General features: G+C 47.8%; 3 protein-coding genes across 6 annotated transcripts; 1 reads left to right on the top strand and 2 right to left on the bottom strand.

Moving 5' to 3' along the window:
* Positions 1 to 41315: 41315 nt before the first annotated feature.
* LOC136582672 (serine/arginine repetitive matrix protein 1-like) lies at positions 41316 to 54848 on the bottom strand. Its single transcript, XM_066583853.1, has 4 exons — positions 54689 to 54848; positions 53659 to 53739; positions 52707 to 52920; positions 41316 to 44874 (listed from the first exon to the last, which is right to left on the bottom strand). The coding sequence occupies exons 1-4, from the start codon at positions 54846 to 54848 to the stop codon at positions 41316 to 41318; spliced, it is 4014 nt and encodes a 1337-aa protein (XP_066439950.1).
* Positions 54849 to 81124: 26276 nt separating this feature from the next.
* Positions 81125 to 141363, top strand: LONP2 (lon peptidase 2, peroxisomal). Of its 3 annotated transcripts, none has more exons than XM_066583918.1 (15): positions 81125 to 81438; positions 87773 to 88007; positions 88133 to 88264; positions 90429 to 90551; positions 90718 to 90893; positions 90986 to 91080; positions 102641 to 102899; positions 104128 to 104269; positions 116376 to 116526; positions 118028 to 118154; positions 118515 to 118648; positions 131442 to 131584; positions 137551 to 137758; positions 139606 to 139793; positions 140280 to 141363. In XM_066583918.1, exons 1-15 carry the CDS (start codon positions 81188 to 81190, stop codon positions 140499 to 140501), a joined length of 2586 nt encoding a protein of 861 aa, XP_066440015.1. In that variant the 5' UTR covers positions 81125 to 81187; the 3' UTR covers positions 140502 to 141363. The 3 variants fall into 3 exon arrangements, with proteins under 3 accessions (XP_066440015.1, XP_066440016.1, XP_066440014.1); XM_066583919.1 differs by having other exon boundaries at positions 81126 to 81420; positions 139603 to 139793; XM_066583917.1 differs by having other exon boundaries at positions 81126 to 81438; positions 139603 to 139793.
* Positions 141364 to 145362: 3999 nt separating this feature from the next.
* SIAH1 (siah E3 ubiquitin protein ligase 1) lies at positions 145363 to 187328 on the bottom strand. Of its 2 annotated transcripts, none has more exons than XM_066584183.1 (2): positions 187160 to 187328; positions 145363 to 148093 (listed from the first exon to the last, which is right to left on the bottom strand). In XM_066584183.1, the coding sequence occupies exon 2, from the start codon at positions 148089 to 148091 to the stop codon at positions 147243 to 147245; it is 849 nt and encodes a 282-aa protein (XP_066440280.1). In that variant the 5' UTR covers positions 148092 to 148093; positions 187160 to 187328; the 3' UTR covers positions 145363 to 147242. The 2 variants fall into 2 exon arrangements, with proteins under 2 accessions (XP_066440280.1, XP_066440279.1); XM_066584182.1 differs by lacking the exon at positions 187160 to 187328 and adding an exon at positions 153254 to 153648.
* Between the last annotated feature and the right edge of the window lie 90945 nt (positions 187329 to 278273).

Below are 278273 nucleotides of genomic sequence, written 5' to 3'. Positions count from 1 at the left end.
GTAGATGCAGGTGATGCCAGGAGGCCTCTGCCCCGGTGTAAGCAGACGCTCCTCGTCTCCGACTCCACGATCCCAGTTATCATCTACCTGTCAGATTACTGTGTTCAGGGACAAGCGACGCCATACCCCGAGGTCTCACACTGCTGTATATACAGAGTTACACGAGTGCGAGGAACATTTCCATGTTGTTCTCCGTGCGGCAGGTAGAGACGGTCTGTCTGCTGCTCTCCGGGACGCATTGCACAGAAGCCGCACTCCAGAATATGAAAGGAGCCGTCTTTGTACTGAGACAACTTGATAACCGAACGCCTACAGGCAGAAGGAAACAAACACCGCCGCATCACAATGTCTTCTCCAGGCCTTGATAATATATGCAAAGAACACAAATATGGTTGCCAGCTGGGGTGCAGTGCTAAGTGGGAGGGGGAACATTTCCATAAGCATCAGATACAAAATGTATCATTCACATACTTGCTTGCTCAGGAGCTGCACTCATGACCAACCTTAGCTACCTGCAACACGTGGCCACTGAGGACACCAGCCACTAGCTTGTAGGGGGGTGGACGCTAGGAGGATATAGGTGTGCCCGGACTTCCAACAAAACCATGATATGACTAGCTACTGGGGCAGTCAAGACAGACATATAAGCTTGCTATATTGGTGGCTAGATGCAGGAGCAGACAGACAAGACATAGCGATGAGAGTGGGGTACCCTGAACCTCTCTGATAGCACCCACCTCGCAGCAGAGCACCCGTCCCGAAAGGGACGACCCCACTACTTCCACGAGGGAAGGTCCGCGGTCAGCGGAAAACCAGGGAACAGGAAACAAGGACAGAGTACAGTAAAACAGGGACAAAGAGAAACTGACACTCAATAAACAACAAGGACACATAGGAGTCAGATAGCCAGGTACACTGAAAATAACCAGCAGCTCCCAGACAGGAAGAGCTAGGTTATATAGGCAGTGGAAAGGAACTGATTGGCTGACAGATCTGTCAATCACCAGCCATTACCTCAGCTACAAGCTGCAGGACTAATTAACCTCAACTAGCCAGGAGAGAAGAAATTAACCCTAGCTATCCCGGATAGAACCCACAGTAGTGAAGGTGTGCTGGCAGTGCTGTGACAGTGAGCTTAGCTCTGGTGTTGTATTTATGTTCTGCGCTAAGTTCTGGTGCTGCATTTATGCCATGAGCTTGACTCTGGTGCTGTAAATATCAGCTTGGTTGTGATGCTGTATTTATGTTCTATGTTTGGTTCTGGTGCTGTATCTATATTACAAGCTTGTGTCTGATGCTGTATTTGTGCTATGAGCTTGGTTCTGGTACTGTAGTTATTCACTGAGCTGTTCTGGTGTGGTCATGCTACCCTCTTACCGCCGTGTGAACAAGCAGAATACAGGCACACTGCTGATTGGTGCAATATATATATCCTTTTTTCTTATTTCGGGGGCGCCATAATAAATTTCATACAGGGTGCCGATTACCTAAGACCGGCATTGGCTGCTTTCATTTGTCTTCCACTTCTTGTGCTGAAAGAAGCACTGATTGGTGGAATTCCAATCATTCATTGCGCCCTCTACCTGTCAGTACTAATATGGAGGAGCTGATGTCACAAACTCACCTTTTTCAGGCTTCATCGCTGCCACCTCGTTGAATCTTCTGCAGGGCAGATAGGGAGAACTTGAGCCCAACACATATATGCGCATGTCCCTTTAATTGCATCATAACCTATGCAGTTATTATTGCCCATCCAGGACCTATAACGACTTATTCACACGGGTGTAATTCTCATCTGCGCTGTCCATGTTAGTCAGTGCGGTTATTCAGACATGCGAGGAGTATTTCACCCAAACTGATGGTATGTATAATAAAATCTCATCCCGTGTCACGTTCTGGTCCAATTTCTCAGATGACAGTCACTCAAGTCAATAAGTCCCCCAAAAAACGGAAGTGCTCACAGATTGGCATCTACATGTGCTCCGTTTTTTTATGGATCATTGCTAAGCAACAATACAAAAAAAAGTTTCAATTTTTTTCTTGTGTGCGAGAAAGACAGATGGCGCGCAGAAATAAAAGAACCGACCCACGCAGCGCGTGCGTGCGACACGGACATACGTGGGGATGAAAAGCGGTCCGTTTTTCACAGACCAAAATCAGACACAGTCATGTGACTACGGCCCATTTCACACATCCATCTGCACGTTGCACCCGAGATCTTTGGACACAACTCGCTTCGCACAACACACAGGCGCCGGTCCTTGCGCCGTCCGAGCCCTGTGTCCATAATACAGACAAAGATAGGGCACGTTGAAATTTTTTGGCACGGACCACAGGTCCATGTAAAAAATATTGCATGTCTGAAAAGCCGAATTAAAGTCAAATGTTGCACAAGGTAAACGGAAAAAATACACGCATGTGTGAATAAGCCCTAAAGCCTCGGGATTAAAGGCGCCCATACAGCTTCAATACCGTTAGCCGAGTGCACGTTATGCCAACAGCTGTTTCTCCCATCTTTCTCATACATGTGGAAGGTTCGGTTTGGCCGACGTTCATGTGCTTTCCATGGGCAGAGTGGAGAAATCTGCCACGGACTCTTCTGCGCAACTCTTCTGAAACTCAGCAGGCTCCATCCGCCTTCCCCTGACATCATCTATTGGGGGGCAGTCATCATGTCCAGACGATTTTGACTTCTTACAAATGTGCACGGCGCAACCTTCCAATAAATAGTTCTTCTGGCAAATTGGTGAAGTTAGGTAGTCTGTGTTAATAGAGCAGTAGCAATGAAACGCGTTTCGAGGGAGAGGGCCTCTTCATCAGTTAAGCTGGGAGGTAGAGAGCGTAACGCTGCATGGAGCAATTATACAGGCACCACTTATGGACATGGAACCTCTTGAGTGCCGCTTTGCGGGGACAGACTCAAAGACGCAAAGTGGTACTCAGCAGCGTTGCGCTTTCTTTCTTCCAGCTTAACTAATGAAGAGGCTCTTTGCCCCAAAACGCGTCTTATTGCCATTACTAAAGATTTCTTAAGTTCACCAATTTGCCAAAAGAAATTTTTATTGGAAGGTAGCGCCAAGCGGTAGTATTTTTTACCCAGTGTTCTCTATTATATTTTACACCCTCCCGTTAAGTTTGAGGTACACGTGACTTTTAGGCTGGATTCACACGGGGCGTATTACCGCCGGAAATCCCACGGTTTGGCCGCAGCAAAAGACGCGAGATTTCCGCCGGGAGAACCGCCGCAATAAAACCTGCGGCGGCTTTGAAGCGGCCCGGCCGTTAGCTTTTCCGTTGCGGCTGGCGCTCCCATAGAGGAGAGCGTGGCCGCGGCGGAAAGAAAAGATAAACAGACATGCTGCATATTCTGAAACCGCGGCTGCGGCTCCAGCCTGACTTACCACAGCGGATTGGCCGTCCCGTGTGGACGAGATTTCTGAGAAATCTCGTCCACATGGCTTGCTAATTCCGAGATTAGCGGCCGCGGGTGGATTTGCCGCGGTGAAATTCCGCGCGGCAAAACCGCGACAAATCCGCCCTGTGTGAACCCAGCCTTAGATTGCCTCTTATTGTGTTTTTTTGGGAGGCAAACTAAAGAAAAATTGTAATTCTGGTATTAGTTTTAAAATAGTTTTTTATGACGTCCACCATGTACAATAAATAACAAAATACTTCTATTGTCTGGGTCGCTAGGAACGTGATAATGTCTATTTTTTTTGCTTTTTTGAAATTTTTTGGTGTATTTTATTCATTTAAAATGTATTTTTGTGGGGAAAATTTTTTTTTTCCTTAAACTGTTTTTTTTTTCTTTAAGTTTGTTGAACTTTTTGGAAAACTCTTTTTTTAGTCCCTAAATGGAACTTGAAAGATGTGATGGCTCAATCACTAGTAAAGTATACTGCATTACTTACGTAGTGCAGTCTACTAAGTTTATGGCAGCAGCCTATTAGACTCAGGGCCTAATAAGCTGCATTACATGGCAGCCATGGGGGCCTTTGTCAGGCTTCCGGCTGCTATGGGACCCTATTGGTATAGCACTGCGGGGTACTGATGGGTGACAGAAGGAGCCCCCTCCCCCTGTCATCTGCTTACATACTGCAGTTGCTATTGATTGTGGAAGGGGTTAAACTGCCAGGATCTGAGGTATCTCCATTTCTGGTGGTTAGAGCAGGAGCCAGGCTGTCAGTTGGGTTAGAGCAGGAGCCGGGCTGTCAGTTGGGTTAGAGCAGGAGCCAGGCTGTCAGTTGGGTTAGAGCAGGAGCCGGGCTGTCAGTTGTCAGCCAAGCCACCGCCTTAAACAGATGTATGTGCAGGTTTGAAGTCATTGGTAAAGTCAGTAAAAGGCATACCGGCTGTCACTAAGGGGTTAAGTTACATTGTTGCAAGTTACCAAATTCCAGATCTGTTCTCAGCAGCTGATAACTCCTGTCGGGCAAACAACCCACAATGCACTGCAGCGAGATACACGAGTCAGATAGATAGACCTCTGTGCGGTCGTCTGGTCCTGGGGCACCATCAGTATCTGCTGCCACCCGTTATCTCCCGCTACATCTCATAATATAATCTTCACATTTAGATAAGACTAATGGAAATCATGTGGGACATGGAGTTCATTTAGCGCGCCGGGAACACGCGGGCTCCATGACAACTCTTCATTGGGACACAAATAACAGATAGCAGCGGAGTTCGTCCCGGGGTATGATACTGAAACGTGTTCATGAGAAGCAAATGTCATCCAACGCAACCGCGCAACAAGAATATGGCAAAAAATGGCGTCATTAGCCACTCTTTAGTTACACCACTTTAGGGCACAGTGAGATGGGCACCGTCCTACGAACTAAGAGCCAGCATTGCCCGGGCACCTCCACTGACGCCCACCGAAAACCGCAACATGATGTAGAATAAGGGCTCCTTATATCATTCCAACCCCTAATGCCCTATCTAATGTATTTACATCTACATTGACTGTCCCCTTTATCAGAGCCCCCGGCCCTCTCACGATTGGCGCTTCCCTGGATGGAAATTCTCGCCGTGACCCCAGAGTGCAGCATAAAATCACGTGACAAGTTTTCCGTGGATCAGCTTCAGAGTGAATCCTCATTAGATGGGAAAATCCAGCGATCGGAGCGACTTCCAACGAGGCCGGTCATCGGTGCTGAACTAGCCGGGGGCTTGCCTGCCAACCGGGGGGGTTTCTTGTGTAACAGTGTGGAAAGTATACTGAGAATGGTGAGATCAAGGAAAAACATCCAGCGACAGGGATCCTGTGGACATAACTCATCAGTGAAAGGGGTCGGAGGAGGATGTCAGGAATCATTCTGACCAACAGGCTGCACAGTCAGAGAAATATCTCCTGGTCAGATGGATCCATCTTTTTGTTGCACCATGCTGATGGGAGGTCAGAATTTGCTGCTGGTGTAGAGATGTCATTTCATGAGAAATCCCAGTAAGAGGAATCGGTGGGTAAACTGGTGCCGCCTGGTGGCAATATGTTTATGGAGTTTTTCTATTGTATTGAAGCATGTTGTTCACGTTTGCTGCAGGCCGATTGGATGGATGGGATCAGCTGACAGGCGAGTCAGAGTAGCACAAAGCATAGCAGGGGGAAAGACATCCCCAGACCGCCCCCAGGACTCCTTGTCTGCTGAAGAGAAGTGGAAACGCCCTACGGACTGTGAGGAAGCGCTACCACCTAAAGCGTAAGCTGTGCAACGCCCTGTGGAGAGGGAGAGATGGTTGTCACGCAGCCTTGGTGCCACAGCGGCCGTCGCCTGATCCCATCCCTCCAGCAGCCAGAAATCAAACCTGGGACTGGGCTGCTGTTTGAAATAAATATTTGAGCATAGGAAATTGAGTTAAAGCATGTCTGTCCATTCAAAACCAGTACCTGCGGAGAGGTTCGCCTCCACCGCCATCACCCCCCATCCAACCACCTGCACTCAAACAGCATGAATCGATAATCCCTTCTTGTCAGGCTGCCGGAGGTGGAGTAATGATGTGAAGGTTTCCTCGGCGCACCCTGGATCCTATCGATTTGTGCCCCAACCAATTGCTGCAGTTCTAAAGGCCAAAGGAGGTCCAATGCGCTACTAGATAGGGTCTAATAAAGGGGCTGTTCAGTATATCTTCCAGCCTTAGGCGGTTGTCCAGTCGTAAACTATTGATGGTCTATCCTCAGGATAGGTCATCAAGAGTAGATATGTGGGGGTCTGCCCTCTGGGACCCCCATGAATCATCCTTTTGCCGGACTGGTGAACTTGTGCGCTGAACTGATTTTGTCAGGAAGCTCCTTCTCACTGCTGTTAGCGTATTTGGTTTAATTTGGATAATATTCAAAGGGTATCGTAGCCTTATCAATCAGGTATGTCTAAGTATCTGTACAGTGCACTGGAGAAAAACTTGGACACAATGCAGAAATGGTTGAGCCGCAGCTCAAAGACCTTCTGGGTCACAATTTAATGCCACCGGAAGAGGCGCAACATGTCAATTCAATATTGTAAAGGTGTCTCCAAATTCAGTAACAATATCACCATGGGGAAGTATTAGACCGTTATATATGACTTTAAGAATCTTTTGATCTTGCCTTTGTAGCGAATGAACACTACACACAGTCCGGACATCATCTATTCATTCACACAGAATACACTCATTGATAATTCGGCAAATGAAATGGAAACGGAGGACTGTACCTTTTCTCAAGGCAGCAGACAGGGCAAATACATGTCAGAGAAATGTTGTATCTGTTCAGTGTCCACTGTCCGGAGATTCTGGTAGTCCTCAGAACATTCCGATTGCCCGCATCCTCCACCAAAAATGTTAGCATATTTGGTTCAATTTGGATAATGCTCAGTGAGTATCATAGCCTTATCAATCAGGTATGTCCAACTATCTGTACGGTGCAATGGAGAAAAAGTTGGACACAACGCAGAAGTGGTTGAGTCGCAGCGTAAAGATCTTCTGAAAAGAACTTTCCTTTTTTCTTATCATTTGTAAACAAATGAGAAATAACAATAACCAACCAGTGCCTGACAACACCGATAACTATCCTATCACTGATTGACAATATGTATACCATACAAATCATTGTAAAGGTTAATATATGATGCATGAATATCTATAACCATATATAGTAATACCTTAACCCCGGAGATTTTCCTTTTGCTCAGCAATGAAGCGCAGACAGGTCGAATACAGTTCAGTTTGGAGGCTCTTCCTCTTTTCGACTGATTTTACAAGTCTAAGCAAAACTGTAATAACCCAAAGAAATAATGTATATAAAACAATTTAGATCATTCACTCTTACACTGCAGTGGCCAAATTTGGTATTGTAGTCTGAGTTCATGTTGAAGTGAATGGACACTTGGCCTGCAATACCAAGCCTGGCCACTACAGTGAGAACAGAGCTGTCTGCTTACCACAGAAATCAGGTCAATCCACAAGTACACCAGCCTGGCAAATAGCTGATGGATGGGGGTCCCAGAGGGCAACCCCCCACATATCTACTATTGATGACCTATCCTAAGGATAGACCATCAATTGTTTACAACTGGACAACCCTCTTACCCCTCCCCCAACTAGCCAGTGTAGTCATATAACCAGAATCATTTTGCACAAAGAAACCCCTAACCAGTCTATTCCTAACTAATCTGGAGCTCCCCACTACTTCCTCTTTTTTCCTGGGGGTCACATTGCCCTCCTTATGGTTCGTTAGGGCTCATTGACATGGGCATAACCAATTTCAGTCTGTGAAATGTGCAGCATTTTCATGGACCAAAACTTTGCGTATTCCCTACTTATTGCATGTCTTTGCTTGGTGTATTTAATGTGTTTTTAATGCAGTCCATCAAATGCAGGAAGGCCCCATTGATTCAATGTGTAAATATGCAATGATACACATGTATCACGCGTATTCACTGCGTATTTACCTGATCCCATTGAATTTAATGGGCTATTTCCGTTTGTCGTGCAGACTAAAATTGGATATACTGCAATTTTTGTTTCTTGCGCAGGAAAAACTCATATTTAAATCTCCCAATGCAAATCAATGGTGCTTAAGCTGTCCATATTACACGCATAATACGAAGCGCAAGTATACCTGTGCGAATGAGGCCTTAGTTAAAGGGGTTTTGAAGTTATTACTTTTATATAGTTTTGCACCCCACGTGTCCAAAACGATATAAAATTAATATACTCACCGTGGTGCCACGGCATCTGACAGGTGACAGAAGGTCTGGTGATATCCCGTAAACCTGTCCCAATGTAGAAGTCCTGAGGCAGCTTTACGGGATGACATCTTTATCGGCCTCCCATTGGCTGCAGGGGTCACTTAGTTAAAACAAAACTCCCGTCACAGCTGCAGCCGCTGTAAATAGAAAACTAGGGCAGTGGTAAGCGGCAGCGGAGGAGCAGTACACAGTGGGAGGAGGAGCAGAACATGGCTGGGGGAGGAGCAGTGCACAGTGGGAGGAGGAGCAGTGCACAGTGGGAGGAGGAGCAGAACATGGCAGGGGGAGGAGCAGTGCACAGTGAGAGGAGGAGCAGAACATGGCGGGGGGGGGGGGAGCAGTGCACAGTGGGAGGAGGAGCAGTGCACAGTGGGAGGAGGAGCAGAACATGGCAGGGGGAGGAGCAGTGCACAGTGGGAGGAGGAGCAGAACATGGCAGGGGGAGGAGCAGTGCACAGTGGGAGGACTAGCAGTGCACAGTGGGAGGAGGAGCAGAACATGGCAGGGGGAGGAGCAGTGCACAGTGGGAAGACTAGCAGTGCACAGTGGGAGGAGGAGTGCAACGTGAGAGGAGGAGCAGTGCAGCGAGCCAGAGGTAGCTGGAGTTGCTGATGTCAGTTTACACTTTGTCACAGTGGCAGCTACCTGGCGACTCGCGCCGCAGGCGGTTGGTAAGAGTCTCTGCGTAGTTTAGGTACTGACTGCTAATATCTGTACGTGACGCTAGTGCCTTTGTATGAGAAAAACCTTACTTATGGTAATGAAATAACAAGACCCGTCCAATTGGATGCCAGTAAACGGAAGGCATGCAGTTTACTCTGCAATGTCAGGTAATAGAGACAGTTCACTCTTGTGGATTTGGGAGCAATGATAACAAGTTACATTTGTATCCATGTTGACAGTGTCAGATTTCTTACTTCTCTCAGGGTGAAGGTAATTTGGATACAATAAAGATCTCCCCTTTACTTTGTCCGGGGCTGTCAGTGACAGGCTGGAAGGGCTGGTGCAGGGTAGATTATATTCCATTGCTAGTTAACTGCGCAAGGGGAGGTAACACTCACTATTATGATGACCTCTCTTTCTGACTGGCTTCAATTTCCTTACTCAGGATGGAGGAGAAACTCCACTACTCTCCGTGCTTCCTCCCTCTATCTCTTCTGATGACACACTCGCTGTCTCACCGCACTATATTCCTCTCCTGCTCTTGTCTTTGCATCTGCCCTCTTCTGCTCCCAATGTCAAACTCCCAACTGACAGCGTATGCACACTTAAAATTGTTTTCCCATGCAGGTTCTGGTGTTGAAAAGCAGCCAAAGCACCATTCACTAAGCTGTTGCTGGGGTAGATATGCCGGCAATAGCAGCGTCTTTCTCAGGTGGGGCACCTCCTATGTCTCCTACAGGCTCATAGTGAGGTCTCAGGAACCTATTAACTCTTTTTGACTACAGCAGCACACAGAGATAGGAGGAGCAGCCCACAGCAGGAGGAGCAGCAGCTCACGGCAGGAGGAGGAGCAGCACACAGCGGGAGGAGGAGCAGCACAGAGTAGTAGGAGCAGCACACAACCATAGGAGGAGCAGCATACAGCAGGAGGAGGAGCAGCACAGAGTGGTAGGACTAGCAGCACACGGCAGGAGGAGGAGCAGTGCACAGCGATAGGGGGAGCAGCACACAACTGTAGGAGGAGGAGCAGCACACGATGGGAGGAGGAGCAGCACATGGCGGGAGGAGGAGCAGTGCACAGCGGTAGGAGGATCAGCACACAACTGTAGGAGGAGGAGCAGTGCACAGCGATAGGGGAAGCAGCACACAACTGTAGGAGGAGGAGCAGCACACGGCAGGAGGAGGAGCAGCACACCATGGGAGGAGGAGCAGCGCACAACTGTAGGAGGAGGAGCAGTGCACAGCAGTAGAAGGATCAGCACGTAGCAGGAGGAGGGGTAGAACACAGCGGTAGGAGGAACAGCAGACGGCGGGAGGAGGGGTGGCGCACAGTGTTGGGAGGAGGAGCGACGCACGGCAGTAGGAGGAACAGTGCACGGCGTGAGGAGGAACAGGGCATGGCGGTAGGAGGATCGGCGCACAGCGGGAGGTGCGTATGCTATATTATTTTCTTAATACCTTCTGCATCCCCCCACTGCCACCAGTGTTTGGGAGTCTAAGAAAACCCCTTTAAGACCACTAACTCGTTGCTTTCCAGACATTTACTTTCACGTGTTGGGAGGCGCACAGACACTCCGCACCCATGTGAGCAATTACTAAGATATCCTTTGATGACATTGTCAATGTAATGGCATTGGGCAATTGGATGCAATTATATCTAAACTCTGTGCGGTTGTGAAATAAAGCAGCCGCGGTTTCTGAGAGCGGAGAGATACCTCTGACAAGTAACATAATTATCTAGTCATTTTCATTATAAATCATCTCGTCTTGGAACAAAGGGAGCCGCATATCTCGACAGGCAGAACAAAAGCCCCGAGAAGAAGACATTGTTCATTATTCAATGCACAACAAAAAAAGAAGCCGAAATTCTATTGATAACGCAGAAATGTCTTTCTCATTTCCAGGCGGCGCAGCGAGGGGGACCCCCTATTAGGGTCATTTGCAGACATTAAATGTCTCTGACGCAGATCCCTGTGCAGCACATCTCTATAGGCGACAAGGAGGATTTATCATGGCTGCCAGATAAACGCCGATCTTGGGGGTCCGGGGGGTCTGCGATTTTGTTACATTTTTTTCCTTTGTTGCAAGCGAACAGAAGCCCGGAAAGCGTCCGGTGAGGCAACAAGTCGTGGCGTTCTGCAGTGCAGCAAGACCGTTCAGCCGCGGGTGTCATATATATCGTGCTTCTATATGCAGCCTGCAGTGTAAGGAACAGCAAGGCTGCATTCACAACGGAGAGCGCAATATCAGTCACCGCTAACCGCGGTACAACGCTCCCATTGGTTTTAATGGGGCTTTTCAGACCTGCGCTCGAATGCGGCGTTTGTAACGCTCCGATTTTTGAGTGCTGTCTCTCTTTTTCAGCGTTTTTTAACGCAGCCTATCACCCATCACAATGATGCGGTGCGTGAAAAAGTGCCGTCAAACGCTGTGACATGCGTTCAAAAACGCTGCTCAAAATCGCTGTAAAATGCCACAGAAAGGGTGTGTCGCAGGTGCGTGTGGACTGACCCTGTCTTATATTAATTTTTGTCCCACAAGAGGTACTAGGTCTTATTTTTGGGAGAAGACTTATTATACTTATCTAGCAGGCTTGGTTGAGGTCCCTCCCGCTGCTCTACGGAGCTTGGGCACTGCCCATAGTCCTCGGCCACTCATACATCACCGCCTCCAGGAGGCAATGTTTGTGTGTAGCTGAGCAGAGGCCGAAGAACCAATCAATGCAGCGCTGGATGAACCAATGTGAGGGCTGTGATTGGTTTATGCTGCATTGAATGGCTGAGCAGCGGTCAAAGAACCAATCAACAGCCATCATGTTGTAGAGGTGGGATTTATGAATTGGCTGAGCCACGGCCAATCACAGCCATCACATTGGTTCATCCAGCGCCTCATTAAGTAGCTGAGCAGCGGTCGAAGAACCAATCACAGCCATTGCTACCTGGAGGTGGGATTTATGAGTCCCCTAACCAGGAAGTGATGTTGTACGAGCGGCTGAGGCCTGCAGGAATCGCGCCGGACCTCTAGAGATCAGCGAGAGGGACCTGGACCGAGCCTGCTAGGTAATTTATTCTATTTTTTAATGTAGTGTAACTAGGGTTTCTTTTTCAGGGTAGGGCTTATATTTCAAGCCTCCTTGAAAATTAGGCTAGGGCTTATTTATGATATAGGTCTTATTTTAGGGGAAACGGTGTATATTCAGCACCATTACAAGCTCTCACCATAAATACATCACCAGAACCAATACATGTTTAAATCATAAACATATGTTCATCTCTATATATGATTTTGCTAAATGTATCAAAAGAATGAACAACCGATAATGAATGAAGCGCAGAGAGATCGCAGCCTCTGCCCTGCTACATTCCCATGAATGTAAACTTTCTCGTATCATCATCATCATCGCACGGAGCGCAATCAGAGCTGCCACTACAAATTTCCTTTGGAAATCAAAGCCTTTCTTGCCGTGTAATTGAATTAAAACTCGGCGGCTGCCATAGTGCGGAGCGCGGGGAGGTGACGCTCCGCTGTAATCCCTCCAGCTCGCACTCCACACAGAAATATTACATAATGAATGAACACACAAAGTGATTCCAAATCAAAAGCTTTATTTCCCGTCCTAATCCTGCCGAGATGAAATAAGACCGAGGGGCACACGGATTCCTGGCAGATGAAATGCATCGCGGCGGAGACGCGGCGCTCAGCGGGGGCTATGTGCCGAGGAGGACACAGAAAATAGATCTCGGAGCTGGATGTGATTCCTGGTGCACACGAGCCGTGATTAGATTATTACTCAAGGAAGGGGGATCTGAAGACGAGGAGATACACAAACATTGCGAGAAGGAGAACGTTCCAGGGGGCCCTGTAGACGGCCGCCATGAATACGATGTGACTTACTGATCATCACAGGTGCTGGAAGAAAAATCATCTTACCGCTGATCATCCTATTCTCATATACTGCGGCACGCTGAGCTGCTCATCCAGAGCCTCCTGGTTTACAAAGAGACTCATAGAAGTAACAATCGGAGGGGCAGCAGAGAGAAAATGTAGCTCTGCAATGCATCATGTATAGGATGCTCAGGGTTTGTGGAAAGCTGTGTGATGACATTAGTACTATAATGGTTCATCACAAGATATTGGTACCAACCTGCTAAGCATCAGGCTGCCAAAGCCCAGGACAGCAGAGACTGGCACACTAATGCACCAGATATAGATAACTGGGGTCTTAGACCGTTGGATGCAAGAGACAGCGGTGCTAGACTACTGAATGCAGGAGACTGGGGAACTAGACTACTGAATGCAAGAGACTGGGGAACTAGACTACTGAATGCAAGAGACTGGGGAGCTAGACTACTGAATGCAAGAGACTGGGGAGCTAGACTACTGAATGCAAGAGACTGGGGAGCTAGACTACTGAATGCAAGAGACTGGGGAGCTAGACTACTGAATGCAAGAGACTGGGGAACTAGACTACTGAATGCAAGAGACTGGGGAGCTAGACTACTGAATGCAAGAGACTGGGGAGCTAGACTACTGAATGCAAGAGACTGGGGAGCTAGACTACTGAATGCAAGAGACTGGGGAGCTAGACTACTGAATGCAAGAGACTGGGGAGCTAGACTACTGAATGCAAGAGACTGGGGAGCTAGACTACTGAATGCAAGAGACTGGGGAGCTAGACTACTGAATGCAAGAGACTGGGGAGCTAGGCTACTGAATGCAAGAGACTGGGGAGCTAGGCTACTGAATGCAAGAGACTGGGGAGCTAGGCTACTGAATGCAAGAGACTGGGGAGCTAGGCTACTGAATGCAAGAGACTGGGGAGCTAGGCTACTGAATGCAAGAGACTGGGGAGCTAGACTACTGAATGCAAGAGACTGGGGAGCTAGACTACTGAATGCAAGAGACTGGGGAGCTAGACTACTGAATGCAAGAGACTGGGGAGCTAGACTACTGAATGCAAGAGACTGGGGAGCTAGACTACTGAATGCAAGAGACTGGGGAGCTAGACTACTGAATGCAAGAGACTGGGGAGCTAGACTACTGAATGCAAGAGACTGGGGAGCTAGACTACTGAATGCAAGAGACTGGGGAGCTAGACTACTGAATGCAAGAGACTGGGGAGCTAGACTACTGAATGCAAGAGACTGGGGAGCTAGACTACTGAATGCAAGAGACTGGGGAGCTAGACTACTGAATGCAAGAGACTGGGGAGCTAGACTACTGAATGCAAGAGACTGGGGAGCTAGACTACTGAATGCAAGAGACTGGGGAGCTAGACTACTGAATGCAAGAGACTGGGGAGCTAGACTACTGAATGCAAGAGACTGGGGAGCTAGACTACTGAATGCAAGAGACTGGGGAGCTAGACTACTGAATGCAAGAGACTGGGGAGCTAGACTACTGAATGCAAGAGACTGGGGAGCTAGACTACTGAATGCAAGAGACTGGGGAGCTAGACTACTGAATGCAAGAGACTGGGGAGCTAGACTACTGAATGCAAGAGACTGGGGAGCTAGACTACTGAATGCAAGAGACTGGGGAGCTAGACTACTGAATGCAAGAGACTGGGGAGCTAGACTACTGAATGCAAGAGACTGGGGAGCTAGACTACTGAATGCAAGAGACTGGGGAGCTAGACTACTGAATGCAAGAGACTGGGGAGCTAGACTACTGAATGCAAGAGACTGGGGAGCTAGACTACTGAATGCAAGAGACTGGGGAGCTAGACTACTGAATGCAAGAGACTGGGGAGCTAGACTACTGAATGCAAGAGACTGGGGAGCTAGACTACTGAATGCAAGAGACTGGGGAGCTAGACTACTGAATGCAAGAGACTGGGGAGCTAGACTACTGAATGCAAGAGACTGGGGAGCTAGACTACTGAATGCAAGAGACTGGGGAGCTAGACTATAATATACAAGAGACCGAGATACTAGACGACTAGATATAAGAAATTTGAGTTCTAGATCATTATATACAAAAAGGTACTAGACCATTGAAAACAGAAGACTGGTGTACTAGACCAGGGGTCCCCAACTCCAGTCCTCAGGGACCACCAACAGGTCATGTTTTCAGGATATCCTATAGTAAGAACACCTGTGGCAATGTCTGAGGCACTGACAATAATTATATCACCTGTGCAACACTGATGAAATCCTGAAAACATGACCTGTTTGCGGTCCCTGAGGACTGGAGTTGGGGAACACTGTACTAGACCAATGTTCCCCCAACTCCAGTCCTCAGGGACCGCCAACAGGTCATGTTTTCAGGATTTCCTCACTATTGCACAGATGATGTAATTATGGTCAGTGCCTCAGACATTGCCACAGGAGTTCTTACCATAGGATATCCTGAAAACATGACCTGTTGGTGGTCCCCGAGGACTGGAGTTGGGGACCCCTGTACTAGACCATTGAATACAAGAGATTTGAGTATCAGAGCACTGGATACAAGAAACTGGGGCACTCAGACCTGGGATCAGCACCCAGCAAATTTGGGCAGATGTTGGGTCCCACTGAGCCAGGGGGAGGGGGTGGGCATTGGCGATAACCAACCTTCCTCAGGCTCTAGTACTGTGTCAGGAAAATTTATTTTTTTAGACCCTCGCTACCAATTCAGTCCCCAATTAATATCCAATCTGACACCTGTCCCACATACGACCTCTCCTCTCATATCTCAGCTAGCCAGCCCTACCAATCACACAATACTTCCCAACCACCAATCGATTGTGGATGTCTGCTATCAGTGTGGATGTCCACCCCAAATCTAATCCCCCACAACATAGAGGCTCCCACCCTTTATACTATGGTCAATAACGATTCTCGTTGTCTAAAACCCTCCACTATTATCAAGAAGAACCTAACAACTAAGGAAAGACATGAAATCAATACATTAAGTGAAAACTGGGAATTGTTATAAGTCCAGCGGACAAGGGGGAAGTCGGTGTCCACCGGGACAAGTGAAGTTATCTTGAGGAAGCTCTAAAATTACCATCAGACGCAAACTTTTCTTCTTTTCTTCTATTAACCCACATTTTCCACTTCTGGTGAAGTATGATGATCTCATAGACCCGCCAGGAACCAGGCCTTTTAAATGAAAAAGAGAGACGATTCTTGATGGCGGACCAACCTTCACTGCCAATCTTTTATCATCTTCCAATTCTGCCACACGAGTCAAAAGAAAGGAGGCTGCCATAAGCTTCTATGGAAGCTGAAAAAAAAGGGAGGAGGGAGTTTAGCTGCGCCCAACGCTGGAAAAAATTTTTTTACAGCTAGCTCTATTTAAGTATTAGAAGTCATTACGAGGATTTATGCCAACCAGGGGCGTAACTATAGAGGGTGCAGGGGATGCCGTTGTACCCGGGCCCAGGAGCCTTCGGGGGCCCATAAGGCCTCTCTTCTCCATATAGGGAGCCCAGTACTATAAATAAAGCATTAAAATTGGGGGCCCCGTTCCAGGTTTTGCATTGGGGCCCAGAAGCTTCAAGTTATGCCTCTGATGCCAACCGAGGGAGTTCCGCGCTGCAGCGTATAGTTTCGCTAACACGCCGCAGCCGCCAGTGTGAGTGGACAAGAAGACGCTTAATTAGATCAGGACTTGATTGCGGCTTTTTTCTTTTCACACAATTTTCACCCGCGATACAGCCAGCGTGAGAACGAATACGCTCGTGTGAAGGAGGCCTCAGACAGAAGGAGTGTTTCTGGAGTTAAATACTCTATTTCCCAATGGATTGAATGAATGAATTGAAAATAAACGGGCGGTAAACAATATAAAAAGTATGCGCTCAGCCAATCAGAGCCAGCACTCGATGAACCAATCACAGCCACTGGCTGAGCCGTGGCATTCAAGAACCAATCACAGCCACTGCTTCCTGGAGGTGGGGATTTTACACCTCCAATCCAGAAAAGTCTGCCGAAGCTGCAGAGGAGAAGCGCTGAACTGACAGCGCCTGATAGGGGATGTATTATTATTTTTTATTGCAGCTAGGGCTTATTTTAGGGCTTTTACAGTAGGATTTCCTACTGTAAAAGTTGCATCGCACCACACGAAAACCGCGTTTTCGTGTGATGCAACACAAAGGAAGGCTCCATAGAGAAACATGGACCACTGTGTACGAGAGACTGTGGTACTAGATCACTGGATACAAGAGACTGGGGTACTAGACCACTGGATATAAGAATCTGCTGTAGTAGACCACTGATTCAAGAGACTGGGGTACTAGATCACTGATACTAGAGATTGGGGCTCTAAACAACAATCGGGTGAGACCACTGTGTATGTGTATGGGGGGTGTCGGTAGGAATACATAATGACAGCTATCTGATGTGTCTGGCCAGCATAGGCAGGGGCGTAACTATAGGGGATGCAGGGGATTTGGTTGCACCCGGGCCCAGGGGCCCTTTCTAACATACTTTATGTTTAATTTGCTCACACATCTCTGCTTACTGTCAGTGAATAGGAATATTTATTGAGGATCAGTAAACCCATCCTGCTCACACAGCTGAGGGTTTGTTACAATAGATGAGTGCAGCAGAAATCTCTCCACTATATAAAGCCTACGCCATTTTTACATGGAAATGTAGCAGCCCCTTTCTCATAGGCAGTACAATATGTCTGAAGGAGGACCTGCATGAGAACTGACACAAGATGTATCAGAAACTTCCCAGACTGCAACTTTTAGAAAAAATGATTTATTGAACAAAAGATGAGATATGAAGAGACCTGAAGAGTAAACAATGAAGAAGATGATGGAAGCGCACGGGGGAGGAAACAAAAGCCGAACAAATAGCGGCTGGAGAGCGGCGCGCAAATCGTTCTTGCCGGCTGACAAGAATACAAGATACAAGCTGCTCCTGTCATTGATTGTTCGCGGCTGAATAGGGGCACCGAGGAGGGATCCATGATACAGGCCAATTACTACACAGGAAATTAAATCTTCCATTCACTGCGGGTAGCGCTGGACAGTCACACAATGTCATGATAACCCCTCAGGAACCTCACATTGTCAAGTGCCGAAAGAGCAAAATCCGGATCCTGGAGCATTAGCTGTGATCAGATGTAGTGCTGGGGGGGGGGGGGGGAGTGCAAGGAGGCAAGGTCAGAAGGCACATCCCAACCAAAGAGAAGGCTATGTATGCAGGTGAACATTGCTGTGTCTGTACTGCAGTAAGGGGGCAGCACCGCCACACTTCCTCTTACAGCACAGCCGTTCTAGCGGCCTCAAGGAGCCCCATGCCCTCCGGCCCGAAATTCGGTTACTTACAGAGGGAGCCGAGAGAAGCACACAGAGTGCCGGGTGGACGTTACCTCTTCACATGGGACCCTACGGACAGATGGGCCTCTCTTTGGGCTGAACTCAGGACACATACTGCAGCACTCAAGCTAAACTAGATCAGTGCCTGCAAAAGGAAGTCTTACCCTAAGAAGTCCCATTTCATAGGGGTTCAATAGCATCACTATGGGGAGTGCAGAGCAGGTGATGAAGCCAGTGAACACCAGGGGTAGTGAGGAGTGAACTTTTGAAAAGTTTGGTTTGGCTGGTTTGCAGAATTTTGACAAAGAGTTCAGTTCTGTCCGAACTAGTTTGAACTGAACTGGAACTTCACTAATACCTCTGAAAAGGGTGTATGAAAGCCCTGTGTAACACTCTTGGGTCACCTAGGAGGCTATCTAAGCACTTCAAAACTGGTTATAAGGCAAAATTAATGAAGAAAAAGAAAAAAGAAAGGGAAAAAAAAGACAAAGATTATTTTTCCTTCTATTTTCTTCTTAATTGTCCTTCTTTTTCCTTATTCTCCTTCCTTCCTCTTTGTTCTTCTTCTTCTTTTTCCTTTTGGCAGAAGGAAAAAGAGGAAGAGGAATTTCATTGGGTTCGAGCGAGTCGAACCACCCGAGGTTCGAGTTTACATCAAACCGAACTTTTAGCAAAGTTCAACCTGAAACAGGGTTACACTGTTTTGTTTCACTCAACATTAAACAGGGACTAAAGCTCCAAACCACTGGACACCAGGGACTGAAGCTCCAAACCACTGGACACCAGGGACTGAAGCTAAATCACACCTGGCACATGTGTGTGGCGTGAAAGGATAACCAGAACAACAGAAGGCCAAGGATCTTAAACACCAAACTGTTGGACTCCAAAAACTAAAACAGCAAACTACTCAAAACCAGGGACTGAAGCTCCAAACCACTGGACACCAGGGACTGAAGCTCCAAACCACTGGACACCAGGGACTGAAGCTCCAAACCACTGGACACCAGGGACTGAAGCTCCAAACCACTGGACACCAGGGACTGAAGCTCCAAACCACTGGACACCAGGGACTGAAGCTCCAAACCACTGGACACCAGGGACTGAAGCTCCAAACCACTGGACACCAGGGACTGAAGCTCCAAACCACTGGACACCAGGGACTGAAGCTCCAAACCACTGGACATCAGGGACTGAAGCTCCAAACCACTGGACACCAGGGACTGAAGCTCCAAACCACTGGACACCAGGGACTGAAGCTCCAAACCACTGGACACCAGGGACTGAGCTCCAAACCACTGGACACCAGGGACTGAAGCTCCAAACCACTGGACACCAGGGACTGAAGCTCCAAACCACTGGACACCAGGGACTGAAGCTCCAAACCACTGGACACCAGGGACTGAAGCTCCAAACCACTGGACACCAGGGACTGAAGCTCCAAACCACTGGACACCAGGGACTGAAGCTCCAAACCACTGGACACCAGGGACTGAAGCTCCAAACCACTGGACACGAGGGACCGAAGCTTCAAACCACTGGACACCGGGGACTGAAGCTCCAAACCACTGGACACCACGGGACTAAAACTGCAAACCACTGGACACCAGGGACTGAAGCTCCAAACCACTGGACACCAGGGACTGAAGCTCCAAACCACTGAACACCACGGGACTAAAACTGCAAACCACTGGACACCGCAACCTAAAGCTCCATACCACTGAACACCAGGACTGAAGCTTCAAAATGATGAAAACCAACCAAGAACTGAAGTAAATAGACACCAGGAAATGAAGTACCTCCTATAGGGGGCGGCAAGGGTACAACCACACCTGGCACATGTATGTGACGTGAAAGGGTAATCAGAACAACAGAAGGCCAAGGATCTTAAACACCAAACTGTTGGACTTCAAAAACTAAAATAGCAAACTACTCAAACCCAGGGACTGAAGCACCAAACCACTGGACACCAGGGACTGAAGCACCAAACCACTGGACACCAGGGACTGAAGCTCCAAACCACTGGACACCAGGGACTGAAGCTCCAAACCACTGGACACCAGGGACTGAAGCTCCAAACCACTGGACACCAGGGACTGAAGCTCCAAACCACTGGACACCAGGGACTGAAGCTCCAAACCACTTGGCCCTTGAGAGTGAAGCAACAAACCACTCAATATAACATAGTAACCATCAAACATTAAACACCAAGGACTGAAGCACCAACCCACTGGACTAGTGATACAACCGTGACCACCTCTTCAGCTGCCACTGTAATTTCCAGCTCACAGTATCCCTTGACTCCTGAATTGTATGTTGCAAATCTCTCTTTTGAGGCTTCTAGGAAAGCTGGGTGATAGACCCACGGAAGCCCTAATGGCAGACATATTGGTTTGTATCCCACTTTACCCGCAGCAGAACTAAGTAGAATTTCCAACAACAGGAAAATATCATATGTTTCATTTGTTTGGAAGAAGTATTGTTTCCTAGCACAATTTACAGTGGTCCCCGGGGGTCCGTCCGAATAACAAGGAGCGGCTAAGCAGGAAGTCTCCTCTAAGAAGGTTTATATTCTTATGACTGTTTTGTCAGTTTGCTGTAAATCATCGGCGGCTCGGGGAAGGATTTACATCTTTTATTCACCGTTGCAACAATGTATCTCAATAAAACCAAAGACTTGCGGAAGGCTGGAAGCAGCGGAGTTCTATCACTTCATGGGAACTCTGCTCTGCTGCCGGCTTGCTGACATATTCTCAAGTTGCCGAGTGAACGGTGTCATGACATCATTAAGACGATGGAGAAAAGTGCCGCTATCCGTGCGGCTGCACAGGACTTGACTTCAGAGCCTCATTCTTGTAAATCAAGTCTTTATTGGGGGAATGTATTTTGGTTTGTTGCGCTGCAGTCACATTTCAGACTTTCTCTGAGTCTCGTTCCTCGCGCCGCTCTATTATATAAGTCTATTACGACTCCTGCTGTTTCAATCTGCTCCGGCCACTATACCCACTTTTCTCAATATCTATTCTATCCCGGACTATGATGAAACGCCAATAGTGCCATTATTGTATACCAGCTATTATCCTGTCCTCATAGCCATAGAACGATCCTACAGTCTAGCAAAGAGATAACAGGCACTCTAGGAATATTTTGGGTTTTATGGGTCCCGCCACTAAAGAGGGCCCGACAGCCCAGGAACTGAAAGGGCTTGTATGAGACTAGAAAAATATGGCTGTGCCACTGAAGTAAATTGGGCTACAATGTACATTTATACTTTGGACTGAAGTCTGTGGTGTGCGTGTCATGTTTGTATGTACATCTGTTTGTGTGTGTGTGATGCATATAGCACGGGTGGGGTATCACAATGCAGATTCGGATACGATGCAGACGAAGGAGTTACAAAAATACAAAAATATTTTTAAAATTCACAGATGTTCAATAACAAGAGTCCAATGGCTACTAAAGTACCCCTGTCGGTGATTGCAGCAGGCCTGCTGACTATTTAGTTTCTAGTGGTGAGCTTACCTAGCAGCTTTACCGAGGTCGGTCTCACTTACGGGTTGTTGCCAGCAAATACTCCAATGTCCTTCCTGGTCTTGGTTCATGGTTCAGCAGCACAATCTCTTTTTATGATCTTTGCACTGCTTCTAAATACTGCTGGTATGAGTTATACATCTCCTGTAAGTAGTGATATGGAGCATGCTGGTATAACACATTTTCACATACTCCAGAAAATGAGTCATGTTTGGAAAGCTTATGCCAAAGGGCTAGATCATGTATGTACATATGTTTTGTAGCCGCATGAGCACGATTTAGGCATGGGTACGGGTGGGGGATTGGTATAGGTGGGGGGAGCCCAAGCTGAACTTTTGCACCCCGACCCATGAGCCTTTAGTTACACCCCTGACCACATGCACAATGTACGTTAGTACTAGCTACATATTCCACTGTACATTATAATTACATATGTACTGCATTATTATAACTACATACACACTGTCCATTATAACTAGATGCATGCTGTACATTATTATCGGAGCTCTTCCAGAAGCGCTCATTACCAGGTTGTTGGTTGCACACAATGACAACAGTTGCATCCAGCCTCTTTATGTCTCTGATCGTTATATGGCGCCGTTAAGTGCGTCCCCAGGTGCTTTTTAATTTGGCTCTTTTATCAGCATCTTTTATTTGCGCTGTGGATCGGACAAATCAATTAACAGCCATATAAGTGTTAAGCTGCTTTCACAGCCGCGTTCGGCTCAGTTCAGGTTTCCGTCTCTCTGCTCCGGTTTTGCAGGAGAGAAACTGAAAAAATGGGTCCGTTTTTTTCCCTATTAATTTTAACTATAGGCAATGATTAGCACACATGACACCTGTTGGTACACGTGGCATCAGGATAGGTATCTATCTGTACACGTGGCATCAGGATAGGTATCTATCTGTACACGTGGCATCGGGATAGGTAGGTATCTGTACACGTGGCATCGGGATAGGTATCTATCTGTACACGTGGCACCTGTTGGTACACGTGGCATCGGGATAGGTATCTATCTGTACACGTGGCATCGGGATAGGTATCTATCTGTACACGTGGCATCGGGATAGGTATCTATCTGTACACGTGGCACCTGTTGGTACACGTGGCATCGGGATAGGTATCTGTACACTTTGCATCGGGATAGGTATCTTTCTGTGCACATGGCATCGGGATAGGTATCTATCTGTACACGTGGCATCGGGATAGGTATCTATCTGTACACATGGCAACGGGATAGGTATCTATCTGTACATGTGGCACCTGTTGGTACACGTGGCATCAGGATAGGTATCTATCTGTACATGTGGTATTGGGATAGGTATCTATCTGTACAGGTGGCACCAGGATAGGCATCTATTAGTACGCATGTCACCTGTTGGCACATGTGGCATCAGGATAGGTATCTATCTGTACACGTGGCATCGGGATAGGTATCTATCTGTACACATGGCACCTGTTGGTACACGTGGTATCAGGATAGGTATCTATCTGTACACATGACACCTATTGGTACACGTGGCATCGGGATAGGTATCTATCTGTACACGTGGCATCGGGATAGGTATCTATCTGTACACGTGGCATCGGGATAGGTATCTATCTGTACACGTGGCACCTGTTGGTACACGTGGCATCGGGATAGGTATCTATCTGTACACGTGGCACCTGTTGGTACACGTGGCATCGGGATAGGTATCTATCTGTACACGTGGCATCGGGATAGGTATCTATTTGTACACGTGGCAACGGGATAGGTATCTATCTGTACATGTGGCACCTGTTGGTACACGTGGCATCGGGATAGGTATCTATCTGTACATGTGGCAACGGGATAGGTATCTATCTGTACATGTGGCACCTGTTGGTACACGTGGCATCGGGATAGGTATCTATCTGTACATGTGGCAACGGGATAGGTATCTATCTGTACATGTGGCACCTGTTGGTACACGTGGCATCGGGATAGGTATCTATCTGTACATGTGGTATCGGGATAGGTATTTATCTGTACAGGTGGCACCAGGATAGGCATCTATTACTACGCATGTCACCTGTTGGTACATGTGGCATCAGGATAGGTATCTATCTGTACACGTGGCACCTGTTGGTTCACATGGCATTGGGATGGGTATCTATCTGTACACGTGGCACCTGTTGGTACACGTGGCATCGGGATAGGTATGTCTTCGTGAAAGCTTCCGTGTATATCTTTAGTGCTGTCGTGTTGTCAGGGATGTGTGAAGCTCCTGGATGATGTATGCATGGTGTTTGCTGAGTCTGAGCAGCTAATGAGCTTCGACATGACATGGCAGAGGAAAGCTGGATGTGGAATTCCAGCAGCTCCCAGTGTGAGTAAGAGTGCCCAAAACTATGCTTGGATCCACGCATGAAGGTGGATTGGACCCAGTTAGGAGTGAGTTGCTAATGTCCATCCTGATCGGGTGTATTTCTGAAGGCCCACAACTCCATATGCCTCGATGCTGCCACTTCAGGGAGACCAAGAGACTGTGTACAAACCGATGCATAATGCTGGATATTGGAAATTACATTTCGGATTTCAGCGATTTAGTTCTTTTTTAAGAAATGGGACCGATGCAGAGTTTTAAGATGATGTGTTAAACTATACTGAACCCACTGATGTAACTATAGAGGATGCAGGGGATGCGGTTGCACTCGGGCCCAGGAGCCTTAGGGGCCCATAAGGCCTCTATTCTCCAAATAGGGCGCCCAGTACTATGAATAAAGCATTATAGTTGGGGGCCCTGTTACAGGTTTTGCATTGGGCCCAGAAGCTTTAAGTTACACCTCTGCGTTAAGCGGTTAAGAGAAGTTGGGGGGCCCAATATAAACTTTTGCAACCCTGTCTACTGTCTTCATTTTCTATCTATGTCACATGACCCTCCACTTGGAAAATATCTCCACTTCCTCTGACATCTTGTCCACATTCGCTACTTCCTGCCCTGTCCATAGCTTCCAACTTCCTGTGAGCAGTGCATGATGGGAGGACAGGAGGAAAGCCCTGTGCTGTATTTTTCATGTGCAGCTCAGAGTACCAGACGGTTCCGGTCTGTCGGCTTCAGCAGCTTCTGGAGTAGGAGGTAGGTGCTGGTAAGTTGTAGGACCTGTGGGCGGAGTTACAGTGCTGGCCGGTAAACAAGCCCTATGCATGCTGGAAGTTGTAGGTACGGCCTCCTGCACACTTGCGTTTTTCTTGAGCCTTTTTTTCACGTTAAATTGTTGCGTTTTTTTCAGGTGATTGTTAATGGGACTTTCTAATGTTAAAAACGCATCGCAGAAAAATTGCAGAAGCGCCGACTTGTGATGCTTTTTTAACATTAGAAAGTCCCATTAACAATCGCCTGAAAAAAACGTGCAAGAAAAACGCAAGTGTGCCGGAGCCCTGTCTGTCTGCTGCTGTGTTTACTGCGGAAGTGATGCTTGTAAGCACAGCGGTAGATTGGCGGCTGCGCAAGGTGAAGAGGAGGGTGCAGAGCGGCAGATAAAAGGTCCAGGTTGCCACCACTTAGTTTTATCTCCTAGGTTTCAGCATTTTCAGAATTTTCATTTTGTGGTCAGGAAACCTCCTTCAGTAAAGTTTAAGAAAATGCCTGAGGCATCTATCGGTATACATGAAACGAGAAGAGACATCTACCAGTACAGGCATCTACCAGTACGCATGGCACCAGAAGAGGCATCTACCAGTACAGGCATCTACCAGTACGCATGGCACCAGAAGAGGCATCTACCAGTACACATGGCACCAGAAGAGGCATCTACCAGTACAGGCATCTACCAGTACACATGGCACCAGAAGAGGCATCTACCAGTACACATGGCACAAGTAGAGGCATCTACCAGTACACATGGCACCAGTACAGGCATCTACCAGTAAACATGGCATCACAAGAGGCATCTATCAGTACACATGACACCAGTAGAGGCATCTACCAGTACACATGGCACCAGTAGAGGCATATACCAGTACAGGCATCTACCAGTACACATGGCACCAGAAGAGGCATATACCAGTACAGGCATCTACCAGCACACATGGCACCAGAAGAGGCATATACCAGTACAGGCATCTACCAGTACACATGGCACCAGAAGAGGCATATACCAGTACAGGCATCTACCAGCACACATGGCACCAGAAGAGGCATATACCAGTACAGGCATCTACCAGTACACATGGCACCAGTCTAGGCATCTATCAGTACACATGGCACCAGAAGAGACATCTACCAGTACAGGCATCTACCAGTACACATGGCACCAGTAGAGGCATCTACCAGTACACATTGCACCAGAAGAGGCATCTACCAGTACACATGGCACCAGTAGAGGCATCTACCAGTACACATTGCAGCAGAAGAGGCATCTACCAGTACACATTGCAGCAGAAGAGGCATCTACCAGTACACATTGCACCAGTACAGGCATCTACCAGTACACATTGCAGCAGAAGAGGCATCTACCAGTACACATGGCACCAGTAGAGGCATCTACCAGTACACATTGAACCAGAAGAGGCATCTATCAGTACACATTGCACCAGTAGAGGCATCTACCATTACACATAGCACCAGAAGAGGCATATACCAGTACACATGGCACCAGAAGAGGAATCTACCAGTACACATGGCACCAGTAGAGGCATCTACCAGTACACATTAAATCAGAAGAGGCATCTACCAGTACACATGGCACCAGCACAGGCATCTACCAGTACACATGGCACCAGAAGAGGCATCTACCAGTACACCTGGCACCACAAGAGGCATCTACCAGTACACATGACACCAGTAGAGGCATCTACCAGTACACATTGCACCAGAAGAGGCATCTACCAGTACACATGGCACCAGAAGAGGCATATACCAGTACACATGGCACCAGAAGAGGAATCTACCAGTACACATGGCACCAGTAGAGGCATCTACCAGTACACATTAAATCAGAAGAGGCATCTACCAGTACACATGGCACCAGCACAGGCATCTACCAGTACACATGGCACCAGAAGAGGCATCTACCAGTACACCTGGCACCACAAGAGGCATCTACCAGTACACATGACACCAGTAGAGGCATCTACCTGTACACATTGCACCAGAAGAGGCATCTACCAGTACACATGGCACCAGTATAGGCATCTACCAGTACACATGGCACCAGTAGAGGCATCTACCAGAACACATTGCACCAGAAGAGGCATCTACCAGTACACATGGCACCAGTACAGGCATCTATCAGTACCCATGGCACCAGAAGAGGCATCTACCAGTACACATGGCACCAGTAGAGGCATCTACCAGTACACATTGCACCAGAAGAGGCATCTACCAGTACACATGGCACCAGTAGAGGCATCTACCAGTACACATTGCAGCAGAAGAGGCATCTACCAGTACACATTGCAGCAGAAGAGGCATCTACCAGTACACATTGCACCAGTACAGGCATCTACCAGTACACATTGCAGCAGAAGAGGCATCTACCAGTACACATGGCACCAGTAGAGGCATCTACCAGTACACATTGAACCAGAAGAGGCATCTATCAGTACACATGGCACCAGTAGAGGCATCTACAAGTACACATTGCACCAGAAGAGGCATCTACCAGTACACATTGCACCAGTAGAGGCATCTACCATTACACATAGCACCAGAAGAGGCATATACCAGTACACATGGCACCAGAAGAGGAATCTACCAGTACACATGGCACCAGTAGAGGCATCTACCAGTACACATTAAATCAGAAGAGGCATCTACCAGTACACATGGCACCAGCACAGGCATCTACCAGTACACATGGCACCAGAAGAGGCATCTACCAGTACACCTGGCACCACAAGAGGCATCTACCAGTACACCTGGCACCAGTAGAGGCATCTACCAGTACACATTGAACCAGAAGAGGCATCTATCAGTACACATGGCACCAGTAGAGGCATCTACCAGTACACATTGCACCAGAAGAGGCATCTACCAGTACACATTGCACCAGTAGAGGCATCTACCATTACACATAGCACCAGAAGAGGCATATACCAGTACACATTGCAGCAGAAGAGGCATCTACCAGTACACATGGCACCAGTAGAGGCATCTACCAGTACACATTGAACCAGAAGAGGCATCTATCAGTACACATGGCACCAGTAGAGGCATCTACCAGTACACATTGCACCAGAAGAGGCATCTACCAGTACACATTGCACCAGTAGAGGCATCTACCATTACACATAGCACCAGAAGAGGCATATACCAGTACACATGGCACCAGAAGAGGAATCTACCAGTACACATGGCACCAGTAGAGGCATCTACCAGTACACATTAAATCAGAAGAGGCATCTACCAGTACACATGGCACCAGCACAGGCATCTACCAGTACACATGGCACCAGAAGAGGCATCTACCAGTACACCTGGCACCACAAGAGGCATCTACCAGTACACATGACACCAGTAGAGGCATCTACCAGTACACATTGCACCAGAAGAGGCATCTACCAGTACACATGGCACCAGAAGAGGCATATACCAGTACACATGGCACCAGAAGAGGAATCTACCAGTACACATGGCACCAGTAGAGGCATCTACCAGTACACATTAAATCAGAAGAGGCATCTACCAGTACACATGGCACCAGCACAGGCATCTACCAGTACACATGGCACCAGAAGAGGCATCTACCAGTACACCTGGCACCACAAGAGGCATCTACCAGTACACATGACACCAGTAGAGGCATCTACCAGTACACATTGCACCAGAAGAGGCATCTACCAGTACACATGGCACCAGTATAGGCATCTACCAGTACACATGGCACCAGTAGAGGCATCTACCAGAACACATTGCACCAGAAGAGGCATCTACCAGTACACATGGCACCAGTACAGGCATCTATCAGTACCCATGGCACCAGAAGAGGCATCTACCAGTGCAGGCATCTACCAGTACACATGGCACCAGTAGAGGCATCTACCAGTACACATTGAACCAGAAGAGGCATCTATCAGTACACATGGCACCAGTAGAGGCATCGACCAGTACACATTGCACCAGAAGAGGCATCTACCAGTACACATGGCACCAGTCTAGGCATCTATCAGTACACATGGCACCAGAAGAGGCATCTACCAGTACACATTGCACCAGAAGAGACATCTACCAGTACAGGCATCTACCAGTGCACATGGCACCAGAAGAGGCATCTACCAGTACACATGGCACCAGTAGAGGCATCCTTTCAGTACACATGGCACCAGTACAGGCATCTACCAGTACACATGGCACCAGTAGAGGCATCCTTTCAGTACACATGGCACCAGAAGAGGCATCTACCAGTACACATGACACCAGTAGAGGCATCTATCAGTACACAAGCACCAGTAGAGGCATCTACCAGTACACATGGCACCAGTAGAGGCATCTACCAGTACACATGACATGAGATGAGGCATCTACAAGTACACATGGCACATGACAGGTAGCCCAGCAGGGTACTAGAGCCTCCATGCCGGCCTGTATCACATCTTGTATCCAAGCTAGGCGTGGTACAACAGGGTACTTTAGCCTCCATGCCCCCTGTATCACATCTTGTATCCAAGCTAGAGGTGGTACAACTGAGTTCTAGAGCCTCTATGCCCACCTGTACCACATCTTGTATCCAAGCTACAGGCGGTACAATAGGGTACTAGAGCCTCCATGCCCGCCCGTATCACATCTTGTATCCAAGCTACAGGCGGTACAATAGGGTACTAGAGCCTCCATGCCCGCCCGTATCACATCTTGTATCCAAGCTACAGGCGGTACAACAGGTACTAGAGCCTCCATGCACCCCGTATCACATCTTGTATCCAAGCTAGAGGCGGTACAACAGGGTACTAGAGCCTCCATGCACCCCGTATCACATCTTGTATCCAAGCTAGAGGCAGTACAACAGGGTACTAGAGCCTCCAAGCCTGCCCATATCACATCTTGTATCCAAGCTAGAGGTGGTACAAGAGGTACTGGAGCCTCCATGCCCAGACGTATAACATCTTGTATCTAAGCTAGAGGCGGTACAACAGGGTACTAGAGCCTCCATGCCTGACTGTATCACATCTTGTGTCCAAGCTAGAGGCGGTACAACAGGGTACTAGAGCCTCCATACCTGCCTGTATCACATCTTGTGTCCAAGCTAGAGGCAGTACAACAGGGAACTAGAGCCTCCATGCCTGCCCGTATCACATCTTGTATCCAAGCTACAGGCGGTACAATAGGGTACTAGAGCCTCCATGCCCGCCCGTATCACATCTTGTATCCAAGCTACAGGCGGTACAACAGGTACTAGAGCCTCCATGCACCCCGTATCACATCTTGTATCCAAGCTAGAGGCGGTACAACAGGGTACTAGAGCCTCCATGCACCCCGTATCACATCTTGTATCCAAGCTAGAGGCAGTACAACAGGGTACTAGAGGCTCCAAGCCTGCCCATATCACATCTTGTATCCAAGCTAGAGGTGGTACAAGAGGTACTGGAGCCTCCATGCCCAGACGTATAACATCTTGTATCTAAGCTAGAGGCGGTACAACAGGGTACTAGAGCCTCCATGCCTGACTGTATCACATCTTGTGTCCAAGCTAGAGGCGGTACAACAGGGTACTAGAGCCTCCATGCCTGCCCGTATCACATCTTGTATCCAAGTTAGAGGCAGTACAACAGGTACCCATAGAAGTCCATGGGAGGTGCGGAAATGTGCACAGATACACAATATGTTGCGCAATTCCGTTAAGAAAGAACACATCTGGAACTCATTAGGCTAGATATTTGCGTATACGGTCGTCTGAAGCCGCTCTTAGGATTAGTAAATCTGCCGCATTGTGTCTGTTCGCATTTAACCCCTTCTGATGCTCTTCCTTTAATATTGGATACTAATATTGATTTTTTTGTACGGAAAAAGTGCTAAACCTGGCAGCGTGCGGCTGGCGGCGGTCGGGGGCATGTCGTATTTATGTAGCGGATAATAAGTGTGGAGACTGTGGCCTCAGTCGCACTGCAGTTACTGCTCTGGACGCTCGTGCCAAGAAGCGAGGACGGGAGCGGAAATGATAGAGCCTGCAGTAAATGACATAAAATCACCCTCCATAATCAGACTGGCAGCGCGACTGTACAGAAAGCGCCCGCAATGGGACGGATACAGAGCGCTGCTCCGGAGGGGAACGTCTCCAGCATGAAGATGCAAATAAAATCCTTGACAGCGCAGTCAGTGTCTCAGAAGCGACAATAAAAAGGCTGCAAGAATCCCGTCCCGCGCCGCAAAGTCAGCGAAAAGTTCTGCAACTTCCTAATGTGCTTTGCGTCGTAATTAATCACCGGCTGCAGCGACCGGACTTGTCACCACTAAGCGCACGCGCCATTCTGGGACAGCAGCGTCGTAGAGATGAGGATTAAGGCTTAAACGCATGAACGAGTCTGTGGAGTTTCTTTGCATACGTGAAAATCACGCCTGCAAAACGTGGCGAACCGAAGCTGCTGATTTCAATGGATCCTGCGCAATTCCTGCACCCGAGAAAAGATAAGCCTTGCCCTATATTTCTGCTTTTTTCGGATGCGTGAAAAAATGGCGTCGTCAAGAAAACAAATTAGTGACCGCTTTCGGTAGCCAATTTTTCATGCTGCGCAATAAGATAGGACGAAAAACGCTGGAGGCTCCCATCGACTTCTATGGGAGCTGGAAAAAAAAGAAAGGGGGAGGGAGTTTACCTGCATCCGGCGCTCGGAAAAGAAGACGGCAGCCACTATTGAAACTGTTGGAGATTTTAGTAGTCTGAGGATTTCTTCTGACCGAAGACTTTCATATGCCCGCGTGAATGGACGAGAAAATGCTAAATAAGCTCGAGACTCGATTGGAGCTGGTCTTCATTGATGTTGTTTTTGGCCATGATGTGGCCCGCGTGAAAACGCATCGCTTATGTGAATGAGGCCTAAATGGGCGACTGGAGGGTCAGAGGGAACAGACCAGGCGGGTAGAACAGCCTCCGATCTGCTGTGACTACAAGGCTATGGAGGTGCAAATGCGCAGTTCGTCCACACGAAATCGCACACTGGATTAGGTGAGTTTGCTGTGCTAATCGATAACGCCGGGGACTAATTAGGCTACACAGTCATTCAAATCACATGGCGTGTGTCCCGCGCTGATGCAAACGGTCCTGGCAGCGCAATAAGATGCAGTAAACAGAGCGCTGCTACGCACGCAAAAGCACATGATAGCGGTCCCTTCACACGACAGCCACGTCACGCTCCCATGAGGGTATGTATGCCTGCGCTGGTCTGCAGGAGCCCTAACTGGGCTTTCCAGGCAGCGCCAGCCGGGATACACCGGGGTCGAAGCGGAGCGCTGCTCCAACCCCTTGGTCATGTCCAACACACGTGATTGGAGGCGAAGCTCTTATTGATATCAACGGGACCCCGTCCTGCAATTCCAATCGCCGGACGCTGCACAGGGGTAGGCGCAGCACTGCAACTGCGACCCTGGGGTATCCCGGCTGGTGCTGCCTGGAAAGCTCCTTCAGGCGGGGTCCACACAGGGCAGATTTGCCGCAGAATTTAGAGTAGCAGCAAAGGGAATTGAGATTTTGAAAATCTCGTCCACAAACTGGAAAAAGTCAGCAGAAAACCCGTGCGGAAATTCACATGCGGTACGGAATTTAATTCCACAACACGTCAATTTTATCACCGTTTCTGCTGCGGAATTCATCTCTTCTCAGGGGGGGGGGGGGGGGAATTGCCCACAAACATATGCGATAAAAACCGCATCAGAACTCGACCCAAGTGGCGCGGGGTTTGAGGGAGTCTTTGTGCCCTTGGCGCCTCCCTCACCAGGCACCTGGCGGCCTCTAGTGAGCGCGGCACTGCTGGTCAGGTGATGCGAAAGTGGCAAGCGGTGCTGCGCTTAATAAAGGTCATTCGGTACCCGGAATATCGGGGGTAAAACGAATTGATAAGCCACGCCCCATGAACACCCCCCCCCCCCCCCCCGTTTTGGTAGGGGTGCCCCGCCGTATAAAAATTTTTCCAGGGGTGCTCCAAGGCTGCAATGGTGGGAAACACTGATTTAGTGTATTGGCCCTGCCTCTTGACCAATCAGCTCTATGCTGCTAGGAGGACCCAAAAGGTTATAAAAGTAAGTGTGCAGTTCCAGAACCTTCGGGTCAGGAGCGCAGAAGGCGTAGCACAAAGTGCAGACGGCTGGTTAAGGGACAGCTATATACTGCCCCATCCCTGAGTCTGAGGCGCCAGATACAACACTGTAGTATTCTTCCGAGGGCCCCAGTGAGAAACCTGGAGAAGCGGTACGGGAATTTTTATGTAGGACTGGCGGTATCTCCAGTCACCAATTCTGAGCCCGGATGTATGGAAATGACCTGTACGGACAGTCACCTTGTTTGCCTAAGGATTCAATAAAAGTAAGTTTGGCTGTTAACCCCTTCCTGACTCCTGGAGCTCCTTCCCATGTGGGGGTCGTGCACCAAGCTACACTGTGACATCCACCCCAGTAGCGAAGACCAGCACAATTAAGTCCCCCTTACTATACTGTAGTGCAGCCGGGTGAGGGTTATGGATTATAGTCCCTGTGACACTAGCTGCTCCCACTCTGGTGTGCTACACAATATCAAGATGTATCCTTGCTGTCAGTGAATGGAAACATTCATTCTTTACATTAGAAGGCTGAATTAGACCAACCAATACAGGATTGGGCGGGACAGTCCTGGATTTTGGGAGTTGTCCCGGGAGGCAGGAGACATGTCCCACAGTGAATGGAGTAAATGAAAGAACAGCTTATGCTTGCCCCATTTGCTGCCCTCAGTGCTCCGGCCCATGGTGCTCAGGGCCCCTGCTCAGTTGTAGATCTTGCGCAATCTTGCAGCAAATCACAGGCCTCCATAATCATGTGACATGAACATGCGACCCAGAAGTGATCAGGGGACAGTAGTGGTGGCGGAGCTCAGACGTGCATAGAGGCTCTTTGAAAATGGTCTGCATAAAAGGGGCATTATTACTGAGGGGGGCTTTTTACTACTGAGGGTGCATTGTCACTCAGTGGGACATGCAGGGGCACCATTACTGTGATTTGGTCACTACTGACAGACACTACTATCACGAGATGATACAAAGGGCGTGGCTTAGTGTGACAAAAGGCGTGGCCAAATGTGTAGTGGCCCAGAGTTAGAGGGGCCCCTCCAGAATGTTTTATGTCTGTCTCATGTCAATGTTTTGTCATTGTCTTGTTTGTGGAGTGTATTAGATTTATGTGTATTGGATGTCTGCAGGACTGAAAGGGTAAATGTCTGGTATGCTCTGTCCTGTCTGGAAAATGTATCATATCGTGTGTATCGTTTGTTGTCATTTGATCATGATATGTATATGTGTTTGCAAGAATGCAATGCAAGTCAGTCTGAGAGTAGCGGATAGTGAGTGAGCCACACAGACACCAGAGCATGGAGGAGGCCGAGAGACTTCGTTGTGCTTAGCCTGGGCCCGTTCAACCCAGGAATCCTTGGTAACACTGCTGAGTGCTGAGAGAGAAACTACTTTATAGCAAAGAGAAGAGAAAGTGTGCGTGGTTGCCGGTGGAGAGAGAGAAAGTGAGTACCGGGAGTAATGGAGCCTACTGATAACTTGGACTGTGGATTATACCAGGATAATTGAGCCTACTGATAACTTGGACTGTGGATTATACAATTACCCCCTGAGCCCCACTGAAAAGTTATAAGTGTGAGCTGTGATTTCTACAACTGTTCAGCAACTGTTATACAACTGTTGGTGACTTTATTCAAAGTTTAAGCAAATAGACAAGATCGACCATTCCTGGTTTTGTTCTCAGATATACTCTTCTGGTGGTGGACTACTTTATTCATTCATGAAGATCCAGCCCTAAAGAAGGAACAGTGGCGTCACGAGTGACAACTGGACTTAAGGTAAATCCCTGTGATCTCCCCCAGCAGTAACATGGTCGGGTCCCGAGCTACCCCCAGGGGTGGAGATGGTACAGCCCCTTGACAAGGTCCTTCTCTACCCCGCTGTCTCCTCGGATATGGGCCCTCTCCTCGGACGCTGCAAATGTTATAAGACTTGCGATTTAATCTTGCTGCAAGAATTGGTCTTCCTTTCATTGCTCAAAAGTTGGGAGGTGTTTGAAAGAGACCCCAACTTATCACAAGTTCTGAGCCACATGCTGTAAGTTGGCACCTAGAGCGATCTGTTAACCCCGTCACTCCTCTGTACCCCGCTGGCGACTCATGAGTAAACCCTAGAGAGTGACTGTCATGTCATGGGAGGCACAACCACCCCGCGCCTCGAGGACGCCAGCTGTAGAGCGACTGCAGCTTCCAGCTACTGTAGCAGTTAATTTCCCGGTCTGTAGTTGACAAGGCAACCGGTTTTCTGAAAAGTCAGTGTTATCTCTAAATGCGGCAGCGGCGGTTCCCAGGACGGGCCAGTCAGTGCGAACAGCGTGAACGGAGATGAAAGATTCATGTTGGATATCCTCAATGTTCATTTCCAGACTCTGCTCCGCGGAAACCGACCTGTCAGGAGTGAACTTATGGCGTTTCAATCTCGCCATCTGCGGCTGCGCTGGCACAGGCCGCTCGTGCCGCAGTCCTCTGCTGATAGCGATTCTCAGCTCTGCTGATTCCACATCCTCAGAGATCACTTATCTCCAAGTATCGCACATTGCGCAGTCACCGTGTCACGTCTAATTCATGGCGATTGACGTGTCATTGCTAATGTGAGACCAGGACATCGTGTTGTATTATACATGGACTTCCAGGCATCATCCCGCCTTCTACAAATGACGGCCTCTCAATACGGTATAGCCTATACTGAGTGACCCCTTTATTAGAGCCCCGGCCCTCTCATGATTGGCGCTCCCCTGTATGGACATACCCCCGTGACCCCAGAGTGCGGCATAAAATCACATGACAAGTTCTCCGTGGATCAGTTTCAGTGTGAATCCACATTAGATGGGAATATTCAGCGATCGGAGCGACTTCCAACGAGGCCGGTCATCAGTGCTGGACTAGCCGGGGGCTCACTGCTAACCGCGTGGGGATTTCTCATGTAACCGTGTAGACAGTATACTGAGAATGGCGCAATTGAGGAAAACATCCAGCGAAAGGGGATCCTATGGACAGAAACAGCTCATCCCTGAAAGGGGTCGGAGGAGGATGTCAGGAATCGTTCTGACCAACAGGCTGCACAGTCAGCTGAATACAACGCTGGAGCTCCAACTAACGTGTCCGAACGCACAACTCGCCGTTCCTCCGCACGGATGATATAACAGCAGACGACCAGTTCCAGCGCCATTGTGTCTAAGAGAAACAGAAAGACGAGACTCCAGCGGGCAAAAGAGCGCAAAACTTGTATCACTGAGCAGCGGGAAAACATCTCCTGGTCAGATGGATCCAGATGTCTGTTGCTGATGGGAGGTCAGAATTTGGTGCAAGCAGCATGAATTGCTGACCCCTTCCTGTCAGCTGGCCAGAACATATCAGCACCGCCATCGAATCTGCGGCAACTACAAGAAGCTTCCTGTCCGCAGGGGCCGGTATTCCTGCAGAACCATTGTGTGTAAGGGCTCCTGCAGACGAGCATACTCATAGAGACACTTGCGATACCATGACGTAATAGTGTTGTGAAAGGAGGCCACATAGACTTCTGGCGGAGGCAATCGCCGTCCTTGAACATGGCATCCCTCGCCTTCTTCCTGCAGACGTAAATCTGCTGGTCCATAAAATAAAATCTCAAATTTGTCGCCGCGGCTCTTACTAATCACCAGGGAGAAGAGCCGCGTCCAACAATTTGCCGTACTTTGGCATTTGCGCTGTATTTTAATATGCGTACGTGAGCGGCTGCGTTAATGAGGTCCTGGAATTAACAAAAACATGTACGAATTCAGAGAGAAAACGCGAATGGCGGCCGGGAGCCACGAGGACAAAGTCTGAGGCAGGCAGAATAAATGGCGCTAATAGAAAACACTAGCAGACCTTTAGATCCGCAGCCAGAAAGGTTATGCGGGACGTGTAATTACCGCCTAATGTCTTGTTACAATTCCTACAGATGTCCGAATATTTGCAGATAAGAGGATGTTACTCGTTTTGTCGGGGGAGGGGCGGGGGAATTAGAATTTCGCATGTATAATGTACTGGGCTGCGAGCCATTACCATGAAAAAGGAAGCGAGGTTAGACGGGTGACCGGCGGTTTAGCAGAAGCGTCTCCAGAATTTATTAATCACGCGGGATCATCATTTATCTATCCAAGTTAAAAGCCTCGCTCAGATCCCAGCGCCAAAAAGACGAGCGGCTCGCGAATATTTACCTTCCAGTGTTACGTGACGATGAACTGTTTGATGGCTCCCGGACTCCTCCGCCTGTCGGGTCCACAAAACCGACCGTCTACAGTGGAGCTACTGCATGGAACGTAACCCTTGGGCCATTCTCGCCCGCGGCGTAGGCAGAACGCCGCGATTTTGATTGCGGGATTTTGCAGCGATTTTTAACCATTTTCAAAGGCGACTCACAGCGCTTTTAACGCAGATTGTGATGAGTTGTATTAAAAAGCACGAAAACGCGCTCTACAATCGCTGCGTTCTCTAAGTATTTGAGCGCAGGCCTGCGAGGCCCCATTGAAGTCAATGGGAACGTTGTACCGTTCACAGTGATGCGGAGCGTTAAAAGCGTTGTGCGTGCGTTTGAAAACGGCGGTAAAAATAACTGTATTTGCCGTCGCAGTGTGTGAGGGCGGCTTTACGCCACTCTCACACTGGTGGCTTTCTACCGCGATTAGTATGGGAGCCGTGCCCGCACCATCTGCAGCAGGAGTCGGGCATGACTGACAGCCAGCCACCTGCTGCAATGGCGGAGACCACCGATCCCCGCTGTTAACCTTATTTGTCCAATCAATGTCTGTTGTATAGAGGTTCTAAAGAGAAGGGCGCTTCCTCTGTGACGTCATCGGCCCTCCGCCATGTAATTGTGGAGGGCCAAAGGGTTGCCATGGGAACCAGATGCCAGTCAAGGGGTCTGCCATGGCCTGGGATCACTGTGACAAGTTATAATGCATCGCAGTACAAAAGTGCTGCAGTGCATTAGAGGGGTAGTCATAGCAGCGCAGGTTTAAGTCCTCTACAGGGATAGAAAAGAAAAAAAAAATTTTTGGAAGATTTTTTCCTCTTTTGTTAAATGAATTGACCCAGCATGACGCCCGCCGTCCGTAGACTGTCGTGGCCTCCATTACTGAAGGCGATGTTGGTGCAGCTGCTCCCTTGGGGTAAGTGATGGAGATGATGAGATGTTACTCGCTGTCTGGCAGACATTGCAGCAGAATAAAAGCCACTTCTCGTCTCCCGGGTCTCCGTATCCTCACTGGCTGAGTAGCGGACGGAGGAGGAATGCGCCGCAGAGCCGAGCGGCTACGGATTTACTGCTCCGTTCCTCTAAGCCCTGATGCATCTGAAGCCCATCACACGGCATTCCCTTCTCGTCAAGGAGGACAACTAGAGACGGACGGACCGCGGGCAGATCTCAGGCCTGCTGCCATCGCTAGAGTTCCTGCACCCCAAGTTCTTGGAGCGGCTTCACACACTTTTGCGCATATCTTTTTTGTGGTAGCTCACTGTACTCTTTGCACCCGCAGCGCACGGTTCTTTGAGCAGAGGACACAACTATGATCCAATTGTGATGACTATGTAGCCTATTAATTTCCAGGTGTGTCCCACCCCCCGCTTCCCAGGAATTGCGCATCCATTGCATATTGCGTGCACATTTGCACACCCCCTGTAGAGTTCTATAGGGACATTTGCGCGCACAAGAGTAGAGCGTGCCGCGTTTTTATGTGCGTGCAAAAAAAGGAAAGTGGACGAACCCATTGGAATCAATTACTCCTATTCTTTGCGTATTGCGTGTGCAAATACATCAGTATGACGCCACCCTCGAGGCGTGGTTGTGTCCCATCCCAAAAACCCCATGCCCTGCGAGTGTAAAATAAAATACGTTAATACTCACGCAAAAAAAGCCTTGTTCATAGCCGATGCGTTGCGTGGAGTCACATGCAATTACGCATACGCACATGTGACGCCACCATGAGGGTTAGGGGTGGCGACATAATACAGCAGTTTTGACATGGAGTAACGCCCCCAGCTTGTGATTGCTGGGGGCGTTTCATCCCTCAAGTGGCGCTGTTCGTCAGGGAGGACATCGGCGGCGACCGCCGCAGGAGGAAAGGTGCCGTCGGCGCCACGAGGAAAAGCGATAGCAGGAGAAGACCCGGCGCCAGTGGCAGACCAGGAGACGCGGCGGCAGCAGGAGAGCCCCAGGTCGTAGCAGCAGTGTCGGTATGGATTTTTGCCTGGGCTGGAGGGTTACGGTTAGGCTTACATATATTGTAAGGCTAACAGAAAAAATCACCCTAACCCTCCTGCCCAGGGAAAAATCCATAAAGATTTCAGCCAATCGGGAGCTAGGGGCGTGACAGGGGGTGTTCCTCCATGCAACTTCTGTCAAACCCCTAGCTTCCAGTGGCGTCAAGGTACACCAGTACCTTGTGTGCATGCCTACGCGCCGACACCGCTAGTTCACATGGGCGGGGGACTCACCCACCTATTAAGCCAAATGATTCGTCAGTGGGCGCAGGTGTGTGCAGCGTTTTGCGCATACCCGCTCATACATATTTACGCATTTGCACACTTCCCATTGACCTCTATGGGTCTCTTTGGTGCGTAGATGTGCACAACATAGGGCAGGAGGCATTTTTTGCACCCGGGAGAACAGCGTGCGCAAAAAAAGGAACTGAGAATGAACCCATTGAAATCAAGAGAGTACGAGAGCAAAAAATCGCAGCATGGTCCTTCTTTCTGCGTTTTGCCTTTTTTATCGCTCATGTTTCTCTATGGAGCCTTCGTTTTTTTCGCATCGCAACACACGAAACATTAGAAAGTGCTATTGGCTTTTGTGATAAAAAATCGTTCAGTTGTATTGCGGGGCGGCAGCGCTACGATGCGAGATGATTCTCAAAAAAAGCATCACGGACACATCACGGGAACAAAGACGCGATTTTGCCACAATGTTTCTCGTCTGGAACTAGCCTAAGGGCTCCTCCACAATGGCGATCGCGATATGGACAGCAAGTTTTAGTGCACCCCATGATTGGTGATAAGGTGCGCAAAACACGGAAAAATAGAGCAGACCGCGCTCAAATTGTGGCGTTAGAAAACGCCACGTTCGAGCGCATGTCTGAGGCCCTATTGAAATCAATGGGAGTGTTATACCGTGATTACGGTAGCATTCAAAGCGCCGCTGTAATCGCAGTAAAAAGCGCCTGGAGAGATTGCTGGAATGTCAGAGCCGATACAAATGGATACAATGTAACCCCTTAGTGACTGGCTTAGGACCCAATGATTGTCATTGCCGTCCTACGAGAGCCGTAACTGAGCGACTCGCTGACCGCCGCATGACGGCTTGCTGTTTTTTAGGACAAGTTGTATGTTTTAACCCCTTCCCGCTTCGGGGCGTAACTGTACATCCTGGCAGGGAGGTACTTAATGCAACTGGACGTACCCGTACGTCCCGGAGATAGCACAAGATCAGAAGAGATCCCGTGCTATCCGGCAGCGGTAGGTGGCTGTCACCAGTAGCCAGCCTCCCCCTGCAACAGCGGGGGTGCATCGGGATAGCGACCCCCGCTGTTAACTGCTTCACTGCCACGATCTATGTAGATCGTGGCATGTAAAGGGTTCACAGAGGGAGCACTATAATGTCATCGGACTCTCGCAATGAAATTGCGGAGAGCCCGATAGGTTCCCATGGCAACTGGATGCCAGATACAGGCGTCCTATATTGCCATTGCCTCTGATCGCTACACCATAGAAGAATAAAAAAGTTATGGCTTTTGAAAAATGGAAATGAAAATCCGCCAAAAATTGTTGCGTTCTTAAGCCCAAAATAGGCCGTGCCATTAAGGGGTTAATGGCGGCTCTCCGGCTCCACATAATGTGCTGGAGATCTTTTATTACGTGTTTTATTATAGTGAGATGGAAGGAAGAAAAAAAACTGAAATTCCGCCAATGTTTTTTGGGTTTGTTTTACAACCTTCACCATTCGGTAAAACTAGCCATTTAACTTCCTTATCCGATCGTCGCGATTACCGCGATACGTTTATAGGGACATCTCTATTTTCCCACTACTTTTTGCACAAAAAAACCCCACATTTCTAAAAAAAAGACAACTGACTCGGCCGTGCTGCGTTCTGATGCCTCCTTCACAGGACCGTATGTGTTTTACTAAAGCGCTGCGGAATATGTTGGCGCTATACAAATAAAGATTATTATTATTATTATTATTTTACTTTCGCCCGTTCGCATGACTAAACATTTGCCGCGATCAAGTCACGATCTTAATTCACGTATTTTATGCCATTCACACAGAGAGCTGCTGCGTAGAGGCAAAAAAAACCGTTGAAGCGATGAAAACCATCGATCGCCAAAAATACGATTTTTTTTTTCTTTTTACGTGGCTAAATACCTGCGTAAATACGTCGTGTGAAAACACCCCAAGACCTAGAGCCTTGGCATCTGTCCGTCAGCGGAGCTCTGTGGGGTCTTGCTTCTTGTTGGGTCGTGCTTCTTGTGGGTCTTGCTTCTTGTGGGGTTTTGCTTCTTGTGGGGTTTTGCTTCTTGTGGGGTCTTGCTTCTTGTGGGGTTTTGCTTCTTGTGGGGTTTTGCTTCTTGTGGGGTCTTGCTTCTTGTGGAGTCTTGCTTCTTGTGAGGTCTTGCTTCTTGTGGAGTCTTGCTTCTTGTGAGGTCTTGCTTCTTGTGGGGTTTTGCTTCTTGTGGGGTCTTGCTTCTTGTGGGGTCTTGCTTCTTGTGGGGTCTTGCTTCTTGTGGGGTCTTGCTTCTTGTGAGGTCGTGCTTCTTGTGGGGTCTTGCTTCTTGTGAGGTCGTGCTTCTTGTGGAGTCTTGCTTCTTGTGAGGTCTTGCTTCTTGTGAGGTCTTGCTTCTTGTGAGGTCTTGCTTCTTGTGGGGTCTTGCTTCTTGTGGGGTTTTGCTTCTTGTGTGGTCTTGCTTCTTTTGAGATGTTGCTTCTTTTGAGGTCTTGCTTCTTGTGAGGTCTTGCTTCTTGTGAGGTCTTGCTTCTTGTGGAGTCTTGCTTCTTGTGAGGTCTTGCTTCTTGTGGGGTTTTGCTTCTTGTGGGGTTTTGCTTCTTGTGGGGTCTTGCTTCTTGTGGGGTTTTGCTTCTTGTGGGGTTTTGCTTCTTGTGGGGTCTTGCTTCTTGTGGAGTCTTGCTTCTTGTGAGGTCTTGCTTCTTGTGGAGTCTTGCTTCTTGTGGGGTCTTGCTTCTTGTGGGGTCTTGCTTCTTGTGGGGTCTTGCTTCTTGTGGGGTCTTGCTTCTTGTGGGGTCTTGCTTCTTGTGGGGTCTTGCTTCTTGTGAGGTCGTGCTTCTTGTGGGGTCTTGCTTCTTGTGAGGTCGTGCTTCTTGTGGGGTCTTGCTTCTTGTGAGGTCTTGCTTCTTGTGAGGTCTTGCTTCTTGTGAGGTCTTGCTTCTTGTGGGGTCTTGCTTCTTGTGGGGTTTTGCTTCTTGTGTGGTCTTGCTTCTTTTGAGATGTTGCTTCTTTTGAGGTCTTGCTTCTTGTGAGGTCTTGCTTCTTGTGTGGTCTTGCTTCTTGTGGGGTCTTGCTTCTTGTGAGGTCGTGCTTCTTGTGGAGTCTTGCTTCTTGTGAGGTCTTGCTTCTTGTGAGGTCTTGCTTCTTGTGGGGTCTTGCTTCTTGTGGGGTTTTGCTTCTTGTGTGGTCTTGCTTCTTTTGAGATGTTGCTTCTTTTGAGGTCTTGCTTCTTGTGAGGTCTTGCTTCTTGTGAGGTCTTGCTTCTTGTGAGGTCTTGCTTCTTGTGAGGTCTTGCTTCTTGTGAGGTCTTGCTTCTTGTGGGGTCTTGCTTCTTGTGGGGTTTTGCTTCTTGTGTGGTCTTGCTTCTTGCGGGGTCTTGCTTCTTGTGGAGTCTTGCTTCTTTTGAGGTCTTGCTTCTTGTGTGGTCTTGCTTCTTGTGTGGTCTTGCTTCTTGTGAGGTCTTGCTTCTTGTGGGGTTTTGCTTCTTGTGGGGTTTTGCTTCTTGTGGGGTTTTGCTTCTTGTGGGGTCTTGCTTCTTGTGGGGTCTTGCTTCTTGTGGGGTCTTGCTTCTTGTGAGGTCGTGCTTCTTGTGGAGTCGTGCTTCTTGTGGAGTCTTGCTTCTTGTGAGGTCTTGCTTCTTGTGAGGTCTTGCTTCTTGTGGGGTCTTGCTTCTTGTGGGGTTTTGCTTCTTGTGTGGTCTTGCTTCTTTTGAGATGTTGCTTCTTTTGAGGTCTTGCTTCTTGTGAGGTCTTGCTTCTTGTGAGGTCTTGCTTCTTGTGAGGTCTTGCTTCTTGTGAGGTCTTGCTTCTTGTGGGGTCTTGCTTCTTGTGTGGTTTTGCTTCTTGTGTGGTCTTGCTTCTTTTGAGATGTTGCTTCTTTTGAGGTCTTGCTTCTTGTGAGGTCTTGCTTCTTGTGAGGTCTTGCTTCTTGTGAGGTCTTGCTTCTTGCGGGATCTTGCTTCTTGTGGGGTCTTGCTTCTTGTCGGGTCTTGCTTCTTGTGAGGTCTTGCTACTTGTGGGGTCCTGCTTCTTGCGGGGTCTTGCTTCTTGTGGAGTCTTGCTTCTTTTGAGGTCTTGCTTCTTGTGTGGTCTTGCTTCTTGTGGGTCTTGCTTCTTGTGAGGTCTTGCTTCTTGTGGGGTTTTGCTTCTTGTGGGGTTTTGCTTCTTGTGGGGTTTTGCTTCTTGTGGGGTTTTGCTTCTTGTGGGGTCTTGCTTCTTGTGAGGTCTTGCTTCTTGTGAGGTCTTGCTTCTTGTGAGGTCTTGCTTCTTGTGGAGTCTTGCTTCTTGTGGAGTCTTGCTTCTTGTGAGGTCTTGCTTCTTGTGGGGTTTTGCTTCTTGTGAGGTCTTGCTTCTTGTGAGGTCTTGCTTCTTGTGGGGTCTTGCTTCTTGTGAGGTCTTGCTTCTTGTGGAGTCTTGCTTCTTGTGAGGTCTTGCTTCTTGTGGAGTCTTGCTTCTTGTGGAGTCTTGCTTCTTGTGAGGTCTTGCTTCTTGTGGAGTCTTGCTTCTTGTGAGGTCTTGCTTCTTGTGAGGTCTTGCTTCTTGTGGGGTTTTGCTTCTTGTGGGGTCTTGCTTCTTGTGGGGTCTTGCTTCTTGTGGGGTCTTGCTTCTTGTGGGGTCTTGCTTCTTGTGGGGTCTTGCTTCTTGTGAGGTCGTGCTTCTTGTGGAGTCTTGCTTCTTGTGAGGTCTTGCTTCTTGTGAGGTCTTGCTTCTTGCGAGGTCTTGCTTCTTGCGGGATCTTGCTTCTTGTGGGGTCTTGCTTCTTGTGGGGTCTTGCTTCTTGTGGGGTCTTGCTTCTTGTGGGGTCTTGCTTCTTGTGGGGTCTTGCTTCTTGTGGGGTCTTGCTTCTTGTGAGGTCGTGCTTCTTGTGGAGTCTTGCTTCTTGTGAGGTCTTGCTTCTTGTGAGGTCTTGCTTCTTGCGAGGTCTTGCTTCTTGCGGGATCTTGCTTCTTGTGGGGTCTTGCTTCTTGTCGGGTCTTGCTTCTTGTGAGGTCTTGCTACTTGTGGGGTCCTGCTTCTTGCGGGGTCTTGCTTCTTGTGGAGTCTTGCTTCTTTTGAGGTCTTGCTTCTTGTGAGGTCTTGCTTCTTGTGGGATCTTGCTTCTTGTGGGATCTTGCTTCTTGTGGGATCTTGCTTCTTGTGGGATCTTGCTTCTTGTGAGGTCGTGGTTCTTGTGAGGTCGTGGTTCTTGTGAGGTCGTGGTTCTTGTGAGGTCTTGCTTCTTGTGGGGTCTTGCTTCTTGTGGGGTCTTGCTTCTTGTGGGGTCTTGCTTCTTGTGTGGTCTTGCTTCTTTTGAGGTCGTGGTTCTTGTGAGGTCGTGGTTCTTGTGAGGTCGTGGTTCTTGTGAGGTCGTGGTTCTTGTGGGGTCGTGCTTCTTGTGAGGTCTTGCTTCTTGTGAGGTCTTGCTTCTTGTGGGGTCTGGCTTCTTGTGAGGTCTGGCTTCTTGTGAGGTCTGGCTTCTTGTGGGAAGTGTTCTAGTTTTATTGGTACCATTTTGAGGTGACTTTTTGATTTTGATGGTTTCGTTTTGATCAGCGTGTTTCTCGGGTCACAGAAGATCCGATGGGACTGACTTTACTGCTTTTTTTCTTTTTTCCGTATGCGATAGCGTGAGATTTAAACATTAAAAAAAGGAATTTTAACTTGTTTGTGGGCAAATACGCTCCGTCGCGCGAGCTTGTCTATTTAAACCCTAAAACTGGCTGCTTTACGATATTCGGCCCTAATAAATATCTTGACAATGGACTATAAGTAAGCGAGAAGCGCAAAATATTGGACAGAAGGAAAACACTGTGAGAAGATTAAAATTTCAGGAAAACAATGTAATTTGGCATCACGCATAGTCCTCTCTCTTGTCACGAGCTTCATCGTGTCTATATACAGGGGGTGGACAAAAATATGGAAACACCATATGAAATGCATGGGATTTAGATCATTAGCACTAAGCTGCCCTTTTGACCCCTGCTGAGATCTTTCCTGCCACATTTGTGTTTACTTCACCTCTTGCCCTGCTCTGGGTAGTTTTTAGAGGCAGCTGATAACAGCAGCTGAATGGCTCAAACCCCCAACCAATGGAATCTTGTTGGTCCGGCAGCATCTGTGTCATATTACCTCCACCTAAAATCGGTCTCTACATGTCTTATGGAAATATGATTTATAGTCCCATGTAACTCAATTATGCATTTCGTACGGTGTTTCCATATTTTTGTCCACCCCTGTATATGCTTACAAGATGGCCATAGTTTTGATACAATGTACCGCTGTTATCATTATTCTCATTGTTGCTTTTTTTTGTAACCTTATAATAAAAAAGCAATTAAAAGAAATTTAGGGAAATTGCAGGGAAAAATGTGTGAACTTTTTATGATGCTATATTTTAGTCCCTTAAGAGGATTTGAAGATGTGATCGGTCGATCATTTGGATAGTGCAGCGAGCAGAAGTCGGCGGGTGTAGCCTGATTGGGTGCGCTAACTCTGGCCTTCTTACAGTGGTTACAACCCGGCCTAAAATGGTGGCTCGTGCAGTAGGTGGGATTGCAATAGGGATTCCTAGCGAGAATAACTAGTGTAAGTTCATCGTGACGCCAGTGCCTTTGGATGAGGGTGTCACAGTGATGAAATAAACAGACAACTCCATGGAAGCATCAGTGAAACAGAAGGCACGCAGTTTACTGGAACTTGCAGAACAAATACAACATTCACAATTCTTCAAAATTACAGGCAGTAAATTCTACATTAACTTCTGGTTGTGGGTAAAATATCATACATTTGTTCCTTAAAGGGGTTGTCTCGCGAAAGCAAGTGGGGTTAAGCACTTCTGTATGGCCATATTAATGCACTTTGTAATATACATCGTGCATTAAATATGAGCCATACAGAAGTTATTCACTTACCTGCTCCGTTGCTGGCGTCCCCGTTGCCATGGCTCCGTCTAACTTCGGTGTCTTCTTGCTTTTTTAGACGCGCTTGCGCAGATCTATCTTCTCCATTCGGCTCGTCTCGGCATCACCGGCATTTTGGCTCCGCCCCTTGTACGCGTCATCGCGAAGCTCCGCCCCCGTCACATGTGCCGATTCCAGCCTCTGATTGCCAGTGATGCCGAGACGAGCCGAATGGAGAAGATAGATCTGCGCAAGCGCGTCTAAAAAAGCAAGAAGACACCGAAGTTAGATGGAGCCATGGCAACGGGGACGCCAGCAACGGAGCAGGTAAGTGAATAACTTCTGTATGGCTCCTATTTAATGCACGATGTATATTACAAAGTGCATTAATATGGCCATACAGAAGTGCTTAACCCCACTTGCTTTCGCGAGACAACCCCTTTAAGGCTTTCCTGAGGAATGAAGCTGCCAGACTAAGTTAAGTTGGCACCGTGCTGGAAGGTTATTTGTGGAGGAATGGAAGGAATAGTGCAGACTCTCCTGTGGACACACTGACTTCTGACTTTGCAGGGACAAGATAAACTCACAGTTGCGATGCCTGTTATCTTTACAACCTCCGCAGGGTCTGCCCTGTCTCCGATACCTTTTGTCAGGATTGAAAAAGACTCCACTCTCCAGGCCTCCTCTCTTTGGCTGACCTCCAACACTAGAACTTAGGTGAAACTCCCCTGGCTCCTCTCAGGCTTGACTTGATTTTTTACTACACTTCTCTAGACTGGACTCTGCTCCATGACTGGGCTGGACAGCACTCTCTAACCCCACCCACGCTCTGTCTTTTATACTCTCCCTCCTAACCAATCCTGGGATAAGGGGATCCTCACTACCCAATCCCAGTCCTTGCTAGGGGTGATTGACAAGTGACAGAGCAGGTTAAGATATATTCTGTACAGTCATTGTGAAGACACCAGACATTAACCCTTGGTGACCCTTTTTGGCCACTACACATACACACTCCACTTGAGGTAGCTATAAAAGAGCTGTGGTACCCCAACTCTTGGGTAATGCAGATAATACACTGCATTACTTCTGTACTGCATTCTACTGAGTCTATGACAGCAGCCTATTAGACCTTGCTGCAATTGCTATTGATTGTGGCATGCAATGGGTTAAACTGACAGGCTATGAGGTTCCTCTATTCCTGGCTGTAAGGCTCCATCACATGACCCTGTTTGCGCAGGTATTTGCGCACGCAAAATTTTGTGCACGCTAAATGCAGATAATAGCAGCCATTGATTTCAATGGACTCAAAACACAAAACTAGAACTCATTATTTGCAATGGGTCTATTTACATGCGCAATTTTTGGATACATTTTCGGAGCAGTATATGCAAACGTGAGGCGACCTGTACGGCACACAGTCAGGGTGTCCGTGTGGTGCGTAATACGGGTTGCACCAAGGAATCTTGGACACGCTATTGGCAGGGTAAATACGGCCTTAGGGGTTAAACAGACGAACGTATACGCCAATACGCTGGGCGCAATGGAGCAGATTTGCGCATTAAAAAGTTATGTCTTCATTTTTTACTCCTCCCATCCAGCACTATTGTGTAGGCAAAAAAAGCTGAAAACGAGTGCAGGACCTATCTTTTCTCGCACGTAGAAAAACACGTATCAGAACGAAACCATTAAAATCAATGGCCTCGCTTGATCACGCACGCAAAAATCTCCACAAACACAATATTCTGTTTCAGCCCCCAGGGCTCCTTCGCATGAGTGGGACATTTTAAAGCTCGTGAGAGCGTGACGTAATTGCGCTCTAAATGGAGTGCGATCACGTCTTCTCGTGAGCGTTCCCGCTCAGGTAAGTATACTTTTTTGCACTGCCGGGCCCATTCACATTGACGCAAAAGACACCCGCACCATTTTTGAACTTGGCTCAGCAGGTTAATTAGTCCCTGGTTTTAGCAATTAACACGGTGAAATCGTGCAATTACCCATACAGTTTCGTGCAGGCAGGCTGCGCTAATTTAAACCCCTATAGACTCCTATTGAGCATCGGGTGCGCAAATACACATAAAAATAGATCATAGCGCATATGAAAATAACACATTTGCGCGGGATTATTCACTCGCATTAATGCTGCAAGTTAGAAAACTCGCTGCATGTCCGATTTTGGGTGATTCCTTGCAAAGAATCGTCCATTATTTCCTATAGGATCTAAAAAAAATGGCCTCACACTTGCACGCCACGTGGTTTTGTATGCGAATTAAATGCATTTTCTACCATTGACACTATAAGAGGTACGTTTTTTTTTTCTTGCACGTCAAAAAATTGAAGATACATGGATATAATGTGTTTTTATAAACAATAGCTCATCCTGCTCACATTCACAATCGTAAGTTTAAGGCCTCTTTCACACGAGCCTCATTTGGACGCAGAGTAGGTGTGTCAAAAAATTGCATCTAAAAGAACTTATGGTTTCCTATGGATTCTTTCAAATTAACAATTTTTTTGAGGTGCACTTTAAAAGATATGACTTGTCCTATCTTTTGACGGCACATCGGCAGCTCCATAGACTCCTATGGGAGACTATGCAAACCACCCAGCGAACAGAGAGGTAGGGAGTTTAAGGAACTCCACCGCTGCTGGGATGAAGGAAGTCCCCCGCTGCAGGGATGAAGGGAGTCCCCCGCCGCAGCGATGAGGGGAGTCCCCCGCCGCAGCGATGAGGGGAGTCCCCCGCCACTGGGATGAGGGAAGTCCCCCGCTGCTGGGAAGAGGGGAGTCCCCTGTTGCTGGGATGAAGGGAGTCCCCCACCGCAGGGATGAAGGGAGTCCCCCGCCGCAGGAATGAAGGGAGTCCCCTGCCGCATGAATGAAGGGAGTCTCCTGCTGCAGGGATGAAGGGAGTCTCCTGCCGCAGGGATGAAGGGAGTCCCCTGCCACAGGAATAAAGGGAGTCCCCTGCCGCAGGGATGAAGGGAGACTCCTGCCGCAGGGATGAAGGGAGTCCCCTGCCACAGGGATGAAGGGAGTCTCCTGCCGCAGGGATGAAGGGAGTCCCCCGCCACTGGGTTGAAGGGAGTCCCCTGCTGCAGGGATGAAGGGAATTCCCCCCCACAGGTGACTCCTTTCTTCCCCACCATGGGAGACTCCCTTCTTCCCCACCATGGGAGACTCCCTTCATCCCCTCAGGAACTCCCTTCATCTCGGGGCTACGGTGTCAGTGCATTGCAAGAAGCTGCACCCAGCTGTGTTAAAATCATAAAGAATTGCCGTAACTTGGTGGGGGCTATTTTTCGTTTACGCGATTTAACGCTCCGATAGCCGCATTTTTTTAGTGCAGCAATGGAGCATTAAACCAACGTTTGTTTGAACGAGGCCTAAGAGTTTTTGGACCAATATTGTACTCGATTGTGTGAATCCAGCCTTAGAGCAGGAGCCTAGTTGTCAGTAGTCAGCCCAGCACCCCCTTAGGCCTCGCTCAGATGACCGCTGTCCGCACGCATTAGAGGTGCACACCGGACGCGCTCTATAGGGACCTAACAAAGATAGGACATGCGACTCCAGGCCGCATCTAAGCTCCGTGGTGTGCACAAAGATAGAACCTGATCTAACTTTGGTGTGTGCTTTCCATAGACTCCTATGGGAGCTGGAAATCACTCACCCCGCACCACGGATTGTGTAAACGGGTTACTTCAGGTAGCAGGAATTAACCCGTCCGGTTACTGCGCACCCACAGCGCTAGTCTGAGCGAGGCCTAGAAAGATGGACGTGCAGGTTTAAAGCCCGTTAATGAGGTCAGTAAAGAGGCATATTGCAGTCACTAAGGGGTTAATTAAAGGCAAACTCTTGCTGGCAGCTCCTCATGAATATCAGCTGCTGGTATGTAGATACATTGTAGCAGCTTTTTCAATTTGCCAACCCTTTGCATTAGCTACATGTCAGGATCAGCGCGGCGACATGTGTGCGGCTAGCATCCAAATGAGGGCACATGCTGTGCGCTGAGATCCGCGCGGGATCCCGTGTGTATGCCTCTATTTATAGAAAACCGTTCCAAGACACGACGCACAACGATACGGCGAAGGAATGCGGCGTGCGCCCACAGCTCGCCGGGTAAAGGTGGCAATTCTGCCTGTCAGATTAACTCACAATAGTGGAGTATGAAACCAAGGCGGCTAATCCCAGGGAGAAATCACACCATTGCGTTAGATCAATAGTCCACATCACTCCCTCATCGCCATCAGTAGCGCCATTATGAGGAGCCATTGTCACCGCTCGCCGGGCTGATTGAGCCTGGAGACGGATGGTGACAAGACCCGGAATTACTGACAAGTACTCGCGGCGGCAGAGTGACATTTAGACATGATTAGCTTTTGTAATACCTTCATCGGCGCTTACAATAAATACATTTACTCCTCGTGTCGCCGCCGGTGACTGATCTATTTTGGAGAATTCGTTTCTTTGTTTCCGACTTCTTAATTCCCTTTACAAAAGAAAGATTAATTGTCGGACGGCGGGATCTGGAGCCGCTCATCACTCATCTCTGTAAGGTGCATTATCACGAGTCACAGGGGAGTCAATGAGACTCCAATCATATCGTAGTCCTAAGGGAGCGCATTATATACTGACGCATTAAAGGGCTAGTGCAGCTTCCATAACCCCAGCTTTGTTTAAAGGAAGCTCTAATGATCAGGGATCATGAGGGATCATGGTTGTAGGATTCCCAGAAATTAGCTGCCGGAGGAATGGACAGCGGTGCACTATATGGCGGTGATGTTCATGTAATATAGAGTACTCTAGAGCAGTGGTTCTAAGCCTTTTTCATCCCAGTGCCCCCGCCCCAGCCCCCAAGCCTTACTAGTTTAAACCCAGTCACAGTTTATCTTGTTTAGGGTGAACGCTCACTGACGATTTTTTCTTTCTTGCGCTGCGAGAGCACGAGAAAACTCTCGCCTTGCAGCGCAAGAAAGACGCCGGTATAGAACCGGCAAATCGCTAGTGGTTTCAATGGGGCCAGCGGCAGCAGCGCTAGCCCCATTGAAAACATATGGAGAATGCCGCGGATTTCTGCCACAGCTTATAGGGGAAATATAAGCCCTTCCCCTATAATCAGCAAAAAGTGTTAAAAAAATAACTCACCTCTACGGCGCTCATACGCGTCCCCCTGCTGGCTCCCTTGCACTGCTATTAAGCTCTTTCAGCAGGCGGGGATTTAAAAAATCGCCGCCTCCTGAAAGGGCTGTGCTGATTGGCTGAGGGCTAAGCCAATAGCAGCTACTGCTTAGCTAATGGCTGAGCGCTCAGCCAATGACACATAGTCCTTAGCTATTCATTCATGAATAGCAATATCTTATCTTTTTTTTTTACACTTATTGCTGATTATCGGGGAAGGGCTTATATTTCAAGCCCTTCCCCGATAATCTTACTGCGGGGCTTGGCAGAAACCATTGCTTTCAATGCCGATCTCATTGAAAGCAATGGGATAGAATGCCGCGGACATCTGCCACAGCTGTGACAGCTGTGGCAGAAGTCCCCGGCATTCTCCATCTCTTTTCAATGGGGCTAGCGCTGCTGCCGCTGGCCCCATTGAAAAGTCTGGCGATATGCCGGCATGATGCCGATATCCCGTTTTTTTTCTTGCACTGCGCTGCGAGACTTTAACTTTACTCTCGCAGCGCAGTGGACAAAAAAAACGCCAGTGGGTGTCCACCCTTACAAAGTTAAAAATACAAATTAAAATACTGAATACTTTTTTTGGAAAGTTTGCTAGTGTTTAACAGATTAGCATTAATTGGGAAAATATGTCTCTAAAAATTACCAAAGAAGTATTTTAGCTGCTAAATATTTAAAAACAGGTTAATTGTGGATCCAATAATAAATAGGTTTTATTGCAGAAGGTAATTTTTGTGGGAAGTAAGTAATAATAACATCTTTAATTCTTTAATTATCATTTAATAGAAATGTACAATGTATAAACAAAATGCAAGATACACCTTAATCCTTAATGGTCAGAAGACTCATTAAAATGCAAGAACAATGAAATTCGACTAATAATAATAATGTTTGCCACAATCAATCTGTGTCATTAATGGCTGCCTTGGGCCTGATGAGCGGACGACAATTTTGCAATATCTGGTTCTATCTTTGTCAGCCGCAGTCTCATGTCGCCGCTTTCACATATCTGAAGTTTGTCTCTCACTTTTGTCAGGAGCTGCTGAACTGCGCTGAAGCCCCTCTCCACTAAGTACGTAGATGGAGAGCTAACACGAGCAACTTAACTTCCTGCCACGGGATAGGATAGGAATTCTTCACTTTCACCCAAAAACAATTATCGCCACATTGCTGGGATAATGCTTGGGCTTCGCTATCGTGTTTCAAGTCGATCAACTGCTCCTGTAATCTGGGATGAGATTCTCCTGCGTCTGCTGAAAATGGATTGAGTACACAGGTTGGTATTTTGAGGGTACATAGATCATAAAACCTAGTTTACATGTCTTCTTTGGCTTGTTTGAGGTATGAGCAAAAAACGTCTAAGTCGGAATCTGGAAGTTTGTCTCCATCTTTGCATGCAATTTCTTGACTTAGGTTATTGATATAAAGGTCCAGTTTGGCAATAAAGGAAGAGATTATACCTTTAGCCTTAATGAAATTCATTTTGTCTAGTTGTAGCTTTGTGTTGACCTTGCTGAGTTTGTCAAATATGTCTGTGAGATAGGCAACGTCAAGACGTCGCAGTTCAATTGCATTAAAAAGGCTTGAGTCAATCTCCCAAAGAAACTCAACTACTGTGTCCAAAAAGTTCTAGGAAGCGTCGTAAGCACTTTCGTCTTGACAACCACCTCACTGTGGTGTGTAGGAGTAGACGTTCGAATTCTTCGTCATTGTCTTGACAGAGCTTGTGGAAAAGATGTTCATTTCATTCAAAGATTGCGCTTTTCTCTTGTTAACAGCATTAATTACAGAGCGCTGAGAATCATGGAATCTGTCACATAAATGTTTAGCAATAAGGTGCTGCCGATGGATCACACAGTAGACTGCCATTATGCCAGGTATAGCAGATTGTAAATGGGCTATAAATCCGCGATATTGACCAATAATGGATGCAGCTCCATCAGTTGCAAAAGCAAGTACATTTGTTAAAGGGATGTTTTTTTTCTTCTTCCACTCTTTTGTTTATAGAGGAGCCTTTCGTGCCGGTGGTTAAATTTCTGGTAAACAACAGTTCCTCCACTACCTCTTCATTTCGATTAATGAAACGAACATAAGCTAGCAGCAATGCTTCATTGTCTCTAACCCCTGACTCGTCAATTTGAATTACAAATTCTGTGTTCTTTAACACGTTCAAAAGCGTTTCTTCCACATCAGCAGCCATCTTGTCAATTCTTCTTGAAACTGTGTCATTACTCGAAGGATGGCACACGTGTCCGGCCCCAGCATAGTACTGACAATCTCTTTAACTGATGGTAACACAAGTGTTTCCCCAATAGTATGTGATTTGCCACGTTGTCTTATTAATAAAGAGACTTTATAGGAAGCAAGGAGGCCTTTGTCAGCATTGAAAGCAGATTTTCCAAATAGCTTGCCTACAGTGCTGCAGGTCTCAAACTTTGACTTTAAACCTTGGAAAAATGAAATCGGCTTACCCACTTTGTCTGAATGCATTTTTGCAAGGTGATCACTCAGTCTCGAAGGCTTCATAGTTTCATTTGTGAAAATGCCTTTTTTCAAACGAGGCACAAGGGCAGCTATCTGCTTGTAGGAGAAGGAATGAATCCGTATTTTAAGTATTCATTTGAATTCTGACGGCATTTCTTCTTTTCGGCCATTTTTTAAAGTTTGCTTCAAGAATGCACTGCTTATGTCGCTCTATCATATAATGATGTATGGCTTTATATAACTCCATGACTCCACTGCAGATCAATCACACTGGATAGCATAAGGAACAAACTAACCCGCTGGATTCCATAATACCGCTGATTGGCTGGAACTTTCAATTGTGTGGGTCTCTGGGAGTTGTAGTTTATATCAGTGTTCTGAAAAGACACTTGGTGTCCCCTAAGACTACAAGTCCCAGAGACCCACACAACAAAAAGTTTGAAGTGGTTGCAGCCAATCAGCGGCATTATGGAATAATTATCGGATTATCGATGAAAACCGAGGTATCACTACTAATTTTTAGAAAAATGTAGTTACTAAACAAAAAAAATTAACAAAGCAAATGCAGAACGGCCCCTACTGCCCCCTTTATGTTTCAACACCCCCTTGAGAAGTGAAAACACCGCCCAGGGGGCAATAATGCCCGCGGTGAGAACCACCACTCTAGAGCTAGAGCATCTCTCCAATCTGATTGGCAGGGGGGAGAAAAACCCAACTGTAAAGTTGAAAAGTAGCATGTGAGAAGCAAAAATTCACTTTCCACGACTCTCTAAGTCCGATGGGACCGCTGCTATGACTGAAGGAAGGACAGCGTACTGGAAATGGTCTCCTTCTGCTGCGTTAGGGTCCAATCATCCAGGAAGTCGTCCGCTGTCATCTGCAGGAGATTCAGGTAATGATCTGTGTTGAGTCCTTGGAATGACCACAGGTCCAACAAGGCAATTGCGCCATTTCCAATCCACACTGTAGCATGCATTGTCTTCTTATTGTGCTTGTAATAGTAAACTGTATTCCATCTACGCTAAATTGTCGCTTCGACGTTCACTATCACGGTCCCACAATCATAGCGTCGGCCCTGGACTGCAATGTGGAATGGCTCCGTGCATGTATCATAGCAGAAGGAGGCCACTTCCAGTACACTTTCCGTACTTCAGTCCTTGCAGCCGTCCCACCGGACTTAGAGATGCAGGAAGTGGACTTTTGCTTCTCACATGCTACTCTTTAACTTTGCAACAGGGTTTTATTCTCTCTTACAGGGGCCAGAAAGCAAAATTATTATACTTACCTATTAGGCTCGGTTCACGTCCCTAAGCTACGGCATTGATTGGTCATTTTATAAATCCCGCCTCCACAACGGGATGGCTGTGATTGGTTCTCGAGCGCTGCTCAGCCAATCAATGCAGCGCTGGATGAAGCAATCACAGCCATCGCATTGGTTCATCGAGTGCTGCATTGATTGGTTCTCGAACGCTACTCAGCCAATCAGAGCCATCGCTTCCTGAAGGTGGGATTTATGAATCCCATAACCAGGAAGCGATCTTCCGTGGGCGGCTGAGGACTGCAGCAAGCATGCTGGAGCTCCAAAGAGCAGCGGGAAGGTCGGTTATGTGGACCAAGCCTGCTAGGTAATGTATTGCTTTAAAAAAAAAATATATATATATATATGTGTGTGTGTGTGTAATGGAGCTAGGGCTTACTTTCAGGATAGGGCTTATATTGCAAGCCTCCTTGAAAATCCTGAAAAATCAGGGTAGTTCTTATTTTCAAGGTAGGTCTTATTTTCAGGAAAACGGGGTATATTCCACTACCAGTACTACATTGAAAGATCACTGCATTAGGAATAGCTGGCACGTGATATGTTGTTATTAGTAATGCGGTACCACGTGATATCCGCATCATGATCTGCTTTTAGATAATGTGCTGACCTCTTCTCTGTGCAGTAGAAGACAACATTTGGCAGTCACGGCTAATAGTGATGACTTGACTATTGAACATGGACAGATTGTTGGTGCCCGGTAGCGTCAGTATTTCTGAAACAGTTGCACTTGTTGGCTGTTCACAAACCGCGGTATCAAGAGTGTCCCAAGACTGGTTGAACCATGGACAGATATCCAACAGAAGATCACAGGCCACGTTTGGTTGATCCTAGAGGAGAGTGTCGGGTGGTACGTCTGATATCTTACCAACAACATGCCACAGTGAACCAACTGACCCAGCAGTACAACAGCAGGGAACTTAGACAAAGTTCCACAATGACCATGTGGAGGTGCCCCTGATGACCCTACGCCCATGTCTTCACTAACAACACCTCACATGGGCCCAGGAAAACATTAATGAACCTTGGACACATGCTGGAAAGTCGTCTGGACTGACAAATCCTGTTTACTGGTAAACCACACGTATGGCCGGTCCCGCATCTGGAGTAATGGGTGCACTGTTGGGGTTCAAAAGACTGGTGCCGGCGGTGTCCTGGTCTGAGGAGCATTTTCCCGGCATGACCTAGAACCGTTGATCATGATACAACAATTCTTGAATGGTGAACACTATAGGGACCTGCCAGCTGACTTTCTGCATCCATGTCTTCAGGACGTCTTCCCCGACCACAGGGCCATTCTTACACAGGACAACGCTCCGTGTCATCGAGCTCAGCTCACTGGAGACTGGTTGGAGGAACAGGAAAATGAATTTCCTGCACTGCCGGCCCCCAAACTTCCTGGACTGTAACCCCATGGAACATGTTTGGGATCTGCTGGAAAGAGCTGTGACAACTGCTCCTACTTATCTGTGAAATGTGCCCTGGCTGATGAAGCTACTGCAGAGGGCAAGGGGCAAGTATAGAGGGTGTTCACTACCCTGTGGTATCTGTTCTCCAAAGTCTGAAAACTGCGATCGCCCAAAGAAAAGGAGCAACCCATTATTGATTATATACCAGCTGTACATATATATTATATACAGTGTATACCCAGGTTATACCAGCATGCTCCATATCACTATATACAGGAGATGTATAACCTATACCAGCTGTATATATATAATTATATACAAGAGATACCCAGGATATACCAGCATGCTCCATATATCACTGTATACAGGGGATGTATAACTTATACCAGCTGTACATATATATTATATACAGGAGATACCCAGGTTATACCAGTATGCTCCATATCACTATATACAGGAGATGTATAACTTATAGCAGCTGTACATATATAATTATATACAGGAGATACCCAGGATATACCAGCATGCTCCATATCAGTATATACATGAGATACCCAGGTTATACCAGCATGCTCCATATCACTTTATACAGGATGTATAGCTTATACCAGCTGTTCATATATAATTACATACAGGAGATACCCAGGTTATACCAGCATGCACCATATCACTATATACAGGATGTATAACTTATAGCAGCTGTACATATATAATTATATACAGGAGACACCCAGATTATACCAGCATACTCCATACCACTATATACAGGAGATGTATAACTTATACCAGCTGTACATATATATTATATACAGGAGATACCCAGATTATACCAGTATGCTCCATATCACTATATACAGGAGATGTATAACTTATACCAGCTGTACATATATATTATATACAGGAGATGCCCAGGCTATACCAGCATGCTCCATATCACTATATACAGGAGATGTATATCTTATACCAGCTGTACATATATAACTATATACAGGAGATACCCAGGTTATACCAGCATGCCCCATATCACTATATACAGGGCATGTAAAATTTATACCAGCTGTACACATATAATTATATATAGGAGATACCCAGGTTATACCAGCATGCTCCATATCACTATATACAGGATGTATAACTTATACCAGCTGTACATATATAATTATATACAGGAGATACCCAGGTTATACCAGCATGCTCCATATCACTATATACTGGTGGTGTATAACTTATACCAGCTGTGCATATATATTACATACAGGAGATACCCAGGTTTTACCAGCATGCTCCATATCACTATATACAAGAAGACGCTTCTGTTCTACCAGCTGTACATATATAATTGTATACAGGAGATACCCAGGTTATACCAGCATGCTCCATATCACTATATACAAGAAGACGCTTCTGTTCTACCAGCTGTACATATATAATTATATACAGGAGATACCCAGGTTATACCAGCATGCTCCATATCACTATATACAGGAGATGTATAACTTATACCAGCTGTACATCTATAATTATATACAGGAGATACCCAGGTTATACCAGCATGCTCTATATCACTATATACAGGGAGATGTATAACTTATACCAGCTGTACATATATATTATATACAGGAGATACCCAGGTTATACCAGCATGGTCCATATCACTATATGCAGGAGATGTATAACTTATACCTGCTGTACATATATATTATATACAGGAGATGCCCAGGTTATACCAGCATGCTCCATATCACTATATACAGGAGATGTATAACTTATACCAGCTGTACATATATAATTATATACAGGAGATACCCAGGTTATACCAGCATGCTCCATATCACTATATACAAGAAGACGCTTCTGTTCTACCAGCTGTACATCCACCAGGAGGTGCCCGGGGTTATTTTCTGCCTTGGCTCTATGATAGGAGATGAGTAGATACCTCTTGTCCATCTGCCGGTGGTTTTTCGCCTTCTCCCCGGATGATTCTGTCGTTCTCCCTGATCTGGGTCAGCTCGTCCCCAGAGCCTTCTGTCCTAGAAACTTTTATAAGGAGGATGATATTGTAAAGTTTGCCGCGTACCACACGAATATTTTACTGTGCGTATCTTCATTTCGGCGGCTGTGATTCTAGTCCAGCGGCGCGGTTAAATATTCATGGCGTTACTCACCGCTGCTGGCAATTTGCACTATTTTTCCTCCCAATAAAAAGACAAAGGGGAAAAAAGTATCGGTGTCAAAGAAGAGGAAAGTTTCAGCATGCGAAAATAGTGACTCCTGATCCGGGCCTGTCAGGACGCATCCGTCTCCGTGCGCAAATCTGGGGCTATGATCACCATTACTTATTCATTCAGGGAGCTGGGGAGACGGCGGAAAACACATCTGCATCTCACAGAGCAAATAATCCTTATGTGTGCCGGAAAAAAGCAATGACTGTGCGCGCAGAAATATGCGATAGGCAGGGAATGCGCACATAAACGCCGCGTATTTCACGGACGGAAACTGACTATACCCATGTAAATGAGCCATAAAGCTGCAGGCACACGAGCCAAAGGTCCCGTTATTGCCTATGAGGCTACTGCATATACATACAAGACCCATGGTCCACAAAAAAAAAGTCCGTGGCACGTCCTCATTTCATGCATCTAAGGGCTTGCACAAGAGTGCGCCAATTTTCAGACCATCGCTCTTATAACGCACGCAAGCAAAGTTCTACCAAAGATCTTTCAAAAACGTATGGCCTCCTTCATTTAAGGGAACTCCCTGATGTTCAAGCTGGGTCCTGCAGACGGCGTACAGCTTTTGACTGTGTCGAACATGACAAGCTGTGGAAATGCCTCAAGGCTCATTTACACGCAATCATTATCATTTGAAATTCATTCAAACAACCGCAAATATGTGATAATCGTTACGTGTAAACGCATGCATTGTTCATTTTTCGTCTGCATGATGATTTTAAGGTGAGCTTAAAATCCATCGTTCAGCCAAAGAGAGATAAAGTATCTCTTAACAAACCGCTGTGTTCTCTATGGGAGTCGGGAGATTACATTGCATTCTGCCAGCAACCCCGACAAGAACAAAGCAGCTGGGTGTGTGATTAGTCACACGCGTGGCTCTGAAAACAGCTCCTGGAGGCCCTTTTACATGCAAATGAAGATGATAAAGTGTTAATGGACATTAGTGTCCATTAACACTTTATGCAAAATGATCGCTAAAACTTTCAATCGTTTGAAATTATCTTTGCATGTAAATGGGCCTTTTAGCAAATGGGAATATCAGAGCATCTGGAAGAATTGATAAGATCACTTCATGAGAACCAAGAAGTCGCAGACAAGACTGAATTTGGTAACACTGACTGGTCAGAAATCAGGAAAGGCGTCTCACAAGGCTGCATTCTATCTGCAGCCCTGTTCAACGTGTACGCCGAAATGATCATAAGGCGATGGAATCTGGATGAATCCCCAGTTGGAGTGAAAATAGGTGGAAGTAACATAAACAATCTTCAATATGCTGCAGACACAACTCTGCTTGCTGAGAATGAAAAGGACCTTGAATACTTAATTTGAAGAGTCAAAGAAGAAAGTGAACACATGGGACTGTATCTCAATATGAAGAAAACAAAGCTGCTGACAACAGAGAGCAATGCTGTACCACGCATAACAATCAGCCATGAAGAAACTGAAGGAGTCCAAGATATCACTTTCTTTGGATCCAAGATCCGCCGCCGTGGCGAATCGGGGCGAATCAAAGGAAGACTCAGCCTTGGCCGTAGAGCAATGCAAGGAATGGCGAAGATAAGAGGAGCCAAGACCTCAGCATTACAACTAAGATCCAAATGATCAATGCCATCATTTCCCAAAAACTGCATATTCATGCGATGTGCTGGGCTCAAGAAAGTAGACAGTAGAAGGAGGGAGGCCTCTGCGCTGCGCTGCCGGCGGCGTATGCTGCATATACCACGGACAGAGATGGTCACAGATAAGGCGATCCTGGACCGGGTCAGACCAAAAGTATCACTAGAAAGCGAAATCACCAAACGGCAGCTTCCATACTTCGGTCATACGAGCCAAATCTGTGGGTCCAGAAGAAGAGGACGCCAAACAACACACTGGCTGGACGCAATCAAGGGGGACACGAACATGACTGCGGAAAATCTGAAGGAAGCGGCCAAAGACAGGGAAGCCTGGCGTATGCTGATCACAAGGTGACCGAAAGAGGCAACGACCGGGCGGATAAATCATCATCAAGGGCGTATTCAGACGACTATGCAGGCCGTACAAAAGTCGCACATAAAACGCGACCACGCGACGCACTGGATTTCAATGGTTTCATTCAGACGAACGTGTTTTTCCATGCGAAATAAATAGGACTTACGCGATTATTTACGGTCGTATATTTTATTCGTCGCGTGAAGAGATCGGTCTTGCCGTATCTTTTGCCGCGATACACAGTGAGATCCCATAGACTTCTATGGCAGCTGGAAAAAAGGGGGGGGGGGGTTACCTGCGTACAACACTGGGAATAGAAGAGGTGGACAGAACTGGAAGCAGACAGCTCCATGCACATTGCTGCAGACCTGCAATACCAACTCAAGCCACTGCAGTGGGTACGGAGCTGTCTGCACTGATAGTGGACCTGGCAAAAAGCTCATTGGTGGGGGTCCCGAGCAATAACCTATCCTGAGGCTAGTTCATCAATAATAAAGTCCTGGAAAACCCCTTTATGCCAGGCGCTACACAGCAAGCGCAAAAAAAAGTTCACGTGACCAAAGATCACTGTGTAGCCCGCGACCTCACACTCATATTGAGCGCAATCACTTGGTAAATATTATGCTATCTACATGTTGCGATAACTTGCAACCCCATTGACTTCAATGAGAATGTGAGGATGCTAGACAACCTATCTTGCGGCCAAAGGCGCTCTGCAGCCCCAGCCTGATGGGGTTTCCTATGAGGATGACCTCATTGCATAAGCCCTATTGGTAATACAGGGTAAAACCCTCTCTGCACCCCTCAAGCCTTCACAAAGAGTAACTCTAGCTCTGTATTCTAAGCAGGGGTGCCCCTACAACGAGGAGACCTAAGACTGCTGCCTGAGGCAATGGTCTGCAGGACCACAGGGGGGCACCACTACGTTTGCTGCCTGGCTCGTGTTGATTTCTTACAGGCCTAATTAATGGTTGGCATAAAATAATTGCCACCTGTGAGCCGCCGGGCAGCAACTAGATATGCATATAAGTCACTTGCTCTGCAGCTCTGGTCCAGCAGTGGTGGCACTCAAAGTGTGACCCCTGACCTCTCCCCCCAGCATCTGGAAGCACTATGGGGGACACTACTAATACTGGAGCCACTAAAGGGGGCACTATTACTACTGGGGCCATTATGGGGAAGACTTACTATCGAGGCCACCACTGGGGGCCGTATTACTCTGTCGCTTCACTTCAGACAAGTCTCAGTGTTCCAAATACCTGTTGAGTATCTTTGTATTGGCACTGTAAAATGTTTGCAAAAGAAGGTTTCTTTTGCGGGGAGGGGGGGGGGGGGCACCAATTTACACTTCATCTCAGGCAGCACAAAGGCTGGGGCACCCTGCCAACCTGATGTGGTTTTTCTATGAGTATGACCCCATTTCAGACGGGGCTCTGTCCTGGGCCCAGTGTTATTCAACAGTTTTATAAATGATCTGGAGGAGGGAATTGTGGGAAACTGATCAGGTTTCCTGATGACACAAAGCTAGGAGGGATAGCTAACACTAGGGGAGAGAGAGAGAGAGGATTCAAAAAGATCTAGAAAAGCTTGAACAGTGGGCGGCGACTAACAGAATGGTATTTAACAAGGAGAAACACAAAGTCCTACATCTGGGCAAGAAAAATGAAGAAAGCACATACAGAATGGGAGGAATTGGGCTAAGCAGCAGCACATATGAAAAAGACTTGGGTATACGAATAGATCACAAACTGAACATGAGTCAACAATGTGATGCAGCAGCCAAAAAGGCAAACACAATTCTGGGATGTATTAAGAGAAGCATAGAGTCTAGATCACGTGAGGTCATTATCCCCCTCTACTCTTCCTTAGTCAGACCTCATCTGGAATACTGTGTCCAGTTCTGGGCACCCCAATTTAAAAAAGACATAGACAAACTGGAGCAAGTTCAGAGAAGAGTTACCAAGATGGTGAGCGGTCTGCAAATCAAGTCCTATGAGAAACGGGGTAAAGGATCTGGGAATGTTTAGCAGAAGAGAAGGCTGAGAGGAGACTTAATAGCCGCCTACAAATATCTGAAGGGCTGTCACAGTGCAGAGAGATCAGCCCTATTCTCATCTGCACAAGCAAAGACTAGAAGCAATGGGATGAAACTGAAAGGGAGGAGACACAGATTAGATATTAGACAGTGAGGGGGATCAATGAGTGGAACAGGTTACCACGGGAGGTGGAGAGTTCTCCTTCAATGGGAGTCTTCAGAGGTGGACAGACATCTGTCTGGGATGATTTAGTGATCCTGCACTGAGCAGGGGGTCGGACCCGATGACCCCGGGGGTCCCTTCCTATTCTAGGATTCTCTAGAATAACTGTATCTGATGTACAAGACGTTGCAGACATCGATAAGTGATTAAGTCTAATTCCTGATTTCTTAGTCACATATCAGATATGTGCACGTATCACGGATCGCATGCAGTCACGAGGAGCCACCACTCATTTAGAGGGATATTAAGCCTCTTATATTCCATCATTGATTTTTATATTCACGCTTCAGAAGTGAAAGAAAATGTTGGAATTTGTTTTTTTTCTCTAAAAATTTCGAAGGACAAAATAAACTAATTTTTTCCTAGAAATTCCCATTCAGCTCAATGCTGCCCCCTGCTGTCCTGTTTGCAGCCTACAGTCAATGAACCTCAGTTTCTGATGCTGTCACAACCTTCTCCGGCTTATCTGAGAAAACCGTTCTCTGTCTCCAAGCATCAGATCTGCACAACAGCTGAAGGCGTCTTATAGAGCGACTTATGGGCTGCGGTCACGCCTGGGGGAAGAGGATGCCAGCGGGAGAGGGAGGGCAGCAGGGCACTGATCCCATCAAGGGAACATCAGGGATCTGCTTGTAGGCTTATCTTGGGCAGTTTGTGGGGATGTTCTGCAGGTTACGGAGATGGATCTGAGCGCGCTCACAACTCGGCCGCTGTTACACTTTATTAGCCCGTGATAAACCTGCCCGCTCTTTAAGATCTGTGGGTTTTGGAAGGGAGTCAAAGTACGAGGTTTATAACACAGTAAAACTAAGTCAGTAGCGGAGCTGGCGGGGACAAATAATAAATACACACACTAATATATATATATCCTTGAGCTGCGGGAGGAGGGAATGGGTGCAGGCTACCTAAATGGAGCTTCTGCCCATCAACATACCCTGATCGCCCCTTTATCAGCCCCCATCTAGTGGCACGTTGGACTCATTTGGTCTTCAGATCTGCAGCAGTTCATCGTGATGTAGATTCCACTCGGTGATGAACTCATCCTGTAGGAAAATCGGCCCCTGTGGACAGGAAGCTTTTTATAGCTGCCGCAGATTAGATGGCAGTGCTGACATGTTCTGACCAGCTGACAGGAAGGGGGCAGCGATTCATGCTGCTTGCACCAAATTCTGACCTCCCATCAGCAGCAGACATCTGGATCCATCTGACCAGGAGATGTTTTTCCGCTGCTCAGTGATACAAGTTTTGCGCTCTTTCGCCCGCTGGAGTCTCATCTTTTTGTTTCTCTTAGACACAATGGCGCTGGAACTGGTCGCCCGCTGTTATATCCCATCCGTGCGGAGGAACGGCGAGTTGTGCGTTCGGACACGTTAGTTGGAGCTCCAGCGTTGTATTCAGCTGACTGTGCAGCCTGTTGGTCAGAGCGATTCCTGACATCCTCCTCCGACCCTTATTGGTGACAAGTTGTTTCCGTCCACAGGATGTTTTTCCTTGATCACACCATTCTCGGTATACTCTGCACCCTGTTACACGACAAAACCCCCGCAGTCGGCAGTGAGACCCCGGTTAGTCCAGCACCGATGACCGGCCTCGCTGGAAGTCGCTCCGATCGCTGGATTTTCCCACCTAATGTGGATTCACACTGAAACTGATCCACGGAGAACTTGTCACGTGATTTTATGCTCCGGGGTCACGGGGAGAATTACCAAACAGGGCAGCGCCAATCATGAGAGGGCCGGGGCTCTGATAAGTGTACTGGATATACATTATGCCAGCAGTTTTGCTGTTAAGGAACATATTATCTATCGTTTTCCCTCATTGGTGCCCAGAGGTAAATTTTCCAAAGCTCCCCCAGTCCTGCTGATGAGACGGGTGCTACATACGTATCAGTGTTACAATCGGTGCGGGTAACATGTATCCCTCCCGGTCGGCACCATTTATGGCATAGATTGCTGTATAGACTGGATACATTGTAATGAACCCTCAGCCATGAGACATAATAACTCAGTACAGGTTTTCCGCCTCTGGACCTAAACAAAAGTGCTCCTATTAAATGACAGGAAGCAGAGATCTTGACTATGGTGCAGAATTGAAACATAAAGCCCATTGGAAAGCTGCAGATCTTTCAGGTCTGCGCTGTGTATAAAGAATTAAAGTGGTTGTACCAAGATTGCAAGTTATCCCCTATCCACAGGCAGGGAATAACTTACTAATCAGTGGGGTCTCACTGCTGAGACCCCTGCCGATCTCCAGAATGGGACTCATTAGAGGGTCTCTTCTTCCCCAGTCAGTATGAAGGGTTCCATTGAAAGTAAATGGAGTGCTGGTACCCTTACACAATCAGAACTCCATTCATTCTCTTCTTCACTGCGGGGAGAGCAGTAAGGAGGAGGACGGGGGACCCTTGATCTCAGGATTGCAGGGGTCTCAGCAGTGAGACCACCACCAATCAGCAAATTCTCCTTTATCCAATGGATATCCTGTGGGTAGGGGCTAACTTGCAGTCTTGGTGCTTCCCTTTTTAGTGCACTTGTCGGTAGACTAGGAGGGCGAGCGCCATGCAAGCACAGATCAATGAAATCAAGAACCGCAATCATAGGGCTTGTGTAAGATCTCTTGTCCTGCCGGATGGAGTCTTGGGGGATGATCCCTCCCCTCCGATTTCTCCTGTCAGCCACCAGCAGTTAGCCCCCCTGTTCCTTCCCTCCCCTCTATTGTACTGATAAATAATGGGGGTCTTCCATCACATGCAGGTTTATAGGATGTGATGTCCTGCTGCATTACAAGCTATTAATTAGCAGCTACTGCCCTTCCTCACTGCCGCCCTAAATTAACATTTTACAACACAGCTAGTGCATAGTAAAAACCCTTTTATGGGCCGAGTAGTAAAATATTAATGGACTGTACAAGACAGCGATTTTTCCTTCCCCTCTTTAAACTGGACATTGTTTAAAGGCGTCGCCGTCCAGAAGCCGTAACTATTGCAGAAGGGTCTTTTAATATGTAACAGGATTATTGGCCGAGGACGGTTTAAAGGGCTTGTGCCGGACTCCCAGCCATCCTCTGGCTTTAAAGGCCGTGGAGATGAGATATGGGGAATAGCGAGATTTTATGGTTTTCCTTTTTAATTCCTCATTTTGCAAACTGGAGAAAATCAGTGTAAGGTGACTGCCACCTATTGGAGGGAAGGGGTATGACATGGAGCATTTGTCAACTGAATGGAAACGATATATATATTGGATATATACAAGGGATCGGGGGGCACCTGTGGAGACCCAATTATAGACGGGAATTGATTTTGGATAGGAGAGCTTGCAAAAGCAACAGATAGGAGTATGAGACTGATGACCTGTACTGTAGGTCTGGTTGGATAGACACTGAATGGCCACTCAATTAAAGCCCTCAGCCCTCTCACAATTGGAGATTACCTGTATGGTAATTCTCCCCGTGACCCCGGAGTGCGGCATGAAATCACGTGACAAGTTTTCCGTGGATCAGTTTCAGTGTGAATTCAAATTAGAAGGCAAAATCCAGCGATCGGAGCGACTTCCAACGAGGCCGGGTCATCAGTGCTAGACTAGCCGGGGGCTCACTGCCGACTGTGGGGGGGAGGGGGGGTTCTCATGTAAAGGAGAATATACTAAGAATGGCATAACGGGGATCCTGTGGACAGAAACAACTCATCACTGAAAGGGGTCGGAGGAGGATGTCAGGAATCGTTCTGACCAACAGGCTGCACAGTCAGCTGACTACAACGCTGGAGCTCCAACTAACGTGTCCGAACGCACAGCTCGCCGTTCCTCCGCACGGGTGGGATATAACAGCAGACCAGTTCCAGCGCCGTTGTGTGTAAGAGAAACAGAAAGACGAGACTCCAGCAGGCAAAAGAGCGCAAAACTTGTATCACTGAGCAGCGGAAAAACATCTCCTGGTCAGATAGATCCAGATTTCTGTTGCTCCGTGCTGCTGGGAGGTCAGAATTTGGCGCAAGCAGCATGACTCGCTGACCCCTTCCTGTCATCCAGTCAGAACATGTCAGCACCGCCATCTAATCTGCAGGGACTACAAGAAGCTTCCTGTCTGCAGAGCTGAAAGTTGATGGGCTGGAAGGATTACCTGGCCTTACGCAGCTCCATGAGTCCAATCAGAACCTGAGATGTTTTAGGGAAGCATGACACAATAGCTGCCCAAGGTGTAGCTGATCTTGTCCTGGTCACTGGACGGGCACAGTACCTGGAGAGAGGGCCTGGCACTGTGTGGAACTTCAGTAGAGTAGAACATGGTGAACTATCGGTTTGTTTCTGTAGTTGCTGAGCCTTCTTCACCTGGATGGCTGGAGCCGGATGCATGTGAGGTGAAGGCAGAGAGGGCTGCCCCTGCGGTGCACGGCGAGGGGTGCAATGTAAATCTGCAGTACAATCCCACCATGTCCATGTCAGGCAAGATTAAAAAGGCTCCCCTGATGCCTTAGTTGGTGGCTACAAGCGAGCCCAGAAGAAGCAACTCTGACCCAACAGGGTAATCCATAAGAGACCCAGTGTGATCCATTGTACTGTTGGTCACACGGCCATTTATATTGGATACTATCCAGGCAGTAAAGAGTAAACCTTTAAGACTAATGTGCTGATTGAGTTGAGTAACAGAGAAGCTCCAAATTCCAGATGCATTGGGGCCAGTGCCACTGAAGAGCGCCAGTCCGAGAAGAAGGGAAGTAGAAGTGTCCATAAACCTACCAGAGCGTTCGCCTGAGGATGAAAGAAGCAAGCAGCATGAAAGCAGAGAGACCAAGTAGAGGGGTCTGTGTACAGCATAAGTGAAGGCAATGCCTATACCACCGCTACCTCTATGAGTGGACTGGAAAGCCAAAAGTTCATTCAGACTGTCCGCTGAGTTGCCCTTCTGTTGCCCATTAATGAAAGAACTGTTTTATGGGATCCAGGTTGTCCTATTTTCTTCGTAAAATGTCCTGTGGTTTAGCCATAACGCTGGCTGCTCATGTTATATTCGGCGTAGTCGGAAGGATTATTGCACTAATTTGGTCGATGTAATGGCAGACAAAAACTCAATATTGTTAGATTGTGCTGCTGGGACCTGTAGTTCTATGAGTTTCCAGGAGCACACCTTCAGAAGTGTGGGATAATTGAGCTGGCTGCGTGTGGAGTTCTCCAGCCAGCCAATCCCCACCGGTCTGCTGCACATATATACCAGCCCCTCTGGCTAGAGGATGCTGGTTTCCCAATACCCTGGTGTTTGCTTCCATGCATGTTTCTCAGTATGGTGTGTGCAATGACGTGTTCTGTGGGTATGGGTAGGTTGCTGGTCATGTGGTGTGAACTGTCCTGTTCCGTGTGGTATGCATTCCACTATGTGCTGGTATGTCCTGTCTGCTTTGGATCATTTTCCATCTACAGCGAGGCAGGTTCTTAGGTTCCAGCGTGTCGCCGTCCCTATTGGGACGATCGTCCTGCTTGCAGGCAGGACTCCTGGGGCAAGTTGTCTTGTGAGAGTAGGGACCCACGAGACAATGAGGACCCTTGTCGGCGGGCTCAAGTATCTTGGCCAAAATAGGAACCAATACCTCATATGTACTGTTCCATCTGTTTATGCATACAGGTATGCTAGGTGAGTGTTTTGGGTGTTTGTCAGTCGCTGTTTTATGTCTGTATTCCATTCTATGTATGATCCACCCATCTGTTGTTTGCTGGATGCCCGGTTCTTAGTTTTTTGTCCTACCCATCCGTTGGTGGGAAGACGCCTGAGCCTTATCCTGTCCCCTTCGTCCGTTGGTAGGCGGACGCTAGTTCCTCTTGTTTCTGTCTGATCCTGCATTTACCCACCCATAGAGCAAGCTTAGTACCAAGTGATCTCCGAGTTCTGTTGGCAGCCCAGGACGAATGTAACAAATAGCCTGATGTTTAAGTTATGGAGGACTAAATATGCTAAAGGTCCATCAACTGTATGAAGTCAGGAGGTGTTCTAGCCTGTCTGAGTCACCGGAGATTCTTCCATTCACTGACAGGAAACAAACTTAGATAATGGTATAGGATTGAAACGCAAAGTATATTAGAAAGTTGCAGAACTGTCAGGTATACAATGAATATAGACTGAACCAGCCCTTCGATGGCCATGTTCTTGCAGACAGTCAGATCCATAGGTGAGTCTTTGGTGGTGGGGTGTTGGCCGGATCCCATCCCTCGCAGGTTACACGGCTTTATCATACTAATGAGATGCCTGGTATCTTGTCGCTGCTCAGCTGCGGAGGCTGTGTAGTAGTTGCCTGCAGTCACTGCTTGAGGAATGAGTCTTTGCATTGCAGATCAAACGCAGCCCTTTGTATTCATTTGCATGTGTCACTTTTTACAGGAGCGAGGTGAGAGACGGCAGGCGAGGAAACGCGATTCCGTGTCTAATTTTAGACTGTGCCGGATACGTGGAAAGATGAAGGGGAATTTATGATATGTGCGGACTGTTTAATCTACAGAACATGAGCTTTTCCTTTGTCGAGTGACTTCCTCAGAGCAGACGCCTGAAAGAACTGCGCCACTTCTGAGGTGCGCAACACAGCGACGGCGGGGAATTCCTCAAAGGGACGTTAACGCAGCCGATCTGTGTGCCGTTCAGTGGGATACAATCTATCATTCCCTGCTAGAAGGATGCAGCGGTGTCTCCAACATGGTTGGCCATTCAAAAACACTGCTGCCCCGACGCTATATTCTATTGGTCGGTACGATTAGGATGATACAAAATTCATATCGTTTTTTTTTGCTATCCTACTCATATCTTTGGAAAAAATAAAGTTATTTTCTGCCGCCATCTTCTGAATGCCATAACTTTTTTATTTTTCCACTGGGGCTTGTTTTTTGTGGGACGTCTTGTAGTTTCTATTGGAGTATATAGGACCTTTCATCATGCGGGATAAATAATGTGTTTCTTTGATAGGTCGGACTTTTACGGACGGGGCGATACCAAATATATTTAGGGGTTTTTTTGTTTAGGATTTTTATTAGAGATGTGGGAAAAAAATTTTTTCTGTAAATTCTTTTTTTAACCCCTTAATGACACGGCCTGTTTTGAGCTTAAGGACGCAACGATTTTGGGCGGATTTTCTTCTCCATTTATCAAAAGTCATAATTTTTTAATTTTTTCGTTGACGCGACCAAATAAGGGCTTGTTTTTTGCGTGGCAAACTGTAGTTTTTATCAGCGTCATTTTTGGGTACATAGACTATATTGTAAAACTTTTATTTTTTTTTTATGATAGCAGGGAGAGAAAACGCATCAATTCTGCAGTAGATTTTTATTTTTTTTTACAGCGTTAATCATGCAGCATAAATGACACAATACATTTTTTCTGCGGGTCGGTACGGTTACAACGATACCAAAATTCTTACATTTTTTTTTAGATTTTTCCACTTTTCTGCAATAGAAACCCTTTTTTTGGAAATCTTTTTTTTCTCTATAGCTGCATTCAAAGTCCTGTAACTTTTTTATTTGTTGATGTACGGATCCTATGTGGGCTTATTTTTTGCGAGACGAGCTGTAGTTTTTATTGGTACCATTTTAGGGTGCATACGGCTTTTTTGATCACTTTTATTGCGTTTTTAGTGAGGCAAAATGCTAAAAATTAGCAATTTGCCTCTTTTTGTTAGCGTTTTTTTTTAACGCTTTTTTCCGTACACAGTCAAAAGCATGTGCAGCTTATTGTACGCATCGTTACGGATGCGACAATGCCAAATATGTGGGGTTTTAATTTTTTTTACCTTTTTTTATGCTAATCTCAGAAAAAGCATATAAAGGGGTTTTTTTTAAATTTTTTTTACATTTTTTTAATTCATTTTTTTAAATCTTTTTGTTTTTTACACTATTTGAGTCCCTCTGAGGGACTTTGACCACAGTACTGCCCATCGCTGTGATAAGGCATGGCAGGGCTACTGCCCTGCCATGCCTTATCGCTTATACAGCGACCATAGGCATTGGCACTACAGGACGCCAGTGTCTGGCGTTCTGTTGCCATGGCGACAGGCCGGGCTCTCGCAATAACATCGCAAGAGCCGGCCGAAGATACAGAGGGAGCGCGCTCCCTCTGTGAACTCTTTCCCTGCCGCGATCTACTTAGATCGCGGCAGGGAAGGGGTTAACAGCAGGGGGCACATCTCGTAAACTTACGCCCTGGAGCGGGAAGGGGTTAATTGAAATCAATAACAGATGCAATACGATGGTGGACAGAAATGTACGTATTATTACAGATTATTTTGACCTTTGCACTGCTACAATGAAAATAAAACTCAATTTTCAACTTTTTAAGCACAGGTAGATAGTAGATGCAAATGAGGATGTAGTGAAGAGAAATAGGTACAGGGGTTAGGGAGGGATTGATGAAGGGGATTATGTGGGGTGGTTGGGGGGTTAAGGATGATGAGAGTTGAATATTATGGATTACAGTGATGCTTCTGGCTTAACCGAAAAGTCAAGAAACGAAGAGACTGGGCAAAGTAGATCCATAGTGTTGTGGCCGAGGCCCATGCCATAGCTATGAGCGTCAGCCATAGTCACAGAGGCAATGCACTTCGCACCAGTTATAGACCCAAATATTTGCAACTTCTGTTTTAATAGATTAAGAGGTTAAGAACGTAGTATCCATGGCAACCAGATAGATTTTAATTTAATATGAGATCTGTTAGCCCAACTTGACAGTTCCTCAAACCTTGTTGACTTTTTCTACCCATTGATTGAACGAGGAGCTTTAGGTTGTAGCCATAGGAGTGTGATTAAGGACTTAGTTGTAGTTTTTTTAAAAAATTTTTATTACTTTTATTTTTTCTAAGAAAACTAATAAAACTTTTTTTTCCTCATTTCAATTTTTTTCTTTTAGTCCCCATAGGGGACTTGAACTTGTGAACATTTGATTGCTCATAGAGTATAATGCAATACCATAGTACTGTATGGTACTGTATGTGTTGTGGCTGAGGCCCATGCCATAGCTATGAGCGTCAGACATCAGTCACAGAGTGAACGTGAAGGCAGTGCACTTCGCACCAGTCATAGCCCCATGCATTGCATTGATAGGCAGTCAGTAGTGGCAGCTCTGGGGTCTTTCAGAAGGTTCCAGGCTGCCATGGTAACAGAACAGCACCTCACGATCTCATTGTGTGGGGCCATTCAGGATCCCCAAATACCGATCGGGGGATTTAAATGTCACTGTCAGGAGTGACCGCAGCGTTTAAAGAATTAACAGCCACAATCAGCGTTCAAGCTGATCCTAGCTGCTGCGGGTGGGTGGCAGCTGTCAAAGATCCATACAAACCCCAAGCACGCAGGACGTAAATGTACACCCCGGGGTGTAAAGGGGTTAAAGGGGTTGTCCCGCGGCAGCAAGTGGGTCTATACACTTCTGTATGGCCATATTAATGCACTTTGTAATGTACATTGTGCATTAATTATGAGCCATACAGAAGTTATAAAAAGTTTTTTACTTACCTGCTCCGTTGCTGGCGTCCTCGTCTCCATGGAGCCGTCTAATTTTCGGCCTCCGATGGCCAAATTAGCCGCGCTTGTGCAGTCCGGGTCTTCTGCTCTCTTCAATGGAGCCACTCGTGCAGAATGCCGGCTTCGTGTAGCTCTGCCCCGTCACGTGCCGATTCCAGCCAATCAGGAGGCTGGAATCGGCAATGGACCGCACAGAAGAGCTGCGGTCCACGGAGGGAGCAGACCCCGGCGGCCATCTTCAGCAGGTAAGTATGAAGACGCCGGACCGCCGGGATTCAGGTAAGCACTCTCCGTTTGTTTTTTTTAACCCCTGCATCGGGGTTGTCTCGCGCCGAACGGGGGGGGGGTTAAAAAAAAAAAAAAAAACCATTTCGGCGCGGGACAACCCCTTTAATGGTGTATCCTAAGAATATACCAACATATCACAGTATAAGGGCTCTCTCACACGGGCGGCCATTGTTTTCACCCAGAATAGGCGCGTGAAAAAATTGCGTCTATCAGAACCAATGGTTTCCTATAAAGCGATCAGATGGAGACATTCTAGACGCGCAAAAACCTCGCACCATCCAAAGATAGAAGATGTGTGGCTGCAATACGGCATCTGAGGTCCGTGCTGCTAGAAGAGATAGGACCGGACCGATCCTCGGTGCGTGATGCGCAGGAGTCCCCATAGACTCCTATGGCAGCTGGAGTTTAGCCGTGTCCGACGCTCAGAAAAAGGTTACAAGTCATTAGGAGGATTTCTGCTGAGCGGACAGCGCTGCTGCACCCAGAAGCACATTCTAAATGTCCCGCTGTAAAGTTCTGTTAGTCCCTGGAGGGATGAGGAGAAGCTCCGAGGGTTTTATTCACCTCCCCAGGGGTTCCCTTAATCTTCACAGGGAATAACAGGAGTTTACAGTGAGACATTTAAAATGTGCTTCTGGGCAGCAAGTTTTAAAAACCCCACTGTAAGCAGCAGGGAATTCCTCCAGCCCTGCTGCTGCGTAACTCCCCAGCAGCGGGGGGACTCACTCCACCTCTCTCCCTAGCAGCGGGTCCCCCAAGGGATTTCCCCATAGTTGGGAGAGGGAGGGTGGGGTTAGAGGGCTTCCCCGAGAGCATGTGGGAAGGGACGGACTAGCTCCCACCCTCCTCTCCCTGCTATGGGGAATCCCTGTAAGAAGCCCTCTAGCCCCACCCCCTCTCTATGTGCTATGGGGATATCTCTCAGGGATCCCCTGTAGCCCAGCCCTCTCCCTCTCTGTACTATGGGGATATTCCTCAGGGGTCCCCATAGCCTCCCTCACTCTCTCTCTGCTATGGGTAAATCCTGAAGCCATGGCGGGTTTCATCTCTCTTTCTTCCTGGAGCAGCTGCGCTTTTTTTTAGGCAACACACTGCTCCAGTGAAGGCGTAAATTTTACACTCATGAAGCTCAGGTCTTCTGTGCATGAAAAATTGCCTGTTTGCATAATTTGTAGTGCAGTTTAGTCACGATTTTTTGGCCCGCCTATATTACGCTAAAGCCAAGTCCGTGCAAAAGAGCCCTGATGGAAAGTTTCCAGTATACTTTAGGGCAGTTAAGGCTCACACACATGGGTGTATGTCGCCCACTAGTGGTTACATTTTAGCTCTGTATAGATATGTGGGGGATCGTGTCCGGCGGTCGGCTTGGTGGCCTCCTACCTTCCATACCGTTATGGCGTGATCAATGATCCACGAATACTTTAGCCTATATCGGCTGCGAGAGTTTCGGAATATCCGCAGAGGTGTTTTATTTCACGTATAAAATACAGGCTATGTTTTACTTCGGTGGGGCCCTAACAGCCGGCTCCTGGTTGTGGCAACTTTGTTTGTCTATTAGTTTAACAGCCTGGCGTGACGCTGCGCAATTCTTGAATTATTTGTTACGCATCTTTTTGGTTTGTGACCGAAACTCCACCCACCGGTGTGAATGAGCCCTAAATGTAACTACTCCTTACATGATTGTGGCGCTCTCTGCACTAGGATGGGGTTTCTCCCCTCCATAGGCCTGCAGACTTTGAGTTTGACACATGTATCTTATCACCTCCGAGAAGTAGTGATGCGTGTGAGAAGAGGAATTGCACAATGTATCCAGTTTTATATGTATCAGTCTCAGCGGAGATGACTCCACCCACACGGTATAGTGACGCCCATAAGCTTCACATGGAAATGATTTGATACGTTGTCCCAACTGCTCCACTTCTAGTGACATCACTGAATCATTTTATGTGTGATGTCATCTTCTTCCACGTCGGAGGAAACCCCTCCCCAAATGTCGTTGCAGCCCTCGTTAAAGCGCCCCTTTGGTGCAGGCTTCAGATTTCGGTAACAGAGTAGCCGATGGCGCCGTGATCGATCGAGCGCAATATAAATATTTTATTCCAGCAGTAAAGCGGCCGTTCTCTACAGACGCAGCAGAGCCGGGCGCTACGGGTTTGTCATAAACCTTCCTAAGCAGCAAGACACCTCCAGCCTTGCGGCTGCCTGACGATTCATGGCCGCGTCTGGCGTTACTGCCTTTATATCGCCAACCGCAGATTATAGCAGAGCCGACCGCGCAGAGACTTGTCCCGGGAGCTTTTATAGACAAGTACGGAAATAAAAGCAGATAAATATACTGATTGGGAGGAAGCTCTTCATTCCTGCCACCTGACAGAGCCCAACGTGGGATCACTGACAGGAGGAGCAACAGAGACCAGTCAGAGAAGAAAGGAGGGGGTAACTACCACAAACTCAACACCTGTATATATATGGTGAGCTACCTGTAGTGGTGGCTGTATACAGTGGACCTCCTCTAGTGGAAGTTGTGTATATATCTGTATAGACTGAACGCCCCCTGGTGGTGGCTATATATATACACCTGTATACAGTAAGCTACCCCCAAAGTGGGGGCTGTATATATCTATATGGAGTGAGCTTTCCCTACTGGTGAGTGTATACATCTGTACACAGTGAGCTCCCCCTAGTGGTGGCTATATAAATCTGTACACACTGAGCTCCCCCTAGTGGTGGCTATATAAATCTGTACACACTGAGCTCCCCCTAGTGCTGGCTATATAAATCTGTACACACTGAGCTCCCCCTAGTGGTGGCTATATAAATCTGTACACACTGAGCTCCCCCTAGTGGTGGCTATATAAATCTGTACACAGTGAGCTCCCACTAGTGATGGCAATATAAATCTGTACACAGTGAGCTCCCCCTAGTTGTGGCTATAAAAATCTGTACACACTGAGCTCCTCCTAGTGGTGGCTATATAAGTCTGCAAACAGTGAGCTCCGGTGGCTGTATACAGTGGACCTCTTCTAGTGGAGGTTGTGTATATATCTGTATAGACTGAATGCCCCCTGGTGGTGGCTGTATATATACACCTGTATACAGTAAGCTCCCCCCCATCCCAAGTGGTGGCTGTATATATCTGTATGGAGTGAGCTTCCCCTACTGGTGAGTACACCATCTGTACACAGTGAGCTCCCCCTAGTGGTGGATATATAAATCTGTACACAGTGAGCTCACCCTAGTGGTGGATATATAAATCTGTACACAGTGAGCTCCCCCTAGTAGTGGCTATATAAATCTGTACACAGTGAGCTCCCCCTACTGGTGGCTATATAAATCTGTGCACACCGAGCTCCCTCTAGTGGTGGCTGCATAAATCTGCATACAGTGAGCTCCTGCTGGTGTTGGCTATATAAATGCCTGTATACAGTAAGCTCTCCCTAGTGGTGGCTAGATATATATCTGTATGGAGTGTGCTCCCCCTAGTGGTGGCTGTATATACGAGTAAACAATGAGCTTCCCCTAGTGGTGGCTGTCTATATCTGTATGGAATGAGCTCCCCCAGTGGAGACTGTGTATATACCTCTATACAGTGAGCTCCCCCTAGTGTTGACTGTATATACCTGTATACAGTGAGCTCCCCTTAGTGGTTGCTGTATATATCTGTATTGAATGAGCTCCCCCATTAGTGACTGTGTATATACCTGTATTTAGTGAGCTCCCCCTAGTGGTAGCTGTATAAATCTGTACACAGTGAGCTCCCCCTAGTGGTGGCTGTATATATCTGTACACAGTGAGCTCCCCTGGTGATGGCTGTATGTATACCTGTATACAATGAGCCCCTTCTAGTGGTAGCTGTATATATCTCTATGGACTGAGCTCCCCTGGAAGTGGCTGTATAAATCTGTATACAGAGAGCTCCCTCTAGTGGTGACTGTATATATGTATGTAATGGGCTCCTCCTAGTGGTGGCTGTATAAATAACTCAGCAGAGAACTCTGCCCCTCCCCCATAGTTACCCTCCATGATTCTCTTTTTGGTCTAGAGAGATTAATATTAAGTCTATACAAAATTCAAGACAGAAGGAACATCGTCTTGGAGAAGCAGCTGCCGGGAGTCTTTGTTACTGAGGTAATGATTGAACTGCAAGATATAACAATGCGAAGGGGGCGGAGTCGGCGAGGCTTTAGACGCTGCACATGTTTTCGGTTTGTGCTCTCGATCTGATCGATTTCCGTAAGAGTTCGGTGAATGTCTTGAGTCGCCGTCTGTCTCCTTCCTCTCCGTGGCCACAGCTGCGGCTTATGAGACATTTATGAGACCCACTTTAGGAATAAGTGATTACAGCGCGGCGTTGGTGACGCACCGAACGGAGAAGGTTCTGCTGCCTCTGTGTGATCAGCCGCCAGTTCAAGAGGCACTTCATATCATTGGCGCTGTCTGATTCTGATTGCTGGTGACGCTCAGTGACTCGGCTCGTCATCTCCCCATCAGCCGTATACTGGAGGAAGATTCATCATCAGACGATATATTAACCCCTTCCCGCCACGTAAACTTACATCGTGGGTAGGAAGGGGTTCCTGCAGATGGGCGTAAGTTTACGTCCTATGGATGCCACCCGCAGAGGGAGAAACTGATAGCCTCCCACTGCAACAGCGAGGATGAGTGAGAACACCGATCCCCGCTGTTTACCCCTTACATGGTACAATCAATGTTAATTGTGGCATATAAAGGGTTCACAGAGGGAGGGTTCTCCCTCTGTGATGTCATCAGCCCTCCACTATGTCATTGTGAAAGGCTGATGCGCTGCCATGTCAACTGGACAGCAGACAATGGCGTCCGGGTCTGCTATGGCCTATGATCACTAATAATAACAACAATACATTGCAGTACAGAAGTACTGCAGTGTATTATCATAGCAATCATTGGTCAACAAGTTCAAGTCCCCCTCAGGGACGTAAAAAAATTAATAAAAATCATTAAAAAAAAAAACATAAAAATATTTAGATAGAGAACCTTTTTACACACTTTACTCCCTTTGTGTAAAAAAGCATACAAACAAGAAAAACACGCATAGAATCATAGCATCCATAACAATTATTCTGGCCTGCATAGTAAACGCTGAGAGGAAAGCAAGCTAAAAAATGCAGGCGGAATTCTTCTTTTGTTCATTTTGCCTCCCAAAACAACACAATAAAAGTGATCAAAAAGCTGTATGTACCCCAAAATGGTACCAATAAAAACTACAGCTCAACATTCAAAAAACAGACCCGCGCAGAGCGCCGTCCAAAAAATATTTTGAAAAGAGGGTTTTTATTGTGCAAAAGCAAACAAGCCTGAAAAAAATATGATATATATTTTTTTTGTATTGTCGTAATCGTATGAATCCACAAAAAAATGTATCATTTATGCTGCATCATTAACACCGTATAAAAATATAACAATGAGGTGATTTTCCTCCCGGCCCTCCAGAAAAAATAAATAAAAGTTATACAATACGTTATATGTACAAACCTACAGTTGGCCGCACAAAGCAGAGGCCCTCGTGCGGCCGCGGCGACAGAGAAACATAAGCCCACCCACTAGCGTTTTTTTTCACTGCGAAATTCGCACGTTTTTTTTTTCTACAGGGGGTCTATGGGACTTGTAAAGCTAAAATCGCGATCGCGCAAAATCGCGATTTACCGCGAAATCGCAATTTTAGCTTTACAACTCCCATAGCCCAAAGACCCCTGCAGAAAAAAAAAAACGCTGCGAATTTCGCAGTAAAAAAACGCTAGTGGGTGTGAGCCCTTATGGCCTTTGAAAAGTAGAGATAAAAATCCTCAAAGAAATCATTGCGTTTTTAGGACCAAAATAGGCGGCATCTAAGGGGTTAAAGAGACACTAAACTGCTGAAAACCTGTACTGAAAACCAGATTGTCTGGGGTAGCGCATGCCAGAGAACTGGTGCAGCTCTGGGAACTCGAAACGGGAGTGGGAGCTTCGGATTGGAGGAGAAGTTTATAATAGAGATAGTAATGAAATCTAACTCTACTGATAGTTTGTCCAATAGGGGCCACGTAGATGGAAAAGGAGGAGAGAACTGAGGACCGAACCCTGAGGAACCCTAACAGCAAGGGGAGAGCACAAAACCCCGACAGCAAGGGGAAGAGCACCAAACCCTGAGGAACCCCAACAGCAAGAAGAGAGGACCGAACCCCAAGAAAGCCCAACAGGAAGAGGAGAGGACTGAACCCTAACAGCAAGAGGAAGATGACCAAATCCCAAGAAACCCAAAGGAACCCCGACAGCAAGCAGAAGAGAAGAGCACCGAATCCTGAGGAAGCCTAACAACAAAGGGGTAGAAGAGAGCACCGCACCCTGAGGAAGCCCAACAGCAAGGGGAAGAGTACCAAACCCTGAGGAACCCCAACAGCACGAGGAGAGGACTGAACCCCAAGGAAGCCTGACAGCAAGAGGAAGAGGAGAGGCCTGAACCCCAAGGAAGCCCGACAGCAAGCGGAAGAGGACCGAACCCTGAGGAAGCCTGACAGCAAGATGAAGAGGATAGGACCGAACCCCAAAGAACCCAAAGGAAGCCCAACAGCAAGCGGAAGAGAAGAGCACCGAACCCTGAGGAACCCTAACAGCAAGGGGAGAGCACCGAACCCCGACAGCAAGGAGAAGAGCAGCAAACCCTGAGGAACCCCAACAGCAAGAAGAGAGGACCGAACCCCAAGGAAGCCCGACAGGAAGAGAAGAGGGCTGAACCCTAACAGCAAGAGGAAGATAACCAAATCCCAAGAAACCCAAAGGAAGCCTGACAGCAAGCAGAAGAGAACAGCACCGAATCCTGAGGAACCCTAAGAAAGGGGTAGAGGACAGCACCGCACCCTGAGGAAGCCCAACAGCAAGGCGAAGAGCACCAAACCCTGAGGAACCCCAACAGGAAGAGGAGAGAACTGAACCCCAAGGAAGCCCGACAGCAAGCGGAAGAGGACCGAACCCTGAGGAAGCCTGACAGCAAGATGAAAAGGAGAGGAGCGAACACCAAAGAACCCAAAGGAAGCCAAACAGCAAGTGGAAGAGAAGAGCACCGAACCCTGAGGAACCCTAACAGCAAGGGGAGAGCACAGAACCCTGAGGAACCGCAACAGCAAGAGGAGAGAAGACCGAACGCCAAGGAAGCCCGACAGCAAGCGGAAGAGGAGAGGACCATAACCCAAGGAAGCCCAACAGCTAGGGTAGGCCGGTGATTGAGACCCTGAATCAGTGATCAGCGAGATAGCAGGAGAACCAGAAGAGCGCGGTATCCCTAAGGCCGGTGTAATATGGGCATGAGTGCATTTGCACCGTGTATTTGTGTATGTGCGTGCTTTACTGTACTTTTTTGCGCATGCAAGTCACACAAATGGATTCTATTCACTGCGTATTGTGTGACACAGGCCTCAGGGCTTCTACCTGCTAGTGTTTTTTTAACGCTGTGATATCGCTGTGTTTTTTTCAATGGGACTTTCTAATGTTAAAATCGCATCGCACAAAAATCGCAAGTTTGTGCTTTTGCGATTTTTGTGCGATTTTAACATTAGAAAGTCCCATTGAAAAAAACGCAGCGATATCACAGCGTTAATAAAAACCGCTGGCGGGTAGAAGGCCTGAGGCTGGATTCACACAAGCGTATGTGCGTGCATTTACATGAGCAGCACGCAGTGAATAGCGCCCACTGATCTCACTGCGTTCAGACATATTAGTGTATTTTGCGGTCACATTTCGCAGTATGTACTATTTTCTGGCACAGTTACACACAAACATAACACATGTTGATTACAATAATTGCCTCTTTCGATGACGGGGAGTTTTGGCGCCTGCTTTTTTGTACGCAGAATTGTGCACGAAAATGTATTGTAAAATACATCAATTTGCGCGCAAATATGCAACGTCCATTCCACAAAAACGTGTTTATGCTGCTGGGAATCTGGACTAAGGCCAATAGAGCACAGCGTATATTGAAGAATTAGGTGAACTACAGCGTTAAACGCCGCAGAGAGGTCCACGAGGGCCGGTAGAGTGCGGCCACCATATGATTTAGCAGTCAACATCTTGTCATGCAGAAGACTAATCAGGCAGGGCAGGCTGGGACTTGTAGCTCCACAACCTTTAGCACGCATGCAGATGGTTCCCAGGACGGAGGCTTCACATCTCCGGCTGCTCCCCATTCATCACTTTACCTCCGAGCCTGCAGTCCCCCCAGTGACCACTAGATGTCAGTCGTCGCCGCAGTGCGCGGTTGGAGCTTGTTTGTCCGCTCTGCGCTCGCCGTACTTGTAGTCCGGATCTCGCCCTTTGCCCGGTGTTGCCGTCCGCAGTGCTCGGCTGATCATGACCACCGGCGGCTCCATCCAGATCCCCCGCCGCCTGCCGCTGCTGCTCACCCAGGATGGGGTGCTGCTGCCGGGCTCCAGCATGCGGTGCAGCGTGGACAGCGCCGGGAACATGGAGCTGGTGCGGAGCCGCCTGCTGCGGGGGACCTCGCTGAAGAGCACCATCATCGGGGTCATCCCCAACACCAAGGACCCCGCCGGTGCCAGCGAGGAGCTGCCCGCCCTGCACAGGTGTGCCAGCCCTGCCATGTATGTCAGACGTCCGCATGGCTGAGGTGCCCGCTGGGTTGTCAGGAGTGGTGGGGTCCCCGTTGGGGAGTTGTCAGGTGTCGCGGGGTCCCCCCAGAAGAGTTGTTAGGTGTTGTGGGGTCCCCCCCCCAGAAGAGTTGTCAGGTGTCACGGGGTGCCTCCCCCCCAAGGGAATTGTTAGGTGTTGTGGGGTCCCCCCCCAGGGGAGTTGTCAGGTGTCGCGGGGTCCCCCAGGGGAGTTGTCAGGTGTCGCGGGGTCCACCCCCCCCAAGGGAATTGTTAGGTGTCGTGGGGTCCCCCCCTAGAAGAGTTGTCAGGTGTCGCGGGGTGCCCTCTCCTGCTGCAGATGTTGCAGTTCTTTCCTCCATTGTAGTTCTGACAGCGTCCCCTCGGTGGAGTTGTCTTCTTCATTAGCATGCTGACCCCCAGCGCAGTTGTTGCGGGGTCCCCTTGGCGGGGCGGTCGGGCAGCCGAGTGAGGTCCCCTCTCTGTTGGGCTTGTTAGGTAGCCGGGGGTCTGGAGGTCGCTTTGGTGGGATTGTCGGGTAGCCGGTGGGTTTCCCCTCTTGGTTGGCCTTGTCAGGTAGCCGGGGGGAAAAGGGGGTTCCCTCTCGGTGGGGTTGTCGGGTAGCTGGGGGGAAAAGGGGGTTCCCTCTCGGTGGGGTTGTCGGGCAGCCGTGGGGAAAAGGGGGTTCCCTCTCGGTGGGGCTGTCGGGCAGCCGGGGGTTGGGAGGTCCATTCGGCGGGCACCCGGATGCATTTGACCTCACATTTGTGTAGTTTTTTCCTTTGTGGGATAGTAAAGTGTAGCGGCGCGCCTCTCTGCTCCATGGAGTGTGCTGGATGTAGCAGGCCGTGACGTGTCGCGCTGAACGTTTATCGCCTGCGGTTTTTGTTCTCATGCTTAAAAAAAAATAAATAAAAAATGTTCGTGCGCAAAACTTTTATAGTGAAAAACCGTATTTTACTATAAAAACAGCCGTGAAGGTCTGAACACGGCCGGCATATAGTAGACTCACACAATCGTATACATTTGTTTAATGTATGTGTAACATATATGCCGGCCGTACGTTATAACCGCGACGTGCCCAGTTCCTACCGCCGTATTCAATCGGGATATATCCACAAATCGCGCGGACGCCCTGCGGTTCTGTCATTTATCGCAACATCCACGCTGTTACATTTCCTGCGCTTCTATAGCGGCAGCGACGGTCGGTACATGTCAGTGCTTTGGGCATTGATACGTTATTGCAGAATACATCGTATTCCCCCCCCCCCCTCCATTACAGAGGACCTTGTATCCCCCCCCTCCATAACAGAGGACCTTGTATCCCCCCCCCTCCATAACAGAGGACCTTGTATCCCCCCCCTCCATAACAGAGGACCTTGTATCCCCCCCCTCCATAACAGAGGACCTTGTATCCCCCCCCTCCATAACAGAGGACCTTGTATCCCCCCCCCTCCATAACAGAGGACCTTGTATCCCCCCCTCCATAACAGAGGACCTTGTATCCCCCCCCTCCATAACAGAGGACCTTGTATCCCCCCCCCTCCATAACAGAGGACCTTGTATCCCCCCCCTCCATAACAGAGGACCTTGTATCCCCCCCCCTCCATAACAGAGGACCTTGTATCCCCCCCCCTCCATAACAGAGGACCTTGTATCCCCCCCCCTCCATAACAGAGGACCTTGTATCCCCCCCCCTCCATAACAGAGGACCTTGTATCCCCCCCCCTCCATAACAGAGGACCTTGTATCCCCCCCCCTCCATAACAGAGGACCTTGTATCCCCCCCCCTCCATAACAGAGGACCTTGTATCCCCCCCCCCTCCATAACAGAGGACCTTGTATCCCCCCCCCCTCCATAACAGAGGACCTTGTATCCCCCCCCCCCTCCATAACAGAGGACCTTGTATCCCCCCCTCCATAACAGAGGACCTTGTATCCCCCCCCTCCATAACAGAGGACCTTGTATCCCCCCCCTCCATAACAGAGGACCTTGTATCCCCCCCCTCCATAACAGAGGACCTTGTATCCCCCCCCCTCCATAACAGAGGACCTTGTATCCCCCCCCCCTCCATAACAGAGGACCTTGTATCCCCCCCCCCCTCCATAACAGAGGACCTTGTATCCCCCCCCCTCCATAACAGAGGACCTTGTATCCCCCCCCCCCTCCATAACAGAGGACCTTGTATCCCCCCCCCCTCCATAACAGAGGACCTTGTATCCGCCCCCCTCCATAACAGAGGACCTTGTATCCGCCCCCCTCCATAACAGAGGACCTTGTATCCCCCCCTCCATAACAGAGGACCTTGTATCCCCCCCTCCATAACAGAGGACCTTGTATCCCCCCCCCCTCCATAGCAGAGGACCTTGTATCCCCCCCCCTCCATAACAGAGGACCTTGTATCCCCCCCCCTCCATAACAGAGGACCTTGTATCCCCCCCCTCCATAACAGAGGACCTTGTATCCCCCCCCTCCATAACAGAGGACCTTGTATCCCCCCCCCCTCCATAACAGAGGACCTTGTATCCCCCCCCCTCCATAACAGAGGACCTTGTATCCCCCCCCCCCTCCATAACAGAGGACCTTGTATCCCCCCCCCCCTCCATAACAGAGGACCTTGTATCCCCCCGCCTTCATTACAGAGGACCTTGTATCCCCCCGCCTTCATTACAGAGGACCTTGTATCCCCCCGCCTTCATTACAGAGGACCTTGTATCCCCCCGCCTTCATTACAGAGGACCTTGTATCCCCCCGCCTTCATTACAGAGGACCTTGTATCCCCCCGCCTTCATTACAGAGGACCTTGTATCCCCCCGCCTTCATTACAGAGGACCTTGTATCCCCCCGCCTTCATTACAGAGGACCTTGTATCCCCCCCCCTTCATTACAGAGGACCTTGTATCCCCCCCTTCATTACAGAGGACCTTGTATCCCCCCCCTTCATTACAGAGGACCTTGTATCCCCCCCCTTCATTACAGAGGACCTTGTATCCCCCCCTTCATTAGAGGACCTTGTATCCCCCCCCTTCATTACAGAGGACCTTGTATCCCCCCCCTTCATTACAGAGGACCTTGTATCCCCCTCCTTCATTACAGAGGACCTTGTATCCCCCTCCTTCATTACAGAGGACCTTGTATCCCCCTCCTTCATTACAGAGGACCTTGTATCCCCCTCCTTCATTACAGAGGACCTTGTATCCCCCTCCTTCATTACAGAGGACCTTGTATCCCCCTCCTTCATTACAGAGGACCTTGTATCCCCCTCCTTCATTACAGAGGACCTTGTATCCCCCTCCTTCATTACAGAGGACCTTGTATCCCCCTCCTTCATTACAGAGGACCTTGTATCCCCCTCCTTCATTACAGAGGACCTTGTATCCCCCTCCTTCATTACAGAGGACCTTGTATCCCCCTCCTTCATTACAGAGGACCTTGTATCCCCCTCCTTCATTACAGAGGACCTTGTATCCCCCCCCCCTTCATTACAGAGGACCTTGTATCCCCCCCCCTTCATTACAGAGGACCTTGTATCCCCCCCCCTTCATTACAGAGGACCTTGTATCCCCCCCCTTCATTACAGAGGACCTTGTATCCCCCCCCTTCATTACAGAGGACCTTGTATCCCCCCCCCTTCATTACAGAGGACCTTGTATCCCCCCCCTTCATTACAGAGGACCTTGTATCCCCCCCCTTCATTACAGAGGACCTTGTATCCCCCCCCCTTCATTACAGAGGACCTTGTATCCCCCCCCCCTTCATTACAGAGGACCTTGTATCCCCCCCCCCTTCATTACAGAGGACCTTGTATCCCCCCCCCTTCATTACAGAGGACCTTGTATCCCCCCCCCTTCATTACAGAGGACCTTGTATCCCCCCCCCTTCATTACAGAGGACCTTGTATCCCCCCCCTTCATTACAGAGGACCTTGTATCCCCCCCCCCTTCATTACAGAGGACCTTGTATCCCCCCCCTTCATTACAGAGGACCTTGTATCCCCCCCCTTCATTACAGAGGACCTTGTATCCCCCCCCCCCTTCATTACAGAGGACCTTGTATCCCCCCCCCCTTCATTACAGAGGACCTTGTATCCCCCCCCCCTTCATTACAGAGGACCTTGTATCCCCCCCCCCTTCATTACAGAGGACCTTGTATCCCCCCCCCCTTCATTACAGAGGACCTTGTATCCCCCCCCCTTCATTACAGAGGACCTTGTATCCCCCCCCTTCATTACAGAGGACCTTGTATCCCCCCCCCTTCATTACAGAGGACCTTGTATCCCCCCCCCTTCATTACAGAGGACCTTGTATCCCCCCCTTCATTACAGAGGACCTTGTATCCCCCCCCTTCATTACAGAGGACCTTGTATCCCCCCCCCCTTCATTACAGAGGACCTTGTATTCCCCCCCCTTCATTACAGAGGACCTTGTATCCCCCCCCCTCATTAGAGGACCTTGTATCCCCCCCCCTCATTAGAGGACCTTGTATCCCCCCCCCCTCATTAGAGGACCTTGTATCCCCCCCTCCCTCCAGTCATTACAGAGGACCTTGTATCCCCCCCTCCCTCCAGTCATTACAGAGGACCTTGCATTCCCCCCCCCCCCAGTCATTACAGAGGACCTTGTATTCCCCCCCCCCCCCCAAGTCATTACGGAGGACCTTGTATTCCCCCCCCCCCAGTCATTACGGAGGACCTTGCATTCCCCCCCCCCCCAGTCATTACGGAGGACCTTGCATTCCCCCCCCCCCCCAGTCGTTACGGAGGACCTTGTATTCCCCCCCCCCCCAGTCGTTACGGAGGACCTTGTATTCCCCCCCCCCCAGTCGTTACGGAGGACCTTGTATTTCCCCCCCCCCCCAGTCGTTACGGAGGACCTTGTACCCTCCCCCCCCCCCCCAGTCGTTACGGAGGACCTTGTACCCTCCCCCCCCCCCCCAGTCGTTACGGAGGACCTTGTACCCTCCCCCCCCCCCCCAGTCGTTACGGAGGACCTTGTACCCTCCCCCCCCCCCCAGTCGTTACGGAGGACCTTGTACCCTCCCCCCCCCCCCCCCAGTCGTTACGGAGGACCTTGTATTCCCCCCCCCCCCAGTCGTTACGGAGGACCTTGTACCCTCCCCCCCCCCCCAGTCGTTACGGAGGACCTTGTATTCCCCCCCCCCCCCCCCCAGTCGTTACGGAGGACCTTGTACCCTCCCCCTCCCCCCAGTCGTTACGGAGGACCTTGTACCCTCCACCCCCCCCCCAGTCATTACGGAGGACCTTGTACCCTCCACCCCCCCCAGTCATTACGGAGGACCTTGTACCCTCCACCCCCCCAGTCATTACGGAGGACCTTGTACCCTCCACCCCCCCAGTCATTACGGAGGACCTTGTACCCTCCACCCCCCCAGTCATTACGGAGGACCTTGTACCCTCCACCCCCCCAGTCATTACGGAGGACCTTGTACCCTCCACCCCCCCAGTCATTACGGAGGACATTGCGTTTCTCCACCCCCCCCCCCCCCATTGTTGCGTGTGTTCCTACCCCCCTACCCCCCTCACTGTTAGGTTGCGTCTCCTCAAACTGCCCTCCTCCCCCGCCACCCCTTTTCATTATTACAGAGCAGCTCCCGCTCCCCACCCCCCTCCTCCACACACGCTCCTCTCTTCAGCCTTTGGACTATTCTCTCTTCACCAGGTTTATATAACGGCTCAGAGGTGAAGGGCGATGGCCGCAGAAAGATCAGATGAATATTCTGTAAACCCAGGAGTCAATCGGAGTCTTTATCAGTCCCAGACCTAATGAGCTGAACAGTGTGGGGCAAACCCGAGAGTTGGTGCGTCTGCATTGGATGGTCATTGAGAGTCTTGTATAGGGAAAGTACCGGCGGGCCGACTGTCCTGTATGGGCGGAGCCCCGGCGGGCCGACTGTCCTGTATGGGCGGAGCCCCGGCGGGCCGACTGTCCTGTATGGGCGGAGCCCCGGCGGGCCGACTGTCCTGTATGGGCGGAGCCCCGGCGGGCCGACTGTCCTGTATGGGCGGAGCCCCGGCGGGCCGACTGTCCTGTATGGGCGAAGCAACTGTCCTGTATGGGCGGAGCCCCGGCGGGCCGACTGTCCTGTATGGGCGAAGCGACACTCCTGTATGGGCGGAGCCCCGGCGGGCCGACTGTCCTGTATGGGCGGAGCCCCGGCGGGCCGACTGTCCTGTATGGGCGGAGCAACTGTCCTGTATGGGCAGAACTCCGGTGGGCCGGCTGTCCTGGATTGGGGAAACCCTGGGGGTTCAGCAGGCTGTTGCCAGGGCCAGCGAGATGGCACTAATATCACTTCTGTTCTCTGTAGGATCGGGACTGCCGCCTTGGTCGTGCAGGTCATTGGCAGTAACTGGCCGAAGCCGCATTACACCTTGCTGGTAACAGGTTTGTGCCGATTCCAGATCGTAGAGGTTCTGAAACAACGGCCGTATCCCGTCGCGGAGGTGGAGCAGCTGGACCGGCTGGAGGAGCTGAGCAGTAAAGCCGAGTTTAAGGAGGCGCTGGGGGAACTTTCCGAGCAGTTCTACAAGTACGCCGTACAGGTGGGTGACGATACGGCCGCCATGACTGCTCTCCGTACTCTTAACTGACAGATGTGGGGTCTCGGCTGTCACCCAACGATCCTCGGAGCGGCTGTACCTGACTGTTCTGTGTTCTTCCCCCTCAGCTGGTGGACATGTTGGACGGCTCGGTGCCCGCCGTGGCTAAACTGAAGAGGCTGCTGAATAATCTCCCCAGGGAGTTACTGCCGGACGTCCTGACGTCGATCATACGGACCAGCAATGAGGAGAAGCTGCAGGTCAGAGCGACACGTAGCGAGATCCCGTCTGCCGCCTCCTCGACGCCGGAGTTCTTTATTTTGCTCTTTCCTTGTAGATGTTCTGTACTATTGGATGACAGATGATTGGAATCGGGTCTTTGCCACAGATCTGCATGCCGAATTCTGTTGCGGAAAATCACATTTCGGTGTCAAGAAGTGGAATGTAACTTCTTGAAGCGGAAATGCATCAGAATTCAGCAGACAGGTTTTACCTATTGATGGGGGTAGATCCGTGCGCCGAGGCACAACGGAAACTACAGTGGATTTTGCCATGTGAAAAGACCCTAAAACTTCTCGTAGCTGAAGATGTGTTACAATGTAACGCAGTCTGGACAATCCTCTGCGAGGTAAACATATGAGCAACACAAATCTCACTCCCTTCCTGCTGGTTTGTTACAATGTATCAGTCTCGGTACAGACTGTTTATGTAGACTGGATAGAATTGTAACAACCCTTCTGCGGCGAGACATATTGGTTTCATACAGGTTTTTAGCCTCTGGGTAGGAGAACGGATGTTCCCATTCACTGATGGTAAGCAGAGATCTAGAACAATAGTGAAGAATTGAAACACGAAGTTTGATAGAAAGTTAGAGAACTTGTTGCCTTGTGTTGTGACTCCTTTTTATTTTGACCATATGAGCCCCCCCCCCCTCCTCTCCCCTCCTTATGGTGTCTGATGGCACATTCACAAAGCAGCTATCGAGCCAGACAAGACACTTCTAGTTCCGCATCCAATAATCCAGAAAGTTTTATTAGCCGGCACTAGTCCTAAATCTTCTCATTAACAGTCGCAGTGATATCTGCATGTGCTCCACCCGTGCAAGAAGGGGTTATATAGTTTATGACCGTCTGATAATCCAGAATACTTTCTAATCCCTCACCTCCTGGTATTACCAGATTACAGGGGTTGTGCCAAGATGTAACATTATTCCCTATACACAAGATAGGGGATAACTTGATGATCGATTGGGGTCTGACTGCTGGAACTCCAGGATCCCGAGAACCGGGGTGCAGACGAGCCCCCATGGGAATGGAGTGGGGGATACAAATGCGCACTTATAAACACTCCATTCATATCCACAACCGTGCAGAGATTGCTGAACGTTCGTACTCAACATGTTCCATCACTGCCATTGAAATGAATGCAGCAGTGGCGCGCATACGTGTTCCATGTCCTCTGCTACATCTATATAGGGACCTTCGCTCTCTGCAAAATGGGGTCCCATTGATTGGTTCCCAACCAATTATAAACTTATAGCACTTTTACACGGCTGATAAATGGTTCAGATGTGAATGGAGGTGGGCGGGCAGGAATGAGTCTTCGACTAGATCCACCTCCGTTCATTAAGCGATGATCGTTTCTGTGTAAAAGTATCAGACAGATCGTTCCACGTGAAAGGGTCCTTATCATCGGGGTGGGGATAACTTTAGATCTTGGTAAACTTCCTTAAGGAATGCAAATGGCAGATTATATAATGCCTCCACAGCACCACCTACTGGAAAGTAGTTTTCGGACAAGTCTATGTCCAACACGCATGTCACATGACTAAGTTTAAAAGCCAATTATTGTGCAAACCGTGCCATCTAATGAGCAGTTTGCATGAGGATTGTGCAATGTAAAAGGGCCTTAAGAGTATAAGCCAAGCCAGAGAGGTCATACTCCTCCAGACCCGCTTCACAGACCTCACCCGGTCACCTAGAACCGTACTCTACACCAAAAATGGGCGATAATCCCCTTAACAGGGTTATATTTTCCTTCTGGAGAAGAATATATTGACTTATAGAGAAACTACCTTTCAATAGGTGGCGCTGCAGAGCCATTATACCATCTCTTATTTGCATACAACATTTCCCAGGGAGCATTGCATAGCCTGTAAGACTCCTCACACCTACTTGGCGCTCTCCACAAGGAGAAACTATTTTTTGCCCGATCCCAGATTAAACGGGTTGTACCATAATTGACATTTATCTCCTATCCACCGGACAGGTGAGAAGTCTGATCAGTGGGGTCTCACCTATGAGCCTGAGAATGAAGGTCCCATGTCTCCCTCTGCTCCTCACTGCCATTGTTACCGTTTGCTCCGCGCTCCAATCTATATCCACATCAATGTGTATAAGGTTCTCACTTTTCTTTCTTGATCAGATCCTTGATGCTGTTGAGCTAGAAGAAAGATTCAAAGTGACCATCCCGCTTCTGCTGCGTCAGATCGAAGGGTTAAAACTTCTCCACAAAACACGGAACCCCAAGATAGATGATGACAAAAGGGTAAGTAACGCGGGGAGCCGGTCCTTCTACCACCGTCATGGATGAGGGGCAGGAGAGACATATGTGGTTACCTGCACTGATACATTGTAACAAATCCAGTAGCTGCATGTGAGCAGAACAAGGTTTACAGGTGCGTTTTCATTGTATTATCTCTATTTATCGTTAGATTGTTGCGATCCGTCCTCTGAGGAAGCTCGGAGGAGGAGCCGGTAAATCACTTTCTCTGGAGAGCGGAGAAGATGATGATGAGGATTCTGATGACCTCATCCTCTTGGAGAAAAAGATCAAGTCGTGCGCCATGCCGGAGCCGGCGATGAAGGTGTGCATGAAGGAAATGAAGAGGTGAGGATGGGAGATGTGTGAGCTCTCGGTGCTATTCCTCCCACCTTCCCCATCACCTTATGTGTATTATATATATTATTCTCATGGTGCAGACTGAAGAAAATGCCGCAATCCATGCCGGAGTACGCACTCACCAGGAACTATCTGGAGCTCATGTCCGAGCTACCCTGGAACAAAAGTACTAGAGGTGAGATGCATCGTATCTGACAGCCATACTAATTATATGTGCCCTTACCACAATGCCTCAGGATTGAGCAGAGTTCATGTAACTACTATAATACTGCCCCCTATGTACAAGAATATAACTACTATAATACTGCCCCCTATGTACAAGAATATAACTACTATAATACTGCCCCCTATGTACAAGAATATAACTACTATAATACTGCTCCCCTATGTACAAGAATATAACTACTATAATACTGCCCCCTATGTACAAGAATGTAACTACTATAATACTGCCCCTATGTACAAGACTATAACTACTATAATACTGCCCCCTATGTACAAGAATATAACTACTATAATACTGCCCCCTATGTACAAGAATATAACTACTATAATACTGCCCCCTATGTACAAGAATATAACTACTATAATACTGCCTCCGATGTACAAGAATATACCTACTATAATACTGCCCCCCTATGTACAAGAATATAACTACTATAATACTGCCCCTATGTACAATAATATAACTACTATAATACTGCCTCCGATGTACAAGAATATAACTACTATAATACTCCTCCTATGTACAAGAATATAACTACTATAATACTGCTCCCTATGTACTAGAATATAACTACTATAATACTGCCCCCCTATGTACAAGAATATAACTACTATAATACTGCCCCCTATGTACAAGAATATAACTACTATAATACTGCCCCCTATGTACAAGAATATAACTACTATAATACTGCCCCCATGTACAAGAATATAACTACTATAATACTGCTCCTATGTACAAGAATATAACTACTATAATACTGCCCGCTATGTACAAGAATATAACTACTATAATACTGCTCCCTATGTACAAGAATATAACTACTATAATACTGTCCCTATATACAAGAATATAACTACTATAATACTGCTCCTATGTACAAGAATATAACTACTATAATACTGCCCCATATGTACAAGAATATAACTACTATAATACTGCCTCCGATGTACAAGAATATAACTACTATAATACTCCTCCTATGTACAAGAATATAACTACTATAATACTGCCCCCTATGTACAAGAATGTAACTACTATAATACTGCCCCTATGTACAAGAATATAACTACTATAATACTGCAACTATGTACAAGAATATAACTACTATAATACTGCCCCCTATGTACAAGAATATAACTACTATAATACTGCCTCCTATGTACAAGAATATAACTACTATAATACTGCCCCCTATGTACAAGAATATAACTACTATAATACTGCCCCCTATGTACAATTATATAACTACTATAATACTGCCCCCTATGTACAATTATATAGCTACTATAATACTGCCCCCTATGTACAAGAATATAACTACTATAATACTGCCCCCTATGTACAAGAATATAACTACTATAATACTGCCTCCTATGTACAAGAATATAACTACTATAATACTGCCCCCTATGTACAAGAATATAACTACTATAATACTGCCCCCTATGTACAATTATATAACTACTATAATACTGCCCCCTATGTACAATTATATAGCTACTATAATACTGCCCCCTATGTACAAGAATATAACTACTATAATACTGCCCCCTATGTACAAGAATATAACTACTATAATACTGCCTCCTATGTACAAGAATATAACTACTATAATACTGCCCCCTATGTACAAGAATATAACTACTATAATACTGCCTCCTATGTACAAGAATATATCTACTATAATACTGCTCCTATGTACAAGAATATAACTACTATAATACTGCCCCCTATGTACAAGAATATAACTACTATAATACTGCCCCCTATGTACAAGAATATAACTACTATAATACTGCTCTCCTATATACAAGAATATAACTACTATAATACTGCCCCTATGTACAAGAATATAACTACTATAATACTGCCTCCTATGTACAAGAAAATAACTACTATAATACTGCCTACTATGTACAAGAATATAACTACTATAATACTGCCCCCTATGTACAAGAATATAACTACTATAATACTGCCCCCTATGTACAAGAATATAACTACTATAATACTGCCCCCTATGTACAAGAATATAACTACTATAATACTGTCCCCTATGTGCAAGAATATAACTACTATAATACTGCCCCCTATGTACAAGAATATAACTACTATAATACTGCCCCCTATGTACAAGAATATAACTACTATAATACTGCCCCCTATGTACAAGAATATAACTACTATAATACTGCCCCCTATGTACAAGAATATAACTACTATAATACTGCCCCCTATGTACAATTATATAACTACTATAATACTGCCCCTATGTACAAGAATATAACTACTATAATACTGCCCCCTATGTACAAGAATATAACATCTATAATACTGCCCCCTATGTACAATTATATAGCTACTATAATACTGCCCCCTATGTACAAGAATATAACTACTATAATACTGCCCCCTATGTACAAGAATATAACTACTATAATACTGCCCCCTATGTACAATTATATAACTACTATAATACTGCCCCCTATGTACAAGAATATAACTACTATAATACTGCTCCCTATGTACAAGAATATAACTACTATAATACTGCCCCTATGTACAAGAATATAACTACTATAATACTGCCCCCTATGTACAAGAACATAACTACTATAATACTGCCCCCTATGTGCAAGAATATAACTACTATAATACTGCCCTCTATGTACAAGAATATAACTGCTATAATACTGCCCCCTATGTACAAGAATATAACTACTATAATACTGCCCGCTATGTACAAGAATAGAACTACTATAATACTGCCCCCTATGTACAAGAATATAACTACTATAATACTGCTCCTATGTACAAGAATATAACTACTATAATACTGCCCCTATGTACAAGAATATAACTACTATAATACTGGCCCCTATGTACAAGAATATAACTACTATAATACTGTCCCCTATGTACAAGAATATAACTACTATAATACTGCCCCCTATGTACAAGAATATAACTACTATAATACTGCCCCCTATGTACAAGAATATAACTACTATAATACTGCCCCTATGTACAAGAATATAACTACTATAATACTGCCCCCTATGTACAAGAATAGAACTACTATAATACTGCCCCCTATGTACAAGAATATAACTACTATAATACTGCCCCCTATGTACAAGAATATAACTACTATAATACTGTCCCCTATGTGCAAGAATATAACTACTATAATACTGCCCCCTATGTACAAGAAAGTAACTACTGTTTTATAAGTGTGTATTTTAGTGTTAGTGTCCCTTTAAGTAGTATTGTTCTGTTCCCTTCCCGACTCTTTTTTAGGTTGTTGTACATCACCTCTCAGTGAGTGTAGCGCCCCCTGTGTGCAGCAGCTGCATTGTGTGCTCATGTTATCACATGTGTCTCGCTTGTGTTTGTCTTCCCACGCTCGTTGTGACTGTAAACATCAGATGACAATCCTTCGTCTCCGCGTGTGAACTGGTTTTCGTCATTTCTGTGTCTGGCCGTTAATCGTCTTCTGCTTCTCGCTGTGTTTTTGTAATCCGTTCCCCATGAAAACTGGTCGACTTTGCAAACTTTGTGCCGCTGCTATCTGGTGTCAGCAGTCGGGGCAGCTGTTGTTCTAGGAACGGATCCAAGCCTGGCAGCACTAATGCTCAGCATGAACCTGCACTGATACAATGGCCTCTTCCCATGGGAAAGCCGCAGGACCCTGATGCCGCTGCACGCACTCTCCCACCGCCATGATGGGCGCTTGTTCCAGGGCAGACCCGCCATAATCACTGACGGGGTCTGCCATCCATGACTGATTGCTGGGACCTCGCTGCCTCTCCTAGTAGTTTGTGTATCGGTGCAGCACTGAATAGAAGTTTCTACAATCACTGCTTTATGTTCAAGATCTCTGCTTGCTGCATTTGAATGGCAATCTTTTCGAATTGCTACAGAGGCCTCCTGCAGTGGGAATGAAGCTGTATGCTCGCCACTTCTGAGAGTTTGTCACAGTTGTATCCAGCTTGGAATACAGACTGATACATTGTAACAATCAATCAGGACAGGAGAGAGATTTGTAGTATTGCTGCTGTCTGGAGCTCACTGAGGATTGCTGCACTGGATACATATAAAGAAAAGTGCAGCTTCTTAGCCATGAGTAATATAAAGGTTTCTATTCACTGAGCCCGGTGGATGCCAGCTGTTACTGACAGCTAACAGCCACAATCGCTCCTAGCTCTTGATCGCAGCTGTTTGATATCTTACATGCACGGCTTGACCACAGTATGTAAACTGTCAGTTGGAGGAGGTGTAAACCCCCACCCCTCTCCCAACTCACCATTATCCCCCTTCCCACCATGATGCGATCATGGGTTGTTGATAGTTGCCATGGCAGCCCCGGCCTAGCCATAGCTCCCAGGGCTGTCATGTATTGAATCCTATTAAGCCCTGCCTGTGACTTAATATGTGAATATGAAAGGTACGATATACTGCAGTACTGGAGTATTGCACTATATTGTAGAAGCAGTCAAATGATCGAAGGTTCAAGTCCCCTAAAGGGGCCAAGAGAATGATGTAAAATATAATAAGAAACGGAAATATTTCTTTTCATTCTGTCTAATTTGCGTTTTTAAGGGGACGTCTGCAGCCAAAAGCCGTATTTGTCCCATTTTAATAAAACGTGAATGAAGCCAAACAGAATTCAACAGAAATATTTCCGTTTTCTTTAAACCCATTGGAATCGCTGAGGAACAGAATGGGTTAATGGGGGGCGCTGCTGCGGAGAACAAGACCTCAGCTGCGCAGTACATACGTGGCGGGTGTCATCTAGTCGTTGGTCAGGCTATTCTTGCGGATGACGACCCCAGATCATGTCTGACAACGGCTGTCCGGCTGGAGTTCCCCTTTACATCCAGACGTTTCGTCTCCTTTGCCTCCTCAGCCGAATGCTCTTGTGTTAGAGGTTGGGCCCTCTGACTGCGTACGGAGGCGGGCAGCCAGAACCATCTCCACCCGCTCCACATCCATTTACTGGGCATGATCGCTCCTGTGTGAAAGCTCAGGCGCAATTATCACTGGGTCGACCATTGGACACTTCTGTGTCGGAAGGATTGGGGACTGATATTCCTCATCTCTGACCCTTCTGTTCCCCATCTGTCCGCAGAAAGTTGAGCCCCCCCCCCCCCTTCCCATTACACACCATAGAGTGTGGCCCCCTAGATGCAATAGACCTCTAGGAAATGTGCGCATATTTTCCCTGACCAGTCATAATTGGCAGAGGACCTCATAGCCTTCCGTTGGTTTAATCAACAACCATTAGATAAAGTTCACTGCAGGACAACTTTTGCTATTTTCCACTAGCGACCATTGAATCTGCAGGAAGAGCTCCTCCCCAGCAGGTGGCAGCAGCGCACTGGAGGTGCCTCGTTACATAACCTGTTTACAGGCTGCAGGACCCGGAGATCTCCACGTTTCCAGACCTGCTTCCATTCTTCCTTCTGGGCCAAATATTCCATTTATTCCATTTTGTGGTTTTACGGGTTTTGTCCTTTTGCAGTCCTTGTTGTGGTCCGGGGACTCACAGATGTGGCATTCCTCGTGTGCATGTGATACACACGGCGTGTATTGTTTGGCGTTGTTGACCACCCCCTCCAGATTCCTGGGCTGTTTGGGACTGTAGGAGGATCCCTCCTGGGGGGGCTGTGTTTGGTTTGGCCGCTGCCCGGCATTGTCTGCAGATGGCCATTTCTGCACAGTTGATACTTTGTATCGTCTTGTTTTAGATTTTGCCTTTTGTTGCTAAACAAAACCTTTCCGATCTGCTTCAAGCATTTCTTATAATTCCTGTAACCTGATATAATAGAGACTGGGGGGGGGGGGGGGGCAGGGGGGGGGGGAAGGTGATCATCAAACCGTTAGAAAGACTGTAAACCTCTTGTCAAACAGTCCAGTATACAGTAATGGTCCGTAACATCCAACCGCTGGAGGGGGACAGAATAGAAAGAAACTCTCTGATAGAAGTGATTACACATCAGAGCAGAAGGGTCATTAATTATGGAGAACCGACCCCTTGTAGGGAGGCTCTAGTACCCTGTTGTACCGCCTCTAGCTTGGATACAAGATGTGATACGGGTGGGCATGGAGGCTCTAGTACCCTGTTGTACCGCCTCTAGCTTGGATACAAGATGTGATACAAGCGGGCATGGAGGCTCTAGTACCCTGTTGTACCACCTCTAGCTTGGATACAGGATGTGATACGGGTGGGCATGGAGGCTCTAGTACCCTGTTGTACCACCTCTAGCTTGGATACAAGATGTGATACAGGCAGCATGGAGGCTCTAGTACCCTGTTGTACCGCCTCTAGCTTGGATACAAGATGTGATACAGGCAGCATGGAGGCTCTAGTACCCTGTTGTACCACCTCTAGCTTGGATACAAGATGTGATACGGGCAGGCATGGAGGCTCTAGTACCCTGTTGTACCACCTCTAGCTTGGATACAAGATGTGATACGGGGTGCATGGAGGCTCTAGTATCCTGTTGTACCACCTCTAGCTTGGATACAAGATGTGATATGGGGGGCATGGAGGCTCTAGTACCCTGTTGTACCGCCTCTAGCTTGGATACAAGATGTGATACAGGCAGGCATGGAGGCTCTAGTACCCTGTTGTACCGCCTCTAGCTTGGATACAAGATGTGATACGGGAGGCATGGAGGCTCTAGTACCCTGTTGTACCGCCTCTAGCTTGGATACAAGATGTGATACAGGCAGGCATGGAGGCTCTAGTACCCTGTTGTACCGCCTCTAGCTTGGACACAAGATGTGATACAGGTGGGCATGGAGGCTCTAGTACCCTGTTGTACCGCCTCTAGCTTGGATACAAGATGTGATACAGGCAGGCATGGAGGCTCTAGTACCCTGTTGTACTGCTTGGAGCTTGGATACAAGATGTGATACTGGCTTGGAGGCCCTAGTGCCCTGTTGTACCACCTGTAGCTTGGATACAAGATGTGATACGGGGGGCATGGAGGCTCTAGTACCCTGTTGTACCACCTGTAACTTGGATGCAAGATGTGATACGGGGGGCATGGAGGCTCTAGTACCCTGTTGTACCACCTCTAGCTTGGATACTAGATGTGATACATGTGGACATGGAGGCATACTGGTTCTTTATGGTATCCTGCGGCATATTGTGCCATTTGCTGTAACTGAGCCTCTAGATTGTGCAAACTCCATTGGCTGTAGAAGTTGGCGTCCCAGAAGGTCCCCTACATGTTCTATTAGTAATAAATCTGGTGACATGGCAGCCACAGCAGTGTGACAATGTTATGGGGGCTCCTGCGACCCCCTTGTGTGTGCGGTCGAGCATTATCCGGCTGCCTCTTTGAAGCCGCCATGAGAGGAACACATGTGGCTGCAGGATGTCCTGAACATACCGCTGAGCTGTCATTGTCCCTCGTACCACCACTAGGGGGACCGACTGTCGTATGCGTTCAACTTCTATCCTTAGTCACGTTACAAGGCCTTACAGAAGGTCACACGTTGACTTATAGGGAAGCGGCCTCTTAATAATTGGCGCCGCAAAGTCCTTTTACCACCTCCTGTTTTGCATACCTGATTTCCCAGGGAGCATTGCACTTCCAAGTCTCCTTATGCCAACTTGGTGCTGTCCACAAGGTGAATGAGTAGTTCCACAGACTTAATGTTATACGACATTAGTGTTGATGTTGCATGCTGATGGTCGCTCCTGGAAGTTTGTGTAAAGTATCCCCCCCCCCCCCCCCCCCTCGTATCCTGCACTTACATCTACCCACAGATACAGAAAAGTGAACGTTCCCAGAGTCGATTTTCATTTTTTTTTTTTTTCCGCGGCGGTCCGAGTTCTATCAACATTGGGAGTTCAGGAAAAGAAAATAAAAGCGCAGGAGAGCGCGGCAGACGGGCGTTTGGTGCGGAGCCAGATCATTGTTTCTGCAGAGCGAGGAGGAACCTTTAACTACGGACGGAGCAAAACATCGGCCCGTTCCCAGGGGGGCTGACATTCCAGCCGTGTGACAGACCCACAAATGAGCTGCAGAACACCAACCATCACTGCACATAGAAGTCATGAGAAAAGCTGCCGGCACCCGGCTTTCCCAGACCCCTGAGTGGCCGATCGTTAGTAAGGTTATTGCCAGCTGTCCCAGGAGCGGAAACCATTATTATTAGTGGTTTTTGTTACTTTTTGGTTATCATAGTTAAGTACTCTTATACGGTCCCCTACGCACAATTCACCGGCCCGCTCATGATTGGCGCTGCCCTGTATGGTAATTCTCACTGTGACCCCGGAGTGCGGCATAAAGTCACGTGACAAGTTTTCCGTGGATCAGTTTCAGTGTGAATCCACATTAGATGGAAAATCCAGCGATCGGAGCGACTTCTAACGAGGCCGGTCATCAGTGCTGGACTAGCCGGGGGCTCACTGCCAACTGCGGTGGTTTTCTCATATAATGGTGCAGAGAGTATACAGAGAATGGCGCGATCGAGGGAACCATCCAGTGAAAGGGAATCCTGCGGACGGAAACAACTCATCACTGAAAGGGGTCGGAGGAGGATGTCAGGAATCGTTCTGACCAACAGGCTGCACAGTCAGCTGAATACAACGCTGGAGCTGCAACTAACGTGTCCGAACGCACAACTCGCCGTTCCTCCGCACGGATTGTATAACAGCGGGCGATCAGTTCCAGCGCCATTGTGTATAAGGGAAACAGAAAGACGAGACTCCAGCGGGCAAAAGAGCGCAAAACTTGTATCACTGAGCAGCGGGAAAACATCTCCTGGTCAGATGGAGCCAGATGTCTGTTGCTGATGGGAGGTCAGAATTTGGCACAAGCAGCATGAAATCGCTGACCCCTTCCTGTCAGCCGGTCAGAACATGTCAGCACCGCCATCTAATCTGCAGCAACTACAAGAAGCTTCCTGTCCGCAGGGGCCGGTATTCCTGCAGGACCATTTCATCACCGAGTGGAATCTATGCGACAATGAATTGCTGTGTGGTTGGAAAAGTCAGACGCGCTACTAGATGGGGTCTAATAAAGGGTTGTTCGGTGTGTATCCCCAGCACTATTCTGTACCTCCACCCCACATATTACTTGTAGTGTCGGCACCCTCCTTGATGGTCATGCTGTGAATAGCCCCCATGGGACCAGCACCGTCTAGGGGGGAGACTTGCACGGTCCTATAATGGCGCCGCTGCAGCGAATTGTCACACAGACTGGTGGCTTAGGGAAGTAACGATCCCAGTAATGCCTCCATCTTCATCCGCGCGGCCGTCTAATCCCGCAGCGGCGCACGTCACGGCCGCATTGTTCAGCGCGTCCTGCAGCCATTTCTAGAGACGGATTTGCTTTAAGCTGGGAACATTTTAAGAGATCAAAGGAGCCAAATTCTCGGATGTGAGATGAAGTAAATCCGGGCTCTGCAGAGCATTCACTTCCACAGGCCACCCCTACACTACCGGGGTGCGAGGAGTACGGGGGGCGGCGTGCCCCAACTGGTACTGCGTCATGGTATTTGCTGCCTGCGCAGATGTATCTTTGCACTTATGGGACACAGGTCCTTTAACAACCTACAGGGGGTGCAAAACTATGGAGACCCCCGAATAAGTGGAAAATGGTAGTTGAGACCGCCATCCTGTGTGTGGCATGTTGGTAAGGGAAAGGGGGTAAATCTGAGAGTGGCAGTGTCCAACATGGTGGCCTTTTTGAAAGCTGCCATCTTGGAACCGAGTTGATATTTTCAGATGGGAGGGGTGCGTGTGACATACGTATCTGCTGGAGAATGGGATCAGGAACCCGAATCTGTTCTTAAATGGCGTCTACCTTGATTCCTGCCAAAGGTATTAACCTTTTTTCCGTGACCGGGTACACCATGCCGATCCACTACAGGATGAGCTCGATGTGCTCCCGGTTTTGAATCGTCCAGGCGATTCCCTTCTCCCATTCACGACGCACTGAGAGCGACACCGCAGCGGAGATGCTTGCGCCGGCGTCCAGGATCCGCTGGTGCATGTGCGCCAAACTTCAGATCTTCACTGCATAAACCCTGGACTTGACAAACCCCACAGGTAGACGTCCAAGGGGGTGAGAGTTGGTGGGCGCCGCTCCACTGGGCCACAACGTCCAACCCACTTCCACGGAAATTGCGGAACTAAAAACTCGTGGATGTAATGTGGGGGGGCCCCGTCCTGCTGGGGGAACCCTGGGGATGCGCCATCTTTGTTGCACAGTGATGGGAACGCCTCGTCACGTAACAACTGCAGATACTTGGCAGCAGTAAGGTTACAGCCAATGAAGAATGGGCGCACTATCTTCGTACCCAACACACCACACCATGACTTTCTGTGCACCAGCCGTCTTGGAGGGGTCGGTCGGTGTTGGTTTGTGTCAGACCAGTGGTGAAGGTTTTGTTGGTTCACCTCCCCGTTCACATGGAAGTTTGCTTCATCGCTAAACAGTAGCTCCTCCATGAACAGGTCCATGGTCCCGTTGTAATTGTTGTGACACCCATTCCACCATTCAACACGGCGATTGGGATGGTCTTCGTTGAGATGATGAAGCAACTGGATCTTGTAGGGGCGCCATTTGTGCGTAGCCAGTACCTGCCCAATGGTGGTTTGACTCGTCCTACTCTCCGGGGACAGACGCCGGGTGATATGATGCTTCGTCCGTGGCAGTTTTGTCCACTTTAGAAGGTCCAACACAGAATCTGTTTAGTGAAAAATGGGCAAGCAATTTGCCAACTGTGCCATGGCGGATGGGTCGTCAGGGTGCCGACTGCTGTAATCCAATGCAATGACTCGGGTACTGTGCTCCTTGGAGATCAGCACAGTCTCCTCTCCAAGCCATATCTGTATCTCTATCAAAGAGAAAATGTAATACCTTCATCAGGAATAAAGCTACATGGCCTTTAAGAACAGATTTGGGTTCCTTGTGGAATTCTCTATCGCCTACATATGTCACACGCACCCCTTCCCTTTTAAAAATATCAACTTGGTTCCAGGATGGTGGTTTTCAAAATGGCTGCCATATTGGACACCACCCCTCACAGATGTCCAAGGATGGTTTTCCATTCATTCAGGTGTCTCCATACCGTTGGACCACCCTGTACATCTGTTGACAATAGGAAATTTAGGAAAATGTCCCACTCTCACGTCTATACGGCTCTGCACACGTGGCAGCGGTTCGGGTTGGTAATACATAGTTTAATGGGAGCTGCAGTACCAACCCAGGCCACTGCAATGTGCACGGAGCTGTCTGCTTCCAGCTCTGTCCATACTGACAGCAGGCTTGGTGAAAAGCTGATTGGCCGGAATCTCGAGAAACAGGCCCCACCAATCAGGAGCGGTCATCAATCGTTGAGATCTGGAGAATCCCTTTAACAATTAGGGACAGAGCTGAAACTGATAAATGAGCTCGGCTGGTGCAGGGCATGCTGGGATGTTGGTTCTCCATGGTTCATATTCTGATTTTTATATACCCCTGTCTGAATCTCTCTGTAGATCGCCTGGATATCCGCGCGGCCAGGATCTTGCTGGATAACGATCACTACGCCATGACGAAGCTGAAAAAGCGAGTCCTGGAGTATCTGGCCGTCCGTCAGCTCAAGAACAACTTGAAGGGCCCCATCCTGTGCTTTGTGGGGCCCCCGGGAGTCGGGAAAACCAGTGTAGGAAGATCCATCGCTAAGACTCTGGGGAGAGAGTTCCACCGGATCGCGCTGGGAGGAGTCTGCGATCAGTCCGATATCCGCGGACACAGGTAGGGCGGTCTGGGCTTGGATCGGCGGTCTAGTAAATGCCCCTCGTAGTCTCTACATTAAGGCCGTGGATTGTCCGTTCCTTGCATGGAAATGAATGCAGACCCTAAAAGTCCGTGTTTTTAGCGTGTGGGCGGTGCTACGGGAATGCAGTTGTGCTGAAACTTGCTTATTTTGTATTTTCCCACCGCCATATTACAGCGAGACGCGTCTTGTTTTGTTGATGGTGTCCCGTAACCGGACCCGGGCTCATTACACGCTCCGACCGTCTGCTGCGGACATGAATGGTCGCCTGTGTTCACCGCAGATACTGTAACAAACAAGCGTGCTGTTCTTCTGCGCGGTCCTCGCCTCCCTCATCTGCTCTGTTATTAAGCTGCATCTTTGTATTCCAGACCTCACGCGCTCCTCGTGTCCCCGGGATCCGGCCCTCGGGGCGCGGCGGAGTGCTGGGCACATAGATAAAGGCAGAACAATCTGATTATTATGTAACGTCTGAGGTCCGGCACCCATATCAGGCTTGTTACTAACTTATATGTATTCTGGCCTTCAATTTTTCATCCTGTTCAAGATCTCCGCCGGCTGTCAGTGATTATAAACCGTGATGTTTGCCATTCGGCGCTGATGACCCATAGAAAGCTAGTCCTGCTCTGTCGTATCCAGTCTAGACAGTACTCTGTGTAGTGCCCGCCTCAGCTTAGATGGCAGCCTGTGTACAATGTATTGTTGGCACAACAACCACCTCCGAATCATAAGGGGAAGGAAAACCGCTCCAGAGATACTATACCACAACCAAGCTTGCTACATAAGCACTGTACTGAGCTTGGTTCTACTGCTGTACTTATGTGCGGGGCTTGATTCTGGTACAGTACTTAGACAACAGGACTAAGCTCTGTACATAAGTACAGTAGCGGGACCAAGCTTGTTAGTGTAATGAGCTTGGTACTGGTGCTGTATTTATGTACCAAACTTGGCACATAAATAGAGCACCAGAACTATGCTAAAGTGATTGTGTAGCTAGGGCACCGATGGACTGACAGCAGATCAGGGAAGAGGAGAAAGGCCAGGAGGTGACTGATTGCTGGAGCTCCAGAAGATGCTGTTGCATTAAGGAAGTAGATCATCTGGGCCTGCATAGATTGTGGCAATCACCTCTAGCCTATATCTGCCAGCTGCTCCTGTCATTACAACGCTCACTGGCCATTCACTGTGGTTTGCTTATATTAACAGACGCACCTACGTAGGCAGCATGCCTGGCCGTATCATCAATGGGCTAAAGACTGTGGGCATGAACAATCCAGTTTTTCTCCTGGATGAGGTTGATAAGCTTGGAAAGAGCCTCCAGGGAGATCCAGCAGCTGCACTACTGGAGGTGAGAGACCCTGCATATTATGTCATAACAGAACATAAAATACGGTAATATTGCCACCTATGTAGAAGAATCTAACTACTATAATACTGCCCCCTATGTATGAGAATATAACTACTATAATACTGCCCCCTATGTACAAGTATATAACTACTATAATACTGCCTCCCTATGTACAAGAATATAACTACTAGAATACTGCTCCTATGTACAAGAATATAACTACTATAATACTGCTCCTATGTACAAGAATATAACTACTATAATACTGCCCCCTATGTACAAGAATATAACTACTATAATACTGCCTCCTATGTATAAGAATATAACTACTATAATACTGCCCCCTATGTACAAGAATATAACTACTATAATACTACCTCCTATGTACAAGAATATAACTACTATAATACTGCCCCCTATATACAAGAATATAACTACTATAATACTGCCCTCTATGTACAAGAATATAACTACTATAATACTGCCCTCTATGTACAAGAATATAACTACTATAATACTGCCCCCTATGTACAAGAACATAACTACTATAATACTGCTCCTATGTACAAGAATATAACTACTATAATACTGCCCCCTATGTCCAAGAATATAACTACTATAATACTGCCTCCTATGTACAAGAATATAACTACTATAATACTGCCCCCTATGTACAAGAATATAACTACTATAATACTGCTCCTATATACAAGAATATAACTACTATAATACTGCTCCTATGTCCAAGAATATAACTACTATAATACTGCTCCTATGTCCAAGAATATTACTACTATAATACTGCCCCCTATGTACAAGAATATAACTACTATAATACTGCTCCTATGTACAAGAATATTACTACTATAATACTGCCCCCTATGTACAAGAATATAACTACTATAATACTGCCTCCTATGTACAAGAATATAACTACTATAATACTGCCCCCTATGTACAAGAATATAACGACTATAATACTCCTCCTATGTACAAGAATATAACTAATATAATATTGCTCCTATGTATAAGAATATAACTACTATAATACTGCCCCTATGACCAAGAATATAACTACTATAATACTGCCCCCTATGTACAAGAATATAACTACTATAATACTGCCTCCTATGTACAAGAATATAACTACTATAATACTGCTCCTATGTACAAGAATATAACTACTATAATACTGCCCCATATGTACAAGAATATAACTACTATAATACTGCCCCCTATGTACAAGAATATAACTACTATAATACTGCTCCTATGTACAAGACTATAACTACTATAATACTGCCTCCTATGTACAAGAATATAACTACTATAATACTGCCCCCTATGTACAAGAATATAACTACTATAATACTGCCCCCTATGTATAAGAATATAACTACAATAATACTGCTCCCTGTGTACAAGAATATAACTACTATAATACTGCTCCCTGTGTACAAGAATATAACTACTATAATACTGCCTCTATGTACAAGAATATAACTACTATAATACTGCCCCCTATGTACAAGAATATAACTACTATAATACTGCTCCCTGTGTACAAGAATATAACTACTATAATACTGCTCCCTGTGTACAAGAATATAACTACTATAATACTGCCTCTATGTACAAGAATATAACTACTATAATACTGCCCCTATATACAAGAATATAACTACTATAATACTGCCTCTATGTACAAGAATATAACTACTATAATACTGCCTCCTATGTACATGAATATAACTACTATAATACTGCCTGCTATGTACAAGATTATAACTACTATAATACTGCTCCTATGTACAAGTATATAACTACTATAATACTGCCCCCTATGTACAAGAATATAACTACTATAATACTGCCCCTATGTACAAGAATATAACTACTATAATACTGCCCCCTATGTACAAGAATATAACTACTATAATACTGCCCCCTATGTACAAGAATATAACTACTATAATACTGCTCCTATGTACAAGAATATAACTACTATAATACTGCTCCTATGTACAAGTATATAACTACTATAATACTGCCCCCTATGTACAAGAATATAACTACTATAATACTGCCCCTATGTACAAGAATATAACTACTATAATACTGCCCCCTATGTACAAGAATATAACTACTATAATACTGCCCCCTATGTACAAGAATATAACTACTATAATACTGCTCCTATGTACAAGAATATAACTACTATAATACTGCTCCTATGTACAAGAATATAACTACTATAATACTGCTCCTATGTACAAGAATATAACTACTATAATACTGCCTCCTATGTACAAGAATATAACTACTATAATACTGCCTCCTATGTACAAGAATATAACTACTATAATACTGCTCCTATGTACAAGAATATAACTACTATAATACTGCTCCATATGTACAAGAATATAACTACTGGAATACTGCCCCCTATGTCCAAGAATATAACTACTGGAATACCGCCCCCTATGTACAAGAATATAACTACTGGAATACCGCCCCCTATGTACAAGAATATAACTACTGGAATACCGCCCCCTGTGTCCAAGAATATAACTACTGGAATACCGCCCCCTGTGTCCAAGAATATAACTACTGGAATACCGCCCCCTGTGTCCAAGAAAATAACTACTGGAATACCGCCCCCTGTGTCCAAGAGTATAACTACTGGAATACCGCCCCCTGTGTCCAAGAGTATAACTACTGGAATACCGCCCCCTGTGTCCAAGAGTATAACTACTGGAATACCGCCCCCTGTGTCCAAGAGTATAACTACTGGAATACCGCCCCCTGTGTCCAAGAGTATAACTACTGGAATACCGCCCCCTGTGTCCAAGAGTATAACTACTGGAATACCGCCCCCTGTGTCCAAGAGTATAACTACTGGAATACCGCCCCCTGTGTCCAAGAGTATAACTACTGGAATACCGCCCCCTGTGTCCAAGAGTATAACTACTGGAATACCGCCCCCTGTGTCCAAGAGTATAACTACTGGAATACCGCCCCCTGTGTCCAAGAGTATAACTACTGGAATACCGCCCCCTGTGTCCAAGAGTATAACTACTGGAATACCGCCCCCTGTGTCCAAGAGTATAACTACTGGAATACCGCCCCCTGTGTCCAAGAGTATAACTACTGGAATACCGCCCCCTGTGTCCAAGAGTATAACTACTGGAATACCGCCCCCTGTGTCCAAGAGTATAACTACTGGAATACCGCCCCCTGTGTCCAAGAGTATAACTACTGGAATACCGCCCCCTGTGTACCTCTTGAATTATAAGGTTGTGTCTTCTTGTTATGGTCTCTGGTGGAGTTACAGGTGACTGCAGACTATTGCACTGATCGTAGCTGAGTGGACTTGCTGGGGCTTTTAGTTCTCCCACAGCTGCACACTTTCTAGTCACGATCTCTATAATAGTTGTGGCGGGGGTCTCGCTCTGCCGGCTGCTCCCCCCTGTTCGCTGTAGTGGGGAGTTTCTGTGCGGCCACCTAACATGGGAAGACTTTCCTGAAGCAAGCAGTTGGCTGGCCTCGGCCCGGACACGGGGGCTTCATGGGAGACCAGCGAGTGAGAAAAGCTGCTTTTTACGGCTGAGCTTAAGAGCGCTCATAAAGCGGGAGAGGGTGATGAGGTGCTGGAATAACAGAACTGCAGATGAGGAGGATCTCTGCCGAGGGTCTCCGGGAGGAGGGGCACAATGGCTCCTTGTACATAGGATGTATTTTTGGGGTTCCCATAAATCAGTCCTGTAAGAATAACATGAGTATGACATGCCGGCGGTCGCTGCGGCCGGGGTCTGATGTGGCGATAACAGAGAAGTGCCTAAAGGGGTTGTACCACAATCACGTTATCCGCTATCCACAGGATACCTTGCTGATCGCGGGGGTCTCTCCTCTGAGACACCCGCTGATCTCGAATGGGAGTCCTGTGTCCCGTTCTGCGCCTCGCTCTGGGGGTCACTTCACCCCCCTTCCTTCCCGTAGTGACCTTGCTGTGAATAGAGTGCTGTCCAGGCATACAGGGTCTGCACTGTGTTAATTCCAGTGAGTCTGACAGATACAGCCCCCCCCCCCCCCCCCATCCTGTTAGAGTATCTCTGCAGTCCCATTGCAAGTAAATGGAGCAATTGCAGGACCAGCGCTGCGTTGTCTACTCCTCACTGCAGGGGGTGCAGTACCCCCACAGTGACAGGCGGAGGGGAACACGGGACCCCTGTTTTTGAGATCGGTGGGAGTCTGTGACAGATCAGCAATTTCTCATCTTTCCTTTGTATAGAGGATAACCTGCAGTTTTGGCACACCCCCTTTATAGAATACTTGGATATCCCCAATTGTCCGCTCCCTCGGAGATCTTGGTCTTATGTTATTGCCTTGTTTTGAAAACTGTATCAAGGAGTCGCCATTTTCGGCATTCTTCTCCTCCTGCTCCACATCTGGACCTGAGTGTTATAAGGATTTTATGACTTCCATCTGAGGTGATCAAAGGGTAGATGACACATGACCCTGCAGGCTATTGGGGTGGGGGGTTGTCCTCTCCCGCCCTGGGGGTACAGTCGCCCTCCACAGATGGTGGTGATCTGAGAAGACATTTGCAAGCCTCTCTGAAGGACATCTGTCCCCATCACACTGGGAGATGACCCGCCGGACTATTGATCTGCAGGGAGCCAGGAAATGCTCCACTTTGGGGTTGGTGAACTGAAGACCTCATCATAAACACATCTGCTTCACTGACTGCGGGGCTGGAGGACGCCCTGCGGCCGGCGGGGTCCACTTACCGGAGCCAGATAGAGAAAAGCCACCGAGGTACAAACCTGCACAGAACGCTCCGTAAGCCTGACTGCTCTGGTACCCTTACAACACCCGCCCTTCGGTGATGCAGCCTACCCTCACTAGTTTTGGCTTTTATTGCGCCCCCCTGAGGCGAGGAGCCAAGACACGGAGTGTAAACTCCTAAAGACTAGATGGTGTACTTGATTCTCCACCATATGTAGTCCATCAGACACAACCTGGCTGAGTCCCCTCTAATTATATCATCTCTATTGAATTCCATCGCAGTAGTGATGTTATCTGAGGACCATCAACCCACTCCCTGCCTCGAGTCACCCTAATGATGGCTGCAGTATATCGCCTGTTCCTGAAGAGATTGGGTGACATCTAGTATGTCCATCATCATATATGGACATATATGCACATCCAGAATATAAGTACTATAATACTACCCCCTATGTACAAGAATATAACTACTATAATACTGGCCCCTATGTACAAGAATATTACTACTATAATACTGCTCCCTATGTACAAGAATATAACTACTATAATACTGGCCCCTATGTACAAGAATATTACTACTATAATACTGCCCCCTATGTACAAGAATATAACTACTATAATACTGCCCCCTACGTACAAGTATATTACTACTATAATACTGCCTCCTATATACAGGAATATAACTACTATAATACTGCTCTTATGTACAAGCATATAACTACTATAATACTGCCCCCTATGTACAAGAATATAACTACTATAATACTGCCCCCTATGTACAAGAATATAACTACTATAATACTGCCCTCTATGTACAAGAATATAACTACTATAATACTGCTGCTATGTACAAGAATATAACTACTATAATACTGCCCCCTATGTGCAAGAATATAACTATAATAATACTGTCCTCTATGTACAAGAATATAACTACTATAATACTGCCCCCTATGTACAAGAATATAACTACTATAATACTGCCTCCTATGTACAAGAATATAACTACTATAATACTGTCCTCTATGTACAAGAATATAACTACTATAATACTGCTCCTATGTACAAGAATATAACTACTATAATACTGCTCCTATGTACAAGAATATAACTACTATAATACTGCCCCCTATGTACAAGAATATAACTACTATAATACTGCCTCCTATGTACAAGAATATAACTAGTATAATACTGCCTCCTATGTACAAGAATACAACTACTATAATACTGCCCCTATGTACAAGAATATAACTACTATAATACTGCCCCCTATGTACAAGAATATAACTACTATAATACTGCCTCCTATGTACAAGAATATAACTACTATAATACTGCTCCCTATGTACAAGAATATAACTACTATAATACTGCTCCCTATGTACAAGAATATAACTACTATAATACTGCTCCCTATGTACAAGAATATAACTACTATAATACTGCTCCCTATGTACAAGAATAAAACTACTATAATACTGCCCCCTATGTACAAGAATATAACTACTATAATACTGCCCCCTATGTACAAGAATATAACTACTATAATACTGCCCCCTATGTACAAGAATATAACTACTCTAATACTGCTCCCTATGTACAAGAATATAACTACTATAATACTGCCCCCTATGTACAAGAATATAACTACTATAATACTGCTCCTATGTACAAGAATATAACTACTATAATACTGCCTCCTATGTACAAGAATATAACTACTATAATACTGCCCCCTATGTACAAGAATATAACTACTATAATACTGCTCCCTATGTACAAGAATATAACTACTATAATACTGCCCCCTATGTACAAGAATATAACTACTATAATACTGTTCCTATGTACAAGAATATAACTACTATAATACTGCCCCCTATGTACAAGAATAAAACTACTATAATACTGCCCCCTATGTACAAGAATATAACTACTATAATACTGCCCCCTATGTACAAGAATATAACTACTATAATACTGCTCCCTATGTACAAGAATATAACTACTATAATACTGCTCCCTATGTACAAGAATATAACTACTATAATACTGCCCCCTATGTACAAGAATATAACTACTATAATACTGTTCCTATGTACAAGAATATAACTACTATAATACTGCCCCCTATGTACAAGAATAAAACTACTATAATACTGCCCCCTATGTACAAGAATATAACTACTATAATACTGCCCCCTATGTACAAGAATATAACTACTATAATACTGCTCCCTATGTACAAGAATATAACTACTATAATACTGCCCCCTATGTACAAGAATATAACTACTATAATACTGTTCCTATGTACAAGAATATAACTACTATAATACTGCCCCTATGTACAAGAATATAACTACTATAACACTGCTCCTATGTACAAGAATATAACTACTATAATACTGCCCCCTATGTACAAGAATATAACTACTATAATACTGCCCCCTATGTACAAGAATATAACTACTATAATACTGCCCCCTATGTACAAGAATATAACTACTATAATACTGCCCCCTATGTACAAGAATATAACTACTATAATACTGCCCTCTATGTACAAGAATAAAACTACTATAATACTGCCCCCTATGTACAAGAATATAACTACTATAATACTGCCCCCTATGTACAAGAATATAACTACTATAATACTGCCTCTATGTACAAGAATATAACTACTATAATACTGCCCCCTATGTACAAGAATATAATTACTATAATACTGCCCCCCTATGGCGAGGCTCTTTATAGGCCCCTCGGTTGCTGCTGGTTCAGGTGGGCTCTCGGATATGTAACCTCTGATATTCTCTGATGTGGGCTCGCGGCCGCGTTCGCTCTCGAAGGACTTGGCGTGGGATGATGGAACCGCCTGGCAGCGCTGGGTCACATTTCCCGTGTTGTGGTCACCATCTCGCTCTCCCTGGAATTGGGAAACCTGATCCGATCCGGGGGGATCACATGACTCGCCGTTGTCGTCGGAATGTCCGAAGTTTCCTGTCCTCAAAGTCATTAAGGAAAATGGTGAATTCCTTCCTGTTCGCCGCCGTTCCTCTACAGGGCCGCGTTTGTTCTTATTTTAGATGACCTTTGATAATTCTTCTAGTAGAGTCTGTTTATTATAATGGGTGGGGGAGGGGAACGTTACATTTTTACATGGTTTTTCCTCGGCCGGCTTCGTTATAACATATTACAGTGCGCTTTTTGTGTACGGCGAGCACTTAGCCGGCGCTGGTGGCTGCCATGTATTCATAGGCAGCCAGAAAGACACTTTGACTTAATCCCCCTAAATTGAGGTCTCGCTGGCCGCGCTGCGTTGGTGCAGACCGTATATCTTCTGTATTTTTCTTGGACGCTCCTGCGCCGTTCTCCCCCCCCCCCCCCCCCCCTCCCCCCTCTCCAGCGCAGAAGCTTTTAACGGTACTGCGTGAAATGCGTGGCAGATGCTGGCACTCCGAGCTCAGCGCGAATTACAAGAAGCTTCTCCCATCCCCGTGTTGTTACAGCGTCTCTATTTCTCCATAAACCCGGAGAGAGCCGTTAACCCTTCCTCTGCTGGTATTTTCCATGCATTCCGCAGAAGCGCTGTTTAAATGGTCGCCAGGACGCGGATCAGACGGACGACACCTGTCGTGGAATGAAAAGTTCAGCAACTTTCTAGTTAAAGTTTCTCGTAAAACTTTCTTTTAAAACTTCACTGTTTCTCTGCTTGCTGTCAGTGAACGGAAACATTAAGAGAGGGTGCCTTTCATCAAAGTGATGCCCTACAAACCACCACCGACGTCCTGTAGGACATGCGTTCGGAGACCTTTGTTGCTATTCGCACCCTTTATTCCCATTTGCACCCTGTGCGCTGCTTTGTGCCCTATAGTCCTAAATGATGGCTTCCATTTTTGTATGAGTGACAGCCGTACAAGCAGGAGACCTTCATGACCTCATGTACCTCCGCATGGAAATGTCGCACATGCGCCATTTGTTTGTGGCATGCTCAGTAACTCCCTGCTGTGGACAGCTGGGTCTCAGACGTAGTGCGCATGTGCTGGGCTACGAGCAGATAGCGCATGCATGAGATTTCCAAGCAGAGGTAGATGATGTCATGAAGGTTTTCTCATCTCAGGGCTGTCACTTGGAAGAGGGGCGGAGCTAGACAGGACTATGCGGTGCAGACCAGAGCCCCAGGGCGCTATTGGGCACGCCCCCACAGAGCCCCAGGGCGCTATTGGGCACGCCCCCACAGAGCCCCAGGGCGCTATTGGGCACGCCCCCACAGAGCCCCAGGGCGCTATTGGGCACGCCCCCACAGAGCCCCAGGGCGCTATTGGGCACGCCCCCACAGAGCCCCAGGGCGCTATTGGGCACGCCCCCACAGAGCCCCAGGGCGCTATTGGGCACGCCCCCACAGAGCCCCAGGGCGCTATTGGGCACGCCCCCACAGAGCCCCAGGGCGCTATTGGGCACGCCCCCACAGAGCCCCAGGGCGCTATTGGGCACGCCCCCACAGAGCCCCAGGGCGCTATTGGGCACGCCCCCACAGAGCCCCAGGGCGCTATTGGGCACGCCCCCACAGAGCCCCAGGGCGCTATTGGGCACGCCCCCACAGAGCCCCAGGGCGCTATTGGGCACGCCCCCACAGAGCCCCCAGGGCGCTATTGGGCACGCCCCCACAGAGCCCCCAGGGCGCTATTGGGCACGCCCCCACAGAGCCCCCAGGGCGCTATTGGGCACGCCCCCACAGAGCCCCCAGGGCGCTATTGGGCACGCCCCCACAGAGCCCCCAGGGCGCTATTGGGCACGCCCCCACAGAGCCCCCAGGGCGCTATTGGGCACGCCCCCACAGAGCCCCCAGGGCGCTATTGGGCACGCCCCCACAGAGCCCCCAGGGCGCTATTGGGCACGCCCCCACAGAGCCCCCAGGGCGCTATTGGGCACGCCCCCACAGAGCCCCCAGGGCGCTATTGGGCACGCCCCCACAGAGCCCCCAGGGCGCTATTGGGCACGCCCCCACAGAGCCCCCAGGGCGCTATTGGGCACGCCCCCACAGAGCCCCCAGGGCGCTATTGGGCACGCCCCCACAGAGCCCCCAGGGCGCTATTGGGCACGCCCCCACAGAGCCCCCAGGGCGCTATTGGGCACGCCCCCACAGAGCCCCCAGGGCGCTATTGGGCACGCCCCCACAGAGCCCCCAGGGCGCTATTGGGCACGCCCCCACAGAGCCCCCAGGGCGCTATTGGGCACGCCCCCACAGAGCCCCCAGGGCGCTATTGGGCACGCCCCCACAGAGCCCCCAGGGCGCTATTGGGCACGCCCCCACAGAGCCCCCAGGGCGCTATTGGGCACGCCCCCACAGAGCCCCCAGGGCGCTATTGGGCACGCCCCCACAGAGCCCCCAGGGCGCTATTGGGCACGCCCCCACAGAGCCCCCAGGGCGCTATTGGGCACGCCCCCACAGAGCCCCCAGGGCGCTATTGGGCACGCCCCCACAGAGCCCCCAGGGCGCTATTGGGCACGCCCCCACAGAGCCCCCAGGGCGCTATTGGGCACGCCCCCACAGAGCCCCCAGGGCGCTATTGGGCACGCCCCCACAGAGCCCCCAGGGCGCTATTGGGCACGCCCCCACAGAGCCCCCAGGGCGCTATTGGGCACGCCCCCACAGAGCCCCCAGGGCGCTATTGGGCACGCCCCCACAGAGCCCCCAGGGCGCTATTCCCCCAACCCCCCCGCCCCCCTGTCCGAACGCGAAATGCCCAAATGGCGGACGGCCCTCGGACCCGTTCGCTCCTGTTGTATCCAGTCTAGAGGTCCTCCTTGAACAAGCCGCTCCTGCACTGATACATTGTATCGCTGTGCATCCCGGATCTTCCGCTCACGGAGGACTGTTATTCAACGCCCCCCATCAGATATTGGCGAGGATGGGCACGCGGGGGGCGCAGGGGTTCGCCCTGCAGTTATGGCGCCTGTCTATTCAGAAGTACCGAGAAGCTTTTCACATCTTTTAGTTTTTTCTCTGTCTTGTATAATCTTGTGTCGGTCGCTCCTCACAGCAACATCTTGAAGATTGGGGAAGTATGTAATAAGTGAGGCAGAAAGCTCCACTATTTTTGGAACTGTTTCCTTTCCCACGATTCACTGAGCCGGTGATACTGTGTATACAGCCTTGTATCTGGTGGGGGGAGGGGCAGCGGCGCGGTCACGGCTCTGGATGGGACTGCAGAGCATGCGATAAACCTGTAATGCCCTGTCATGTGATGTCAGCCATGTAAGGGCTCATTCACACAGGCGTATTTGGGGTCCATACGTCTTTGGGTTGTTTTTACAATCGCACCCCCAGAAGAAGTTGTCGTTTGCTGCAGACCCCATCCTGTAGTTCCTTCTCAGGCAGATATACAAATGATGAGAGTTGTGGTGATTAGATGGACGGTCTTGTCACCGGAGACCCTAAAAGTGCTTCCCCCCCTTGGCCTATAAGAGGCTCTCGGAGGCTCCTTGTATGTAGTGACCTCTTCTTCCGCTTGTAGAGCTTGTTGGCCATTAGTCGCCTCTACGACGCAGAGCAGAGATTCCACCCCGTTACCAGAGGGGGGCGCATTATTAGTGTTCGGTAAGCCGCCGTTACGGACGTGAAAACTGCATCCATGATGTAGTGGCCGGGAATGGTACTGCAGCTCCTCTCTCGTTGTGATCTGTCCTGAGGTCATCGATGTTGTAGGACCAGGCCTCCCCTTTAATGAGCTGTTGGCTTTTGGATGCCCCCGGTACCGGTCTTTAGTAGTCCTGCAGCGGCCGTAGGTTTGGGTGCAGAGGGGGACGTCTGTCTGACCCATCGTCCTCCTGGAACATAACTACCGCTGGCCGGATAAAGCCGTTATGGCGCGGCTGGATGTAGCCGTCGTCCGCAGATATGGGCTCCGTTCTGCTGACTCCTGCCATTGTATCCTTCATGCAGAAACACCTAAAGTCTCTCCCAGAATTCCGAGCCCCGGCGCAGTAAAAACCCTTTATGTGCTGCAGGGTAATCAGGTAACATAATCCACCTCCCAGAATGCACTGCTGCTGTCAGCATCTAGTCAGTAGGTCACCAACAGCAACTATGGGACTACAGATCCCAGCATGCCGCTTGTGTCCTATGATAAAATATGGTGGGAACTGCCAGCAAGGTTATCCTGTAATGTCAGCTTATCCCTGAGCAGTGTAGAGGGGTAGAATAGAAGTCCCTGGCCCAGTGAGCTTGCAATCTTATGTCTAGGTTTACTAGGAACGGACCCCCAGTGCTGCCCTTGATGATTTACCACCGTCCTTGCATCTCTTGTAGGTTCTGGACCCGGAGCAGAATCATAGTTTCACTGACCATTATCTGAATGTGGCCTTTGACCTATCCCAGGTCCTGTTCATTGCCACCGCCAACACAACGGCCACGATTCCAGCCGCCCTCTTAGATCGAATGGAGGTTCTCGAGGTTCCAGGTACTTGTGGGTAAAGGGCAAGGTCCTGTTTGGGGATATTCACCTTCACTTCATCCATCTGTATGACTGTCCCTGTGAACATACATGACGTATTCTGTATTATACCCCAGAGCTGCACTCACTATTCTGCTGGTGGAGTCACTGTGTACATACATGACTTATTCTGTATTATACTCCAGAGCTGCACTCACTATTCTGCTGGTGGAGTCACTGTGTACATATATTACTTATCCTGTACTGACCCTGAGTTACATCCTGTATTATACTCCAGAGCTGCGCTCACTGTGCTGCTGGTGGAGTCCTTGTGTACATACATTACTTATCCTGTACTGGTCCTGAGTTACATCCTGCATTATACTCCAGAGCTGCACTCACTATTCTGCTGGTGGAGTCACTGTGTACATACATGACTTATTCTGTATTATACTCCAGAGCTGCACTCACTATTCTGCTGGTGGAGTCACTGTCTACATACATTACTTATCCTATACTGATCCTGAGTTACATCCTGTATTATACTCCAGAGCTGCGCTCATTATTCTGCTGGTGGAGTCACTGTGTACATATATTACTTATCCTGTACTGATCCTGAGTTACATCCTGTATTATACTCCAGAGCTGCGCTCACTGTGCTGCTGGTGGAGTCCTTGTGTACATACATTACTTATCCTGTACTGCTCCTGAGTTACATCCTGTATTATACTCCAGAGCTGCACTCACTATTCTGCTGGTGGAGTCACTGTGTACATACATGACTTATTCTGTATTATACTCCAGAGCTGCACTCACTATTCTGCTGGTGGAGTCACTGTCTACATACATTACTTATTCTGTATTATACTCCAGAGCTGCACTCACTATTCTGCTGGTGGAGTCACTGTCTACATACATTACTTATCCTATACTGATCCTGAGTTACATCCTGTATTATACTCCAGAGCTGCGCTCATTATTCTGCTGGTGGAGTCACTGTGTACATATATTACTTATCCTGTACTGATCCTGAGTTACATCCTGTATTATACTCCAGAGCTGCGCTCACTGTGCTGCTGGTGGAGTCCTTGTGTACATACATTACTTATCCTGTACTGATCCTGACTTACATCCTGTATTATACTCCAGAGCTGCACTCACTATTCTGCTGGTGGAGTCACTGTGTACATACATTACTTATCCTGTACTGCTCCTGAGTTACATCCTGTATTATACTTCAGAGCTGCACTCACTATTCTGCTGGTGGAGTCACTGTGTACATATATTACTGATCCTGAGTGACATCCTGTATTATACCCCAGAGCTGCACTCACTATTCTCCAGGCATCTGCAATGAAATCACCCAGCATCCCCTGCTTCCTGTGCTGTATTGTTTTCTGGGAAGCGCTGTCTGCACACCCGTCTCTGTACAGTATCTGATATAGCTTCACCTCAATGTTGCTGACTGTTTCCAGTATTGTGATTGCAGCTCTGAAGTATAATACAAGTAGTTTATCATTAATTACAGGGTACAGTCAGGAAGAGAAGATAGAGATTGCACACCGCCACCTCATTGCTAAGCAGCTGGCGCAGCACGGACTGACCCCTGAGCAGATCCAGATCCCGCCCGAAACTACCTTGGAAATCATCACCAGGTGAGTCCTCCGAGGCACCAGGGGGCAGGATGTTAGCTAAAAACACCCTGGTGCAAACTTAATTACCATGTGTCAGCAAGGTACGGGTTAAATCAGTTTTTCACTTTTCAGTATCTCTGAATGCTGTCAGTGTATGAAAACTTTTTTGTTCTCATCCAGAGGCTAAAAACCTGACTGTGCGTCCGCCACAAGCGGCACAACATGATATATAAGAGAGAGTTCTGATACACTGTAACCAGTCAGACAGCCGATTCATTTCACTGACAGCAAGCAGTGATCTTAGAAAGCATAGAAGTAAGGTTCTTCTTATGCTGTAGCTCTCATTAGGCGCTGACCCTCGCACTGCGGTCTCTCCGGCAGGTACACTCGTGAAGCCGGTGTCCGCTCCCTGGACAGAAGCTTCGGTGCAGTTTGCAGGGCGGTGGCTGTTAAAGTCGCTGAAGGGCAGCATAGAGACGGAAAACCCGAGAGCGCTGATGTGACGGATGTGGAGGGTGAGTAGAGCCGATCAGCCGATCGTCTGAAGATTATATACGGAGCGCTGCTAGGGGGGGGGTGCGGCCCGGTGACTGAGGGGGGGGGGTGCGGCCCGGTGACTGAGGGGGGGGGGTGCGGCCCGGTGACTGAGGGGGGGGGTGCGGCCCGGTGACTGAGGGGGGAGGTGCGGCCCGGTGACTGAGGGGGGGGGGGTGCGGCCCGGTGACTGAGGGGGGGGGGGTGCGGCCCGGTGACTGAGGGGGGGGGGGTGCGGCCCGGTGACTGAGGGGGGGGGGGGTGCGGCCCGGTGACTGAGGGGGGGGGGTGCGGCCCGGTGACTGAGGGGGGGGGGGGTGCGGCCCGGTGACTGAGGGGGGGGGGGGTGCGGCCCGGTGACTGAGGGGGGGGTGCGGCCCGGTGACTGAGGGGGGGGGGTGCGGCCCGGTGACTGAGGGGGGGGGGTGCGGCCCGGTGACTCAGGGGGGGGGGGGTGCGGCCCGGTGACTGAGGGGGGGGGGGGTGCGGCCCGGTGACTGAGGGGGGGGGGGTGCGGCCCGGTGACTGAGGGGGGGGGGTGCGGCCCGGTGACTGAGGGGGGGGGGTGCGGCCCGGTGACTGAGGGGGGAGGTGCGGCCCGGTGACTGAGGGGGGGGGGGGGTGCGGCCCGGTGACTGAGGGGGGAGGTGCGGCCCGGTGACTGAGGGGGGGGGGGGTGCGGCGCGGTGACTGAGGGGGGGGGGGTGCGGCCCGGTGACTGAGGGGGGGGGGGGTGCGGCCCGGTGACTGAGGGGGGGGGGTGCGGCCCGGTGACTATGGGGGGGGGGAATCTGTAGCGATGCAGGTCCTTTTCTATTCCATATCACATGGAATAGTAGGCTGTCTAACGTCAAGCTTGCTGACGGTTTCCAGTAACGACCCCCAGTCACTGCTGCTTCCCTTGTTTCATTCCCACTCTGATAATGAGTATATAATATGCAGTTACCCATAATGCAATTCCCTAATGGATAACTCCATACTGGAGGTAGCGGTCTCTTCCTGATGACCCCACACATGCTGACGGTCTCTCCTTATTCGCGGGTGCGTTTTCGCCATCCTATAGTAGATGTACTGCGATTATTTCCCGCCGCCTCTGCCCACTTACCGGCGCTCCACCTTCCCCAGTGCCACAAGGACTTACTGCCTCCTTCCCGGAAGCGCTGCGGTGGCTGCTGTACGTTCTCGCCCTCCGGGCGGCTGCACGCCTGCTGACCCTCTCTTCTTCCCGGCCTCCTCCGGTGGTGGGGGGGGATGGGGGGGCGGGGGTCATTCTCACTTCCAGCGTTCGGGAAAATACTTCTCTACGTGTTTCTCTAATGACCTAATGAATCATCTTCGTCGCCCCGGTGACGGCGTCTCGTTACATCACCACACGTGCAGACGAGGAGGCGATTGGAGCGACATTCATGTAACTGCCTCTAGGGGGAGTTATGTGGCAGACGTGGGGCTGCCCGTAGGGGGGAGGCTTGTATCGCCAGGCGTGTCCTCAGCGGATCCTCATTACTGCGAGGGTCGTGGATCTCCTTGGTCCTGCGAGTTCCGTTATCTGCCGGCCGTCCTCTGCGCCGTTGTCCATCCGATCCTTCGGTTCCAAGATGGCCGTCACAGTTGTCTGACCAGCTTGTGCTCACTATGCTTCAGTAGTCTTCATGTTACTCCCTGATTGGCCGCTGTCGATCACATGAGCAGCATCGGCCAATCAGAGAACAGATGTGCATTGGTAGTCTGACACACTGCCAATACACAGAAGGTTGTGGCGGCCATCTTGGAAGATGGGAATGAGGCCGAGGAACGAGCGACGGCAAGCGACAACAGCACAGAGGACGGACGGCAGATGATAGAACACACACTCCTCCCGTCGTCCTGGGACCGGAGGATCGCTTCAAGGGTCGTGCCAGATGACCAAACTGGAGTGCCACCACCTGGGGCCGTACCCAAAGGGCTGCATAGAGCGTGCGGGGAAGCGTGACAATGGGGACAGGCGAAGGGGAAGAAATGGGGTCAGGGAGTTGTCAGAGCCCTTCATGAAGTGTCTGGTGTTGACGCTCAGCTACATTGAAGTGAATAGGGCCGAGCTGCGATACCACACAAAACCTGTGCACAGGTGTGGCGCTGTTTCTTACAGCTGGCAGCCACAATCAGTGTGAATGCTGATTGTGGCTGTTAACCCTGTGAATGCCACATTTAAATGCCCCAATTGGGGACCCAAACAGATGAGATTGTGAGGCGCTGTTCGGTTGCCATGGCAGCCAGGGTCCTTCTGGAGGCCCCAGCACTGCTATGGCTGATTGTGTATCACGCTGTGCCGATGGCGTGGCTTCAGGAACTGCCTGTTGGATCGCGATATAATATAATACTACGGTGTTACATAATACTTCCCGAGCGAACAGGCGAGTGCGAGTGCGAGATCACGTCCTCTATAGATGAAAAAGAAAGGAAAATGAGTTAGAGAAAGTGAGTTTTTTTTTAAAATAAAAATAATTATAGTTTATTAAACTCACCCGTCTTCTGCCTCGCCGCGTCCGTAAACGTCCGACCTATCAAAGTGACGCATCGTTTACCGCTCACAGTGAGCTTTGAAAAGGGAAAACATACACAACGCCAGAATTGCGTATTTTTGGAACCCCGCCTCCAAGTAAAAAAACTAGTAAAGAGATCAGGCGGTCCGCTGTACTCCAGGATGGCGCCAATGGAAACCGCAGGACGTCCCGCAAAAAATGAGCCGCGCACAACTCCACGGACAGGTAAGGGTTAATGGCGGCCGGGAGATTCCGCGCTCCAAAAATATTTTTTGTTTTTAAAAGCCGAACAGCAAAAAAAAATTAAAAACTTTATGCATTTTGACATTTTGGTATCGTTCTGATCGCAGCGACCCGCGGAGTGAAGTAACATTGGCGCCGCTGCAGCGTTTACGCCTTATAAAACGGACGCCGCTCCTACTAAGGTTTTCAGTACATTTAATAGTAGAATTGAAAAATGCAACTCGACCCGCAAAACAACAACAAGGCGCCGCCGACGGGTAACTAAGGGTTAATGTTCTTTTTTTTTTTTTATAAAGGGAGAAAAGAAAAAGTGGCGCCCTTAAGGGGTTAAATCCTCGCTATTGATGGGACTGCCGGTCGCCTGTAAATGGGGCCGCTTTATATTCTGAATTACAGCCCATCTGTCTGCAGCAGTCACTACCGTGCGAGGCGATTACAGGGGGGGGGGGGAGGGGTTGAAATACAAATCTTGATTTCCTCCGCCGTTGCCGTCTGACAGGTCTGCGCCGCCCGTCTGGAGTCTGCACAGGCATCCATTCACCTTCCTCGGCTGCAGCGCTGCAGGTGCAGACACAACCCGGGCCGGCCGCGCTCGGCATGCAGGCGTTGGACGGACTCCGCCGGGTCGCATCCAAATCAAACAAATCATTATGTGTTTAATTTACCTCGACCCGTGTGGCCGCCATCTGCGCCGCCGCGGAAGGGGAAGCACAAGGCTCAGCTCAACGTCTCATCGTAAAGATCACGGCGCTTCTGTGGTGGAAAAATCCTGCTGGCTGCAGAGTGGGGGGGGGGGGGCTTATTCTTTGTTCTTGTGAAGTTTTGAATGAGCCCAAAGTTAAAATTATTGCTATTTTTTTGCTTTTTTAAATTTTTTTTTAGCTTTTTTTTTCCAAAAATTTTAAGGGGAGCCTGTCACTAGTTTTTGTCCCAGTATGATAAGGAATCCCCCAGAGTCACTGCAGAAGGCATTGTAGAATCCCCATGTAGTCACTCTAGCATTCCCCCCCAACCCCATGACTCATAGCTGTACCAGGACTCCAGGGGAGTCCTTAGCATGCTTCCGCGCCAAAATAAAAGTACGTGTTCTTGTAAATCACATACTAGCAATGTCAATAAAAACTTGTACAATACAGGGTGCAACTGCTATAGGGGGGAGCTGGCGGCTTAGTTGGCAAAAACTGGTGACCGCCGGTTCCCTTTAAGGGATTGTTCAGTTTAGAGCAATCATTTTAATTTTTAGGAGCCTCCACATAATTCAACCTCGCAGCTAGGAAGAACCTCTCTTGCTCTGAGGATGCAGCACTCCCATGCGTTCCACAGACAGTATATTGATTTCAATGAGAACCATGTAATGCTTCATTTGCCCTGCGGGGGTGCTGCATGGAAATTGAACACTTCCAGGGTCCTTCACAGATTACACGTGATCGCTGCAGTGTAACAGCCGGTGAGATCTTATTGTAGGGGGACCGTTTTAATAAGGAGTTGTCCAAAGTGTGCATCCCCTTTAAGTAGAACTCAAATAATCCTTTGCTGTGTCGCCTGTAGATGCCAGATTATTATTAGAGGTTCTGGAGTCAAGGAATGGTTTAGAAATCCGTTTTCTGGGTCCTGCATCCAAAGGCTCCGTAATATATACCTTCTTTTTTGGACTAAAATACACGCTTTTTAGCAAGAAAAAAATCTTAAGTGTGTGCATCTTTGTTCCGATGTCAGGAGGGTCCAGCAGCACCAGACCCCCCTGAACACTTCCATAATGATCAGACACAGCACTTTTGTACTGTAACTGACCGTTAGGAGGACCAACCCCAGGAAGTACTTTACCTCACCCCAGTGCGACTGCTTCAGTTGATTATCAGGGACTTTGACCCCCCCCCCGCCGGCCATCCCGGCGTCTGACGTCTGAGCTTGTATACAGGACATGCAGTAATGCAGACGCTGGGGAAGGGTCAGGGGTCAGAGTCTCTGATAATCAGCAGTGATCGCTAGATTGGACCTACGGAGTGGGGTAAAATACTTCTTGGTGGGGTTGCTGCCTGGCCAGAGGTACAGAGGGCACTTTTACTACTGGGACCATTGGGGGGGGGGGGGGGGGCATTATTACTCCTAGGGAACTATTAATACTGGGACCATTGGGGGGCACTATTACTGCTGGGGGCCACTATTGGTACTGTTGGACACCTTTAATACTGGGGGACCCCTATTACTACTGTAGCCAATGAAAGAAGGCACAATTACTATAGGTGCCACTAAGAGGGCACCATGATTACTACTAAGACCACTGGCAGCCACTACTATTACTGGGCTCCAGTGTTACTATTTGGACCACTGGGGGCTATTATTACTACTGGGGTCACCATTACAACTATTACCACTGACGGCCACTTTACTACTGTTCACTACTACCACCAATGGAGGGCATTATCACTGGGGCTCCCCATTTTGAGAACAGAGGGCTGCACTTGTATGATCATGTGCCCTATAGGGCAAATGAAAAGGGGGATGAAAAGGGGGATGCCATCTTGGTGCAGCCCCTTTAACCTCCTCCTTATCTCTTACGTCTTCTCGTCTTGGATTCGTGGCCTCGACAACCTGCAGAAACCTCCGTCCGGTTTTACATCTTAAGCTTATTTAATGTAGAATCCATTGTACGTCGCGGCGTTGCGATCGGAGTTGGCTGGGTATTAGCGCTGAGGGTCCCCATGACAGCGCGGCTCCATATAACGGGCTGACCCCTGTGTGTGAGGACAACCGTATCTTGGAGTAGGCTCCATACCTGCAGGCGGCATCTTCAAGACAAGCCACATAGTTCTTATTGTTCCAGTCCTGACCGTCATTGTCTGCTTCTCCCCGGATTTGCGGTGTCTGATTTATCCGCTCGCTGTCGGTGACTCATCCGCCATTGTCTGGGAATGAGATTCTTATCCTAGATTTACACATAAAAACATCCCATTACTCCTCTGCTCTTATACAGAGGATGCTTGACAGCAATACTCCAGTTGTAGAGCTCAATACCTGGTGGCTGCTGAACTTCATAAAGCCTGCTCATCAGTGGTCCATTTAATACCTCATGGTGGAATTATATGCTTAAAAGTCCCTGGTGGGCCAGTGGTGGTGGTTGGTGGACCTTGTATACTAAATAGCCCTGCCCCTTGTGGCTGTTGAGCTCCGTAGTGCCAGTTCAGTAGTGACCCATTGAGTACCTATTGGTGTTGTTTTATAATTCTTAGTCCCTGGAGGGTCAGTGTAAAATATTTTTGTGCTAAGTGCACAATTCGAGATCTATTGCATAGTGATCCGTATTACTTGCAGAGCTCTTTTTGTGGTGACTGGAAATCTCCATAGAGCCTGATTGTTATAGACCAGTTTAATACTGTTGATGTTTTCTATAGTTCAGTCCCTGGTGGGCCAGTGTAGAAAGAAGAATTATTCCCTTGTAGTAAATGACAAGGTGCCGTTTGTATCTTACAGCACCTAGTCCTGGTGGCTGATGAGCTCCATCCACCAGTGACTCCAGTCATACTTTATGGGGGTATTTTATACAACTAACTTCCCTGGTGGGACAGTGTACAACGCAGAATATATTCCCTTGTAGTAAATGTAGTGTTTGGCATCTGTTTGGTAGATTTTGTTTTTCAGTATTGTCCTTTGTAGCTTCTGAGCTCTAGAAGGTCCATTCACTAGTAACTGAAGTCATACTTTGTGGAGGTATTTTACACAGCTTAGTCCCTGATGGGCCAGTGTACAATCAAGTATTGTATTCCATGGTAGTAAGAATAGCATTCAGAATCTGTTGCTGGTGGACCTTATATCTTAGAGAGCCCAGTCCCTAGTGACCTCCATAGAACCTGTTCACTAGTAAGCAGTAATGTAAGGTTTAGTCCCTGGTGGGCCAATGTTCAGTCTAGAATGTATTTCATGGTAGTTAAGTGTACAATATAGTATATGCTGCTTGCTGGACCTTGTAACCTAGGGAGCGCAGTCCCTAATGACCTCCATAGAGCTTCTTCACTAGTGGCGAGTTTAGTACAGTTTAGTCCCTGGTGGGCCGGTGTACAGACTAGAATGTATTCCATGGTAGTTTAGTGTACAATTAAGGATCTGCTCCTTGGTGGACTTTGTCGTTTATAGAACCCAGTCCTTGGTGATCTCTGTAGAGCCAATTTAGTACAGCATAATCCCTGGTGGGCCAGTGTGTGCAGTCCAGGGGACAGAAGGAAAAGGCAGGGATCAAATATGGGAGTGCAGGAGAGTTCAGTGATGGGGTCCCATGGAGACTGACTCACAGCAGTGTTTGTTTCAGTGTTGTGCCCCTGATGTAATTCCAGTTCATCTTTCATCGCCGCGGGGAGTAACATTGTGCAGCAGTGATGGCATTTGTAGCATAATCTGCACATTGTGGCGCGACACTCCAGATAGTCGTATCACCGCAGTGCGGGCAAGATGCAAGCGGGCCCCGTCCTATGCCAGGCCACGCGGGCCCCGCCCTATGCCAGGCCCCGCGGGCCCCGCCCTATGCCAGGCCCCGCGGGCCCCGCCCTATGCCAGGCCCCGCGGGCCCCGCCCTATGCCAGGCCCCGCGGGCCCCGCCCTATGCCGGGCCCCGCCCTATGCCGGGCCCCGCCCTATGCCGGGCCCCGCCCTATGCCAGGCCCCGCGGGCCCCGCCCTATGCCAGGCCCCGCGGGCCCCGCCCTATGCCAGGCCCCGCGGGCCCCGCCCTATGCCAGGCCCCGCGGGCCCCGCCCTATGCCAGGCCCCGCGGGCCCCTTACACATGAAGTGTTAGATAAGCATCACAATGACATCATTGCATGCTGCGCCATTTTTAGCTATCCAGGGGTTGGCCAACTGAAGGCATTTGCTCTTTCAGCCTTGGCCGGGGCCGCACGTCATCGCGGTGACGGTTGGAGTTACACCGTCTTCTGCAGCAGTTGGGTGTCGTGTTGCCGCTGACCTTTCTAACTTTTGGCATTGAACATCCTCAGCCGTCTTCGTGGATTTAAGCGCTCTTCATTTCGCAGGCAGCGCTCCAGCCAAGGCTCCTTAACCAGCTCTTGGCCGCGTTCGTCTTCACATTGCTCGCATTTCTGTGTTTACGGAGCTGGCACGCTGCAGACTGTAACTGCGGAAGGTGACGACGGCGCGCGGCATCCTCTACGGCGGCCGGCACCTGCCAAATTAATGTGCACTCCGAAAACGGACTGAGAACCGGAGCGTTGTAAGGAAACGAGCAGCGCGCTTTAACAGCGCCCACGACCGGAGCGCAACGGGCCATAATGTGCGCCCTTAAAGGGGACCTTTAGTATGAAAAATGTTTCCTAAAGGGTTTGTGCCACGAGTGAAAGCTATTTCCTATCCACCGGATTGGTGCGGTCCGACTACTGCGACTCGATGATCCCGAGAGCTGGACGCCGGCGTTCTGAAGAGAGGGCGGCAGCGGTTGCACAGGCGCTCAGCACTCCATCCACCTCATGGGCACTACTGGCGCTAGCTAAGCGCTTGTATTCAGCGATCTCTGGCGGTCCCTTTAACAGTTTAGTGATGCGGCCGTTTTGGGGGTATTATGGCGTTCTTGATCACTTGTATTGCGTTTTTTTGGTGGTTGTTTTTTTGGGTACAGCTGTGATCCGTGAATCTAGCTCAGCTGCACTGTCTATTGGAGTCTGGGGTAGCCTGAATTGCATCACTAGTCTTATTATATGCTGCTGCTCTGTCCTTCCACCATGCTTTCCACTGCAGCTCTTCTTGCTACAATGTAATCATCACTTCTGTTGTGTCTTCCTGCTGATCATGTGCTCAAGAACAGGAGGATTGTACCTAACAGATAACAATGTATTGGGTATCTACTGCACATGGGGGCATCCAAACAATATGTACCAGAAGGATATAGGGACCCCTCAGTGCAACATGTGACAAGGTGCAGAGTATTTCGGGTGAGAAGTGTGCTGCTCTGGTGAAGAGATGGGATGGTGATAGTGAGGGCAGGACTGTATACGATGGAGGCTATGTCAAGATCTGAGGAGGAAGGAACAGGGTCTCCCAGCAGCAAAGATTATTTCAGGAGGGGAGAGTGCTGAGCTGGTGGGCAGACGTGGTGATGTTACGGAAGACAGTACGGCTTGTGATAGGGGTCTTATCATGATGTGAGAAGGGAAATAGAGATGAGGAAGAGGTTACAGGTAGAGTTACATAGAGCAAGGGACAGGGTACCCCAGCAGCAGAGTGTTTCAGGAGGGGAGAGTGCTGAGCTGGTGAGCAGATGTGATGTTATGGAAGACAGTACTGCTTGTGATGGGGATCTTGTCTTATGATGTGAGCAGGGGACTAGAGATGAGGAGGAGGTTACAGGTAGTTACATAGAGGAACGGACAGGGTCCCCCAGCAGCAGAGTGTTCCAGGACAGTTTCTGTAGGGGGCAGCGATCTGCCCACTCTTGAGGTGTTGGTAAGGAAAGGACTGCATGTGATGGGCGAATCATGATGAGGGCAATGGGGACAGAGAAACGGGGTTGAAAAACTTCTAACAGCTGCACAGAGTATTTCAGGAGAGGAGTCTGCTGATTATGTGGGTCACAGGTGGTTACATAGTGAAGGCAGCGGGTCCACAGCAGCACAGAGGATTTGGGGAGGCTTACTCTGGGCTTGTCCTGCGGCTGCATTATTTATTGCGCCTCCCAGTGTCCATAATTATCCTTTCGCGAGTTATAATGTCGGATATCGTTATGTAATCTGTGTTTCCAGCTCCCCAGTATAAAGCCCAGCGGATGCCCGCCGCCGAGATGAGAGGTTGGTGACTGGGCAATCACTTATACCCACCATGGCGGTCAGTGCAGGGTGCGGCTGGAGGGGGGTGACACTCGGCTCTCTTCAACTCATACATAACAGTGCTGCCCGAGGCTTCACACCACGGCTCCCATCACTGGGGTGCGGCTGCTGCGGGGGAGGCTTTTGCTGCTGCAGGTGGGTGGGGCTTATTTTTGCTGCTGCAGGTGGGTGGGGCTTATTTTTGCTGCTGTGGGGTGGAGGAGTTACCTGCTGCTGCAGGGAGCCGTGAGTGTTTTTTGTTGCTGCATTGGTGGAGTGTTTTTCTTGCTGTGGGGAGATGCGGCTGTTGGTGCGGCCGCAGGGAGGGGTTTTGTCTTTTCTACCGCCGCAGGAAATTGGGCTTTTTGTTTTTTCTGCTGCAGGATTGTTGCTGCTGGCGGGGGGTCTCAGTCCTGGTGGGGTGGAGGGCGTCTCTGCGGCAAGTGTTATTTCTTTGTTCCGGCGAGGGTCTTTCTCCGCTGCTTCAGGGGGCTTCGGTTCTGCGCGGGTTTCTTTCGCTGCCTTGTGTACGTTTTTGTCACCTGGTGCCGCCTGCTATAATGGGCAACGTGTGAGCGCTTCGTTGGTTGGGTGGAGCGCCCAACGTCCGCCTGTACATGTGTAAACATTCACCTGGGGAGACGCCCTTCATTTACTTGTGTCCTCGCCTGGCAACATCAGACCTGACTCACCACCATGCCATTTATTTACATGGATCGGGCGCTAAAAATAGGACGTCTGGCGTTCTTTGACGATTATTTATTTAGACATGAGGGTGGAGCTAAGGTGCCTAGGCATTGCCCTGGGAAAGCTGAGTGACAGCCAGTAAGACTGCAGTTACAGCACTCCGCTTTCCCAGACTCCTGAGTGGCAGTTTGTAGCAACCCCTTCAGGGGTCAGGATATAGCGAGAGCTGGAGGAATGATTATACTTGGTCACCCAGCTTTCCTAGAAGCCGACAAACTGAGAAAATGCCAAACCCCTCATTGGAGATCTAATAAAGGGCCACTCCATCGCAATAAAACACAACCCCAGTGCTGTGAGCAGGACAAGGGCAGCCTCTAACTAAGAGATCCTAGGAATTATAACGGCACTCTGAGAACTGCATACTGCTGCCTGTCGTGCCGCCCAGGGGTCGGCGGGTCAGCCCACCTGATCTTTTACCAAACTGCACAATGGCTCCTCCCACAGCAGTGACATCACCGCAGGTCTTTCAGCCCACCAGATCTCTGTGGTGGCGGTAGGTCAGTGTGTTCTCTTGAGATAATAGCGGTTTAGTTGTATTCTCATTGTGTTGTTTTTGTCCTCTCCTTCCAAGAGCCCTAACTGTGGTGTTCTTCTGTCTGTCAGGTTCTGTGTTTTATATATGTTGTAGAACCTTTGATGATGTCACCAGGGGGGGGCGGGACAATGACATAACCAGGGGCGGAGCATCAGAAGCACTCACATACTAACTGACAAGTGGTCGTTAGTAGTTTGATTCAGAGATTAAGACAGACTCTCAGATTTTATTGAATTGCTGCATAGAATCCTCCAGGCACCGCTAACGCGTTTTCAGTGTAAGGTCCTCGGTCGTAGATGAGCGATCTGAAACGCATTTGGCGCGGTTTTCTGTGCGCAGTAATGCTGGGATTATATCCTAATCTGGACTTTTGGTGCATTCACTTCCAATGTTACCCCTGAGTGTCGGTGTGTCCGGTTGTGTCCCCACATCTGCCATACTGTTGGATTGGGGATCTGCTGTCACTCGCCCGTCTGCCGTTGCCAGACCTAAACAATTGGCTTTTGAATGGTGCAAAGAAAATCTTTGCAGAAAGCGGTTTGCCTCCTCAGCGATTCGCACACCTGGCATTTACGAGCCGCCTGGAAGACAGATGTGCGAATGGTTACAGAGAGCGCCGTCGGAGGTAAAATCCCGGACGTCTGGAACACGACGACATTGTCAGGAGCCGTAGCTGCCAGGCACATGGTCCAGCGCTGCCATCTGCAGAAGGGGCACAATGGCACACAGCTCTGGCGCCCCCTATGTGTTGGGGGGAACAAAGCTGGACTAAAACGAACAGTGGACCTCCGGCGGAGTTCGGGGCCCCACAGACATTACAGCTGATGGGAAGTATCTAATGTGGGCTGCTGTGTTCCAATTCCCATAAGTCTCAGTGCTTTGGCCCACGCTACAGCTGACTTTTGGGGTGCTGGCACTGTAGCAGGTTATCTCAAGGGAGGCATTTGACACTAACGTGGGGACACTGAGGGTGTTGTGACTTATATTACCATTAGGGTGTGGTTGGGGACACTAGTCAGTTTATCATAAAGGGGGTATGCTGTGATTGGCATTGTCGTGGTGATGCTATTGGCAGCTGCTCTGATTGGCATTGTTGTGGTGATGCTGACTGGTGGGATTGGCATTGTCATGGTGGTGGTGGCAGTTGGTACTGTTGTGTTAAGCCTGTGGCCGTTTCCATGATTGGCACTGTCATGGTGATGCCGCTGGCAGCTGCTGTGATTGGCTTTATTATGGTGATATTGTAGCCGGCGCTGTCATTAGTGGGGCACTGACTGGCGCTGTCATGGTGGCGGGGGCGTTGTCATTGACCTTGCATAGATTTCATGGCGCCGATTAGTTTGGACTTCATGTTGTCACCGATGTTCTGCTGACTGGTGCCACCTCTGCAGTGAATGGGTCTCGTGGTCCATCGTTTGGGCTGTTCAGTCGATCTCTTCTGTAGATACCACCTTAAAGAGACAGCACACACAAAATTCTGAACCTGATGCATCTGGACAGGCTGATACATTGTAGCAAACTGCAAGGGCAGGATGTATTTACTGGATAGAAGATTGTCTGTATAGCTGAGGGTTTGTTACAATTGTGTCCAAAGAAATACTGAACACCCTAACAATTTTCATTATCTGATTGCTGTCAGTGAATAGGAACCAATCCTATTAGAAACTTGCAAATATTTTCATTGCCCAACATTTAAGCATTGTTTATAGACAGAAAACTGATAAATGTAGCCAACCCCGCTTGCGCTCCTCACCCCCCCCAACCCCCATCCCCGTGCGCCAGGACTGTGAAATGGAGATTGTGCCGCCTGAGGTCAGTGCCCGGCCTCGCTCCTCGCAGATGTGTCCCCGGCAATTCATCTCCATTTCATTTTGCTGTCATTGATGATTCTCTTCCTGAAATCCCTTGTGATTTTTCTTTTACTAGACCGCAAGGCAAACCCATCCGAAGAGCCTAGACCGCGGGACATCAGCGGCCCAGCAGACCTATCCCTGCCCCCCGAGATGCCGATACTGATTGACCATCATGCATTAAAGGACATCCTGGGAGCTCCTCTGTATGAAACGGAGGTAGGAGGGGGGTGCGTGTGTCACTATGTGCACAGATGTAGCAGAGCTGGACTCGGCACTTTACAAGCAAGTTGCTCGTGCGCATGACGAGGGCTTAAGGTAGCAGGCGGTTCACCTGCAGTCCTTTGCAACACCACAAAAGATATTGCTAGAGTTGTTGAAAGAGCAATCGCAGAGGAGAGGAGGAGCTACACAGGTTTAGCTCTGCTACATCTGTACATATGAGTAAATCCCTGGAACTCGCTACGATCAGAGGGGCATGTTTAAGTGGTTTTGGTGCCTGTGAGATAGGTGTCGGCTGTTAGTGCAGACCTGATGGTTGGGTGGAAACCTGTGAACACACGGTAATGCTCTGGAGACGGTGCTCTCTCCCCTGTAGCTCTGGCTCCATTCTCTATAGCTGTCTCTTTGCTCGCTCTCTGTCTCTTTGCTCGCTCTCTGTCTCTTTGCTCGCTCTCTGTCTCTTTGCTCGCTCTCTGTCTCTTTGCTCGCTCTCTGTCTCTTTGCTCGCTCTCTGTCTCTTTGCTCTCGCTCTCTGTCTCTTTGCTCGCTCTCTGTCTCTTTGCTCGCTCTCTGTCTCTTTGCTCTCGCTCTCTGTCTCTTTGCTCTCGCTCTCTGTCTCTTTGCTCTCGCTCTCTGTCTCTTTGCTCTCGCTCTCTGTCTCTTTGCTCTCGCTCTCTGTCTCTTTGCTCTCGCTCTCTGTCTCTTTGCTCTCGCTCTCTGTCTCTTTGCTCTCGCTCTCTGTCTCTTTGCTCTCGCTCTCTGTCTCTTTGCTCGCTCTCTGTCTCTTTGCTCGCTCTCTGTCTCTTTGCTCGCTCTCTGTCTCTTTGCTCGCTCTCTGTCTCTTTGCTCGCTCTCTGTCTCTTTGCTCGCTCTCTGTCTCTTTGCTCGCTCTCTGTCTCTTTGCTCGCTCTCTGTCTCTTTGCTCGCTCTCTGTCTCTTTGCTCGCTCTCTGTCTCTTTGCTCGCTCTCTGTCTCTTTGCTCGCTCTCTGTCTCTTTGCTCGCTCTCTGTCTCTTTGCTCGCTCTCTGTCTCTTTGCTCTCGCTCTCTGTCTCTTTGCTCTCGCTCTCTGTCTCTTTGCTCGCTCTCTGTCTCTTTGCTCGCTCTCTGTCTCTTTGCTCGCTCTCTGTCTCTTTGCTCGCTCTCTGTCTCTTTGCTCGCTCTCTGTCTCTTTGCTCGCTCTCTGTCTCTTTGCTCGCTCTCTGTCTCTTTGCTCGCTCTCTGTCTCTTTGCTCGCTCTCTGTCTCTTTGCTCGCTCTCTGTCTCTTTGCTCGCTCTCTGTCTCTTTGCTCGCTCTCTGTCTCTTTGCTCGCTCTCTGTCTCTTTGCTCGCTCTCTGTCTCTTTGCTCGCTCTCTGTCTCTTTGCTCGCTCTCTGTCTCTTTGCTCGCTCTCTGTCTCTTTGCTCGCTCTCTGTCTCTTTGCTCGCTCTCTGTCTCTTTGCTCGCTCTCTGTCTCTTTGCTCGCTCTCTGTCTCTTTGCTCGCTCTCTGTCTCTTTGCTCGCTCTCTGTCTCTTTGCTCTCGCTCTCTGTCTCTTTGCTCGCTCTCTGTCTCTTTGCTCGCTCTCTGTCTCTTTGCTCGCTCTCTGTCTCTTTGCTCTCGCTCTCTGTCTCTTTGCTCTCGCTCTCTGTCTCTTTGCTCTCGCTCTCTGTCTCTTTGCTCTCGCTCTCTGTCTCTTTGCTCTCGCTCTCTGTCTCTTTGCTCTCGCTCTCTGTCTCTTTGCTCTCGCTCTCTGTCTCTTTGCTCTCGCTCTCTGTCTCTTTGCTCTCGCTCTCTGTCTCTTTGCTCTCGCTCTCTGTCTCTTTGCTCTCGCTCTCTGTCTCTTTGCTCTCGCTCTCTGTCTCTTTGCTCTCGCTCTCTGTCTCTTTGCTCGCTCTCTGTCTCTTTGCTCGCTCTCTGTCTCTTTGCTCGCTCTCTGTCTCTTTGCTCGCTCTCTGTCTCTTTGCTCTCGCTCTCTGTCTCTTTGCTCTCGCTCTCTGTCTCTTTGCTCTCGCTCTCTGTCTCTTTGCTCTCGCTCTCTGTCTCTTTGCTCTCGCTCTCTGTCTCTTTGCTCTCGCTCTCTGTCTCTTTGCTCTCGCTCTCTGTCTCTTTGCTCGCTCTCTGTCTCTTTGCTCGCTCTCTGTCTCTTTGCTCGCTCTCTGTCTCTTTGCTCGCTCTCTGTCTCTTTGCTCGCTCTCTGTCTCTTTGCTCGCTCTCTGTCTCTTTGCTCGCTCTCTGTCTCTTTGCTCGCTCTCTGTCTCTTTGCTCGCTCTCTGTCTCTTTGCTCGCTCTCTGTCTCTTTGCTCGCTCTCTGTCTCTTTGCTCGCTCTCTGTCTCTTTGCTCGCTCTCTGTCTCTTTGCTCGCTCTGTCTCTTTGCTCGCTCTCTGTCTCTTTGCTCGCTCTCTGTCTCTTTGCTCGCTCTCTGTCTCTTTGCTCGCTCTCTGTCTCTTTGCTCGCTCTCTGTCTCTTTGCTCGCTCTCTGTCTCTTTGCTCGCTCTCTGTCTCTTTGCTCGCTCTCTGTCTCTTTGCTCGCTCTCTGTCTCTTTGCTCGCTCTCTGTCTCTTTGCTCGCTCTCTGTCTCTTTGCTCGCTCTCTGTCTCTTTGCTCGCTCTCTGTCTCTTTGCTCGCTCTCTGTCTCTTTGCTCGCTCTCTGTCTCTTTGCTCGCTCTCTGTCTCTTTGCTCGCTCTCTGTCTCTTTGCTCGCTCTCTGTCTCTTTGCTCGCTCTCTGTCTCTTTGCTCGCTCTCTGTCTCTTTGCTCTCGCTCTCTGTCTCTTTGCTCTCGCTCTCTGTCTCTTTGCTCTCGCTCTCTGTCTCTTTGCTCTCGCTCTCTGTCTCTTTGCTCTCGCTCTCTGTCTCTTTGCTCTCGCTCTCTGTCTCTTTGCTCTCGCTCTCTGTCTCTTTGCTCTCGCTCTCTGTCTCTTTGCTCTCGCTCTCTGTCTCTTTGCTCTCGCTCTCTGTCTCTTTGCTCTCGCTCTCTGTCTCTTTGCTCTCGCTCTCTGTCTCTTTGCTCTCGCTCTCTGTCTCTTTGCTCTCGCTCTCTGTCTCTTTGCTCTCGCTCTCTGTCTCTTTGCTCTCGCTCTCTGTCTCTTTGCTCTCGCTCTGTCTCTTTGCTCGCTCTGTCTCTTTGCTCGCTCTCTGTCTCTTTGCTCGCTCTCTGTCTCTTTGCTCGCTCTCTGTCTCTTTGCTCGCTCTCTGTCTCTTTGCTCGCTCTCTGTCTCTTTGCTCGCTCTCTGTCTCTTTGCTCGCTCTCTGTCTCTTTGCTCGCTCTCTGTCTCTTTGCTCGCTCTCTGTCTCTTTGCTCGCTCTCTGTCTCTTTGCTCGCTCTCTGTCTCTTTGCTCGCTCTCTGTCTCTTTGCTCGCTCTCTGTCTCTTTGCTCGCTCTCTGTCTCTTTGCTCGCTCTCTGTCTCTTTGCTCGCTCTCTGTCTCTTTGCTCGCGCTCTGTCTCTTTGCTCGCTCTCTGTCTCTTTGCTCTCGCTCTCTGTCTCTTTGCTCTCGCTCTGTCTCTTTGCTCGCTCTCTGTCTCTTTGCTCTCGCGCTCTGTCTCTTTGCTCGCGCTCTGTCTCTTTGCTCGCGCTCTGTCTCTTTGCTCGCGCTCTGTCTCTTTGCTCGCGCTCTGTCTCTTTGCTCGCGCTCTGTCTCTTTGCTCGCGCTCTGTCTCTTTGCTCGCGCTCTGTCTCTTTGCTCGCGCTCTGTCTCTTTGCTCGCGCTCTGTCTCTTTGCTCGCGCTCTGTCTCTTTGCTCGCGCTCTGTCTCTTTGCTCGCGCTCTGTCTCTTTGCTCGCGCTCTGTCTCTTTGCTCGCGCTCTGTCTCTTTGCTCGCGCTCTGTCTCTTTGCTCGCGCTCTGTCTCTTTGCTCGCGCTCTGTCTCTTTGCTCGCGCTCTGTCTCTTTGCTCGCGCTCTGTCTCTTTGCTCGCGCTCTGTCTCTTTGCTCGCGCTCTGTCTCTTTGCTCGCGCTCTGTCTCTTTGCTCGCGCTCTGTCTCTTTGCTCGCGCTCTGTCTCTTTGCTCGCGCTCTGTCTCTTTGCTCGCGCTCTGTCTCTTTGCTCGCGCTCTGTCTCTTTGCTCGCGCTCTGTCTCTTTGCTCGCGCTCTGTCTCTTTGCTCGCGCTCTGTCTCTTTGCTCGCGCTCTGTCTCTTTGCTCGCGCTCTGTCTCTATCACCCACTCTTAAGCTATTTTCTCTGACCATCATCTCTCCCCATTTTTTGCTCGCCATCACCCTCTCTCTAACTCTCCATCTGTTGCTTGCGGTCTCGGTCGCCTGCTCCTCTGTCTTTATCTACTGTGTACCTATCAGCTCAGGTATCTCAGGAGGCCCCATCCCGTGGCACATTTCCGCAGCGTCATGCAGACAAGGTGGCTCAGCTCTCAGACTGCGGTGCGCCGATGCTGCAGGGCCGGAGATGTGAGAGATCTGTACACCTGAATGAAATCCTGTAACGAGGATTCTGCTGCTGCTGGGCCTGAAGCCCTTAAATGGATTAAGAGGGGACTGGAACGCACCCCACAGACCCCCCTCCATTCCTCTTCCCGCTCAGGACACATTGATGTACAGGCGCTATAGAAGAACAATGGGAGTAAAGGGTTCAATTACAGCAGAGGGGAGATGTATAGCATGGGTGGCTCTATCAGCTCCATCACAGATCTCCGTCATCTTCATTGGTGGGATGATTGTTGGTGCTGTCAATAGATGAGGGGGAAATGTCAAAGTGCATCCAAAACATAGGGTGTCACTTATTGAAAAAGTCCCCATGGGGACATGCGTTGTATTCATCAGAGCTGCAACATAAATGCATCAAAGATGGGCATGCCATGGTTGCGCCAAAATATTGGGGTGCACATTCAACAGTCACGGCGCAGTGTCAGGAAGAGGTGTGCCTATAGGACCTGCGGCTCTGTTGACCTCGGTTGGGTCGCTGGCCGATCAGATTGCGCCTTGTACTTCTACCACAGCAGGAGAAGGACCCTGGTGGTCTCACACATATGACATTTGTGCTCCCCCAAACCTGGCTTGATGATCGGAAAAGCCCTTTCTACATGCAAAGGGGCCTTTCGCTTAATGCATGCAGCCCCCGAATTGCTTGGACGCATTGGATTTGCCTGCGGCCTCTACCATCTAGGCATCATTGGGGATCCGACTGCTAATTAATACATCAGCCCCTTAAATGGACACGTCTATATTAAGTTATAAGATTATCCCATCAGTCAGGGATTCGATCCCCTGGGACTCCCACTGATCCCGAGAATGGAGCTGTCACAGGCACGCACTGGAGATTACGGAGGTCAAGTGCTTTGGTAATCTCCGGCACGGTCGGTGAAGTGAATGGACAGCGCTGCACCTGCGTGACCCCATTCCATTCGCATGAGTACTGACTGGTAGGGATCTGACTGGTGGGACTTCCACCAATCCGGACAACTGCTGTCCAATCAAAAAGCTATGCTATGGATATGGGATATTATAGCTGTGCACAACCCCTTTAAGGGGAGACCTCCTTTCTGAGATGGATGGAGACAATGTATCTTCCACTGTGGACCCCATCTAATAGACACATTTCGATTTTGGTGTTTTCGTGGATAGGACAGAACCTAATGCAATAGCTGTCAGGGCAGTCTGGGGCTTGTAGTTCTACCGCAGTAGGCAGACGGGGGTCCAGGCGGTCTGTCTCTGCCTTTATCACTGTGGAAGATTTCTACTTGCGCTTGGTAACTGGTTAGAATCTGCTGAGCGGGATGTGCTGCGAGGAGAAGGATTTGATGCTTTGTTGCTGGGGCTGGCGGATTTTCCCGCTCGCTGCAGACAAAGCGCAGCTATTTTGGAGACGGCTTTCTGCAAAAAAAAAAAAAAAAAGTTCCCATTTAGCACAGGACAATTACAAAGCGATGACACAGGCAGACGAGCCGCATCATCCAGGGACTCTCGGAGGATTTGGCGGCCGGTATATTGACGATGTGTTTTTTTTCCCTTCTGTTCCTCTTTATGTTCTTAGGTATTTGAGCGACTGAATCAGCCGGGCGTTGCCATCGGATTGGCTTGGACTCCGCTCGGAGGAGAGATTATGTTTGTAGAGGCCAGTCGTATGGATGGAGAAGGGCAGTTAACACTGACCGGTCAGCTGGGGGATGTCATGAAAGAATCGGCGCACTTGGCCATCAGCTGGCTGCGCAGCAACGCAAAGAGATATCAGCTGAAGAACGGTAAATGGTGGTGGCGCTCCTTACACGTTACGGGAATACCACTGCCATGCTGCGCCGCGGTCCTCGGTGTGCCCTCAGATACTTCAGCTGGGTTCACGGTAGTTGCTGGTGAAAGGCATTTTATAATGTGTTTATAGTAAAGATGCAACATAACCAGGATCAGATAGATGCTGGATTAGCAGGTATTCTGGATGATTGGACAGCTGTAGAAGCTTCAGAACAGAATAGCACATTATATGTTACTAGGACTCTGCTAATCTTCTTGAAAGGGCTTGTAACAGAATCACAAGTGATCCCCTTAGGATGGGGAGAACCTGCTGATTGAGACCCCCACAAATCTTGTGAACAGGAGTCAAAGAATGGTGGAGTTGGAAGGGTCCTCTGGGGTCATCGGGTCCGACCCTCTGCTCAGTGCAGGATCACTAAATCATCCCACACAGATGTCTGTCCAGCCTTTGTTTGAACACTTCCATTAAAGGAGAACTCCCCACCTCCTGTGGTAACCTGTTCCACTCATTGATCCCCCTCACTGTCTAATATCTAATCTGTGTCTCCTCCCTTTCAGTTTCATCCCATTGCTTCTAGTCTTTCCTTGTACAGATGAGAATAGGGCTGATCCCTCTGCACTGTGACAACCCTTCAGATATTTGTAGACGGCTATTAAGTCTCCTCTCAGCCTTCTCTTCTGCTAAACATTCCCAGATCCTTTAACCGTTCCTCATAGGACATGATTTGCAGACCGCTCACCATCTTGGTAACTCTTCTCTGAACTTGCTCCAGTTTGTCTTTTTGGGAAGGGAATAGAATATACTGTGATCATGTTCTGAGGGAGAATATAGAAGATGGGGTAAGTGGAGAAAAGTTAGATTAGGGGATGTGATTGGCCTCCCTAAAGAGATCTGCTTTTACATCTGGCTTATAACGGGATAGTGTAATAACCTGATTGTCCAAGGTAGCACATTCCAGAGAAGTGGTGCGGCTCAGGAGAAGTCTTGGATCCGGAAGGGGGGCAGATTATAGAGGATGTTAGTCTGAGCTAATGAGCCGAGCGGGTAGGGTGGTAGGCAGAGATGAGGCAGGAGCTATAGGGCGGCGCAGCACTGTGGAGAGCCTTCTGGAGGAGAGTGAGGAATATAAATTGTATTCTATACTGGACAGGTAACCTATACTTGACTGGCGGGATGGCATGGGGCAGTGACTGGCACACTGTATGACAGAAACATGAGCCTGGCTGAGGCAATTAGGATAGTGTTTGATGTGAATAGACTTGATTAGTATTGTTATAGTAATTGAGTAATAACTAGATCAGTGCGGTCACGTCGCCTCCATGCCGTCGCCAACATTGACCCAGTGACTCGTCACTTTTTGCAAAAAAAAAAAAAACACTGAGGCAAGATATACCTTGTACCTCATTTGTCATTTCTCCAGTGCATTAACTGTAGTTTGGCTCACATAAGGCTGATTCCATGAGAACGGACATGGAGTGTGAGCCAAAGGGACCAGGACATGTGCTGGATTAAAGGAATCTTGAGTCTCGTCCACATTAGTGTTGGGCAGTTCAGTTTTCCTGATCTGGCAGGGCCAAACTGACCCCCCATTGACTATAATGGGGTCTGTGATTTTGTGGGACCGTTTTCCTCCAGTTTTCTAGCGCCAATCTGTGCCGGAGGTCCCAAACAGAACGAGTTCTTACCGTAACACAAATCTTCATCTGTAAATGGCAAAATGCAGCCTATGGTGAAACTACAACTCCCAGCTTGCCTTGTAAGTCACATGAGGTTGGCTATCAGGGCGGTGGAGAGATGAGTTACGGGTGTACAGCTGTTGCCTTCTCTCTCCTCCAGCATCGGGCAGCTTTGATCTACTTGACAGCACCGACATTCATCTACACTTTCCAGCTGGAGCTGTCACCAAGGATGGACCATCGGCAGGAGTCGCCATAGTAACCTGCCTCGCTTCGCTTTTCAGCGGTCGGCTGGTGTGTTCTGATATAGCGATGACTGGCGAGATCACACTTAGGGGCCTGGTGCTTCCGGTAAGTAGCTGGATATACGTTCTCCGCCTATGGGCACAATCACGTCCGTGCTTCAGCCGCCGCGGCTCCTGTATCGCATCCTTTCTCCAAGTCTTCAGCTTGAGCAGGTTGCGGTCTGGCCCTGCACGTCAGATAGTTTTGTGGTTTCATATGTTCATTGGGATGCTTATATGTTCAGTTTTTAAAGAGATAGTATAACAGCGCCACACCTGCCCACAGGTCCCATGTAGTACTGCAGTTCAGTCTCATTCACTTGAAGAAAGCGGAGTTGTAATTCCAGACCCAACCCATTGACAGGCGACGTTTGGTACCAATAAACTATAACTCACAACACAAGAAAAACAAATCCCTGTTGACAGAAAGTTAAGTGTTGCGACTTTTGAAAGATGAAAATCCCCTAAAAATTATCCCATCCCTATGGCCAAAATAGGCTGACTGAGTAAGGGCTTTAGGATTTTACACATTGACCCTTTCTCTTCCCTGCAGGTTGGCGGCATCAAGGACAAGGTTCTGGCAGCGCACAGGGCCAAGCTGAAGCGTGTGATCATCCCCCAGAGGAACGAAAAGGATCTGGAAGAGATCCCCCTGAATGTGAGGCGGGATCTGACCTTTATCCTTGCAGGGTCGCTGGAAGACGTTCTGAACACGGCGTTTGATGGGGGGTTTCTCTGTAAGAGGGGACAGGAGCTCCTCAACAGCAAACTGTGAAAAGACTTACCCTTTCACTTGTAACCTCCTGCAAGCAGTCATCTTTACAGAAGGACATGCAAAAGATGTGCAAGGAGGATTAGAGTAGTGGGAGTTAAGGGATTGTCACTTTGTAAACTACTGCTGGCCCTTCTAGTGAATAAACCATTAACAGGAGCTAGGTATAGGACAGCTCTGTTCTCACTGTAGTGGCCAGACGTGGTATTACAGGCCATTCACTTCAATGAGAAGTCTGCCTGCACTACTGAGCATCAACACTGTCGTGAGAACAGAGCTGTCTGCTTCCTGCAGAAATCAGTTTAGTGCAGGAGACCAGTGACCCACAGAGCAGTGGATTGGCAAGCATCATGGCCCCTTGATACCGGCTGCTCATCTTATGTTGGCTTAACTGGAGCATTGGCTAGCAGTAGTTTACAACTGGACAGGTCCTTTGAGAATGCTTCTTATACAGATAGCAAGAGGAACATCGAGCTGGAAAGGACAAGGTGATCTGCTCTCAGCATTAAGAGCACATACACTAATACAAAAGCTGCTTATTCTCCTCCAAAGTCCTTTTCAGCAAAAGACCAGACCCAGGTATCTCAATGGGTACCAAATGACTTAACCCTTTTCTGGCCATCTTTTGGATGTTTGTGCTTATAATGCTCCTGTTCTTAGAGTGCACCTTACTGCTAGATGACCACAAAATCAAGTTTAACTGGAGTGAAGACAGATTTGCATTATTTACTGCCCGAACACTATGTAATTAAGCTATGCCAAGAGGGGGCAGTATTGTGCAACCCCTGGAGCTGGCAGGTGCTGACTGTAATTGTCACTGTATCAATACTTTAGAGATTGCAAATAAATATGAAGCATAAGACAGGCTTGTGGCCACCATTTCCAGTTTGTATCTAAGCACTTCTGTAACTTTCGAATTCTGTCCTGTCTCTTTATGAGCTCTGCGTACTCATTAAATGGATGGGAATATCGACATTCAAAGCATGTTAAGACTGGGAGAAGTGCATGGCTGATGACCAGCGTCAGCACTGATACACTAACGAACTGCACTCCTGCACAGATTTCATTTCACACTGAAATGCAACAGGTACTCCAGACATTCAAAGGGTTGTTCCACTTCTAACTTTTGTTGTCCATTGTCTAGTGGTTCAGGTTGGTACTGCAGGCTGAGTCCTATTGAGGGGAGTGGGACTCAGCCTACACTACACCCCCCTAGGCTTTTGCAGCAAAACAGCTAGAAGTGAGCCACCCCCTTGCAGTATTGATGCACTAGCCTCGGGGGGGTCTGTGGTGATCAGCTAGCCTCAGGGGGGCTGTGGTGATCAGCTAACCTCACGCTCACTGCAGTGGGGACTACGGTGCGCACTGGGGTCAGAGCTGACAATGCAGCAGATGGTAACTTTCCCATTGATTTCAAGCATTTCACTTTCCACCACCGGAAGTAGAAATGCTGGATCTCTGAAGCAGTAATATCTAACCAAGCAGAACCAAACCAGCTGCTTGTAGTGAAGTTTAACACTTTACTGCACTTCATAGTTACTTGCTCTGGGGGACAGGAGGCTCGTGCACTACATTTATAAGATTAAAGCACCCTGCACACGGGCCGAAATTCCTACAGAATTTGCACTTGTGCTCGCTTACATTAGATAATGCAACCCCATGCAGACAGCCATGATTCGTCCGCATGAAAACACATGGGAAACAAATCGTGAGATGTTCTATTTTTGTGTGGGTCATGCAAAGGCCTGCACAGAAAGGTTACTAGTGACGGGCCACCTCCGCTCTGCGCATGGGCCAGCACATATCGCAGAGTGAAGATGCTGGGAGCAGGGTAGCTGCAGGGCTGTGCAGGGGCACAGGTCCGCATCCCGCTGCGAGAATTCTTGCAGACGGATCCGACTTGGCAGTCTAAGGGGAAGGAGACAACTTACTTGTAGCACTAACATATACTAGATGTATAGAAGGACCATAGTTTGTGGACACTTCAGTCAGTACGGTTTAGCTGTACCTGCCTTACCAGGATAAATACACGACCCAACCTGCACCTGAAGCATCAGGTCTGCCCCCTATATATCGTTACAGGAACCCCCTCCCTCTATCTGCACATCGGTTATAGAAAACATTGCATAATAGACAATTCTTACAGCTTTACCCATTCTCAGGCCAGAGCTGCAGTCACATTTCTGGTTGCTAGTAATCTATATAAATCCAGCATTGGGGATGTTTGTAAGATGACTCAAACCTTGTTAAATCTGCATCATATTTTACAGTACAGGCGGGTAGATTAATAAATCTCATCTACACTGAATAAAAATATTTTGGTGCAAGTTTTAAATGCAAGGCATGGCAGTCAGTTTATAGAATGGATTTTCATCTCTGAAGTTTGCTGTGGGCTTGGAGTTTATTGCCAGAGAGGAACATCCTAAACCTTCTGTTCATCCTGGTTTAAAGGGGTTATCCAGTTATAAACTATTAATGGCCTTATAAGCAGGATAGTCCAATAATAGGAATTTGGGGGGGACTGATGCACTTAATTGATTTCTGCAGAGAGCTCAATGCTCACTGCAGAGGCCAGGAGTAGTATTACAAAGTCCCAGTCACTCACTGGAACTTTCCCTGCAATACCAAGCCTGGCCACTAAAGTGGGAATGGAACTGTACTTCCTGCAGAAATTAGTTCAGTGCACTGGCCTCGTAAACAGATAATTAGCCTTAGTCCCTGGCAGCATACCTCCACTGATCTATTATTGACAGCCAACTTCTATGGCTAGGAAAACCCCTTTAAACATTCTTTAGAGCTCTTTATTTTAGCAAGCCAGCAGTGGCCCGAACTTGTTGACTCGGGGTCTGCTATGATGCAGCAGGAGACTCCCCTTTAAAGTGAATATCCACCATTTAATGTTTTTAGGTCCAATATTCAAACAATTCCAGAGTATAAAGAAATTTCTATAGATCGAATTAAGCAGGCAGAGCTCCTTAGTCCCTGCGTAGAGAAAACCAGGTCTGCGGCCACCACAAATATGGAGGGAGGGGGGGGGGGGGGGGGCTGACTCTTAAAAAGCATTACGTGAAAAAAAGAATGTCACCTAAAAAGTGTGATGAGTGGGGGTTCGATTGCTGGGAATGGGGTAATGAGAGGGTCGAGTGTTAAAAAGAATTGTCATACACACTTATAGCAACAGTCATATTGATGTGACCGGTACAGACGACCACCACTGTATTCATACAGACACTCAAAGCACCATTTTTCTTGCCACTGGGACCTCCACAAATCAAGTTAGTGATGGCCAAACTGTTTTTGTGACTACGTGATAGATAAGGTGCATTAGTATGCATCAGTCCCTGACACTACATTGGTTAATCAAAGTAGTGTCATGAAGAATGTGTATTAGTACGCATCATTAGTTTATCAGGTGGTCAGAGAAGCTGATGCGGCCATCTTTGTTTGTGGAGGGCCACTTTAAGGCTATAGCTGAAGGTTCTGTCACCGATGGGACTGCATGCAGCGCTTTTTCTACGAGCTGGACAGCTGGGAGGAAAGCTGGTCAATGGGATCCTCCCGGCGCTGTTCCATCCACAGACTGAACTACACGGCTGCAGGAGTTCGCCTTGCCTTCTCTGTTTGGGGAGCAGATAAGTGAAATCTCCAGTGTCAATGTGAAACAAGCCTAAAGCATTGTTTACACTACAGCTGAAGTTAGTTTAACACTGGATTCACGCAGGCAAGGGAGTTAGAGGTCCAAGAAACATGGACCAAAAATCACACACTGAAACCTGTGACTTCTCAACAAGTGTGATAAATTCTGAAGGAAAAACCATGCACGGCCTCCCTCCCAGTACACAATGTTCATGCCCTTAGGAAGAAAAAAAATCATGTTTCAATAGTTAAACATGGGGGGATTGACAAAACACATTGCACCCCTTTAAAAATTGCATGGAATGCGATACATTTAAAAAAACAACAATCCAATGGAAAAAAAAAAAAAAAAGATAAACGTGATGCTTTACAACAAACCGTCCACAAATAGGACATGCAGCGACTTTCTGATCGTGCAGCATCGACGCGAGTGAATAATTGTTCCGACGGACACCTTGAAATCAATTTTTTTTCAGACAGAACTCACATGAAAATTGCTCATGTGACTACAGACTAAACCAGTATTTCTCAACTCCGGTCCTCAGGGACCCCAACAGGCCATGTTGTCAGGATCTCCTCAGTGTTGCACAGATGATATAATTATTGTCAGTACCTCAGACATTGCTGCAGGTGTTCTTACTACAGCATATCCTTAAAGCCTGACCTGTTGGGAGTCCCCGACTAAACAGTGCAATTTAGGGCAAGTTCACACATTGAGGATTTGCAGCTGCAGCACATGTGATCATACCCTTAAAAGGGGTTTTATGGTTTCAATAGAAAAATTAAGGGCTGAGCAGAAGTTAAAAAACAACACCCCCGCCCACCACCACCTTCATCTGGGACACTACTAACCAACTCCCACTGCTCCGTCTACATCCTACGCCCCCTGAAGTCAGGTGACTACTGCGGCCAGCGGCCATAGCATCAGCGCTCATATCCCCCGATGCCAGGAGATCAACGGGATCTCTGATTGGCTGCAGCGGTCACCTGACTGTGGCAGCAGACGGGGATGGAACAGTGGAAGAGGTTAGCTGTGCCCTGGAGAACAGACGAGAGTATGCATTAATTTTAAGTTAAGCCAAGCCCTTAATTTTTTTTATATTGAAACCAAACAACCCCTTTAGGAATCGCATCTGTACTGTAAACATAAGCACATACGGCTGTTCACCGACCCATCTGAAATTCCACAGACAACTTATAGCACCACAAATTACAGCTGCGAGGGAAGTTTGCCCAAGAATTTTTAATGACAATTATAAAAAGATGGAGAACATCTCATTTTGAGACTACTCATTAAACATGATCTGGTTTCAGTTAGACTTGGAAAAGACAATGGAATTTCGCACTACAAAACAAAGCCTCCTGCACCGTAAAATCTCCACAAACGTATGCTCAACGTTTCTTAAAGTCATATCTAAATCTCACAGGGTCAAACAGCTGCAACTCAGACAGTTCAGCCGAAGGCCAGGAACACACTTGCGTATTTTGGCTCCGAGTTTGCGCCCGTAATACGGAAGTGCGTCCCAGTCTGACCGTGGGGCTCCGGACCCAATTCAGAGCATCATATATTTCAATGATGCTCCCCGTTCGGGGAAGGAGACGGGCAGTCAGGACGGAACACACGTCTGTATTACTGACACAAGAAAAGCAGCTAAAATACACAAGTGTTTTCCCGGCCTTATAAAAAAAAAAAAAAAAGTAGCTTTCCATTTTTGTATTTTCTCAATAACTCTGCTACCTCCACATCGGATGCTGCCAGATTACAGCTACTTTCAATGATGCTGTATATGGATCCTTGTGGAATCCTTAAACCTTTCCCAGTGGCCGGCTCTCCGATATGTAGGCACCATTGCATGCAAGATTGCAACCAGGACTCTTGACATTTCAGCATTTGGACAAGGCTCTAGTCATAGGTTTTCAGCAAAAAAGAATATATAAATGTCTGACCAATCCTACATCGCATGTACCACAACGCCAAGTCAAAGCGTCTTGTCAGATATCACTGAAAATATAAAATATTCCTCATTCCAGATTTGGGGGCAAAAATAAATAGGTATTCTGGGCCATTTTAACTAATAATCTATTCTCTGGATAGGTCATCAGCAGTTGAAGGCGGGCCTACCGTCTATCAGCTGATTATACGGCTTGCTGTCTGTAGCGCTCACCGCAGGAAGTGGGAGTGCCACTTCTCATTAAAATGGGAATACCGTGCTGCTATTCCACTTCCTGCTTCTCTCACGGTCAGGACTGGATGCAACGTCCTGACCATGACAGAAGCAGCAAGAGATGAGTGGCGCTCCCATCGATTTCAATGAGAGGGAAGCCATCACTCCCACTTTAGGCGGTGAGCGCTACTGAGAGAGGGACGGGCGATCAATTGCTGCACAGGTCCAACTACTGATCACTTATCTAGAGGATAGGTCATAAATTAAAATAGTCCAAAATACCCCTTTAAAATTAAAAGTGTGAGGGGAGAGTAAATCAACAAATTATGCATAGCAAACTTATGTGTACAAAAAAAATATATATATTTATATACTTAACAGAAAAGAAAGTCAAATTTATTGAATGAAAAACTAGAAGTTAATAAAAGTTAGCAATACACAGAAAATATACACAAACAGCAGCAATTCTATATAGTGACTTACAAATGAGGAACGCAGCAATCTGGATAGAAGGCCGCGCAGAATGGCTTGTCCGTCCGAAAAAAAAATAAAAAAAGGGAAAGAAACACAGACAGTATTTTACTGTACAAACTACAAACACAAATTAACTCTGGGTAATTTTAATTTTTTTTTTTGTTCTTTTTTTTCCTTTTAAATAAAAAAAATTTAACAAAAACATAATATGCCCAAGTACGGGGTGTAGAGGGGGTTTTCAGTGGTTGATTTTAAATATTAGTGTTTTTCTTTTTACATGCATCTGCTTCCTGTTTGTGTAGATCGCTGGCCGAGCCCACACTTTTTTTTTTTCTTCTTTTTCCTAGTTTGCAGTCTACGGCCGGTAGTAAAAGTCAATTGCAACTGTAGAAAGTGAAATATAAAGCGAGGACTTTAAACACTGGCCCTGGAAGTTTGTGATTGCCTTCTTTTTCTTTTCTTTTTTTTTTTAACACATTGAGATTGTTACATTTATTCCTAAATTGCCATTTTCTGCAAAGAGTTGTGCAATGCTTGTATCAAACACTAGGCAGTCGCTGTTCATGATAGCTGTTGCAATACCCTCATGAATAGAACGTGGAGTGGCCTCCCAAGTCAATCGTCGCCGGTGACCGTTTAACTCCAGGCGGTAAGCAAAGTTCTCGGCTTGCTTCCGTGTGCCTATTAGCTGTACAATTGCAAAGAATTGCTGGTGACCGTCGTATTTTTCCTGTTTCTCTAAGACCAGCATAAAGTGAAAACCAAAACAGGACTGCATCATAACCCAGTCCACAGCCCCGGGAAGGTTAATGTCTGTGGCAAGAAACACAATATCCTCTCCTTGTAATGTTGTTATGGATTTATGCTGATGCATAAGATGTGGCATGACTGCATCCAAGGACCCTTGCCATTTACAAGATGCTCCAGGGCAGGGGCACGAGTACGGTCGAAATTCACACAGCTCTTCGTGGTCGGCTTTCTCTGTGTGCGGCAAAGTTACCTCGCAACCTGAAGAAGCGTATTTGCAGGGGAATAGGACAGAGTTGGCAACTTTTTCCATTGCCAGGTTGCGGATAGATCCCAAGGGTCCTCTGCAGGTTGGGCAACATGTGAGCTTGGGCCGACAGTTGCTGCACACAAGGTGTCCGCTCTGACATTGAAGAATAGGTGGCAAGACATAGTCAAAGCACACAGGGCATTCAAAGAGGCTTGCCAAGTCATTGTTTGAAGCCGTTGTTCCTGTCAAAGCTGGCACCCGCTGGGAAGGTGGACACTTTGAGGTACCAGTTGGGATGGCTGCGGCAGTCTGACGGCTCATTTCTGGAAGGTAAAATAGAAGCAGTTACTTGTCAGGAGAAGAAAAGTACGGAAATTAGAATACTTTACAGCTCAGACACAAGCAGCCATAAGGGGAAAAACACAAAATAGACTAAAAGTACCTTTATGTGGGGCGATCATCGCCTGACTCATTGCTGGAAACAGCAATTTCAAGCAACAGTCATCCTGTGTACAAACAGCCACCAACAAGGCACGAAGCAAGAAATTGCTCACTTGTCAGTCACTTAAAGGGCTTGTCTCGCGATAGCAAGTGGGGTTATACACTTCTGTATGGCCATATTAATGCACTTTGTAATATACATTGTGCATTAAATATGAGCCATACAGAAGTTATTCACTTACCTGCTCCCTTGCTGGCGTCCCCGTCGCCATGGATCCGTCTAACTTCAGCGTCTAATCGCCCGATTAGACACGTTTGTGCAGATGGGTCTTCTGCCTTCGGGTCTGTCCGGCAGCAGCGGCGTTCTGGCTCCGCCCCCTTGTACGCATCATCGCGTAGCTCCGCCCCATCACTTGTGCCGATTCCAGCCAATCAGGAGGCTGGAATCGGCACACGTGACGGGGCGGAGCTACGCGATGACGCGTACAAGGGGGCGGAGCCAGAACGCCGCTGCTGCTGCCGCCGGACCGAGCCGAAGGGAAAAGACCCATCTGCGCAAGCGCGTCTAATCGGGCGATTAGACGCTGAAATTAGACGGCACCATGGCGACGGGGACGCCAGCAAGGGAGCAGGTAAGTGAATAACTTCTGTATGGCTCATATTTAATGCACGATGTATATTACAAAGTTGCCGCGAGACAACCCCTTTAAGTCTTGTTTGCAGTGAATGGATGCAGGCAACTGGACAAGATGTCCATTCATAGAATGGCTATTGCTCCTGTGTGAAAGTGCAGGAACAACAGTTATCCCATGTTAAAGGTCCCTTAAACGGGTTGTCCGATTACCAAACAACGTCTCTTGAATAGGGCTGCTTCTAGTAAAATAAATGGAGCACTATTACCCCTCCTCAGCCGCCAGGGTCCAGCACTGCAGTCCGAGCATTGGTTGTGACCGCTGCAGTATCTCTGCTCACATTCAGAGCGGCATGATGCCAGGAGTTCGGGAATGTGATGCTGCAGCGGTCACATGACTTCCGGAGACTGTCACAACACAGACTGGCACTGCAGGGCAGGATCGTGGCAGCAGGTAAGTAGTGCTCTATTTTACTAATATGCAGAGAGGGGCCAGGACAGCAGCCCCAACACTGAAGAAGCCTTGCACAATCCACGGAGCGCAGACCCTCATCTGTAACGGGCCAAACTAGCTTTCTCCACGTTTGATTGTGAGGAACCAAGTCATGTTAGGATGGGATGCCAACAACACACAAGAGCCACAATCTCGGAGTAACAGCCGGCAACTTGAGGCTTTGCAGCTGTTAAAACTGCAATTCCTTTGGCAGTGTACATTGGGAGTCGTAGTACCACAACAGCTGGAGAGCCATAGGTTGCAGACCACATCCTTGGAGAGATAGTCAGCATTTATATATAGGCCAAGGAGTTATTTTCATTTATTGCACCTGCATAGAATAAGAGATTCAGCAAGTCTTCACAATACGAAAACTGCTTCCTCATTCTCAGACTAACGAGCGGTGACCTCGTTGCACTGTGTGTTACAGGGCTTATGGCGATCCTGGACAGGGTGCTTCTTTCCAAACCCCCCACAGGCGTGCTAACCCTAGGGGGTCTGCAGAACCCCAAGCTGGTCTCTGCATTTTTTCTTCCGACATCCAGTGTAGAGATGAAGCGGGTGTGTGAATAGTCACATGACCCTCGGCCCCGAACCGGAATTACTCGTGCCTTACTAAAGCTAGGTCAATTCACTTAATAACTGCCTAGTCCGAAGCAACAACCATTAAGTGCGAAGTTGACTAACAGGTCTAAAAATACACAGGCGGCATCATGACGTATGGAGTCTAGTTGTAGTACAATAAACTTCACACCCCCTCTGGAGTGGTTAATACCTTACTGAGGGCAAACCCTTTCATTACATTGTTATGAAGCTGCAACTAAGGCCTCCAATACACTAGTGGTTTATCTATGTTGGTGAGGGGACAACGCACACACGGACGGACAGACGGACACACAGAATGAACACACTCATCACATGTCCTCTTCTCATTCATATCACGGACAAACAAACGCATGTCAATGTGCGGACAGCCCGTGTATCAGACAGTACGGACAGATGCCCATGTGGTGTCCCCTGCAAGCTGCGCCCCAGCCTCTCAGACACACACAAAGCATTCACCCGGCCTAAACAGAAGGAAATCTGCAGGACTGCATAGAGTTTAGGACGCCTTCACACTGGGGGTTCAAGTCATGCCAGATGCACAGAACTCACATGAAAGTAGAAGCCATTATTTACAGCAAGTCTCAGAGCATTTTCTCCTAAGTTTTTGAGGGCAGACAAACCAATTATTGTCTGCGATTTTTTTACATGTTTTCCACCTGAAATCGCGCGACATTTCCACACATATGGAAGTTCCACGCACAGGAAACGCATTACTCACAAAACACACTGCACATTTAAAAGTGCAATATCTGAGCGTCTCTGACCAATATCACACCCACTTGTGTAAACGTAGCCTCAGGGCTCATCACACAACCGTGATTTCAGGGCATCGTACACGTATGACGCACGGCTGCAGGACACAGGGAATGGAGTCAAAGTACATGGACTTTCATTGATCCATACACATTAGCGTGTAAACGCTGCATGTAGATAGACGTGTGAATAAGATCACATGAACCCTATTTTTTTGGTATGGTTAGCATGTAACACAATATGGGTGACGATACATACACAACTCCGCTATGAGACAGAGTGGGAAATGAAAAAAAACTTACTGTGCATGACCGCGTGCGTGCGATACACTCATGCGCAATGCACTTCCAGCCATTCGCAGCAATAGCCCGCTCTGCCAGCTTATGAGCCCTCACACAATCCAGTAAAATGCTGCCTGACTGGCGTTACACACATACGGTTGTGTGAAGGAGTCCTTGACGTGAGCGCGGCATCTTGCCATAGGCACTGCTCATTCATGGTGATGCTGCATGTAAACACCCAGGAGCACCTGTGGCCTCAGTCCAGGATGGCATTACACCGCGTTACATCACTTTGCTTTTAAAGGGCTAACGCAGAACTTTAGAGTTAGGCCTGATGTCCACAGGCATAATTGAATTGTGGTATTCGTGTGGGTCTCCCGCACGGATGACCCACAGTTCAATATGCTCATAGACTATCATTGGGCATCCGCAGGTCTGTAAATACTTGCAGATGTAATTTTTTCCCCCTGCGTACAGATCGCACACGGGGGAGGGGGTACGCAGCATGCTCCATTTTTCAGCCGAACCCGCACGGTTCGTGAGAAAGCAGGAGATTTAAAGAGGAAGGCACTGCGTGTGCCGAGCACATCCGCCGGGCAGAAGAAAGAAGATCCAGCCGCAACGGAGGACACCTGCGCCGTGTCCAGACAGGTGAGTGAATGTATTTTTTGCCTCATGTCTGCAGGCACAGCAGGGATCCACTGCGGGATTCTGCACTCAGAATCTGTGCATGCCCGTGGACATGAGGCCCACGTTTGTGAAGAGGCAGGCAGACCACATCTTGTGTGTTTCACCTCAGTTCAGCATATAATGTTGGGAAATGCTCCCATGCACACGCCAAATATAGCCATGGGGTATAATAGACCTGACAAATGCAAATAGTGACTTCTTGACATCCGATCAGGCTGATATATTGTAATGTGGCCAGTTATATTGGTTGCAACAAGTGCATTCATGGGGGGAGGGTTGGTTGGGACTGCAACATACCCATACCGAGTGCATCTGCATAATACAGAAGAAAATGCGTATCAAGTTCCCACAACGTGACAAGCCGCCGTGCCCCAGACACGTCCTACGACTCCTTAATACCACTAACTTTTCTACAGTCTAGCAATTTCAGAGCCAAAGACAGCCGGGACCAGTTTGGAATCACAACAGAACTCCACCCTTCCTGGCACTCGGCAATACTATCAGCCGCGATAACAAAGCTATTCTCATCCACCACCAGCCGGTATGCAGTCAGCGTTGGGTGGATTTCAGATCTGCATTAAACCAAATCCTTTTTTTTTTTTTTTAAAACATTTATTTCAGTTTCTCTTCTCCAAAAATAGAGCAGGGCCGGAGACCCCGAGCTGCGCCCCGCCGCAGGTGTGAAGGCGGCCTTAGCAGAGTCTTCAGCTCCCTTCCATAAATAGCCCTAGGTGTTTGTGAACGTTCAGGCAGTCCTCCTCTACACCTGACAGCTGCACTTGTCCTAGTTGGCCAGACACTTTTATGGCGCACATGCCTTTCAGTTCAGTGATACTTTGTAGCGCACATTCGCTCGGTCTGATCAGCTTCTCTTTATGTTGGAGCGAGAAAGAAAAAAAAAAAAACAAAGAAAACAAAAGCCACACGTTTCCACTGATGGAACAAGCTGCGCCAACAGAGATGTGACCGCTGACCGGATACATTACATGTCCTCTATAGTAACGGGCAAACACTAGGAAACAAACGCTCTAATCGTACATTATACCATTGTGCAGGCTTGTTCACATTTGCGTTATCAACTTCCGTCCGGAGGTTCCGTAACAAATCAGGCATTAAATGCAGAACACAAAAAGTTGGGCATGAAGGACCTTTATGTCCGGTAAAATGACAGGACGGCTGACCGGACACTGAACGGACCCCATAACAGTCAGTGGGGTCTGTTTGGTGAGGTCATAATACGGATCTGTTTGGCCAGGAGATTCCCCTCTCCCATAAAGAAACGCAGATGTGAACAGTCTTATTACATAGCGGACAGATAATAGCCTCGGGGGAGCTACAAATAAGGACACGAGCGCTCATGATGGCCAGGGTCACCTTCCATCAGTGGGGGGCAGAGCACCCATGGATCAGGCCATACACACAGCAGGCGCCACATTCTACATGTTACAGCTAGATCCAATCCAGAGATGCCCAACATGACTGTCACACATACAAGGCCACCACACTGGAGACCGTCAGCAAGGATCCATGCTGGGGTGGAGGGGTCGCAGGCAGCTTTGCAGCGCTCTCCTCCTCTCTGCAGCGTTACCTTTGCGTTTTTTCGGGTCACTCCCGGACAGGCATGTGAAGAGCACCCCTTTCCACGAGTAGAGCACGCTGTGGGTCGCTTTGCCAGTCATGGGTTGGACAGTTCATAGCGGAGCCCCCTCCCCTGGTGAAGCCTCAGCAGTTGTTGGGGAGGAGGGGGTGAGGTAAAGCAGCAGAAATAGCCCCGCCGGTGCCCATGCCAGCAGCTCCGTCCTGCACCGCTCACATTCCAGCAGAGGCGGCCCCGGGGACTGCCCGCACCCACACGCCGACCCTGCGCTCCGGCAACCGCACTGCAGCCGGCACCGGAGCTCCTGACCCCTCCGCACAACGACGACTCCTCCCTTCCAAGGTGCCTCCCCAGGACTCTCACTGCAGCTCGGCTCCCAGCACCGACCACACCCGCAGCAGAGCCGGCACGCATGCGTCGTCCCCTGCCCACTCCACCAAGTCCCTCCCCGGCTGCTACCATCAGCGCACTAGTGATGGGTCTACGAGTCTATCCGAGAGCCGGAAATGGGCTGTAACCCCTTCACTGCTGCTGAAGTGACCTGTACTCATAGAAGGGAGGACGATTAGTCAGGAGCGGAAGGGTTAAATAATGTAACCCTACAACGGCCACCCAGTCCTGCAGGGCGGGGAAAAAAAGCACATTATATATTGGGACCCCGCTGAGGGATGTTTGACAGACAGCTGATGGACCTTCTGCAGCGACAGGAAGCAGCATTGTATGTTCATGCGAGTCTTCCACCCAGGGAAGTGCAGTCTATGGAAAGCTTATGTCATGGTTTATCACATCCAGTCCAAGTCTTCTCCAGGGGCCGATAAACATCGCTCAGTGTAAAACCACACCCCGACTGAACGATCAAAAAGAATTCCTTCACCATTCAGTTTATGGGCCCGTGTAAACAGGCAGGATCATCTACCAGCGACTGCCTGTACATGGTCAATGATCCCCGACCATTCCGCCTCCATTCACTAGCATTCCTGTGTAAAAGCAGAACGATCATCGCTGGGACGCCCTGACCGATATCTGCGCCCGACAGGTCATCCGAACGATCATCGCTGGGACGCCCTGACCGATATCTGCGCCCGGCAGGTCATCCGAACGATCATCGCTGGGTCGACCTGACCGATATCTGCGCCCGACAGGTCATCCGAACGATCATCGCTGGGACGCCCTGACCGATATCTGCGCCCCGACAGGTCATCCGAACGATCGTCGCTGGGACGACCTGACCGATATCTGCGCCCCGACAGGTCATCCGAATGATCGTCGCTGGGACGACCTGACCGATATCTGCGCTCGACAGGTCATCCGAACGATCGTCGCTGGGACGACCTGACCGATATCTGCGCTCGACAGGTCATCCGAACGATCATCGCTGGGACGCCCTGACCGATATCTGCGGCCGACAGGTCATCCGAACGATCATCGCTGGGACGCCCTGACCGATATCTGCGGCCGACAGGTCATCCGAACGATCATCGCTGGGACGCCCTGACCGATATCTGCGCCCGGCAGGTCATCCGAACGATCATCGCTGGGACGACCTGACCGATATCTGCGCCCGGCAGGTCATCCGAACGATCATCGCTGGGACGACCTGACCGATATCTGCGCCCGACAGGTCATCCGAACGATCGTCGCTGGGACGACCTGACCGATATCTGCGCCCCGACAGGTCATCCGAACGATCGTCGCTGGGACGACCTGACCGATATCTGCGCTCGACAGGTCATCCGAACGATCATCGCTGGGACGACCTGACCGATATCTGCGCTCGACAGGTCATCCGAACGATCATCGCTGGGACGCCCTGACCGATATCTGCGGCCGACAGGTCATCCGAACGATCATCGCTGGGACGCCCTGACCGATATCTGCGGCCGACAGGTCATCCGAACGATCATCGCTGGGACGCCCTGACCGATATCTGCGCCCGGCAGGTCATCCGAACGATCATCGCTGGGACGACCTGACCGATATCTGCGCCCGGCAGGTCATCCGAACGATCATCGCTGGGACGACCTGACCGATATCTGCGCCCGACAGGTCATCCGAACGATCGTCGCTGGGACGACCTGACCGATATCTGCGCCCCGACAGGTCATCCGAACGATCGTCGCTGGGACGACCTGACCGATATCTGCGCCCCGACAGGTCATCCGAACGATCGTCGCTGGGACGACCTGACCGATATCTGCGCTCGACAGGTCATCCGAACGATCATCGCTGGGACGACCTGACCGATATCTGCGCTCGACAGGTCATCCGAACGATCATCGCTGGGACGCCCTGACCGATATCTGCGGCCGACAGGTCATCCGAACGATCATCGCTGGGACGCCCTGACCGATATCTGCGCCCGGCAGGTCATCCGAACGATCATCGCTGGGACGACCTGACCGATATCTGCGCCCGGCAGGTCATCCGAACGATCATCGCTGGGACGACCTGACCGATATCTGCGCCCGACAGGTCATCCGAACGATCATCGCTGGGACGACCTGACCGATATCTGCGCCCGACAGGTCATCCGAACGATCATCGCTGGGACGACCTGACCGATATCTGCGCCCGGCAGGTCATCCGAACGATCATCGCTGGGACGACCTGACCGATATCTGCGCCCCGACAGGTCATCCGAACGATCATCGCTGGGACGACCTGACCGATATCTGCGGCCGACAGGTCATCCGAACGATCATCGCTGGGACGACCTGACCGATATCTGCGGCCGACAGGTCATCCGAACGATCATCGCTGGGACGACCTGACCGATATCTGCGCCCGACAGGTCATCCGAACGATCATCGCTGGGACGACCTGACCGATATCTGCGCCCGACAGGTCATCCCGTGTGAAAGGGCCCATAAGGGTAAAAAAGGATTTAAAAAAAAAAAAAAAAGGTGATAAATTAGAGGGTAAGAAACATTGAGCGCCGTTGTTGAGGCCTCAGAGTTCAGTATGACCCCTAACACTCCATCCTGTAACACGGGGATTGGCAGCCCATCCAGTTCCATACAATGCGGATGCCAACTCTCTCACCACCGCCACCCACCAGCAACAGCTAGAATCAGCCATAGGCCGGCTCACACGGCCGTAAGTGTAAAACGCTGCAGGATCATGCAGCGGTTTACAATGTTTTTCAGCTGTGAGTCCGGCAGTGAATCTGCGTACTGCTACATATGGCGACGAAGTTGTACCAACGCATCTCACGCACGCTGGCATTAGCGGTAAGCCGTTTTTTCTTTGTTTTTCTTTCCTACTCCATCGTTCAACAACGGTGCATATATTCCGTTCATATACAATATAACTGCGTGTGTACATACGTGCCCATACAGAACAGTTGTCTATTGTATATGTGCGGCAAAATAGAACATTGGGCGCAGATTATACAATTCAGACACACTAAAGTGAGCAGAACTGCTAAGAGCAATGTGATTGCCTGCGAGTTACCGTGTTGCACACGGGCGTACAGGGCCCACGTAACACGCAATTCAAATAAGGTCATGCGAGACCAGCCTAATTGTAAACATAACGGGAGCAACCAGTGTCCGGCAGCTGCTGCCAAGGCAAATGGGACCACATGCACCCACATCAGAAGAGGTCTAGGGGCACATGACGAGAACATTATTCTTCCTCTTTAGGCTGGCTGCACACGGGCATACTTGCATTGCAGAAGCCAGAGCGGGCATCCAGATTCCGCAGCAAAGACCGGCCACAGCATGCAATGGAAAAAACGCTTTATCCTGCACCCGAGGAATGAGAGAAAAGAAAAAAAAATATCGCAACATGCTCCATTTTTAAGCAGATCGCAAATTTGCATTGTGGGAGGGTCACGGGACATGCAGTATCGCCTAGTGACGGCGCGGGAAGGTCTGTACTGCGCAAGTCCAGCTAGCTCAACCCACCGTACCCTCCAGCTATTAATTGACTGACTATTAGGGCTCATACCGTGTATCAAGCGCACACACCTGTGGTGGACACAGCGTATCAATACAGAAGGGAAATAAGTCGCAGCATGCTTCATTTATCTGCGTACCGCGCAGCGTGAGGCCTATACATTTGTATAGGCAGCACAAGATATGCTGTCCATACAGAATACATTGCATATGGGCAGCGTTTTTATACGCATCACCGATCTGAAACAGCGGGGAAAAGGGGGGGGGGGGGGGGGGAACGAAAAGAAAAAAAAAACAACCACACAACAGCACGTCTGATACACAGGCATGCACAGTACACACGCAGCCATACACAGTCTCTGCCGCCAGGGCATAAGTTAGAAAGTGGGTAAACCGCTGCGGGGACCCTATCGTGAGATGCCTGCCATTGGCTGGAGGGTGGGGTGGGTGTGGCTCGGCTGGAGCCAACTGACCACTTTTTGGACGCATTCAAAGACGTAACATTTTTCTTTTTTTGGCAACGGTGCCGCATAAGGGTTTGTTTTTTTTGTCGGAGGAGTTGTAGTTTTTAATGGTACCATTTGTTAATCCGGGTGACAAGGTGTTCACTTTCTATTCCCTTTTTGGCAAGGCGAGATGGCTAAAATAGACAATGGTCTGTTTTTTTGTAATTTTCTCTTAATGACCTGCACAGTCCAGGTTAAATAACGTACTAACTTTTTGGGGGGGGTCATTACGAACACAACAATACCACAATATTTTTAGTTTACGTTTTTTTTTGTTTGTTTTTTTAAATACTTGAACTTTTTATTTTGGTCCCACTAGGGGAATTGATTATCACCATATTGTATCATTCTTCTAATGCAGTACTATACTTGAGTATAGCAGTGTACCAGAATGGCTATGAAGCTCAGCCAGAGCCTCATAGGCCACTGTAGCTGGCTGACCCAGACAGTATATTCAAGCCTCTGGGTGCCATAGCAATCCATTAGGACCGCATGAACCATATCATGGGAATCCAATGGGTGAGAGAGCCCCCTCCCTCGGTCAGCCTTTTACAAGCTGCAGGGTTAAACAGCAGGGATCAAAGGTTTCTTCAGTCCCCACTGTTAGAGCAAGTGCCAGGCTGTCATCTGATAGTCAAGCACCTGCTCCCCCGACCACAGGAGACCTGCGCCAGGCTTCTGAGGCAGCCGCTATCAAAAGCCGGGACTGCAGAATAAAGACCCTTAATGGCCAAAGTCAAAAGATGTATGGGCGGTCGTTAAGGGGGACCGCAGCAGGTGTCAGACTATTGATCAGGGCGGTGGGAATATGGACCCTACAGCTCTACTAAATGAGGGGCTACAACTTCACTTTTTGCTCAACATAGCCATATGAGGACTTGTATTGCATGACGAGTTGTATTTACTAGTACCATATAACCTTTGTAAACTATTTTTTTGCAAATGCATTAAGGATGGTCTCACCTGGCGTACCTACACTTTTCTGTATTGCCCATGACCACGGATGCTCGCCGGTCACGCGCAGTACACATTTTACAAAAAGTAGGGAAAAATGTCTGCTCCGTTACTAGATGAGGACACTGGTACCCGCGGCCTATCTGCAATGGCCGTTGCAGAAGGACTGCGGGTCAGACCGCTTGCTGCGATTTTAAATCCACACGCAGAAATTACAATAGCCATCTGCTCCTCTGAGCGTTCGTACAAATGTTCTATTCAATTTGTGTGTGTGGAATACCGCAGATCGTCCGTGCGGGTGATGATCACGGATTCCGCAATTGAAATCCGGTTGTGCGGGACTGGTTCAAGGCAGCTGAAATGAGGAAAACAAAAAAAAATCCAGATGCACCATATTTTAACAGATTTTGGAGCATTCATGGTGTGATATAAAAATACATGTTAACCTCCGTCTTTGGGGTCTGAGCCATTAAAACTACCAGGTTTATAGAGATTGTTTGCGTTATTACTTTAAAACGCTTTTTTTTTAATTTTTCCATAGAGTCCTTGCAAAAACTATTTATGCGTTGGTACCCAACTCCTAGTAGACTTGCTAGAATGAACTCCATCCCTGCCATGTGGCGGAGGTGCTGCGGCCTCGAGGGCATTTACCTTCACATGTGGGGTCCTTGCCCCGTTTGTTCTTTCTGGAATGCCATTTATTTTGTTTACACTATAACTAGTAATTTTGTGGCCCCGGACCGGCTGTTCTCTATATACAAGCAGGCTGCCATCCTTTTATTCAGTTCTTATTTCTCATTCCCCTCGTGTAGAGTTTGGCAAAAAAAAAAAAGGAAGTCCACAGGCGAACCTTTATCTGAAGTTATTCATTCTATTAATCATACAGACCATTTAGAAGAAATATTTTCCTATAGATGTTACTAAGACTTCTGCAGATTCTTCTTGGGCTCCCTGCAAAGAATATAGTTGTTTATACTGTATTTTGTTCCCCCGATGGGGCATATGCCTTTTATTGCCATAGTCGAGCACCATAAATGTTATAGTCCCATCAACGGCACAGTGTGAAGGGTTTTTTTTTTTGCAGGTCAAACTGCAGTTTTTATGGCTACCATTTTTAAGCACATATGACTTTTTGATCAATTTTTTTTTCCCGGAAAATTAGTGGAGCGTGAAAACATAATTCTGGATTTTTTATATTTTTTTAAATGGCATTTATCTTGTGAGAACAATATACTCTTGTTTGGGCGGTTTCATAAGCTGCGATGGCAATGAAATTTTTTTTTTTTCCGGGCAAAGGCTTTAATTTCATATTTTTTAAATTCCCCTTTAGGCGATATACACGGACAAGTAAAAAGTTGGGCCCAAGATTTTCAGGTACAACTCGCATCGGACAGTGCATGGACACTTGGTCTGTGTGCTCCATGATGTGAAGGACCCCCTACATTTATATGCACTATTCTCATCCATTGGACAAATGGCTATTTTTTTCACTCGGACTATTCATACTAAAAGGAAAAGAAAAAAAGCTAATCTGAATACATCCAAATGAAGGGGTTCTATTTCACCCCCCCCCCCAAAAACGGACGGAAATATTGTTCGTGTAAACGTAGCCTTAGTGGACTTGAAGTTACGATAATTGGAGTATTCTACAATATACTGTAATACCTCAGTTATGCAGTACATTGCCTGTGGCGGCGCTAAATATGTAAACGTGAAAAATACAGTGTTTATTAGGGTTAAATATATGGCAGCCCTGGGAGCTTTCACTACTCCACAGGACTACCAAGGCAACCATCAGCACCCTATGATCGCATCACAGGGGAGTTGATGCAGAGTTGGTGAAGACAAGCCCCCCACCCTGACCGTTTACATGCTGCAGTCAGGATCGATAGACTATGTAAGCTGTCAAAAGCCGCGATTGGAGTTAGCTGACCATGGCTGTTTGCAGCAGGTGTCAGCGGTAAGAAGCCGGCACCCCGCTGGATATGAATCAGGTTCGGCTTCCAAGCCAGCTTCATATTCACCCCTCACCCATGTAATGTACATCACACTCAGGGAATGGTTCTCCATAACTAAAATATTGATGTCCGATGCGCAGGACAGGCGATAACTATCAGATCAGTGGGGGGTTTGCCAATCAGCAGTTTGAAGAGAGCAGCCAGCAACGTCACATTCAGTTTTAGCTGCTATACCAGGTATCACCGCTTCGAAGTGTGTGGCATGTTACTTGGTATGTAGTGAATTGGATCCTCTTCAACAAGCTGATGGGCAGAGGTCCAAGGCAGCTGACCATCTATGCTTGGTCCAACTGCTAGGACCCAAACAGATCACCAGAACAGGGGTCCCCATCTCCACTGATAAGACTACGGCTAGTTTTAATAGAGTAGCAGTCAAGCGTGCCTCCTGCGGCTTGGCTTCATTCACCATCTATGGCACTGACAGAAATAGCCAAAAAGTGTAAAGGAAGAGTAACAAAAGTGAAGTTTGTGAATAAACACAGTTTCAGCTCACTGTATATTTCACATCATCTGGCCTGGATTGTAAATGAGCAGTGTCAGGAGAGCGGTAACAACTGATATGCCGAAAAACAACTACTAGCATCAAAAGAAAACCCAAGTGTCTAAAGTCAAGGACAGTCCCAACAGTGCGAGGCGATATGGGCCAATCAGGTAATACAGAGCTATGATTAAAGTGATACTGCCCGGATAGTAAATGCACGACCTGCGACCAGTGAAGCAGCGCCCCTCTGACTTGGCTAATTCTAGAAGGCAATTATGAAAAATAGTGAGGGGCATAATTGACATGCAGAATATAAAACCACTTATGGGATTTTGTCAATGCTTCTGAGGCAGAATTGAAAACAATCACCACGTTTTCCCCTATGGACGTACAGGTAGGTTTATGTAGCCCTCGACTTGCTAAGCAGCATCATGTGACTCCTATGACTTACACCTCATCTCCTCTGTGGACACAATCTGCATCAGAAAGGTTTTTGTTGCTCCAATCTCAAATTAAGCAATTTGCACTTACAACTCCCAAGATGCTCCGGGCAATTGCAATTTTACAACAGCTGAGGATCATGATGTAAACCGTAGAAGATCTTTACACCCTGGCAGTGTCTTATTTTCAGGGGAAGGGGGTATAATCACCTGGTCTGCAGCATCCCAATGCCTCGGGCTGCTGGTCTCCGGCAACTATGCGGAAATCTGCAGTGTCCTCCGCGCCGAGATATCCTCTTCTTTCTGGTGACAGCGCTTTGAAAACCTTGCCTCCAGGAAAGCGAGCGCTGTGATTGGATCGAGCGCCAGCCAATCGCAGCCGGCGCTCGATGAGCCAATCACTGCCAGTGATGTCATTCACTGAAAGCCTGTCAATGATAGAGCGCCGGCTGATTGGCTGGCGCTCGATCCAAATCACAGCACTTGCTTTGCTGGAGGCGGGGTATTTAAAGCCCAGTCACCAGAAAGAGGATTTCTCAGCGCAGAGGCCACACCAGCTTGCCGCAGCGCCAGGGACCATCGCCAGGTGAGCATTGATGTTTTTTGTGTTTTCTTTTCCATGTACTTTAGCTAGGGCTTTTTTTTTGGGGGGGGGCGCTTCTATTTCATGGGCAGCAGCCGGCACACAGCAGAGCGGAGGAGACTGCGGAGCAGGTAAGCCGCGGTGGTCACTGCAGGGGCACCGCTTGCATCCTGCTGTCCTGCTGCGAGAGTTCTCGCAGCGGGATCTGACCCGGGCGTCTGCATGAGGCCCAAGAGTCATTTTCAGTCGTCAAAAGGCTCTCGGAGGCTCCTTTGTCTGTAGTGACCTCCCCTAATGCTTGTAGAGCTTGTTGGCCACTAGACACCTCTACGAGACAGAGAAGAAATTTCACCCCGTTACCAGAGTTTGAGAGGGGCGCATTATTGGGATGGGAGAAGCTGGATGCTCGTACCAATGAATCGTTGTGAATGATGAAACTGGATGCTACAAAGTGAAACCAGGTTGTCTTTAGTGATGGATCCAGGTTTAGTTTAAGTGCTGACAACAGCACTGTTCGTGTCTGAAGACCTCGGGTGAGAGGCTCAATCCTGCCTTTGCTGTGGAGCGGCACACTGCCCCCTGCTGGTATGATAGTCTGTCACCCCAAGTAGTGGTAGGAGGGACAATGACAGCTCAGCGATATGTTCAGTACATCCTGCAGCCACATGTGTTCCTCTCATGGCGGCTTCCAAGAGGCAGTAGGATAATGCTCAGCAGCACAAACAAGGGGGTCCCAGGAGCCCCCACAACATTGTCACACTTCCGTGGCTGATCGGTCACCAGATTTATCACCAATAGGACATATATGGGACCATCTGGGAGGCAAACTTCCACAGACTATGGAGTTTGCAGGATCTAGATGTTCAGTTACAGCACATGTGGAGCGATATACTGCAGGATACCATACAGAACCTATATACTTCTATGCCTGTTCGTATCACATCTTGTATCCAAGCTACAGGCAGTCCAACAGGGTACTAGAGGCTCCATGCCTGCTTGTATCACACCTTGTATCCAAGCTAGAGGTGGTACAACAGTACTAGAGCCTCCATGCCCCTCTGTATCACATCTTGTATCCAAGCTAGAGGCGGTACAACAGGGTACTAGAGCCTCCCTTTAAACAGTCAGTTTTCCACAATAAGCGTTTTTTTTCTCCGATATTGTATTCCCTTACTTATATCAACGTTACAATCACAGTTTTGTTCCATTTGACAACTTCTAGGTGCTCGTTTTGTGTTTTTTTTTGGATAATGAGTATATAAAGACAATGGGGCATACTCTTTGTACACAACTTTTAGGGTGTACAAGTCGCAGTTTTGGTGAATGAACTAAAATTGTCACATTAGAGTTTTTTTTACGCTGGGATTTGCTTTTATTTTATTTTTTTTAAAAACCGTTTGCAGGGCCTAGCTTAAAGGGGTTTTCAGATCCTTTTTAACTGGTGACCTATACCCTGAATAAGTTATCAGTAGTTGACCCTGTTCCTGACCACGGTCCTGAGCAGAGCGGTGTTCGACTTCCGACTGACCACTGATGACGACATTTGGCCCAATGGACTGACAGCGTGTTAAACAATCAGCTGATTGACAGGGGGCCCCGATTGACCCCCCCAAATTATGAACTACCGATGGGCTTATCCAGGGTGTAGTCACAAGCAGCCCGCCAGAAACTGGCGTATATTATAACAGAAACCAACATGTTTCCAGATGAGATAAATGTATTTAGAGCCTTGTGCCTCTTAAAGGGAACCTGTCACCAGGTTCATCCTGACCGAACCCCAAGCAGCATGTGCCTTGGACAGATATGTACAGTGCCTCCATGCAAGCGTTATTGTGAAACGCTGAAACGCTTCAGAATATATACAATTGAAGTCTGATTGTTTGATTCAGGAATGGAGCTCAAGTAAGAGACGGGCCACGCCGGGCTCTCACCGGCCCCGGCATGTTGACTAACAGCTCTATCCCTATACACAAGCAGGGAGACTCTGACGTGGCCGGTCTGACTCCAGAACAAAGCAAACCTCAAAGTGTGTTTATTCTGAACTGCTCCAGCCTTTCACAACATCACATGGGGGCGCTGTGCAGGTCTATCCCAGGGGCAGCCTGAATCTGGTGACAGGTTCTCCTTAATTCATTTGTCACCCTCAGGCCCCTATATAGTTTACTTACACTGGTGTATAAAAACACCCAAGTAAAAGTAGTCCTATGTGTTTGATTTCTCAAGAAAAGTGTAAAATAGGCAACAAACTACTAAAAGAAAAAGGCAGTGAAGTACTAAACACCTATACGTAAATCAATACGTTATGCAAAAAGCAGATAAAAGCAGCAGAGGTGTAGACAGAGAAACTCCTTGCCAAAGAGTTAAATTAACCCTTAACTGTTCACTTATATAAATAGTAAAAAGATTAATATAGACAGTGCTGGCCCTTTAAAAAATAATGTAGGAAAAAAAAAAAATAGTACAGGGTGATAAGGAAAAAGTTATTCGCCAGTCAGGATAAAATGTCAGGTGAAACACAGAGTTATAAAGTAAACTCTTCATTAAAAGGTCACCAACGCAACCCAAGAAGAAGTGCAGAAAAAGATTAAAAATAAATAAAAATATAATATTGCTGGGTCCTGATAGTTCCCTTAGAACCCAGGGGTGTATGCTAAGTAATGTGACAGACAGTTGTTTCTTATTATTTAAGGACTGTATGGTGGCAGGGTCTGTTCTTCTGGATTGGCGCATAGCTAAGGTGGTGCAAATATTCAAAAAGGAGACAAAAATCGAAGACAAACTACAGGCCAGTAAGTTAACTTCTATTGTGGGTAAAATATTTGAAGGGTTTATAATAAATGCCATCCTAGAGTACCTCAATGAAATTAGCTGCATAACTCCGTATCAGCACGGGTTTATAAGAGATCGCTCCAGTCACACCAATCTCACCAGCTTCTAAGGCCTCATCATGTCCACTAGCTATATGGAATTGCTGATTCAGCTGCGGATTCCACCGCGGATTTTGCCCATAGGGAATCATTGGCCATCCGCGGTCCATCAAATTGATTTTTGCTCCCGCGGATAGCATTTTAAAAGAATTGCATTTGCGGATCGGCAACATTGCTATCACACTGATAGCAATGTGTGCGGATATCTGCGTGCAAAAAAAATACCATTTGAAGCAAATCCGCCGTGGAAATCCATGGCAGATTCTGCACGGATTGTATTTTTCTAGTGGACATGAGGCCTAACAGGAGGTAAGTTCTAGACTGGATCGGGGGAGTCACTGGATCTTGTGTATCTGGCCTTTTCAAAGCATTTGATATTGTGCCACATAAAAGGTTGTTCTATAAAATGAGAATGCTTGGTGCGGGTGAGAATGTGTGTAAGGGGGTAAGTAACTGGCTCACTGATAGAAAGAAAAAGTGGTTAGTAATGGTACATACTGATTGGTCAGTTACTAGTGGAGTAGAATCATGGAATGGTACAGTTGGAAGGGACCCCCAGGGTCATCGGGTCCGACCCCCTGCTCAGTGCAGGATACCACAGGGGGCAGTATTTGGCCCCATTTTTAATATATTTACTAATGGGATTGTGCAATAAAATATCAGCAATTGCAAGCGATACAAAACTATGTAGAGTAATTAACAAGATAGGACAGAATGAGGTTAAAAAAAGATCTGTCTACAGTTGCAAATGGATCTGGACACGTTGGGGGCAGAAAAGTGGCAAATGAAGTGTAACTGATAACTAAGGTTCTGCACACGGGCAGGAGATACATGTCACCATTACACACTAAATGGGAAACCAGCGGGGAACACTGGCATGGGAAAGGATTTTAGCTAACTGTAAACTTTATTGGTGCAACAAGTGTCAGGCAGCTGCTGACAAGGCAATTAGGATCATGGGGGGCATCAAGAGGTATAGGGGCACAGGACGAGAACATTGTTCATTATTTTTACAAGTCGCTGGTCAGACCACACATGGAATATTGTGGACAGCTTTTGCCACCGATACTCAAGGACATATCAGAGCTTTAGCAGGTACAAAAGTGCACAACTAAAGTAATAAATGGAATGGGCGGACTACAATATCCAGAGAGGCTATCAAAATTGTGTTTAAAGGGAAAAAAAAAAAAAAGATGGCGGTTGAGGGACGGCCTAATAACTATGTATAGTTATATCAAGAGTCAATACAGAGTCAATACTCCCATCAACTATTTATACGCAGGGCTGTAACAAGGGGGCGCCCTCTACATCTGGAACACTGGTTCTCAATGTGGGAGTTAATGCCCTCTGGGGGTGGGGGCGTTTCTATTTCTTAAGGGGGCGGGGGAACGAAAAAGGGCGACGGGGGGGGGGGGGGGGGTGTGGTGTTGGAACATAAAATGGGCGGTAGAGGGGCATTCTGCATTTACTTTGTTGGGTTTTTTCATTTTGTAACTACATTTTTCTAAAAATTAGTAGGGATACCTCGGTTTTCGTCCTGTATCATATATAAAAGGTTTCCATCATGGCATTCCCCCCCCCCCCCCCCCCTCCCCTCCTTTCTTCCTGTATCATATATAAAAGGTTTCCAACATGTTGTCCGCCCTCCCTCCTTTCTGAAACATATATAAAAGGTTTCCATCATATCGGTCCCCCCCCCCCCCCCCCCCCCCACCTCTTTCTTCCTATATCATATAGGCCCCCTGCACACGAGCGGAAATTCTGCTGTGGTATTTTCCGCAGAATTTCCAAGCCTGTGCCCACCTGCATAGGATTGCATTACAAAACGCAGTCCTATGCACACAGCCACGATTTGTCTGCATCAAAACACGCATGGAAAACAAATCGTGGCATGCTCTATTTCTATGCAGGTCTCGCAGAGGACCACACAGAAATATCACTACCGATGCGCTGGGCTCCGCTCTGCGCATAGCGCTGGCTGGGCGGCAGCCGGAACATCACAGAGCTGAACAGACGCGGAAGCAGGTGAGCCGCACTGGTCACTGCAGAGCCGCGGATCGGATCCCGCTGCGAGAATTCTTGCAGCGGGATCCGACCCAGCCGTCTGCAGGCGGCCATATAAAAGGTTTCCATCGTGTTGTCTGCCCCCCCCCCCCCTTCCTTCCGTAACATATATAAAGGTTTCCATCATGTCGTCCCCCCCACCTCTTCCTTCCTGTAACATATATAAAGGTTCCATCATGTCCCCCCCCCCCCCCTCCAACCTCTTCCTTCCTGTATCATATATAAAAGGATTCTATCATGTTGTCCGCCCTCCCTTCTTCCTGTAACATATATAAAGGTTTCCATCATGTCGTCCCCCCCACCTCTTCCTTCCTGTAACATATATAAAGGTTTCCATCATGTCGTCCCCCCCACCTCTTCCTTCCTGTAACATATATAAAGGTTTCCATCATGTCGTCCCCCCCACCTCTTCCTTCCTGTAACATATATAAAGGTTTCCATCATGTCCCCCCCCCCCACCTCTTCCTTCCTGTAACATATATAAAGGTTTCCATCATGTCCCCCCCCCCCACCTCTTCCTACCTGTATCATATATAAAGGTTTCCATCATGTCCGTCCCCCCCACCTCTTCCTTCCTGTAACATATATAAAGGTTTCCATCATGTCGTCCCCCCCCACCTCTTCCTTCCTGTATCATATATAAAGGTTTCCATCATGTCATCCCCCCCACCTCTTCCTTCCTGTATCATATATAAAGGTTTCCATCATGTCCCCCCCCCCCCACCTCTTCCTTCCTGTATCATATATAAAGGTTTCCATCATGTCGTCCCCCCCACCTCTTCCTTCCTGTAACATATATAAAGGTTTCCATCATGTCGTCCCCCCCACCTCTTCCTTCCTGTATCATATATAAAGGTTTCCATCATGTCGTCCCCCCCACCTCTTCCTTCCTGTAACATATAAAGGTTTCCATCATGTCCCCCCCCCCTCCAACCTCTTCCTTCCTGTATCATATATAAAAGGATTCTATCATGTTGTCCGCCCTCCCTTCTTCCTGTAACATATATAAAGGTTTCCATCATGTCGTCCCCCCCACCTCTTCCTTCCTGTAACATATATAAAGGTTTCCATCATGTCGTCCCCCCCCGCACCTCTTCCTTCCTGTATCATATATAAAGATTTCCATCATGTCGTCCCCCCCACCTCTTCCTTCCTGTAACATATATAAAGGTTTCCATCATGTCGTCCCCCCCCACCTCTTCCTACCTGTATCATATATAAAGGTTTCCATCATGTCATCCCCCCCACCTCTTCCTTCCTGTAACATATATAAAGGTTTCCATCATGTCGTCCCCCCCACCTCTTCCTACCTGTATCATATATAAAGGTTTCCATCATGTCATCCCCCCCACCTCTTCCTTCCTGTAACATATATAAAGGTTTCCATCATGTCGTCCCCCCCACCTCTTCCTTCCTGTATCATATATAAAGGTTTCCATCATGTCATCCCCTCCACCTCTTCCTTCCTGTATCATATATAAAGGTTCCCATCATGTCGCCCCCCCCACCTCTTCCTTCCTGTATCATATATAAAGGTTTCCATCATGTCGCCCCCCCCACCCCACCTCTTCCTTCCTGTATCATATATAAAGGTTTCCATCATGTTGTCCCCCCCCCCCTTTCTTGTAGCATATATAAAAGGTTTCCACATCTTCTCTTCCACTTCCTTCCCCATCATATATGAAAGGTTTCCACCATGTCGTGCCCCACCTCTTCCTTTCTGTAATACAAATATATAATTATACACATACAACCCCCCCCCCCCACGCTCCTTCCTAGTTCATTCATTTTTTTAATTACATATAGGTTTCCATCATGTGTCTGCCCCCCCCCCCCCTTCCTATATCATTGATAAAGGTATGTCTTGCCCCCGCCCCCCGTATCTATAAGGATTTTCATATGCAGTCTGCTCTATTTTAGTGCGTTTTTTGGTACGCCGTTCGAAAATGCGTTAAAACGCCACATTTTAACAAACTGTGTAAGAGTGGCCTAAAGGTTTCTGTCTTGCCCCCTCCCTCCTGTATCATATATAAAAGGTTTCCATCGTGCCTTTTCTCTCTCCTCTTGTAACATAAAACTTTCCATCATGCCCCTCCGTCTCCCTTCTCCACACAGGCTCTACAAATTAAGTCCAAGTCTTTCCTTGATAGTTTTGTTCTCGAGACCTTCCAGCATTGCTGTAGATGGTCTTTGGACTCGTTCTATTTTATCAATGTCTTTCTGCAGTGAGGAAAAAAAATAAATCTGAGAACCCCTTCACTAGTTCATAAAACAAGAGTATCTCAAATCTAAAGTGACCCTTGCTGAAATTGCAGAAAATCTCAACATAAAGCCCCTTCCCCATGCTGGGGCATAGGCATTCAGCTACCTACCCAACCCTCACTTGACTTCTGCCCCTTTGTGGTCAATGGCAGGGTCAGTAAATACCTTAGGAAGGTTGCCTCATCTGCAAAAATTGACACTGGTTGTTTTACCTGTAGTTTTTTCCCTCTGCACCTTCTTCAGCACCCCACAGACCTGCTATAGATAAAACTGCTCTGCCCGGTACATAGAGGTGCACGTCTTAGGACATCTACCTTCCATCTTGCAAAGAAAGGCCGTTGGCTGAACTACCTGCAGGACACCTGATCTAAGCTTCAGTAACATTACTCTGCAGCCAAGTGGGAGCGCATCGGAGGAGCTGCAGATACACAAGGCAGGCTGGCGGATGCTGCTATACTGAAAGCCATCATCTGGCTGCATCGCCTTATAATGTGCAATGCAAGCTCTCCTGTCAGGTCTCCATCTGTTCTTCACTGCTGCAAAACAGAAATGGAAAGTACTGACAACAATCTTCCTTTTTCGATGCTGCACCACTATGGTTACCTATGGATGTCAGTTCTCAGGTCTCGGTTTTCATCGTTTTATGCCACTACTGCCTGACAAGTCACTTTCAGTTTAAACCTGCACAAAACGTTGAGTAATGCATTATGTATACAGCCGTATTGTGTTGTACTGGTCCAGAATACGGAGCCCATATTGTATCTATACGTTATTATACAGAATACTCCTTATATGCCATATTGTCTCCTAGGGGCACTGCTTGTGGAGGCATCATATGGCAGCACACAAAGTGCCGATATTAGTGTACCTCGACACCACTGGAAGCTATGGGTTTGACAGGAGGAACGCCCCTCTCACACCCCTAGCTCCGGATAGGGTAAAGGTAGAAAGGTCCTAGCAGCACAGTCTGCATACATTTCCCAGCGCTGCTACCTTAGCCTCTGCCTTACTATACTACTTAGCCTTACATTATTACCTGTAAATGCTGCCCTGTTAGGGGTGTAACAAGGCATTTACATTTATTAATGTCAGGCTAAGTACTATAGTAAGGCTTCATGTCCACGAGGACAGATCCGCAGCAGGTCACCCGCACGCGTGATCTGCGCCCCATAGGGATGCATTGGACACCTGCAGGTATTTAAATACCTGCGGATGTCATTTTTCCTTGAGGCGCGGATTGGTGTGCGGGAAAACACCAGCAGCATGCTCCGTTTTAGTGCGGGGACAGCTCCTGCAGGCTTCTATTGAAGCCTATGGAAGCCATCCGGATCCACAGCACACCCACAGCTGAATTCTCCCTCCCCCCCCCCCCCCTTCCTTCCTGTAGCATATATAAAAGATTTCCATGTCTTCTCCCCCACCTCTTCGTTCCCGTATTTATAAACGGTCCCCCCTTCATCATATATAAGAGCGCCGGAGAGCTGGGGGCTCCGTTCTGGACGCCGCCTGTTACCGCCCTTGCGGCGGCTGCAGCATAACCACTCACTTGGGTATGGCCTCCCTGTCTGTACAAGTTTGGGGGGGGGGGGGGGGGGGGGGTTGGGGCTTTCTCCTGGGGATGCTTGACAGCAGTGGCCACTGTATGCCTTTTCTATTACAGTTTACTGGCCTTGCAGGACCTGCTATTAGCAGCCTTTGCAGCCAATCAGCATCAGGGGGTGTTCACCCCCATGTCAATCTCGACTCCCCCAAGAATTCCTGGTGGCGTCAAGATACACTAATACCCAAAGTGCCTTCATGTGCTTTATACAAGGCCACAGGGACAAAATATGCAACACTAAATGGTAAGGATACATATTTTACCATATGTAACAAATCTAACATTACAAAGTAGAAAGTTCCTTTAACCTGACCATAGATATTTGTTTAGAGCCTTTAGCTGCCCAGAGGTGCCAGGCAACAAAGGCAGCCAAAGGGCAGAGCACTCAGCTGAGAGCTGCAACCCCACGAATTCAGCGATCAGGGAGGGTCTCAGTACCCCAACCCAGATTGATCAAAACCTTTGCCATGTGGCTCTGACAGGTCAAAGTTTGTAAAAGGTGCAGTTGCTTTTTAAGTAAGGAGAAGGAAACCAATACAGACCTTTCTGACTAAAGACATCATGTGCAAAGGTGGGGGTGGGGGGGGGGGGGGCACAACCAGAGAGTCAGCTAGTAAAAAACACACACAACCCAGCTGTTCTACATTCCACAACCAAAACCCGACAGCCCCCACAGCTTGTGGGATCAGTCAGAAATGTCTATGACCGACTCTACAGTCCAGCAGTGCCTCAGATATTAACAAAAATGTCTAGAGGAAGCAATTCCAGGACTTTGCAATACTTGGTTTAGGGCAGGATCACATAACCTGTGGCCTGGCCTGGGGGGCACATGCTACCCAGGATGCCAGTCTGTGCAGTCCCCATCTGGTTACAGACATGCTTGTCTGGTGGCTGTTCACATGTTTTTTCCAAATCAGAAGGAGGCGCTAGTGGTGAAGATCACCAGAAGACGTATAAGCACTAATAGCGCCCTCCATCACCATGTCTACAGGCAAAATGGCGGTCTTCTGATCCCTGTATGGCCCTCCAGAAAGGAGTACATGAAGGTGGCCATGCATGTATCCAGCTAACCTCATTGTAATTTATTGCCGTTAGCCGTTCACAACCCTCAGCGACCCTTAGGAGAGCTCCCTCCATGTTTTTCAGTTTTGCGCAGCCTTTTAGTTGTGCGATATCCATGCCAGTATCCGCTCTGACAGCATCAACCATCGGGTCTTTTGGCGGCCAGGTCTTTTGGGAATGATCTGTCCAAGCATTCTAGATTTTTCTAGCGACACTGCTCACATTACATGAACAAAATCCATGAGTCTGAGCCCGGCCATCTTCCCCTCCAGTGATAAATCCGGTTTTATACGATTCAGGACTTTGTTACTCTCGATATCCAGGGCATACGCAGCAGCTTTCACCAGCATCACAGCGCGAATGCATTAATCCTCCCATTGTAATTTATAGGCATGCTTAAAAGGTTTGCCCAGTTACTAGACAACGATGCCCCACAGCTCCAACTCTGCTACAACAAATAGAAAAAGTACCCCCTACATCTTCTCTGCTGCAGGTATCCAACGCTGTAGCCCCACCGCCCTCGCAGTAGTTGATGTGGAAGATGTCATCAATGGAAGTCACTTGATCGCTGCAGCCAGTAAGAGGCAGCAGCATCACCGCCCATTCTCTTGGCATCGGTGCTTACATTCCGGGCATCATGATGCCAGGAGTTCAAAACGGTGACTTCTGGTGACATCTTTTCCAACACCAGGTGGACGGCAGGGCTACAGCGCTGGATCCCAGAGGCAGGAGGAGGAGTACGTTCTTGCTCTGTTATTGTAACACAGTTGGAGCTATAGGAGAATGTTGGACAGTAACCAGAAAGCCCCTTTAAATATCTGGTTATTTCAGTTAGACCCCCCCTCACGCAATCGTTTGTAGAAACGCACGCTGCGTTTTCAGCAGGGTTGGCATGCATTTTACCAGCGTTTACGCTCAGCAAAGATGATCCCAGCCAAGGAAGCTGGGGAAAAAAATAAAATCAGTACTCCCCTAGCTGGCATTGTCCAGGTCCCTGCCACTGTCCTCCAGAGTTCCAGGCAGGCTGTCAGTGCCAACAGAGCATCCTTTACTAGTGATGGGGTTTGAAGACTCAGATTCCAGCTAGCGATTGCTCTGATTGGCTGAGCGTCGCCATTGAATGGCTGTGATTAGTTCATCTTAAGGAACCAATCAGAGCAATGTCTTGCTCAGTCGGCCATGACAAGTGGCCGTCAGCCTGCTTTAAGCTCTGGACAGCGCCTGCTAGGAGAGTAGTATTTTTTTTTTTTAGGTAGCGTAGCTAGCGCTTGCGTTTAGCGCTGCCAAAAACGTGGTACCAAGCTGTGCCATGTTTTCAGCAGCGCTGAAACCGCTGTCCATTGATTTCAAAGAGCGACGCACAGCTGAAAACGGCCAAAGATAGAACATGCATCGCTGTCAAAGCGCAGCGTTGCAGATGCTGCGTTTTGACGCTTGTGTGAGCAGCCCCATTGAAATGAAAAATGGCGCAATCTGTAGCGTTATTTTTCCGTCCGAACAAAACAAAGGAAACGTGACAGAACAGAAGCAAACTGAAGCTTTTTTTAAAAAATTATTATAATTAATGGGGGGGGGGGGGGGGGACTGATCTGTTTTGTTTGTGTCTACAAGGACCATGCGATAGCCTATCAGTGATTAGATCACTAGCAGGAGTTTAAAATCACATGTTTCATTAGGAAAATTTATGAAATCGCAATGGACTCATACATGCAAGTGCGATGCAATTTTAACTCGCCATTGGAAGTAATGGACGAGATTTCTGCAGCCGCAGAACAGGCTGCCACCGAATCGTGAGATAATAAGTTGCCGGTGTAAACAGACCCGTTGAAAAGAATGAGTTCTATTTTCGTGTGAGTTTTTTTGCATCTTGCAACGCCTGAGATCATAGCCCGTGTAAATACGGCCTAAATATCCCCGCGGTGGCGCCTCATATGTTCCCTCCACAAATTATAGCTAGTCGCTGGGATCCCAGCAGCAGGACACCCCGTAATCAGCTTATTTTGGGGGTCACTGCTATCAAGGAGGAGTAGTTCAAAACGGAGAAAAACTTGTAGAGAATGAAACTGCAATGACAATGACAGAACAACTTAAAACTGAACCCTGGAAAGCCCAATATATTAGGATGGCATTTTACTTTCAAGCTTGTAGACTATCAGATTACATCTCCTGGGAATTCAATCACACGCTTGCATACATTTGGTCAGAGGTATGCCGGGTAGGGATTTAATAAGTTTCACTGGATTCAGAAGACAGAATACAAACAATAGACTATAGAGTGCTAGTAACAGTGCACTACTCACAGTAATTGGATATTTGGACTTGCAGATGGCCAATCGGTCTTGGTTACTGGTGTAATACTAATTTCATATAAGAACTTACAAACTGCTATATATAAGCCCCTCACACACCAGCATGAAGGGGGCTGCACAACCATTACAGAGAGTATTGCTGGAACCGCTCAGGAAGTCAGGCCTGCTGTTAGGACAAATGCACAGTGAATTTGTGGCAGATTTGTATGGGAATTGGGTTTCATGGGACCCCACTCACATACAACATATCTAGAACTGGCGAATATTCAGAAATTATGTTTCACAAATTTGACATAAGTTTGCATCTTAAAGGGGTTGTCCCGCGAAACAAAGTTGGGGTATACACTTCTGTATGGCCATATTAATGCACTTTGTAATGTACATCGTGCATTAATTATGAGCCATACAGAAGTTATTCACTTACCTGTTCCGTTGCTAGCGTCCTCGTCTCCATGGTGCCGTCTAATTTTCAGCGTCTAATCGCCGGATTAGACGCGCTTGCGCAGTCCGGTCTTCTTTTCTCAATGGGGCCGCTCGTGCCGGAGAGCGGCTCTCGTAGCCCCGCCCCGTCACGTGCCGATTCCAGCCAATCAGGAGGCTGGAATCGGCAATGGACTGCACAGAAGACCTGCGGTCCACCGAGGGAGAGGATCCCGGCGGCCATCTTCACCAGGTAAGTAAGAAGTCACCGGAGCGCGGGGATTCAGGTAAGCACTATCCGGTTTTCTTTAACCCCTGCATCGGGTTTGTCTCGCGCCGAACGGGGGGGCTATTGAAAAAAAAAAAAAACGTTTCGGCGCGGGACAACTCCTTTAATGAATACTGTCAGCTTGATAGAGATCCGGGAACGTCTGCTTGTGTGAAATGCAAATAATAATCATAAGTCACAGATAAACAGGTCTCAGGAAAATAGCCTAGCATCACGAATGACGCAAACCACCTGAACACAACTGACCACACAAACAGGTCTAGGGATCTGAGAGCTCAAGGCAGACATGCAATATCCTGCGACAGGTATCTCTGCGAGTCGGAGGGTTGCACTCACCTTTAAAAGGAAGTGTATCACCCACTTTTTAACCAATTAAAATCAAGCTGTCAGGGATGGGAGGGGACACAGGGCAGGAAATGGGCATCCAGCGAGTATCAAACACTACTTCCCCAAAACCCTGTTCCCTGACTTTTGAGTAACAGTTGATGGGGTTCCAATTAAATGTCATGCACAGATTGATTTACAGTATCAGGACTGGTTTAGGACACCAATGCCTAAATCTTTTGGGTTATTTTCTAGTCAGGTCTATAAATGCTCTTCCTGCTAGCCACTAAAAAGTTCAGTCCTTGAGGCAACAAGCCTTTGTGCACCCGATTTAGGGCTCATCCACATTTCAGAGTTTTATTTCCCTGCTCCTTTTGGGGATCAGGAAAACAGCACCCCTTATCTAAATGGTTCCATCCTACGACTGAGCCATACGGACTCCAGTATCTAGAATGGGATCCATTCGATTTACGTCCAGAAATCCAGCATTTTGCCGGAGCTTACAGGACAAAATAGTGCAGCTTGTGGTTCTATTTCCGTCCTGTTTTCTAGCGGAAACCAGCAACGGATGAAGCCTCTGACGGGGATATGAATGAACGCTTAAACACAAAATTGGTAGATTTGTATCTCTAAAGCTTTTAGGTGCACGGCTAGTTTTGGATTACAATTAGCCAATATAATGGCACCTTTACACGGAGCAACTATAGCTCAGATAGTCACTCAGAAAGTCACTGGAGGACTAAGGCCACTCACAAATGAATACGGCAAAGCGCCGCAATCTTACTTCCGACCGCATCTCCCTGTGGCCGACAGTGTTTTAGCGCACCCCATCATTATGATGGGTGATGAATTGCTCTAAACAGACTCCGCTTGAAAAATCGCAGCGCTGAAAAACACCGCTATTTCAATAGGAGTGTTATACTGTGATTAACGCAGCGTTAACCGCGGTAAAAAGCACCCGTGTGAGAGGCCTAAGGACGCTTTCGCTATGATGGGATCTGCCCACTTTGGGCTCAGCTTTTGGATGCATGCAGCGCTTCTTCTCCCAGTATTTTCAGCCGCATCTATGACTGAACCCCCAACGCAGATGTGAAACAACCCTAAAAAAGGGTCGTTTATTTTTACATGGAGCAACAAGTGTTCATTAGCAGTTTACAGAGATATCATAGAGGCGAACTCCACACAAATTTGTTCACAAGTTGTTCGAATTATGAACTGTGAATTTACACCAGGCAAATTTTGATCAACCACCGATATATAGGTTTTGTTTTTTTGTTTTTTTTGATGAGCTGAAACAAAAATCGACTAGCGAGCAATCACTAGTCACCCCATTGATAGCCTGTATATGCAAAAAACATTTGCATTCGCTGTTTCAAGTGATTCTGTCACTAGTCATCCCGTCTAAAGCCACCCTGATTTCCCATTTAGACGGGACGACAATGATCTAAACCCCCACACAAGCGCTGACGTCACTGCTGAGGTCATTAGCGTTCGTGCAGAGCGTTTAGACAAGCAGTCGTCATCGCTGGATTTCTGGCGTCCCGCTCAGTGCTTAACCTTCAATGTGAAGCGCTAAGAATTTACAGTCAGCGAGAATCCTGCAGTCACTTTAGTTTGCTCGTTCAAACGAATTTAGAGCGATAATCGTCCCATGTGAATTGCCCTTAAGTGCGATAGTGCCAGCACCCCATGAATACTCAAACTTTAAATCAGGTGAATGCAAAACACGTGAAGGTATATTTTAGCACTTACGGAACAGAGCAACATCACACGTATGCAAATGCTGAATGCAAACTACAGCATCAGTTCCCACTGCATGAATCAATACCTGGAGCACCATCCCGTAGGACTGCCTCTAGGAACTAGCTACTTGTGCCTAATTAGACATCTGGCTCTGCACATCAAACCTCATCTAGGATGGCACTAGTTTTGAACACCAGTAACAAAAAAAAAAAGAAAACTACTGTGGTAATATATTACAGTACAATGCACATTATGCCCTTGGGATGTGTTGGAGCATCTTCCAGGAGCTTAGGTTTATTTTGGGCAAGGTCACAAACTGCACAGAGAAAGTGTCAAATGAACCAAAGAGCTGAATTGTTTCTTTTGTTGCTAGAGAAAGAAGAAACAAAGACAACTAAGTAGTATGTGTACGAGGACATCATGTCACAAGACTTCCCTGCACCAACACTATAATCCAGCACATGCCCAGTGAACGGATGATGCAGGAGACAAAAAAAGAAAATCTGCTGAGCAGATTGTGTTTATTTCGTTGTAGCTGAGCCACAAGATAGCGGAAATAGTTCTGGGATTTTCAGCCTACAGCTACCTCGAGTTTACATGAGGATCGAGCCAAAATCTGACTTGCAATTCTATTCCGATTGAGGAAAACTACATCCTACAAGATGCCTACACGGTGTGACAGAACAAGACCACTCACACATACAGCAAGCATTCACCGGCCTGACAATATGCCAGATTATGTGTCAATAGTACAAGACACCAATCTACAATATATGGCAATAGTCTCCAAGCTTTGGCTCTGCAGATGTTGCAAAACTACAGCTCCCTACATTCGGTAACAGCAGGACACTGTCAAGGGCATGCTGAGAGTTGTAGCTACACTGCTGGAGAGCCGCAGGTTGTGGACTACCACCATATACAGAGCCCTGATGGAGGGACAGCGTAGGGCCTTTCACAGGACAATTAGGCAAATCAAAGGGAATGGCTTCCACCAAGTTGGGGTGCTGGAATCGGCAGGAGGCTGGAATCGGCACACGTGACGGGGCGGAGCTACGCGATGACACGTACAAGGGGGCGGAGCCAGAACGCCGCTGCTGCCGGACAGACCCGAAGGCAGAAGACCCTTCTGCGCAAGCACGTCTAATCGGGCGATTAGACGCTGAAGTTAGACGGAGCCATGGAGACGGGGACGCCAGCGCAGGGAAGGTAAGTGAATAACTTCTGTATGGCTCATATTTAATGCACGATGTATATTACAAAGTGCATTAATATGGCCATACAGAAGTGCTTAACCCCACTTGCTTTCGCGAGACAACCCCTTTAAGGCCTTATGCACACGGCTGTGACAGGCTCCGTAAGGGGGAAAACCGCAGCGGAGTCAGCCACGGCGTCCTCCCACAGACCCCATACTTGCCTCCGAATCCGCTGCGCGAAGAGTCACATCACGCGGCCGGCGGTGGGCGCATATTCATGCTATACTTCTGCTGTGCTACAGCGGAAGTATAGCGTGACGGGCGGCTTCCATTGACTACAATGGAAGCTGTCCGTGCATATATCTGCAGCAAATAGGACATGCTGTGGAATTCCACAGCATATACATTGAGCTATTCGGCTCAATAGAACCTAATAGCTGCAGCGGATTTCCGCCGTGTTTTACGTGGCTGAAATCCGGCCGTGCGCATTAGGCCTCAAGCTTTGCTATCTGGAATGTATGAAGCCTGCATGTTAAAACCAATGCAATTGAGTAATTGAGTGGACAGTGGCTGCTTGTACAAATCCGTCCTGTGTGAACCCAGCCTAAGTGTACATTCACGCATGGCGGAAATCCTGTGAATTTTCAGCAGGAAAAAGAAAAAAAGATTCATGGCAAAATCTGCAGCATTTCTGCATCAAAAGCTGGTTTCAAATCCACACCATTAATGCAGGTTTCGACTCAAAATCATCTGCAGCTGTCAGTCTGCACAGTGCTCTTCTCCCCTCCAAATAATGTGCCGCTGTCAGCCAAGAGCGCAGCCCGTCACCTCCTACTGAGCGCCGCTGCTGGTTAGGTGTCGTGGAATGGGCGTCACCAGACCAGTTGCAGATATAGTAGTGGGTGCCTGGCTGTGCCCCTGGGTGCAGTACTTGGCAGTGCAAGGAGCACCGTGCAGGCTTAAAGGGGTTGTCCCGCGGCAGCAAGTGGGTCTATACACTTCTGTATGGCCATATTAATGCACTTTGTAATGTACATTGTGCATTAATTATGAGCCATACAGAAGTTATAAGAAGTTTTTCACTTACCTGCTCCGTTGCTAGCGTCCTCGTTTCCATGGAGCCCGCCTAATTTTCGGCGTCTAATGGCCAAATTAGACGCGCTTGCGCAGTCCGGGTCTTCTTTTCTCAATGAGGCCGCTCGTGCAGGATGCCGGCTCCGTGTAGCTCCGCCTCGTCACGTGCCGATTCCAGCCAATCAGGAGGCTGGAATCGGCAATGGACCGCACAGAAGCCCTGCGGTCCACCGAGGGAGAAGATCCCGGCGGCCATCTTCAGCAGGTAAGTAAGAAGTCACCGGAGCACGGGGATTCAGGTAAGCGCTGTCTGGTGTTCTTTTTAACCCCTGCATCGGGGTTGTCTCGCGCCGAACGGGGGGGGGGGGGGTTGAAAAAAAAAGTTTCGGCGCAGGACAACCCCCTTAAATCAGCTGAAGATACCAGCTGATTTGGAGTCAAAATCCACACCAGTTTTTGCTGCAGAATTTCTTTCTGCGGAAAATCCAAAGCATTTCTGCCATGTGTGAACGCATCCTCAAGGTATTATCAGCGGGAACTACATTGCATAGGATTATATTAGGGACTGCTGCTGCAGGAGGGGGCGATGATTATGATCTGTTCAGTCGAGGCTGACTTTTGGCCATTTTAAACATCGCTCTCCATGCTTTCCTATCCTTGACAGCTTCCTCCAGTTCTTCCATGTAAAGGTTTGTATCCGCCTTGATTGTGTCCATCCAGCGCGTTCTTTGGCGTCCTCTTCTTCGTGACGCACTAACTGTGCAGAGCATCAATGTTTTTAGAGAACTGGCTCACGTGGTATGTCCCAAATATGAGAGCCGCGTTTTGCCCTCCAGCGATGCTTTTGATTGGAGATGCCCTAGGACCATCTTGTTGGCGACCATTGCCATCCGTGGTTTAAACAGCATTCTTCCCCAGCACCATAATTCAAAAACATCCGTTTTCCTTCTATCTGCCTTCCTGAACGTCCTACTTTCACATGCGTCTATTGAGATCAGAAACACGATCGCGTTTATCATTCGGATCTTTGCAGGAGGGGCGTCCATCACCCTATATGTATATGGGGCCTTCAATATACGAGTGTGCCATGCAGAATTCAGTAAGTACATCCCCTGCAGCAGAGGGTCTCCAGCATGCGCTCAGGGATAACATTTGCAAATTGTATGTATATATCCCAACCACTGAACTCCGGACTTTATAGCTCTTCCTAACCATAGTTGCAAGAACAATGCTCAGCACCAGTTTTCCTCCTGTTCATCTGCTCTCCTAACAGATCTGGGCATTAGGGGCCTCGTCCTCTGTCCATCACATGATGCTGACAAGATATCCTATTACTACCTGTTTAATAGGTTAAAGGGGTTGTCCCGCGCCGAAACGGGTTTTTTTTTTTTTCAACCCCCCCCCCGTTCGGCGCGAGACAACCCCGATGCAGGGACGTACAGACAGCTTACCGGAGCGCTTACCTTGATCCCCGCGCTCCGGTGACTTCTATACTTACCTGTGAAGATGGCCGCCGGGAACCTCTTGCTTCGTGGACCGCAGCTCTTCTGTGCGGTCCACTGCCGATTCCAGCCTCCTGATTGGCTGGAATCGGCACGTGACGGGGCGGAGCTACACGGAGCCGCTCTCTGGCACGAGCGGCTCCATAGAAGACTACAGAAGACCCGGACTGCGCAAGCGCGGCTAATTTGGCCATCGGAGGGCGAAAATTAGTCGGCTCCATGGAGACGAGGACGCTAGCAACGGAGCAGGTAAGTAAAAAACTTTTTATAACTTCTGTATGGCTCATAATTAATGCACAATGTATATTACAAAGTGCATTATTATGGCCATACAGAAGTGTATAGACCCACTTGCTGCCTCGGGACAACCCCTTTAAGCATGCTGACGTATTCCTCCATCTATTCCATTATTTCATCCAAATCTCTCATGTACCCTCTGCTCTCCTAGCTTCAGTAACTTGGTCATCTCCTCTGGCGGTATACGTTTGTACGGCCGTAGCGCTGCCTCACCATGAACAAATATGGCAAAAAAAAAAAAAACTGCGGGAACAGGAGAAAAAGAAATCTGATCTCGTTACTCAATATCACCACAGCAAATTAGCAAGTCATTCTAGGCAGACACAGAAGAGCCAGGCATGAAGACATAATGGCCAGGCCTCATCCCTCGCCTGCAGAGGTTATACCCAGAAGCCGCATGCTGGGAACAATGGATGTGTCACGAAAGACCCCCGCCCCCACACTGCAAGACCCCTGCTAGAATCAAAACTAGGCCTCGCCATGATGGCACAGACATCGGGAGCAGCCATTATTTTCTCTATATTGTAAAAGAAAGAAAAAAAAACAACACACTACAACAAAGGGCGTACACGAGAGCGCGTCACACGGGATTAGCACCCAGACCGCTATCACATCCAGTACAGAGAAGAAGATTAAAGAAGGATCCCGGGCTGTGCAACATGTGTGGATTTGTTCCAGATAACTAGATGTAAATCCACATCACATATGCAAATGAGAATTAATCTTCGCTTCAGACCCATCATGATCACATATCCCAATCTGTACAGGATGGGTATTGTATGTCTCTATGTACCGTGGGAAGGACACAATACAGCCAGCCCCAAGCATACACACGTACTAATAGGAAATAACACATGGCAGACCCTGTACACCATCATCCTCCATGCAGACATGTGACTAAAGTGCAGAAGACACCTCGAAATATACTGCTAAGAGCCACACTGAAGAACTATTGCATCACCCCCCCATCCCCTTTATTGCAAGCGGTCCCCATATAACATGCATAAGTAAAGTCGCCCCCTTAGACACCTACCAATACGGTCCATACTCAAGAAATATTGCACCCCCCCTTTTTTCTTCTTGCAAGGAGTCTGCATTAGGTGTAACAGAGCGATACATGTATAGGTTCTGCTTATGTTTCTTACACAGACCTATCGCAATAAAAAAAAAACAAGTGGATGTGCAAGTGCCCCTGAGTGGAGACCTTACTGGTAGGTGTCTGTCTAAGGGCTTTTACCCACTAGAGTTTTTTGTTTTTTAACGCTGCAACGTCGCTGCGGGTTTTTTTTACTGCAAATGTTAATGGGAATTTCTAATGTTAAAAATCGCAAGTTTTCACTTCTGCGATTTTTGTGCGATGCGATTTTAACACTAGAAAGTCTCACTGACATTTGCAGTAAAAAAAAAAACTGCAACATAAAAAAAACTAGTGGGTAAAAGCCCTAAGAGGGGAACGTCCTTACTTCTGCACATGTCACATGTATACATAGAGGTTCTGCCTAGGTATACATGAGCATATAGGATCTGTATAAGTAAAGACATCCCCCTTGGAAACTTGCCAGTAAGGTCCACACTCAAGGACTTTTGCATATCCATCCCTCATCTCTTATTGCGAAGGGTCTCCTAGGTGGAGACCCCATATGGCTCATTTACACGCAAAGACAATCTTTCGAGCGATTGAAAGGTTGACAGTTTTAACGATCGTTCTGCATAAAGCGTTAATAGACACTAGTGTCAATTAACCCTTTATCAGCTTCACTTGCATGTAAAAGGGCCTCTGGAGCTGTTTGCAGAGCAGAGCATGTGGTCTGAGCTTTGCAAAATACAATGTGATCTCCGACTGCCGTGCAAAACACAGAGTGCAGTCCTGGTTAGCTCTCTCTCTGGTTGAACGATGGATTTTAAGCTCACCTTAAAATAATCGTTTAGTCGAAGAGTGAGAGATGGCAGCATTTACATGCAACGATCATCGCTTATATGCCATCGTTTGAAAGAATTTTGAGCGATAATCGTGGCGTGTAAATGTGCTTTTAGTGGCGGCCAATATGCTTTTACTGACCTCACTAATAGGCTTTAAATTTGCAGATATATAGCTTTTTAAGGTGGTGGCTTGGCTGACTGACAGCCAGGCTCCTGCTCTAACCTCCAGATGTGGAGACACCTCAGATCCTGGCAGTGCAACCGCAGCATATAAGCAGATGACAGGGAGGGGGCTCACCCATCGGCGTCCCACGGTACCAACGGACTCTCATAACAGCTGGAAGAGTGACAAAGGCCACCATGTAACGCAGCCGATTAGACCGCACTTCCGGCGGAGACTAAAATCTCTAAGGCCGCTTTCACATGGGCAGTTTTTACAGCGTTTAACAGTGTTTGAAACACCCACTAAAAACGCTGTATTAAGCTTCCATTGATTTGGACGGGGCTTCTCATACCAGCGTTTTAGTAGGTAATGCGGTGTATTAACCGAGGGATCGAAAACCTTTTTTACATGAATACCAAAGAAAATTTTATAAAACATCATCAGCACATAACAGGAGGACAATGAAAATATGTATTTACCTCACATGGTGAACACCATAAGGCTGGGTTCACACTGGGTGGATTCTGGGCAGAAATCTCGCGGTTTTGCTGCACCGAAAAAACGCGACATTTCCACCGGGAAAGTGCCGCTTCAAAACCCGCAGCACTTAGCCAAGGGTTTTGAAGCGGCCTGGCCGCACGCTTTTTCATTGCGGCTGGCACTCCTATAGAGGAGAGCGCGGCCGCAGTGGAAATAAATTTAAAAAAAAAAAATGGACATGCCGCGGCCGGCGAATGCAAGCCGCAGCGCTGGCTTTGCCATCCAAGAAATCTCGTCCACATGGATGGCTAACACCGGAATTAGCAGCCGCAGGCAGATCTGCCACAGCTTAATTCCGGACGAATTTCCGCAGCAAAACTGCCCAGTATGAACCCAGCCCAAAAATTTTAAACCGCCAGAATTGTTTTTTTTTGGTTTCTTTTGTTCACCTCTATAAAAAAAAAGGAAAAAAAAAAAAAACACAAGATAAAAAGCAATCTCAAAGTCAAGCCAACCTCAAAACGGTACCAATAAAAACGACAACACTCGCCGCACGAACCAAGCCCTCACAGATCTCTGCTGATGGGAAAACAACAATGTTCTTGGTCTTAATAAGAAAGTTAATGGGTCATTTTTACTGAATGAACGTCGTAAAAACAAAGCCTAAAAACAATGCGGAATCTCTGACAGGTAACCCCAAAAATAATGTAATAAGATGTCTACAACACATTGTATGGACCCCAGAGTGCGGGCATTGAAACATACGTGGCCCAAAGAAAATAAGCCTTCATGCGTCTGCCAGCGAGTGATGGCTCTTGTAACCTGGCAATGACAATCATGGGGTCCCTAAACTAACGAGGCCGCTCTCTGAGGCCGCTCTCTGAGGCCGCTCTCTGAGGCCGCTCTCTGAGGCCGCTCTCTGAGGCCGCTCTCTGAGGCCGCTCTCTGAGGCCGCTCTCTGAGGCCGCTCTCTGAGGCCGCTCTCTGAGGCCGCTCTCTGAGGCCGCTCTCTGAGGCCGCTCTCTGAGGCCGCTCTCTGAGGCCGCTCTCTGAGGCCGCTCTCTGAGGCCGCTCTCTGAGGCCGCTCTCTGAGGCCGCTCTCTGAGGCCGCTCTCTCACACTGGTGGTTTTCTCAACCTTTCACTCTGCATTTTCAGCGCAGCGCTAAAGTCAATCACTACCATCCATTACAACGGGGCTTCACAGACAAGCGTTCAGCATGCTGCGTTTTTACAAGCGCATGTGTGAGTGGACTAAAGGGTTAAAGGGGTTGTCTCGCGCCGAAACGGGTTGTTTTTTTTTTTTTTAAAAACGGGGGGTTCGGTGCGAGACAAACCCAAGGGATGGGTTAAAAAAATATATATATATATATTACTTACCCGAATCCCCGCTCTGCGACGACTTCTTTCTTCCTTCTCCAAGATGGCCGCCGGGATCTTCACCCACGATGCACCGCGGGTCTTCTCCCATGGTGCACCGTGGGCTCTGTGCGGTCCATTGCCGATTCCAGCCTCCTGATTGGCTGGAATCGGCACACGTGACGGGGCGGAGCTACGATGACGACGCGGGACCAGCTCTCCGGCACGAGCGGCCCCATTCACAAGGCAGAAGACCGGACTGCGCAAGCGCGTCTAAAAACGCCAGAAGACAGCGAATTTAGACGGCTCCATGGAGACGGGGACGCTAGCAACGGAGCAGGTAAGTGAATAACTTCTGTATGGCTCATAATTAATGCACGATGTATATTACAAAGTGCATTAATATGGCCATACAGAAGTGTATAGACCCACTTGCTGCCGCGGGACAACCCCTTTAAGGTGTAAGCACTATAGGCAGAACCTATACATGTATTGTACTCGGTGTACATCAGTCATGTGACCTGCATAGGACACCTACCTTGGAAACATACCGGCGAGGTCCGCACTCAAGAACTCGCGCATGTCCCCCCCTTATTGGTAGGGATCGCCATAGGTGTAAGCGCCACAGAATGGGTACTGTTGTATCTTGTCACCACCGGCAGCTAGGGGTGTGACAGGTGTTAGCAGGAGTGAACGCCCCAGTCATACCCCAAGATGCTGATTGTGAGAAAATGCAGCAGTAACGCCCAGGGGAGCGACGAGCAGCACACTGTGTACCCCGACAGTGGCAGCACTGCGAGGTGGAGGGGGACAGTGAATGTCTGCCACTCACCAGCGGTGCTCGGAGTCCTGGTCGGCCCCTCAGCCCTGGACCTACCTCACATTACTGCTGCACAATCTGCTTCTGTGCAGCTGCACCACTACCCCCGCTCTCTGTCTCACCATGGGAGCCGCAGTATCTCCGCCCATGGGCCCCCTAGCTCTGCTGTCAGTGTCCTCGTGTGGCCGCAGTCACCCTTCATTGCGCCGCTGACTTCCGTTCTCGTTCTCTCAGTCCAGCCATGGTGTCTTGCACACCAAGTTAAAAACGTTGGTGCTATACCATGAGCCAATGGGAAGTCAGGGGCGTGACAAGGGACGTCTACTGAAGCATCCGGTGGAGACAAGGTACAATAGTACCCACAGATTGATACATGTAACATATGATGGGCAGATGGGGACACCCCGTTTGGACACATACCGGTAAGGACAGTACTCCAGGCTTCCTGCACGTCCCCCTTATGTTACCGTGAGGGTCTCCACAAGGTGTGGCGCCCTCTACATCCTCTACGTATACATTACAGACCATGTGCCATATAGCCGCCCCGGTAAACCCCCTATTCTAGAATCCCCCCCATTACTTATTGAGGGGGTCTCCATAAGATAAACAGACGATCTATACCACCGTGGTTGTTCAGTCGCACCGTTGCCTATAGCAACCGCCGATAACGCGCACATCACCGCTGCGGACCCCGTTTACCACCACTTACCACCCCGACTAATAGTCTTATGGCATAGAGACACGGCACTGCCGTCCGCGCCGACGCGCTCCCGTCACACCGGAGACCGCCCGCTGTAACACGAGAGCGCCACCAAAACGGGAGTAAAAAAAAGGTCTTAATTATATATTTATCAGCCGCTTGTTAATCGCCGTTGCTACGGCAACACTAATGAACACGTAAAACTTAAAATAGCGAAAGGTTTGTGGCGGCGAACAGAAAGAGGAGGCTGAATGAGCTCAGCAGTCCCATGTAAACAATGCACTACAGAGGGAAGTCCCATGTAAACACTACGGCCATCCATTATACGGCTATTACACACCAGGCCCGAGCTACAGCCGCCGGGGTAGGCGTCAGCCTCGGCGCAAGGACAATGCGGCCGCCGGTCTACCGGGGGGAGGGGAGAAGACACGGGGCGGGCGGCCGCTACCACACACACACCGCGTCTCCTCACAGACTAGAATGGCGGCCTCTCCCCGCCCGACACTCACCTCTGCTCTGCCCCAGCCGTGCTGCCGTGAGGTGAACGCCCGCTCTCTCCTCCTCCTCCCCCGCTTCTACCACCTCGTCGTCGCCGAGCAGCCGTTACCGTGACCAAAGCGCGCCGCCGCCCTCAGAGAAAGACACTGCGGAGGGGAGCGGGCGCGTCCACGGCGGCTATGTCACTGCTGCTGTCACTCAGCGGGGGCGCGCACGTAAGCCGCTTATACAGGCTGGGCATAGACTGCTCGCCGGCCCCGCCCCCCGCAGCGAGGCCACACCCACCGAGCAGCTTTTCTCTAGACGCGCCGCTTTTCCCGCCCTTTTCAGTCAGGTCGTCGCCTGAAGTGTCCTCAGAGGGGAGGCGCGAGGGAAAGGGAGCGGAATGTACCAAGTGGAAGGGACGGGGGAGGATTTGGTCCTTGACCACTGAATGAAGGCCCAGGGGGGTGTTGTCTGTGTATTATGTGGGGAATATGCAGATTTGCCGGGTAATTTAAGCCCCCCTGGCCAATAGGATCGGCTGCGGGAAAAGCGCAGGTCTAAAAGGCGTTCCATCCACGAGTATTTAATACGAAAACGCTGATTTCCTGCGGATTTTGACAATTCCACTCTTTTCCTCGCACAAATACGCAGCGTATTTCCACGTTCACAATAAATATGCAGGGCCGTCCGTTGTTTTGATGCACAAGTGAATACGCAGGTTTTCTGTAGATTGGCGCGGTCCATTCACCGCTATGACCTATTTCAATAAGTAATACGCACCGACAGTCGGACGCGCGGCGTATTCTGTCACGCAACATACAATCACTGTGATATTACACCCGTGTGAATAAACCCGTCGGCATCAATGGGTTATATTCTGTGTATTACGGGCATAAAACGTGCGCCATAAATACCCGCCCCCCCCCCCCCCCATGTGAACGAGACGTTTTACGGAGCAATTACTCATTAGAACGAGCGAGCGCTGTCTGTTTAACCCCTTAGTGACGGCCAATACTGACTAACGGGCTATTAGCCTGGTGCACGTCCATCTTTCTGCGGCCGCCTGCACACGGGCGGGTTGAATCCCGCAGCTGAATCCGGTCCTGGCCGCAGTGGCGTCCGCGCTTACCTGAATTCTTTTTCTCAACTCTTTAGCGCGGATGGTTCGCACGGCTCGCCATCGGACACGCACAGTACGGATTTTTAAAACCGATTTTCCTGCGTCATCGGAAGGGCCGCGGATCGGACGGCTTCCATTGACTTCACTGGAAGCTGCGCGGAATCCACGCAAAAATGCAACATGCTGCGATTTTTCCTCCGCGAGCCGTAACCGCAATCGGTTTCCGCTCGTGTGCAGGAAGAATCCCATTCCTATAGCTGCTATGGACGGAATCAGGAGGCGGACGCATGCGAATCAGCCCCTGTGCAGGCGGCCTAACGCAGTGACAGGTGTGACTACCGACGGCCCGGCTCCTGCTCTAACCACCAGAAACAGGGAAACCTCTGGCAGGTTAACCCCTGACATGCCACAACCAATAGCAGCTGCAGCATGTGAGCAGATGACACGGAGGGGCTCCCTCTGTCACCCATCGGCGTCCCACAATGTGATTGCAGGGTACCAACGGGTTCCCATGACACCTCGAAGCCTGACAAAGCCCTCCATGTCTGCCATGTAGCTCAGCTCTCATAGGCTTCTGTCATGGGCTTGGTAGATCGCACTACATAAGTAATGCAGTGTACTATTCCAGCAATCGAATTATTACATTTTCAAGTCTCCACGAGGGACAAAAAAGTTCAATAAAGTTCAACTTAAGGGGAAAAATCCTGTAAAAAATATGCCTTTTTCCTCACAAAACCCTTTCAAAATGGCTAAAATACCAAAGAAAACTTTTAAAAAGCAGCGCAAAATCGTTGTTGGCGCGTTCGTAATGACCCAAACAATGAAAATATTTAGCTATTTGTCGCACATGATGAACACGCTGCCCGCGGCTGGCGACCGCACGTACCTGCCTGGGTCTTCTTTTTTCTGTACTCAAGCTTTCCCATGGAATCCGCTGCCCATCTGTCGGCCGCAGATCGAACAGCTTCCTTTGACATTAAAGGAAGCCATCCAACCGCAGTAAAATGAAGCATGCTGCTATTTCTAATCCGCAATTGGTTTCCGCTCGTGGACATGAAGAATAATTTGACCATAGCATGCTATGGAGGGTTATTGCTGTGGAATCCAGAGCGGAACGTCCACTCTGGATTCCGCAGCAAAAATCCGCCCGTGGACATTGGGCCTTAAGGAGAGTGCTTAGAAGGTGAGCAAGAAGACTTATAATGCCATCCATGCTCCTCTGGTCGTTTGTATTGGGATTAAAAATGCTGCCAAAGGGCATATACAGTAGATTAAACTGGGTTCTTCCCCATTTTTCAATTGTTCTGTTGTTTACAATCCCCTCTCAGGGAGGAGGTGTCTAGTAAGCCTAACATTCTGCCAATAGTTCACTGTCCTGCACTTCCTTGCCCTGACTTCCCATGCTGCATTGCACAGTCTGTGGTCCAGTCAGCAGGACTGAATGCCCTCCCCCCTGTTCTCCCAGGATGATTCTGGCAATAATAAGACTAAGGCCATCTTCCCACGAACGGAATTCCACAGCGGAATTCTGCACCGTGAATTCACCCGACCTCACCCGCGGCATGCTCTATTTGCCGTGGGTGTATGCGCGGATGGCTTCCATTGCAGTCAATGGAAGCCGTCCGTTCATGCTATCTTCCGCTGTAGATAGCGTGAAAACGCTTCCCCGCCCACCGCCAGCGCGTCATGTAACACGACCGGCCGCATCATGTGACGCGGTGGGTGTGTCACATGACACGGCGGAGGTGGGCGGGGAAGCGTCATGCGGGAGTGAGGACGCCGGATCCGCAGGTAAGTTTGGGGTCTCCTGGGGGGCACCGTGACGGGCTCCGCCGCCGTCACAGCCGTGTGCAGACGGCCTAAGGGTGGACACCCACTGGCGTTTTTTTTCTCCACTGCTATGCGAGACTAAAGTTAAAGTCTCGCATCACAATGCGAGAAAAAAGCCGGCATGACACCGGCAGATCGCCAGTCTTTTCAATAGGGCCAGTGGCAGCAGCGCTAGCCCCATTGAAAAGAGAAGCAGAATGCCAGGGACTTCTGCCACAGCTGTCACAGGAGGTTCCTTCATCCTCGCGGGGACCGCGGGGATGAAGGAACCCTCTGCCACAGCTGTGAAGGCTGTGGCAGAAGTCCCCGGCATTCTATCCCATTGCTTTCAATGGGATCGGCACTGCTGCCGATCCCATTGAAAGCAATGGTTTCAGCCAAGCCCTGCGGAATGATTATCAGGGAAGGGCTTGAAATATAAGCCCTTCCCCGATAATCTGCCAAAAGTGTGTAAAAAATTTTTAAAAAATTATATTCACCTCTCTGGCGCTCAGACGCGTCCTCCTGGCAGCTCCCCGGTACCGCTATTAAGCTCTTTTAGCAGTCGGGGATTTAAAAATCCCCGCCTCCTGAAAGGGCTGTGCAGATTGGCTGAGGGCTCAGCCAATCACACATAGCCCTTAGCTATTCATGAAATATGAAAAGAACAAATAACTGCATGTAATCGGTACTGTCACATCCATACCTACCTGAGATATAACATGTGCAGGGTACATGCTGTAAAACAAGAACCTCACACAGACCACTGCTGTTTTTCTTTATCTCTTATGGAATAAGAGTAAACAAAAAGTTTTGTTTTTGCCAAAAGGGTATCAATGAAAAGTACACATTGTCCTGCGAAGAACGAGCCATTGTGCCGCTCTGTCCACGGAAAAATAAACAAGTTACGGGTCTTGGAATGTGGTGGAACAAAAACAAGCTGTTTTGTAAAAAAAAAGTTTTCATTGTCCAAAAGTAGTAAAAACATAAAAAAAGACATAAATTTGGCATCGCTGTAATCATCCTAATCCGTAGATTACAGTTCACATGATATTTATGCCGTACGGCGAAGGCTGTCACAATAGGTTCCAGAAACAAGATTTGCTTTCTTCCCCTACAAGTCAATAAAAAGTTTTTGAAAACATCATATGTCCCCCAAAATGGGCAAAAAACCTCAGAAAGAGTTACATAGATGGAAAACGATGTCCCTTGGGAAACGACGATGAGAAAAAAAAAGCTTGGCACTTTATGCCAAAAATAGGCCGGTCCTTAAAGGAATGGGAATTATTTACATAAGACTGGAAAGTGACGGACCAGCGGGCGATGCCCGATTTAGAGGGTCTTGGGACCCGGCCGTTCATTTTACTCTGTTTCTAATTACTGTATGCTCTTAGTTGTTTTTAGGTCTTCAGAAGCCCCCCATTTAGACAAGTCATTCCCAGACGCCGGTATCAGTGCGGTGATTAAATATGCCGTCTGCGCCCGCCGAATAGTTGTGAAAGAGGTTTCACACCTGACTGCCCTCATATAGCGCAGACCTCTGCTGAGTCTGAGGTATACAGATATACATGTCCCAGGGTGATCGGCTTCTCACAAGTAAGTCTTAATGAGTCAGAGTGAAACTGTCATTACTCATTCCTGTGTCGGGTTCATCCATATCCCTTCACTAGTCTGTGTGAACGAGACAAAACAAACCTCCAACATCCGTCACCCATCCCGTATGCGAAAATCATTAAAGGGGTTTCCCTGTAAGAATACTTTATGGCATATCTGCCAGGTATCCCATCAGAGATCAGTAGGGGGTCTCATCCAACCCCAATCTGGGAAATGAGCACTTCTTGATTAAAGGGATGGTCTGGGCTTTTTTTAACCTCTCGATAGGCCATTAGTAGTTGATCAATGGCGTCTGCTGCTTGGGAGCAATGTCTATCTTCCGATCATCCATCCCTCTGTCCCGTGCAGGGGGTCAGACGTTGGCATCAGCCGACGCGGATGGAAGTAAATGCGCCGGATTCACTTCCATTGAAACCAATTGGAGTGCCGCTCCTGTTACTGACATCCTGTCCTGGGCAGAAGGTGGAATGCCAGCGCAGAACCCCCATTGATTTCAATAAGCCTGAAGCTGGTGCCCACACTTCCTCCCCTGTCCGCTGATGATGGCGTCCAGTCTGCTGCACTGGATAGCAGGTCGGACGATCAGCTGATGGACAGGGGTCCCGAGTCTTGGACCCCCATCCATTAACTACTGATGTCCTATGCAGAGGAGAAGTCATCAGATTAAAAGAGCGCAGACAACCCCTTTAAATGGGTTATTCCACAAAATAACATTTATCATCTATTCTCAATATGTATTATTGCTGGAAACCTCCACGCTGGGACCCAATCAGTCACTAGAACGAGGGTCCCAATATCCCCATTGAATGGAGCAGTGATCATGTATGAACCTCGCTGATCCATTCAATGTCTATGGGGCTGATGGAGATAGCTGAACATTGTACTCAGCTATCTCTGTCACTTCCATAGGCTGTGAATGGAGCAGCAGTGCATGCAAGACCAATGCCGTATCCAAACTCCTCTGGAATTGGGGTCTGCAGACCCCATTATAGTAATTGGTGGGGTCCTAGCGGTTTTCTGACATGAATTTGCCTATCCTGTTGCCATGGAGCCACATGTGAATTAGCCCCGTTCAGTGCACCTAATCCATGTGCAGATTTCCCGTTTCTGCATCAAGACTTGATATGTTACTTAAAAAGGTGTTATATACCAGGATTAGAAGTCATCCACAGGATAGCGGATAACTCGCTGATCAATGGGGGTCTCACCACTAAGACCTCCGCCGATCTCGAGAACAAATGCCGCTCGGCTATTTCTGTCAGCCCCGTTGAAATGAATGGAGTTCTGACTGCACATGCTCGGCCAGCGCTCCGTTCAGACTTGGGTCACTGCGGGGAGAAAAGCGACCCCATAGTGACAGGGACCCTCATTCTCTCAATCGGCGAGGGTCTCAGCTGTGAGACCCCCAACAATCAGTGAGTTATCACCTATCCTGTGGATAGGTGATAATTAGAGATGAGCGAGCATGCTCGTTTAAGGCTGATGCTCGAGCGAGCATCGGTCTTTTCGAGTAACTGATTACTCGCCCGAGCACCATGCGGGGGGGGGGGGGGGGGGCGGCAGCAGGGAGTGGGGGGGAGAGAGAGAGATCTCTCACTCCCCCCCCCCCGCATGGTGCTCGGACGAGTAATCAGTTACTCGAAAAGACCGATGCTCGCTCGAGCATCAGCCTTAAACGTGCATGCTCGCTCATCTCTAGTGATAACTTCTAATCTTAGTATGACGCCTTTAAATCCGCAGCATGGCAATTTATGCTGCACATTTTTGACACAGATCCACACCAAAATCTGCAGCACATTTTCAGCCACTTGTGAATGTGCCCTTGGGTACATCAGAATCTGCATTCTTTTAGGATCTTCTTGAATTCCATGGGAATCCGCTGCAGTTCAGCCTTTTCAGCAGAAGAATTTTGAAATAAGCATTGTGGAAAAAAATTAATTTACATGTCAATTCTGGATGCGGTTTTGGCGCAGAAGCCGTGTCAGGCGGTCATCTGCGGATTCGATCAATTGAATGGGGCGAAATCTACATTGAGAGCCGCATGCAAATCCTGAGCAGAATCCCAAGTCTCAACCTCGGATTATGTGGCAGAGTCACATCGGAGAATCAGTTGCAGATCTGCCACAGTTATTGCCATGTGAACAGGGGCTTAGGGTTCATGTCTTTCTATAGAAATCTGCAGGGCCTTACTATAGACCTCTGGATTTCATGACATATGCATCAAACATAGCAAACACTGTGTAAACTCAACTGTACCTCCTACCAGAGCAGCCAAAATAACCAAAAGTGAGAAATAACAAAGAATAAAAAAACATAAAATACAGAAATAAATTCAAAATGAGAAAAAACTACAACATAATTTGTGACGAGGTTTTCGCCGTCCACCTCATGCACACACTTTGATGTCATCTGTTCCTGTTTTCCTCCCTTTGAGGTCATTAATGCCTGTTTTTCTCCCATCTGATGTCAGCGATGCCTGTCATTCTTCCCTCTGATGTCATCTGTGCCTCTTATTCTTCCCTCTGATGTCAGTGATGCCTCTTATTCTTCCCTCTGATGTCATTAATGCCTGTTATTCTTCCCTCTGATGTCAGTGATGCCTGTTTTTCTCCCATCTGATGTCAGTGATGCCTGTCATTCTTCCCTCTGATGTAATCTGTGCCTCTTATTCTTCCCTCTGATGTCATCTGTGCCTCTTATTCTTCCCTCTGATGTCATCTGTGCCTCTTATTCTTCCCTCTGATGTCATCTGTGCCTTTTATTCTTCCCTCTGATGTCAGTGATGCCTCTTATTCTTCCCTCTGATGTTATCTGTGCCTGTTTTCTTCCCTCTGATGTCATTAATGCATGTTATTCTTCCCTCTGATGTCATTTGTGCCTGTTATTCTTCCCTCTGATGTCATCAATGCCTGTTATTCTTCCCTCTGATGTCATCTGTGCCTCTTATTCTTTACTCTGATGTCATCTGTGGCTGTTTTCTTCCTTCTGATGTCATTAATGCCTGCTATTCTTCCCTCTGATGTCATCTGTTCTTGTTTTCTTTCCTCTGATGTCATTAATGCCTGTTATTCTTCCCTCTGATGTCATCTGTGCCTCATATTCTTTCCTCTGATGTCATCTGTGGCTGTTTTCTTCCCTCTGATGTCATTAATGCCCGTTATTCTTCCCTCTGATGTCATCTGTTCTTGTTTTCTTTCCTCTGATGTCATTAATGCCCGTTATTCTTCCCTCTGATGTCATCTGTTCTTGTTTTCTTTCCTCTGATGTCATTAATGCCTGTTATTCTTCCCTCTGATGTCATCTGTGCCTCTTATTCTTTACTCTGATGTCATCTGTGGCTGTTTTCTTGCTTCTGATGTCATTAATGCCTGCTATTCTTCCCTCTGATGTCATCTGTTCTTGTTTTCTTTCCTCTGATGTCATTAATGCCTGTTATTCTTCCCTCTGATGTCATCTGTGCCTCATATTCTTTCCTCTGATGTCATCTGTGGCTGTTTTCTTCCCTCTGATGTCATTAATGCCCGTTATTCTTCCCTCTGATGTCATCTGTTTTTGTTTTCTTTCCTCTGATGTCATTAATGCCTGTTATTCTTCCCTCTAATGTCAGTGATGCCTGTTTTTCTCCCATCTGATGTCAGTGATGCCTGTCATTCTTCCCTCTGATGTAATCCGTGCCTCTTATTGTTCCCTCTGATGTCATCTGTGCCTCTTATTATTCCCTCTGATGTCAGTGATGCCTGTTTTTCTCCCATCTGATGTCAGTGATGCCTGTCATTCTTCCCTCTGATGTAATCTGTGCCTCTTATTCTTCCCTCTGATGTCAGTGATGCCTCTTATTCTTTCCTCTGATGTCATCAATGCCTGTTATTCTTCCCTCTGATGTCATCTGTGCCTCTTATTCTTCCCTCTGATGTCATCTATGCCTGTTATTCTTCCCTCTGATGTCATCTGTGCCTGTTTTTCTTCCCTTTAAAGTTATCCATGTCTGTTCTTGCCCCTCATCTATCATTTGTACATTTTTCTTCTCTCTTGAATGCCGTCCGTCTCTTGGATGATGTTTTTTTATTTCCTCCACATAGCTGATTGTTTACTAAGTAACTTGGATCCCCAAAATCATAATACAACAATCTACCATCACTGCACTGAAAGTGAATTAGTCCTCGGTGGAATGCTTCATCGTTAATCTCAGATGATTACTTCTACAGTAATTCAATAAATTCATCTCTTTATTGCAATCAATTGGACTGAAATCTGTTTTTGTCTTCCATAAGACGCCAACGAGCCATCCGATCTAAGAAACGAATTCCCTCTCTAATAGTGATAATTCACCTCATCTCTACACGTCCCACTTACTACACTGTCAGTCTCAAGCGAAACCTGGCAGGTCCTAGGGCAGGCTTTGACTTGTACACATGGGAAGTTCCCTTAAAGTGCGAAGACCGCGGAGCTGACATAACTACTGACTGCGATGGATTCTGTAAAGACAAGGGAGCTATATATAGTGTTGGTGGCTTATTATAGCATTTCACGAGAAGCATTTTCATAGCTGAACTCCTTTGTCATGTTTGTGTTACAGTCTGTAGACGTCGTGTCTGTGAGAACTGGTGGTGTTCTGTGGGTACTGCGTGCACCAGATGTAAGCTCATAGGTCCAGTCTGTCTGCTTCCACATTATGATGAGGGAATATGAGAAAGGGGGACTCATAAAATCTAGAACAAGGGAAAGGTGGAATGTTTGGCCGCAACAAGAAAACAAGCTTTCTGAGAAATGAGAACCGGAATTTAATTGACTAATAGGCCAAATAGGCCCCACGTTCCCCTATGTTCAGTGGGGCCCCCAGGAGCCTGCTATTCAACGGGCTGAGGGGGCCCCAAACACTGGCTCTCAGCCATTCAATTAGGTCCAATTTTCTAGTGATTTAAAAAACGAAAACACATTATTTATTACGGGAGCTGAAGAGGGGCAGTATTAATTACGGGGGCAAAAAAGGCAACAGTATTAATTATGGGGGCAGAATTGGCAACATTATTACTTGCAGGGGCAGAAGTGGTGGCCTTATCTATTATGGGGTCAGAAAGAATGGCCTTAGTTATTACAGGGGCAGAAGAGAAGCATTATTTATAAGTGGGGCAAGATAAGAATTATTAGCTACGGGGGCAGGAGAGATACTGTTTTTATCTATGGGTGCAGAAAAGGCAGCGTTATTACTGGGGATGGGGGCAACAAACTTTGTGAAGGGCACTAAAAGCAGCACTAACTGCATGGAATCTAGTTACTATCTGGGGCATTATGGATTGTGTAGAGGTGTGGAAAACGTAGGGAAAGTGATGGAAAAGTAAGCAGCCAAAGATTTCTGTGTGTCAAATTCTGCATTGTAATCAATATCACTATGTAGAACTAGCAACAGGCTATTATTTAGAGAGGTACTATGAAGGGGTCACCAGTGAGCACCATTACTGTGTGGGGATACAAAGGGCATAGCATAGCATAAAAGGGGCATGGCCTAAAATTTTAGCATTAGCATAGCACTAGATAACACCACTAGCAAGGTTTAACATAGGGGGGGGGGGCAAGGTATGGTGGGCACTATCATAATTGACTGCTCTGTACTGTAGACAGCCTTAATCTGGCCCTGCTAATGGTAATGACTCCACATTGCCATCAGAGACAACCCCTTTCAAAAAATGCACACGGTACTATACTAACATGAAAAAAAAACATTCTCACCTCCCAGACTGCCGCGCTCCCATTCCTCCGGTGCCAGTCCCTCCGCTGGTCTTCTCTTCCTCTGGCAGGGAGCCAGTGGTGACATCCTTAGCACCAGGCCCATGCGACCCTTGCAGTCTATGTGTCAGCTTCGGTGATCACCTGTCCCACTGTTGAGATGTCATCGCTCTGCAGCCAGATGCTTGTCCCCCACTTCAGCAGACATATACAATTTCGTAAGATCCCAGTCAATAGTCCATAAAGCCTCTGGAGTGGGGAGAAACGTTCAGTGTTGAACTCCTATATGTGGTGATTCTTTTCCACTGTTTCTTGGTTTTCATTGTACCCACTTAGTGCTAATCCGTTTTTAAAGGCTGGCTAACCCCTTCCAAGGGCTTTCCTAAAACTTTAGACACATCATAGAAAGATGTCAGAAGTTTTGATCAGTCAGGGTCCGGGTGCTCAGACCCCCGCGGATCACTGAAATGAAGGAGCTGCAACGCTCACGCAAGAGTCGTGCTACTTTGGTTGTGTTTGTCTGTCTTCATTATTCTTCATCTGTTTCTCCGCAGCAGAAGACAAACTCCTAGAAGTTTGTAGAAGACATCTATAGACTTCCATGAGGCATTCTTCAGCTGCCGAGAACGGCCAAAGAGTAGCGAACACACCCGAAGGAGCACAACACTCAGGTGAGCACTGCAGCCCCTTCATATGGGGGTCTCAGCACTCGGACCCCCACGGGTCAAAACATTTGACATGTATCCATTTCATGTCCAAAGTGCAGGGACTCTTTAAAAGATTATTCCTATCTCAGCTTTTCATAGCTGAGATGGGAAACTGCTGCATTGCTATTGGCCACTCTGGGAACTCCGGAAACAGCGCAGAGTGCTGTGCCATCTCCACAGGTAACAACAGCAATAGCTTTTCATTAGCTGATACTAAACAAGCAGAAGTCAATCATCTATGTTTTGCACACAGCTTCAAGCTGGTTCACACTTTCATCTAGAATTCCATAATCTAACCAGAAAGAAACTGAACTCCCCGCCAAGCACAAGTCTATAAGTAGGTCACCTGACACCGGCGGTAGGAAGGTTACATCAGCTTTTACCTTGAGATTACTTCATGACTAACAGTCAGCTGATGAGACTGTACTGTTGAGCGCCACATGTGTAATGTATGACAACGTCAGCAAACACAACTCCCAATCTACAGCCTCAACACAAACCGTTCTCCATGGGGCAGTGGAGGAGGCCACACACCTCTGGCATCAGCATCGCTGCAGGGAAATCAAAAGGACTGGGCATTGGGCTTGCCCAATGCTTCTTTCCCCGATATCATATGTTGGGGAAAGTTATGAGACCCCAATACACATCTGACAGTCAAGGCCCATTTACACGCAACGACTATCGTTCAAAATTTTGTTCAAACGACTGAAAATGAGTGATAATCGTTATGTGTAAATGCTGCACTTTTTGTCCGAATGATGATTTTAAGGTCAATTTCAAATCCATCATTCAGCCGCAGAGAGATAAAGGGTCTCTCAATAGACCACACACCATGTTCTCCATGGGGGGCGGGAGATTACATTGTAACCTGCTGGCAACCCCGAAGAGAACAATGCAGCTGTATGCACAGTTGAGCATGGGATTAATCATATGCTGGGCTCTGCAAACAGCGCCTGGAGGCCCTTTTACATGCAAATGGAGATTATAAAGTGTTAATTGCAATTAGTGGCTATTAACACTTTATGCAAAAAGATCGTTTGAAAGATTATCTTTGTGTGTAAATGGGCCATCAGTCATCAGCCAGTCCCACCACAATCAGTGAGTTCGGATGACTTTGGCTATTGTATATGGAGGCCTTTAGAGCAAGGGACAAACAAACAAAGATGGCCGCACCACTTCTTAGACTGCCTGATTTTGTGCATTAGTATGCATGACTAGTCTAAAAAAACCTGTGAATTTGGGCGATAATCATCCTGCGTACATGTGGCTGCCAACAGGAAGCTGAGGGAGATAGTCGGGTGGTAGTCCACAGGACAGCTGTCGTGTGCCAGACAGTCATCCCATGTAAAGGTACCTTAAGGCACTACACGCTACTCTGATGGGCCATACCCTTCCCATAGCTGTCAGGTAAGTATCTGATGTCACTTACCATGCAAAAATAAAAAGAAGCTAAACTGCAATACCAGACCTAGCCTATGGACAAGAGTGGCGCTTTTTCTGGATTCAAATAAAACTGCACCCTTCTTTGTAATCTGGTGCTTTAAAATGAAATCTTTGTTTCTGCTATAAGCAGACTATGAGGCACAATCAGGCTGCCCTCTGTGACACAACCTGTCAAAATTGCTAAGATCCACTGTTTACTGATTTGTACAGACAGCGGTCTAAAAGCCATTTAGAGAAAAATGGATGACAACAGCAACCCCTTTAGCACTGTAACAGTGACTATTACTGGTTGGCACCCTTCTACACTGTATGACCCCTTTATTACAGCCACCGGCCTTTCCATGATTGGCGCTCCCCTGTATGGTAATTCCCCCCGTGACCCCGGAGCGCAGCATAAAATTACATGACAAGTTTTCCGTGGATCAGTTTTAGTGTGAATCCACATTAGATGGGAAAATCCAGTGATCAGAAGCCCGGTCATCTGTGCTAGACTAGCCGGGGTCTCAATGCCAACCGCGTGGGTTTTGCTCATGTAATGGTGTGTAGAGTACACAGAGAATGGCGTGATCGAGGAAAACATCCAGCAAAAGTTAATCCTGTTATCCTGTCACGGAAAGGGGTCAGAGGAGGATGTCAGGAATCGTTCTGACCAACAGGCTGCACAGTCAGCTGAAAATAACACTGTTGCTCCAACTAACGTGTCCGAACGCACAACTCGCCGTTCCTCCACACGGATGGGATAACAGCAGGCGACCAGTTCCAGCTCCATTGTGTTTAAGAGAAACAGAAAGACTCCAGCGGGCAAAAGAGCGCAAAACCTGTATCACTGAGCAGCGGAAAAACATCTCAAGATGGATGTCACAGGTGGCTCTGCTATCTCTCCCAGCAATGGTGGCAAGGTGCCTTACTCGGTCGCTGCGCAGTGGCACAAAGGGGTTTTGTAATCTATGGTTTTCTAACGCTGGTTTGTCACGTGACGCCAGCACTTTATCCGGGACTGAAATAGTTAATGACGGATATAGAAGACACAAGTCCTGGTAGCTTTGTTTTGAAACTGAACTGGAAGTTCACAGATTTACTTAAGCTTTGAACTCCACAGAAAAACACAGCAGCAGTCTTGCAGTGATTTGGCAGAGGTTGATACTTGGTAGTGAGATGACATGTTACTTCATAGTTGGAAACAATAGCATACAAGTTACTCTTCAACGCTCTTTCTCTATTTGATTCTAGAAGTTTCCTCCGTATAACTGCCACAGTCCTAGTTATCTTCTGGGCTTACTGGACGTTTATAAGGCAGTAGCGTAGTGTAATATAAGATGGCCTCCTTACTTTCCCTGGCTTTGACTTCACCAGCTATTTTTTAGTAACTCACTGTTTTAGTGGAACATGGCCCCGAATTCTCTCCTCCACACTGCTGGTTGAAAAGGAAGCTGGAGACTCCTCACTTCCTCACTCAGAACATGCGTTGTCTTCTCTCACTCCGCCGAACTTCTTTCGCACGTCCTCCTCTGACGACTACCTCCTCTCGACTCCAACTCCTAACTCTCTCTAACTCCTCCTTCTGTTTTCCTCCTGGTCTTTTCCTGCTCTGGACTATCACACCATCCCCCTCTACCAATAAGTGGCAGCATGACAAGCAGCCAATAACCAGCCAGCTGTTCTCAAGCATTTAGCTTTAGCTTAGAGAAGAAAGGGGAAAACAGGGTTTCTCCAATGTACAGCACCTTCTATGTCTCCTAGGAGCCCATAGCTTGTTGCTACTAGACAAATGATTGTGACTATTCCGGAGGACCCTCAGGGCCACTACAGCTCCCCCCTATTTAAAAGATAGCCGTCCTAAGGGTTTACTGAGATCCGAAGGACAGAGAGTTGTACCTACTGGGTTGTGACAGCACAGTGGTATAGAATTTTCGAGTACTTGCAAGTATTTTGAGGGAATACGTTGGATTAGAACAGAACCCTAAATCCCAGCTAGCTATGGGGCTCTTAGATAACTCTTCTCCTCAAAGTCAAATAGTATTTACATAAACATGAATGCATTAAAAGACATTTGAAAGCATGTACTGTACAGTAAGCAATCTGTAAGGGAAAGGAATTCACTTGTAAGACAACAGTCACACATCATTACTTTAGAGTCCATATGCATGTATGACCTGTAAAAAAAACATGCAATATGACAGAAGTTTTCAGCTTGGCAAACCTTAATGGTGGCTACCTTGCCACAAGGGTAAGCATGAATCCATGTGGTGTAGATAAGCAGGAGGAACAAAGAGTCCAGAACCACATGTGCGGTGCACTAAATCCAGAGTCTCTGAAAAAATGACAGGTTAGCATCTGCGCACACGAACATATTATAAACAACAATATCTTGGACGATCATTAAGTAGTCTCTTAAAGGGACATAACTTGAACGTTGCTTAAACTTTATGTAACACACGGGAAGTCTCTCAGGGCACAAATCTTTGTTACTAAACTGTAATAAATTAAACGGTTTCTTTAATCCATGGGATCTAGTAAGTCAATTGTAGCAAAGGTAATCCTGTAAACGCAGGGGTAGTTGTCCACAAGTGATCCTTGTGGATTTTCTTTGAACCGGAATTCCAGGAAGTCTTCTCCTGGGCGTTGGTGAAACAACAACTGGTGATAGTGGTGGAGATGAATCTGTGGTTGATGATGGTGATGGTGCTACAGGAGCTGGAAGTTGGGGTGAACTTGGTGAAGGTGGCACAGATGGTTGAACTTGAGAGGCAATGGGTGTTCGTGGTACGGATGATGGATGTTGATACTGCAATCTGGAGAAAGGATTTTGGTACACAGTTCTTGATTCTTCCAATCAAAGGGTGAGGGACATTCTGTGCCTGGATTGGTATCTAACTTAGTCTCTGAATCAGACTCAATTTTGTCTGTTCCGGAATCAGTAGATATGGGTGATGAAGGTGGAGCCAAGCAAATTTTCAAACGATTTTTATGTACCGGTGCAGTCCTCTTTCATCAGAGATTATAGTTACTACGGTATAAGGCTGCAATTCCCATCTGGTATCTAATTTTCCGATGCAATGTTCTTTCTTCAACCATACACGGTCTCCAACTTGAAGATCAGAGGCGTGGGAATTCTTATTGAAATCTCTGGATTGTTTTTCCCGCACGGCTATCAAACGAGTGTCTACTATGTCTTGGGCTTCTTTGAGGTGACGCTGATGGTCTTGAACCCATTCTGTATTTGGCATAGGATTGGTGTCGTCTGAGACTTGTATCCCTAACTTGAGATCAGCGGGCAATCTTACCTGTTGACCAAACATGAGATAATAGGGTGTGTAGCCAGTTGAGCAGTGTGGAGTGTTGTTGTAGGTATAGATCAATTCAGGTAGCAATGTTGGCCAATGGAATCTTTGAGGAATTGTTCTCAACAATTCTAGGATGGTCGGGTTAGCTTTTTCACCCAAGCCATTTCCTTGAGGATGATACGCTGTTGTTCTCATCTTTTTGCAGTGGTAAACATCGCAAAGTTCCTGAAATAGTTGTGATTCAAAGGCGGGACCTCTGTCAAACAATATTTTATAAGGACATTCGTAGTTCAGGATAAAGTCCTCCTGGTCTTTTCCCACTCTGGACTATCACGCCATACCCCTCTACCAATCAGTGGCAGCATGACAAGCAGCCAATAACCAGCCAGCTGTTGCCAAGCAGTTAGAGAAGAAAGGGGAAAACAGGGTTTCTCCAACGTACAGCACCTTCTATGTCTCCTAGGAGCCCATAGCTAGGTGCTACATGACAAATGATTGTGACTATTCTGGAGGATCCTCCGGGCCACCACATTTGTATAACTAGTCCCTACACATTTCAGTCTTCAGTTCATATTATTTCAACAAGATGCAGAGCGGCTCATGGCTTTTCTCAGGGGTAAAGCCACTGCAAAACTTACCGCTCCCATACTTACCGCTGTATTAAATAAAATTGAATGCATGTTAAAGCTTCGTCCTCCGCATGGCACACACATCTATATAAAACACAGGCCAGAGGAGTTTTGGTTTTTTTTTCTCAGGGCATCTCATGTAATGTCACACACTGATGGCTGTTTCAGAACATTTCAGCCAAATGGGCCATGAATAATTGAGGGTGGTTTCTATCACCGGGACGCTAACAGTCATAGTAGACAAGCGCTTCTCAGAGGTGTTTGGTTTCCTGATTTCAGTAAATGTTCTCCGTGGAGCCTTTAAAGTTACAGCAGCTGTTAGAATTCACTTAGCAGAGGAAGAATAACAAGGAAGGCCTGCACTCTGCAGAAGAGCAGGAACACGGCACAGTAATGCCATTTATACAAAGGTAGCCACGTATTAGTAAAATATGAGCAATGTAGTAAGGGCATGTTCACACATAGCGGGTATACTGCCCATCAGGACTTATGGGCAAAACACTGCGGTAAAAGAAACAAAACATGACCTAAATTGCAGAATTTAAAGCGACCATTCAATTTCGGGACAAAGTTCTGTCCCAGGACTAAACGGTGGAGGCAGGGGTGTAGCTAAAGACTCATGGGCCTGGGTGCACTGGTAGTCTAACACTACTAATACACTGTGGGGATTAGGTAGCCTAAAGATTCCATCCACCAGCCTGGACAGCTGAAAATGGGACCGAGGGCCAGCGGATCAGAGGAGCATCAGCACAGAAGACCAACAGCCGGTAATATAAATGATCCTTCCAGTCCCAGGACATAATTTAGTCCCCAAACCAGAGGGTCACTTTAATTCCGCAGCGTATCAACTCTTTATGTACGTTTTCACATTGCCTCACCATTCATTTCAATGATGAAAGTAACGGAGTACAAGCCTCGGCTACCTCCGACAGCTCCAAGATAAACGGAGCAGCGCTGTGCAGACACGACCGCTGCTGTATTCAGTCACCACTGTGGGGGTGCAGTGATCCCGAAGCGAGGAGGACGGGGGACTGTGTGTCCCAAAAACTTTTGACAAGGCATCGGGACATGTTAAAAGTTTTGATTACTGGGGGTCCCGGTGCCAAGACCCCTACTGATTGCAAGAACAAAGAGAGCTGAAATGTCACTGTCACTGCTCACTAACTGAGGATGGACTTGAAAACTCTTTATCGAGCCTGTCTTAAAGGGGTTGTAGCTCCTGTATAAAATCCATTCCCCATGCACTAACATAGTCAATATGCAGCCAATCTAATGTAAATAAGCCTCCATGCTTTTTCTTGCCCCACACTTTGACCCCTTTGCTATAACTTTGGTGGATGCTGTTGGTGTCATTAGATCACACACATGCTCACCGCTGCCGGAAAACCATCACATGTGAGTTTAATACATTCAGGGACTGTCAGGCGGGTTGAAAGTTACCATGTTAAGTCTATGGGTGGCGCTGCTGTGCTTCAGGCATGCGCTGGAATGAGTGAAGCGTTGCAAAGCAACACAGCATTCACTCCTGAGCTGCCCCATACACTCAACCAAGAGAGACAGAGAGAGAGAGACAGCGATAGAGACACAGACAGCAATAGAGAAACAGAAAGAGAGCAATAGAGAGACAGAGAGCGATAGAGAGACAGACAGAAAGAGAGAGCAATAGAGAGACAGAGAGAGAGCAATAGAGAGACGGAGAGTGAGCAATAGAGACAGAGAGAGAGCGATAGAGACAGAGAGAGCAATACAGAGAGACAGTGAGAGAAAAAGCAATAGAGATAGAGAGACAGCGATAGAGAGACCATGATAGAGAGAGAGAGACAACAATAGAGAGACATAGAGAGAGAGACAGACAAACAGAGAGAAGGAGAAAGACAGAGTGAGAGATAGACAGAGAGAAAAACAGACAGAGAGAGACCTGTAGGCTTTTGTATATTCGATATCTGCTCCAAATACAAAGTGACTCTAAATAATCACCTAACCGAGCAGATTTAGACGTTCACAACCACCATTTGAAACATTTTATGTTTGTGTAGCAAACATCGGGTCAATCTAGTAACAGAAATTAGTGATATATAGCTGAGCTCTGTCATTGGCTGCAGCGTCTGTGACGTCCCGTAAACATGCTGGGGCCGCCTGTAAATGTGACATCAGACGGGAGACCTGTAATGACGCTGAGAGACAGCGGCAGAGATGAGTATAAGCCTATCTATTATGTTACTGCGTGGGGAATGGATTTTACACAACCCGGACAACCCCTCTAAGCTAACGAGCAGTGACAGCGCCCGAATGAGTGCTTCAGCTGCTTCTCTACAGCGATTGGTTGGGGTCTCAGCCCCCGGACCACCAGTAATCAAAACATTTGACATCTCTTTAGGACATTCAAAAGTTTATAGAAAACACACTGACACTTTAGGGCCCATTTTCACAGACTGATGATCAAGCATGAATATTCACCCAAATGTTTGCTTCCCCTATAATCCAACCCTCTGATTGTGCAAACATCAGCCGGCGGGGGATCTGCGCATGAATGTGAGCATAAGAATGCATGCCAGTCGGCTGTGCGCCTCCATGTGTGAAAAGGAAGATGTACAGCTGACCACTGACAGCTCTACGGGGATGAACCATCGATCATCTGCTGTGTGTGAATGGCAGAGAAGTGCCGATCGACATGATCACCTGCGCTTGTCCCAGCAGGCTAATACCCGGCCTTATAAATGGACCTTAACTCTTACATTCAGCAATCTAGCCCTAGTAGATCCCCTTAATGCTACCCTGGTTCCTCCCTCCATGGTTTTCCAAAGTTGAGAAACTCCGCTTAAATTTGGACCGCCCATGAGGCAGCGGCAACAGAAGTTTTCGGAGCAAGAGCCGTCCCCTAGCAGCCCTGGACCCCTAGCAGCCCTGGACCCCTAGCAGCCCTGGACCCCTACCAGCAGGACTCAGTTGTGGGTTTCAGTGCTTATCCCCTTTTCTCTCCCCCTTTGCATTACTGTCATCGTTGTCATTAGCGGTGGAGAATATGATGATGGTTCGTCGGGCCTTTGATCTATATAACCATCCCGATCGCTTACATGCTTTATTATTGGAAGCCGTACACTATGCTCGCTGCTATAAGAAAAGTGAATGAATATTTTACGACTGATACATTAGAGGCAGCGATAAGTGGAGATCCCCTAAGGTTGTATTTCAAGTGCATCCTACTCAGGAACCCAAAGGAAAACGACTCCGGTTATATATAGAATCCACTGAACTGACTATTCTTCACAAATGAATTCTGCGGCAGAGACGTCTGGCATGCGGCTCACCGATACCATTGGAGGAACGGCGGGTTTAGACAGCATTGCAGTTATTATTTTCTATGTGGGTCACTCATCTAACAGTATAAGCCTGTTTCAAAGCGCGGCTCATCCGAAGGTAATGCAGCAGAGAACGGGGAGAAATAGCACACTGACACCCGGCCATGGATGTGCGCTTCCACCGTGTTAGTCTTTAGGTTTTTGTATTGTGCATTGGGCTAATACACTCGATGGCTTCAGCAGGGATCTCCATTTGTGGCTTTCAAGTAAATGCAAATTACAACTCCCAGCATTTGGTTGTCAATACACTGGGTGAAGTAGTTTAGCAACAGCTTCAGAGCAGTTTGAAACCACTACTTTAAGGTACCTGTACACAGTACGACTATCTAGCACCCAACAACTGGGCCAGCGACTATCGCTGTGCCCAAAGGTCCATTTAGATGGAACGAATGTTGGGTAAACGATGCCCAACACTCGTCCCTGTGAGTCCCCGCTGCCGTGCTCCTAACTGGAAGCTAGAAGTGCTGGGTCGCTCACAGAGCGGCCGACAGGGGGACAGGGAGGCTGCAGGAGATTTCTCTCCTTGCGCTGTCCATTGGCTTAACATAGCGGCCGTTCAGTACTGCATAGCTGCTACTTGCACTGAACGATGATCGTTCAGCTCATTGTCCATCTTTTATGCAGCATAAACAATGGACAATGAGCAGATCACTGATCGTTCAATGTAAATAGCAGCCGTTCAGTATTTGTCATGTTCCTATACTGGACCAGTAGGCTGCTGTCATGCTTCTCTACCAGGCAGTAGGCCGCTGTCATGCTCCTCTACTGGGCCAGTGGGCTGCTGTCCTGCTCCTCTACTGGGCAGTAGGTTGCTGTCATGCTCCTCTAGTGGGCCAGTAGGCCGCTGTCATGCTCCTCTACCAGGCAGTAGGCCGCTGTCATGCTCCTCTACCAGGCAGTAGGCTGCTGTCATGCTCCTCTACTGGGCCAGTAGGCCGCTGTCATGCTCCTCTACTAGGCAGTAGGTTGCTGTCATGCTCCTCTACTGGGCCAGTAGGCCGCTGTCATGCTCCTCTACCAGGCAGTAGGCTGCTGTCATGCTCCTCTACTGGGCCAGTAGGCCGCTGTCATGCTCCTCTACTAGGCAGTAGGTTGCTGTCATGCTCCTCTACTGGGCCAGTAGGCCGCTGTCATGCTCCTCTACCAGGCAGGAGGTTGCTGTCATGCTCCTCTACTGGGCCAGTAGGCCGCTGTCATGCTCCTCTACCAGGCAGTAGGTTGCTGTCATGCTCCTCTACTGGGCCAGTAGGCTGCTGTCATGCTCCTCTACCAGGCAGTAGGCCGCTGTCATGCTCCTCTACTGGGCCAGTAGGCCGCTATCATGCTCCTCTACCAGGCAGTAGGCCGCTGTCATGCTCCTCTACTGGGCCAGTAGGCCGCTGTCATGCTCCTTTACCAGGCAGTAGGTTGCTGTCATGCTCCACTACTGGGCCAGTAGGCCGCTGTCATGCTCCTCTACCAGGCAGTAGGCCGCTGTCATGCTCCTCTACCGGGCCAGTAGGCCGCTTTCATGCTGCTCTGCCAGCCAGTAGGCCGCTGTCATGCTCCTCTACCTGGCCAGTAGGCCTCTGTCATGCTCCTATACCTGGCCAGTAGGCCTCTGTCATGCTCCTATACCTGGCCAGTAGGCCTCTGTCATGCTCCTATACCAGTAGGGCGCTTTATTTGAATGAAGCAGCAGACAAGTATCAGGCTGTGCTTTTACAAGAATGAGCTCAACATCATCTTGGGGACCATGCACTCAGGGAGCGACGGATCAGCAGCTATGTGTACAAACTTCAAATCGACCTGATTAGTGGCTCCTTTCTTAGAAATGAGGGTGCAAGTAATTAGTTAAAAGCATCAGCAAAGAGCATTATTGTGTAGAGACCTGGAAACACTTCAAGAAGAACGAAACTTTCACTTGGTACTTGACATTAATTGGATGCTTTGTGCCTTTTTCTCCGCTTGTGGAGTGGGGAGCATACGGCACGGAGATGGACGGACAAGGAATGTCAGCCTGCCGGCTCCCGCCGGTCACTGGGGTCCACATTGTTCACGGAAAAAGGCGAATTTAATCCATTTAGCGATACAACCTTGAGGCGTTATGTAACGCTGAACGATGATACTTAAAGAAGACCGCAAAGTAGCTTGAAATGTTGCCTGAGCCGAACATCAGAGCGGCAGAAGCAAAGTTATGTGGGACCTCCATCGAAAAAATCCATCTAGTATCATTAGTCCTATCTGAGTACTTATTATATAAGGCGGTATTTACACGGGCAAGTGCAATATTAGTCCAAGAAACTCAGACCGATACCGCACTTGTAAAAATGCAATTTCCTATGTGATGCGTGTGAAAATCGCACGTTTTTTCAATTGAAAAATTGCGCTTGCACGAAGCTCACAAGTACAGCGAGTCCGAGGCGAGCGCAGTGCGATTTATTACTTGGCCATAGCAAACACTGGGCGAATTTTCTGCGTTCTCATAGAATAATAGAACATGCTGCATTTTTGCATTGCTGCGAGAGGAAAATCACACGTGTAAATAGACCCACCGAAAACACGCAGAACTCACACCGGAAACCCGCCCGTGTACATACAGCCTAAGGGCTTACAAGGACGAACGTGATTCCGGCATTTTCTGCACCCGTGAAAATCACAACCTCAAAACGCGGCGAAAAAAAAATCATTGACTTCAATGGTTACGTTTTTAACTGGCGGGATTCTCACGCATTAATACTACGCACGTTTTTTTACGTATAAGATAAGGTAGGGCAGGACCTATCTTCCTGCTTCTTATTTTTTAGCGAGCGCAAAAGCGCAAAATTTAAATGGCATCAATGGATTTTGCCGTGTTCATGCGCAGATACGCTCGCCACCCGTCTGTTTCAGCCCTAAGGGGGCACTCATGTGCGATATCTCACCGATAGAATTATGACCGATGCATTTAAGGGATTTCATTCACAAGTGATTTTTTTCTCGGACCAATAGTCTGAGATGGAAAAAAGTGCTGCTTGTCTCAATTCTGGGCGATTTTACTAAAATGTCACCCATTCATGGGAGTTGTAAAATAACGCATCGCCCTTCATGTTGATGGGATTTTTATGGGATTAGAATGTTTTTCTTATTTCTACTATTTTACCCTTTCCAATCCACTGTCTGATGTCTGAAGACATTATGATTTAAGGCTGTACAGCTCCGATGTTGGAAGACATCCGTCGGGGTTCTCTTACTGTATATTGCCAGCCTCTCTGCTGTCGGAGCCTATCCAACGTGTCACCTCATGCAGTACTGGCTTTAGTCAGCAGATAGCGCCGTTGTATAACAGCAGAAAAAGAGTAAGCCCCCTAGGAAAACCAGGATACAAATTGGGTTGGAAAGGGTTAAACAAGGCCATTTTTCTCCATATAGTGAGTCCGGTATTATTGTATCTTGACGCTACGGGAAGCTAAGGGTTTGAGAGGAGGCAAGCCCCTGTCACAACCCTTGCTCCCAATTGGCGGATTTTTCAATGCTGGTAGCAGCATTGTCGGCATGCATTTTTGACTGGCGCGAAGAGTTAGTGTTGCTTCTCCTGTAAAGCTTACATAATATGTAAGCCTAAGAGGAAAATAAACCCTCACCCTAACCCTCCAAGCCAGGCAAAATGAAATGCAGACACTGCTAATAAGGTGTATCCTGCAGCAGCCGCTACCAGTGGGTCTCGTACTGGCGCAGCCAATACCTGTCCTCCTGCCACCGCCACTCCCTCCAGTGTCCGCTAGCAGCGCCTGTGGTCCTTTCGCCGGGCCTCCGTCTACTGATGCGTGTTGTGTTGTTGGCGGCAGTCCGTGCCCTGATGCCGGCGGTGCACCATGTAGTCGTGCCGCCACTTCTGCGTGTGCAGGTGCCGAGCCCACAGCCTCTTGTGAGCCTGCCGCTGCTGCCCCAGCCTGCAGTGATGCCGCAAATGTCTTCGGCCACGACGCTTGCTCTCCTGAGGCCACACACGCCCCCAGCCAATCCCAAGCTGGGGGCGTGACTGCATGTCACAATCCTGCATTATGTCACCACCCCTAACTTCCAGTGGCGACATAATACAAGAATACAAGAATACCAGGGAGCCCAGAACTATGAATAAAGCATTATAGTTGGGGGCCCCGTAACAGATTTTGCACTGGGGCCCAGAAGCTTCAAGTTACACCTCTGGACACTGGAGATATACTAGCTGCGCCATTAAGAGGGCGGCACCATTAGGCACTCAGGTCATGATGCTCTAGCCACATCCTGCCAACATCACAGCAGGTGGTGCGCCTTCTCTGCCAGCACACAGAGCCCCCATCAAAGTGATAGTGGGCACTCGTTTCTTCAGTGGAGGGAACAAGTTTCCTTTCAGGACTCCAGGTTATATGACCGCAATGTATATTTTTGGCAATTAAACTGACCCTCCCGTTTCAGGACATAATTCTGTCCCGGGACTGGAGGGGGGAGGAGGGTACATTACCTGAAGTTGTTCTTCTCTGTCACCCCTCCTATTCTCCAATTCCGGGTCCTGTTCTCAGCTGTTCAGTATGGCCAATGCGATCTTCAGACTACCTAATCCCCATAGTGCATTGCTAGTGTGCAGTATACTTGCTCTCTGATTGGCCGGAGTCGCTGATGTAAGTATGCATTAAGTAGTTAGAAAATTGCTGCAGCCAACTGAAAACAGGATGCAAAACTGGTGAATTGAAGGGGAAGCAGAGAAGAACAAATGCAGGTGATATTCCTCCGTCCAGGGAAATAAAGCCAGAGGAGGTTCTTTACTGTAAGAGCAGTGAAACTATGGGACTCTCTGCCTGAGGATGTGGTGATGTAGATTCGATAAAAGAGTATAAGAGGGGCCTGGACGATACAATATTGCAGGTTAGAGTCATTAATAACTTTAGAAGGGTCGGTGATCCGGGGATTATAACGATCGCCATATTGGAGTCAGGAAGGAATTTTTTCCCTTAAATGAGTAAAATTGGCTTCTACCTCATTGGGGTTGTGTTGCCTTCCTCTGGATTAACATTGGGGGTGGGGGGGGGTAATAGGCTGAACTGGATGGACATATGTCTTTTTTTTGCCTTACGTACTATGTTAAACATCCTTAAAGGGGTTGTCCCGCGCCGAAACGGGTTTGTTTTTTTTTCAACAGCCCCCCCGTTCAGCGCGAGACAAACCCGATGCAGGGACCTAAAAAAAAATCCGCACAGCGCTTACCTGAATCCCCGCGCTCCGGTGACTTCTTACTTACCGGTTGAAGATGGCCGCCGGGATCTTCTCCCTCCGTGGACCGCAGCTCTTCTGTGCGGTCCATTGCCGATTCCAGCCTCCTGATTGGCTGGAATCGGCACGAGCGGCCCCATTGAGAAAAGCAGAAGACCTGGACTGCGCAAGCGCGTCTAATCTGGCGATTAGACGCTGAAAATTAGACGGCACCATGGAGACGAGGACGCTAGCAACGGAACAGGTAAGTGAATAACTTCTGTATGGCTCATAATTAATGCATGATGTATATTACAAAGTGCATTAATATGGCTATACAGAAGTGTATAGACCCACTTGCTTTCGCGGGACAACCCCTTTAAGGGCTCCTGCACACGGGCGCATTTGATTTGCGGAATCCGGGGTGGCAGCTGCCCCCAGATTTCGCAGGAAATACCACCCACAGCCTCCTATGGAGAACCGCTCCTTCCTGCACACGAGCGGAAATCCACTGTGATTTCTGCTTGCAGCAAAAAAACGCAGCATGCTCCATTTCTGTGCGATTTCTGCCTGAAGTCAATGGAAGCCGTCCATTCGCGGCCCCTCCACAATCATTGCGGAAAGGCCACGGGATCCGCTTCATTGGCTAGAGACGGCGCAGCCCTATCTGTACTGTGCATGCATGCCAGCATGCAGACCCGCAGTACAAGAAAAGAAGAATCCGGACAGGTAAGCGGGGTCACCGGCCATGCACAGGGTTAGATCCCGCTGCGGGAATCTGCATGCCGGATCCGACCCTGTTCTGTGCAGGAGGCCTAATGCAGATGCAGATTCAGAATCATCTCCTTTCATCGCCTGCTATAAAGAAAAAGGTTGCCAGGCAGAGTTGTCGGAGGGATCTTATTCTCCTCCCTTATACCTCTCTGTGCCGCCATACAAGGCACGGAGTGGTGAACCTTTTTATGTATTTTGTCCGGCATAGCCATCTGTATACGGCTCTACATCTGTTATACTAACCCATCACAAGGAGAGAAAAAAACATTTAAAGAATGTCAAGCGCTCCACAGCTGCGATTATGTAAAAATGCTGGAAATCTCCAAATGAGCCGAGAGAATTCCCAGCGGACTCATCCGAGCGGATTCACAATAATATTTATTTTCGCTTTTCTCTTTTTTTCCTCTGAACCGCACTTAGCAACAGAAGATGTAAGCTGATGCCATCAGGAACATCTGGCCGGAGCCATTAGCCTAAAGTCCAATCGACACAGCAGAAGGGAGAAAGTAATGGCGCCTGTGCTTACGGTGTGCGCAGAAAGACCGCGGCGTAAGGAAGAAGAGAGACGACACCAGGGGATTGGGAGATGAAAGCAACACCGTGAAAGATTATCATTAGGGAACATAGTGTTCCTCGGATTCCCGCGCGTCAGCTATGAAATGAATTCTGTAAGTGATAGTGAGCATCTGCTGAGGGCTCCGCATTGCTTCATACCTATATACAGATACTAGCCAGATGCCTGTATACAGAAATGGGAAGACGTCATTCAGCAGCGGACTAACCAGTATATAGCGGCGCCTGACAGCTCATGGTGAGAGCAGAGTCCATAGCCTACAAGAAAGGGCCAACACAGCCCGCATGGGAACATAGGCAGTGAAAGCAAGGGGAGAACTCTGCGGCGATCCTCTGCCACGGCTGTGATTCACATCAGCACCGCAGTGATACATGGCTGGTGTCACATAAAAACACTGTTCTGATCGGACTGTTAGGAGGTGTTAGGACTGGTGGATGGGGGCACAAGGTGACCAGGCTCAGGACGCCCCCTACAGACCACCAGAAGAGAGGAGCGTCTGACCAGACTGTTAGGAGGTGTTGGGACCAGTGGATGTGTGAGGGCACACAAGGTGATCGGGCTCAGGACGCCCCCTACAGACCACCAGTAGAGAGGAGCGTCTAACCAGACTGTTAGGAGGTGTTGGGACCAGTGGATGTGTGAGGGCACACAAGGTGATCGGGCTCAGGACGCCCCCTACAGACCACCAGTAGAGAGGAGCCTCTGACCAGACTCTTAGGAGGTGTTGGGACCAATGGATGTGTGAGGGCACACAAGGTGACCAGGCTCAGGATGCCCCCTACAGATCACCAGTAGAGAGGACTGCCTGACCAGACGGTTAGGAGGTGTTGGGACCAGTGGAAGGGGGCACACAAGGTGACCGGGCTCAGGACGCTCCCTACAGACCACCAGTAAAGAGGACCATCTGACCAGGCTGTTAGGAGGTGTTAGGACTGGTGGATGGGGGCACACAAGGTGACCGGGCTCGGGACGCCCCCCCCCCACAGACAACCAGTAGAGAGGAGCCTCTGACCAGACTGTTAGGAGGTATTGGGAGCAGTGGATGGGGGCATACAAGTGACTGGGCTCAGGACGCCCCCTACAGACCACCAGTAGAGAGGAGCGCCTGACCAGACTGTTAGGGCGTGTTGGGACCAGTGGATGTGTGAGGGCACACAAGTTGACCGGGCTCAAGACGCCCCCTACAGACCCCCAGTAGAAAGGAGCATCTGACCAGACTGTTAGGAGGTGTTGGGACCAGTGGATGGGGACACACAAGGTGACCGGGCTCAGGATGCCCCCTACAGACCACCAGTAGAGAGGAGCATCTGATCAGACTGTTAGGAGGTGTTAGGACTGGTGGATGGGGGCACACAAGGAGACTAGGCTCAGGATGCCCCCTACAGACCACCAGTAGAGAGGACTGTCTGACCAGACTGTTAGGAGGTGTTGGGACCAGTGGATGAGGGCACACACACTCACACATATATATACACACATTATATATACACACACACACATATATATATATATATATATATATATATATATATACACACTTATACTCTCCTTCTGACGGAGGGATGTTACTAACAATGGGTGTATTTACCTTGCAAATTGCAGTTGATTTTCAGCCATTGGATGTAACTTGCTCGCACATAATGGGGTCCAGAGCGGTCAGTGGGGCTGATTACTTTCCAGGGCAGGACTTGCATCTCACATTACCTGACACAACCGAGAAGGGAAATCACTAATACGCACATTTCATTTCACCCCGATGACATTCCCCACCTTCCTGAATATAGCAAAATAAGACTTTTCGGAAACGTAAGTATTAAATATCGATTTCCTGATATCGGGTCTGCATATGGGCTTGTAGGTAGTGTAGCATGGCCAGTCACATGAGAATAATAACCGGTGTGCAGCACAAGCCTAAGGCTCATTCTGTTCAACACCTGCAATATAGTTATGGCTATAGACTTCTATGGGGCTCAACTCTGATTTTATATGAATCCATGATAAAAGAAAAGGGTTGTTACGTCTGAGCCAGATGCCCAAAACACCTCCTCCAGATTGGACGGAATAGTTGTCCAAAAGGATGGATATGTAGAATATTAGAAAACTCGGAGAACAAAAACTATGATTACAAAACTAAACAGTGGGAGAACGGGAAAGCCCACCCTATTATACGAATACAGGAAAACCCTGCCTAAAAGCTGTGCAATTGCCCTGACAAGGGCATCCCCATATCCGGAACCTGGAGGCAACTTAGACTGTCCTCAGATGGTGAAAGGGGATGACGATTGGCAGATGCAATAACAAAAATAATAACAGTATTAGATAGTAGATGTACAGCTGACCCCCGCAGGCAACAGCCTGGATGAGAAAGAACTCTAATCACGTTTAAATGCCTCTGAAGGCCCCCAGGGCTGTCATGATCTTCTTCCTGTGGCAAGTTTTTAATAGGCAGGCTGTTAAAATACAGTATACTGCAATACTATAGTATTGCATTACACTGTATAAGCGATCAAACGATCACAAATTCAAGTCCCCTCTTGGGATTACTAAAAATAATAAAAATAAATAAATTAAACAACAATTTTTTTAATGATTCTGAAAAATAAAAAAAAATTAAAATTATAAAAAAAAAATTCCACCCCAAAAAATGGTATTGCAACATCCATAAGGGTCCAATTTATTAAAATACCACAATAATAATCCCGCATGATTAACTACTATATCGCTGTACTTGTACTGACCCACAGAGTAAAGATGTGTCATTGTTACTGCACCATGAAAGCTGTAAAAATAAACTGCCCTCCCCTTAAGGGCTTATTCACATCAGCGTATATCGGCCGGCGTTTTCACAGCCGGCCGATATATGCTACCATCTGAGCGGTCTTCCTTCTTCCCCCCCCCCCCCCCCCCCCTCGGGGGCTCTCTGCCTCTCTCCTCCCCTTAGGGAGCTTAGCCCCACCCCGCCCCCTACCATTGCAAATAGCCGGAGGGGAAGAGAGAGGCAGAGAACCAGCGAGGTGGAGGGAAAGGGAAAGACAGCTCAAATGGTAGCGTATCTCGGCCGGCCGTGAAATCGCTGGCCGATATACGCTCGTGCGAATAAGTCCTAATGGTGCAATTGAGAGTCTTTTCACCACTTAGAAATTTTTTAACCCTTTCCAATCCAATTTGTATCCTGGTTTTCCTAGAGGGCTTACTCTTTTTCTGCAGTTATACAACGGCGCTATCTGCTGGCTAAAGCCAGTACTGCATGAGGTGACACGTTGGATAGGCTCCGACAGCAGAGAGGCTGGCAATATACAGTAAGAGAACCCTGACGGATGTCTTCCAACATCGGAGCTGTACAGCCTTAAATCATAATGTCTTCAGACATCAGACGGTGGATTGGAAAGAGTTAAAGTCCTCCAATACATTGTATCATAAATGGTAAATTAAATGGTACCACTGAAAAATTAGATCCCGTCCTGCAAAAATAAACCCTCATGTAGATATGTCACCCGAAAAAAAAAAAAAGGTATGATTTTTTGAAAGTGGGAACATCGGAACTGCAGAATGTGACTAGGACGCTGCGCATCAATGACCCCTGGTCAGGAAAGGGTTAAGCTGCCCTGATGACGGGTGTGGATGTAAACTGGTGCGGCCATAACCATTATAAGTAAGCAGTTATAAAACAAGAGAAGAAAGGATGATTGGTTGACAGCGATTAGTCACCTATATAACGAAGATGTCCACAGAACCATAAATCCCGAGCCGCTGACAATGAGAGAACAGCCGCCGCCTGATTTATACCCGGGTTCTGCTTAATTTGACAAGTCTGCCTGCAGAATACACAAGATCCTTTAACTGTTGTGTCCAGCGAATGATTACGGTGGCCGAGGACCAAGCGCCGATGCCAAGAACATCTCAACAATACCCGAGCCAGCCTCATTTATTTATACTGCTTTGAAGGCCTTCCACATACCCGCTCATGTAACCTACTGGGGTTTAAATACCAGCGTGTATGGCCACATGCCCACTACATGGCCGGCCGCGCTCCAAAATCAACTTCTCCGTTTGTTGATTTGCTTTTATCGACGCAGTCTAAAAATTGCTAGGGGACGTAGAATAAACAGTTTTCTAGTATCCAAAACAGAGGCAGATTATTTGTGGAAGTCAATGCGCAAGCAAAAAGCTGACAGATGTCCAGGACTGAGCGCGTCCATAAAGCGATGGAAAGCCTCGTATTCCCGCGGCGGCGCAGCGCTGTGTTTTGGCTGCTAGGTGTATTCATTAGGGGTGGTGGTGCCGGTGGAGAAGTCATGTTTATTCTCAGTGCGGCTGGTTTTTTGACTCCGTCTTGTTTGTCTTGTAATCTCATCTCTCGTCTTCATTCGTTTCTCCCAAGTGATTCCGTTTCCAATTGTTGCAAATTATGGCTTAGAATATTGGAAAGTAACCTTTGTAGCGGTCTGTACAAATCAGGGCGATGGCTGCGGCGGGGAGTTTTCCTGCCAAGGTGGAAGGGAAAGGGGAAAGTTTCGGGTTAACTGCGAGTATCAAATGCATAAAAGAGAACATCCAAAAATGTAACAAGTGGGCTCAGAAGGTCAACTTGTTTCATAATACGAGGGATGGAAAGGCTCTCAACGGGCGGAATGCAGGAAAGTCATAGATGATTGCTGGGCCGCTCCGGTGGCCAAGAGACTCCCAGTTGTTCAGTACTTTCCTGCATTTAGTTTGGTTGCGCCTATTTCTGTATCTTATATTGATGAGTGTAATAAAGGTCCTAATTATATACAGACCTGCCGAAAGTCCTGGGATTAGCGGTATGTGAATTGATGATGAAGTGGACGGATCAGGAGTTCCCACAACGTATGAGTTGTTATCTTGTAAGTGAGGGCTCCTTCACACGGGCACTGCGATTTCCTTCCGGCCACAGCGCGGCTGAAAATCGCATCAACTAGAGGCTTTGTTACAGCTGCATCTCCTTTTTAGGCACCCATTCAGACAGCCCACCCGGAATACCATCGGGCAAGGAGGGAGGGGCGGTAGCTCTGCTCCACTCCCCCCCCCCCCTTCGCAGGCTGTCAGCAAGGGTATGGGGCGGGAGCTAGTATGTTAAAGTCCCGCCCCCTCTACTCCCCTTGCCGGTTGCCAGCAAGGGGAGGGGGCGGGACAGGCCGGGAGCTAGTGTGCTATACTCCCTCCCACCTCCCTTTTTCGGCAACTCCCATAGGAGTCTATGGGACCAGCCGCCATATTCCGGCCGAAAAGATAAGTCCAGAACTATCTTTTTTTTCCGGTTAGCCATTTTTACGCCCTGAAAAATTTGAACTGAAGCATTGGAATCTAATTACCGCGATAAAATGCTCGTGTGAAGCCAGCCACAGGTTGTACACTGGCCTATGCGCTCGCGAAAGGCGACATGAATTGGAAAGAGGCGTCATAGTGGGCGCCAGATGGATGGGGCACTCCATTGCCGAAGTTGTGCGGCATTAAAGATTCTTTGATCCTTAGTGTTATTTGTACCGGGCATACATCATAGAAGGCATTACCACCCATAGTGGGCAGCGCAGGAGGCCGCACACGTATATCCAGCAGGTCAGCGCAGGAGGCCGCACACGGATATCCAGCAGGTCAGCGCAGGAGGCCGCACACGTATATCCCACAGGTCAGCGCAGGAGGCCGCACACGTATATCCAGCAGGTCAGCGCAGGAGGCCGCACACGTATATCCCGCAGATCAATGCAGGAGGCCGCACACGTATATCCCGCAGGTCAGCGCAGGAGGCCGCACACGTATATTCCGCAGGTCAGCGCAGGAGGCCGCACATGTATATCCCGCAGGTCAGCGCAGGAGGCCGCACATGTATATCCCGCAGGTCAGCGCAGGAGGCCGCACACGTATATTCCGCAGGTCAGCGCAGGAGGCCGCACATGTATATCCCGCAGGTCAGCGCAGGAGGCCGCACACGTATATCCCGCAGGTCAGCAAAGGAGGCCGCACCATATATCCCACAGGTCAATGCAGGAGACCGCACACGTATATCCCGCAGGTCAGCGCAGGAGGCCGCACATGTATATCCAGCAGGTCAGCAAAGGAGGCCGCACCATATATCCCACAGGTCAATGCAGGAGACCGCACACGTATATCCCGCAGGTCAGCGCAGGAGGCCGCACACGTATATCCCGCAGATCAATGCAGGAGGCCGCACACGTATATCCAGCAGGTCAGCGCAGGAGGCCGCACACGTATATCCCGCAGGTCAGCGCAGGAGGCCGCACACGTATATCCCGCAGGTCAGCGCAGGAGGCCGCACACGTATATCCCGCAGGTCAGCGCAGGAGGCTGCACATGTATATCCAGCAGGTCAGCGCAGGAGGCCGCACACGTATATCCCGCAGATCAATGCAGGAGGCCGCACACGTATATCCCGCAGGTCAGCGCAGGAGGCCGCACCATATATCCCACAGGTCAATGCAAGAGGCCGCACACGTATATACCGCAGGTCAGCGCAGGAGGCCGCACACGTATATCCCGCAGGTCAGCGCAGGAGGCCGCACACGTATATCCCGCAGGTCAGCGCAGGAGGCCGCACATGTATATCCTGCGGGTCAGCACAGGAGGCTGCACACGTATATCCCGCGGGTCAGCGCAGGGGGCCGCACACGTATATCCCACGGGTCAGCGCAGGGGGCCGCACATGTATATCCCGCAGGTCAGCGCAGGAGGCCGCACGTGTATATACCGCAGGTCAGCGCAGGAGGCCGCACACGTATATCCCACGGGTCAGCGCAGGGGGCCGCACACGTATATCCCGCAGGTCAGCGCAGGAGGCCGCACGTGTATATCCCGCAGGTCAGCGCAGGAGGCCGCACACGTATATCCTGCAGGTCAGCGCAGGAGGCCGCACACGTATATCCCGCTGGTCAGCGCAGGAGGCCGCACACGTATATCCCGCAGGTCAGCGCAGGAGGCCACACGTGTATATCCAGCAGGTCAGCGCAGGAGGCCGCACACGTATATCCCGCAGGTCAGCACAGGAGGCCGCACACGTATATCCCGCAGGTCAGCGCAGGAGGCCGCACATGTATATCCTGCGGGTCAGCACAGGAGGCTGCACACGTATATCCCGCGGGTCAGCGCAGGGGGCCGCACACGTATATATCGCAGGTCAGCGCAGGAGGCTGCACACGTATATCCCGCGGGTCAGCGCAGGAGGCTGCACACGTATATCCCGCAGGTCAGCGCAGGAGGCCGCACACGTATATCCCGCAGGTCAGCGCAGGAGGCCGCACACGTATATCCGGCAGCTCAGCGCAGGAGGCCGCACGCGTATATCCTGCAGGTCAGCGCAGCGTTTCTTAGATTCCATGGGATATGGGAGCAAAAGACCCACCAAAGGCCTCTGTTACCACTACGACATCACGCACAGCGCCCCACCTGGGCTCCTAAGGTTGCTAACCGGACCCTAGAGGACTGGCAGCGTGTGGTGTGGTGCCAATGAGTGACGGGACCAATTGTATCAGGCTGATGGTAGGGTTTGTATATGGTGCAGACCCCATGTAGCCATGGACCCCAGTCGTTAACAATGCATTGTGCAGGCTGGTGGCAGCTCCATGCTGGTGGGGGGCTCTCATGGCATGGGCTGGGTACACTGGTCCACCTAAACAAATCCCTGACCGGTTTCTGCTATTTTTCACTGCATGGTGACTATTTACACACTTCATGGACTTCATGTCCCCCACAATGATGGATATTCCAGCAGGATAATGCTCTGTGCCATCGGGCCCAGGGTGTCCAGAACTGGTTGGGGGAGCATTCTGGAGAGTTCCTATGAATGGAGCGGCCGGCACGTTCACCCGACATGAGTGCAATCCAGCATTTATAGGATGTAGTGGGGAGGTCCTTTCATACCTAAGATCCTGAACCTACAGATACCCCGGAGCTGTAGGGGCATCCAGACGGCTACACATCCTCCAGACGTCTTCCAACCACTTGCGGAATCAGTGCCACATTCTGTTAGTGCACTTTCCAGGCTGGAGGAGTCCTACATAATATGAGTTCATGTCCCATGACTTTAGGTATGTCAGTGTACAATCCCTATACATATATGCTAATATGCCTTAATGGGCTTAAATGGATGTCATAAAGGTAGGTGCACCAAACATTGGAAAGATCGGTTCCCGTTCTGCCAAAATCAGTGCAGCCATGTATTACACGGTCATCCATTCCTTTGAGTCCGTAGTTGCTGCGGGCACAAAAAAAAGACCTGATTGGTGCCCGCATGTACAGAGAAAACTGTCACTTACATTCGCTCAATGGAGTTGTTAATCAGAAGATAGCTGTTCCATGTAAAGCCGCCTTAAGTCACAACACGTTTGGTGTCGGCTAGACTCGGATGAGGAGTCTTACAGGGTTGGCCCTGTTTAAAAGGCAGATTCTATGCAAATGTGGCAAGGAATCAACATGGCAATTTGCACAAATACTGCATCAAATCTGCTACAAGTCAGCATTCCATTCATTTGAATCTTGCGAGACTCCTGCCGATGTCAAGAATGGGGTCCTGTGACCCCCGTCCTCCTCACTGCATGGTTACTGCCCCCTCCCCGCTGTGAGGAGGGGACTGAATGGCGCACTGGTAGGTCCTGTTCTCAGGATCGGCATGCGTCTCAGAGGTGAAACCCCCACCGATAAACAAGTTATCCCCTAACCTGTAGATATCCTGTTGATAGGGCATAACTTGCAATTGTGGTACAACCCCTTTAAATTTAAAAAAATCCCAGAAAAACCCTCTAGCCCCTGCAAGTAGGTGTAAACTTTCCCAGTGCGATTTTCAGCTCAAAGTTTCCATAATATTCACAATTTGTGGCAGTAGTGCTGATGGAGCAGTAGAGTAGTCAGGACGGGTCCAAGGGTTGTCACCAGGAAAATAATGGTCAGACTGATGGTCCAGTGGTCAGGGCCGCTTTCCCACAAGGGATGGGTTCTCACGCTAGCCGCATCGCGGGCAAAAATTGCATGAATGAAGAATAGCCGCGATCGAGTTCTGATCAAAATTAGCGTTTTCTCTTCCATTCACATGGACGGTTGGCAGAAATATTTGGCACGATTATTAATGCTTAAATAGGGGCACCTGTATTCTTTACCAGTGTTGAATGCACCTAAACCTCCTCCCCCTCCCTTTTTGTTCAGCTCTCATAGGAGTCTATGGGAGCCTCTAGCGTATCTCGGCAAAGATAGAGCAAGACCTATCTTTTCACACACCGTATAAAATCGGCAAAACGAAAACGGTCACCAATGTTCTGTTTTGACGGAGCGATTTTTTTTACACACCCGAAATTCACTCATGTGAATGAATGCATTGGAATCCAATGCTTCACATGGTCATGATTTTTGCACGCAGCTACAGTAGCTGCGTATATCCTGTTGTGTGAGTAAGGCCTGTAACATAGTCAGGACACAGCTAGGGCTGGTAGGCAGAGCAACAGGTAAGATGCAAACAACCCCAAGGGCGAGGCTGGAGCTGTATCCAAGAACAAGGCTGAGGACAACATCAAGGTCAAAGTGCACAAGAACAGGACCCAGGCGTAAGTTAGGTAGGACCCTAATCTGCTGGCAAGGCAGGACCGGCCGATTCCCCTTCAGGCCTGACAGAATCAGCGGGCACCAGTTGCCCTGGTTATACATCGATAGCACTCCTACACATTAGCGTGGGTCCTTACAAACCGGCAGGATGAGCTGCGCACGCTCCCTTATGACCGCAGGTTTCATCTGGTTAAGATCTTTAATTGTTATAGATACACTGTTAATGTGTCGGATTGTAAGCGCCATTCTGGGGGAGACCCGCTCTGCCAAGTTCGCTGTCGGTGCCAAATAGTATGTCGCACCAGTGCTGGCCCCGTGGCGGTCTGTGCAGGCCTCATCGGCAGCCATTGACCGTTCGATGGTATCCGGCATCTATAAATAATAAACATGTTTAGCATCTCCTATTGTATCCAGTTTTATGTCTTCAGTTTTATGAATTCTTTCCACTAACAGATTTCTTTTCCTCTTGGCTCTTTGGGACCATTTGTTAATATTTTATTCCATGTTAACATCTGGGTTTGATCTGTCTGCAGCGTACTTAAGGACAGCGGGCTCCCTTCCAAGTCCATTTCCAAATGTGAGGCTGCTTTAGCCGTAGAGCGCCGCGTACAATCCGGCCAGCTGCAGCTCCATACAATACAATAAAAACAAAGCCGGGACCACTTAGAAACTCAATGCAAATAAACGGAAGCGTCTCCCCCCGGATCGGGCCGCGGCACCTTCACATCTCTACCCATGAACTTCCTGCCATGTATGTCCTTCCGGACGGGCGGCTCGCGGGGCTTCGATTAGTTCATGCTGATCATATCAGATGGGATCTCACCATTTCCTTCCTCTTTGTTTATCTATATGGGATTTGTTTGCCGGCAGTCAGCATCATCTTTAGGTCCGTATTGATGGAAGATAAATGGCGCTGCTGCGGTGACCTCACAAAGCTGCTTAGTAAAGGAGAAAAGTTTAACCCCTTGAGTGGCGGGTTTCCTACCACCCTGTCAGACCCACCAGGGCAGGTTTTTTAAAATGGTCTAATCATTGAATTTCAACTAATTTTGCAGTTGCGTCTCAAGAGCCATAACTTTTTCATTTTTCCATTGACACGGCCATATAAGGGCTTGTTTTTTGCGGGACAAGTTGTGATTTTTTAAACAGGGGGGAGGAAAAAAAGGGGCCATGTCATTAAGGGGTTAAATAATGCATTAACTTCCTTCTCTGGGTCATTACGATGCATGGATACCACATGTGTGATTTTATTTTTGATTTTTTACCAAGTAAAGGGAGACAAGTGTTTTTATTATTTTTTTTAATAATCTTTTTACTTTTGTTTTTTTTTTTACTTGTTTTTTTTTGGTTCCTTTAGGGGACTTCCACAGGGACCCATCAGGACCCCCTGATCACATTCCGGGGGTCCGATGGTGACAGCCTTTTACATGCTGCAGTGACAGCCCTTTACATGCTGCAGTCACATAGACTGCAGTATGTAAAGGGTTAACACAGCAGAGATCAGAGGTTTTCTCTGATCTCTGCTGTAAGAGCAGGTACCTAGCTGTCCTCTGACAGCCAAGCACCAGCTCTCCCTGCCACAGAGACCATCTGCTTGCTTCTGACAAGCCGATGGTCTCTATGGCAACCTGTAAACAAAGCAGGAGACTTAGAAGGAGGAGATTGCTGGCAGATCGGCAATATCTTCTGCTGGTTTTTCAAAGCCCTTGCTTTGTTCTCTGTGGGTCTGTGCAGGCAGAGCACACTGTCACAGCTTGTGGCATTGTGCTCTGCAGCTCCCATAGTGATACATAGCCCGGAAATCTTCCGGGTTATATCACTATCGGCAGTGGAGCTCATCCCGGAAAATTTCCGGGCGTGCCACTCAAGGGGTTAAAGCAGCGAGTAAAGCGGCGCTCATTATAAATCTCGGAGCGCATCGCGGCCGCTGACCCATCAATACTGCTTCACTTATCTGTTTTCAGAATGGAATTGCAAAAGTGGATGATCAGCTGATGGCCGAGGATCCCAAGCGGCGGACCCCATCCATCTACTGCTGAAGAAACCGGAAAACCCCTTAATGACACAGCCTTTTTTTTTTTTTCTCTTTTTTCTCTTCAAAAAAGCATAACTTTAAGGCCTAATGCCCACGGATGGATATCCGCTGCGTAAAACGCGGCAGAAATCTGCGGTGCTTCACTGCAGCTATTAGGTTCTATTGAGCCTGATAGCTCAATGTACATGCCGTGGAATTCCGCAGCATGAAATTACCCGCAGCATGTCCTATTTGCCGCAGGAATACGTATGGCTGCCTTCCATTGTAATCAATGGAAGCCGCCTGTCACGCTGTACTTCCGCTGTAGCACAGCGGAAGTATAGCGCCAATATGCACCCCGCCCACTGCCGGTGTGTCATGCGCTGTACTGCGCATGCGTGCCGTAGCGTCATGCAGGACTTCGCTCAGCAGATCTGGAGGTAAGTATGGGGTCTTTGGGGGGAGCGCTGTGACCGACTCCGCTGCGGTATTCCGCTTGCAGAGCCCATCATGGCTGTGTGCCTAAGGTCTTATTGTAGCCGTCTGAGGTCTTGTTGCTGTTTTTTGCGGGACGAGTTGTGTTTTTCAATAGTACTTTTTCATGTATCATGTAAAGTACTGAAAAAGTTTTAAAAACTTCAAAGTGGAGTGAAATGGAAAAAAAAAACCAAAACACAATTCCACCATCTTTGGGGAGATCTTGCCTCTACGGTGCACACACTGCAGTAAAGATGACCTGATAACGTTATTCTGGGGGCCGGTACGATTATTGCGATACCGACTTTATATAGTTTTATTTGTGCTGCACTACTTTCAAAAAATGAAATATCTTTGGAAAAAAGGCCATTACTTTCTGCCGCATCTTCTGGCCGCCATGACTTCTTTATTTTTCCATCTACATAGTGGTGGGAGGGCTCGTTTTTTGGGGGAACCTCCTGTAGTTTCTATTGGCACTATTTTGGAGTACATATGACTTCTTGGTTGCTTTTTATTACATTTTTTCATGGAAACGGGACGACCAAAAAAAGCCCAATTCTTCTGCTGTGTATTGTTTTTCAGACAATATTCACCATGCGGGATAAATAACGTGTAACTTTGATAGATCAGACTTTTATGGATGCAGCAATGACAAATAGGTTTAGATTTTTTTTTTAATATAAATATGGGGAAAAAAGTTTTTTTTACTTGTATTGTCTTTTATTTTTTAATAAATAATAAAACTTTTAACTCATTTCTACATTTTTTCTTTGGGAGCTTGAACTTATGACTGTTTGATCGCTCCTGCAGTATTGTATTATACTGCGATCTGACAGGCAGTCTATCAAGCCATGCCACAGGCTTCAGAACGCCCCCAGCTGCGATCTGATCTGACTTCAATCGGGGCATTAAAAACAATTCTGACTGGCATTTAAAGAGTTAACAGCCTTGATCAGCGTGAGTGCTGATTGTGGCTGCGGCGGGCAGGAGTCATCCGTCAGGGACAGCTGACACCCACATGGTATAGAGCAGGATTGACTCCCGATCCCACTCTATACAAGCCCAGAACCTTCATGACGTAACTGTACATAATAAAGCGTTAAGGGGTTAAGCACTATCGTTAACGGTCAAAGACAGCAGTTTCGGCATTATCCCATGCACAGTTGATGGGACACAAGTCCTCCCTAAATGGGCAGCCTTGTGAGGAGGGAGTATTTGAAATATCAGATAGAATAACATTACCAGATGGTGGCAAAATATCAGTGGAGGCAATGGAGCGGTGAGAGGGACCCACGGCAGGGCGGGTTGCTAATGGAGTTAGGGAGAATCTTAACATCAAGGAATGCCAAAATTCAAAGGCTATTCTTCAAGGCTGAACCCAATGTGGAGTAGTGTATGCAAAGCATGTATATTAGACTAAACAGTGCAGCACAGGGTGACACGTTTCGGAGAAGTGTATCTCTTTTTTGAAGACATTACACCACATTGGATTCAGCCTTGTGTTTGAAGAATACCCTTTGAATTTGGAGGTTAAAAAAGGGGATCTTCAGTACTCTGTTGGGCAGCCTCTAGCCTGTATACAAGATATGATATATACAGGCATGGAAGCTCTAGTACCCTGTTGGGCCGCCTCTAGCATGGATACAAGATGTGATATGGCTACCTGTCTCTGGATGGAGGATGACAAAATAGTTGGAACTTCATGTGGTTGTTGAGCGATCAGATGATCTTCTCTACTGGTGGTCTGTCGAGGGCGTCCTGAGCTTAGTTGACGTTTGTGCCCTCACACATCTACTGGTTCCAACACCTCCTAACAGTCTGGTCAGATGCTCCTCTCTACTGGTGGTCTGTAGGTGGCATCCTGAGCCCGGTCACCTTGTGTGCCCCCATCCACTGGTCCCAACACCTCCTAACAGTCTGGTCAGATGCTCCTCTCTACTGGTGGTCTGTCAGGGTGTCCTGAGCCCGGTCACCTTGTGTGCCCTCACACATCCACTGGTCCTAACGCTCTGGTCAGAACAGCTGGTGGGGGACAATTCATTGATACGACCATCCAGCTTCTCACACCCCAATAATGCGCCCCCTCTGGTAACGGGGTGAAATCTCTTCTCTGCGTCGTAGAGGCGTCTAGTGGCCAACAAGCTCTACAAGCAGGAGAAGAGGGAACTACAAACAAGGAGCCTCCGACAGCCTCTTATAGGCCAAGGGGGAACCACTTTTAGGGCCTCCAGTGACAAGACCGTCCATCTAATCACCACAACTCTCATCATTTACATTACTGCTGAGATGTAACGGCGAGATTGCAAATACATTTCTTGTCAAAAACAAAGACTGAGGTGGGATGGAGTGTAGAAGTTACATTTAAGCCAGCCTTACACATAAGATAGCTGTCACCAGCTTATCTTCTGGTAAAACCCAACATACTTCATCTTCATTTCCCCCAACATTTGATATCAGTAGACAGGTTCCCATATACAATAAATGGCCCCTTTATTAGAGCCCCTGGCGCTCTCATAATTGGCACTTCCCTGGATGGTAATTCTCCCTGTGACCCCGGAGTGCAGCATAATATCACAAGTTTTCCGTGGATCAGTTTCAGTGTGAATCCACATTAGATGGGAAAATCCAGCGATCGGAGCGACTTCCAACGAGGTCGGTCATCGGTGCTAGACTAGCAGTGGAAGAACATCTCCTGGTCGGATGGATCCAGACTTATGTAGCACTGTGCTGATGAGAGTTCAGAATTTGGCTCAAGCAGCATGAATCGCTGACCCCTTCCTGTCAGCTGGTCAGAACATGTCAGCACCTCCATCTAATCTGCAGCAACTACAAGAAGCTTCCTGTCCGCAGGAATTGCTGCGGTTCTGAAAGCCCAACGTGCTACTAGATGGGGTCTCTAATAAGGTGTCTATTCAGTGTACATTAGACTGTTGATTAAATTAACTTGATCCCCCAACAGTAATCTAATAATCTAGACCTGTACAGGTGGGCACCGAGACCACCTAAGAGGACAGCAGTGCTATAAAGGGCACAAGACTTAAACTTGATCTTCGTACATGTTTGAGATGCGCAGGAGGGAGTTATTTGGAGACAGCTTGATTCATTCCATGCAGTAATCACCTTGCAAATGAAAAATGTGAGATATGCTGGGTTATATTAAACAATATCATCTGCAGATATTCACAACATTTCCAGGGAACGCCAGCAATGCCGCTCAGGCCACCTCTTGCTCTGCGACTCTTCCCACGTGTGTCCCGGCGACGCTCTGTAGGTTTTCCTGCCTCCGCTCTGTGACTTTCACACTCTCTATTTTGGTCCCAGTCACTGGTGACAGTTCGTAGGGGCGCACACCTTCTAGCGGCCTCTGTTATCTGGAACGTTCTTACCGCTCTGTCATTGGGGTCGGGAACAGTCATTCCTGTTGTCTACAAAACCCGTGTCATGTATGAAGCCTCTCCACGGCAGCGCTTATCTCCACGAGTGCACCAAGCTGTCGGCGGCTATTCTTAGCCCAAGTACATCATCTATAGACAGCACCTCTTTAGTCCACCCTGCTTAGTGAGGAGAACTTTCCATGTCTCCGTAGAACGCCTCCGGATATTGTGCTATTGACTGTGGACAGATTAGGTGTACATGGAGAGTGGCGTTATCATCATCGTATCCTCACCCCCCCCCCCCCCCCCCCGAGTACCCAGAATGGTTCATAAAGCAATGTTTATCATGTTGAAGAATAAACCACTGCGACAATGATACAACAGAGTAAGGGAAAAAAGATACATTACAATGTATCGAATACACAATTGTATCAAAGAGTGCGGAAAGAAACTCTAAACTTGCATGGATTGTATCTGTTGTGTCATTACAGAAATGAGCGAGAAAGAATCCCGACTGGGGAACCAAGGGTTAACAAAGGGGGGAAAGTTAGTAAATCCACACAAAGCAACTTATAAGAAAGGATGGAAAAGAAAAAAATGGGCGAATCAGAGCAAAACCATTAACCCTTTAGTGCCGCCGCCTATTTTGGGCTTAAAGGGGTTGTCCCGAGGCAGCAAGTGGGTCTATACACTTCTGCATGGCCATAATAATGCACTTTGTAATGTACATTGTGCATTAATTATGAGCCATACAGAAGTTATAAAAAGTTTTATACTTACCTGCTCCGTTGCTGGCGTCCTCGTCTCCATGGTGCCGACTAATTTTCGCCCTCCGATGGCCAAATTAGCCGCGCTTGCGCAGTCCGGGTCTTCTCCTCTTCTCTATGGGGCTCCGTGTAGCTCCGTGTAGCTCCGCCCCGTCACGTGCCGATTCCAGCCAATCAGGAGGCTGGAATCGGCAATGGACCGCACAGAAGCCCTGCGGTCCATGAAGACAGAGGATCCCGGCGGCCATCTTCAGCAGGTGAGTATGAAGACGCCGGACCGCCGGGATTCAGGTAAGCGCTGTGCGGGTGGTTTTTTTAACCCCTGCATCGGGGTTGTCTCGCGCCGAACGGGGGGGGGGGGGGTTAAAAAAAAAAAAAAACGTTTCGGCGCGGGACAACCCCTTTAAGCATGCAATCATTTTCATCCCGACTATTCGAAAGCCCTAACTGTTATCATTGTTCTGTTCACACGGCCGTATGAGGGTTGGTTTGTTACGAGGCGAGCGGGAGTTTTTATTGGTATTATTTCAGTACGTATAATTTATCGTAAAACTTTTATTTCATTTTTTTTGAAGGGCAGGAAGAAAAAACATCAATTTTAACATTTTTTTTCTTACAACGTTAATCATGCAGCATAAATAGCAAGATGAGTTTTTTTCTGCGGGTCGGGACGATTACAATAATATCAAAATTATATATCTTTTCAGGTTTTTCCACTTTTGTACAATTAATATTCCTTTTTTTTTTTTGTAATTATTTTTTACATTGCTGCATTCAAAATCCCATAACTTTTTTATTTTTCCATGAACGGAGCGCTATGGGGGCTTGTTTTTTGTAAGACGAGCTGTTATGTATACTGGCAGCATTTTGCGGTACATACGGCTTTTTTGATCACTTTTATTGTATTTTTTGAGGATGCACATTAACCAGAATAAGCATTTTGGCTCTATTTTTTTAAGTTTTTTTCAAATGTTTATTTCTGTGCCGGATAAAGAGTGCGTTTAATTTATTGTAGAGGACGTTATGGACACAGCAATACCAAGCATGCGTTTGTTTGTTTTTTAAAGGGGGGAGAGTGGGCAAGAAAAAAACTTTTTACTACTATTTTTTTTCTACACAATTTTTATTGCCCATGAGAAATTACAGAGGAGAGAGGAGGCCCTGCCCACGAGGGCTTACAGAGAAGAGAGGAGGCGCTGCCCACAAGGGCTTACAGAGGAGAGAGGAGGCCCTGCCCACGAAGGCTTACAGAGGAGAGAGGAGGCGCTGCCTACGAGGGCTTACAGAGGAGAGAGGAGGCGCTGCTCACGAGGGCTTACAGAGGAGAGAGGAGGCACTGCCTACGAGGGCTTACAGAGGAGAGAGGAGGCGCTGCCTACGAGGGCTTACAGAGGAGAGGAGGCGCCGCCCACGAGGGCTTACAGAGGAGAGAGAGGAGGCCCTGCCCATGAGGGCTTACAGAGGAGAGAGAGGAGGCCCTGCCCACGAGGGCTTACAGAGGAGAGAGAGGAGGCCCTGCCCACGAGGGCTTACAGAGGAGAGAGGAGGCCCTCCCCAAGAGGGCTTACAGAGGAGAGAGGAGGCCCTGCCCACGAGGGCTTACAGAGGGGAGAGGAGGCCCTGCCCGCAAGGGCTTACAATCTACAAGGAAAGTGGGAAGAAATAGTAGGTGAGGAGAGAAATACCAGACGTATTTAAACCCCCCTATCAGTTGAATGGATCATGTCTTATTTGCATGTCACGTGTCCTAAACCATACTACATAAGATGTAGCCCCTTAGAGATGTCAGCCATAGTTTGTGACGGGAACTGCATGTTATTGAATATACAGGTTATGCTGCTGCACACAAGCCGTCCATCATGAAGTGCAATGCATCAGCCCATCTACAATGGCGCAAGGAGCGTCATGACACTTAAGCAATAGAAGAATGTTATATGGAGTGACAAATGAAACTATTCCATCTTCTCATCAGTTGGACTACCAGGGTGCGGAGAATGTCTGGGGAATACCACCTGCCTGGGTGTGCTGTGCCAATAATTAAGTATGGCAGAGGTTCAGTTATTATCTGCGGATGTGTTACATGGCATGGTATCGGTCCGTTGGTTGTAGTGACAAGAGCCAGAACCACGGAGGTGACCCTGACATTCTGGACAATAACGTCCTGCCGACAATGTGGTGATACTCTGGGAATGGTCGGCCATACTTCCTTGTCACAAATCCAATACTAATTACGTTGGTCTGAGGATATGGATATTCTAGGATTGGACCGGCTGCACAGAGTCCCAACCTGAACCTACAGAACATCTCAAACATCTTTGGGACAAACTGGAGCGTCAGGTCAGAAATGTAAACAGCATCCATCCTCTTCAAGGGAACCTTCTGGACATTTGATGAATAGGAGGCAAATACCAGATGAAGTGTATCAGCCGTTAGTAGAAATATGCCAAAGAGCATCCGATGTCATTAGGGCCAAAGGAGCCCCACTAAGTATTAGCATGTGGAAATAACTACTACTAGGGGCCTCGTGTAGCACAGAGTGTTAAGGCAGCAATATGAAGTCCTAAGCTCTTGCTCACAACCTGAAGGTTGCGGGTTCAATCCCTGCATGGTTCAGGGAGCTGGCTCAAGGTTGACTCAGCCTTCTATGCTTTCAAGATTGGTAAAATGAGTACCCGGCTTGCTGGGGGTAATAAATAAAATTATCTGTTGGTAAAATGACAGGTATGGGTCAGGGAAACAGTATGGCCAAGTACATCCATCCCACGAAGGCATGTCTATTGGCTGCTATGGTAGGAAAGTATCCCCCATCTGTTGTCCTCAGCCTCCTTGCCAATGTGTGACCTGTGTAACACTTACAACAACACTTCCCTAGTATTGAACAAGAGACAAGGTATCTGGTCAGCATCAGGGTTGGGTGTTTAGCGCAGTACAATGGCCTCCTCACCTGTAGCATACAGCTGTGTGTCGCTACCATATACTGAAGCGCAGTCCCGAAACTCCCGTCTCATCAGAGCTCAGTAATACAGAACGATCGCTCCGAAGCTTCTTGTAATTAGTATGTAGTAAGATAATGGAGAGGTCTGCAGACAACGAGGACAATAATTATACACCAGAAGCACCGGGAACATGTCCTGTCTTGGTTGAGTTACACAGAGGAGGAATTTGGCGCAGTTGTAGACCGTGACGTAATGATATTGTTTTGTATATAGTGAGGAACTACAAATACGGCAGAATACATTGTGTTTATGAGAAAACTAATGAGATCACACTGAAACATTGTATTCCTCTATCAGGTGCAACATAACACTGATAAGGAAGGATTACACTCCGTTTTTGAACAATGGGGGATAAAAGATTGTCACTGCTGCTGGCACAGGAAGTAGTGTGCCCAGAAATCAGGTGACCGGCGACAATTAGCTCTTGATTTGTTTTGTAAACTAATTTATATCAGATTAGGTCGGATCACCAGTGCTGGCCTTAGATTAATTGGCACCCTGTGCGGAATACCCCCCCCCCCACGTCATTAAAAAAAAAAGATGTGTATTGCACTCATAGGCAGCCTGCCTGTATTCTTCTACTTGTGCAGAAAGCAAGATAACAGTATACTCACATCAGAACAGCTTCATAAGTAAATACTGTACCAAAACCAAGCTCATATCATAAATACAGCACCAGAACTAAGGTCAGAACATAAATACGGCACCAGAACCAAGCTTATAATATGAATACAGCATTAAAAAGCAAACTCATAACATGAATATCACACAAGAACCAACCTCACTACAAAAATACAGCACCAGAACCAAACTGAATACATAACTACAGTACCAGATTTTACGTGTGCTGCTGGGAACTGTAGATCTTCCACCACCGACAGGGACAACTGGACAGGATAAGAAGACACAGAGCCATAATCACACCATACAGCAGCCAATACAGAAACACTAGTAGCAGATATAAATGCAAGGTATTTGTTGACATTTTGGCCAAAATATGGAAGCTAGTGGGCCACATCACAGCTCCTGGCTATACTGCTAGTCCCGACACAACCAAACAAAACCACAAGACACAAACCTTTTGTATAGCAGTACGTCATACTGCAGGAGTGATCAAAGCATCGAATGTTGTAGTCCCCCAGGGGGACCTAAAAGAAAAGTTAAAGAAAAGATCAATAAAGTTTTATTAAAGGGGTGGTCTCGCGAAACCAAGTGGGGTTATACACTTCCGTATGGCCATATTAAAGGAGATGTCCCGCGCCGAAACGGGTTTTTTTTTTTTAAACCCCCCCCGTTCGGCGCGAGACAACCCCGATGCAGGGGTTAAAAAAACCACCCGCACAGCGCTTACCTGAATCCCGGCGGTCCGGCGTCTTCATACTCACCTGCTGAAGATGGCCGCCGGGATCCTCTGTCTTCGTGGACCGCAGCTCTTCTGTGCGGTCCACTGCCGATTCCAGCCTCCTGATTGGCTGGAATCGGCACGTGACGGGGCGGAGCTACACGGAGCCGCTCTCTGGCACGAGCGGCTCCATAGAAGACTGCTGAAGACCCGGACTGCGCAAGCGCGGCTAATTTGGCCATCGGAGGCCAAAAATTAGTCGGCACCATGGAGACGAGGACGCCAGCAACGGAGCAGGTAAGTAAAAAACTTTTTATAACTTCTGTATGGCTCATAATTAATGCACAATGTATATTACAAAGTGCATTATTATGGCCATACAGAAGTGTATAGACCCACTTGCTGCCGCGGGACAACCCCTTTAATGCACTTTGTAATGTACATTGTGCATTAAATATGAGCCATACAGAAGTTATTCCACTTACCTGCTCCGTTGCTAGCGTCCTCGTCTCCATGGTTCCGTCTAAATTCGCTGGCAGCTTGCTTTTTTAGACGCGCTTGCGCAGTCCGGTCTTCTCTATTCAGCACGAGCCGCTTCAGTGTGCTCCCCGCTACAGCTCTTCTGCGCATGCGCAGACGAGCTGTCACTGCTCGGGAGCGCGCTGCAGCGGCCATTCTGCACCATCCTCTGTTAGAGGAAGGTGCAGAAACTGGAGCTGCCCAGCGGAGAAGCCCAGCCCAGCCCAGCAGCCCCGAGAAGCGTCCCAGGTAAGTGATGGGTCGGGGGGGAACTAGCGCTGTGCCGGGGGAACTAGCGCTGCGCCGGGGGGGGGCTGTCGCTGCGATGGGGGAACTAGCGCTAGGCCGGGGGGGCTGTCGCTGCGATGGGGGGGCTGCCGCTGCGCCGGGCTGCGCCGGGGGGGGCTGTCGCTGCGCCGGGGGGGGGGCTGCCGCTGTGATGGGGGAACTAGCGCTAGGCCGGGGGGGCTGTCGCTAGGCCGGGGGGGGGGCTGCCGCTGTGATGGGGGAACTAGCGCTAGGCCGGGGGGGGCTGCCGCTAGGCCGGGGGGGCTGCCGCTAGGCTGGGGGGGGCTGCCGCTAGGCCGGGGGGGGCTGTCGCTAGGCCGGGGGGGGGCTGTCGCTAGGCCGGGGGGGGGCTGCCGCTAGGCCGGGGGAACTAGCGCTGGGCTCCGGAACCTAGCGCTGGGCTCCGGGGCCTTCACCTGGGCTGAGGGTCTAGCGCTGGGGAGCCGGGGGCTAGCGCCTTACCTGCTGCCTGGCGGTGGGCGTCTGGTCGGCGGCTGCGGGGCGTCTGGTCAGCGGCTGCGATGCGTCCGGTTGCCATGGAGACACAGCTGGCGGCGTCTCGGGAGCGCGCACGTCGGGCTGCAGCGAGCGACGGGGAAAGAGCCGGCGGCCATCTTGAGAAAACTTTATAAGTTGCTGAAACGCTGGAACGGTAAGTACAAACCAGCTAGAAATGTCATTTACAGGGGGGCTTAGTAATGTGTACTTAATGGGGGAGACTGGGCAAAAAAAAAATTTAACTGCTTCCTCGAGACATCTCCTTTAATGTAAAAAAAAAAGTAATAGTTTAAATCACCCCCCTTTTGCCATATCTATAATTTTAAAAAAATCAAAAGAATAAAAGAAAAATACATATTTGGTATCACCACGTCCGTAAAAGTCCGATCTATCAAAGTAGCGCATTATTTACCCCGCGTGGGGAGCGTTGTCTGAAAAAAAAATAAAGAACGCCAAAAATGCACTTTCAGTTACCCCGTCTCCCAGAAAAAAAAACGCAATAAAAAGCAAAAAGTATGTTTCCCGAATTGGTACTTATGTAAACTATAGGACGTCCCGCAAAAAATGAGCCCTTGCTCAACCACGTCGACGAAAAATAAAAAAAGTTATTGCGCACAGAAGATGGCGGCAGAAAATAATTGAAAAAAATTAAATGTCTTTGAAAAAAGAGTAGTACAGTAAAAAAAACCTATATAAGTTTGGTATCGTAGTAATCGTACCGACCCGTAGAATAAAGTTATCATGTCACTTTTGATGCATTTTGTGCGCCGTAGAAAAAAAAAGATGCACTGAAAGATGGCGGAATGTTGCTTTTTTAGAATTTTTTTTAAGTTTTTCAGTCCATTATATGGTATATTAAATAGCACCATTGAAAAATACTACTTGTCCCGCAAAAAACAAGTCCTCATGCAGTGACGTCCATGGATAAATGAAGGAGTTACGATTTTTTTAAAGGGGGGGAAGGAAAAAACAAAAATGGAAAAAAAAAATGAGGCCGCATTACTAAGGGGTTAAATAACAGTCTTCTCTGATTCCAATATATACTGCAGCAGTCATGTCCCGTTCATTGTACATGTGACCCCTCAGCCAATCATAGGCATCAGTGGTGACACTGCCACAAATGACACAGGATCAGTGAAGCCAAGGGCTCCTGCGTTGGATTAGAGACCTTTTAAGGTTATCGCGATTCATGTTTTTCTTACTGCTCTCTACTGGTGGTCTGCAGGGGGTCCGGAGCCCGGTCACCTTGTGTGCCCTCACACATCCACTGGTCCTAACATCCCCTAATAGTCTGGTCAGACAGTCCTCTCTACTGGTGGTCTGCAGGGGGTCCGAAGCCCAATCACCTTGTGTGCCCTCACACATTCACTGGTCCTAACATCCCCTAATAGTCTGGTCAGACAGTCCTCTCTACTGGTGGTCTGTAGGGGGCGTCCTGAGCCTGGTCACCTTGTATGCCCCCATCCACTGGTCCCACCATCTCCTAACAGTCTGGTCAGACGCTCCTCTCTACTGGTGGTCTGTCGGGGGTCCTGAGCCCGGTCACCTTGTGTTCCCCCATACACTAGTCTCAACACCCCCTAACAGTCTGGTCAGATGCTCCTCTCTACTGCTGATCTGTAGGGGGTGTCCTGAGCCCGGTCACCTTGTGTGCCCCCATCCACTAGTCCCAACACCTCCTAGCAGTCTGGTCAGATGCTCCTCTCTACTGATGGTCTGTGAGGGGCGGCCTGAGCCTAGTCACCTTGTGTGCTCCCATCCACTGGTCCCATCACCTCCTAGCAGTCTGGTCAGATGCTCCTCTCTACTGGTGGTCTGTAGGGGGCGTCCTGAGCCTGGTCACCTTGTGTGCCCTCACTCATCCAGCGGTCCCAACACCTCCTAGCAGTCTGGTCAGACGCTCCTCTCTACTGGTGGTCTGTGAGGGGCAGCCTTAGCCCAGTCACCTTGTGTGCCCTCACTCATCCACCGGTCCCAACACCATCTAACAGTCTGGTCAGACGCTCCACTCTACTGGTGGTCTATAGGGGGTGCCCTGAGCCCAGTCACCTTGTGTGCCCCCATCCACTGGTCCCAATACCTCCTAGCAGTCTGGTCAGATGCTCCTCTCTACTGGTGGTCTGTGAGGGGCGGCCTGAGCCCGGTCACCTTGTGTGCCCTCACACATCCACTGGCCCCAACACCTCCTAACAGTCTGGTCAGAACGGCTGGTGGGGAACAATTCATCAATACGACCATCCAGCTTCTCACACCCTAATAATGCGCCCCTCTCAGACTCTGGTAACGGGGTGAAATCTCTTCTCTGCATCATAGAGGCGTCTAGTGGTCAACAAGCTCTACAAGCAGGAGAAGAGGTCACTACACGCAGGGAGCCTCCGAGAGCCTCTTATAGGACAAGGGGGGAACCACTTTTAGGGCCTCTGGTGACAAGACCGTCCATCTAATCACCACAACTCTCATCATTTACAGATCTGCCTGAGATGGAACCGCAGGACGGGGTTTGTCAGATTGTAGTTCTGTTATTGTTCTGTGGTTCAGCTATAAGACTCTGTACTCATTCTCAGCTTTCACTATAATCTGCAGAACGGTTTTGTTTACAACCTCATGTGCTACATCAGAATCTTAATGGCCGTGGATTAACAGATTCTTAGTTTCCTCCTCATCAGTCATGTAAAATATCCCATTTCTTATATAGGTGTGACACGGGCGATGACTCCAGCAAGGACACAACATGGTAAACATCCCCATACATCAGAGGAGCCTATGACACAAATCCACCGAAGACCTTGCTGTAATCGCCAAATGTCATTCCTGGCAAGAACACGCAATGACACAATGCGATGCCGGTGTTTCCATAACAGTGATCCGGGCGAGTCGTCTGTAACTTGATGCCGGCAGCGCAGATCCCAGATTAGAAACCTCATATGTAATCAGTATTTTTGTACGGTGGTGTCTGACATAGACCCTCGTTATATGAGGAGTGAGGGCTGTGCCACAGATTATACAACCGAGTGTAATGAGGACACAACATTGGTCAAGATGGGATAAACAGATAGATAGATAGACAGACTGAATGGCCCCTTTATTAGCCCCATCTTGTAGAGCGTTTGACCTCCTTTGCCCTTCAAAAATTCCTTTACAGCAGTTCCTCGTGGTGTAGATGCCACTTGGTGATGAAATCCTCCTGCGGGAATATCGGCCCCTGCGGACAGGAAGCTTCTTGTAGTTGCTGCAGATTAGATGGCGGTGCTGACACGTTCTGACCGGCTGACGGGAAGGGGTCAGCGATTCATGCTGCTTGCGCCAAATTCTGTCCTCCCATCAGCACGGGGCAACAGAGATCTGGATCCATCTGACCAGATGTTTTCCCGCTGCTCAGTCATACAAGTTTTGTGCTCTGCCCGTTTAGCTTACCAGCAGCACCCACCAGTAGAAAAAAGTCTCTGCTCACCGCAGAGGAGATGCACGCCAATATCCGGGGGTTGGATCCAATAAGCCCCAATATACAGATGACGTCCGAGGGAATGTCAGGCAGCATCCATCGTTTTAGTTCAGCTCACCTGAGCCTTCTTTAATCTCATACAAACATAAGCAAGGCAACGTCTCTTAGACACAATGGCACTGGAACTCTGTTAACGTCCGCTGTTATACCATCCGTGTGGAGGAACGGCCAGTTGTGCGTTCGGACACGTTAGTTGGAGCATCGGTATTGTATTTGGCTGCTCTGACTGTTGGTTAGAACGATTCCTGACATCCTCCTCCAACCCCTTTCAGTGATGAGTTGTTTCCATCCACAGGATCCCCTTTCACTGGATGATTTTCCTTGATCACACCATTCTCGGTATACTCTCCCCACCGTGGATGTGAGGAAAACCCCCCGCAGTTGGCAGTGAAACCCCAGCTAGTCCAGCACCGATGATGGAGCCTCATTAGAAGATCGCTGGATTTTCCCATCTAATGTCGATTCCCACTAAAACTGATTTTTTACTTTTGGCCGCGTATTTGGTGCGGTTTTGGCTGCATCGATAGAGGTCTATGGACAAAAAAGCGCTGCGGAAAAGACCAAAGAATGAACATGCTGCATCTTTTAAAACTGCGCCGCAGTTGCATTTCCGCACTGCGGCTGTGCGGAAAAAATCCGCCCTGTGAGAACAGCTTTTTGGCAAATCTCATTTGTGCTGCATTGCACTGCAAACGCAGCGGTTTTGATGCAGTGTGGATATGCGACGGCAATCTGTGGCAAAACAGCGGCAAATCCGCCCTGTGTGAACCCAGCCTTAGAGAGACGCGGATTTCTGCTTCTCATGTGACACTCTTCAACTTTGCAGTTGGGTTTTACTATCTGTCTCTTACAGGGGCCACAGCACGATATTGAAATCCATGTTCCGGGGCCCCCAGGGGCCATGTATCATACCGTCGTGTAGTGCATCCATACCTTCCTCTACAAGTACACTATTATTATATCACTATAGGACCCAGTACTGAGATATGGCGCTGGATCCGGGTTTTTGACAGCATCCTATAAACCTCAGGGTGCATTCACATGGGCAAGCATATTATCCTTCCTAGAAACTGAGACCAATTGTGCGCTTTTAAATATTTACCGCTATTTGTGATGGCATTGCATCACTAAACATGTGATTTTCACGCGTGTTTTTCAAGCACGTGTAAATTGCATGTATTTTTTATAGGGATAATCAAAAATCGCACTCGCATGGACATCCAAGTGTCACGCGATTTTTAATTTTTTTCACCCATTGGAAACAACAGGGAAGATTTCCGCGGACCGCGAATTATCTATCTCACAACATCGTTGCAAGAGAAACATTGCACAAGTCAATAGATCCATTGAAAATAATGGGATCTGCGCATTTCAGTCTGAGATTTGTGCGTCTCGCTGGTGTGATGCACCCTCACCCGGTGACTGAGACCCCTAGAAGGCCAAGGGCTCTTCTGGTTTTATGTGAGTGAGATGCATTAACTGAATACTTCAGCTCTGTAAGATACTTTGAAGCGTCGGCTCCTCACTGCTGGAAGAGGCTGTAATGGCATCACTTGTCCTCCAAGCATGGAGTAATAAATCATACCGCAGAGTGATGGTGGATGCAGGAGGTGAGATGCTACAAAGCATCCCTCTGCACTAATTAGTAGGGCATCCCTGGCTGCTTGTTATCTGAGGTGGCGGCCAGCACTAGTAATACACACGGACAGATGGAGGCTTGTCCCCCTTGGATCCAGTATAACAAGTGACACGGCTCTCTCCGGATGACTGGCAGGGAAGTGCGCAGTCCGACACTCCAGCCTGCAACCCGTGACCATCTTATCTGCATCCTGGACTACCTTTAGGCTGGGTTCACACGGGGCGGATTTCCAGTAGAATTCCCGCGGTTTGGTTGCACCATAAAACCGCGGGAATTCCACTGGAAAAGCGCAGCTTCAAAACCCGCTGCATTTCGCCACGGGTTTTGGAGCAGTTCGGACACTGGCATTCCGCTGCGGCTTTCTCTCCCAATAGAGAGGAGCGAGGCCGCAGCGGAAAAAAAATAGACATGCTGCATTTTTTTAAATCCGCACCACAACGCTGGTTCTGCCTGGCTTTGCCGTGACGGATTGCCCGCCCCCTGTGGACGAGATTTTTGCAAATTCTCGCCCACATGGCTGGCTAAGCACGAGCTTAGCAGCCGCAGGCGGATTTGCCACAGCAAAATTCCACGGCAAATCTGCCCCATGCGAACCTAGCCTTACAGAAAGCGACAGGTCAGAGGAGCAACAGGCAGTAATAACACTTAGTAGGCCATCAGTGAATCACATCATTATCCCCCACGTAGAGGAGCACTTTTGCACAATAAAAACTCTTTTATTTTATTTTCGGCATCACTGCGTTCTCTATTAAACAAAGAGGGGAAAGTGCGTAAAAAACTTTTATTATGCTTTTTTTTTACTTTTTAAAGTTTTTATGTCTCTGCAGGGGACTTGAACCTGTGATGCTATGATTGCTATGATAATACACTGCAGTACGTTTGTGCTGCAAGGTGTTATTGCTAATAATAGTGATCGTAGACAATGGTAGACCCTCTACGATTACGCACTGATTGGCTGTACATCCTTTATGCTTGCATAAAGGAGTAGATCACTCAATAAACGATTGTTTGCTCATTTGTCAGCTGATCGCTTTCACATTCAACGTGGCCAATCAGTGGTGTAGCTATAGGGGTTGCAGGGGTCACAACTGAGACCGGGCCACCCTTACACCATTATACCACCCATCGCTGCCCTCCACCCCCATCTTCTGCTCCTGATCTCTCTCAAGTTTTGTTCTGAATTTCTTCCCCACACAGGCAGATCCAGGACACACCGCGCTACTTACTGTATAACGTAGTTTGGCTCCTCCCCCTCGCTTTAGCGCTTTCTGTACTAACGGGAACCGGCGGAAAGAGCCAATCTGCGTTATATAGTTAGATGTGCTGTGTGTCCTGCATCTGCTGTGTGAGGAGGGACTTCAGAAAGTAACTGCGATGTGAGAGGTCAGTATTGGTGACCGTTTTGTCCTGGAGGGGGGGGCAGGCTTACTACTATTACAACGTGGATTATATGGGGGGCATAGAAGGGGCCAAGGCTTATTTCACACCAGCATTTTTACGTGGCTAATTTAGCCACAATAAAAAAATCGCGACCATTGGAAACATTCGATTCCAATGTATTCATTCAGATGGCCAATTAGCCGCGTAAAAACGCCCAGCCGGGAAAGCTAGGACATTGGCGGCTGAATATGCCCGCCGATGTCGAGAGACGGCCAGAAGAGATAGCGGCTGAAAGATAGGGCAAGACCTATTAGCTGGCAGCATCCATTGGCTTCAATGAGAGCTGCTGGCAAAGGGAGGTGGACGGAGTTTAACCCCTTAGTGACGGTCCAATAGTGTTTTTACGTCCGCTATCTCCCTCCATACAGCGCGGGCGCCAGCTGTTTATTACAGCTGACACCCGCGGGCAATAGCTGCAATAGGTAAAAATAAATAGCTAAATTAAATCCGTCCCGTACGCCCCCCCCCCCCCACGGTGAGATCGGGGGAGCCGTGCAGGTGTCATGTATGTTGCATGTTGTAACGGCATCACTTTGGGGTACGTATAAGGTGTTGTTAAACTTTTATTCATTTTTTTTAGTGGCGGGATGTTCAGAACGGCCAGAAATTCCACTACGGTTACCTGAATGTAGTTCTACGGCCGTTCAGCGTGCAGTAAAGGAACATGCCGACGCGGCCCTCTGGATCAGCACCATGTGGCCATAACAGTTTATGTGGCTTTTTTATGTCTTACTGCTTTTGCAAACTAAAAACACTAAAAATGGTGTCTCCGCCTCTGCATTACAAGACCCAGAACAGGTTTAGGGCATCAGCGGAGGAGCGGTCATTTTTATTGGTATCGTTTTGAGCGAAGAAGATCTTTTGACTCCGTTTTTAATTCTGAATTTAGGAGGTAGAAGGAACAAAAAAACAGCAATTCTACAATATTTTTTTAAAGATTTTTTTACGGTATTCACTGTGCAGCATAAATAAGCTTTTTCCTTCATTCCGCGGGTCAATACAATGACAACGACACCAATAAAATTTTACTACTTTTACACAATAACGCTTTTTTATAGAAATAAATATTGAATTTGCATCGCTGCAACCCATAAGTTTTTAAATTTTCCACCTACGGAGCGGTCAGGTCCCGTTTTACTTTTTATCAATACCATTTTGGGGTACACATAACTTTTTGATTGCTTTAGGGCTGTTTCAGACGACCGTATATCGGCCGAGTATTCACGCCGACCGATATACGGCGTCTCTGTCTGCAGTGGGAGGAGGCTGGAAGAGCCGGGAGCAGTGCTCTGAGCTCCCGCCCCCTCTCCACCCCCCTGCACTATTTTCAATGAGGGGAGGCTGGACGGGGCGGAGCTAATTCCCAAGAACTTAGCCCGCCCCCGACCCACCTCCTCTCATTGCAAATAGTGCAGAGAGGCGGAGTGGGGGTGGAGAGGAGACAGAGAGGGGGCGGGAGCTCAGAGCACTACTCCCGACTCTTCCAGCCTCCACCCCCTGCAGACAGAGATGCCGTATATCGGTCGTCTGAAAAAGCCCTCATATTGCATTTTTTTAAATGAAAAATAGCAATTCCAACATTTTATTAAATTCTTTTTTACAATGTTTAGCTTGTAGGATAAATAATGAAACGTTTTAATTGTTTGGGTCGTTACGAGCTCAGAAATACCTGCTGTGTGCATTTTTTTATATAAAAATTATTATTTAGTGGGAAATTTATTATTATTACATTGTTTATTTGGTTTTTTTTAATAGACTTTATTGAAGTTTCTTTTGGCATTATTTTTTAGTCTCTCAAGGGGACTTGAAGATGCGATTGTTTGATTGCCAGCATAGTACACTGCAATACTTTTGTAACGCAATACACTATGCATATTCTCTTAGCCAATCAGACTCTAGCAGAGGCATTGCAGGGTGCTGATAGCTGACAGGGAAAGCCTCCTCCCCCATCACCTGCTTCCATGCTGCGATCACCATTGATCATGGCATGAAAAAGAGTCAAGCAATCAGGAACAGAAGTTTCTCCAGTCCGGCTGTTACAGTAGGCGCTCAGCTGTTGGTAGACGGCCGAGCATCGGACCTGTTCCAGCTAGAATGCAGAAGCAAGAGCTTTAAACCTGTGCTGTATGTTTACTATAGCATGGGTTTAATCACAGTATAGTTATGTTACTAGCAGCACATAAGGCAAGCCAGAGCCGTGGGAGGACCTTGGGAGATGCAGCAGCCACCTGGATCCGGACCTCATCCACAATGCATATATCGATAAAAAGATATAAAGGATATTTAAAGTTTTCTACGCCCATTGATGCTGACACGTCTCTTTATCGGTATAGTTATGTAACTTGGTCACTAAAGGGTTAAAATATGGGGTTATGGAGGGACTACTATTAGAATATGGGGGGGGGGGCGGATGGATGACTATTAGAATATGGGGGCACAGAGGGATCACTATTAGAGTATGGGGGCACAGAGGGACCACTATTAGAGTATGGGGGGGGACAGAGAGATCACTATTAGAATATGGGGGCACAGGGGGATCACTATTAGAATATGTGGGCACAGGGGGATCACTATTAGAATATGGGGGCACAGGGGGATCACTATTAGAATATGGGGGCACAAGGGGATCACTATTAGAATATGGGGCACAGGGGGATCACTATTAGAATATGTGGGCACAGGGGGATCACTATTAGAATATGGGGGCACAGGGGGATCACCATTAGAATATGGGGGCACAGGGGGATCACTATTAGAATATGGGGGCACAGGGGGATCACCATTAGAATATGGGGGCACAGGGGGATCACTATTAGAATATGGGGGCACAGGGGTTCACTATTAGAATATGGGGGCACAGGGGGATCACTATTAGAATATGGGGGCACAGGGGGATCACTATTAGAATATGGGGGCTCAGAGGCTCAAATCATTATTACCTTGTGAGGGGGTGAAGTACAAAGAATATAGTGCTGGCGTTAAAAAGGGGATACTATTATTATGGGGAGAAGGTAGCATTAGGATGGAGGGAGAGTCTGCTTGTGCAGAGACCAGTTGTGCCTGGAAATCTTCATGGCGTTCTGGACCTAGCTAGAAAGGAAACCGGATATAGACGTCACAGAGATGTCCCCTGTGTTCATTGGAGGTAACTGCACTGCAATCACTATCACTATGTAGAACCGAGATCTGACTACTACATGGTGACTGTTTTATTTAGAGGTACACTAGAGCTGAGCCGCTGTATCTAAGCCCACAGCGTTACAAAAGTTTTCTAACAGCTATGCCCTCTATGTTATTTCCTCCCATAGTGGTAATTGGGGCGATGCTTATGTTTTTGTGAGGTTAATCTTTTAACCTTGCTGCTAGTGCCGCATCAGTGGGCCACACAGCGGAACATTCTGGATAGACCATGACCGGCTACCATGAAGAGCAGTAGGGAGCAGTAGGGAAGAGGGAGGAGGGGGGTGGGGGGGTGGAAGCCGAAGCAGAACTTCTTGCACCCGAGCCCATGGGCTTATGCTACATCCCTGGGGCTGATTATTGGGGAAACCAAACGTCATGCCCTCTAGTCAACCTGTGTAACTGGGCCTCAGGGTGCTACGTGTTTAACATTAGAAAGTCCCATTGACAATCGCGTGAAAAAAAACGCGCAATAAAAACACCAGTGTGCAGGCGCCCTTAATGTGATGTACTGTTTCCAGTCACCAGTAGGGGGCCTATATACCGGAACGGGAAGAAGGAGGACGGACACCACATCTGTACACGAGTACAAAGAAGAAAACCCTTTGATGTGGCTGCACTGAACTAATTTAGCGCCACGTGTGCCAGCTGGTCTAGGTGACAGCGGACGGCCAGCTGCTTCTTACATGACAGCCGCCCCTCCTGTGGAAGTGTCACTGAGCCGCGTGTAATATAATAATCAGCGGTGTCAGGCCTCGCCTTGTACTTTCATCTTCTTACACAAACCTTCAATGCATTCTGACATCTGGAACGCGGGACGCACTTCATGCCTTTCCAGATCCTCTTGGCAGCGCCGCTCAGGCATTCGGCGAAAAACACAAATTCAGGCATTTTATTCTGGACAGTCGTGGATTCCAGAGAAAAAATAACCTGTTTTTGTATTTATTGGAAGGAAAACGACACCGACCTCTGGGTAAAGGTACATTAACCCCTTCATGCCCAGCACTGATGGGCCTTAATGACGCACTACATTTTATTTTTAGTTTTACCTCTCAGGATTTCACAAACCTCAGTGCATCGATGAAGTCTGTGATCAGCCGTAGCGAGCAGCCGGTATACCGGAGAGGCGATGAAAAGATGTGGCACCGGAGTGACAGGGGCCCGAAGCCAGTGCATATACACTATACTGACAGAAGCATTGGCCCCCAGCAGTCCTGGGCGGTCCAGGATGTGTGAGCATCAGGTATAAAGGAGAGGCTCACACAGAAGACCCCAGTACAGAAACCATCAGATGCTCCCATGTGTAGAGCCGACAACAGGGTCTGGCGGGGGGATAGCACCAGGTGTAGAGCCAACAACGGGGTCTGGCGGGGGGATAGCACCAGGTGGAGAGCCAACAACGGGGTCTGGCGGGGGGAGGATAGCACCAGGTGTAGAGCCCACAACGGGGTCTGGCGGGGGGAGAATAGCACCAGGTGTGGAGCCCACAACGGGGTCTGGCGGGGGGAGGATAGCACCAGGTGTAGAGCCCACAACGGGGTCTGGCGGGGGGAGGATAGCACCAGGTGTAGAGCCCACAACGGGGTCTGGCAGGGGGAGAATAGCACCAGGTGTAGAGCCCACAATGGGGTCTGGCGGGGGGAGGATAGCACCAGGTGTAGAGCCCACAACGGGGTCTGGCGGGGGGAGGATAGCACCAGGTGTAGAGCCCACAACGGCGTCTGGCGGCAGGAGGATAGCACCAGGTGTAGAGCCCACAACGGGGTCTGGCGGGGGGAGGATAGCACCAAAAAGCATGAGAGGAGGAGGGATACCCGGTTTTATTGCCCCATGTGCCCATTCCAACCAGGCCTCTATAATTACCCCTGTCTTCAGACATACCACACAGTTCACATTATTACTTTTATCTAAGATTTAGGGAACGCCAAAAAGGGTGCGGATGGAGAGGGGATTATTTTTAGGGAGTCAATATTTTCTACGCACAAGTGAGCAATGGGACCTGGAACTTATTCAGTTGTGCCCTGAAAAAGGGTGTTCCCGCCATTATAGGCCGAGTCATGTGTCCTATAAGTAGATTGAGGCTACAATGGGTATGTTTCTGAACACGGGACAAACAGGGGGATCCATTTTAGGGTGAAAGTCTTGATGCATATGTGTGTTGTAGAAAAGAAACTGTTTTTAGATTTACACAATTGCCAAAAAAATGAAAATCATATTTTTTTTTCCTTCTGCTTTGCTTAGATTTATTCAAAAAATGTGGGGTCAAAATATGCAGCACACCCCTAGATGAATTTGTTAAGGGGTCTAGTTTTCAAAATGGGCTCATTTATGAGGGGTTCTCCATCGTTTTGGCCGCTTCAAGTTAAATTTCTGTTCTGAAAGCCACCGACTGCTCTTTTCATTTTGGGCCCGTTGTGCATAGAGAAATAATATTAGGGCCACAATGGGTATGTTTCTGAACACGGGACAAACAGGGGTATCCATTCTGGGGTGCAAGTCTTCATTCATATGTGTGCTGTTCAAAAATAACTTTTTAAAATGACACAATTTGCAAAAAAATTAAAAACGTAATCTTTTCCTTCTGCTTTGCTTATATTCATTCAAAAACTGTGAGGTCAAAATACGCAGTACACCCCTAGATGAATCCATTAAGGGGTTTAGTTTTCAAAATAGGGTCATTTGTGGGGGTTCTCTATAGTTTTGTCCGCTCAAGGGCTCTACAAGTGGGCAATGGGGCCTAAATCACCTTCAAGCAAAATGTCTGTTCTGGAAGCCACTGGCTGCTCCTTTCATTTTGGGCCCTGTTGTACATACGGACATAAGATTATGGCCACAATGGGTATGTTTCTGAACACAAGACAAACGGGGGTATCCATCTTGGGGTGTAAATCCTCATTTTCATGTGCACGATAGAAAAAAAAAAGCTGCCTTTAAAATGATGTATTTGCAAAAACGTGAAATTTTATTTTTTCTCCTCTAAATTGCATTAAGTCCTGAAAAAAAACTGTGGGGTCAAAATACTCTCGACCCCCTCAGTGAAAACATTAGGGGTGTAGTGTTTAAAATCGGTGTCAGTGTTAAATTTGTACGTCTCTTAAATGGTTAAAAAATGAAAGCTTCTCCAATGTGCTTTCAGAATAAAGTAAAATATATATATTATCAAAAATGTATACAGCATGTTTGCAGATATTTGAGATATTGCAATTGAAAATTTGAAAAAAATGATTTTTTCAAAATTGTCCCAATTTTGTCGCTTTTAATGAATATATGCAAATTATATCAGTCTATTTTTTCAACCTAAATGAAGTTCAACATGTGGCGAAAACACAATGTCAGAATGACTTGGATCTGCAAAGCCTTTACGGAGTTATTCTATGTTAAAGTGACATGTCAGATTTCCAAAATTTGGCTCCGTCACTAAGGCGCAAGCAGGCTTCGTCACTACGGTGTTAAATACATTTGATAAATGAAACAAGAACAAAAAAAAATAAATAAATGTCTAAAAAAATAGTAATAACAGAACATATTAGGTATCTGTAGAGTTTGGGTAAAGGGGGAAGGAAGAGGATGTATGTTAGTCCAGTGTGATTCATGAACACGACTGTCTTTAGTTCAGATAGATATTAGGGGAATCTCCTATACGAACCACAGACAAGATTGTACAGGACCCGCAGAGCCACCTCCTCCTGTCTCCTTTACCCAAACCCTATGGACAGGACCAGCATTGGCAGAGTGGCGGTGGGGGCAAACTTGGCAATTGCCCAGGCATCCCATCCACAAAGGGGCCTCCCTGCCTTAAGTGCTGCCATTGTTTTTTGACTGCGGTGTTGCCCATTCTTATGAAGGGGGACTCCGGGTCGATAGAAGAGATAGACCGGGTCTTACAGGTTACTCGGTGGAATAGGATTCCCGATGGTTGCTGAACAGGTTTTTCTCTGGGGTTCGTTGGAAGAGGGCTACTGGTGGGCTTGTCATGGCTGTAAGTATGCCCTCTCCGGCTTGTGATGGATAAACATTCTCCATTTTAACGTTTTGACACAAAGCTTTATTCTTCTCAAGGACAGAAATGTATAAACAATCTTGCAGCGGGGGGCACAGTCCTTAAACATAGTTCTCAAAAGTTGCGGGAACTAACTCGCAACAGTGAGAATGAATTTATAAACTCCGATCACTTACGTTCCCGTGGCTAGCCTGGTCCGCAGAAAGAAACCGGTATTATGCCAGCGAAGTGAGTCCCAAAAGTCGTGCTGCGACTGTTAGAAATTTCTCTCAAATTCCCAGCTGTGACCTGGGAACTTCTGCCATCTCCAACCCCAAGTATTCGCAGTGACCGAAAACACTTCCTCCATCCAGTGGCCTGGTTCAGGAATCCACACGTACGAGGGAGACACTTGTGTCTTGTTTATCTGATTCACTTCGGCCTGCTCAGCCCACCTAAAATATCACTTTCCCCACAGACCTGCAACCAGACCAGCCAATCGGGTGCAGTAGACCATTTCACATAAATGAGTTACTGAAACAATTTTATCGGCCATACCTGCACTCTGTTACACCTGGAGGAGAGCGGTCGGGCAGCGCAGCACCTGGAAAGCACACTAGGAGGCAGGCGAAGATGAAACTGAGACCGCAACTTGAAGCATTAGTATTTTTTAGGGCAGCCACTCAGGGCTCTGAGGGGGCCGGGACCACCCAGATTCCAACTGCAGCAGCTACTCACAATAACTGCCATGCAGCAGGTTGCAATAACAGCTGGGAAAAGAGGGGAGCGTGTGCCCAGCAGCAATGGCTCCTTCCCAATCAAGATGCCTCTGCTGCAACTCCCCCACACTGAGGTTGGATGATCTCTTCCTAGGTGGTGGTGCAAGTATGGATCTATGTGTGAAAATGTAATATGTGTGTGTATGCCCCGGTGTATGTATGTGAAATATATATGTAAAAGCCGTACTTGTATGTCTTGTGATAACTGGGGGCTGTTAGCTCATCAGATCGCCATCTTTCGTCCACCAGATGGATGGTTGCACACCTGTGAATGACATCCAGGCCAGAAGTTTAGTACAAACTTAGTAAATCCGTCCTTTATTGTGGTAAATCAACAGAACTCATAACACAATCTTCACACTGTTACCTTTTGTTGCAGTGTACACAAATACATATAATTCCCTGGCCGGCTGGCCACTGCATAACATAGTTTTCCCTCTCTATCATATAGGCCTAGCGTCTCAATACAACATCACAATGTCCATATCTCATATCCATCCAGAGTGTAAATCTAGGGGGCGTCCTTCCCTGTCAGACTTGTGGCATTCAGCCAGAAGCAGCAGCTTTGTAACAGACTGCTCCCTGGGACACTGAGCTTTGTTGGTCTGGAGGTTGTCTTTCCTCCACACATACCTACAAAAGGTGTTCCCTGACTAATTATCAGACTAGACAGGGAACACTTTCCCAAATAGCCTGTTCTCAAGTGCCCTACTCGCCACTTTCGTCACTGTACTACTACAGCGTGCAGATGTATGTTGTGGCAAGCTGGAGTTACTCGCCTGCGGATTGACGATCTCTCGGTCTGGACATCGGCGTATAAAGGCTCCAGGAGACTTACCTTCTTTTAAACTGCCAGCATTTATTGCACACAGCAAAACAAACTTGTATAGTACACAACAGCATACAAATGTCCAGAGTTCATAACCCACAGGGTCACCGTCACTAAGCCCCTACAGGGCGTCTACAGGGCATCCTAATTTTACAGACAAAGTGACAGGCCCAAACTAGTCAGCACAGACCTCAGTCTCTCAGTTCTTGATGCGGCATCTTCTCACCACCTCACACTCTTCCACACTAGACCTCAGGGTTGCAGCCCTTCCAGCCCTACAACCAGGGGTCACTATTACTAGTTGGTACCACTATGGGGGTCTCTATTACTAGTTGGGACCAATGGGAATAAATGGTAATAAAAGTATAAGCCCCGCCCCCGCTCTCAGTGGCCCCCTGTATGTTTGTGACGAGTGACAACACTAACACTGAAAATACAGTTCGTTCTTTGAGGACCAAACATCCAACCAGATGTCTGAATGAGTCTTTCTTGCCCTTATAAAGTGCTGCCATCTGCCTCATGTGCCGCCGCCATCATATAATCATGTATGACTTGTGTGCCTCCATGACTACGCTACAGATCAACCACACTACATAAGGCTGGATTCACACGAACGTATATCTGCTCGGTTTTCACGCCAGCCGATATACGTCGTCTCTCTCTGCAGGGGGGGGGGAGGCTGGAAGAGCGAGGAGCAGTGCTCTGAGCTCCCGCACCCTCTCTGCCTCCTCTCCGCCCCTCTGCACTATTTGCAATGGGGAGAGGCGGGATGGGGGTGGGGCTAAATCTAGCCACTTAGCCCCGCCCCATTCCGCCTCCTTTCATTGCAAATAGTGCAGAGGGGTGGAGAGGAGGCAGACAGGGGGCAGGAGCTCAGTTCCTGCTCCTGGCTCTTCCATCCTCCCCCCCATGCAGATGAGGACGACGTATATCGGCTCAGCGTGAAAACCAAGTGCATCCGTCCGTGTGCATCAGTCCGTATGCATCCGTGTATGTACTATCAGTGTAACTATCGTCGTTATATGTGACCTTACATGTGACCTCTGGGGGTCATTCACATTGTCTTTTTATTTATTTATTTCAAGTTCTTACTTTTCCACTGTAGCCGCATCCATAGGAGCCCCAGTTACAGAGGAAACATCCCCCTGTACTGACAATAGTCACTGTCAGAGCTGATCGGGGTCTGCTAGGACCCTGCATCTCTGCTGTAACAGGGGGCTCCCACCGGTCACATGATCACTGGGTCACATAGCGGAAAAACACTTCCACTTTCCCTCTAGTACATAATGCTCATTAAGAACTATGTAGCCAGGAAAGGAGAAGGCAGAAGTGGTTGAAAGACGCTTATCCCTTCTCCTCCGGGTCCTCAGCTGCTTGATTGCAGGAGCAAAGGCTTTAATCTCGCATTGTACTTCTACTATCGGTCAGGATTTAACCCCAGGACCAAGCCCAGTATTTTACCGCACTTGGTCCTTAAGGGGTTGAAGTCTTTAGCATTTGGAAAATCGGCGGCACTTCCGACCCTTGGTGAGATCCCCTTAGGGCAGTGATGGCGAACCTTTTAGAGGCTGAGTGCCCAAGCTGCAACCCAAAACCCACTTATCACAAAGTGCCAACATGTCAGGGGGCGGGGCTTATCACAGCATATGATTTTACCTCCGTCGTTCTAAAAAGGACAGGGCGGCTTCAAAATAGACCGGGTGAAGATATTGACTGCTTTTGGATGTGGAAATGCTGTGGAATTTGCCATGAAAATTTCCGCTGAGGACATTCTGCAGCATTTTCGCCTCATGTAAACATATCCCAGCGGTAATAGGGACCCCCCCCAAGAGTGGCCCCAGCATTAATAGTGACCCCCCCAAGAGCGGCCCCAGCGTTAATAGTGACCCCCCCAGAGCGGCTCCAGCGTTAATGATGACTCCCCCAGAGCGGCCCCAGCAGTAATAGTGACCCCCCCCAGAACAGCCCCAGCGGTAATAGTGACTGCCCCCAGAGCGGCCCCAGGGTTAATAGTGACCCCCCCCAGAGCGGCCCCAGCGTTAATCGTGGTGGCCCCAGCAGTAATAGTGACTCCCCCCAGAGCGGCCCCAGTGGTAATAGTGACTCCTCCCAGAGCGGCCCCCAGTAGTAATAGTGACTCCCCCAGAGCGGCCCCTAGTAGTAATAGTGACTCCCTCCAGAGCGGCCCAAGTAATAATAGTGACACCCCACATCGGCCCCAGTAGTAATAGTGACACTCCACAGCGGCCCCCAGTAGTAATAGTGACACTCCACAGTGGCCCCCAGTAGTAATAGTGACACTCCACAGTGGCCCCCAGTAGTAATAGTAACACTCCACAGCGGCCCCCAGTAGTAATAGTGACACTCCACAGCGACCCCTAGTAGTAATAGTGACACCCCACAGTGGCTCCCAGTAGTAACAGCACCCCCCCCCCCCAAGACCCATATACTTACCCTTCCTCCTCTGCTCGGCACTGTTGTTGCCACTGCTGCCAGGTGCACACTGTGACGTCAGTGTGTACCACCAGACGCCTCCTGCCCTGCTGTCGCATAACCTAAGAGGAGACGTTAGGGGAGGGGGGAGGAGGATCCCGGCTGCACACGGACGACACAGTGTGTGCCAGGATCGGTGCCACTAGCAGCGCTGCTGAGTGAAAGCCAACAGGGGAGCCGCGGTCCCTGCTGGTATTCACTAACGTGGTGAGCGGCTGATGGTGGTGGGTGCCAGCAAGGATGGCTCTACGTGCCGCCTCTGGCACATGTGCCATAGGTTCTCCACCACTGCCTTAGGGTATGTTCACACGTAGCAGATTTGCTGCAGATTTGTTCTTTATTCCTCAGATATTATAGACAGAATGCGACGTTTCGACCCTTCACATGAGTCTTTGTGTGGAGGAGCAGCGTCTGACGGGTCATATTGTGCTTGAAAAAGGAGCCGTGAGAGCTCCCAAACGCGTTGCACTACTTTGTCCTGTTTTAATAAAACTCCATTTTGTCTAGTCCCCGACTAGTCCTTTCACCTCATTGCATAGTCTTTACACTTGACCATACCCACGTATGGCCTCTTGACAAGGTGTTCCCTCCTGAGGTTACCCTGAGCACAGGAATTCTTGCTTTCATTCCACTTTCACTTTTAATCACTAACGGAAACTTCTACAACTTCCTACAAGACCATGAAAGTGGTGAAGATGTGAAACAGCGTGTGTTACAGTATCCTACCCGATGATACACCAGCCCGGGTTGCCCTAGAACTTACCCGCAACCCCTGTAACCGAAGCGACAAAAGGTTTCAATAAAGACTTATGGAACACCCTGTGAACCCTCCATGTAGCTGGCAAACCCAGGTCATAGGTGAGAGGGTTCACCACACGTGTGATGACAAAGGGCTCCACGTAACGTGGCGCCAGCTTCAAGGATGGGACCCTTAATTTGAGATTTTTATAAGACAGGTATACCTTCTGTCCCACCCTGTAAGGTTCAGATACTGACAGACTTCTCCCACTACGCAACTGCATACGAGCCCCCGTTGCTTCCAAGTTTTTCTGTACCTCTTTCCATACTCTCTGCCGTGTATCTGTGGTGACATCAGCTGCAGGACAGACAGATGGAGTAGGGATCCCTGTAAGGAAGCGAGGATGCTGACCGTATACACAAAAGAATGGAGATACCCCAGTGGAAGAACAAGTGCGGTTGTGCAGTGCAAACTCTGCCAGCGGCAGGAACTCTGCCCACCGATGAGCCTTTTCGCCAGCAAACAACCGTAAATATTGCACTAAATCCTGGTTCTTCCGCTCAGTCTGACCATTGGTTTGCGGGTGAAATGCTGACGAGAAGGAAAGCGATGTTCCCAGGTTTCTGCAGAAGGTACGCCAAAACTGACGCACAAACTGAACCCCGCGATCAGATACAATGTTCTGGGGGACCCCATGTAGGCGAATGATTTCTTTTACAAATATCTTGGCAAATTCTTTTGCCGAAGGCAGATTCTTTAATGCCACAAAATGTGCCATCTTTGAAAACCATTAGACAACCACTATAAGAAACAAAAAATCAGCGCCTACTCGCCCATAACAAATTTCAAAAGTTGTGAGTATACTTATAGCACTCACCTGGTGCTCGGCAAGACCCCCTGCCTAGAGGGTCCACCGGCACCCTATGTCCTTGCTGGCTTGTAACGGTTCCTGGGATCCCAAATCTGGTCTCCGGAGAGTGATCAGTGAGGTAACAGCCTTAGATAGGCTGTTTGCATATTCACCTTATGTACACCGAAAATACCTCCGCGCTCACGGGGTCCAGGAACATCAAGGGACACAATGGTCCGTGGAATATAATTATATTTTATTATTTGTCATCAACTGACAAATAATAAAATATAATTATATTCCACGGACCATTGTGTCCCTTGATGTTCCTGGACCCCGTGAGCGCGGAGGTATTTTCGGTGTACATAAGGTGATTAGACAACCACTAAGATAGTGGTGAACTTCTGGGATTCCAGTAGATCGGTGATAAAATCTACCGATAACTGCAACCACGGACGAGAAGGTACCGGTAATGGTCTCAGAGGACCCTCCGGAGGACGCCGCCGACTTTTATTGTGTGCACACACAGAGCATCCCTTAACAAAGTCGCGGATCTCCTGAGACATGCCTGGCCACAAGAAGTGTCTTGAACAAAGATCCAGAGTCCCCTGAAACCCCGGATGACCTGCGAAAACCGACAAGTGAGATTCTTCAATGACTCTAAGACTTAAGGTTTCTGGCACAAACCATCTACCCTTCCGGCACCCCCGAAGGAGCGTCCTGCTGAGCATTCTGTAGTTGAGGGATGAAGTTTGATTCTACAGCTGCCACCACCACGCCAGGAGCCAAGATATTCTCGGGAGTCATAGTCTCACTTTCCAGCGCACCGAAACTCTGTGACAGGGCGTCCGCCTTCACGTTCTTCTCTCCTGGGATATATGTCACGACGAAATTAAACCTGGCGATAAACAACGCCCACCTGGCTTGACGAGCAGTGAGTCTTGGCGAGATATACCAAATTCTTGTGATCGGTATACACAGTAATGGGGTGTCTAGCACCCTCAAGATGGTGTCGCCACTCTTCCAAAGCCCATTTGATCGCCAGTAACTCACGGTTACTCACGTCGTAGTTGCGTTCTGCTGAACTAAACTTCCGCGAAAAGAACACACATGGACTATACCCGGATCTCCCACTGACTTCCTGAGACAATACAGCTCCTGCCCCCACCTCAGACGCATCTAACTCAATGAAAAAGGGTAGTCGTGCGTTCGGCTGTACTAGCACCGGAGCAGTCGTAAACGCTCTTTTTAGATGACTAAAGGCCTCTAGGGCTGCAGGTGACCATTTTACCAAGTCGGCCTCCTTCTTAGTCAGATCGGTCAAGGGTTGAGCGATAACGAGTAATTCTTAATGACCTCTGTGAAGTCAGCACCCTATCTTTCAAAAAAGTTAATTTTTTTATAAGTTCTGGATGCACCCCAAAGAGTTCTAGAGTTCCCAATTAATTTTAAAAATAGTTCTAGCGAATTAGACAAAAAAAATCAACAAATGTATCTCTGCGGTGCTAACTTCCAAAAATGATATTACTAAATCAGCGAGAACTTTGTAAATATGAGTATTAGAGCTTCGAGCATTAAGAGTTTTCTTTAGAACTCTTGAGGTGCTACCCAGAACTCTTATAAAATCGTGGGATTTCCCAAAAAATTATTTACACATAATAACTGAAATTTTTGGATCCGGCATCTAAAAATCAGCAAGAACTTTGTACATTTTGGTTCTAGAGCTTCGAGCATTAAGAGCTTTCTTCAGAACTCTTGAGGCGCTACCCAGAACTCTTATAAAATCGCGGGATTTCCCCCCAAAATATTTACCCATAACGTTGAAATTTTTCGATCCGGCATTTGAAAATCAGAGAGAACTTTGTAAATAATGGTTCTAGAGCTTCGAGCATTAAGAGTTTTCTTCAGACCTCTTGAGGTGCTACCCAGAACTCTTATAAAATCGCGGGATTTCCCCCAAAATTATTTACCCATAACATTGAAATTTTTCGATCCGGCATTTGAAAATCAGCGAGAATTTTGTAAATATTGGTTCTAGAGCTTCAAGCATTAAGAGTTTTCCTCAGAACTCTTGAGGTGCTACCCAGAACTCTTATAAAATCGCAGGATTTCCCAAAAAATTATTTACACATAATAACTGAAATTTTTGGATCCGGCATCTAAAAATCAGCAAGAACTTTGTACATTTTGGTTCTAGAGCTTCGAGCATTAAGAGTTTTCTTCAGAACTCTTGAGGTGCTACCTAGAACTCTTATAAAATCGCAGAATTTCCCAAAAAACATTATTTTCCCATAACGTTGAAATTTTTCGATCTGGCATCTAAAAATCAGCGAGAACTTTGTAAATATCGGTTCTAGAGCTTCGAGCATAAAGAGTTTTCTTCAGAACTCTTGAGGTGCTACCCAGAACTCATATAAAATCGCGGGATTTCCCAAAAATTTTTTACACATAACTGAAATTTTTTTGGATACGGCTTTTGAAAATCAGCGAGAACTTTGTAAATATTGGTTCTAGAGCTTCGAGCATAAAGAGTTTTCTTCAGAACTCTTGAGGTGCTACCCAGAACTCCTATAAAATCGCAGGATTTCTCAAAAAAATTATTTACACATCATAACTGAAATTTTTTTGATCCGGCATTAAAAAATCTGTGAGAACTTTGTAAATATTGGTTCTAGAGCCTCGAGCATTAAGAGTTTTCTTCAGAACTCTTAAGGTGCTACCCAGAACTCTTATAAAATTGCAGATTTTCCCCCAAAATTATTTACACATAATAGCTAAAAAAATGTCAAAGTTATGTGTAAATACTTTTTGGGGAAATTCTGCGATTTTGTAAAAGTTCTGGGTAGCACCTCAAGAGTTCTGAAGAAAACTCTTAATGCTCAAAGCTTTAGAACCAAAATGTACAAAGTTCTTGCTGATTTTTAGATGCCGGATCCAAAAATTTCAGTTATTATGTGTAAATAATTTTTTGGGAAATCCTGCGATTTTATAAGAGTTCTGGGTAGCACCTCAAGAGTTCTGAAGAAAGGTCTTAATGCTGGAAGCTCTAGAACCCATATTTACAAAGTTCTCACTGATTTTTAGATGCCGGATCCAAAAAATTTCAGTTAATATGTGTAAATAATTTTTTGGGAAATCCCGCGATTTTATAAGAGTTCTGGGTAGCACCTCAAGAGTTCTGAAGAAAACTCTTAATGCTCGAAGCTCTAGAACCCATATTTACAAAGTTCTCGCTAATTTTTAGATGCCGGATCCAAAAATTTCAGTTATTATGTGTAAATAATTTTTGAGGAAATTCTGCGATTTTATAAGAGTTCTGGGTAGCACCTCAAGAGTTCTGAAGAAAGCTCTTAATGCTCGAAGCTCTAGAACCAATATTTACAAAGTTCTCGCAGATTTTTAGATGCCAGGTCAAAAAATTTTCAGTTATTATGTGTAAATAATTTTTTGGGAAATTCCGCGATTTTATAAGAGTTCTGGGTAGCACCTCAAGAGTTTTGAAGAAAACTCTTAATGCTTGAAGCTCTAATACTCATATTTACAAAGTTCTCGCTGATTTAGTAATATCATTTTTGGAAGTTAGCACCACAGAGATACATTTGTTGATTTTTTTGCCTAATTCGCTAGAACTATTTTAAAAATTAATTGAGAACTCTAGAACTCTTTGGGGTGCATCCAGAACTTATAAAAAAATTAACTTTTTTGAAAGATGGGGTGCTGACTTCACAGAGGTTTCTTAATGAATTTGCGTAAAAATTTGCGAAACCCCAAAACCGCTGGAAAGCCTCAAAGTTTTCTGGTCTGACCCATTGGGAGATTGCTGCTATTTTATCAGACTCCATCCGAATCTCCATGGGTGAGACCACATAACCCAGGAAAGATACTTGTTTAGAACCAAATGTACATTTCTCCAACTTGACAAAAAGTTGATACTCGCGCAAACGGGTCAGAACCAGCCTCAGGTGCCGCACATGTGAATCCCAGTCTGGGGAGTACACCAGAATGTCATCAAGATATATGACCAGAAATACCCCCAGGAAGTCGTGGAAGACCGCGTTTATAAAACACCGAAACACAGCAGGGGCGTTACAGAGTCCGAAAGGCATGACCAGACATTCAAAATGTCCTAACGGGGTGTTGAACGTGGTCTTCCTTTCATCTCCCTCTCGAATGCGAATTGAATTGTAAGCCCCCCTTAAGTCCAGTTTGGAAAATCACTGGGCCCCTACCACCTCATTCAACAAGTCAGGAATCAGGGGCAAGGAGCAATGGTTCTTCACTGTGATTTTATTCAAGGCACGATAATCCACACAAGGCCTCAATGTCCCATCCTTCTTCTCTACAAAGAAGAGACCTGCCCCAGCCGGGGACCTGGACAGACGGATTTCTTGTTTTGCAGAGACTCCGAGATATAGGACTTAAGGGCTTCGCGCCCACGCCCTGGCACATTCAGGGAAATATTCTGCGAGGACCCAACCTATAAATGAGTGCAGGATGAGGCTGGACCGGCCGTAGAGGTGGACCGCACAGAACCTGGCAGATTACAGTAGGGGCATTTGGGGCAGGCACTTAAACCACCTCTAATGCCCCCGGGCCACCCAGTGGTGTCTTAATAGCAAGCTTTCTGTAATGCCACAGCACCGCTCAATCATGTGATCACCAGCAGCATCAGCCTGACCCCTCCCCTTTGTCTCCAGCGCAAAGCCGGGGAGGCGTTGGGCTGAGGCTGCCAAGCGATTGCTTGGCAGCAACAGTACTGCTTACTAGAGCAGTATATTGCCACGTTTGGGGCACCATTACTATAAGGGTGCGTTCACATGTAGTGGATTTGGGGTAGATCTGCAGCAGACTTTATCCCTTCAATTGAAAGTGTGAAATCTGTTGCAGATCTGCATCAAAATCTGCAGTTCTTCTGTAGGTTTCGGTATGGATCCCCATCAGAGCGACGCCTTTTGTTGTGGATTTTTCACTGCACAAGATCTACCACGTTAGCACACCCCGAGAGTCTGGATTGTAGAGCGCTTACTAGAAGGGACTTCTTAAAGGTTTTCTTGTTCTATCACCACCCCCTCCCCAAGTTATATGAAGAGCCCAAGGCCTGCGGGCCACTAGTCCGCCACCACATGCATGTCTGGTTGTAATAATCTCCTTGGATACTAAAAGTCAGAAACCCGTGCGAGATTCTTCGGAGCAACTGCTTGGTTGGACGATGGAGGATAAGGAATTGGCCAAATGTCATAAAACGCGTGGAGGGAGTAACAAACCTCTGTTTTGGGATGCAAAACCCAGCACCATAATGGGGCCAGTTCTGACCTGTTCGGCCCCCTTTCTGCTATGCAGATCACTAGCTGAAGGCAAGCAGTAGTCCCATTACCTGACCATCCATCAGTGGTATATGTATGAAAGGAAGGCCTTTATGTAGCGGGTTGTCACTCAGCGACGAGGCAGTGCGGTTTCTTGTGGATTGGGTTAGTCATATTACTAAAAAAAAAAATAGGAGAAACCGTAAGAGAAGTGCGCCATTGGACGTACAAGGGGCAACCGCAACACTGAGGGTATGTGGTCAGAGCTACCTTGAAGGCCTGGATCCAGTATTCCAGGAGGATGTTGGCCTCATCTTTTTAGGAGCTTTACCGAGTGGAGTTACAGGTATTGACCTATAGAAAGACAACAGGTTACTACAGTCACGCAGAGGTTGTAGGAGACAAAACATGGCTGCCTTCTTCCAGAAACACTCATCCATAGGCTCGTGGTACTGTAGTTACTCTGGACAGGCGTCTCCTCTGCATTGGCCAGGAAAACTACTAATTTGGAGCAGATTATTATCTGATTATAGGCTACACAAGCCCATTATAAGAGCGGGTCTGCAGCTACCACTAGGGGGCACTTCTTACATACAGATTATATTGAACTGAAGTCTGTATGATGAGCCCCCCCTAGTGGTGAAGGTTACAGTTTAAAGGTGGGGTCTGCTGCCCAGGACCCTCACCAGTTAGTCGTTTGCTGGGTTGGAGTGCATTGATCTGGTATACAGCTAGTGGCAGGGGTCCTGGGGGGTGGACCCCTACCGATTTACAGTTGAGGCCTCTCCCAAGGCTAGGCCAGCAATATTTTACAACTGGACAACCCCTTTAGGGTCAGCAGCTCTAATGATATAAAAGCTATGATCTTGGGCTATTGCACCAAACTTTTGATCTCAGATCCACAAGAGTTGATCCAAGATAAAGTAGTAGAGCGTTGCACCAACACCGTTTAGCCTGTGATCTTGGTTCAGTTTGATCCCCCGATTTTGGCGGATCAAACTGGTTGAACTTAATTTAGCAGCTGAAATCCAAGATGGCGGAGTAGGTATGTTCTCCTCGTGTTTGAATGGGTTTCCTCCCACACTGCAAACACATGGTAATAGGGGAGTATAGATTGTGAGCCCCGGTAGGGACCGATCTCAAGGCGAGTATAGATTGGGGACAGATCCCGATCGCAGGTGATGCACTATATACACACAGGTGATTGTATGCGCCCCGTATACTTTATGCAGGACTATTGGGCAGAAGGGGTGTAATATTGTCCTGGTAGCATGGCTGCGGGTGACTCTGGGTCCTTCATCCTTTGCAGTGAGCTGCAGCGGACATACGACGCCTGCAAACCCTCCAGAATAGCCAAAAGTACATCTTACCAAAACTAAAGCAAATTGAAGCAAGAGCCCAGAAGATGTAACAGAGAGAAAACCTGGGAGTAGCCCCTGGGATTAGCCGCGCGTCTGGCTGCATCGCACAGGACCCGTCCCCGGGGGGCAGAGTTATGAGCATCCAAGTGGAACATTCCTCTTTTTATTAACACAGGGCCCTCGGCAAAAGAGCAGCAGGAGGCGCAAAATGTTGTGTTGAACAGCCCCTTTATTAGAGACCCCCAGCTAGCAGCGTTGGACTGCTTTGACCTTCAGATCCGCAGCAGTTCCTCGTGGCAAAGATCCCACTCCCAGTGATGACATCGTTCTGCAGGAATACCGGCCCCTGCAGAAAGGAAGATTCTTGTAGTTGCTGCAGATTAGATGGCAGTGCTGACATGTTCTGACCTGCTGACAGGAAGGGGTCAGCGATAAATGCCGCTTGCGCCAAATTCTGACCTCCCATCAGCACGGGGCAACAGGAATCTAGATCCATCTGACCAGGAGATGTTTTTCCGCTGCTCAGTGATACAAGTTTTGCGCTCTTTTGCCCGCTGACTCTTTATGTTTCTCTTAGACACAATGGCGCTAGAACTGGCCGTCTCCTGTTATATCCCATCCGTGCGGAGGAACGGCGAGTTGTGCGTTCGGACACGTTAGTTGGAGCTCCAGCGTTGTATTAAGCTGACTGCGGCGCGCCGCTTCAGCAGAAAGATACTTGAATGGTATTATTTATTGTATAGAAAAAAAATTTAAGTCGGGGAAAATAAAAAATAAATGCAATTGCGCCATTTTTGGTGTTTAGTTTAAAGTTCACAGTGCAGTAAAAATGGGTCACTACGGTTACTGTGAGACCAAATTTTTAAAAATGTTTTTCAATTTTTAAAAAATAAAACACTTTTTCTTAAACCCAAATTGCTTCTTGTTGCCAATATTTCTTTCCTATTTTTTCGGCGATTGCGCGCTGTGGGCTCGGTTCTTGCGGGGTGAGCTCTAGTTTTTATTATTACGGTTTTGGGAAACATACGTCTTTATGATCACTTTTTATTCGTATGTTTTGGGGGAAATGGGAATGTATTTTTTGTTTCAGGCCGGCGGCACACGACCGGGTCGAATTCTGCACGCAGGAGCCCGTAGTGGAATCTGCCCCTGTGCTTGGCTGGCGTCCGCGCATACCTGACATTTCGTCTTCTCTTCTGTACTGCAGATGGTTCGCACGGCTCGCCATCCTACATGCGCAGTACAGATTTTTATTTTTACACTGCTGCTTTTTACACGGAATCAGCGACCTTTCCACCACAATGTCAATTGTGCTTGTCAAATGACTTCAATGGAAGCTGCTGTCCACACGGAATCCCCGCAAAAATAGAGCATGCTGTGATTTTTTTTTCCCGCAAGCTGAAAAACGCAGCCGCTGTCCACTTGTGTCAGCACACATGCGGATGCTCTATTGGTGTGAATTGGTGCAGAATGCCAGGGATCATCCAAACGGGAGACGATCGTGGATTTCGCAATTCAAACCCGTTTGTGTACAGCCGGCCTTACTTTTAACTTTTTTTTTTTTTTACTGTTAAAAAAAAACTTTATTAAGGGCTCATTGACACGGCGGATGGCGCCCAAGTATTACACACATGCTTTTCACGCGCAGAATACATGGTGATAACAGCTCACTGATTTCTATTGGCCGCTCACACCTGTGAAAAAACCGCAGCGTGTCTTAGTTTGGCGCATTATACACATCAATATAGACTATGGGGATTTAATATATGCAGTAAATACACTTTTATTTAGTCCCCATGTGGGACTTGATCTTGTGATCATGTGGTTGTTTGTACTATATACTGCAATACTTCAGTATTGCAGTATACAGTGATTTGTGATGTTGTCTCAGGCAGGGCTTGATAGGCACCTATATACGTGGCAGACCAGGCTGCCATGCTCGCCCATTGGCACACTCCAACCCACAGACGGAGCACGGGAACACTACTGCAGCGCCGTGTGGTATAACTCTGCGGTTGATACACATGGAGCGTTGTGGCGATATTAACAAGCTGATGGGAGTAGTAGTACTAATATACGCACACGCTGGCACATCTCACGCGGCCCACAGGACACACTTAGGATTAGATGCGTTTCATGCAGTTTAATCTGATCATTACTAAGGGTTAGCTCTCCATAATTAAGGATGAGATCTCCCCTTACTGCGGAGTTATAGCGCCACATGGTGGACATCAACAGGAATTACACCTATGTGTTTAGCATAAATTAGTGACAGAACATCCAATTCCGTCTATGCAGACGGGGCGGTGGTCTCCTGGTGGGAGTTGTAGTGACGGCTGGTGAGACGCTCGTTGGAGACCGCGGTGATGAAGTATCTGCAGTTCATTCAGATTAAAGGGGGCTTCCTATCTCAGCTTTTCACGGCCGGTCGGTGACAATTCACATCCGATTCCCGTCGGGGATGCGGGCCAGAATAAGACAAGCTGCGTTTTTTTTTCACGCCTTTGTGAATATCCTGATTGGCTGTAATGGGTCTGTTTGCTGTCCGTGAAACACGCGGTTAGCATACATACGGAAATACGCCTGTGTGAATGAGCACCAACAGATCGGGCAAGTTGAAATCCAACAGCAGAGGAGAGTCGGGCCACCGCCATAGACAGTCCACACTGAGATAAGCGCTCGGCCGTCTCCGGCCGTCCCATTGAAATGAGTGGAGATGCGATGCACGTGCGACCGCCATGCTGTGCTCAGGATAAGTGGGGGTCTCAGCACTGGGGGATAGTTAATGTGGTGGGACAACCCCTCTTCGGGTGCCTTCATGCAGGTTGTAAATGTACGCAGTTTTCACAGCAGAAAATCGCCAGCATTTAGGTAACGTTCACATGGCAGATCCGCCCAAAATCCACATTTCTGGCGCACTTTTTCCTGCAGATCCCATCAATGGGCAACTTCGTGCGCGAATCCGCGGCAAAAAAACTGCAGCAGTTGTACAGACACTGAAAATTCCAAGCGAACATACGGCGATCTTCCGGGCACGCGGGTACACGCGGTTTGGGTGCGTGACAGTTTTCACTGAATTATACGGTGTATTTAGTTTGCATTTGCGGGTATTTTTGCGAACATATTCACTGCGTTTTTAACATGTGCAAAAAAAAAAAAGTAAGTCAGACCGACCGATGTCATTTTTTTTTTGCCTCGTCTCCTGACTTCACGGGGATTCGCTGCGTTTTGTTAACCCTCTCACAGAATGGAACGGGCAGTTTTGATCCATAACACAAAAAGTTGTGTATTTGTAAGGGGGGGTGTTGCGCCGTTTCCACTAACAAGGATAGCTGCCATCAGGAGCGGACGATGGCCTGACATGAAGCCTACTCTCAAGCGCCCTGCTGACCACTTTCATCACTGTACTCCTACAGCGTGCAGATGTATGTTGTGGCAAGCCAGAGTTACTCGCCTGCGGATCGACGATCTCTCGGTCTGGACATCGGCGTATAAAGGCTCCAAGAGACTTACCTTCTTTAAAACTGCCAGCATTTATTGCACACAGCAAAGCAAACTTGTATAGTACACAACAGCATACAAATGTCCAGAGTTCATAACCCACAGGGTCACCGTCACTAAACCCTACAGGGCGTCTAGAGGGCATCCTCCTTTTACAGACAAAGTGACAGGCCCAAACTGGTCATCACGGACCTCAGGCTCCTGATGTGGCATCTTCACACCACCTCACACTCTTCCACACTGGACCTCAGGCTTGCAGCCCTTCCAGTTTAGCTAAGCTGTCACTTCCCCCTGAGTGTGGTAGGAACTGCTCCTTTTATCTTTTTTTCATGCCACACCCATAGGTGTTTTCGGTCTGCAAGTATCAGAATGGCTGTCTAACACCCTCTGCAGGCCATCCTGTACACTGCACTCCCACAATGTCCAAGAGTATGTGCACACAAGCTATATCTGCTGCAGATTTTACACATTGGTAAATCTGCAGCATTTATGGCCCATGCAACCATATCTTAAGGATGTGTTTCTATGGAGCGGAAATGCTGCTGAAAATTTAGTGGGAAATTCAACAGCATTTCTGCGTACAAACTTGCATCAAAATCCACACCGTAGGTATCCACAGCTGATTTTAGTAGCTACATCACTCCCCCCTCACCTGAGAATACATGGCGCTGCCAATGCAGCCCGACAGCCTCTAGTGAGCGCCGAGCCGCTGATCAGGTGATGTAGAAGTAGAGTCACCTGAGCATCAGCTCGGTGCTCACTAGAGGCTGCCAGAGGGCCTATGCCAGGGTGTGCTGACAGCGCCATGTTTTCTAAGGTAAGGAGGAGCGATGTAGCTAATAAAATCAGTTGCAAATTGCTACAGTGCATATTTTGAGTTTTCGGGATTGTTTCTGACCTATGTGAGCAATACCAAATTTGGGGTGGGGGGTTTATTTGGATTTTTTATATTATAAATATGGCAATTTAAAAAAAAAATTTACCTTTAATTTTTTTGTATGATTAATAAAACTCTTTTAAATTAACTTTTTGCATTTTTTAGTCCCCATAGGGAAAATAAACTTGTGGTGGTTTGATCACTCATGCAGCATGATGCAATACCATAGTATTACACTATACCGCAATATGATAATCGGTAATCTGCAATGGCAATGGCAGCCTTGAGGGCATTCGGAAGGCCCTCGATGGCCATGGTAATCTAATGGCACCCCTCAATCTCATCGCTCGTGGGGAAGCCGTTAGTGATCCCTGAATTCTGATTGTGGTATTTAAAGGGTTAACAGCTGTGATCAGCAGGAAAATCAATCTTATACATATAAACATGTCTATACATGTTCTAGAATGTTCCTAAAGGCAGTTGATGACATCACAATGCTGAGAAGATGACATCACAATGGCAGTTATGACATCACAATGGCACAAGCCTTCTTATACAGGTGCACGGGTCAGAATTGTTGCATTCACTTGCTGCAGCTAGCAGAGAATAAGTGAGAGCGTCAATCCCCACGGATTTCTAGATTTTCTATATTTTCGCCTTTGTGAAAAAATGAAGGCAAAAAAGAAGACCAACCTTTTACAGGAAGAAGCTGATAAGATCGAGCACATTCCTGAAAAGAAGAACAATGGCCTTGATGGCCAGGACGAGCCAAGTAAAGCTAAGAAACCAAGAAAGAACCGGTTCTTAGCACGCTTGCGAAAAACCTGGGTGAGGTTTACTGGGTGTATGAGGCGCTGCACTTCCATCCAAGAAGAGAGAAGTGCTGAAGAACTCCCAACACCCAGTGGAATAATCATGGAGGATGAACTCCCAACACCCAGCGGGATAATGATGGAGGAGGAACTCCCAACACCCAGCGGGCTAAACATGGAGGAGGAACTCCCACAGCCCAGTGGTACCGATATGGATGACACCAAAGGTAGGATATCATGTAATTTTCATATAATATAAAATAATTATGGTTATAGCTATTGCCAAAAGGACACCAATAATATAGGAAGTAGCTGCTAGAGATAATGGAAGAAGGGGGTGCAAAGGGAATGTGTAGTAATGAAAGTGCTCAGGATTCTCTGGAAGTCATGATAAAAGTGATAAGCTAATAGGCTTTGGTACAATATAAACCAGCCCAAAATGCAGATGCATGGTCCTCTACCAATGTGGGTGATAGGGGAAGGGCACCTTGCGGGGGCGCCATAGAGCTTATTTTTCTGGGAGATGTATAACCTGCCATCAGTCTCCTTTCTCTTATCCTTATGTATAAAGCAGGTTTCAGGTTTCCTGATTTGACTCCTTATCATATAACTATACATTTTGTCTTAACAGCCAACGTGTCATCTGAAGAGCAGAAAAGAGAGAACGATGTAGAGAACAACCAAAACATCGAGACCAACAATGAGGAGGCAGAACTGGTGACAGACGGCTTTGTGGAACAGGAAATACGAGCAGAACACCATCGTCTTAATGACCTGATCCACAGCTTTGAAGATCTGTGTGCCCAGAACAATGCTACTCAGTTGGAAATTCTGGCAGAGTACGATTACATTAATGACCAAATCCAGAACCTCGTAGCTCTGCTCATCCAGCATTATAATGCAGAGGATGAACAGAATGGAGAAGAACAACTGGAGAGTAAAGTAGGAGATAATGAAGAAGCAAAGATCGAGGAAGCTGGAGTAGATGGACTGGAAAACTCCCAAAACACCAAGAATAGCCAAAGAGCTTCTTGTGAAATGCCAGGGCCCAGTCACATTAACAGTAGAGGTAGGAGGAAGTAACTAGGAATGTTCATGGGAAGTGATATAGTCTATAACCATAGAAACACATAGATCCACACTAGAGCTGCAGACACAAGACAGTATTTAGGTTTTGTTTAGGGTTTTACACTTTAGTGAATATAGTGTCAGTTTTATGTTCCGTGATCTGACTACATATGAATACGTGTTGCTGTGGGCTAGACATCAAGACTGTAATAATTGTTATACATATTAACACGTGTTTCGTTGTTTCCTATAAACAGACAATGAATCATCTAAAGGGAAAGAAAAGGACGATGATAAAGGGGAAAATACAGGCACTACCATTAATACAGAGAGAGAAGAGTGTAGATCTACGGAGTCAAGCAGCAATGACCTGCACAAAACCATCCAAACCTCCCAGAGCGGCAGTAGTGACTACAGCTCTGATTCCTGCTCTCTAGCAGATGAGGTATCAGAAGAGCTCCACAAATCTACCAACACCTCTCAGAGTGGCAGTAGCCATTATGAGGAACCCATACCAAGCAACAACTGTATGGAGAAACCTGAACAACCTGGTGAGGTAACACCTGCCACGGTACCCCTCAAATTACAGTCCTTCACATTCCATCGGACACTGGGAGAAGGTACCTTTGGAAAAGTCTATTTGGCAACAGATACCATCCACAAGGAATGTGTTGCCATTAAAGTGACGAACAAACAGTATTTCACGAGGCGTGCGCCCAATTTTGTAGAGCGCAATATCTTAAGACGAACCCACGAGAGCCCTCACCTGATTCACGGCCTGGCCGCCTTCCACACAGCAGAATGTGTCTACTATGTGATGGAATTGGCCACCAGAGGGGACCTGTTAAAGTTCATGCGTAAGAACAGTCATATTGATCACACCACAATACAATTTATCACATCAGAAGTGATCTGTGGTGCGCAGTTCCTGCACACGAAAGGCGTCATACACCGGGATCTGAAGCCAGGAAACATCCTTCTTTGTGCAGATGGCCATGTTAAAATAGCAGACTTTGGTATTGCTGCAAAGATGGATGCAAATGGAAAGACCAAAGGACGGTGTATAGGAACTTTTCAATACATGGCCCCAGAAGTGGTGAGGCGCCAGGACCACGGACAGGGGGTCGATTATTTTGCCATAGGCGTGATAATGTATCAGATGTACACATCTAAGGTTCCTTTTAATGGACAAAATGCCAATGCCACGAAGCTTGCCATCCTCGAATATACTCCACACTACCCAAAGTCACTGACTCCTGACACTCTGAACATCTTACAAGGGCTGCTGCATAAAGATCAGCACCTTCGGCTAGGAGTAGAAGGAGATGTGAGGAAACATCCATATTTTTCCAACATCAACTGGGAAGATGTAGAAGCCAGGAGAGTCGTACCACCGCCAATAATGACAGCGGCTTCTGTTAAACAGAATATAAAGCGAACGCTATGCTATAAGGAAAAACGGAACAAAATAAGCGCTGAAGAGCAAAAAATCTTCAAAGAATTCAGCTTTTTGTGTCCGGAGTGGTCTCACCAGTATCATCCTATTGACACCATTGACACCATCGAGACCCAATCTTGGATGGCCCAATTATTTGCCAGGAGGCCATTCAAGAAGAAAGTAAACTAAGTGCTCAACTTAGTGGTATATGGGATTTTCCTATATACCAGACTTACCAACACCATTGAACACCCACCACTTAACATCCAGGTAGATTCGAGCTTCAACAACCCAGGGACTTATTCCGATCGCCATATTTGGGGTCAGGGAGGAATTTTCTCCCCTAACATGAGGACAAACCAACAATCCTCAGGGGGTTTTCGCCTTCCTCTGGGACAACATAGCAAGAAAGGTTGAAATCGAAGGACTTCTTTCAACCTTACTTGCTATGTAACCATCTGGATATCTCATCTACAATGTGGTGACGATGACAAAAGGAAGCTGCTAATGAAGAAAGCAGCTGCAGCAACCATCGGACTTGACAGAAGGAAGCAGCTAAGATTGCAAGCAGCTGAGGGCCCAAAGGCTGAACATGGCATGTTGTAGGAATCCAGGAAAGCGTCACCTATGTGTGATCTTCACCTGCATTTCCAAAAACACCACAAAAGTAAGCGGAATCCAGGAAAGCGTCACCTATGTGTGATCTTCACCTGCATTTCCAAAAACACCACAAAAGTAAGCCAAGGCCTGAAGAGCGGAATGACCATCATCTGCTCCTTTCTATTCACTGCCTGATGGGAACATCTTTCATGCATTAATAATAAATATATTAACATCTATAGAGAATTTGTCTTCATTACACCCCCATACAGAGGGGTGATGGGTATAAGATATGGTACAGGTGGATTACTTTACTAAGCACGTACCTGCTTTCTGAATCTTGAATCTGCACTGCTGATGGTCCGCACGGCTCGTCATTGGATATGCAGATTTTTTTTTAAAGTGCTGCGCTTTTTCTGTGGAATCCGTGGCCCGTCTGAAATGTCAATTGCGGATGGACCACGGGTCGTACGGCTTCCATTGACTTCAATGGAAGCCATGCGTGCAGGAACCGCAGGAAAATGGAGCATGCTGTGATTTTCCATCCGCATGAAGAATCATTTTTCCATATCACTATAAACAGGGAGATATATAACTTATACCAGCTGTACATATATAATTATATACAGGAGACACCCAGGTTATACCAGCATGCTCCATATCACTATATACAGGAGATGTATATCTTATACCAGCTGTACATATATAACTATATACAGGAGATACCCAGGTTATACCAGCATGCTCCATATCACTATATACAGGGAGATGTATAACTTATACCAGCTGTACATATATAATTATATACAGGACATACCCAGGTTATACCAGCATGCTCCATATCACTATAAACAGGAAGATATATAACTTATACCAGCTGTACATATAAAATTATATATAGGAGAAACCCAGGCTATACTAGCATACTCCATATCACTATATACAGGAGATGTATAACTTATACCAGCTGTACATATATAATTATATACAGGAGATACCCAGGTTATACCAGCATGCTCCATATCACTATATACAGGATGTATAACTTATACTAGCTGTACATATGTAATTATATACAGGTGATACCCAGGTTATACCAGCATGGTCCATATCACTATATACAGGAGATGTATATCTTATACCAGCTGTACATATATAACTATATACAGGAGATACCCAGGTTATACCAACATGCTCCATATCACTATATACACGGAGATGTATAACTTATACCAGCTGTACATATATAATTATATACAGGTGATATCCAGTTTATACCAGCATGGTCCATATCACTATATACAGGAGATCGATAACTTATACCAGCTGTACATATATAATTTTATACAGGAGATACCCAGGTTATACCAGCATGCTCCATATCACTATATACAGGGAATGTATAACTTATACCAGCTGTATATATATAATTATATACAGGAGATACCCAGGTTATACCAGCATGCTCCATATCACTATATACAGGGAGATGTATAACTTATACCAGTTGTACATATATAATTATATACAGGAGATATCCAGGTTATACTAGCATGGTCCATATCACTATATACAGGGAGATGTATAACTTATACCAGCTGTACATATATAATTATATACAGGAGACACCCAGGTTATACCAGCACGCTCCATCTATATATATAAAATTGAATGTATGTCTGTCTGCGTGCGTGCGTGTCTGCGTGCGTGTCTGTTTGTCCTTTATGCGCTACTACACCATTCATCCGATCGCCATGAAACTTTGGGAAGTTGTTAAGTACACTCCTGGGAAGATTATAGGCATAGTACAAATATCCTACGATAAATGGCTCGCGAGCGTCGTCGAAAGTTACGCCCCCCCCCCCACGTAGATCGAATAAGTAAGCCACCTGCTATTGTGATGTCATCACTGATGTCATCAACATCGGACGCCCTTGAACATGCCCCAACATGTTCTATAAAGCTGCATTGTGATGTCATTAAGGCTCTATTATGACACGTACAGCTTGGAACCACTAGAGCACGCCAGCCAATTACCATTGGAGTTGGAAGTGGGTAAACAAGTACTAGGATATCTTCCTAAGAAGCCACAGCAGCCGGATAAATTGTATGTTCCACCCAACGGCTATTTTATTTAGCCCGCAAGGGGGAAGCAGCGGCCTACAAAATCTCATTCAGGTAGGTAGGTTCAGTTCTTGGAGGTTGGGGAATGCTTATGGGCAAGGCCTTATGTCTCATCCCAACTCGATTATTCAATTCTAAGCGCAAAAGAATTAGCGTCCAAATTTTACGTACGGAATTTAATTCTCTCACTTCCCAATGTCATAGAAACTTGAAATTTGCACGAGCATTGATTATGTCATAAATAGGAAAAGTTAATGGGTCCCAACTCGATTATTCAATTCAAAGCGCCAAAGAATTAGCGTTCAAATTTTACGTACGGAATCTAATTCTCTCATTTCCTGATGTCATAGATAGATAGATAAATAGATAGATAGATAGATAGATAGATAGATAGATAGATAGATAGATAGATAGACTGTACGCAATAACCCAGATAGATAGATAGATAGATAGATAGACTGTACGCAATAACCCAGATAGATAGATAGATAGATAGACTGTATGCAATAACCCAGATAGATAGATAGATAGATAGACTGTATGCAATAACCCTGATAGATAGATAGATAGATAGATAGATAGATAGATAGATAGATAGATAGATAGACTGTATGCAATAACCCTGATAGATAGATAGATAGATAGATAGATAGATAGATAGATAGACTGTATGCAATAACCCAGATAGATAGATAGATAGATAGATAGATAGACTGTATGCAATGACACGTACAGCTTGGAACCATAAATACTAGAGCACGCCAGCCATTTACAGTCAGTCTCCATTGGAGTTGGAAGTGGGCAAACATGTACTAGACTATCTTCCCAAGAAGCCACAGAAGCCGGATAAATTGGATGTTTCACACAACGGCTATTTTATTCAGCCTGCAAGGGGGAAGCAGCGGCCTACAAAACCTCAGTGGTCGCTGCTGCCGTCATCTAGATATATAAAAACGAATGTATGTATGTATGTCTGTCTTCGCAGCAACGCGCGACGGGTACGCTAGTATCACTATAAACAGGGAGATATATAACTTATACCAGCTGTGCATATATAATTATATACAGGAGACACCCAGGTTATACCAGCATGCTCCATCAAACTACTAGCGACCACTTGTCTGTATGTATGTGTGTGAGTGATTCTTATGCTCCACCCCTGGTAACATCATCGCTCCACCCCCTGGTGACGCCATTGAATGTCCTACAACATATATAAAACACAGAGTCTGACTGACAGAAGAACAGCACGGTTAGGGCTCTTGGAAGGGGAGGACAAAAATAACAAAATGAGAATACAACTAGGTCATTATTATCTGAGAAGACACAACTCGGCGGTCCTGACAGAAGACACTGACCTACCTCCACCACAGAGATTCGGTTGGCTGAAGGATCTGTGGTGATGTCACTGCTGAGGCAGGAGCCAAGACGTGTTTATCTTGTGTGGTAATCAAGCTGCTGTGAGTGTGATGTGCCACCAGAAACACTGGGACTATGTCCTAATAATTACTAGTCACTATATACAGGAGATGTATAACTTATACCAGCTGTACATATATAATTATATACAAGAGAAACCCAGATTATACCAGTATGCACCATATCACTATATACAGGAGATGTATAACTTATACCAGCTGTACATATCTATATATATAAAAATGAATGTATGTCTGTGTGCGTGCGTGCGTGTCTGTTTGTCCTTTATGCGCTACTACACCATTCATCCGATCGCCATGAAACTTTGGGAAGTTGTTGAGTACACTCCTGGGAAGATTATAGGCATAGTACAACTATCCTACGATAAATGGCGCGCGAGCGTCGTCGAAAGTTACGCCCCCCCCCCACGTAGATCGAATAAGTAAGCCACCTGCTATTGTGATGTTATCACTGATGTCATCAACATCAGACGCCCTTGAACATGCCCCAACATCTATATATATAAAATTGAATGTATGTCTGTCTGCGTGCGTGCGTGCGTGTCTGCGTGCGTGCGTGTCTGTTTGTCCTTTATGCGCTACTACACCATTCATCCGATCGCCATGAAACTTTGGGAAGTTGTTAAGTACACTCCTGGGAAGATTATAGGCATAGTACAAATATCCTACGATAAATGGCGCGCGAGCGTCGTCGAAAGTTACGCCCCCCCCCCCACGTAGATCGAGTAAGTAAGCCACCTGCTATTGTGATGTCATCACTGATGTCATCAACATCGGACGCCCTTGAACATGCCCCAACATGTTCTATAAAGCTGCATTGTGATGTCATTAAGGCTGTATTATGACACGTACAGCTTGGAACCACTAGAGCACGCCAGCCAATTACCATTGGAGTTGGAAGTGGGTAAACAAGTACTAGGATATCTTCCTAAGAAGCCACAGCAGCCGGATAAATTGTATGTTCCACCCAACGGCTATTTTATTCAGCCCGCAAGGGGGAAGCAGCGGCCTACAAAATCTCATTCAGGTAGGTAGGTTCAGTTCTTGGAGGTTGGGGAATGCTTATGGGCAAGGCCTTATGTCTCATCCCAACTCGATTATTCAATTCTAAGCGCAAAAGAATTAGCGTCCAAATTTTATGTACGGAATTTAATTCTCTCACTTCCCAATGTCATAGAAACTTGAAATTTGGCACGAGCATTGATTATGTCATAAATAGGAAAAGTTAATGGGTCCCAACTCGATTATTCAATTCAAAGCGCCAAAGAATTAGCGTTCAAATTTTATGTACGGAATCTAATTCTCTCATTTCCGGATGTCATAGATAGATAGATAGATAGATAGATAGATAGATAGATAGATAGATAGATAGATAGATAGATAGACTGTATGCAATAACCTAGATAGATAGATAGATAGATAGATAGATAGATAGATAGATAGATAGATAGATAGATAGATAGATAGATAGATAGATAGACTGTATGCAATGACACGTACAGCTTGAAACCATAAATACTAGAGCACGCCAGCCATTTACAGTCAGTCTCCATTGGAGTTGGAAGTGGGCAAACATGTACTAGGCTATCTTCCCAAGAAGCCACAGCAGCCGGATAAATTGGATGTTCCACACAACGGCTATTTTATTCAGCCTGCAAGGGGGAAGCAGCGGCCTACAAAACCTCAGTGGTCGCTGCTGCCGTCATCTAGATATATAAAAACGAATGTATGTATGTATGTCTGTCTTCGCAGCAACGCGCGACGGGTACGCTAGTGTTCTATAAAGCTGCATTGTGATGTCATTAAGGCTCTATTATGACACGTACAGCTTGGAACCACTAGAGCACGCCAGCCAATTACCATTGGAGTTGGAAGTGGGTAAACAAGTACTAGGATATCTTCCTAAGAAGCCACAGCAGCCGGATAAATTGTATGTTCCACCCAACGGCTATTTTATTCAGCCTGCAAGGGGGAAGCAGCGGCCTACAAAATCTCATTCAGGTAGGTAGGTTCAGTTCTTGGAGGTTGGGGAATGCTTATGGGCAAGGCCTTATGTCTCATCCCAACTCGATTATTCAATTCTAAGCGCAAAAGAATTAGCGTCCAAATTTTATGTACGGAATCTAATTTTTTCGCTTCCCAATGTTATAGAAACTTGAAATTTGGCACGAGCATTGATTATGTCATAAATAGGAAAAGGTAATGGGTCCCAACTCCATTATTCAATTCTATGCGCAAAAGAATTAGCGTCCAAATTTTACGTACGAAATCTAATTTTCTCGCTTCCCAATGTCATAGAAACGTGAAATTTGGCACGAGCATTGATTATGTCATAAATAGAAAAAAGCTAATGGGTCCCAACTCGATTATTCAATTCTATGCGCAAAAGAGTTAGCGTCCAAATTTTGCGTACGGAATGTAATTTTCTCACATAGAAACTCGAAATTTGGCGTGAGCATTGAATATGTCATAAATAGGAAAAGCTAATCGGTCCCAACTCGATTATTCAATTCTATGCGCAAAAGAATTAGCGTCCACATTTTACGTACGGAATCGAATTCTCTCGCTTCCCAATGTAATAGAAACTCGAAGCTGAGGTAACATGTAAGCTGCGCTGCGATTGGTTGTTATATATTATACCACTGAGGTAACCTAAAAAAGCTGTGCTGTGATTGGTTGTTATCTAGATATATAAAAACGTATGTATGTCTGTCTGTCTGTCTTCGCAGCAACGCGCGACGGGTAAGCTAGTATAATTATATACAGGAGATATCCAGTTTATACCAGCATGCTCCATATCACTATATACAGGAGATGTATAACTTATACCAGCCGAAAATATATAATTATATACAGGAGATACCCAGGTTATACCAGCATGCTCCATATCACTAACCCCTACAGGGCGTCTAGAGGGCATCCTCCTTTTACAGACAAAGTGACAGGCCCAAACTGGTCATCACGGACCTCAGGCTCCTGATGTGGCATCTTCACACCACCTCACACTCTTCCACACTGGACCTCAGGCTTGCAGTCCTTCCAGTTTAGCTAAGCTGTCACTTCCCCCTGAGTGTGGTAGGAACTGCTCCTTTTATCTTTTTTTCATGCCACACCCATAGGTGTTTTCGGTCTGCAAGTATCAGAATGGCTGTCTAACACCCTCTGCAGGCCATCCTGTACACTGCACTCCCACAATGTCCAAGAGTATGTGCACACAAGCTATATCTGCTGCAGATTTTACACATTGGTAAATCTGCAGCATTTATGGCCCAAGCAACCATATCTTAAGGATGTGTTTCTATGGAGCGGAAATGCTGCTGAAAATTTAGTGGGAAATTCAACAGCATTTCTGCGTACAAACTTGCATCAAAATCCACACCGTAGGTATCCACAGCTGATTTTAGTAGCTACATCACTCCCCCCTCACCTGAGAATACATGGCGCTGCCAATGCAGCCCGACAGCCTCTAGTGAGCGCCGAGCCGCTGATCAGGTGATGTAGAAGTAGTCACCTGAGCAGAGTCACCTGAGCATCAGCTCGGTGCTCACTAGAGGCTGCCAGAGGGCCTATGCCAGGGTGTGCTGACAGCGCCATGTTTTCGGAGGTAAGGAGGAGCGATGTAGCTAATAAAATCAGTTGCAAATTGCTACAGTGCGTATTTTGAGTTTTCAGGATTGTTTCTGACCTATGTGAGCAATACCAAATTTGGGGTGGGGGGTTTATTTGGATTTTTTATATTATAAATATGGCAATTTTTAAAAAAATTTTTACCTTTAATTTTTTTGTATGATTAATAAAACTCTTTTAAATTAACTTTTTGCATTTTTTAGTCCTCATAGGGAAAATAAACTTGTGGTTGTTTGATCACTCATGCAGCATGATGCAATACCATAGTATTACACTATACCGCAATCTGATAATCGGTAATCTGCAATGGCAATGGCAGCCTTGAGGGCATTCGGAAGGCCCTTGATGGCCATGGTAATCTAATGGCACCCCTCAATCTCATTGCTCATGGGGAAGCCGTTAGTGATCCCTGAATTCTGATTGTGGCATTTAAAGGGTTAACAGCTGTGATCAGCAGGAAAATCAATCTTATACACATAAACATGTCTATACATGTTCTAGAATGTTCCTAAAGGCAGTTGATGACATCACAATGCTGAGAAGATGACATCACAATGGCAGTTATGACATCACAATGGCACAAGCCTTCTTATACAGGTGCACGGGTCAGAATCGTTGCATTCACTTGCTGCAGCTAGCAGAGAATAAGTGAGAGCGTCAATCCCCACGGATTTCTAGATTTTCTATATTTTCGCCTTTGTGAAAAAATGAAGGCAAAAAAGAAGACCAACCTTTTACAGGAAGAAGCTGATAAGATCGAGCACATTCCTGAAAAGAAGAACAATGGCCTTGATGGCCAGGACGAGCCAAGTAAAGCTAAGAAACCAAGAAAGAACCGGTTCTTAGCACGCTTGCGAAAAACCTGGGTGAGGTTTACTGGGTGTATGAGGCGTTGCACTTCCATCCAAGAAGAGAGAAGTGCTGAAGAACTCCCAACACCCAGTGGAATAATCATGGAGGAGGAACTCCCAACACCCAGCGGGATAATGATGGAGGAGGAACTCCCAACACCCAGCGGGCTAAACATGGAGGAGGAACTCCCAACACCCAGCGGGCTAATGATGAAGGAGGAACTCCCAACACCCAGCGGGCTAAACATGGAGGAGGAACTCCCACAGCCCAGTGGTACCGATATGGATGACACCAAAGGTAGGATATCATGTAATTTTCATATAATATAAAATAATTATGGTTATAGCTATTGCCAAAAGGACACCAATAATATAGGAAGTAGCTGCTAGAGATAATGGAGGAAGGGGGTGCAAAGGGAATGTGTAGTAATGAAAGTGCTCAGGATTCTCTGGAAGTCATGATAGAAGTGATAAGCTAATAGGCTTTGGTACAATATAAACCAGCCCAAAATGCAGATGCGTGGTCCTCTACCAATGTGGGTGATAGGGGAAGGGCACCTTGCGGGGGCGCCATAGAGCTTATTTTTCTGGGAGATGTATAACCTGCCATCAGTCTCCTTTCTCTTTCCTTATGTATAAAGCAGGT

Source organism: Eleutherodactylus coqui, chromosome 11, assembly GCF_035609145.1.
Source record: "Eleutherodactylus coqui strain aEleCoq1 chromosome 11, aEleCoq1.hap1, whole genome shotgun sequence".
Taxonomy (NCBI): domain Eukaryota; kingdom Metazoa; phylum Chordata; class Amphibia; order Anura; family Eleutherodactylidae; genus Eleutherodactylus; species Eleutherodactylus coqui.
Note: the sequence above shows the minus strand (reverse complement) of the source record. Positions and strands in the feature narration are given on the sequence as shown.

What these genes read in the sequence shown, in the direction of transcription:
- LOC136582672 (XM_066583853.1), bottom strand. Translation starts at nt 54,848, where the DNA reads ATGCATGCTACAGTGTGGATTGGAAATGGCGCAATTGCCTTGTTGGAC. An exon ending in ATCAGTTAAAGAGATTGTCA is followed by an intron (nt 52,921 to 53,658) that starts GTACTATGCTGG and finishes CCTATCTCACAG; the next exon opens with ACATATTTGACAAACTCAGC. An exon ending in AAACAAGCCAAAGAAGACAT is followed by an intron (nt 44,875 to 52,706) that starts GTAAACTAGGTT and finishes CTGTGACCCGAG; the next exon opens with AAACACGCTGATCAAAACGA.
- LONP2 (XM_066583917.1), top strand. Translation starts at nt 81,188, where the DNA reads ATGACCACCGGCGGCTCCATCCAGATCCCCCGCCGCCTGCCGCTGCTG. An exon ending in AGATAGATGATGACAAAAGG is followed by an intron (nt 90,552 to 90,717) that starts GTAAGTAACGCG and finishes ATTTATCGTTAG; the next exon opens with ATTGTTGCGATCCGTCCTCT. An exon ending in CTGGAACAAAAGTACTAGAG is followed by an intron (nt 91,081 to 102,640) that starts GTGAGATGCATC and finishes ATCTCTCTGTAG; the next exon opens with ATCGCCTGGATATCCGCGCG.
- SIAH1 (XM_066584182.1), bottom strand. Translation starts at nt 153,344, where the DNA reads ATGACTGGCAAAGCGACCCACAGCGTGCTCTACTCGTGGAAAGGGGTG. An exon ending in TGACCCGAAAAAACGCAAAG is followed by an intron (nt 148,094 to 153,253) that starts GTAACGCTGCAG and finishes TTTACCTTCCAG; the next exon opens with AAATGAGCCGTCAGACTGCC.